Below are 288,358 nucleotides of genomic sequence, written 5' to 3' on the forward strand. Positions count from 1 at the left end.
TTGCATCAGCACTAAACTGCGGGCGCGCCATTAAGAAAAGACAGGAACTTCTTACTTTAAACATCGCCGATTCCAGTGCAAAGTGATGCACAAGTCCGTCGTCCTCGTCGCCAGTTTTGTTGTGTCTCAAGGGGTTTTATACCCTTACCTATATAACAATTAAGAAGGACTCCGGGGTGGAGAGTTTAGTTAACAGCCATTTTATTTACAATGTGCTTCTTCACTCAATGCACTACATTTCACATAGTGCATTGCAAATCACCACTACGGTATCCCATGTGGGACAATTCTAATACACATTCAAAATACACAACATGTTAGGATTGTGAATTTTGTAATATTATGGACAAAGGCTGCAGTTTTGCACCTGTATGCCAAGAATTAATTCAACGCACAGTCAAACACCTGAAGGTTTATTAAAGCTTAAATTATCCAACATACTCACGGGCAACATCAAGATTACATAAGATGCGGTTGTGGAAGATACACATGTTATAGTCAGTTGAGCTCAACCCTCCAGATGCCTCCCTTCTTCATCTCCCAACATATAGGGTTACCCCATTTCTACTGTCTCTAGCTGCACTACTGCATAGGCATCTGCATTCCGTATCCCTTTACCCACTTTCGGTATCAGTCCCTCTCAAGATGTCCCTTGGTCTGCTAAATATTATAGAATCATAGAAATTTACGGCACAGATGGAGGCCATTCGATCCATCATGTCTGTGCCGGCCGAAAAAGAGCCATCCAGCCTAATCCCACTTCCCAGCTCGTGGTCCGTAGCCTTGTAGGTTACAGCACTTCAAGTGTTTGGTGTATGTAACCTGTTCCACCTTAAGAGAACTACCTTAAGAGATGTACTACTTTCTCTTGGCTGCTGTATACTGTAATACCGGTGGTGACCACCCCGGTAGCAAAGTGTTGTGTAGGGATTTGCTGGGCAGTTCAGCCCTGACCTCCGAATAGTAAAGACCTGTTAAAAGTTATTCTTGTGGTCTGTGTCCAGTGATTTATAATAAGCATAACTGGGACACACAGACTTAACAGTGGCGACGAGTCCGATCTTACCCTGTGGCAGTTTTACATCCAAGGCAGCTTCATCCTCAGAACGGGCGTCGAGAAGAGGCATCCGCCCTCATCAACCTGCTGAGCACCATCACACGGGAGGCATCGAGAACCCGGGTTAAAAAGAAAAATTCTGACCACGAAGCCCTCCATCAGCGACAGGCAGTGATCATCCCTTCTACCACGGTGGTGGGTAAGCCGATCAGCGACACGAGCAGAAAGTCGGCCGCGTTGACTGTGGAGTGGGGGAGGGAAAACGGAGGAAAAAGGGCGGAGAACGCGACCACGGCCGATGAAAAGGGCCGGGCTGCAATCGAGGCTGAGAGGCGCAGCGACTGGGGCAGCTTAAGGCACGAGAGCCGCGGAGAACTCAAACGCAGCCAGTGTAAAGGACCGGGCTGCATGCGGGGCTGAGAGGCGCAACAGCAGGGGAAGCGTGAATGCCCACGGGAACCGCGGGGGAGTAAAAGCAGCGTCGGGGAATTGAGAACCGCTGGGGAGGCGAGAACGGCAGCAGCACGGCAATCGCCATTGCAGCCAGCGGGGGAAGAAGGCAAACGCGGGAATCCGCCATTGTAGTCGGTGGGGGAAGAAGACGAGCGCGGGAAAGACCGCCAAGCGCGGGAAGCCGCCATTTTAGTAGGCGGGGGAAGAAGACAAGCGCGGGAAGCCGCCATTTTGAGAAAAAGAACAATTTAAAAACTTGCAAGAATGCCTAAACATGGGAACATTAATACCTTTGATAGTGATTGATGTAAGAAAAAGGAGACTTACCATCAAGTAACTTTAAAGTAAGCTTTAAGTAACTTATAAACACACTATACACAAGAGAGGTCTTTACCATGCCTCTGGTAGAAGCCTCTTACAATACTGAACAGACCAGTATTTATACCAGTCCAACAGGAAGTGACATGACAGGAAGTGAGGTATGTACACAGTTCATAGTTCATAGGAAGTGATGACATAACTTCCCAGAAGTTATCATTTTTATCACATTCTTCCCTCCTGCAGGATTAGGAGGCTGTGGTCTACCTTTTGGTCCGCAGCCGCCGAACAAGGAAGAGTCGCACCCGTTTGGATTCCCGTCGTAGAGGGTCGCTGGTCCGCTTACATGCGGTTGGCCATTGGCCAGAGTCCGTGTGGCCTGGATTGCCCTGTGAAGGGTCGGGGAGATCATGGCTTCGAGTACGAGCCCCAATAGGTTCAAAGTCAGACTGCCTCTGTTCAGAGGGAGGTGCAGAGCTGGTCTGTGGCAGACCAGTACTTTCATGCGTGGTACTGGGAGGGTCGCCACCTTGAGCACGGGGTTCTACCGGCACCAAGCTAGTTGGTGTCCGATCAGGATCCTGGAGAGGGGTACCCGATAGGTCCCAAGAGTTTCCTGGTGAAATGCCATCACCCGATGTCCCACTAGGTCCTGGTGGGCAGGGAGCCAGATCCCGTAATGATACGGTAGATTCTCGGCCGTCGGAATATCGTATGTTTGCATAGGTGGGGTTGGCATCGGTTAGTTCGACCTCGTCTACAAGAGGGTCATTTTTAGACGTCCGAACGTATCTTCGGAGTAATACAGGTCCAGGAGTAGTTAGCCATGACGGGAGTGATGTCCCATGAGATGAGCGACGCTGGAATCCAAAGAACCGCTCATGAGGTGTAGTATTTGTGGCTGTAGAAAGCAGGGACCGTATAGAGTGCAATGCATCCGGAAGCACTGTTTCCCATTGCTGGTCTGGTAGGCCCCGAGATCTTAAAGCGAGACGTACGGAATTCCAGATGATACCGTTATACCTCTCTACCTGCCCATTTCCGATGGGATGGTATGGTGTTGTTTTGCTTGTAGCAATTCCCCGTTCTGAGAGGTAGTCCTTGAGTTCCCTCGACATAAAGGATGGACCCCGATCTGAGTGAATATAAGCCGGCATGCCACAGAGAGAAAATACCTGCTCAAGGCAGCAGATTACTGTGGACGCCAGCATATTGGAGCAGGGGAAGGCAAACGGAAAACGTGAATATTCGTCGATCATGGTGAGCAAATGTGTTCCGAGTTGAAGAGGGCACTGGGCCCTTAAAATCGATGCTAAGTCGTTGCATCGGTTGGGTTGCATGTATGAGTATACCATCTGAGGGGCGGAAGAACTGAGGTTTTAATTCCGCACAAAGCCGGCATTCTGAGCATATTTTCTTTACATCTCCAGTGGAAAAAGGGAGATTCCGTGATCGTACGAAATGTAGCATGCGCGTAACGCCAGGATGACACAAACCATTGTGGACATCCATGAGAGTGGAGGATGACATAGTGGAGCAGAATGCCCGTGTGAGGGTGTCCGGGGCCACATTCTCCTTGCCAGGCCGATAGAGAATGGTATAACCAAAAGAGGCCAGTTCCATCCTCCAAAGTTGTATTTTATTATTCTTAATTTTGGTTCGTTTTCGATTATCGAGCATGAAGGCGACTGATCGTTGGTCCGTGATCAATGTAAAGTGCTGGCGAGCTAGAAAATGGTTCCACTTCCGTACTGCCTCTATGATGGCTGTGGCTTCTTTCTCAACCGGAGGATAATGTAGCTCGGCACCTTGTAAGGTCCTGGACATAAATGCTACAGGACGACCTTCCTGATTCAGAGTAGCCGAGATCGCCACCTCCGAGGCATCACATTCAACCACGAAAGGGAGATTCTCATCAATGGAGTGAAGAGCCGCTTTCTCCAACTGTTTTTTGAGAAGGTTAAAGGCTGCAACAGCCGCTGTTCCCAGTGGAAATGATCTAGCATGCAGCAAGGGTTGGATTTTGTCCGAAAAATGAGGAATCCATTTAGCGTAGTATGCAAACAGACCGAGAGCCCGACGTAAAGAAGCCGGATTCTTAGGTGACGGGAGCTCTTGGAGCGGGCGAAGTCTTTCTGGGTCTGGCTTAATGATACCATTGCCTACGCAGTAGCCAAGGATGTTGATGGTCGGTTGCGACTCAACAGATTTGGATTAATTCAGGGTCAAATTACGGCGATGGAGGGCATCCCGAAATTTTTGGAGGTTGGAGTCGTGTTCCTGTTGATCGTGACCTGCAATGGTAATGTTATCAAGATAGGGAAAAGTGTCCCTTAGGTTTTCCTGCTTAACCAGGCCATCCATTGCCCGTTGAAAGACAGCCACTCCATTAGTAACCCCGAATGGGAGGCGACGAAATTGGTACAGCCGTCCATTAGCCTCAAAGGCTGTGTACTGCTTATCTGAGACCTTCAAGGGTAACTGATGATAGGCACTTTTTAAATCGTAAGTTGAGAACACTTTGTATTCGGCCAGTTTATTAACCATATCATCAATGCGTGGCAATGGGTAGGCGTCCAAGTCAGTATATTGATTGATGGTTTGCGAATAATCGATGCATAGTCGCTGTTTGTGAGGTTTTAGAGGGTTCTTGACAATGACGACTTGAGCCCGCCAGGGTGACGAACATGGTTCAATGATATCCTCTGCTAGAAGTCGAGAGATTTCAGCCGCAATAAAAGATTGGTCTTCCTGATTAAAGCGCCGCGATTTCGTTATTATCGGTTGGCATTGAGGCGGAATACTGGCAAATAATGAGGGTTCATCAAGTGAAGCTGCTGATAATGCACAAAATGGTAATTTAGATGGTATATTAGAAATAGTAAGTCCGGGTTTGGATCCACCAAACTCAATGGTGAGTTTCTTATGCTGTTTTTGGAAGTCCAGCCCTAAAAGGAGATCACTACATAAGTCTTTGAGCACCGAAAGTCGGGTGGAGGGATACATACGACCATGAAGTGTCATATCAACAACACAAAAGCCGGAGATTCTGGTATTAAGTGATGACTGGGCCATCGCAATTGCCTGGTCCGATGGGAAGACATGTAGTTTCAATTTCGCAACAATCTGTTCCTTAAATGAAACTATCAGTACTTCCTGAGTCAATTAAGGCATCTAAGGTATGCCCTTTAATTGAAATTTTTGTGGCTGCCTGAGACAGGTTCTGTGGGCAAGCAGCTGTAATTGGTGTCGTTGCACAGAGAGTGGCTAAAACTCTCGGTGTGCTTCTTCGGGAGAGAGCTCGAGAGGAAGCTTGATAGGTCCTAGCTGGAGCATCTTGATAGGCCCTAATTGGGGCAGTTCGGTAGGCCTTAGCTGGATTGGCCCTCGTAGAGGCCCTTGATAGGCAAACTTTAGCAAAGTGTCCTTTTTTCCCGCAATAACTGCAGATTGCATTGCGAGCAGGGCAGGTTTTCCTAGGGTGAAAAGCATCTCCACAAAAGAAGCATTCCTTCCTAGATTGCCAAGAGGCTGCTAAAGTGGGGTCGTCCTCCTCTTCTTCATCAGAATTATCAGAATTAGATTCCCCCATGATAGGGTTCACCTGAGACCGCTTGAATTGTCTGGCTGCAGCTACAGCAGCAGATCGAGATCTGGGCAGCTGATAGAGGTCTGCATTTCTCTTTGCCAAATCCAGTGAACAAGCTAGGTCAAAAGCTTTTTGTAGCTCAAGTGTTTTACTTTCTAGTAGACGCTGGCGTATAAATGGAGAGGCAATCCCGCAGATGAAAGCATCACGAATCATTTCTTGGCGGTACAGCTCAGCTGAGGCTGCCTGAAAGTTACAATCTACGCTGAGCCTGCGAAGTTCTTGCAGGAATTCGTCAATTGATTCCCCTGGCCCTTGTCGGGCTGTGGCCAGTAGATGTCTAGCATAGACCTCATTTGGGGTCTTCGCATACAGTTTCTTAAGTGCCCGAATCACCTCTTCGTAATTATCCCAGTCATCAACATATTCGAACACTTTTGGGGTCACATAATTGACAAGTATCTTCAATTTAGCAGGAGCATCCGCTTTACATTCATCCAGAAAATTCTCAAAAGTACGATACCAATGCTTCCATACCCTGCCAGCTGCTGGTGTACTCGGGTCCAAGTCCAGACGAATAGGTCTAAGGATTTTCTCCATGATGGGTGGTTCCCTGGATCCTTAACTTCCGAGTTTGTCTGAAGGTCTAGTATTTGTCAGTGTAAATACTAAGTTACTTAAATTGATGTAAGAAAAAGGAGACTTACCATCAAGTAACTTTAAAGTAAGCTTTAAGTAACTTATAAACACACTATACACAAGAGAGGTCTTTACCATGCCTCTGGTAGAAGCCTCTTACAATACTGAACAGACCAGTATTTATACCAGTCCAACAGGAAGTGACATGACAGGAAGTGAGGTATGTACACAGTTCATAGTTCATAGTTCATAGTTCACAGGAAGTGATGACATAACTTCCCAGAAGTTATCATTTTTATCACAGTGATATCGAAGATTGGACCACGTATGTAGAACGCATGGAAGTTTATTGTAAAGCAAATAAGGTACCAGATGATGAGAAAGCACTAACCTTATTAAGCTCAATGGGTGCAAAGACATACGGGCTATTGAAGCACCTTCTATCACCAGATAAACCGGCGGATCAGACTTTCGCGAATATTGTTACTGTCCTGAAAAATCATTGAAACCCCACGCCACTGATGATAGCGGAACGATTTAAATTTTACAGAAGAACGCAGCTGAAAGACAAAAGCAACGCTGAATTTTTAATTGAACTGCGTAAGCTATCAAAGTACTGTCAGTTTGGAACAGGACTAGCAGATGCGCTGAGAGATAAATTTGTGTGTGGATTGTTAAAAGAAGGAACACAAAAGCGACTGCTTAAGGAGAATGATCTTACGCTTGATAAAGCTGTCACTATTGCAGCATCACACGAAGCCACAGCGAGAGGCACTGCGGAAATGCCGCTACAGTCACCGGAACTCAGCACCAATCAAATGGTCTTGGGTACAGTAAAATGTTATCGTTGTGGAAAGACAACGCACGATCAGAACCAGTGCTGGTTCAAAAATCAGGAATGCAGAAAATGTGGCAGGCTGGGTCACATAGCTAAAGTATGCCGGTCAGGAAAGAAGACCAGCAACAAAACGTCATCGCAGGAAAAGTACAGAAAGGTACACAAGGTGACAGATAACAGTTCGAACGAACAGAAGTCAGATTCAGACTCCAGCAGTAATGAACTGGGTAGTCTAAGAGTACACAATGTTGGTAATGAAGCAGACCTCCAAACAATCTGGGTCACACTTCAGATAGCAGGAGTCCAAGTGAAGATGGAATTGGACACTGGATCGGCATTGACGGTCATGAATAAGCAAGATTACAAAAGGTTATTCCCACATATTCCCCTACGGGATACGGAGATTGTATTGAAAACATACACGGGGCAAAGAGTATACCCCATCGGGAAGATAGAGGTAAAGGTGGTCCACAAGGGCAAAGAAAGCCGAGGAATGGACTTATATGTGCTACCTGAGGGAGGTCCACCACTACTGGGACGGGAGTGGATTAGGAAAATAAATATGGACTGGCATTCCTTAAAAGCACTAACGGTAGATTCCGGTAAAAAAGATGTCAAACCTAAACGATTGTCCAGAATATTGGATGATGCTAAAGAGGTGTTCCAACAGGGACTGGGAACACTGAGAGGAATTACGGCAAACATCAAGGTTGAAGAACATGCAAACCCGAAATTTTTCAAAGCCAGACCGGTACCTTATGCGATACGACCTGCTGTGGAAGCTGAGCTGGAAGGGCTAGAACGTTCAGGAGTACTGTCTAAGGTAGACTGGAGTGAGTGGGCCACACCCATTGTTCCCGTCATGAAGCGTTCATCGAGCAACAAGCCGGGGGAACCGGGGAAGGTTCGCATCTGTGGAGATTTCAAGATCACTGTTAATCCGGTGCTTCACACGGTGCAGTATCCGCTTCCGCGGATTGAGGATATCTTCGCTTCGTTGTCTGGCGGGAAACACTTCACCAAGATAGACCTGGCGCAGGCGTACTTACAGATGGAAGTTGAGGAAGAGTCACGCCAGTATCTCATGATCAACACGCATAGAGGCTTGTACCGGTATAATAGACTGGTTTTTGGAGTGGCATCGGCTCCAGCAATTTGGCAGAGGGCCATGGAGCAGGTATTACAGGGAATTCCAGGCACACAATGTTACCTGGACGATATTCTGATTACAGGAGATGATGACGAGGAACACCTTGCAAATTTGGAACTGGTGCTCACCAGATTGAAAGAATATGGACTGAGAGCAAAGGGAAAGAGCGAATAGAATATGTGTTTGTAGTTTTCATCACCCGAGCACAGAGGAAACGGCACCCGCTGGCAGAGCTGGGGGAGGGGAGCTCACATGGGCCCTGCCCGTCACTTTTATCATTAATTAAATGGGCCACATTGAGAGGACGTTAATTATCATCCGAATTACTGATAAAACGAGTGTGTGACAGAGACACTGGAGTGGGAGTTCCTGAAGAGATTCACTCTTTCCGTCATTTCACCCAGAGGGTGGTGGGGGTCTGGAAATTGTTGCCTGAAAGGGCGGTAGAGGCAGAAACCCGAATTACAGTTAAAAAGTACTTGGATAAGCACTTGAAGAGCCGTAAATTGCAAGGCTATGGACCAAGAGCTGGAAAGTGGGATTTGGCTGGATAGATATTTTTTGGCAGACACGATGGGTCGAATGGCCTCCTTCTGTGCCATAAATTTCTATTTCTATTTCTAAAAAGCACAGACACAACAGGCCGAATGGCCTCCTTCTGTGCTGTAAATTTCTATGCTGCTCGGAATATGTCTAATATGTTATCGTGGGTCCCTTAAACTTTCACTTTTGCCTCATATCTTCTGTGAGGGACATTATCTAATGCTTTCTGGGAGTCAAGAGATACGGCCAGAATTTTCTGCTTCCAAACTCATCATCACCAGACCACAATTTTTCCTCGATTTACTATAATGAGTGGAAAATATTTTTTGCGGGAGTGCTGACGAGCACGTAAGTGGAAAGCTCCATCCATAATGCCCATTAGCTTATTCTCCAGAGCAGTCTTATTGCCCAATTTACCCAGGAAGTCTGTTGTATTGTAATGGTCGGCCCAATCAATTATGGCTGCATGCCACTTCTAAAGTTGTCTTTCTGAAGTTCTTTATTAAGACATTGACTTTTTGGTTCCATTTCTTCCTAGTCATTAATGTCACTGTGCAAAATTTTATCAATTGGTTGTGATCAGTTGGTTCTTCAGTCAATGAGTTTGGAGTCTATCTGTACTTCTGAGTTGTAGCTATCAACAAGCTATCTGAAAAAGCTAATAGTATAATTATTAATAAAAACAGAAAATACTGGGAATACTCAGCAGGTCAGGCAGCATCTGTGGAGAGAGAAACAGAATTAACGTTTCAGGTCAATGACCTTTTGTAATTATTCATACCTTTGAGGTACAACAAAAGGCCATCTTATTATGGCTTGCTTTCATTTGGGGAATGTTACTAGAAAGATAGGAAAGCCGAATGTGGTAGAAATAAAGACTGGCACACGGTAAACGAATAGTCGCTATGTACCTGTAAAGGGGTGCAACTCTTCATCATTACTGGAATAGAATTTGAGGAAATTCGAGGGCAGGATGAAGTGTGCTGTACATAAGATAGTAAATGGCATGAGAAATGGTTAATCTGGAATACTACTATAAATTAAACAGTGGTAGTAGACAATGGGACACAGATTCAAACTAGTAAAATGTAACTTTAAGACTGATGTTCTTCTTCCCGCAGAGTGATCAACATTTGGGATGGACTCCCAGGCAGAGTGGTGGAGACAAAATCTGGAATCATTTCTGAAACAACTAGTTGCAGCAAAGTGGGAAGTGGAGGGTTGTTCTGGATGGATGAATTAAGATGGCCAACTTCATCCATAAACATCTTGTGTTGGTCGTTTGCTTTCATGGAACCATTGAGGAAATTTGAGGGCAGTGTAAACTAATCAGTTAGTAAATGACATGGGAAAAGCTTAATCCGGAGCACTACTATAAGTGACACTGCGGGAGAAGGACATGGGGACACAGGGTCAAACTAGCAAAAGATAGTTCAGGAGGTTCGTCTTCACTACCACCTCGAAGTATGTTGTCAGCTGAAGTACCAGGCCCTTTGATGCAATATGCACACTGGATGGACTGGGGTTTGCTGAACAATGCCCTGGCCTTGCACTGCCATTCTCCAGCTTGAAGTTAGGGTTGCCAACTCTGCTTGGTCATATTCCAAAGGGTTTCATCACATGACCTCCAACCACCCCGCTCCCACGATCCCGCCATTGGCCATCCGACACTTCCGTCCTTTGCAACGCACCACCTTCCCACGCCAATTGGGAAAAGCATGGAGCCTTGGTTATACGATTAGATGAATCTTGACTGTTGATCAAACTGTAATATTATACTCTATACCCAATATTTTTATAACTAAGGAAATTGTTTAAAGTAAACGAAGAAACCCAACATATTTTTAACGCTATCACTTTTCTCCCGGGTTGCTCGCAGCAGTGTCCTGGAGATTAATCTTTAATTCTTGGAGACTCCAGGGCAATCCTGGAGAGTTAGCAACGAGAAGTTGGTTCATTTTAATTGGTTAATAGCTACCTTGGCCAGACACAGGTAGTGTGCGGTTGATGGGGGCCATTCGGTCCGGCCACCTGCCTCTCTTCCGCGACTACGTCCGCGCCCGGCTGTCTTTGGCTGGGGAGCACGCGGTGACTGCCGGTATGATGGAGGCTTTGCGCGACCGGTGGGCACGAGAGGGACTGGAGTGCATTGTGGGCACAGGGAATAAAATTTAGACAGAAGGAAAATACTGTGAATGCTGGAATTCTGAAATAAAAACAGAAAATGCTGGAAAGACTCATCAGGTCAGGTAGCATCTGTGGAGAAAGAGAAACAACTCTGTTTCTCCACAGATGCTGGCCTGCTGAGTATTTCCAGCAGTTTGTTTTTATTAAATAAAATGTAGAACTTGAAAGTTTTTTTTGTTAGTTTTGTCATCATTTGGAACTTATTGTTTGTGCGCCTTTAAAAAAGAGGGCACTTATGGTTTATGAGTTTCCGACTGACGGTTTGATCATCTTTTTATTGAGTAACCAAATGAGCAGAGCCCAGCCAAACTGCCGAAGGATTTAAACCGCATTCAAAATATAACGATAGCAAAATACTGCGGATGCTAGAAATCCAAAATAACAACAGAAAATGCTGGAAAAACTCAGCAGGCCAGGCAACATGCGTGGAGAGAGAAATAAAGTCAACGTTTCAGGTCGAAACCCTTCGTCAGGACTGAAAAAACACAGGAAATGAAACAGATTAAAAGGCCAGTTTGGGGGCTGGGAAATGGGGATGAAAGAACAAAAGAGAAGTGAAGAGACATTAAGAGGTATTCAAAACGAGACGAGATGGTGATAGGACTAGTAAAGAGACAAAAGACAGCTCTAGATTAGGTGTGAAATGCGCTGGCAGAGAGACAGCTGCCATGTGGGAAGAGAAAAAAAAGGGGGAAGGGCACAAACAAAGGCGTGGATAAAAAATATATATAAAAATGTAATAGGGGCCAAGGTTATGATCTGAAATTGTTGAACTCGATATTGAGTCTGGAAGGCTGTAAAATGCCTAATCGGAAGATGAGGTGCTGTTCCTTGAGCTTACGCTGGGTTTCCGTGGAACAATGCAAGAGCCCGAGTACAGTGAGGTCTGAGTGGGAATGGGGCGGTGAATTAAAATGACAGACGACCGGAAGCTCAGGGTCACCCTTACGGACTGAACGGAGGTGTTCCGCAAAGCGGTCACCCAATCTGCGTTTGGTCTCCCCAATGTAGAGGAGACCACATCGTGAGCAGCGAATACAGTATACTAGATTGCAAGAAGTATAAATAAATCGCTGTTTCACCTGGAAGGGGTGTTTGGGGCCCTGGACAGTGGGAAGGGGGAGGTATAAGGGCATGTGTTGCATCTCCTGCGCTTGCACGGGAAGGTGCTGGGGGAAGGAGTGCTGGGGGTGATAGAGGACTGGACTAGGGTGTCTCGGAGGGAGCGGTCCCTACGGAATGCTGAAAGAGGAAGGGAGGGGAAGATGCGTTTGGTGGTGGGATCACATTGGAGGTGGCGGAAATGGTGGAGGATGATCTGTTGAATGTGGAGGCTGGTGGGGTGAAAGGTGAGGACAAGGGGAACCCTATCATGGTTCTGGGAGGGAGGGGCAGGGGTGAGGGCAGAAGTGCGGTAGATAGAACGGACACGGTCGAGGGCCGTGTCAACCACGGTAGAGGGGAATCCTTGGTTGAGGAAAAAGGAAGACATGTCGGAAGCACTGGTGTGGAAGGTGGCATCGTCAGAGCAGATGCGGCGGAGACGGAGAAACTGGGAGAATGGAATAGAGTCCTTACAGGAGGCAGGGTGGGATGAAGTGTAGTCCAGGTAGCTGTGGGAGTCAGTGGGCTTGTCGTGAATGTTGGTCAATAACCTATCCCATGAGATGGAGACGGAGAAGTTGAGGAAGGGAAGAGTCGGAGATGGACCATGTGAAGGTGAGGGAAGGGTGGAAATTGGAGGCAATGTGAATTAAATTGTCTAGTTCAGGGTGAGAGCAGGAAACGGCACCGATACAGTCATCAATGTATCGGAAAAAGAGGTGAGGGAGGGGACCCAAGTAGGACTGGAACAAAGATTGTTCCACATAGCCCACGAAAAGGCAGCCATAGCTAGGACCCATGCGGGTACCCATGGCAACACCTTTAATTTGGAGGAAGTGAGTGGAGTCAAAGGAGAAGTTGTTCAATGTGAGAACAAGTTCAGCCAGGCGGAGGAGGGTGGTGGTGGATGGGGACTGGTCGGGCCTCTGTTCAAGGAAGAAGCGGAGCGCCCTTAGGCCATCCTGGTGGGGGATGGAGGTGTAGAGGGATTGTACGTCCATGGTGAAAAGGAGGCGGTTGGGGCCAGGAAACTGACAACTGTTAAAGTGGCGGAGGGCGTCAGAAGAGTCGCGGATGTAGGTGGGAAGAGACTGGACAAGGGGAGAAAAGAGTCGAGATAGGAAGAGATAAGTTCCGTGGGGCAAGAACAGGCTAAAACGATGGGTCTACCAGGGCAGTCCTGTTTGTGGATCTTGGGAAGGAGGTAGAAGTGGGCTGTGCGGGGTTGGGGAACTATGAGGTTGGTGGCCGCGGGGGGAAGATCTCCAGAGGAGATGAGGTCAGTGACAGTCTTGGAAACGGTGGTTTGATGTTCGGTAGTGGAGTCATGGTCCAGGTGGAGGTAGGAGGAGGTATCGGAGAGTTGGTGTCCAGCTTCCGCTAGGTAGAGGTCGGTTCGCCAAACAACAACAGCACCACCCTTGTCAGCAGGTTTAATGACAATGTCGGGGTTGGATCTGAGAGAATGGAGTGCTGCAAGTTCAGGGGGAGGTAGGTTGGAGTGAGTGAGGGGAGCAGAGAAATGGAGACGGCTGATGTCACGGTGGCAGTTTGCAATGAAAAGATCTAGAGAGGGTAAGAGGCCAGAGGGAGGGGTCCAGGTAGAACAAGAATTCTGAAAGCGGGAGAAAGGGTCAGCCGTGCTGGGGGAAGACTCCTGGCCAGAGAAGTGGGCACGGAGAAGAAGGCGGCGGAAAAAGAGCTCAGCATCGTGCCGAGCTCGAAATTCATTGAGGTGGGTGTAGTGTATGTAACTGTTCTACCTTTAAGAGAACTACTGTATGTAACCGTTCACCTTTAAGAGAACTATTTTAGGTGTGGCACTACTTTATCTTGGCTGCTGTATACTGTAATACTGACGGTGACCACACCGGTATATAAGTGCTGTGTCAGGATTTATTGGGCAGATTCGCCCTGACCATCGAATAGTAAAGTCCTGTTAAAGTTACTCTTGTAGTCTGTGTATTAATTCGCCATAATACCTACAGACTTTACAGTGGCGACGAGTTCGATCTTACCCTGCGGCAACAATACTTCCGAAGCAGTTAACGAGCGTCGAGAAGAGGCACCCGCCCTCGTCGTTCTGCTGAGAGAAAACTCGAGTCTGCAGAGCAAGGAAGAAGGAAGAATTCAGACACGAAGCCTTCCATCAGCAACAGGCACTGATTGTCCCTTCTGCCACGGTGGTGAGTGAGCCGATCAGCACGAGAAGCAAGTCGGCCACGGTGACTGTGAGTAAAGGGAAAATAAAAAAAATAAACGGAGGATAAGGGCGGTGAACTCGACCACGGTCGGGGGAAAGGAGCCGGACAGAAGTCGGGCCCAGAGGCGCTGAGACTGGGGCAGCGTGGAGCACAGAAGCCGCGGTACAAGCGGGCTGGGAGACGCAACGGCGTCGTGAGACAGCTAGACCGCGACCGGCGAAAAAGGCCGGGCAGCTACCGAGGCCACGAGGCACTGCGACCGGGATCGTAAGGCGCGGGAAGATATAAAAATAAATAAACCGCGGGGAACTCAGCTGCAGCCGGGGAGGAAAGCACCGGACTGCGAGAGGGCTGGGAGGCGCGATTGGAGTGAAAAAGGCCGGGCAGCGACCGAGGCCACGAAGCGCTGCGACCGGGATCGTAAGGCGCGGGAAGATATAAAAATAAATAAATCACGGAAAACTCAGCCGCAGCCGGGGAGGAAAGCACCGGACTGCGAGAGGGCTGGGAGGCGCGATTGGAAGCCGCTGAGGGAGAGACAGAGCCCAAGCGAGCGGGAGAGACAGAGCCCGAGCGAGGGAGACTGAGCGAGATCCAGCCAGTGGCTGAAACTGTTCGCTGTCAACGGGTTGTACCCAGCGCCGGTTGCCCTGCCGAGAAAAGGGAACAACAGAGCCCGAGCGAGGGAGACTGAGCGAGATCCAGCCCAGCGGCTGAAACTGTTCGCCGTCAACGGGTTGTACCCAGCGCCGGTTGCCCTGCCGAGAAAAGGGAACAAGGAACGCACTGAAGCTGACGCGCAGGCTGCGAACCCCGAAAGCCAGCGGTCGTCGCCCGAGGGAAAAGCTTACCCCTCCCGCCAGGGGAAGAAACGCGGGAAGCCGCCAGTAGGCGGGGAAGACGACAGAAGCGGGAAACCGCCATTTTGAAAGTGGGCGGGGGAAGAAGACAAGCGTGGGAAACCGCCATTTTGAAAAAAAAAGTTAAAGAAAAATTTCGTGTTTGTTCGCAGAAAGATAGTGAGAGATAGTGAAGATGCCTAAGCATGGTAACATCAACAACTTCGATGCCGAGGTGGAAGATTGGGCCACGTACGTAGAACGTATCGAGATATATTGTGAGGCCAATAAGATAGCAGATGATGACAAAGCTCTCACCTTATTAAACGCAATGGGGGCAAAGACATACGGGCTATTGAAGCATCTTCTATCACCAGCTAAACCGGCGGATCAGACTTTCGCTAATATTGTTGCTGTCCTGAAGGATCATTTGAACCCCACACCACTGATGTTGGCGGAACGATTCAAATTCTATGCGAGAACGCAACGGAAAGAGGAAAGCAACGCGGAATACTTGGTCGAACTGCGTAGACTAGCGAAATACTGCCAGTTTGGGGAAAATCTGACAGAGGCATTGAGAGACAAGTTCGTGTGCGGGTTGTCGAAGGAAGGAACACAAAAGCGTCTGCTAGAAGAGAACGATCTCACACTTGATAAGGCTGTCCTTATTGCAGCATCGCACGAAGCCGCAGCGAGAGGCACAGCGGAAATGCAGCTGAAGGCAGCGGTACTCAGTGTGGATCAAATTACTTCGGGTACATCGAAATGTTATCGTTGTGGGAAGACAACACACGACCAGAACCAATGCTGGTTTAAAAACCAGGAATGTAGAAAATGTGGCAAACTTGGTCACATAGCTAAGGTATGCCGGTCAGGAAAAAAGACCAACAACAACAAAAACAAGTCACCGCAGGAAAAGTACAATAAGGTACACAAGGTGGCTGAGAAGAGTTCAGATGAACAGAATTCGGATTCAGACCCAACCGTTCAGGAACTGGGTAGTCTGAGAATTCACAATGTGAGTAAGGAAGTTGACCTGCAAACTATCTGGGTCATGCTAAAAATAGCCAGAGTCCAAGTGAAAATGGAATTGGACACAGGATCAGCCCTATCAGTCATAAATCGAAGGGATTACAACCGGCTATTCTCACACATACCCTTGAGAGATACCAAGATCGTATTGCAGACATACACGGGGCAGAAAGTATACCCCATGGGAAAGATAAAAGTCAAGGTGAGAGACAGGGGAAAAGAACACCAAGGAATGTATTTATATGTACTACCTGAGGGAGGTCCACCACTTCTGGGACGGGAGTGGATCTGGGAAATAAACATGGAATGGCACTATTTAAAAGCAATAATGAGTGAGAACTCGGTGAAGACAATCAGCTCAGACTCTGAAACGGATGACGATAAGACCAGCCCAGGTGCGAAAGACAAGTTTAAAATGGACTTGCTGACTAAGGTTGGAAAAACGAAGGAGTGCATAAATGCTTATGCTTCAGAGGAGAACAAAGTTTCAGAACAGAATTCCACTGAACAACAACAACATAGTTTGACAGAGAATTCTGAGTCTGTCCAGTTTACAGATATGCACAATTCTGAGGAACACCGGGCTCGAACTCAACTCCATTTCAAATTACAACAGCAATTAGAACAATTGAGTTGCCGTCTCGAACAAGAGATGAAAGCAATGAAAAAGTTCTGTGACACAGAGTGGGAGAACCTGGAAAGACAACAGAAACAGCTGATGGAGAAAAAGGAGCAGGAGCACACAAACCGCCGGGGCAAGGAGGCCAAACGAATCAAAGCTGATTCGGTTTCAGAAGGTGCGTGCTTTAATCTGGTGGAGCAAGAGGTTCAGCAACTGAAAGCGCTTGTTAGCGGATTGCAGGCAGAAAAGACTGATTTGGTCGCCATGAACTCCGAGCTCCTACTGAAGTTGGGTGCAGCATCACCGGACGATTCAAGTGGGGAAATTCGAATGGTGGAGGCTGCGGATGATGGCAAAGTAGAAACAGCAAAGGAGCCCCAGGGCAAGGTTATAATCAGCCCTGCAGCTACTGGGAAACGTATGAGGTCAGAAGAGTTAACGGTCAGCCAACTCTTTCATATGCTGAAGGACAAGACTCTGAAATGGGAACAAATTGAACATGAGTTTAAATCTTCAAAGGAGAGGGGTTTGGAGTTAACGGTCAGCCAACTCCTTCATATGCTGAAGGACAAGACTCTGAAATGGGAACAAATTGAACAGGAGTTTAAATCTTCAAAGGAGAGGGGTTTGGAGCTCCCAAAAGTTATTGAAATAGCTGAGGTTGCAACACAGACTGAGAAGAGGGCAGCAGAGCAACCCTTGGATGCCAAAAGTACGCTGACTCACGTCAATGTTGAACAACAGAAGGTTGAAACAGCTGCTGCAGTAGAGGGATTGAATAGTCCGATCAACCAATCTCCGAATGAAGTTGAAGTATTGAAATCACAAATGACGTCATTAGTAAAAGACTTGCAGGAAGCCCAGAAAAAGCTGGATGAAGCTGAACGCCTGAAGAAGTCTCTTCAGGAAAGATGTCTGGATTTGGAACAAAAGCTGGCTAATGTCCAGCTGGGTATGGAGGAAATAGAAAACCCTCTCACTGGCCTAGCTCAAGATGACACCGAATATTACCATGACCTGTTGGACGACATCGAATATTACGATGACCTGTTCTGCCCAGCTTGTGATGAAAACTCCCAAAGTGCAGAAACCATGAAGAATCACAAAAAGTCTAAGGAACATCGGGAGATGGTGGCGCTACTACGGAAAAAGGAGGACGAGAAGGAGGAACTGTGCATGCAGCTGGCAGCTGACAGTGGAGCCCAGAGAGTCTCCAAGAAGCAGAAAAGGAAAAGACGAAGCAGAAGATGATGATCATCTGGACCATCATCATCACTACTAGATCACGCACGGGGTCCCTTCGAACGGAGCCAAATCAGTTTGGAAGTAGAAAAACTTCCCAAGGTACTCAAGTTTTTACAAGCCAACAATGCTGGTTCAGAAGGACGGAAGTTCAAGCTGTTAAGTCCAGTGAAGGACTATTGGATGAGTCACTCCAGCAACGGGAACCGACTACACCACAGGGAACTGCTACACCACTGAGGTGTTGTCAGGACTGAGTCAAGAAGCACGGAAGGCGCATCCACCGAGATTGAATCTGTGAACTGTTTTCCGCAGAGACTGAATCTATGAACTGTTTCCCGCAGACTGAATCTGTGAACTGTTTCCGCAGAGACTACATCTGTGAACTGTTTTAACATGAAGTTGGATATATGTTATGATGTTATGTTTAATGGGGAATGTGGTAAACCACTTTTATCGTTACACTATAGTTATCACTGTTGTATTGTTATCACCGTTATCACTGTTGTATCACGATACGAGGTCGCCTCTTGTCGCGCTGTTATACCTGGGCTGACCACCTCCGACTCCGCCCATGGCTCCACCTACCTGCCCAGGTATAAAGGTAGTCGACTGGCTGGTATTCCTCCTTGTTGGACCCGATCACCCACGAGGGTGGGCTCTGTTATTTAGTCAATAAAAACCTTTAGTTACGTTCCTAACTCGTCGCTTTTTATTGGACGAATTGATAGGTATATCAATTTTATTGACTAAATTTTAAAGATGTCTACTACTGGCCAGCCAGAAGCCCTCCCAGAAGCACAGCCACAGCAGCTTTCAGACACCGGGCTACACCAGCCACACCAGCCGGCTTGGCTGCAAGCCCTCAAACCACCGTACCTGGATCTAAACCCACAGGCAGCAAACTCAGCCCTCAACTTCAAACACTGGCTGGACTGCTTCGAATCCTACCTGGAAGAATCCGGCGCCCCGCAGAGATCCAAACTAAGACTTCTGAACGCCCAAGCAAGCCCGAGAGTATACGCACTCATCCAGGACACGACTACATACGAGGCCACTATCAACCTACTGAAACAGCAGTACCGCAGCCCGGTAAATTACATGTACACCAGGCACCTCCTAAGATCCCGCCCGCAACAGCCAGGAGAGTCTGTAGCTGAATTTTTACGGGCGCTAAGAGCACTCGGCAGGAACTGTGACTTTAAAGCGGTGACGGCTGTTGAAAATACGGAAGATAATATCCGCGATGCCTTTGTTAAAGGCCTACGGTCCGACTACTCACGGCAAAGACTGCTTGAAGCTAAAGACCTCGACCTGGACAAAGCTGAAGCCCTCGCTCTCTCCCTGGAGGTGGCCCATCAGGACCAGGAGGCGTTTTCCAGGTACTGCTCGCGACCCTGGGACTCGGGCCCGACCCCTACCGCAATACCCTTCGCAGCGCCGCCCCCGGGACCTACCTCAGCGTCGGCGTCCCGGACCCGACCGGGCCCGCCACCCCCGGTACCGGCTCCGACATCGGGCACCCGCGATCGGGCCGCCGGCTGCTTCTTTTGCGGCCAGGAGAAGCACCCGAGGTCGCGCTGCCCAGCCAGGAACTCTACCTGCGCAACCTGCAGGAAGAAAGGCCACTTCTCTAAGGCCTGCAGGAGCGGATCTTCAGAGGCCAGCAGTGCCTCATGCGAACTGTGGGGGCGGCCATCTTCTTTCACGGCAACTGAGGCCAGTATCCCCACACGTGAGTCATGGGGGCGGCCATCTTTGATCAAGGCAACCGACCCCAATAGTGCCTCATGTGAGTTATGGGGGCAGCCATCTTCTCCGCCATTTTGTCCTACCTCGTGGGAGACGCCATTTTACCCACCACGCCCGACTGCCACCGGGCCCCCGGACCCGACGACCGCCTCGCCCGCAGACGACAACGACTCGCTTACCTACACACTAGCCTCCGTCACTCTGGATCAAGCCCGCCCACACCACCTGTCCAAGTCGATGATGGACATCAAAGTAAACGGCCACGCCACGACCTGCCTGTTCGACAGCGGAAGCACGGAGAGCTTCATCCACCCAGACACGGTGAGCCACTACTCCCTCCCTGTCCTGCCAACGCGCAACCGAATCTCGATGGCATCGAGGTCCCACGCCACGGACATTAGCGGCTACTGTGCTGTGACCTTGTCGGTTAAGGGTACAGAGTATAAAAACTTTAAACTCCTCGTCCTCCCCCAGCTCTGCGCTGCCGTCCTACTAGGGCTGGACTTCCAATCCCACCTCCAAAGTGTAACCCTAGCATACGGTGGACCCCTCCCCCCACTCACAGTCGACAACCAGCGAAGGTTAAACCGCCTACCGCGTAACACCTGCAGCCTATCCACCCTCAAGGTGCCGCCACCTTCCCTGTTCGCTAACCTCACCCCCGACTGCAAACCCGTCGCTACCAAGAGCAGGCGGTACAGCGCTGGGGACAGAGCTTTCATTAGCTCTGAGGTGCAGCGTCTCCTGAAGGAGGGCATCATCGAGGGGAGCAACAGCCCCTGGCGTGCCCAGGTCGTGGTCGTTAAGACCGGCGATAAAAATCGCCTGGTCATCGACTACAGCCAGACCATAAACAGATACACCCAGCTGGACGCATACCCCCTTCCCCGCATATCTGACATGGTCAATCAGATTGCACAATACCGCATATTCTCGACCATCGACCTTAAGTCGGCCTACCACCAACTCCCTATCCACCCCGAGGACCGCCAGTACACCGCCTTCGAGGCGAATGGGCGCCTATACCACTTCCTTAGGGTCCCCTTCGGTGTCACCAACGGGGTCTCGGTCTTCCAAAGGGAGATGGACCGGATGGTTGACCAGAACGGACTGCAGGCCACATTCCCCTACCTAGATAACGTCACCATCTGCGGCCGCGACCGGCAGGACCACGACGTGAATCTGGAGAAATTCCTCCGTACAGCCCAACGGCTGAACCTCACCTACAATAAGGAGAAATGTGTGTTTTAACACCTCGCGCCTTGCCATCCTTGGCTGTGTAGTAGAGAACGGACTCATCGGCCCCGACCCCGAAAGAATGCGCCCCCTCATGGAGCTACCCCTCCCCCACTGCCCTAAGGCACTTAAGAGAACCCTGGGGCTCTTCGCCTACTATGCCCAATGGGTGCCCAATTATGCGGACAAAGCCAGACCCCTCATGAAGTCCACATCCTTCCCCCTTACGGAGGAAGCGTGCGCAGCCTTCTCCCTCATTAAGGGAGACATTGCCAAGGCCACTATGCACGCAGTGGATGAGTCCATCCCCTTCCAAGTCGAGAGCGATGCATCCGACTTCGCCCTAGCCGCCACCCTTAACCAGGAGGGGAGACCGGTGGCCTTCTTCTCAAGGATCCTACAGGGCCCTGAGATCCGACACTCGTCGGTCGAGAAGGAGGCCCAGGCGATTGTGGAGGCGGTACGACGCTGGAGGCACTACCTGGCAGGCAAACGATTTACCCTCCTTACCGACCAACGTTCGGTCGCTTTTATGTTTAATAACAAGCTGAGGGGCAAAATCAAGAATGACAAGATCTTGAGGTGGAGAATCGAGCTCTCCACCTACGATTATGATATCTTGTACCGGCCAGGTAAGCTGAACGAACCCCCCGATGCTCTGTCACGAATTACATGCGCCAGCGCGCAAAGTGATAGACTTCAGACCCTCCACAACGACCTCTGCCACCCCGGGGTCACCAGACTTTACCACTTCATTAAGGCCCGCAACCTGCCCTACTCCATCGAGGAGGTCAGGACCATAACCAGGAACTGCCAGACCTGTGCCGAGTGCAAACCGCACTTCTTTAGGCCGGACAGAGCAAGCCTGATCAAGGCCACCCGCCCCTTCGAGCGCCTGAGCATCGACTTTAAGGGGCCCCTCCCGTCCTCTGACCGTAATGTGTACTTCCTCAACATTGTTGATGAGTACTCCCGTTTCCCCTTTGCCTTCCCCTGCCCAGACATGACCAGTACCACGGTCATTAAATGCCTGAACGACCTCTTCGCCTTGTTCGGGTTCCCAAACTATATACATAGTGACCGGGGCTCCTCTTTCATGAGCGAGGAACTCCGTCAGTTCCTACTAGCGAGAGGTATTGCAGCAAGTAGGACCACCAGCTACAACCCCCGAGGGAACGGCCAGGTGGAGAGAACGCGACGGTATGGAAGGCCGTCCTCTTAGCCTTAAAGTCTAAGGGCCTCCCAACCTCCCGCTGGCAGGAAGTCCTCCCGACAGCGCTGCACTCCATCCGGTCACTACTTTGCACTGCCGTTAACGCCACCCCCCATGAACGAATGTTTGTTTTCCCCAGGAAGTCGACTACGGGAACCACTCTACCAACCTGGCTGACCTCTCTGGGGCCTGTCTTGCTGCGAAAGCACGTGAGGGCCCATAAAACAGACCCCCTGGTCGAGAGGGTGAACCTCCTGCACGCCAACCCCCAGTACGCCTACGTGGCTTACCCAGACGGGCGGGAGGACACTGTCTCCTTACGAGACCTCGCACCCTCGGGCACTCCGGAGACACCACCTTTACCCCCCCCCACCACCCCCCCAATTCCAGCCCAGGTAGACGGCATGCCGGAACCCCACGAGCCTTCGCCGACCACGCAGACACCAGCACTAACACCGGATAATGCAGCACCGCCGCTGCGACGATCGGAGAGGCTTACGAGGCCTCCGGACAGACTGACATACCAGAACTGGTAGTACACTTCACCCCGCCGGACTCAAATCTAAACAAGGGGTGAATGTGGTAAACCACTTTTATCGTTACACTATAGTTATCACTGTTGTATTGTTATCACCGTTATCACTGTTGTATCACGATACGAGGTCGCCTCTTGTCGCGCTGTTATACCTGGGCTGACCACCTCCGACTCCGCCCATGGCTCCACCTACCTGCCCAGGTATAAAGGTAGTCGACTGGCTGGTATTCCTCCTTGTTGGACCCGATCACCCACGAGGGTGGGCTCTGTTATTTAGTCAATAAAAACCTTTAGTTACGTTCCTAACTCGTCGCTTTTTATTGGACGAATTGATAGGTATATCAGGGAATAAGTATGTTGTAAGCTAAAAAGGGAGGATTGTAGTGTATGTAACTGTTCTACCTTTAAGAGAACTATTGTATGTAACCGTTCACCTTTAAGAGAACTATTTTCGGTGTGGCACTACTTTATCTTGGCTGCTGTATACTGTAATACCGACGGTGACCACACCGGTATATAAGTGCTGTGTCAGGATTTATTGGGCAGATTCGCCCTGACCTTCGAATAGTAAAGTCCTGTTAAAGTTACTCTTGTAGTCTGTGTATTAATTCGCCATAATACCTACAGACTTTACAGTGGGGGTGTAAGGGGATGAAGCTCAGGCCTTTGCCGAGGACTGATTGTTCGGGGTCAGAGAGGGGAAGGTCAGAGGGGATAGTGAAAACGAGGCAGGGGGTGAGATTGGGAGAAGGGGGGTCAGAGGAAAGGGAAGGGGAAGAAGGTTCCAGCACCTTCCCGTGCAAGCACAGGAGATGCAACACCTGCCCTTGTACCTACCCCCTTCCCACTGTCCAGGGCTCCAAACACCCCTTCCAGGTGAAACAGCGATTTACTTGTACTTCTTGCAATTTAGTATACTGTATTCACTGCTCACGATGTGGTCTCCTCTACATTGGGGAGACCAAACGCAGATTGGGTGACCGCTTTGCGGAACACCTCCGTTCAGTCCGTAAGGGGGACCCCGAGCTTCCGGTCGCCTGTCACTTTAATTCACCGTTCCATTCCCACTCAGACCTCACCGTCCTCGGGCTCTTAAACATAGAAACATAGAAGATAGGAGCAGGAGTAGGCCATTCAGCCCTTCGAGCCTGCTCCGCCATTCAATGAGATCATGGCTGATCATCCAAATTCAGTACCCGGTCCCTGCCTTCTCCCCATATCCCTTGATCCCTTTAGCCTTAAGAAATATATCCAACTCTTTCTTGAATACATTGTTCCACGGAAGCTCACCGTAAGCTCGAGGAACAGCACCTCATCTTCCGATTAAGCACTTTACAGCCTTCCGGACTCAATATTGAGTTCAACAATTTCAGATCATAACCTCGGCCCCTATTATATTTATATATATATTTTTTATTATCCACATCTTTGTTTTGTGCCCTTCCCCCCCCCCGCATGGCAGCTGTCTCTCATTCTGCCAGCGCATTTCACACCTAATCTAGAGCCGTCTTTTGTCTCTTTACTAGTCCTATCACCATCTCGCCACGTTTTGAGTACCTCTTAATGTCTCTTCACTTTTGTTCTTTCATCCCCATTTCCCAGCCCCCAAACTGGCCTTTTAATGTTTCATTTTCTGTGTTTTTTCAGTCCTGACGAAGGGTTTCGGCCCGAAACATTGACTTTATTTCTCTCTCCACGCATGTTGCCTGTCCTGCTGAGTTTTTCCAGCATTTTCAGTTGTTATTTCAAAATATAACGGCTGCCGCTGGCGCCGGGGAAGGTTGGTCGCGCTGTCGCGAGATTTGCAGCGGGACGAAGATGGCGGCCCGCCGACCCCCCTTGAGGAGGGAGGAACTCTGTGACGTCACAAGCCGGGGTTCGCTCCCTCTCCCTCCCCTCCCCCGGGCAAGGTGAGAGAGAGACGTAGCAGGGCTCCGATAGAGGAAGAAGAGGGAAAGCGTTGGGGGAGAGAACCGTCGCCCCGGTGGGCTGGAGACACGGCCTTGGGAAATGGAGGGGAGGAGCAGGAAGACCTTTAAAAAGAAAGCCGGCGCGCCTGGCGGGATGAAGTGCTCGGCGTTTGCCCGTTGCCCCCCAGTGCTCGAGCTCCCAGGGTCCGAGGCCTGGCCGGCTCCCAGCCCCAAGCCCAGCCCGGCCCCCCGGCCTGTGGCGACTCCAGGAGGGCCCCAAATGAGGTATCAGGAGTAACACATGGACAACAGTCAGACACAATGACATTTAAAGCCATGATACTGGGAAGACATCTCTTCCCCGCCGCCACCTCCCCCCCCCCCCCAAGAACTTGGTGTTGAAGGAATGACTAGGGCGCTTTTCCGGGAATGGGGAGGGGGCTATGCTTTAAATGCCTTCGGTCATTAGAATCTGTGATCGATCATAGACTTTTTTTGTAAAATCGCCATAAAAAGTCACTGCTTATTTACAAGCAAACAGTATATATGTAAGAAAGATGCCAACTTTTTGCAGTTGTTGACTTCAATGACTCGCCTCCACTTAATTGGGGGTGAAACGACTTTCCGTAGAATTGGTGGCTTAATTTTTATTTTATTTTACAGTGCCTTCGATTGGCTGATCAAGGTATTAGAAGCAGAAGTTCATTCCATTTTCGAGAGTCCAGTGTGTTTCTTGAGAGGCAGAAGGGTGTGTATTGAAGTACTGATCTTTTTCCTAGCTATCGTTGACATTCTTTGCAAATGATGCAGTACATTTAGTACTGACATCAATACCACAGCAATATTTTTTTTTAACATTTGGGTGACATATAAGAGGGTGGATGGCACTGGTCAGGAGAGTAAGAGGAAATTAATGATAAAACAAAACTTCACTCTGCACATTTAAAAAGCAAGTCTCTCCATCAAGTGCCATACTGGTGACTTTTAGATCTAGTTGCTGTGTTTCCTGCTTTAAAATTGTTGGTCATAGGCAACCTGGGAGTAGAAATTTTGTATGGAGTTCTTTAGTGCTGTTGTTAGAAGCATAGAATGGTTATAGCACAGAAGGCGGCCATTTGGCATCATGCCCGTGCCGACTCTCAGCTAGTCCCATTCCCATGCTCAGTCCCTGTAGCCCTGCAAGTTTTTTTCCTTCAGATACTTATCCAACTCCCTTTTGAAAGATAAGATTGAGTCTGCCTCCACCACCCTTTCAGGCAGTGCATTCCAGATCTTAACCACTTGCTGCGTAAAAAAGTTTTTTCTTGCGTCGCCTTTGGTTCTTTTGCCAATCACATTAAATCTGTGTCCTCTGGTTCTCGACCCTTCTGGCAACGGGAACAGTTTTTCTCTATCTACTCTGACCAGACCCCTCATGATTTTGAACACCTCTATCAAATCTCCCCTCAATCTTCTCTGCTCCAAAGAGAACAACCCCAGCTTCTCCAGTCTATCAACATAACTGAAGTCCCTCATTCCTGGAGTCATTCTCGTAAATCTTTTCTGCACCCTCTCTAAGGCTTTCACATCCTTCCTAAAGTGTATAGCCCAGAATTGGACACATACTCCAGTTTCATCATCATTTCCACACTTTTGTACTCTATACCTCTGTTTATGAAGCCCAGGATCCTGTAAGTCTTTTGAACTGCTTTCTCCACCTGCCCTGCCACCTTCAATGATTTGTGCACATGTACCCCCAGGTCTCTGTTCATGCACCCCCTTAGGATTGTACCATTTAGTTTATATGTCCTCTTATTCTTTCTACCAAAATGTATCACTTCACACTTTTCTGCGTTAAATTTCATCTGCCACGTGTCTGCCTATTTCACCAGTCTGTCTTCCTGAAGTCTATCACTCTCCTCCTCACTGTTCACTATACTTCCAAGTTTTGTGTCATCTGCAAATTTTGAAACTCCTGTACACCCACGTCCAAGTCATTAATATATATCAAGAAAAGCAGTGGTCCTAGAACCGACCCCTGGGGAACACCACTGTATACGTTCCTCCAGTCCGAAAAACAACCGTTCACCACTACTCTGTTTCCTGTCACTTAGCCAATTTTGTATTTATGTTGCCACTGTCCCTTTTATTCCATGGGCTTCAACTTTGCTGGCGAACCTATTATGTGGTAGTTTGTCGAACGCCTTTTGGAAATCCATGTACACTGTCAACTGCATTGCCCTCATCAACCCTCTCTGTTACCTCATCAAAAAACTCGGATCAAGTTGGTTAAACACAATTTGCCTTTAACAAATAAAAACAGAAAATGCTGGAAACACTCAGCAGGTCAGGCAGCATCGTGGAGAGAGAAACAGAGTTAACGTTTCAATTGATGACCCTTTGTCAGAACTGGAAAAAGTTGGAGAAGTAACAGATTTTTAAGCAAGTGTGGGGCAGGGAAAGAGAAGAGGGGAGGAAAGAACAAAGGGAAGGTCTGTGATAGGAAAGCCAGCATGGATTTACCTTTAACAAATCTGTGCTGGCTTTCCTTAATTAATCCACACCTATCCAAGTGACTTAATATTTTCCCTGATTACTGTTTCTAAAAGCATCCTCACTACCGAGGTTAAACTGACTGGCCTGTAGTTGCTGGGTTTATCTTTACACCCTTTTTTGAACAATGGTGTAACATTTGCAATTCTCCTGTCCTCTGGCACCACCCCCATATCAATGCAGGATTGGAATATTATGGCCTGTACCTCTGCGATTTCCGCTCTCCATTCCCTCCGCATCCTAGGATGCATCCCATCTGCTCCTGGTGATTTATCTATTTTTAAGTACAGCCAGCCTTTCTAATACCTCTTTATCAATTTTTGTACTAGCAAGTGTCTCCACTACCTCCTCCTTCACTATGTCTATGGCAGCATCCTCTTGGTGAAGACAGATGCAAAGTACTCATTTAGTACCTCAGCCATACTCTCTTGTTCAGTGTGACTTTGTAGCACTTCCCACAGTTCAATATTAGTGACTACAGAAGGGCAGGGAGTCTGTTTTGCAAAGATGGACAAGAGAAGGAGATGGGATGGGGGGGGGGGGGGCGGTCGCGGGGGTAGGTGTTAATGTTTGCTCTATTAGAGAAAGGATGGGGGGTGGGAGATGCACAAAAAGAACTATGACTGGTCTCTAAAGAGACTGTAAACACTGACCCTTGCTTTATGCTACTGTGTTTGGTATCCAGGGCTCTATGGAACTCTGTAAACAAGCTAAAAACAAACAAACACCATATCACGGAAGTACTTGCCCATAGTGTTACCTCGCCTTAAGTTCACTGCAGTATCTGTTGCTGCTTAAAATATATTGTAAAAAGGATTGTTTTTCTTCCCAATTTTCTTTATCCATTTTATTGCTATTGCTGTGGCTGTTTGATTTCATATGACATTCAGTACCTGAAGGAATATAGGATCAAAGGTAGTACAGCTTTATGTATTTTTACAGGGGACTACAGAAATATCTACCGTGCATTCATTATGTTGGCCTGTGTTTAATCTGCAGCCAAATAAAGCAGCGGACTGTCCTTCACACATATACTTATCATTTTCAGGATTGCTGTGCTCATATGAGTCACCAAATGTATCAGGAGCTTCCATGTCTTTTCTGGTAAGTCAACCCAAAGTTGTTACAAAAATGCCTTATTCTGAATACAACCACAGTCCTGTATTCCTGAACAGGTAGCAGTGGTTGCACATCATGTTATATGGGTGTAGAGTACAAAATTTCATCAACAGTGATGAAATGGATAATTCCCAAAAACTGAAATAATTGCATTTATGTAGCGCCTTTCATGACCTCGGGATGTCCCAAAGCGCTTTACAACCAATGAAGTACTTTTAAGTGTAGTCACTGTTGTAAGGTAGGAAACACGGCAGCCAATTTGTGCACATCATGCTCCCACAAACAGCAATGTGATAATGATCGAAAATATTTTTTTAGTGATGTTGATTGAGGGATAAATATTGGCCAGGACACCAGGGATAATCCCCAGCTCTTCGATATAGTGCCATGGGATCTTTTATGCACACCTGAGAGAGCAGACAGGGCCTTGGTAAGATGGCACCTCTGACCATGCAGCACTCCCTCAGTACTGCACTAGAATGTCAGCCTAGGTTTTTGTGCTCAAGTCTCTGGGACTTGAACCCACAACCTTCTGACTCAGAGGCAGGAGTGCTACCAACTGAAGAGTGAACACTACCTGTATTAGCATGAGAATAACTTAATTAGACCCCCATAGTCATTACCTCTGTGCTGCAGAGATGTAGAAGTTGTGGGAAAGAGACTGATGGCATCAGGGTGGCAACATCACCAAGGTTAGGTACTCAAAAGGGACCTGGGACAAAGGAGGAAAGAGGAAGAAGAAATGTACAATACAAAACTCTGGAGAGATATAAAAGAATTAAAACCAAAATGAAATATAATGCAAAAACATACAGTACAGGAGTTGGGAAATAAAAGTGAAGATCTAGGGAAAGGAATAAAGACAGCAAATAAATCAAATGTGAGAAAGTTGTGCAAATGGGAAAAATGGTCAAATGGAAACAAAAGATGTTGGCAAATTAATAAGAATATTCCAGGTAAAAAAAAAAAATACAAAGTGATGGGGAGGTCTGGGATATTCTGAGAAGATTGGTTTGATGGTCCTTTTTATTATATCCTCTCTGGAGCACAGTGGTAATGACTATGGGGGGGTCTAATTAAGGGCTGGGCTGGTATTGTAAAGATCTGGGTCAACAATTTGGGATATTTAATATATTAAATTAATATTACATATTACAAAAAGGATATAGAGACTCTGGAGAATGTGCAAAAAACATTTACAAGATTGATACCAGAACTGAGAGGTTATAAATATCCAAAAAACCTGAACAGGCTGGGCTATTTTCTCTAGAAAAGAGACGGCTGAGGGGTGACCTAATAGAGGTCTTTAAAATTATGCAGGTGTTTGATAGGGTAGACATAGAAAAGATGCTTCCACTTGTGGGGGAGTCCAAAACTAGGGGCCATAAATAGAAACATAGGAAAATAGGAGCAGGAGTAGGCCATTCGGCCCTTCGCGCCTGCTCCGTCATTCAATATGATCATGGCTGATCCTCTATCTCAATACCATATTTCTGGTTTCAAGAGAGCAAAAAATAAAAATGTCAGTGGAGAAGGCAATAGAGCAAGGTAGCAGTGGGGGAATTAAAAACCAGAGCATGTCAGGAAGGGACAGAATGTATATAAAGATAAAGGTAAAGTAGTAAAGGGGGTAAAAGCAGGAATAAATTGTCACAAAACATATTTAAAAGTTCTTTATCTGAATGCACGCAGCATTTGTAACAAAATAGACGAGTTGACGGTACAAATAACTACACATGGGTATGATCTGGTGGCCATTACAGAAACATGGCTGCAAGGTGACCATGACTGGGCACTAAACATCCAGGGGTATTTGACAATTAGGAAGGACAGACAGAAAGGAAAGGGAGGTGGGGTGGCTATGTTAATAAAGGATGGAATCACTGCAATAGTGAGAAGTGATATTGGGTCAAAGGATCAGGATAGTGAAACAGTTTGGGTGGAGATAAGGAATAATAAGGGGAAAAAGTCACGAGTGGGCGTAGTCTATAGGCCTCCTAACAGTTGCAACTCTGTTGGTCGGAGTATAAATCAGGAAATAGTTGGGGCTTGTAATAAGGGAACAGCTATAATCATGGGGGATTTTAACTTTCATATTGACTGGGCAAATCAAATTGGGCAGGGCAGCCTTGAGGAAGAGTTCATAGAGTGCATTAGGGACGGGTTCCTTGAGCAGTATGTTACTGAACCAACCAGGGGGCAGGCAATCTTGGATCTGGTCCTGTGTAATGAGAGAGGATTAATAAAAAATGTCCCAGTAAAGGATCCCCTTGGAATGAGTGACCATAACATGGTTGAATTCCAAATTCAGTTGGAGGGTGAGAGAGTTGGATCTCAAACCACGGTGGCATAGTGGTTAGCACTGTTGCCTCACAGCGCCAGGGACCCGGGTTCAAATCCGGCCTCGGGTGACTGTCTGTGTGGAGTTTGCACATTCTCCCCGTGTTTGCGTGGGTTTCCTCCGGGTGCTCCGGTTTCCTCCCACAGTCCAAAGATGTGCGGGTTAGGTTGATTGGCTATGATAAATTGACCCTTAGTGTTAGGGGGATTAAATACGTGGGGTTACGGGGATAGGGTGGGATATGTGTTGGTGTAGGGGTTACGGGGATCGGGTGGGATATGTGTCGGTGCAGGCTCGATGGGCCGAAATGGCCTCTATCTGCACTGTGGGGTTTCTGTGATTTGATTCTGTGAAACCAGTGTACTAAGCTTAAATAAAGGAGATTATGAAGGTATGAGAGCAGAGTTGACTAAAGTGGACTGGGAAAATAGATTAAAGTGTAAGACGATACATGAGCAGTGGTGTACATTCAAGGAGATATTTCACAACTTTCAAGAAAAATATATTCCACTGAGGAAAAAGGGGCGTAAAAGAAAAGACAGCCATCTGTGGCTAAGTAAAGTAATAAAGGATAGTATCCGACTGAAAACAAGGGCATATAAAGTAGCCAAATCTAGTGGGAGGATAGAAGATTGGGAAGCATTTAAAAGCCAGCAAAGAATAACTAAAAGATTAATTAAGAAAGGGAAGATAGATTATGAAAGTAAACTAGCAAAAAATATAAAAACAGATAGCAAGAGTTTCTACAGTTATATAAAAAGAAAAAGGGTGGCTAAAGTGAATGTTGGTCCCTTAGAGGATGAGACCGGGAAATTAGTAGCGGGGAACATGGAAATGGCAAAAACGCTGAACAAATATTTTGTATCAGTCTTTACAGTAGAGGACACTAAAAATATCCCAACACTGGACAAACAGGAGGCTATAGGGGGGGAGGAGTTAAACACGATTAAAATCACTAAGGAGGTGGTACTCGGTAAGATAATGGGACTAAAAGCGGATAAATCCCCTGGACCTGATGGCTTACATCCTAGGGTCTTGAGAGAAGTAGCGGTAGGGATTTCGGATGCATTGGTGGTAATTTTCCAAAACTCCCTGGATTCAGGAAAGGTCCCAGCAGATTGGAAAATCGCTAATGTAACGCCCTTATTTAAAAAGGGAAGTAGACAAAAGGCTGGAAACTATAGACCAGTTAGCCTAACATCTGTGGTTGGTAAAATGTTGGAGTCCATCATTAAGGAAGCAGTAACAGGGCATTTGGATAAGCATAATTTAATCGGACAGAGTCAACATGGATTTATGAAGGGGAAGTCATGTTTGACAAATTTGCTCGAATTCTTTGAGGACGTAACAAACAGGGTGGATAAAGGGGAACCAGTGGATGTGGTGTATTTGGACTTCCAAAAGGCATTTGACAAGGTGCCACACAAGATTACTGCACAAGATAAAAAATCACAGGATTGGGGGTAATATTCTGGCGTGGGTGGAAGATTGGCTATCTAACAGAAAACAGAGAGTTGGGATAAATGGTTCATTCTCGGGTTGGCAATCAGTGACTAGTGGTGTTCCGCAGGGGTCAGTGCTGGGACCCCAACTCTTTACAATCTATATTAACGATTTGGAGGAAGGGACCGAGTGCAAAGTATCCAAGTTTGCCGACGATACAAAGATGGGAGGGAAAGCAGTAAGTGAGGAGGACATAAAAAACCTGCAAAAGGACATAGGCTAAATGAGTGGGCAGAAATTTGGCAGATGGAATATAATGTTGGAAAGTGTGAGGTTATGCACTTTGGCAGAAAAAATCAAAGAGCAAATTATTATCTAAATGAAAAGAAACTGCAAAGTGCTACAGTACAAAGGGATCTGGGGGTCCTGGTGCATGAAACACAGAAGGTTAGTATGCAGGTACAGCAGGTGATCAGGAAGGCCAATGGAATCTTGGCTTTTATTGCAAGGGGGCTGGAGTATAAAAGCAGGGAAGTCTTGCTGCAGTTATACAGGGTACTGGTGAGGCCACACCTGGAATATTGCGTACAGTTTTGGTTTCCATATTTAAGAAAAGATATACTTGCTCTCGAGGCAGTTCAGAGAAGGTTCACTCGGTTGATTCCGGAGATGAGGGGGTTGACTTATGAGGAAAGGTTGAGTAGGTTGGGCCTCTACTCATTGGAATTCAGAAGAATGAGAGGCGATCTTATAGAAACATATAAGATTGTGAGGGGGCTTGATCGGGTGGATGCGGTGAGGATGTTTCCACTGATGGGTGAGACTAGAACTAGGGGGCATAATCTTAGAATAAGGGGCTGCCGTTTCAAAACTGAGATGAGGAGAAACTTCTTCACTCAGAGGGTAGTAAATCTATGGAATTTGCTACCTCAGAGCTGTGGAAGCTGCGACACTAAATAAATTTAAAACGGAGATAGACAGTTTCCTAGCTGATAAGGGAATAAGGGGTTACGGGGAGCGGGCAGGGAAGTGGACGTGAGTCTAGGTTTGGATCAGCGATGATCCTATTAAATGGCGGAGCAGGCCCGAGGGGCCGTATGGCCTACTCCTGCTCCTACTTCTTATGTTCTTATTATGTTCTTTCCCCCCCCCCCCCCCATACCCCTTGATGCCTTTTGTATCTAGAAATCTATCTATCTCCTTCTTAAATATATTCAGTGATTTCACCTCCACAGCCTTCTGTGGCAGAGAATTCCACAGGTTCATCACCCTCTGAGTGAAGAAATTTCTCCTCATCTCAGTCCTAAATGTCCTACCCTGTATCCTGAGACTGTGACCCCTTGTTCTAGACTCCCCAGCCAGGGGAAACATCCTCCCTGCATCCAGTCTGTCTAGCCCTGTCAGAATTTTATACCTTTCAATGACATCCCCTCTCATTCTTCTAAACTCTAGTGCATACAGGCCTAGTCGACCCAATCTCTCCTCATACGGCAATCCTGCCATCCCAGTAATCAGTATGGTGAACCTTCACTGCACTCCCTCTATGGCAAGTATATCTTTTCTTGGGTAAGGAGACCAAAACTGCACGCAGTACTCCAGGTGTGGTCTCACTAAGGCCCTGTATAACTGTAGTAAGACATCCTTGCTCCTGTACTCAAATCCTCTTGCAATGAAGGTCAACATACCATTTGCTTTCCTAACTGCTTGCTGCAACTGCATGTTTGCTTTCAGAGACTGGTGTACAAGGACACCCAGGTCCCTTTGTACATCAACATTTCCCAATCTATCACCATTTAAATAATACTCTGCCTTTGTTTTTTCTACCGAAGTGGATAACTTCACATTTATCCATGTTATACTGCATCTGCCATGTATTTGCCCACTCACTCAACTTGTCTAAATCGCCTTGAAGCCTCTTTGGATTTATTAGTGACTATCTTATATATGAAGCAATCAGGGATTCGGGGGAAACTTCTTTACTCAGTGAGTGGTTAGAATACAGAACTAGCTACCACATGGAGTAGTTGAGACGAATAGCATAGATGCATTTAAGCAGAAGCTGCATAAGTAGATGAGGGAGAAAGGAATAGAAGGATATGTTGATAGGATTAGATGAAGTAGGGTGGGTGGAGGCTCGTGTGGAGCATAAACACTGACATAGACCCGTTGGGCCAAATGGCCTGTTTCTGTGCTGTAAATTCTATGTAATTTGTCCTTGATGCTGGCTTGTATCCCATATTGGATGGGTGCTTACAACCTTCTGTTGGTTTGACTCACATCAGTGACCTTCTTGGACATCAGAAATCCACTTCCAGACTCCATTCACCTCCTGTCCCCTTCATCTAGGTTTTAATTGCTCTTTAACTTTGCATTTTAAGTTTCTTTTGTGCTTTTTTTTTTTCTCTTTTAAGGATTGTTCCTGCATTTCCCAGACAGAAATAGAATCAATTGATGTTGGAAGCCAGGTAGACGGGATAGACCGTCTGCATCTGGTAGGTTGTGGTTTTCACATGATGTTAGCGCTGTGGGAGAGGTAGGCATACATAAGCGGTAGTGGCGTCTTTTCATTTGGCGGAAGCGTTTTCTGGCCTGTTTTTGCAAAGTAATCTTGTAGTGGACCTTTTATTGAGTGCATATTGGACACATTCACATTATCCTGGAACTGAGCTGAATAGTGCCAGACTGAGAACATGAGTTTCAGTGCGTATGACTGTTTGTCTCCAACAGTCCAGTTAGGTTTGGAAGGGATCCCAACGTAAGCTGTCTATTCATATGTGCGTATGTATAACCTGTATTATGAGACAGAGACACACAAGCAGAAGCTTTCTCCGAGGGATGCTATGTATTGAGAAAAAAAAAACTCATTATTGGTAATGCAAAACATTATGGGGCAGATTATCTTCCTTTGAGCATAGGTGTAAATTATTGCTTGGACAGAGCAGAAATAGTTTGGGAGGACTGTCTATTCAAATTAATGGACAGAAAATTAGGCAGACTTCTTATGAATCTGCAGTCCTCCCTACCTGATTTTCCTCCATGCACTTGCGTGCAAGAGAGGAAATTCTACCCCATATATGAAACCTGCAGGATCAGGCTCACTGCATTATTTCAGCTGCTTCTGAATAATGTGCATCAAGTTACAATACAGAAGTATTGTGTATAATAATAGTATACTTATTTACTGTGTACAGTTGTAGAAGATGTGTATAGTAATTATTAGACTTCAGGCTATAGCTTTTCTCAGGAACTAGTGAATACATGTCTAAACTACAATGCAACTCAGATATTTGATTAATTTAATGATCCTTGTGCAAGTAAACTCTCAAGGTTGGGTACCAATCCCAATTTTTTTCTTGTTCCCTGCCAGCTGCCTGACATCAAAGCTTACCTGGGAGTGTTTAACACTGGATGCGATACATACAAGAATAGTATTTAATTGACTGCTGTTCTTCCTGTCCTGAGCACATACTCATCCAGTAATAATGTGCTTTCTTTTACTCCACACAGAGAGATGAACTTTCAGCACATTCACAGAGCCCTCTGCGAGATGCAACGATGATGTACACAACCAGTGCCAGTCACTATGAGCTTCTATCTGAACTAGGTAAAAATACTTTCTGAATTTTCTTCATTCGGTAATGCCATCACAGACAGTGCTTGAATGAAGAATCCTAGAATGTTACAGAATAGAAACAGGCCATTTGGCCCAGGTAGTCTGTGCTAATACAAAAGCAAAATACTCTATGCTGGAAATCTGAAATAGAAACAGGAAATGCTGGAAATACTCAGCAGGTCAGGCAGCATCTGTGGAGAGAGAAACCGAGTTAACATTTCAGGTTGATAACCCTTCATTAGAACTGGAAAAAGTTGGAGATATAACAGGTTTTTAAGCAAGTGTAGGGGCAGGGACAGTGGGTGAGGGGAGGAAAGAACAAAAAGGAAGGTCTGTGATAGATGGAAGGCAGGAGAGATTAAAAGACAAAAGGGATGATGGTGCAAGGCAAAAAGAGATGGTAATGGGGCAAGTTAAGAAACAAAAGATGACTCTAGATGAGATGCAAATGGCAATGGCAGAATGATCGACAGCTGCCATGTGAGAGAGAGAGGGGAAAAATGATTGGGGCTGAGGTTATGGTCTGAAATTGTTGAACTCAATGTTGAGTCCAGAAGGCTGTAAAGTGCCTAATCGAAAGATGAGGTGCTGTGCTAATGTTTTCTTCACAAGATACCTAGCCTAATCTCACTCTCCTGTTCGCTCCCCAAACCCTTTAACATTTCTCTTTTTTAAAAGCAGTTCCATTTTAAAATGTATTAACTCAACGCGATCTGCGGCAGAGAATTCCACATACCCACTCTGCGTCAAATAAATTGTGTCTAAACCTAGAGTAGCAGCTGCTGTAGATACTAGAAATGTTTTAATCCAATATCTTCCCCCCCCCCCCTTAAGGCACAGGAGTGCAGTTCTACTGGTGACCGTAGCCCTTTGTACCTTGTCCAGTAGGCATTTTTCAGGTGAGTCAAAATGGTATGTGTAGGCAGGCTATTTGACTCTGGATGGCATCACCACAAGCTAAACCTGTTATCAACAGATGCATACATGTGCACAGTTTGCAGAAGATTTCACTAGATATTGATTAGAAGTGGAAAATATGCCTGATTTTCTTCCTAGCTCAAGGATTCTGAAGCCAAAAGGAGCACCCAAACTGCCCTTCCATCTGAAATTATTTAACAAATAATTTGCATTTATATAGCACCTTTCATGTCCTCTGGACAAATAGCACCATGTGACCTTTTAGATCCACCTGATCAGGCAGATGGTGCCTCAGGGTAACTTCTCCTCCATAAGATGTCTTCCCTTCTTCCCTGACAATGCAGCTCTCCCTCCGTACAACACTGAAGCATCAGCTAGATGATATGCTCAAATCCTGGAGTGGAGTTTACTCACCATTGACCAGGGATAGATATAACAACTTTCTGATGGCACATTTACCCACTGTGCCATCAGGAATTCAGCCTTTTAGTAGTGTCAGGTGTGCTGGGGTAATTAAAAAAAACTAATGATCCAAATAAATTAAGTATAGGATACAGTTGCATCACAGATACAATGTGACAATTTGTCAATCTAGAAAGTTACACCATGCCTTGGACGATAAAAATGTCTGGGGCGTTGGGGGGAGGAGGGCACAAATAACATTTGATTTTCTAAAGAATGAATTTGCATTTACATAGCACATTTTCATGTCCTCAGGATGTTATAAAGTGCTTCACAACCAATGAATTACATTTGAAGTGTAGTCACTGTTCAAATGCGGCAGCCAATTTATGCCCCACAAGATCCCACAGATGACAATGAGATAAATGACCAATTAATCTGTTTGAACGGTGTTGGTTGAGGGATAAATGTTGCGCGTGACACTGGGAAAACTTGCTTTCCTTCAGATAGCGCCGTGGGACTTTTTTAATGTCCGCCCGACCTGGCAGACGATTTAAGATCTTGCTTCAAAGATTGTACGTGCCTAAAGACACAATCTGTAGAATAAAATGCGTAAGACTTGGCATTATATTATCACAAGCCTGGCTGGCAGCAGTAGGCTCTATTGGTGAGGATCAACAGGCAGGCCTGTTACTGTCTGTCAATAGAGAAGAAAGACTGCATTTATATAACTCCTTTCACAACCTAAATATTTGGTTATCGTTTCTTGATATTTTTATTTGTTTTTGTGTTAGGAAAGAGTTTTAGTAATCTAACCACGGTGAACCTGGCTAAACACATCCCATCTGGTAACATGGTAGTTGTAAAACGCACTAATATGGACACCTGTTCTGAAGAAAATCTGTCCTCCTTGCAGGTCAGTATAGTAGAAATGTAAAGAAGCAGAGTACATTTTAAATGTATAAAATATTGGTTAATTGAGCTCAGCGCTTCTAAAACTTATTAAATGGTTACATAGAGATATCTGAATAAGTATCCTGATATGCATCTCTGAAATGTTTCCCTGCCCCCTCTTCCCTGAAGCCTTACCGAATGTCCCTTTTTCACATGTGAATGTTGGTGATTTATTTGACCTTGGAGTGCATCATTTGATGTACAGACACAGACACTTTCCAGTAGGGGGTCGCTGGATAGAAATCGGGACATGAAAACTGGCTGACCTTCCCACCCCCCCCACCCCCCTTCCCTTATGCAGGAATGTTGAAGCCAATTGTAGCACGTCAATTGCTATCCAGACTAAGAACACCAGTCATCAAACTTACACCTCAATGAACCAATGAGTTACAGGCTCCGTGCAACGTGACATTACATAGCCATGATTTTTCCCAGAGATCTGTAAGTTTTAAAATAAAGAACAGCCAAAGAAAAAATATTGCTGGCATGGTAAAGGAACAATGCAGCCTTCTCTCCTCGTGCAGGAAACTGTGCATTATTTGTGTTTCCCTGAACGTGGCCACAACAGTGCCCTGAACATGATGTGCCTTACTTAGAGAATTTATGCTTTACTTTCAGAATGAACTTCTCGTCTGGCAATTGTTCAGGCACCCAAACATCCTGCCACACAGAGCCGTTTTTGCAGAGGGCAGCGAGCTATGGGTCATTGTGGCATTCACAGCTTACGGTAAGATAAAACCTGGAGAGGGAGCTTCCTCTGTTACAATCTGCTGTGTGTCCTACATTTTGTACTTAAAAGCCACATTTAACCAATAAACATGTCCTGAGTTTGCTTTTCTGACCTTGTGTAGGTTCTGCCAGCAGCCTCCTAAAGTTATATTTTACTGAAGGCATGAGTGAAAGTCTCATTGCGCATATTTTTTTTGAAGTCCTGAAGGCATTGGATTATATTCACCGAATGGGATGCATTCATAGGTAAATTTAGATTTTAAGCCAACCAGTCTTTTGTTTTTGTATGAACTTTCTCCCTCCATTCCCCCCCCCCCCCCCCCCCAAAAAGAAAAATCTTTCTCACTGCTGTCGTCACTGTCACATTTTTATAGCTTCCAAAAACAGGTTTCTGGAGAAGGTCCAACCTCATGATAACCTTTAACCTGTTGTGTTCATTTTTGAGCATACGCTTATGCATTAGTGTGGTTGAACTAGCTGCACCATGATACTGCTTTGATTCTTTAGAGACAGATATGTGATGTAAACAGCCCTGAGTGATAAATCCAGTGATCTCCTGGTTCTCCGTTTATACCTGTTATAAAAATGTGACTTAAAATTGCGAAGAGAAGCTCATGGAGAGTGACCAACATAGGCAATGGTTTATACTTCAAACAGTGTGTACTGTCTCCCAAAAGGCATAGTAAGGGACTTTTATATTGTTGCTCATTCAACAAGTGGCATTTTTATAGCGCTTTTATGTAGTAAAACGTCCCAAGGTGCTTCACAGGAGTGTTATCAGACACAATTTGACATCAAGGCACATAAAATGTTAGGGCAGATGACCAAAAGCTTGGTCAAAGAGAGAGGTTTTAAGGAGTGTCTTAAAGGAGGAAAGAGAGGTAGCGAAGCGGAGAGGTTTAGAGAGGAAATTCCAAAGTTTGGAGCCTAGGCAGCTGAAGGCATAGCTGCCAATGGTGGAGCGGTGAAAATCAGAAATGTGCAAGAGGCCAGAATTGGAGCGTCGTTAGACTGGAGGAGGTTACAGAGATGGGGAGGGGCGAGGTCATGGAGGGCATTCAGTATGGATTACGAGAAAATGGTATCTGCATTTATCCTATAAAAACCAACTCTCTTAACTCAGTTATAGAATAAGAGGCATTTTTTCTCCAGCAGTGTAAACATTGCTGCTCTCCCATGAGCCAAATGAAACAAGTGTACAGTGTTAGCATGCATTCATGTATTTCTTTGTAATGTTGAACCTTTTATTCATTCATAGGATGTGGGTGTCGCTGGCAAGGCCAGCATTTATTGCCCATCCCTAATTGCCCTTGAAAAGGTGGTGGTGAGCCACCGCCTTGAACCGCTGCCATCCGTAAACCTCGTTACCTGTAAACTATTGTCTTCCTGCTTTCGTACAATTGTCGGATGTAAGAGTATAAACTGTCTCTGCTCTATTCTGTCACAGTTGCTTTACGTTCGTTTCCTTTGCGGTATGTTAAGATAGATCTAACCTCACTGTCTCCAATGACTCTGTCAAATATTGGCATTGTTCTAACACTGCACTTGCACCCCAATCTTGAGAGAACTTCTTTTCACTTAGGATTTGATTACCCTGTTAGCGTACTGGTTAACATGTTCACACTGCATTCCTGTCTTGGTTTATTTTAAGGCAGTTGCTAGCCCATTTATTAAACATAAGATGCCAATGTTGTTTTAAATCTAGACACTAATGGAAAAACTCTGTACCTAAATGTGGAATGAAACGACATGAATTCGAGTTGAGTGAAAGCAGAGTTAAGGGAATGAGTATTTAAAAAAAACAAAACACTTTTTTCTGTAATGCCCATGGATTACCTCGACACTGACTACGTTAGTGTAACTTCCTTTGGCTTCTGTTAGTAAAATGACTGAATCTGTGCTGGTGTAGCCCTGGAGGGACAGTTTGGTGTCTACTCAAAACTGTATGAGACTGTCGAGACTGATTTCACCTTCAAATTTTGACAGGCCTTATTAGAGTGAGGAGTCATTCATCCCCATGCTGTAGGCTGGATTTGACTGTTGTTCCTTCAGAAAACTTTCCAAATGCAGTCAAGCTGAGCTCCAAATGTTTTTTCTCTTTCTTCAACAGGAGTGTTAGACCCAGCCATATTCTTATATCTGGGGAGGGACACATTTATCTCTCTGGTCTGCACCGTCTCTGCAGTATGGTCACAGATGGACAAAGGCTAAGAGTTGTGTATGATTTCCCAGAGTTCAGTGCTTCTATTTTGCCTTGGCTGAGCCCTGAAGTTCTCCAGCAGGTAAGCTTCAGCTGCACTATAACTTGCCTGCTTGGGTACTGACCTAAGTTAGTGTGAAGAATGCAGAATAACTGGTTTATCTACTTCAGCACTGTATTTCACAAGTAGTTTTAATGTACCAGTTCCAAAGTGTAAAGTCTGCAATTATTCATTTGTGTGATGTTTCAAATGGAACTAATAGTTTTGTGTAATAAAGGCAAATTTTTCCTCCCTTGAAACCAAGTATTTCACAAGTATAAGCCATTCAGCCCCTCGAGCCTGTTTCGCCATTCAGTTAGATCATGGCTGATCTGTATCTTAACTCAATTTTCCCGCCTTGGTTCCATATCCCTAATACCCTTGCCTAACAAAAATCTACCAATCTCAATTTTGAAGTTTTCAATTGACCCCCAGCCTCAACAGATTTTGGGGGAGAGTTCCAGATTTCCACTACTCCTTGAGTGAAGAAGTGCTTCCTGACATCACCCCTGAATGGCCTAGCTCTAATTTTAAGGTTATGCCCCTTGTTCTGTACTCCCCCACCAGAGGAAATAGTTTCTCTCTATCTACCCCATCTACCATAATGCAGTAGATGTAATTTATCTAGATTTTCAAAAGGCCTTCGATAAGGTGCCCATAATAGACTAATGAATAAGGTCAGAGAATGTGAAGTCAGGGGACAAGTAGCAGAATGAATTACTAGCTGGCTTCAAGACACAAAGCAGAGAGTGGGAGTGAAGGGTAGCTATTCACAGTGGTAGAAGGTGGGAAGTGGTGTTCCACGGGGATCGGTGCTGTTCACAATTTACATTAACGATTCAGGCTTTGGAATCAAAAACTCAATTTCTAAATTTGCGGATGATACCAAATTGGGGGGGAATAGTCAATTCTGAGGAGGACTGCAACAAATTACAGCAGGACATTAATAAACTTGCAGAATGGGCAAATAATTGGCAAATTAAGTTCAACACAGACAAATGTGAGGTATTACATTTTGGTAGGAAGAATAGGGAGGTCACATCACTTGGAGGGTGCGAGTCTAGGTGGGGTAGAGGAACAGAGGGACCTAGGAGTACAAATACACAAATCACTAAAAGTTGCGACACAGGTTAGCAAGGCCATAAAAAAATGCAAACCAAGCACTAGGGTTTATTTCTAGAGGGATAGAATTGAAAAGTAGGGAAGTTATGCTGAACCTGTATCGAACCTTGGTTAGATCACACAGAGTACTGTGTACAGTTCTGGTCGCCATATTATAAAAAGGATATAGAGGCATTGGAGAGGGTGCAGAGAAGATTTACAAGGATGATACCAGAAATGCGAGATTATACATATCGGGAAAGGATGAACAGGCTGGGTCTCTTTTCTCTTGAAAAAAGAAGGCTGAGGGGTGACCTAACAGAGGTCTTTAAAATTATGAAAGGTTTTGATAGAGTGGATACAGAGAGAATGTTTCCACTTGTGGGGAAAAGCATAACTAGAGGCCATCAATATAAGATAATCACCGAGAAATCCAATAGGGAATTCAGAAGAAACTTCTTTACCCAGGGAGTGGTTGAAGCGAATAGTATAGATGCATATAGGGGAGGCTGGACAAACGTATAAGAGAGAAGGGAATAGAGAGTTATGCTGATAGATTTAGATGAGGAAAGATGGGAGGATAAACGAGTGGAGCATAAACACCAGAATGGACTGGTTGGGCCGAATGGCCTGTTGCTGTGCCATATATCCTATGTAACTCCTTTAATCATCTTAAACACTCAGTTAGGTCACCCCTTAATGTTCTATGTGCAAGGGAATACAAACCTAGTCAATACAACCTGTCTTCACAAGTATACTCAGAACCAGAATGCTCTGCCTGCTGTTGTGAATCTTGTGAAGAAATCCAGTTTTGTACCATCGCAGTTTCTTTCTCCATGTTGAGAAGTGATATTTAGCTGACCTGCAGAATTTGGCATGGGCGTGTTGCTTTGTGTTTTTCTCTTGTAAATGAAGAGGGAGAGAGGGCTCAGAGTGTGTCACGTTACCCTACTTTGCAGGCAGGTGGTCTGGATATGGCAGCTGAAAGCCTTGCAGCTTCAGTCAAAACTGCCCAACGCATTACTGGCACCCGGCTACCGACCATAGAGCACATATACCAGAAATGCTGTTTATGGAGGTCACGGACCATAATTAAAGACCCTACCCACCCCAGCCACAGTCTGTTCGCCCTCCTGCCATCTGGGAGACGCTACAGATGCATTCGCACCCGAACGACCAGATTTAGGAACAGCTTCTTTCCCAGGGCTGTCATCCTACTGAACTCCACAAATAAACTCTAAAGCCTGCACATCTGCCAATGCACTTTACTATGTTTATGTTAATGTATTACAAGCCAAATGAATGTTGAATGTTTAAATGTCTTAATCTAAATGTACACTCTCGGGAGCCGCAAGCCTACATTTCGTTGTACTGCACTTGTGCACTAACAATGACAATAAAGTTGATTATTATTATTATTATTATTATTATTATAGTAACACACTGCAGAATACTCAGCCAAGGATTCTGTTTGAGGGCCAAGATGAGCAGTAGGGGGGTGGGGCAAGAGAATTTCATTTGCAGAGCTGCCTCTCCCTCCTAACTGGCCGGGCCAGTTTCTTGAGCGACTGCACTGAGCCATGCTTTAAATGTTGGAGTGGGAGGTGAGTACAGAAATCTGGCACGGATCTGCTCAAATTTCACCTCTTGCCTACTGATCTATAATAGGGCTAAAGGCTGTTGAGCAGAACGTGAATCAAACTATGTCCAACACACACAAAGGAGGCTGACTGCCACTGTGTCTTGAATGTGAGGAAGGAAGGAGCAGATCTTTTCAATGTATTTTGGAATGCAGTCAGCTGGATTTCAGTATCCACACTCTGAACGAGTTGGAGTATAGAAAGCTTGCCCCATTACCTCCCCTTTGAGTTTCAAACATTGTGTCTTCTCTTCCACATTAGGACTTGCACGGATATGATGCGAAGTCTGACATCTACAGCCTTGGGATCACAGCGTGTGAGTTAGCCAGAGGCCAGGTTCCCTTTCAGGATATGCGGCCTACGCAGGTGACCTTTTCTTAATCTTTTAACATGGAGCACTGTACCTTAAGAGTGTGTATGACGTGGGCTGACCTATGGATGAAGGGGAGAGAGAAGGATAGTTTAAAGTATTGTTTGCCTGATCCTTTAATATTTCCTCACAGATGCTGCTCCAGAAGCTGAGGGGCTCCTTGTGTCTGGTAGACCTCAGTTTCCCTCCAAAGGAACTAGTGATGAAGAATTCCCGCTCTGGGGTGGATTCTGGAATTGGGGAGAGTGTTGCTACCTGCAGCATGATGAGGACAAACACAAGTGAACGATCGCCGAGTTCAATAAATAAAACTTTCTCTGCAGCCTTTCACAGCTTTTTGGAGCTCTGTCTGCAGAGAGAGCCTGAAAATCGGTAGGTCTACTAAATCATTCTTTGGTTAGAATGAACATATATTTTTATCCCTTAATTTTTCTCAATCTGTCTGTGCTGCATATCCTCTGCCTGCCTTCCTTCCTTGCTATCCGTGGGGAAATTTCTAGCCTCTGTTCTCCATTGCACTGTGGTTGGGATTGGGGATTGTGAACACGTGTGTTGCACCACTGTGTAGATTTGAATGTATTGGGAACCCATGTGATTCAAAAGAAAGACTTGCATTTATATAGTGCATTTCATGTCCTCGGGACATCCCAAAGCACTTTACAGCCAATGAAGTATTTTTGAAGTGTAGTCACTGTTGTAATGTAGGAAATGCAGCAGCCAATCTGCGCACAGCAAACTCCCATAAACAGTAATGAAATAATGACCAGATAATTTTTTTTTTTTTTAAAGTGATGTTGGTTGAGGGATGCAATATTGCCCAGGACACCATGGAGAACACCCCTGCTCTTTATCGAAATAATGCCATGGGATCTTTTACGTCCATCTGAGAGGGCAGACGGGGGTCTCTGTTTAACATCTCGTCCCTCAGTTCTGCATTGGAGTGTCACCCAGGTTTTTGGGCTTAAGTCTCTGGAGTGGGATTACACTTGAACCCACAACCTTCTGACTCAGAGGCGAGAGTGCTACCCACTGATCCTTGGCTGACGCAGTTAACAAATCCAGTATTAACCTGTCTGATAACCTAGTGAGCAATGGCATTATTCTGTGTAGCACTAAACTGCACAGACTTAAAAGTGTCGTGTTTGAGCTCTCGTCTGTGCTGTATTAGCTGATTTCAGTCAGGCAGCGCTTGAGGCACAATTGGCCTCAGCGTGCACCTGAGCTAGAGGAGGGGAAAAATTACCCCAGGTTCTCCGCTCCTGGCCACGGTCCAGTGACCCCATCTGGAACGAGGATGTCTGGTAAGAACAGCATTTCGGAATAGCCTGCTGAGATTCAGTATCTCGGCTCACACATGAATTGCTACTGAGTCGGATTTCAGGGCTGCCTACCACCTGTGGAACTAGATCACAGCAAGAGGCAACAGTTCAGAATCTGGAGCGGGAAGTATAGAGGGATGGTGTCTAGCAGATGTCAGGAACCTTTTAAGCGATGTTTAATTTATGATCTTGGTGAAACTTCTCATCCAAACAATGACACCTCCAAAAATGTAGCACTCCCTCAGTACTGCATTAAGATATCTGCATTAGAGCCTCTGGGATACACAGTAGGTGTTTCACCAAAATACTGGACTGGGATTGTGAAGTTGGTTTTGTTCCTGCAGCCCTGGGCTCTAATTGGTTGTGCTTTTGAAGCTCCACATTCCAAATTACTGATCTCCACTATCCAGAAAAGGCCAGTGCAGGATATAATAACTAGCATTTATATAATTGCAAAAGTACTTCATAGGGAGGAATGCTGTAGATGGCTAAAGCCATGGCTACTAATGAAGGGATGAAGGGTGGTGGAGGTGGACATGTAGAGTTGGAGAAATGGAGAGTTCTATGGGGGCCTGGAGGAGGTTAGAGATGGTAGGTGCAAGGTTATGTAGGGATTTAAACATGAGTGTGCATTTTAAATGGGAAGCATTGGGGAACTGAGAGCCAATGTAGCTCAGCAAGGATAGGAGTGATGGGTGAGCGGGACTTGGTGCGGGTTAGGATACAGGCAAGCAGAGTTTTCAATGAACTGAAGTTTAGAGGGTGGAGGATGGTGGAGCATTGCAATAGTCTGGAGGTGACATTGGCATGAATGAGAGTTTCAGCAGCAGGTGGGTTGAGGCAGGGATGGAGGTGGGCGATGTTACTGAGATGGAAGTAGATGGTCTTTGTAATGGAGAGGATATGGGGTCGTAAGCTCAGCTCAATGTCAATTGGGATGCCGAGATTTCAAACAGTCTGGTTCAACCTGAGACCGTGGCCAGGGAGGGCATGGAATCGATAGGAAGGGTATGATGACTTGGGTCTTCCCAGTGTTTTAACTGGAGGAAAATGCAGCTTACCCAAGATTGGATGTCAGATATGCAGTCTGACAGCACAGAGTCAGTGGTGCAGTCGAACTAGGTGGTGGAGGGTGAGCTAGGTGCCGTCAGCATACATATGGAAACTGACCCCAAGTCTTTGGATGATGTCAGCAAGGGGCAACATGAAAAGGAGGGAGCCAAGGACAGATGCTTAGGGGATTCCAGAGGTAATGATGTAGAGATGGGAAGGGAAGCCATTGCTGGAGATGCTCTATCTACAATTGGGTATGTAGCAGTGGAACCAACTGGGGGCAATCTCACTGAGCTGGACAAACGGAAGAGAGGCATTGGAGGAAGATGGTAAAGGCTAAGGACAAGGAAGGCACTTCCGAACAATGGAGAGAATCTGAGCAAGACGCTTGCAGCGGCATGGCTATATTTGGCTTTAGGGCAGCATTGTTGAACAGGTTGCCTACTTGCCATCTTGGCTGGAGATGGTGTGTAGTACAGAGAAAATGCAGTCTACCCCTGGTAATTCAGAGTTTTATGTCCAAAGAGAATGAAATTATCCAATAATTTGAATTGTGCAATTGCATTAAAATGACAGTAGCCCTTTTAAACAAAATTATAATTCAAACTAACCAGTAATTTGATTTGTGAATTTGAATTAATATTATTAGACTGTCTTCAAAAAAAAATCTCTTTATATTGTGGTGAAAAGTGAAGAATATTTTTTTATAACTAACCTGGCAAACTTTTTATATTTATTTGAATTTAATAAATCATCTTCTCTTCTGTTCCAGACCATCAGCAAGCATGTTGTTAGCCCACCCCTTCTTCAAACAGGTGAGTATTTACTCTGGTTATTTTATGTACCTGTATATGGAAATGTTGGAAATCGACAGAGTAGGTGCCTTGGAACCCGAGAGAGAAAGGCGGATGAATAATATAGGGTGGAGTCCACTTTGTTAGATTTCTAGCATTTACAGTTTAAAAAAAAAAAAAAAAAAAAAAAAATCTATGCCAAAGTAAATGTCTGTCCAGACATTTGCAGTAATTTAATTCATTGCTAATGAGGAACATATGCAGTGAATAAAACCCAATTTATCGGGGGTGGGGGTTACGGTGGTGCAGCTTATATGAATATCAGTAAATTGTATTGGGCTTTGCCACTATGATAAACAGCTACAGGAGCAGGTGTAAGATTCAGTGTTCATTATTTTTGTTTAACATTTTAATAGTTAGCTCAGTGCTGAGGTTTGAATAGAGGGCTTTATCAGAAGTATGCTCTTGCACTGGAGATTGGCTTGAGTCATTTTGGAAGCCCTAGCCTTTGCAGACTACCTTGCTGAGACTGGTTTTCATTTTTTTTTCTTTTCTGCAGGTGAAAAAACAGACTAGGGAGACGCTGATAAATCTGCTTCGACCAGCGGTGCCACTCTCTGGTTCTCAGGCCACAGCAGGGACCTCGCAGTCGCATGGAGATGGCCCAATCAATCCTTTACAGGAGCTAGGTGGTGACTGGGAATTTTAACTATTCTTGCTTTACCCAGCTTTTCTTATTTTTAAAAAAAAACCCAAACAAAATGAGTTTGAATTGGAGACAACTTATATCAGTTGCCCATTAAGGTGACTGAAGGCAAGGAAAATGAACTGCTAAAATTGGGAATTCGTCACCATTACCTTTTGTGCTGAACATATTGTAGATGGGGTTGCAGGACTACTTCTCTGCTGTAAACCTAGATCAGACATTTACACAGCTTAATCCAAATTGATCCTGCAGCCAGATTGGAAATTTATTTACCATTATACGTGGTGCATTTTGTACTTCAGTATTACATTATTGCCTTGAAAGGTAATTTGGAACATTAGCATCTGCAGTTGCCCAAGGCACTCAAACTGGCTGCATGCACAAGCACATAAATATATTTTTGAACATATCTTTGTATTTTCTTTACATACAGGTGCAACATAGAAACATAGAAGATAGGAGCAGGAATAGGCCATTCGGCCCCTCGAGCCTGCTCCGCCATTTAATGAGATCATGGCTGATCTTTAACATTAAAGTTAAGGCTTGGTGTATCATAACACACCATTGCGGTGGTGTGTTGGGGCACTAGTGAGCTCTGTGTGTCCTAGAAGATTAAACAGATTTGAACCTGCAGTTTCCCCTGCGGTGTGTTCCTAATTTTGCCATGGCATGATATCGGGCTGGGGTGTGGGCAAAGCACTGAGCAGTGGTCTGCTGGTCCAAATAGAAATGGAGAGAGGAGAGGAATTGACAGGCAAGTTACCCTGAGACGTTCTCATCCAATTGCAGTGCTTGGGGAACAGTTAACCTGCCCACCCTCTAGGTCGGGAAGTACCAAGTGAAGGAATATCTGCCATTTTAATGAAAAACAAAACTCAAAGTTTAACTCTCTTCTGTTTGAAATGATGGGGCTGTTATATCCTCAAAACTCCCACAAGACCAGCAAGTACAAAGTTTTGGTGCCATCTGTTTCCATTGTTTAAAATGGGACCCAAACTCTAAATGTGTATGCACTGTGTTTACACTGTATTTTACCTTTATTTTGTTTCATCATTTACCAAAAGTGTACCACTGTGCCTTCAACGCTATTATGGGATGTATTGTGAAAGTATGAGAGTTTCAACTGGTCCCAGAACTTTACTTTGGCTGTTCAGTGTGGAACCTCCCTTTTAACACACAAACTGTAAATAAATGCAGTTTCTTCAGGTAATAACACTAACTGCTGTTTTCAGCAGATCACGTCTTTATGAATAGCGTATTTTGTTTGAATTTCTTACTGTGTAAGTACTTCAGCCTGCAGCTGATTATTAGTGGTAATAATTAGATTGTTTGGGTGGGGGTAAGAAGAGTTTGCTTGTAGGACCTGGAGAAAATACTGATGTGAAATCTGATAGGAGGCTTAATAACTTGTGTAGATGGAAACAGGAAATTACAAATAGCCATAACAGACTGGGCAAATCTGGCAGATTGAGTTCAATATGGAGAAGTGTGAGATCATCCACATTGGATCAGAGAAAGACAAGTCAGAATATTTTCTTAATGAGCGATTAGGAGATGTCGAAGAAGAAAGGGATTTAGGGGTCCATGTACACAAATCACTAAAAGCTAGTTCAAAGGTAGAAATAATAATTTAAAAAGCTAATAGCCTTTATCTCAAGGGGGCTGGAATTTAAAAGTGAGGCTTCAGTTGCACAGAGCCTTGAGACCTCATCTGGTGTACTGCTCAGTTTTTGGCACGTGGGCACCTCGGGAAGGATATATTGGCTTTGGAAAGGGTGCAGTGCAGATTCACCGGAATGATACCAGGGCTAATGAGGTTTAAATTATGAGGATAGGTTGCAAAAACTTGGTTTGTATTCCCTCGAGTTTGAACGGTTGAGGGCTGAAACTAATCGAGGTGTTTAAAATGATAGTGATTTGATAGGGTGGTTATTGCCTGAGCGCCTCTGTGTTGTAACTCCAGTAAGGTACCATCATTTTTTGTAGCTGTCAGGCGCAGGAACTACTGTTCATGGTTTTTATATTTTAGCAAAAGAACTTGCAGAACAAACACTATACACAGTTCCTGATCATTTGGATTTATATATAACTAAACCGTGCCACCTACAAACAGTCCGATAATTTCCTTTACAGTTATGCAGTTGGGTTCACCTATGGTATATTGCTTGTATATAACCCATCAAACAATTTTTTTCTCCCAGTGAAATTGGGGTCTGCTATGCAGCGAAATATCCCCTTTAAATTCTTAATGTTCTCTGGAGGGCTGTCAGAACGTATTTATACCTTTTTGTCTTATTTTGAGGTTAATATTGGAGCTTTTGAACAAAGGGATTGTTCCTAAACAAATTTTGTTGGTCTCAAATGTAGTCCTATTCTTTTTTGTCCGGTAAAGAGTGCTCAACATTGCAGGTAATTACTTCTCTCATACAAAGGTGTGAATAATACGTTTGGTCACATTGCTGTACAGTGGATATAATTGCATTATGTTCTTTATGCCTTGGTTCAACCTCACCATATTGGGGATACGAATCCACAATTGTAGTACAAAGCTGTTTCACAATGTTAATGTGTTGAGGACACTATGCAGGATGTGACTGAACATGATTTGGCCTGTAAGCCTAAGGTAATATAACAGCTGGACAAATAAATTATTCACTGAAGTATTTATGACAAACTGGAGAGGCTCTGTGTTTAAATTCTTTGATCGTAGAACCTTTTTTTGTACTAAAAATCTTTCTCTTTTGCCCCACTTCCCCAAACAGTTGCACTCCTCTGGTCATTCACTTTATGTTGCGAAAAGTTATTTTCAGCTGTTTTATTTACTACTTCTCTGCCACGCAACACCTGATGGAGCAACTGGCCAGCTCAACTTCACCCAGGCCTCTGCCATTGACTCTATAGCAGGCCTGCAGGAGAAGCAATGGAGAGTGAACCTCATCCTCTGGAGAAATCTTCCTTCCCACCCCCGCCCCCCATTATTTCTGATTCTTCCCCTCAATAGTTCTTCATTTCAGTTCTGTACAATACTGATCAATTTATTGAAAGGTGTGCCTTATGCATACTTGTCAGGATTTTGGAAGAAAGAGAAATCAGCCATTGCCTTGTAACAAAGTAGATTTTATTTTACGTCTTAAGGGCCCCAAAAAAATTATTTTTGGAGTTATTTGATGTGATAGGTATATTATGTGGTGTAAATTAAGGATCTGTCTTGCTGCAAGTGGGGATGTGATCAAAATCTGAACCTTTGGCTAGCATGTTCACTCCACATCTAGACACTTACCCTGACCATGAGGGATGTTTGGGGCCGGGGTTACAATTCTATGTATATATGGAGGAATAGTTGGCATTTGGTTTTTTAAATGTTATCTAGTTAATGGTCTTGCAACAAGTTTTGAGATTTCCTACAGAATCCCGATTGAGCCTTTGGATGGGCCAATACCAATTTTTATAGAGGAAAGCACTGGGTACCTGTTAGCTGCTCCCTTTGTTCCACAACCCAGGAAGACTGCATCCACAAGTAAGCCATGAACATTTTCCCTTGCATGCAATAAAATGGGTGCTCAAGTGTTTCCCCATTGTGCAATCTGTTTCATACCCCAACTAAAAATGTCAATCAACCAGTTAATTTATTTTCTTTAAAAAGATATATTCTGCTAAACTAGCCATAATTCCAAATGTTGGGAAAGAGCCTACCTGTATACATGCTTTTGTTTTGCCATTTCATGTGTCAGAATTATAGTTCGGGGCTGCCTGAGAGCGGATACTTTGTGTGGAACTTCCCCTTCATCAAAATCCACCCCAGCGAAGTTGTGAATAGGATCAATAGATTATGGGTAAATTTACAATTTGTGATGGAAAGTGGACAAGCCATGCTGTCACAGGAAGGGAGGTTCTACACAAAATGTCTGCTCTTGGGTTGCTTCTAACTAGTAGAAAATGAGACAACTAAAGGTGATCATGAGACACCGTCTCTCTTTATAATAATTAGGATTACGTAAGAAATCTTGAAATGAAAAAAAACTCTTCAGCCCATCAATCCTGCTCCTTCCACAGTCCAGGCAGGATCACCTCACTGATGGACACCTCCTAAGATATTTACATCCCTAGCTCCATGCAAATCAAACAGATCTATGACAAAAGAACTTGCATCCCTATATAGCATCTTTCACAACCTCCGGGCACCCTGAAGTACTCAACAGCCTTGCTTTTGAAGTGTAGTCAATGTGGTAATATATACTATAACCTTCAATCCCCTTGCCAGAACATAAGTAAACAACCTAATTGTTCGGTAGAATATACTTAAATATTTGTTATCAATGAAACACTAAAGGCATTGGAACTGCTTTAAGATACAACACTACTGTGATTACTAATCATTTGTGATGAGGTTGCAAAAACTTTCATAACAGGCTTCCAATAAATAAGAGTACTGGATGATAACTTGTGAAACATGGAACTTATGCACATGAGGGACTGAATAAATTGGGTGTCACAGATGTTTGTGTAGAAAAAATTCTACATTTTACCACTGAATATAATCTCTTATGTCACATACCTGGTGTTAAATGTGAATGAAGAAAAAAATGCGACTTTAAAAAAAATCTGAACTAGTCTAAGCACTCAGAACACTTAAATGTTTTATTACTTTGTGAGACAATTTTCATGTTAGCGCAATCTGACTGCCATCTTGAAAATCTTGCACATTAATATACTTAAATTTATTTGCACACCACAAAGGTGTAGATGAAGGGAAGAATCCTTCACTGGTGCCTGAAGGGATTTATATTTAATACTGATGCTCAATAATGAAGGCCTAATGACTGGAATGATTAGCATTTCACAAGGCCACATACTTCAAATTGTTAGCTTCATGCCCTATGGACCCCTGTTGGAGATACTTTAACAGAATCGTAGTTTTTTTTAAATATTTCAAAACTGCCAAGTTGAAAAAGAAAATCTCACTCTTCCTCATTTTAGTCTGCACAACAAAACAACCTAAAAATTTTCTGTGATATAGCGGGAATCCTTGTTGGAAGATGAGTTTAATAAGGAAACTTGTAGCATCAACACTTGCAAGATCGAGGTGTTGTACCTTGCTATAAACCACTCTTTTTTTTATACAAATGTATAACTATAAGCACAATGTATAACTTATTGTATAAAACTCAATAAAACAAATTGTGGCATGTGTTGCTAAACCCATGTGTAGCTGTGAATAATTGAGGCCTGTAAGCAGGCTGTGTTTGTTGCAAAGTGCTTAAGATCTAACGTTTAAAAAACATCCTCACTTCAATCACACTTTTTGTTTGTTTAGGGAGAGAGAAAGGAGCCACTTGTAATATTTTCCTTCTACCCCTTTTGTGCCATTCCCAAAAAAGATCGGTATAGATGGTTTGAAGAAAATGGTTGAAAATGAGTGTGTTTGTGGTGTCATGATAATTTTTTTTCCCCAGAAGTGATGAGGTAACATTGATATTTTTACTGTATTCTATAGATGTGATCTAATATGGTTTTGACTGCACAATCTTTGAAAGTTCTTTGTATGGCTTTTAAGCAGAGAATTATCTGGAATGAATGATCGGTCAATGTTACAATATTTTCAATAAGTAGATCCAGCTATTATTCCATGATGAAAGAAAGACTTGTATTTATATAGTGCCTTTCACTACCTCGGGCTGTCCCAAAGCACTTTACAATCAATGAAGTACTTTTGAAGTATTGAAATGTGGCAGCCAATTTGCACACAGCAAGCTCCCACAAACAGCAATGTGATAATGACCAAATCTGTGTTAGTGATAACAACAGAAAATGCTGGAAAAACTCAGCAAGTCAGGCAACATCCGTGGAGAGAAATTTGAGTTGACGTTTCGGGTTTGACCCTTCTTCAAAACTGGAGAGAAAAGGAACTAGATCGAAGGCAGGGCTGCGATCGGACAAAAGAATAAAAGAACCAAAAGAAGTAAAAGAGATTAGAAGCTAGACGAGATGGTAATAGGCTGTGATTAGGTGTAAAGTGTACTGGCAGGGCAAAAGATAGCTGCCAGGTGTGAGAGAGAAACAAAAGGAAAGGGGGGGGGGGGAAAGGAAAGGAGTGGAAAAATATAAGTGAAAATGAAATAGGGGCCGAGGTTATGATCTGAAATTGTTGAACTCGATATTGAGACCGGAAGGCTGCAGACTGCCTAATCGGAAGATGAGGTGCTGTTCCTCGAGTTTACGTTGAGCTTCCGTGGAACAGTACAAGAGGCCAAGGACGGTGAGGTCCGAGTGGGAATGGAGCGGTGAATTGAAATGACAGGCGACCGGAAGCTCGGGGTCACCCTTACGGACTGAACGGAGGCCTCATCTTCCGATTAGGCAGTCTGCAGCCTTCCGGTCTCAATATCGAGTTCAACAATTTCAGATCATAACCTCGGCCCCTATTTCATTTTCACTTATATTTTTCCACTCCTTTCCTTTCCCCCCCCCCCCCCCTTTCCTTTTGTTTCTCTCTCACACCTGGCAGCTATCTTTTGCCCTGCCAGTACACTTTACACCTAATCACAGCCTATTACCATCTCGTCTAGCTTCTAATCTCTTTTACTTCTTTTGGTTCTTTTATTCTTTTGTCCGATCGCAGCCCTGCCTTCGATCTAGTTCCTTTTCTCTCCAGTTTTGAAGAAGGGTCAAACCCGAAACGTCAACTCAAATTTCTCTCCACGGATGTTGCCTGACTTGCTGAGTTTTTCCAGCATTTTCTGTTGTTATTTCGGATTTCCAACATCTGCAGTATTTTGCTATCGTACTGTGTTAGTGATGTTGGTTGAGGCATAAGTATTGGCCGGGACCCTAGGAGAACTCTGAAATAAAAACAGAAAATGCTGGAAATACTCAGCAGGTCAGGCAGCATCTATAGAGAGAGAGAAACAGAGTTAATGTTTCAGGTTGATGACCCTTCGTCAGAACTGCCCTTGCTCTTCGATTAGTGCCACGTGATCTTTTACATCCATCTGAGAGAGCAGACGAGGCCTCCGTATAACGTTGCATCTGAAAGATGACACCTCGGACAGTGCATAGTTCTCTCAGTACTGCACTGGAGTGTCGACTGAGATTTTTGTGCTTAACTTAATTCTATGGACTGGCACTTGAACATATGACTTTCTGACTCAAAGCTGGGAGTTCTAACTGAGCCACAGTTGACACATTTTGGCATTTGCTAGTCTGAGAGTGGAGGCAGTAAGCTGCCCTCTTAATACTATAGTACTTTGGTTACTACTGATATAATGGTTATTTATCAGGCGCATTCCAATTCTACACACAGATGTACAGATGAGGGAAGCCATTCAGCCTATCCTTCCAGAGAAGCCTACAGTCTCAAATGATTCCAAGAGTTTTTGACTCCACTGGCCTAGCCAAACCATGCACTCTGATGGGAAGCTGGTTGCCAAGCAAAGCAATTGGTAACTGAAGTAGGTGGGTGTGTGGTTGAGTGAACATAATTTTACTGTCACTTAGGTATATACTAGACAATTAAAAGGTAGGTAAAGTATTCTGTCAGGTGCAGTGTAGAGCTCAGGAGAAATCTACAGCTAGCTAGCTGAAGTCTTGTGTTGCAAATCTATTTCACATTCAAGATTCAAGCTACAATTGTCCCTAACTTTGGTAGATTTATTAAGGACAAACAAAAAATACTTGAAACAAGGCACTACATTATCTTGGAACATGACAATGTAGAGAAATTAAGAAGTACTTCATCCCCACCCTTTCAGCAGAAATGGCACCCTTGCAGCAGTGTTGTATTGCGGTGACTATATTGAGCTATCTTGGGGTGTTAAATTTTTGGAGGGATCCATTGACAGCATGCTGTGTCCTGGGGTACCACTTCTTCGACGCACTCACTTTGCTGAATATCTTGCTCGTTGGGTGCTGCACTAGCCACTTGTGCTGGATCAACATTCTGTACACTGAATGCATTACCTGTACGGAGTGCATTTAGAATGCTCTTGGAATCCAGCCTCCCCACAGAAGGCTTTCGCATATATCTGCACGTAGTCCGTGCCTGGGACTCCTCCTTTGTGGATCCTGCCTTCGCTTTGGGCTGTTTTGTAACAACTGCTCTATCTTGTTCTAATACATAATTATGCATTTTGAAGCCAAGGATGCCTCGCTTTCGGTCTGTCACCACTACTTCTGGAAATAAAATAGCTTTTCTACATCTGTCAGTAGTTGTTGAACGACGTTTCTGTTTTTAAAAAAAAAAGGAATAACTCTTAATTTCCCTTTTTGATATTTTACCTCTAGAGTAAGCAATGCTAATACAGTATGTGACAAATGTATTTGTTGCCTGGATATTTCTGTAATTGTGCAATGTTTACAGGTTGTTGAAAATAGCTAAACTATCTGAACTAAGTTTATTGGAAGGGATCAGCAAAAAAAGAATCAAAATGTTACTGTTTTATTTCCTTCCTTTGTTTATTTTGGTCCTTGACCACTAGTGATTAGAATTTAAATTCAATGGTAGCATGTCTAAGTGCAAGAATTGACTGTTGAGAATGGCACTTAAAATAGGATGTGTCTGTCTGGCTAGTGTTCAACTAAAAATCTGTGGCCCATGAAGGAAGGAACAATTAATACTGGGAGGAAGGAAGAACGTTCAAAACTTTGGCTCATATCATAATAGGCTGCTCGGGATTACAATTTAGAATAGAGGTGTTCAACCTGCGCTACTGAGGGCTGGCAACCTGGCCCTTGAAGCCCAGCCAACTCGGTCCCATTTGCAGTTATTATTTGCTGGCTTGTCTTGTTGGAATTTTGTGGGCTTGGAGGTTTGGACAAAGCTGCTGCCTCATTGGTGGATGAATTCTAAATCACAACACTTGGATCTGTTGGTATCCTCAGCTTGAGATGGATTTAAACTTCACACATGGCCTTACCAGACTTTGATATGCACATATGTGGTCCACGAGGACAAAAAAGCCTGGACACCCCTGATTTACATGACACTGCACACAATCAAAGGAAGAATGGAAAAACCTTGAGTAAAAAGCAAGCCTCTGCTCACTGCTTCAGTATAGTACAATCAAGATCATCAACTCCCTGTGTATAAATCACACAAGTGTTTGAACCTGTGCCCTGTCAAGTCATGGTATCATGACAAAGGACACCTTTTTTAGAAGCCATAATGCACAGTGAGGATGAAAAATGTTTACGCCTGAACTATTTCACACTTGGTGCTGCTGAAGCTCTCTGCAAGCTCATCTTTTTCTCCTTGTCTCCTGTACCTGTATTGAAAAGGTTTCTTCCATTTCCAATTCTTTCATTGCCGAGGCAATCATAGTTGTAAAAACATCTTCCTGCTGGTGATCTTGATGAAGAACCTTGGTCACTACAGAGGTTGTTTGAGGGGTGAGCTCTGATGCTTTCCCGGACTCTTGAGCTTCTGATAGATGTGGATCTGTACCCGATTCGAGCAGTGTCTTCTCTCTAACCTGAAAATCAAACTAACCATTAGAAATTGAACACTACAGTTACGATGAAGTCGTCAACTGTCAGGCACTTAAACATTAGCAACAAAAGGGAAAGTCACATTCAAGCTTCAATAATTTAGAGGAATTCTGAAGTAAAGTTAGCAACTGTGACTTCAGCACAAACTTGCGGAATTTCTTTATTCATTCACGGGATGTGGGCATCACTGGCAAGGCCAACATTTATTGCCCATCCCTAATTGCCCTTGAGTGGCTTGCTAGGACAGTTAAGAGTCAACCACATTTCTGTGGGTCTGGAGTCACATAGGCCAGACCAGGAAAAGAGCAGATTTCCTTCCCTAAAGGACATTTGTGAACCAGATGGGTTTTTAATGATAATCTGGTAGTTACATAGTCACCATTACTGATCCTAGCTTATTCCAGATTTATTTAACTGAATTTAAATTCCCCAGCTGCCATGGTGGGATGTGAACTCTTGTCCTCAAGTTATTAGTCCAGTAACATTACCACTATGCTACCGTTCCCTCTAACCAAAGGAATGGTAATGACCTCTTAGCCCAGAGGTCAGTTGTAGCACTTCTAACTGCTGTTCTGAATGAGATCAGCTAACTGATCTAGGATGGGGAATCAAGCCTGGTACTTTCTACTTTGTGCGCCTTAGTGCTACAACAGGCAGCGCCTTCACCCACTAGATTTTGGGGGTGTCCAAAAGGTTGCATTCCAAACTGATAGTGCTTTGAAGCACTACACTCATTTTGTGCCTGTGAGGTCATCTATGTTTAAAGACCGGAAGGGCAGTCATTTAAATTTTCTCAGAATCCAGGCCTCTGAAAACTCAACTCTTCTCTGTACCAAGTGTGCCAATAAGTCTACTGACCTGGTCTCTGGTGTCGAGCTCTTAGCTTGCTCTTTAGCTTCCTTTTCTTCTATTTCACGCAAGGCTAAGGAAATCATAAGATCCTTACTGTCTTCACCAACAAAGTCTGCAGCTGGGATAATTACTTGAGAACTGATTTGATGGACTGCAGAACCAGACATCTTTCTGGCAGTTTTAGCTTTTGATCACTGTCCTGCTCCTGTTGGCTCTTTTTTTACCATGTTACCTTGGCATGAGTCAAGTTATGAATGTACAGTATAAGGTTTACTTTTTTTCCTAAAATGCTTTAGTTCTCAATACTCACTGAGCTAGCTTGCTTCCTTTCCTAAAGATTTCCTTCTTACTTTGTCCAATTTGGGCCTCGTTTACTAAAAAATGTAAGTCTGTTTCTTTTCGGAAACAATAAATGATTTTTAAAATTCCATTTACCCCCTCTCCTGAAGGAGCTGACTTGTTGCTGGGGTACAGATTTGTGGGCATTAGTTGCCCTTCAGTACTTTGACATGTTGCTATTCTTCACGTATGAGCCAAAAAGGGTGATGTAGCATAGGAGGGCATCACACTCAGCTGGATTCTGTTCACTTTCCAGTAGGGTTCACTGGGGTCAGAAACAAAATCCCTGTTTCATTCTTCTCCCAGCACCAAGCCAGGCTGCTGAGACAAATTGTAGCAACGGTTATCCTGGCTGATTTTCTTTTCTTGTCATATCCCTTTACCTAGCACAAATGATCTCCAATGTGCTACAAGAGAACAAACTCAGTGCCCAGTCCAGAACGGTAACAGCTACAGCACACGTGCAATGGAAGCAGGTATCAGAAGCAAGCAATAGAAATGCAAATGCAGAAATCAGTCACACAATAATGCAGATGCACTGTGGATTGACAAGAAATAGGGGTAGGAGTAGGGCGTAAGCCCCTTGAGCCTGCTCCATCATTCAATAAGATCGTGGCTGATCTTCTACATCAACTCCATTTTCCCACCCTATCCCTATATCCCTTGATTCCCTTAGTACCCAAAAATCTATCGATCTCGGTCTTGAATATACTCATCGACTGAGAATTCATAGGTTAGAGAATTTCAATGATTCACAACCCACCCTGTGAGTGAAGACATTTCTCCTCATCTCTGTTCTAAATGCAATCTGAACTAGACAGTATGACTGAAACTCTGAGGAGTTTAAGTAGACATGAAAGAGAGTTGAAACTGCCTGGAAAAAATTGTACACTGCACTGAAGATAGAAATAAAGGCAGAAGCTCAGTTTATTGCATGTAATCCTGAAATGCATCAAGATACTGTAGCTTGGGAATTCCTGTTGCCGATGTTTCCATACAGATGCTTAATGCACTTCTATCTCATTCCTTCCTCTATTATTTGAACTAAATTTAACTAATTTGCATTTTAGGGGAAAATATACCCATGATTGAGTCACAAAATATCTAATGGAGTTCTCTGCAAATTCACATCTTTCCCACACTACTTCAGAGTACTGTGACAATTATAAGATCACTTTTGTCTAGCTGCACGGGCTGCTTCAGCTCACAGGCCGATTTGGACTCTTTGGCCCAGAAATTGGGCCATTACAGCCATAAGTTTTTGCTGCGATCCTATTGAAAAATGGCAGCCCCTACTCTGGCGTGGGACTCCATGGCCCCCATTTTAGTGAGGGTTTTAGTGCTGCTGAGCAGCACTGGCCCTGGAAATGTAAATTAATGTCGACCTAACGTCACCTCAGCAAACTTTGACCGTAGCGCTGAGTTCAGCGTTGGGTCCTAAGCTTGCCATGAAAACCCAACGTTCAGCAGACTGACAGATGCTCTGTCAGCACCTCTTAAAGGGACCTTTCAGCTAAGTTTGCATTTAAACCTTTTAGACTGGATTTTTTTTATTTTATTGAAGTAGTGACTTGGTGTAATAGTTTTTTTTTAAAGTGTGCAGGGAGTGCTGCTGGATGCTTGCAAAGCCATGAATGGTAAAAGAAGGCCTCTGAAAAGACAGAAAATGCTAGAGTAGGTCAGGCAACATCCGTGGAGAGAGAAACAGTTCACGTCGAGATGCTGCCTGACCTGAGTATTTCCAGCATTTTATGCTTTTATTTCAGATTTCCAGCATCCGCTCGCAGAGGGAAGAGGAAGACGCAGAAGAGGAAGCAGACAGCCCCTTTCTGGCTGGGATATGCAGGATGGAATCATCCGCCTGCGGTACCAGTGACCACACCCCCAATTCCCTTTTCAACATTAGCCCCACACCCTACCTTCCCTCTGTTACTGACCATCACAGCATCCTCTTGGCCACAATGCTGAAATAAAAGCCACCACAAAGTAAACTTTCCAATCCAACTTTATACATCTATCCATCCAATATGACATCAAGAAATCAACTCATCACTCTTGTATTCCCTTAGTGACTGTCTTGTGTGTGTCTTTGTCTATCCTACTGATGTCAATCAGTGCTACCCCAGTGGCTGCAGCATAGCTGGTGAAGGGCTGCTGACTTTCAGTGGGGGACTCTGCAAATGGCCTTACTGGTCGACATTGAAGAGCTGGTGGCTGGGAGTGTGAAATCGAGTGATGGTGTTTCTTCTTCACTCAATTTCAATTCAATTCAAATCGCTTTATTGGCATGACAAGGTACATCTTATGTTGCCAAAGCATCGAAAAAACATTTATGGTTGAACACAAATGCAGATCTATCCATACAGTGTATAAACCGATATATCCTTGAGTGTATAAACATATATTCATATAATTTGTATATACTCTATTCTTCGATTTAATGGTTGTCCCTCTGTTTATGGCAAGCTGTAACATAGTGTGCCGCTAAGGTTACACAATTTCTCTCTTTCCCTAATAGGTATGGGAGTTTTTGGTCGTCGTTCAAATTTTTGAATTCGGGGCATATTTTTGTGAATTTTGGGTAAAAATTCCCCCTTATGCCCTGATATTTTCCACAAGCTGTGAGGAAGTGCATCTCTGTCTCCTCTCCCTCTTGGTCAACCACTGGCTGGGCAGGCTGCATTTCTTGGGTGTGAAATGTGGAAGGTACAAGGGTGGAGTTGTGGTGAGGGGAGGCGGGAAAGCAAGAGGTGCATGTGAGAAGGAGGATAATGTATGAGGATACCAGCATCTTGTATCCTTTCTCCACCGCCACTGGCCAAAGGCTCAGCCATGCCACTGCCAAGAATGGCCTGTACTGTCTCCTCCAAGGGGGTGAGGTGAAGCTAGGAATGGGAGGTGTGCCTTGTGATTGGTATGGATTCTTGGTAGAGTGTGGGGGGTGGAGTCATGTATTGAAGTGTGTGAGGCTAGTGATGCAGTTGGTAGGGGATGGCTTTTGAAGATGCATTCACCGAGCTTGACCACTGGTCAGGTCATGAAGCTTCTTTGGGCACTGGAGCCAGGCCATGCAGGCAACACTGCTGGCAGTGACGGTCTCGGTGATGTCCCACATCATTCTTTCTGGAGGGCCTCCTGAACCTTGTGGGTGGAGGATCTCTCTTGCAGTGTTGACCTTCTGCATAAAGCTGGAGTGCTGGGGTGCCCCTTCCCTTCCCTGACTTGATGAGCCATTTGTATTAGTGCTGAAGCACTTTTGCCACTTTATTTTTCAGTGCGGAAGGGAATTCAGCTTTAAGAGCTGAAGATTCCTATTTGGGAATTCTTTTTAATGTTAATTTTTTTCAGAAGGCATTTGAGCTGTAAGGACTAAAAACTGCATAGTTTTACATTTTTCTTTTCAGAAGGCATTTCCCTTTTAAGAAAACGACAATGCATTACCATTTTAAAGAATCCCAAAATGATTTCTGAAATCAATGCCTTGCTTTCAGAAGGCTGTTCGAGCAACAACGCTGCTTCAGCCACGCCACATTGGAGCCTCCTGCTAGGACCAGCACGAGGTGTTCCATGGTGAGTTAAGTGCTGGACTAATGATAATTGGTTCCCAGTGCCAATTTTTTGGTTCTGCCAGCACTGGCCGCGATGGCACTGGCAGCTTTTGTGGCGGCCACGAATTTCTAGGCCTTTATCATTAAATAGACTACTGTTTACGCAGGGTGTAACCGGAGTCTTAGGCTCTGTGTGATAGAAGTTGAGCTTGGTGTGGATTCTTACGCAGTTACTTCAAGTTGTAGGTAACTTTCTGCACTTCTAATTTGTTCCTGTAGAGGTTTGTCTCTTTCCAAGTCCAGTCTGCAATCGGTTCCTGACAGAGATTTCTGTATATATGAGCAGGATGATTTTAAGTAATGATAAAGCAGAAGCAGCTTTTGAGAGGACTTGGTACTAATTTTGGCAGTCCTAGTTGACTCGAGTGTTGGTCGTCGAGGGCAAGAGGTCACAGCACAGCTACATTTAACCATAAGCAGTGGACCAAAGTGGGGGGAGAGGAGAGAGAAGGGGTCATAAATAATGAGTTAAAGAAGCATTTGAAATAAAATGTCATGAAGCTGTGGAGACATTAGATACTATAGGCATTCATGGGTTAGATGCAAATGATGGGGCACAATTTCAGTCCAAGGGCCAAAAGGAATTCCGAAAGGACTGAATAGGACAAAAAGGAGGGATGTAACTTTTAACAAGGTCTCACGATAATGATCAGGCAGCACAAATATTACATGCTGCTTGAGTCAATTACAACAGGCGTGTGGAGTGCGCACCCCACCCCGTTAGCCCGTTTCCAGGCATGATCGGATGTCCTGGCCTTTCAATCTGCTGTCACTACTTATCGTTTTGATATCAAAATTGCTTGATGACCCAAGGCAGTTGGTTAGAGACATCCTGAATCAAACAAACTTTCACCAAAAGAGGAAAAACTGCGAAATCACATCCAGGGTACAAATAAACTCCATTGTGCTGTGTATGCACAAAATCACTACACACCTGTCCCGAGCCTTCAACTTTTAACACACATGGATCACTGACCCCTTCCTGCTGGTCGCTCTCTTCATGGTTGACTTCATCAGGTGTGGCCCCAGTTTTGGGCTGTTCTGTAAGTACTGGATCACCCACAAATGGTGTGGAGATTTCTGTAGTTACATCAAGTTGTGTGTCACTCTCTGATTTTGAAACTTGTTCTCCAAGAGGTTTGTCTCTTTCCAAGTCCAGTCTGGATTCAGTCCCGGCCAGAAATGTCTGTGTTTATAAGCAGAAGGGTTTCAGTAATGATCAGGCAGAAGCAGCTTTTGTGAGTTTATATTAATTGGGATCGGGGCTGTTCTAGTTTTACTTAGAATGCAAGTCAGTGAAACAGGCCATTCAGCCCAACTGATCCAAGCAGGTGTTTATGCTCCTGAAGTTTCTCCTGAATTCCCTACTAGACTTATTAATGACTATCTTATGTTTATGGCTCCTATTTTTGGTCTCCCCCACAAGTGGAAAAATCTCTTTGTCTAATCTTTCAAACCCTTTTATAATCTTAAAAACCTCTCTCAGGTCACCTCTCAGCCTTCTCTTTTCTCGGAAAGAAAAAGGAAACAGCCCCAGCCTGTTCAACCTTTCCTGATAAATACAACCTCTCAGTTATGGCATCATTCTTATAATTATATTTTTGCCACTTCTCCAGTGCCTCTTTTTATAATATGGAAACTAGAACTGTGTACAGTGTTCTAAGTGTAGTCTAACCAAGGTTCTATGAGTTTAACGTAACTTCTCTACTTTTCAGTTCGATCCCCCTAGATGAACCCCAGCGCTTTGTTTACTTTTCTAATGGCCTTATTAACTTGTGTTGTTACTTTTAGTCATTAGTGTATCTGTACTAGATCCCTTTCCTCCAATACCCTATTTACACTTATTTTCCAAGGAGTATGTGGTCTCCTTATTCTTCCTACCTTACTTCATTGTTAACTCTTGGGTGTAGGTCTCCCAGGGCAAAAAGCCAGAGTACAGCTAGATTTAACCATAAGCATTGGAACAAAGGGTGGGGGTGGGAAAGGAGTCATAAATAGTCATGCAGCTATGGTGAAATTGGATACTATAGGCATCCATGGGTTAGATGCAAATGATGGGGTTGAATTTCAGTTCAAGGACTAAAGCGAATTTCATAAGGACTGAATAGAACAAAAAGGAGGGCTTTACTGTTAACAAGGAGTCATGATAAGCAGGACAAATATTACGTCCTGCTGAGTCAATTGCACAACAGGCATGTGTAGTGCGCACCCCAACCCCTGAGTGCCCACATCTGGGCATGATTGGATGTCTAGGCCTTTCAATCTGCCGTCTCTAATTATCGTTGGCAATATCAATGCTGCATAATGACCCGAGGCAGTAGATTGAGGCATCTTGAATAAATCAACCTTCACCAAAAGAGAAAACCTCCGAAATCACATCCAGGGTACAAATAAATTCCATTGCGCTGTGTATGTATAAAATCATTGTGCACCTGGCCCGAGCCTTCGACTTTTAATACACATCACTGACCCCTTCCTGCCGATCGCTCTCTTCACGGTTGACTTCATCAGGTATGGTCCCAGTTATGGGCAGATCTGTAAGTACTGGATCACCCACGAATGGTGTGGAGATTTTTGCAGTTACATCAAGTTGTGTGTCATTCCCTGAACTTGAAAGTTGTTCCCCTAGAGGTTTGTCGCTTTCCAAGTCCAGTGTGGATCCAGTTCTTGCTGGAAATTTCTGTATTTATAAGCAGAAAGGTTTCAGCAATGATCAGGCAGAAGCAGCTTTTGGGAGCTCTCTTTACGAGTTGGGACCGGGGTTGTTCTAGTTTTACTTAGAATGCAAGGCAATGAAACAGGTCATTTGGTGCAACTGATGCATGCCGGTGTTGATGCTTGACATAAGCATCCTCCCACCACTTCATCTCACTCCTATCAGCATAACCTTCTATTCCGTTCTCCCTCATGTGTTTGTCTATCTTCCCTTTAAATGCATCAATGCTATTTGCCTCAGCTACATCTTGTGGTAGCAAGTTCCCCATTCTAATTACTCTGAGTAAACAAGTTTCTCCTGAATTCCCTATTAGATTTATTAATGAGTATCTTATATTTATGGCCCCTACTTTTGGTCTCCCCCACAAGTGGGAAAAACTCTACGCTTTCAAAACTTTTTATAATCTTAAAAACCTCCATCAGGTCACCCCTCGGCCTTCTCTTTTCTAGGAAAGAAAATGTAAACAGCCCCAGCCTGTTCAATCTTTTCTGACAGATACAAACTTTCAGTTCTGGTATAATTCTTGTAAATGTTTTTTTTGCACCTTTTCTGATGCCTCTATATCCTTTTTATAATAGAACTGTGTACAGTATTCTAAGTGTGGTCTAACTTAGGATCTATACAAGTTTAATATAACTTCACTACTTTTTAGTTCTTTTGTGATTAGTATATCTGTACCCCTAGATCCCTTTGTTTCAATACCCCATTTAGACTTACTTGTTAAGGAATACGTGGTCTCCTTATTCTTCTTACCGTACTTCATAGTTGACTCTTAAGTGTCAGCCTTCCAGGGCAAGAAGCCAAAGTACAGCTAGATTTAACCATAAGCATTGGACCAAAGTAAGGGGTTGGGGGTGGGGGTGAAATTAGATATTATAGGCAAATGATGGGGCACAATTTCAGTTCAAGGGCCGAAAGGAATTCCGAAAGGTCTAAATAGGACAAAAAGAAGGAATGTAACCTGTTAACAAGGATTCATGATAATGATCAGGCAGCATTAAACTTGCTGACAAGGGTGGTGCTGTTGTTGTTTGGCGAACTGACCTCTACCTAGCGGAAGCTGAACGCCAACTCTCCGACACCTCCTACCTCCACCTGGACCATGACCCCACTACCGAACATCAAACCACTGTTTCCAAGACTGCCTCTGGAGATCTTCCCCCCGCGGCCACCAACCTCATAGTTCCCCAACCCCACACAGCCCGCTTCTACCTCCTTCCCAAAATCCACAAACAGGACTGCCCTGGTAGACACATCGTTTCAGCCTGTTCTTGTCCCACGGAACTTATCTCTTCCTATCTCGACTCTATCTTTTCTCCCCTTGTCCAGTCTCTTCCCACCTACACCCGCGACTCTTCGGACGCCCTCTGCCACTTTAACAGTTTCCAGTTTCCTGGCCCCAACCGCTTCCTTTTCACCATGGACGTACAATCCCTCTACACCTCCATCCCCCACCAGGATGGCCTGAGGGTGCTCCGCTTCTTCCTTGAACAGAAGCCCGACCAGTCCCCATCCACCACTACCCTCCTCCGCCTGGCTGAACTTGCTCTCACGTTGAACAACTTCTCCTTTAACTCCACTCATTTCCTCCAAATCAAAGGTGTTGCTATGGGTATTCGCATGGGTCCTAGCTATGCTTGCCTTTTCGTGGGACATGTGGAACACTCTTTGTTCCAGTCCTACTCGGGTCCCCTCCCTCACCTCTTTTTCTGATACATTGATGACTGTATCAGTGCCATTTCCTGCTCTCGCCCTGAACTAGACAATTTCATTCACTTTGCCTCCAATTTCCACCCTTCCCTCACCTTCACATGGTCCATCTCTGACTCTTCTCTTCCCTTTCTCGACTTCTCCGTCTCCATCTCTGTGGATAGGTTATTGACCAATATTCACTACAAGCCCACTGACTCCCACAGCTACCTGGACTACACTTCCTCCCACCCCACCTCCTGTAAGGACTCTATTCCATTCTCCCAGTTTCTCCGTCTCCGCCGCATCTGCTCCGACGATGCCACCTTCCGCACTAGTGCTTCCGACATGTCTTCCTTTTTCCTCAACCGAGGATTCCCCTCTACCGTGGTTGACACGGCCCTCGACCGTGTCCGTTCTATCTCCCGCACTTCTGCCCTCACCCCTGCTCCTCCCTCCCGGAACCACGATAGGGTTCCCCTTGTCCTCACCTTTCACCCCACCAGCCTCCACATTCAACGGATCATCCTCCGTCATTCTGCCACCTCCAAAGTGATCCCACCACCAAACGCATCTTCCCCTCCCCTCCCCTTTCAGCATTCCGTAGGGACCGCTTCCTCCGAGACACCCCCAGCACCCCTTCCCCTTTGCCTGGCACCTTCCCGTGCAAGTGCAGGAGATGTAACACCTGCCCTTATACCTCCCCCCTTCCCACTGTCCAGGGCCCCAAACACCCCTTCCAGGTGAAACAGCGATTTACTTGTACTTCTTGCAATCTAGCATACTGTATTCGCTGCTCACGATGCAGTCTCCTCTACATTGGGGAGACCAAACGCAGATTGGGTGACCGCTTTGCGGAACACCTCCGTTCAGTCCGTAAGGGTGACCCCGAACTTCCGGTCGCCTGTCATTTTAATTCACCGCCCCATTCCCACTCGGACCTCACCATCCTTGGCCTCTTGCATTGTTCCACGGAAGCTCAATGTAAACTCGAGGAACAGCACCTCATCTTCCGATTAGGCACTTTACAACCTTCAGGACTCAATATCGTGTTCAACAATTTCAGATCATAACCTCGGCCCCATTACATTGTTACTTATATTTTTTATCCACACCTTTGTTTTGGTTTCCTCCCCCAACTTTCCCTTTATTTTCTGTCTCCCACATGGCAGCTGTCTCCCATTCTGCCAGTGCATTTCACACCTAATCTAGAGCTGTCTTTTGTCTCCACTGGTCCTATCACCATCTCGTCTTGTTTTGAATACCTCTTAATGTCTCTTCTCTTTTGTTCTCTCCCAGCCTGGCCTCTTAATCTATTTCATTCCCTGTGCCTCTTTAGTCTTGATAAAGGGTTTTGACCTGAAACGTTGACTCTAATTTCTCTCCACGGATGTTGCCTGGCCTGCTGAGTTTTTCCAGCATTTTCTGTTGTTATTATGAACATTGTGTTGCCTGAGTCAATTACAACAGGAGTGTGATATGCACGCCCCACCCCTTGCGTGTCTGTTTTCAGGCGTGATCGGATGTCCAGGCATTTCGATCTGCCGTCTCTAAGTATCGTTAGTGATACCAACGTTGCTTGATGACCTGAGGCAGTAGATCGAGACATCCTGAATAAATCAACCTTCACCAAAAGATGAAAAACTCCAAAATCACACCCAGGGTATAAATAAACTCAATTGCACTGTGTATGTATAAAATCATTGTGCATTTGGCCCGAGCCTTCGACTTTTAATACACATCACTGACCCCTTCCTGCCGGTCACTCTCTTCACGGTTGACTTCATCAGGTATGGTCCCAGTTATGGGCAGATCTGTAAGTACTGGATCACCCACGAATGGTGTGGAGATTTTTGCAGTTACATCAAGTTGTGTGTCATTCCCTGAACTTGAAAGTTGTTCCCCTAGAGGTTTGTCGCTTTCCAAGTCCAGTGTGGATCCAGTTCTTGCTGGAAATTTCTGTATTTATAAGCAAAAAGGTTTCAGCAATGATCAGGCAGAAGCAGCTTTTGGGAGCTCTCTTTACGAGTTGGGACCGGGGTTGTTCTAGTTTTACTTAGAATGCAAGACAGTGAAACAGGTCATTTGGTGCAACTGATGCATGCCGGTGTTGATGCTTGATATAAGCATCCTCCCACCACTTCATCTCACTCCTATCAGCATAACCTTCTATTCCGTTCTCCCTCATGTGTTTGTCTATCTTCCCTTTAAATGCATCAATGCTATTTGCCTCAGCTACATCTTGTGGTAGCAAGTTCCCCATTCTAACTACTCTGGATAAACAAGTTTCTCCTGAATTCCCTATTGGATTTATTAATGAGTATCTTATATTTATGGCCCCTACTTTTGGTCTCCCCCACAAGTGGGAAAAACTCTACGCTTTCAAACCTTTTTATAATCTTAAAAACCGCCATCAGGTCACCCCTCAGCCTTCTCTTTTCTAGGAAAGAAAATGTAAACAGCCCCAGCCTGTTCAATCTTTTCTGACATACAAACTTTCAGTTCTGATATAATTCTTGTAAATGTTCTTTTTGCACCTTTTCTGATGCCTCTACATCCTTTTTATAATAGAACTGTGTACAGTATTCTAAGTGTGGTCTAACTTAGGATCTATACAAGTTTAATATAACTTCACTACTTTTTAGTTCTTTTGTGATTAGTATATCTGTACCCCTAGATCCCTTTGTTTCAATACCCCATTTAGACTTACTTGCTAAGGAATACGTGGTCTCCTTATTCTTCTTACCGTACTTCATAGTTGACTCTTAAGTGTCAGCCTTCCAGGGCAAGAAGCCAAAGTGTAGCTAGATTTAACCATAAGCATTGGACCAAAGTAAGGGGGTGGGGGTGAAATTAGATATTATAGGCATCCATGGGTTAGATGCAAATGATGGGGCACAATTTCAGTTCAAGGGCCGAAAAGAATTCCGAAAGGTCTAAATAGGACAAAAAGGAGGAATGTAACTCTGTTAACAAGGACTCATGATAATGATCAGGCAGCATGAATATTATGTGTTGCCTGATTCAATTACAACAGGCGTGTGATATACATGCCCCACCCCCTGCGTGTCTTTTCAGGCATGATCAGATGTCCAGGCGTTTTGATCTGCCGTCTCCAATTATCGTTAGCGATACCAACGTTGCTTGATGACCTGAGGCAGTAGATCGAGACATCCTGAATAAATTAACCTTCACCAAAAGATGAAAAACTCCACAATCACACCCAGGGTATAAATAAAACTCCATTGCGCTGTGTATGTACAAAATCACTACACACCTGTCCCAACCCTCAACTTTACACATGGGTTACTTACCTCTTCCTCCCAGAGGGTCTCTTCATGGTTGACTTCAAGTATTGTCCCAATTTTCGACAGTTCTGCAACCTTATAAGCCAGGAATGGTCTGGAGATTTCATCATGTTCTGAGTCATTGTCTGAGCCTGCGATTGATGTTAATTCAAATCTCTCTGCAAATTTCGGACCAAAACGTCTTCCAACATGTTTCTGTATTGAAAAATAGAAAGATATGAGGTCAAAAACTGCGGTCGGCGGCATTATTTTTAGCAATGATGCATATATATTTCTATTACTCGGCAGTCATAGTCATAGAGTTATACAGCACAGAAAGATGTCCTTTGGCCCATCGTGTCCACACCGGCCATCAAGCTCTCTCTATTCTAATCCCATTTTCCAGCACTTGGCCCATAGCCTTGTATGCTATGGCGTTTCAAGTGCTCATCTAAATGCTTCTTGAATATTGTGACAGGTCCTGCCTCTACCACCCTTTCAGGCAGTGAGTTCCAGATTCCAACCACCCTCTGGGTGAAAATGTTTTTCCTCAAATCCCCTCTAAACCTCCTGCCTCTTACCTTGAAACTATGCCCCCTGGTTATTTACCTCTCTACCAAGGGGAAATGTTCCTTTCTATCTACCCTATCTATTCCCCTCATAATTTTGTACACCTCAATCAGGTCCCCCCTCAGCCTTCTCTGCTCTAAGGAAAACAACCCCAGCCTGCCCAGTCTCTCTTCATAGCTGAAGCGCTCCAGCCCAGGTAACATCCTGGTGAATCTCCTCTGCACTCTCTCCAATGCAATCACATCCTCCTATCATGTGGTGACCAAAACTGCACACAATATTCCAGCTGTGGCCTAACTCACGTTTTGTACAGCAGTGCCTCCATGTAGGGGTTCGCAAAATTCCCCTATTTTCCCTGAAGATCGGGAAATATTGGTCCACATCGTGGATGAAGAATTATGTGTTTTGAATTGCCTCTGGGTAGGACAGTGTTTTTAAAACATACCCAGAATCGTGAAAGGCTGTGTTGGGCAGAGCAGCACTTGGGCAACATCAGGATCTAAGACAGTACGTTTTATTAAAAATGGTACCTCTGAGTTTCGAACTGTGTGTTTTTCAAAGAGGTTTGAAAATGGCTGTCAGAAAGCATAGCCAAAATACAAAAGAAAGCAGCTTGCAGCTGGTGGAGTATGTCTGTGAAAAAGTGGGAGGATCAAATACAGTGGCAGTCAGACCTGCCAATCAAAGGGAGTTCCCTTCTCAGAAGCAATCGATGTTTGTTTATTGACTTAAGGGATTAACTCACTTGAACTAAACCGCAGAACAATCGGCTCTGTTTACACAGCAATCTAGCCCCATTTCAACACCACTTACACACAATGGATACATCTAAACCCCGGAATGAGGACTTTGATAGGGGACAGATCAGTATGGATGGGTTTGAATCACCCATCACTCAGAACAATAGGGCAGTTGGATTCCCTTTTGTTTTAGCCCAGGTGAACTCCGGATGTGGGCGGGTACACTTCGGCCCCAGAGTGCAGACACATTAAACCACTCAATCCCATTTGGGTCAGCCAATCACGGTCCTTCTCTTGCATATTGGAACTTTTGGGCGCGAATTTTGCACACAGACCCTTTTATTTTTTCAGCGCCAAACAACAGGAGTTGGCAGGATATAAAGATAGCTTCTGAAGAAGCTATCTCTCTTACTTCGCTGGACCACAGGTGAGCAGGTTTTCTGACTCCTCAGCAAGGCAACCTAGGAAGGAGTTAGGGGGTGGTAATTTAGGGGATATTGCTAAGATTGTTTCATCAACATTGTAGCCATTAATCCCTTGTTTTTGCCATCTGCCTTCCCCCATTTAAGCAATTTTACTGTAATTACTGTGTTTGTGTGGTATAGTTTAAAATTTGATTATAGTTTCTTTAGTTTAAATAAAGTTGACTTTCTCACATCAAAACCACTTGTCCGATTTTAATATATCATTAATTATAAGTTCCTCCAGTCAGAACTGGAAGGTGGGGTTAGCGATTCGAAACCGCTGTTTGGAAATTGGTTTAAGGGTAGCAGGCAAAGGCTGCTGACCAGGTAAATTACCGTAAACCAGGTAAAAGGTTGGAATTGGTCAGAGTGCAGGCAAAGCTGCCTCACCAGGCAAATTACCGTAAACCAGTTAAAAGATGCCCCCTACAAATTGGTGACCGCGGCAGGACTGGAGGCAGTTCTTGATATAAGTGGTCTGGATCTGGAGAAAGCATCAGCTCTTGTTTCTCTAATTTTCAATATGTGGGTAGCCCTGCAGATGTTAGCGGCAGCATGTAGGCTGACCTATCATGGTATAGATGGCTGGGTTAAGAAGGGTGAGATGAGGGTGCAGGAGGAGGTTAAAGAGGCCAAGAATCAGGAGTCCCAGCTTGAAAAATGCCAGGCGGAGGTAGAACGCCTCATAAGAGAGGTGAACGAGGCCAGAGATATTGGGATGAGGGTGCGGGAAGAGAATGCATGCCTCACACTAGAGGTCGTGAAATGCCAGGCATTTATAGAGCGCCTTGTGCAGGAAGTCACAGAGGCGAGGGACAGTGAGATGAGGTTACAGGAAGAAATCGCACACCTCACCCACGAAGCTAGTAAGGGCAAAAGCCATGCGAGGCACGAGATAGAGTTCCTAAAGTGCCAGTTTACTGAAGCAAAGGGTAACGAGATGAGACTGCGGGAAGAGAATGCCCGCCTCACCTCAGAAGTAACAGAGCAGGAGGAAATGGTTAGGGAGGTAAAGGCAGCTTATAAGCTGACCTGTGACCAAAGGTTTGAGGAAGCAGATCATGGCCCCTGTAGGCAGAGATAGAAAGCCTTAACATGGCTTTAAAAGCAGCAAAGGGGATGAGTTGTCTGATCAGCCCGAAGGCAGGCCAGCCGGAATTTACTGGCAACCTAAGCAAAACCACCCCACAGGCAACACCCAGGGAAAGGTTGGCCAGGGAATTAGAGATCCCAAGGCAGCAGCCCACACCTCCGAGTTTTGAGGAACTCTGGCAGCCAGAAGGGGTGGTAGGAGAACGCCAGCAGGTCCCACTAGGCAGGCGGGGACCAGGACCAGTGTACCCCCTCCGACAACGGAGGTACGGTCCGCCCGTGAATGATAAAGCCGGGACCCCCGCAGCCCCAACTCAAAGGGTAGAGACAGGAATTTCCCCTGCCTCAGTCGAGTCGCTACTGGAAGCAATGCGGTCTCTCCTGACCAACCAAGTAAAGGTAGCAGCCATCAGTGGTGCTGCAGCCCCCTCGCCCGCCTCTGCCTCCCCACTATGACTGGAACCCGCGCAGCCTGTCCATCTGTGTAATCTCCAGTACGATGAATGGAAGAGACCGCTCGTACAGATGGAGGTAGAGAAGGTTAAAGGGACTTATCTATTGGATACGGGGCATCATGCACTGTGATCCATATGTATAATCCCACCACCTCACCTCTGTCTAACGGGGTTCCCTACATACTATCGGGATTCACCGGTCAGGAGCAGGTGGGGGTATACTCCAGTCCGTCTGGGCATGCTCCAGACTGAGTGGACGTGCATCCTGGCAACGTGGTATCAGGAGAAAGGAAAGAGGATCCTAGGGGCCGACTTCATGGTGAGCCATGGGATCCTCATGGATCTTCACAACCATTGCCTCTGGGGGGCTAGCACAGACAGGGAAGAGGGTGTAGTGGTCATCCCAGGCAAGGAGGGAAAGGGGACCCTGTGCACTGTGAAGCCTAAAGAGGGTTACGACCTCGAGCTCATGGTCGAGGGTGTACCGGGGGATTTCCAGACAGTCGTGCAGGCTAATCTAGCTGCGTTTGCCACGCATAAACACGACTGCTGGAGGGTCACAGGGTTCGAGGATAGAGTGGATGGGGACCCCATGGCCTGGCCCCAAAAGCAGTATAATTTCCCCAAGGAGGCAGAACCTGACATGGAGGCAGCCATGTCCTCTTTGGTGCAGCAGGGAGTGTTGAGGCCCATAGCCACTCATGTTAACTCTCCGCTTTGGCCAGTCAGAAAACCAGACAAAACATGGAGAGCCACGGTTGACTATCGGGTGCTTAACAGCAATATCCCAGCCTGTGCACCCACGGTGGCAGCAGTTGCCGACCTGATAGGAAGTATTCCAGCATCTGCAACCTTTTTCACGGTGCTGGACATTTCTAACGGGTTTTGGTCCATCCCTTTAAGGAGAGAGGATCAGTATAAGCTTGCCTTCACCTTTAAGGGACAGCAGTATACCTGGACCTGTCTGCAACAGGGTTTCCACAACAGCCCCAGCATCTTCCACCAATGCATGAAGTATAGTTTAAAAGATTTCAGCCAGCCCACACAGTGGGTTCAATACGTGGATGACCTGCTCCTGTTCACCGATTCCGGAGAGGAGCATAGCACACTATTAGCCGAACTGCTGGAGCTGCTTAGGAAAGGGGGTTTCAAGGTAAACCCAAAGAAAGAGTTTTGCCAACAGGAGGAACGCACAGGCGCGGTTGCCTGTGCTAGTATAGCAGGTCCCCAGCCCTTTAAAGAAATTGTTCACGCAGGCGCAGTTGCCTGTGGGACCCCAGCGGCTCTTTCTAAGTTTTCCTGCGCAGGCGCAATCGCCTGTTTGAAGCCAGAGGCTTCATAGCCTCTGCCGCGGGACTCCGAGGAGGAAGTTCGCGCAGGCGCAGTTGCCGGCGGAACCACAGCGGCTCTTTTTCAGGAGGTTTGCGCAGGCGCAATCGCCTGTTTGAAGACAGAGGCTTCACAGCCTCTGCTGAGGGACTTGGGGGAGGAGATTCGCGCAGGCACAGTTGCCTGTTTAAAGGGACCAGCTTCCCAGCCTGCTTCTAGAGTGGTCCCCCCCATGATGTGGGACCCTGGGGAGGCAGGGATAGCAATTCCTCTTGCAGGGGAGCTGGTAACAGGTTTTGCACATGGGAAGATTTCCAGCCACCAGCAGCGGGTGGTGAGGGAATACCTGCCCCCAGCACAGGAGTGGGCAGGGAAAAGCAGACAAACCCGGAGTACCTGCCAGGTATCTTATACAGTCTGGGATGTTTGCATCAGGGGGAGAAGGTTCCCAGCCAGCTAGGACTGTGACCCAAGCTCAGGGTCCGCCAGCCAAAGTTTCCCCCACAGAGACGCCCCTCAGAAGGTCTCAGCGGGTCCGCAAGCCCGAGACAAGATGGTCACCCACTTTACAGTGGAGGAAGGCGGTCTCCCGAACCAGGGAGAAGCCAAAGAACAGAGGTCCCCAACCACCGGCCATAAGCTGCGAGGGACCAGAGGCAGGAGGCAGTCCAGCTTCGCTGCAGCCAGCAGTAATCTGCGACAGTGCCAGAGATTAGCCTGGCCGTCTGGAGACGGGCGGCATTTGTATTATGGCTATGTGTGTATATAGCTTGCTTTAAGGTGTAAATTGTAAGTTTAGAATTAACTGTTGTGGTTTAAGTTTAAGTTTATAAGTGTGCCAAATGTTTGTATTTTTGGTCTGAGGTCGAGGGACCCGACCATGTCTCCACCTAAGGCAGCAGGTCAGTCAGAGACCTGGCTGCATGTCCTTTTAAGTTCTTTTGCAGGAGAGTGGAAGAAGAAGCAGCCCTGTTCGCCCAGCCCGTGCTGGGCATCGAATGAAGATAAGGATACAGAATGTTGGAGATCACCTCGCCACTGGACAAATCCAGAGGGAAACCCCGCAGCGACCTTCGGGAGAAACCGGACAGGGTCCGGAGGAACTTGCCTACTCCTCCTACGTGGAAGAGGTGGCCCCAGCTGGGTGGGGCACAGCCCCCAACCCAGCACTATCCTGACCGAAGTTCACTTGCGGCAGACCTCGCTGTTGAGGAGTCATGGTGGGGAAGCGCGGGCGCCTTGTCAGATAGGGACGCGTTCCCCGGGAGTGGGTGGTGACGGCCCGGGAAAGATTGTAAAGGGGAGGGGGAGACCCAAGAGTCGCGTGGGTGCGTTTGGGGAAGGAAGGAACTCCCCCAGGGGCCCATGGGCAAAGTTAGAGTGTAAGTGTGGCTGGGGAGGATGAGTGGGTGGCCGGATCTGGGATCCACATTTGAGTGTGGGGCCAGGGAGAGCCGCCACACAGGCACCCATCATTTTCTGCAGCCAGTCGAGGGAAGACGGGAGGGGGAGGGACTGGGAGTCATGATCCCATACTCCCCGGTCTCGGTCTGTGCCAAGGTAAATTTAAAAATGAGGGGTACCCCGCCTCCACAAAGGGACAAGGTAACAGCTCGGGGCTGGCGGAGCAGGCTGGTCTGTAAATCCATTCTGCATGTTTTAAAAGTCCAAGACCATTCAAGGGGGGTGGAAGGAACATTTACTGCCTGAGTGGGAGGAGCAATACCCACTCGAATTTCGTGACCCATCATTGGCATGTGATGGTCGGGGTTTGTTTAAGCATGTTGTTCAAGTTTTTTTTGTATTTTGTGTTACAGCCCCAAGTTGAGCAGAGGCGTAGGATCCTCTCCATGCTTGGGATCATTTTGTGACAACTCCAAGTTGAGCAGAGGCGTAGGGCCCTCTCCGTGCTTGGGATCATTTTGATTACATTGTATGACTAAGATTGCAACATTTTGTAATAAGTTGTAATGTAACAAGTGATGCAGGGGTATGAGACCCTTGTTGTAAATTGATGTATCTGTAAGATGCCTACTGTACCGCGGTTTTTTTCTCGAATTTGAGGGGAATAGATGGGACGGGGGTCAGTTGTAGGTAACTATTAGGTAAATACAGGGGATGGTTGTTTGTCGGGGGATCAGAAATTTTGCTCACTCCTTTGAGTGGATACTACAATCAAGTTGGAAGTATCAAAAGGGGGGAATGTAGGGGTTCACAAAATTCCCCTATTTTCCCTGAAGGTCGGGAAATATTGGTCCACATCGTGGATGAAGAATTATGTTTTTTGAATTGCCTCTGGGTAGGACAGTGTTTTTAAAACATACCCAGAATCGTGAAAGGCTGTGTTGGGCAGAGCAGCACTTGGGCAACATCAGGATCTAAGACAGTACGTTTTATTAAAAATGGTACCTCTGAGTTTCGAACTGTGTATATTTCAAAGAGGTTTGAAAATGGCCGTCAGAAAGCATGGCCAAAAGACAAAAGAAAGCAGCTCGCAGCTGGTGGAGTATGTCTGTGAAAAAGTGGGAGGATCAAATACAGTGGCAGTCAGACCTGCCAATCAAAGGGAGTTCCCTTCTCAGAAGCAATCGATGTTTGTTTATTGACTTAAGGGATTAACCCACTTGAACTAAACCGCAGAACAATCGGCTCTGTTTACACAGCAATCTAGCTCCATTTCAACACCACTTACACACAATGGATACATCTAAACCCCAGAAAAAGGACTTTGATAGGGGACAGATCAGTATGGATGGGTTTGAATCACCCATCTCTCGGAACAATAGGGCAGTTGGATTCCCTTTTGTTTTAGCCCAGGTGAACTCCAGATGTGGGCGGGTACACTTCGGCCCCAGAGTGCAGACACATTAAACCACTCAAACTCATTTGGGTCAGCCAATCAATTCAATTCAATTCAATTCAATTTTATTTGTCATATATGCAGCAGACGTGTGTACTGCACAATGAAATGTTGATTTTTACGAGTCCTCCCAACATTGGAATAAATATAGCATAACAATGATAAAAATACTAATAGAAATACTAATAGAAAGACAGTAATAATAAATAAAACAACAGTAATAAATAATAATAAATTAATCGTTCATGAGTCTTATGGCCTGGGGGTAGAAGCTGTTTCAAAACCTGTTGGTACGAGACCGTATGCTTCGGTATCTCTTACCGGACGGGAGCAGGGCGAAGAGGTTGTGGCTGGGGTGCTGGGGTGACTCGCATCTATAATGATTCTCAGGGCCTTCCCCCGGCACCTCTCGGGGTAGATATCCTGCACAGCAGGTAGTTTAATTCCTATAGTGTGTTGTGCAGCTTTCACTACCATCTGTAGAGCCTTGCGGTCTGTGGCGGTGCAGTTGCCATACCAGGTAGTGATGCAGCCGGACAGGATACTCTCGATGGTGCACCGGTAGAAGTTGGTGAGAATCTGGGGGGCCATTCCAAATTTCTTCAGTCTCCTGAGGAAGAACAGGCATTGGCATGCCTTCTTTGTTACAACGTCGATGTGATGGGACCACGTTAAGTCCTCCATAATGAATACACCCAGGAATTTGAAGCTGCTGACCCTCTCCACCTCAGCCCCTTCGATGTAGATTGGGGTGTGTCCCTCCCCCTGCCGCTTCCTGTAGTCCACGATCATCTCCTTTGTTTTGCTGATGTTGAGGGAGAGGTTGTTGTACTTGCACCATTCTCCTAGGGCTCTTACCTCCTCCCTGTAGCCTGTCTTGTCACCATCTGTGATCAGGCCTACAACGGTAGTGTCATCAGCAAACTTGATGATGGAGTTGAAGTTGTGCGTGGCCACGCAATCGTGAGTAAACAGGGAGTACAGAAGGGGGCTGAGCACACAACCCTTGGGAGCTCCCGTGTTCAGGATCAGTGTGGAGGAGGTGTTTCTGCCTATTTTCACCACCTGGGGCCTTCCCGTCAGGAAGTCCAGGATCCAGTCGCATAGGGAGGTGTTAAGTCCTAGCTCACTGAGCTTGTTGACAAGCTTGGAGGGGATAATGGTATTGAATGCTGAACTATAATCAATGAACAACATTCTCACATAGGTGTTCCTCTTATCCAGGTGTGATAAGGCAGTGTGCAGTACAGTGGCGATGGCATCATCCCTAGATCTGTTTGGGCAGTAGGCAAATTGGAATGGGTCCAGTGTGTCAGGTAGTAACGAGTTGATGTGGGTTTTGACCAGCCTCTCAAAGCACTTCATGATGACAGAAGTGAGTGCTATGGGGCGGTAGTCGTTAAAACAGGTTACATTAGTTTTTTTGGGGACTGGAATAACCGATGTCATCTTGAAGTGGGTGGGGACTACAGACTCGTACAGTGAACGGTTGAATATATCCGTAAACATGCCTGCCAGCTGGTCAGCGTTTGCTCTAAGGACATGCCCAGGGATTCCATCTGGACCAGGTGCTTTGTGGGTGTTCACTCTCTTAAAGGTCTTGCTCACGTCAGCCATGGAGATTGAGAAGACCCGGTCGTCCTGAGCTGCGGGTGCCCTTGTAACAGGCCAGTTGTTGTTGGCCTCAAACCGGGCGTAAAAAGTGTTAAGCTCATCCGGGAGAGAGGCATTGCTGGGCATGACACAGTTGGGTTTCCCTTTGTAGTCTGTAATAGATTGTAGTCCACTCCACATCCTTCACGAATCTGAGCTATGATAGTGTGACTCCACTTTTTCCATGTATTTTCTTTTTGCAAAAGAAAATACAAAAATACAAAATCATGGTTCTTCTCTTGCATATTGGAACTTTTGGACCACAGGTGAGCAGGTTTTCTGACTCCTCAGCAAGGCAACCTAGGAAGGAGTTAGGGGGTGGTAATTTAGGGGATATTGCTAAGATTGTTTCATCAACATTGTAGCCATTAATCCCTCATTTTTGCCATCTGCCTTCCCCCATTTAAGCAATTTTACTGTAATTACTGTGTTCGTGTGGTATCGTTTAAAATTTGATTATAGTTTCTTTAGTTTAAATAAAGTTGACTTTCTCACATCAAAACCACTTGTCCGTTTTTAATATATCATTAATTATAAGTTCCTCCAGTCAGAACTGGAAGGTGGGGTTAGCGATTCGAAACCGCTGTTTGGAAATTGGTTTAAGGGTAGCAGGCAAAGGCTGCTGACCAGGTAAATTACTGTAAACCAGGTAAAAGGTTGGAATTGGTCAGAGTGCAGGCAAAGCTGCCTGACCAGGCAAATTACCGTAAACCGGTTAAAAGATGCCCCCCTACATCCGACAACAACAACATGCATTTATATACCACCTTTAATGTAGTAAAATGTCCCAAGTTGCTTCGCAAGTGCGTTATCAAACAAAGTTCGACACCGAGATAATAGGACGGGTGACAAGAGGTAGGTTTTAAGGAGCATCTTTAAGGAGGAGAGAGAGGTGGAGAGCTTCAGGGAGGAATTCAAGAGTTTAGGTCCTACACATCTGAAGGCTGGGCTGCCGATGGTGGAGCGATTAAAATTGGGGAGCATAAGAGGCCAGAATTGAAGGAGCGCAGCGAAACTCAGAAGGTTGTAGGGCTGGAGAAGGTTACAGAGATAAGGATGCGCGAGGCCATGCAGGGATTTGAAGACAACAATGAGAATTTTTAAATCGAGGTGTTGCCGGACCGGGAGTCAATGAGCACAGGGTGATGGATGGATGGGACTTGGTGCTAGTTTGGATACGCGCAGCAGTTTTGGTTGAGCTGAAGTTTATGGAGGGTGGAAAATGCGAGGCCGGCCAGGAAAGCATTGGAACAATCAAGTCTAGAGGTAACAAAGGCATGGATGAGGGTTTCAGCAGCAGATGAGCTGAGGGAGGGGCGGAGAGGGGCAATGTTCCAGAGGTGGAATAAGGCCGTCTTGGTGATGGAGTCGATATGTGGTCAGAAACTCATCTCGTCGTCAGACATGACATCAGGGTTGCGAACGAGTCTGGTTGAGCCTCAGACAATGACCAGGGAGAGGGGTGGAGTTGGTGGCTAGGGAATGGAGTTTGTCGTGGGAACCAAAAACAATGACTTTGGTCTTCCCAATATTTAGTTGGAGGCAGTTTCTGTTCATCCAGTACTGGATGTTGGACAAGTAGCGTGACAGATCAGAGACTGTGGAGGGGTCGTGGTGGTGGTGAGGTAGAGCAAGGTGTCATCAGCGTACGTGTAGAACTTGATGTTAAGTTTTCAGATGATGTTGGTGAGGGACAGCATATAGATGAGAAATAGGAGTGGACCAAGGATAGATTCTTCGGGGACTCCAGAGTTAATGGTGCGGGAGCAGGAAGAGAAGCCGTTGTACATGATTCTCTGGCTACAACTGGACAGGTGAGAATGGAACCAGGCGAGGGCAATCCCACCCAGCTGGTCGATAGAGGAGAGATGTTGAGGGGGATGGTGTGGTCAACCATGTCAAAGTCAGCAGACAGGGTTGAGAAGGATCAGGAGGGATAGTTTTCCATGGTCATAGTCAAATAGATGTAATTTGTGACTTTGATAAGAGCCATTTCAGTACTGTGGCGGGCAGAAACCCGATTGGAAGGTTTCAAACGTAGTTGCGGGAAAGGTGGGCATGGATTTGGGAGGTGACCACATGTTCAGGGACTTTGGAGAGGAAGGGGTGCTTGGAGATGTGGTGGTAGTTTGCTTTTTGAGGAGGCAGGGGATGACTGCATATTTGAAAGGGAGGGGGACGGTCCCTGAGGAGAGGGAACCGTTAACAACATCAGCTAACATGGGGGCCAGGAAGGAAAGTTGGTTGGTCAGCAGTTTAGAAAATAGGGTTGAGGGAGCAGAAGGTGGGTCTCATGGACAAGGTGAGTTCGGAGAGGGCATGAGGGGAGAGAGGAGAGATACTAGAGAAAGATGCAAGTTCAGGGCTAGGGCTTGGAATCTTAGGGGTAGGCTAGGGGAAGGGAGGGAAGCGGCAGAGGCAGCTGAACGGATTATCTCAATCTTAGTGACAAAGAAGTCCATGAGCTCTTGCCCTTGTTATTGGAGCTGAGGGTGGAGGAGGCAGGGGAGAGGGGTTTAAGAAGACGGTTTGTAGTGGAGAAGAAAAGCCGGGGATTATATTTGCATTCCAGGATGATCCTGGAATAGTAAGCAGTTTTGGCAGAAGAGAACAGAACCCTTCGGTGCTTTATGTGGTCCAGCCAGATCTGGTGATGAATGGCTAAACCAGTTGTCTGCCACAAGCATTTAAGTCTGCGTTCGTTGGACTTAAAGGAGCGGAGATGAGGGCCGTACCGGGGGAATGGCCAGGGTGGGAGAGAGTAATGGTTTTAATGGGGACAAGGATGAAGGTGAGGGTGCGATTGAGCAGGTAACCAGAACTATTGTGAATAGAGGGCCACAGGCAAGACAATTGGGAATTTTAAAGTGCTGTTGTAAGTGACTTGGGTGAGAGTTTTTTTATAGGGGTGGACACAGAAGGAAGTGGGGTTGGGAAGGGGAAGGGCGATGTGAGTGGAGAGGAATACAAGGAAGTGATCAGAGATGGCCTTATCCGTGATTGGCACAAAGTGAGAGAAAGGCCTTGTGAGAGGGTAAGGTTGAGGGGGTGGTCATGAATATGGGTAGGGGACTTTATATGGATGGAGAGATTAAGGGAGGATAGAAGGGCAATGAACTCAGGAGGGAGAGCATGATGAGCTGAGCGGGAGGTTGAAGTCACTTGATGCAGAGACTGAGGGAGGAACGCAGTGAGTTATCGCAGTGAAAAAGTTGGTGTGGTACTTGGGTGGACAGTAGAGAGCGAGGATTTTAAAGGAGAGATGAGGGGTAGAACAAGGTGCAATGCTTAAAAGGATGAGAAGATGCCAGAGGGGTAGGGGGACAGACAAGTGAGATGTAGTGCATAATTATGCACCATGAATTAGGAAGCCAGGGCTGAGCCATGTGATTTTCACGATTGTCAACGGGAATGATTCACCATTTACTGGGCAAGGAATGTTAACTGTGAACACATGGACCTTTTATAAATCCTTTCATTAGATTTCTTGAGAGTGGCGAGAGGAGGTTTGTCTAATGGATAGAATGTTGATGTTGGGCCCTTCATAGTTTCGGAGTTTTGTCTCTTGAGTGTTGAAGGTAGTTGATTGACTCGGGACATTTCTATCTACTCTCTCAGGTTATTACCAACTGTACCACGCAAGTAACTAAGATGCTATCTTTCATACAATGTACAGGGATCAAGTGACTATAAAAAGATCAGCTTTGAGATCACCTGGTTATTGAGCACAGGGGTGATAGGTCAATGGGACTTGGTGCAAGCGTGGTTTCTGGACTGCAACCCTGGGATCCACCTGCCTTTTTCTGCCACATTCCTGGGCTACAGCAACTCTCTCTGCTTTGAAGAATCACCTAACATCCAGTCTATTCCTACACTTACAGTTTAAATATCTCCTTTAAGAGCAGCTGGCTGCCTTTAAGCGGCGTCATAGATGCCCGAAATCCAGTCCACCCTACAGGCATGCAGCCAATAAGTAGTGCAGGTAGCGCTAGCTGTACGTCTCACTCAGGATAATGATCAGGCAGCACAAATATTATGTGCTAACTGAGTTAATTACAACAGGTGTGAGCAGTGGTATGGTGGAGTGCACAGGGTACGGTAGCATAGTGGTTATGTTACTGGACTAGTGATCCAGAGGCCTGGACTAAAGATCCGGAGACGTGAGTTCCCAGCATGGCAGCTGGGGAATTTAAATTCAGTTAATTAAATAATCTGGAATAAATTACTAGTATTAGTAATGGTGACCATGAAACTACCCGATTGTCGTAAAAACCCATCTGGTTCGCTAATGTCCTTTAGGGAAGGAAATCTGCCGTCCTTACCTGGACTCCAGACCACAGCATTGTGGTTGGCTCTTAAGTGCTGTCTGAAATGGCCTACCAAGCCACTCAGTTGTACCAAACAAAAAACAATAATAAGAATAAAACTGAACGGACCACCCGGAATTGTCCTAGGCATCGGCTTCGGACATGACAAAGGCACAAAATAGGGAGAGTTGTCCCACAGACTAGTCAAGCAGCAGCCTGACATAGTCATACTCACAGAATCATACCTTTCAACCAATGTCCTCCAATCCCTCCCCACCATCCCTGGGTACGTCCTGTTCCACTGGCAGGACAGACCCACCAGAGGTAGTGGCACAGTGGTATACAGTCGGGAGGGAGTGGCCCTGGGAGTTCTCAACATTGACTCCGGACTCCCCATGAAGTCTCATGGCTTCAGGTAAAGCATGGGCAAGGAAGCCTCCTGCTGATCACTACCTACTGCCTGCCCTCAGCTGATGAATCAGTACTCCTCCATGTTGAACACCACTTTGAATAATCACTGAGGGTAGCAAGGGCACTGAATGTATTCTGGGTGGTCAATGTCCATCACCAAGAATGGCTCGGTAGCACCACTACTGACGGAGCTGGTCGAGTCCTGAAGGACATAGCTGCCAGACTGAGACTGCGGCAGGTGCTGAGAAAAACCTACTTGACCTCATCCTCACCAATCTATCTGTCGCAGATGCATCTGTCTATGACAGTATTGGTAGAAATGACCAACGCACTGTCCTGTGGAGACAAAATCGCGTCTTCACACTGAGGACACACTCCATCGTGTTGTGTGGCACTACCACCGTGCTAAATGGGATAGGTTCAGTACAGATCTAGCAGCTCAAAACTGGGCATCCATGAGGTGCTGTGGGCCATCAGCAGCAGCAGAATTGTATTCCACCACAATCTGTAACCTCATGGCTGGCATATCCCTCACTCTACCATTACCATCAAGCCAGGGGACGAATCCTGGTGCAATAAGGAGTGTAGAAGAGCATGCCAGGAGCAGCACCAGGTGTACCTAAAAATGAGGTGCCAACCTGGTGAAGCTGCAACACAGGACTACATGCATGCTAAACAGCGGAAGCAGCACGCTGTAGACAGAGCTAAGCGATCCCACAACCAACAGATTAGATCAAAGTTTTGGACAATTAAACAACTAACAGGAGGAGGAGACTCCATAAACATCCCCATCCTCTATGATGGTGGAGTCCAGCACGCCACTGAAGAGTTGAAGAGTTTGCAGCCTTTTCAGCCAGAAGTGCCAAGTGGATGATCCATCTCGGCCTCCTCCTGAGGTCCCCACCATCACAGCAGCCAGTCTTCAGTCAATTAGATTCACCCCACGTGATATCAAGAAACGGCTGAGTGCACTGGATACAGCAAAGGCTGTGGGTCCCTACAACATCCCAGCTGTCATGGTGAAGGCCTGTGCTCCAGAACTAGCTGTGCCTCAAGCCAAGCGGTTGCAGTACAGCTACAACACTGGCATCTACCCAACAATGTGGCAAACTGCCCAGGTATGCCCTGTCCATAAAAAGCAGGACAAATCCAACCCGGCCAATTACCGCCCCATCACTACTCTCAATCATCAGCAAAATGATGGACGGAGTCATCAACAGTGCTAGCAAGCGACACTTACCAATAACCTGCTCACCGATGCTCAGTTTGGGTTCCGCCAGGACCACTCAGCTCCAGACTTCATTTCAACCTTGGTCCAAACATGGCCAAAAGAGCTGAATTTCGGAGGTGAGGTGAGAGTAACTGCCCTTGGCATCAAGGAGCCCTAGTAAAATTGAAATCAGTGGGAATTGGGAAAAACTCTCCACTGGCTGGAGTCATACTTAGCACAATTGAAGATGGTGATGGTTGTTGGAGGCCAACCATCTCGTCCCCAGGACATCGCTGCAGGAGTTCCTCAAGGCAGTGTTCTAGGCCCAACCATCTTCAGCTGCTTCATCAATGACCTTCCCTCCATCATAAGGTCAGAAGTGGGGATGTTCGCTGATGATTGCACAGTGTTCAGTTCCATTCACAACTCCTCAGATAATGAAGCAGTCCATGCCCGCATGCAGCAAGACCTGGATGACATTCAGGCTTGGGCTAATAAGTGGCAAGTAACATTCACGCCACACAAGTGCCAGGCAATGACTATCTCCAACAAGAGAGTCTAACCACCTCCCCATGACATTCAATGGCATTACCATCGCCAAATCCCCCAGCATCAACATCCTGGGGGTCGCTATTGACCAGAAACTTAACTGGACCAAGCACATAAATATAGTGGCTACAAGAGCAGGTCAGAAGATGGGTATGCTGCTACGAGTGACTCACCTCCTGACTCCCCAAAGCCTTTCCACCATCTACAAGGCACAAGGCAGGAGTGTGATGGAATACTCTCTACTTGCCTGGATGAGTGCAGCTCCAACTACACTCAAGTGCTTCAACACCATCCAAGACAAAGCAGCCCGCTTGATTGGCACCCCACCCATCACCTTAAAACATTGACTCCCTCCACCACTGGAGCACCGTGGCTGCAGTGTGTGCCATCTAGAAGATGCACTGTAGCAACTCGCCAAGGCTTCTTCGACAGCACCTCCCAAAGCCGCAATCTCTACCACCCAGAAGGACAAGGGCAGCAGGCCCATCGGAACACCATCACCTCCAAGTTCCCCTTCAAGTCACACACCATCTTGACTTGGAAATATATCACCGTTCCTTCATCATCACTGGGTCAAAATCCTGGAAATCCCTCCCTAACAGCACTGTGGGAGTACCTTCGCCAGATGGACTACAGTGGTTCAAGAAGGCAGCTCACCACCACCTTCTCAAGGGCAATTAAGAATTGCAATAAATGCTGGCCTTGCCAGCGGCGCCCACATCCCAAGAATTTTTTTTTAAGTGCGTGCACGTTTCCGGCCGTGATCGGATGTCCAGGCATTTCAATGTGCCGTCTCTAATTATCGTTGGTGATACCAATTTTGCTTGATGACCCGAGGCAGTAGATCGAGACACCCTGAATAAATCAACCTTCACCAAAGGAGAAAAAACACCAAAATCACACCCAGGGTACAAATAAACGCCATTGCGCTGTGTACAAAATCACTGCACACCTGTCCCGACCCTTCAACTTTTAAGACACATGGCTCACTGACCCCTTCCTGCTGGTTGCTCTCTTCACGGTTGACGTCATCAGGTGTAGCCCCAATTTTGGGCAGATCTGTAAGTACCTGACCAGTTGAGAACTTCATGGACATTTCTGTAATTTCATCTAGCTCTTTGTCATCCTCTACACTTTTAATTGATGCTAATGTAGGTTTATATTTTGATAAATCCAGACTGTGACGTCTTGTTGGTTGTTTCTGTATTTAAAAATAGAAAGACATGAATATTTTTAACAATACTGCATATATTTTTCTATTACTCTGCTCCACCACCTACACTGAACAAGGCAGACGGGTGAGATCCAGTGCATATTTATGCATTGTGAATTAGGAAGCCAAGATAACTACTGAGGTATGTGATTTTCAGGACTGCTAGTGCGAGTGATTCACCATTTACTGGGCAAGGAATATTAACTTAACTGTGAAATCACAGAAATCACAGAAACCCCACAGTGCAGAGAGAGGCCATTTCGGCCCATCGAGCCTGCACCGACACATATCCCACCCGATCCCCGTAACCCCTACATCAACACATATCCCACCCCTATCCCCGTAACCCCACTAACACTAAGGGTCAATTTATCATAGCCAATCAACCTAACCCGCACATCTTTGGACTGTGGGAGGAAACCGGAGCACCCGGAGGAAACCCACACAAACACGGGGAGAATGTGCAAACTCCACACAGACAGTCACCCGAGGCCGGATTCGAACCCGGGTCCCTGGCGCTGTGAGGCAACAGTGCTGACCACTATGCCACCGTGCTGCCATGTGAACCTTTTATAGGTCCTTTCATTAGATTTCTTGAGAACAGTGAGAGGAGGTTTGTCTAATGGATAGAATGACCTGCTTGGTGATGCTGGACCTTTCATAATTGTGGAATTTCGTCTCGAGTGTTGAAGGTGGTTGATTGACTCAGGACATTTCTATCTACTTCCCCCAGGTTATTACCAGCTGCGCCATGTAAGTAACTAGGATGCCATCTGTCATACAGAAGTACAGGGGTCAAATGACTATAAAACGATTAGCGTTGAAATCATCAAGCTATTGATGCCGGTGAGGACTAAGAGAGAAAAATATGTCATGGCCCAGAATTTGCGGTGGATAATAACAGCGAACTAACAGTGTTCGCTGTTATTACCCCTTTGGAGCTTCAGGAAGTTGCGCATGCACTTCTAAATGCAGAAATTCTGAAGATGCGGCCAGTCATTCACTGCTCCGACACTGGCTGCGCTGTGCACCCCCCCCCGCCCATATCCGGCAATCAGTGAAATCAGTGAAGTCAGTGGAACTGACGAAAACTTAGGCTTTTCTGTGGTAATATCGCTGTTAAGTACCCTATTAAAAGTTAGGCATTGTTGGTTTAGGTGTAACACAACATCATGGTCCTGAAAAAAGGAATTTAAATTTTGTTGAGTGTCAAATTTCTCCATAATGATGTAAATTACAATTTTTAAGAAACTTTAAAAAAAATTATGGGCTAGAATTTCAGTATAGACAGTTTTGGGGCGCTAACCTTAGCGCCCGCCCAAAGTTAGCGCCCGCCCCAAAGTAGCGCCCCGTTGCCGGAAATTCAGTGACTTCGCCCTAAGAGATTGGTGGAGCGCTAAAAGAGGCGTTCCACTCCTATCTTTAGGCGCTAAGCCGGCGGTCCAGAGGGATAGCGCCCAGGCGGGGCGCAGCGCGGGTGCGGTCATTTTTGGACTGACAGCAGACCCCGTGGCGCCGACCAGCTCTTAAAGGGGGAAGGGACGAATTGGTCTGCTGCCACGCCCTGCAGCCTTGCAAAGAGGCCTCAACACTGCTGCTCAGCCCCAGGGAGTCATGGCAACGCCAGAGAAGGCCCGTCAGCGTGCCCTGCGCTTCTCAGAGGGTGATCTGGACATAATGGTCACAGCTCTGGAGGTGAGGCGCAAGATCTTGTTCCCAGAGAGTGGGAGGAATCCAACCCACCACGACTACACCAAAGCCTGGAAGCAGATCGCCCAGAGGGTGACGTTCACCGGCGATGCCCCCAGGACCCACAAACAATGTCGTAAAAAATACAACGATCTGACCAGGATTGTGAAGGCAAGTAGCCTTTCCAGTCTCCTCCTCATTCTTGCATGTACACCTGACATGATGGGCAAAGGGAGCTGAAAGTCCTATTGGCCAGCCCTCAGCCAGCAGCATTGGGACAGTCATGAGCATCACATGGCCATTCGGCACTCTACACTTTGTCCAAGCTATTCCACCATGGGAGGCAGTGCACACTACATCAGGGCTTCACTCTGTCCACGCTATTCCACCATGGGAGGCAGTGCACACTACATCAGGGCTTCACTCTGTCCACGCTATTCCACCATGGGAGGCAGTGCACACTACATCAGGGCTTCACTCTGTCCACGCTATTCCACCATGGGAGGCAGTGCACACTACATCAGGGCTTCACTCTGTCCAAGCTATTCCACCATGGGAGGCAGTGCACACTACATCAGGGCTTCACTGCGCACTTACAGCCCGTCCTTTCTCTTGCAGGCTAAAGTAGCGTTTAATCGCCAGGCGCGTGCCAGGGGTGGCCGCGCCAAGCTGCAGAAGCTCACTCGGCTGGAGGAGTGCGTGTGTGTGCTCATGGGAGCCCGTGTGATTGTCCCCACAGTGTGCGGAGTATCCGACCCTCCACTGCCCGGCAATGGTAAGGACCTCGCCTTTTGGCCCTCTCGCGTCGCACTGGCCCATCCGAGCTACCTCCTTTGCCACTGTCCCACCAATGCGCTGAATGCCACCAGTCCTAACTCCCTCGCTGACGCCGTCTCCTCACTCTGAAGCTACTCTTGTGCATTCCTGCTTTCAGCTGGTGACGACCAGGACCCTGAAGCTGCCAGTGACAGCACCTCTGACCAGAAGGAGGAGGAGGAGCAAGCCGGACCTTCGGGGGAGGAGAGGAGGAAATGCTTGACACCCCCTCACTGGACGAGTGCCTGGAGGAACTGTCGCAGGGCAATGCAGCTTCTGGGACCAGTGGCGTCCAGCCACCCAGGAGCCGTGCGCGTGGCCCGCGGCCTTCCCCCCAAAGGGGGGAAGGATCAGAGGGGAGTGCTGCTGATCAGCACACTCGCCGCCACCAACGCGGCAAGGGTCCCCTAGTTCGGCCCCCTCCTCCCCAGCGGGAGAGTCGCGACTCCAGTCCGGACACCTTCACCTCGGAGGAGGTGCGGAAGCTGGATAAGATGGCCGAGGATTCGGACCGGCGCCACATGGAGCTCATGAGCGTGGTGGGGCGCATGCCTGAGGCCATCGAGTCGCTGGCGACCAGTGTGCGCGAGTTCGGGGCAGCAACTGCCGCGAGTGGCCGCATGCTGACTGATGCCGTCAAGACCCTGGCGACTGTGATGCGCGCGCACACCAGGACCACAGGGGCACTCACTGCTGCCACACGCGCTGTCTCAGGCAAGCATCGCCAGGGCAGCCGCCGCGCTGGACCATCCCAGCAAGCCGCCCCTCGGCTGATTGTTGCGGATCCTGCAGTGCGGGCCCGGCCGAGTGCCACCGCGCCACAGCACCAGCCAGCGCATCCCAGACGCCAGCTGGCCCACATTGCACCATCCGTCGCCGCCATTCCCCCACTGGGGCGTCAAGGGCAAGCGGCTGCAGCTGATGGTGGCCAGGCTCAGGTGCGCCACTCAGCAGACGGCCCCTCGAGGCCCAAACGCCGTGTAGGCCGCCCCCCAGCGGCATCTGGCGGAAGGGCATCTGAGCCTCAGGCGCCTTCCCCCAGCCTCGCAGCAGCCACTGGGCAGAGCTTGCGAAGGAGCAGCAGGCCGGGCAGGGGAGGCAAAAGGCTGGGCAAGGTCTCGCCCTCGCGGGCCACTCAGTAGAGGGTGTGGGCAGCTTTCCTTTTATATGGCGGTAGCCATCTTTATTTTGCCCATGGTTGTGTTGTTGGAGGGCTTATTTTTTGCGTTAGGCCGACGTTGAGGCCCGGTTTGAAGAAAGGTGGAGTGACTCCTCCCCAGTTTGTGGGAGTGAGTCGTTTGTTGGGCTTTTTGTGGGGCCCGTTTATTGTTTTTGGGGATTCATGTGGGAAGGGCTTTTCATTTTTGTGTAATAAAAAATTATCTTTATTCATGCAGTCTCCATGATTGTTCTTCTTAGTGTTTGTTGGCTTCGCTGGCTGAGGGGTTGCGGAGCGGCTGCATTCATCTTCCCTCATGGCCCCTGGCCATTCCCTGACAGGGGGCTTAGAAGTACCGTGTAATAAGGTGGCGTCGTGCGGCCCTTGGCCCTGGTCGCTCCCTCCTGGGAACGTACTCCTGCTCCTCCTCCTCCTCCTCCTCATGCTCCTCCTGCTCCTCCTCCTGAGGTGCTGGTCCAACGTCAGGTGGCAGTGCCTGAGTCCTGCGGATAGCCAGGTTGTGTAGCATGCAGCAAACCACCACAAATTGGGAGACCCGGTCCGGCGAATACTGGAGAGCTCCCCCGGAGCGATCAAGGCAGCGGAACCGCTGCTTGAGGACCCCAATAGTTAGCTCGATGATGTTGCGGGTGGTTTGATGGCTCTCGTTGTAGGCCTCTTCAGCAGCGGTCCTGGGCGCGCGGAGCGGGGTCATGAGCCAGGTGCACAAAGGATAGCCTTTGTCCCCGAGTAGCCATCCTCTTGGGGGAGGCTGTGCCTGGAACATGTCATGCACAGTACTCTGCCGCAGGATAAAGGCATCGTGGCTGCTGCCTGGGAAGCTGGCATTGACTGCCATGATGCGCTGCTTGTGGTCACAGACCAGCTGCACATTCAGAGAATGGTAGCCCTTCCTGTTGCGATACTGCTCGCCATGCTCCAGAGGGGCCCGCAAAGCCACATGCGTACAGTCAATGGCGCCCTGCACCAAGGGGAATTCCCCGAGTCTGGAAAATCCCAATGCGCGCTGATGCTGGCTCTCCAGGGCCATGGGGAAGGAGATGAATTGGCTTCTCCTTCTGAACGGTGCTTCGGTCACCTGGCGGATGCAGCGATGCGCGCCGTACTGGGAGATGTTTGCTATGTCCCCAGCAGCGTATTGGAAGGAGCCGGTGGCATAGAAGTTCAATGCCACCGTCACCTTCACTTCCACCGACAGAGACGTCCTGCACCTGAGCTTTGGCCGCAGATCTCGGCGAAGCAGGTGGCAGATCTCTGCAATCACCTCCTTTCGGAATCGGAGCCTTTTAACACATCGCGCGGCACTCATGTTTAGGTAGGAGCGCTGCTGGCGGTATAGCCTGACTGGGTAAGGCCTACGTGGCCGACGCCTGTAGCCCCCTCTGCCTCTAGCCAGGGCTGCCCCTCTCACAATGCGTCTGCGAGCCCTACGGACATGGAGCTGCAGCTCCGCGTTGGCACCCCATGCAACCCCCATCAAATCCTGGCAAACACTCTAATTTCCAAAAGGCCACTTGCAGCGCTCTGGCCTGAGTCCAAAAATACCTGGCTCTTGCTGCTTGAAACCAGTTAGCTATCCTCCTTGTTGTGTCTCCAGAAATGCGTTGCACAAGAGTGTTTTCTGAAAAAAGGCTGGCCTTTATACTGGAGAGTACGTCCCCTTTAATTTGCGCCCCCCGGGGCCCGCGCTGGTTGTGTTGCGTTCCTTTTTCCAAACGCTCCGGCCGCCAGCCGCACAATGGGGCGGTCCGACTGAAGTTTGGAATCGGGGCGCACAAAGGGCGTTGCACGAGGATGTGACGTCATTTTCTGCGCGCGCATCCGGGCGGGCGCTAAACTTTGCGCCGGCACTAACGGGCAACTTAATTTGGGGCGGGGCGCAAACTGCGCTGCGCCCGGGCGCTACACGCATAGCGCCCGAAAATCACTTCTCTTAAGGCGCTAACTGCTGGCGCAAGCGACTGAAAATCTAGCCCTATATTTTTTTAAAGTTTGTTCATATTTATTTCAGGTTTACCTTATCCCCATGTGAGAGCCGCAATCTTTGTTCTGCTCTGTAACATTTTTAAATAGCCTGAATAAAAGCAACTTCTTCACTTCCTGGTCCCCAGTCTGAGAATTCTGCATTGTGATTGGCTGCTTAGACAGCTTGTTGACTATATCACAGCAGCTCGCACTAGGGATTCCCCACTATTTTACATTGATCTGACTTACGCGTCGAGAAAGGCAAACTTCTTGCCACAGAAATTGCAAGATCTTGATGGGCAGCTTCCTTTGGGGCCAGCGGTGAACGTCTTTGCTTCACCGCTGACCGCAAATTCTGGGCATGATTTCAGGGGGATCAAACTAAAAGAAGTTAAATAGTCCATATTGCCAAGAGACAGCTGACACAAAAAAACACAGAAAAGCTGGAATTATTAAATATGCAGGACAAAGTATGTACTTAAGTTAGCTTAACTTAAGTTACAGGCAAGATGCTAAAGGAATTGTTAGAGATTATCTAAAAAGAACTAATGGAATCCCAGCATGGCTTCTGATCCATGACCCTGGGGTCTACCTGCCTTTCTTCTACCACATTCCCAGGCCACGGCAACTCTCACAGCTTTGCCAGATTTTCCCTGCTTCCCTCCCCCTCCGCTATTCTGCTGTAACCATTTACACCTCCTCTGGACCCATCTTTGTTCCTTTATTTGACCCATTCTCACTTCATTTTGCCTTGCGCCATCATCCATTTTGTCAATTAATCACTCCTGCCCTCCACCCTATCTCCCTTTATTCTTTTTGACAATAACAGCCACCTACATTTATATAGCTAGCGCCTTTAAGATAGCAAAATGTCCAAAGATGCTTCACAAGAGTACTATCAATCAAAATTTGACACCGAGCTACAGAAGGAGGTATCAGGACAGGTGACAAAAAGCTTGGTTAAAGAGGTAGGTTTTAAGGAGCATCTTAAAAGGAGAGAGAGGCGGAGAGGTTTAGGAAGGGAATTCCAGAGCTTAGTGCCAAAGCAGTTGAAAGCATGGCTGCCAATGGTTGAGCGATTAAAATTGGGGATGTGCAAGATGCCAGAACTGGAGGAGCGTAGAGATTTCGAAGGCTTGTAGGTCTGGAGGTGGTTACAGAGATCGGGAGGGGCGAGGCCATGGAGGGATTTGAAAATAAGGACGAGAATTTTAAAATCTTCCTGCTCCCCTTTTCTCTGGCCCTGTCTTTGTTGAAAAGCTGTTCATCTCTAACATTCTAGTTCTGATGAAAGGTCATCGACCTGAAATGTTACTGCTGTTTCTCTCTCCACAGATGCTGCCTGAGCCTTCCCACCATTATCTGTTTTTATGTATAATGAAGTATCACCCTTGTGCCAGCCCTTAGTGCCTGTCTTGCATGCTCCTTTCCTTATCTTAGAGCTGTTTTATCATACTCTGCAATCTTTTCCCACTGATGGCGGTGTTGATGCCTGTAGGGCTTCCAGCCCCCTGGGTGGGGAGAAGGTGAGCCCGGTATAAAAACCGGCGCAAGCAGCGAGGCCCGACCAGTTCGGAGCAGGGAGCAGCGAGGTGAGCCCGGTATAAAAACCGGCGCAAGCAGCGAGGCCCGACCAGTTCGGAGCTGGGAGCAGCGAGGTGAGCCCGGTATAAAAACCGGCGCAAGCAGCGAGGCCCGACCAGTTCGGAGCAGGGAGCAGCGAGGTGAGCCCGGTATAAAAACCGGCGCAAGCAGCGAGGCCCGACCAGTTCGGAGCAGGGAGCAGCGACGTGAGCCCGGTATAAAAACCGGCACAAGCAGCGAGGCCCGACCAGTTCGGAGCAGGGAGCAGCGAGGTGAGCCCGGTATAAAAACCGGCGCAAGCAGCGAGGCCCGACCAGTTCGGAGCAGGGAGCAGCGAGGTGAGCCCGGTATAAAAACCAGCGCAAGCAGCGAGGCCCGACCAGTTCGGAGCAGGGAGCAGCGAGGTGAGCCCGGTATAAAAACCGGCGCAAACAGCGAGGCTTACCAACTCAGCAGCGGGGAGAGAGCTGAAAAGTAATCAGAGTGTGACGTCACCAGGGAGCAGGTAAGTGATTGGTTGGTGAGTATTTCTCTTTTTTAAACTTTAACTCTGTAGTTTATAGTTACTAGGGTCTTTTCTGGTGTAGCAGGGACTGTTGGTAGACTATACAAGCACCTTAGAGATATCTTTAATTGGTGATAGTGAATTAATTTAAATTAATTAAAGGGTAAGTCATGCCAGGAGAGCCCAGCCCCGTGTTATGCTGCTCTTGCTCTATGTGGGAATTCAGGGACACTGCCGGTGCCCCTGATGACCACGTGTGCCGGAAATGCATCCAGCTGCGGCTACTAGCAGACCGCATTGAGGCGCTGGAGCTGCGGGTGGATGGGTTGTGGAGCATTCACGATGCTGAGAGGGTCGTGGATAACACGTTTAGTGAGTTGGTCACACCGCAGGTAAGGGCTGCACAGGAAGAAAGGAAATGGGTGACCACCAGGCGGAGCAATAGAAGCAGGCAGGTAGTGCAGGAGACCCCTGTGACCATTCCCCTCTCAAACAGGTATACTGATTTGGATACTGTTGAGGGGGATGACTCACCAGGGGAAGGCAGCAGCAGCCAACTTCCTGGCACTGGGGGTGCTCCTGCTGCCCAGGAAGGGAGGAAAAAGAGTGGGAGAGCAATAGTGGTACGGGATTCTATAGTAAGGGGAACAGATAGGCGTTTCTGTGGCCGTAGACGTGAATCCAGGATGGTTTGTTGCCTCCCTGGTGCCAGGGTCAAGGATGTCACTGAGCGGCTGCAGGGCATTCTGGAGGGGGAGGGTGAACAGCCAGAGGTCGTGGTCCACATTGGTACCAACGACATAGGTAAAAAGAGGGATGAGGTCCTGCAGCAAGAATTTAGGGAGCTAGGTGGAAGATTAAAGAGCAGGACCTCAAAGGTTGTAATCTCTGGATTACTCCCGGTGCCACGTGCTAGTGAATATAGGAATAGGAAGATAGAACAGATGAATGCGTGGCTAAAGGGATGGTGCAGGAGGGAGGGCTTTAGTTTCCTGGATCACTGGGTCTGCTTCTGGGAAAGGTGGGACTTGTACAAGTCGGACGGTTTACACCTGAACCAGAGGGGGACCAATATCCTTGCGGGGAGGTTTGCTAGCACTGCTGGGGGGGGTTTAAACTAACTTGGCAGGGGGATGGGATACAGAGTGGAACTATAGTAGGGGGTGATTTACAGCCAAATACGGAGGAAAAAACAAGTCAGCTGGGAAGGCAGAGCAAATATGTGAAGGCAAAAGGGAATATGGCAAGGCTGGAAGGCATTTATTTTAATGCAAGGAGTCTTGTAAATAAGGTGGATGAACTGAAGTTGTTGTTGAACACATGGGAGTACGATATTGTTGCTATCACGGAGACATGGTTGAGGGAGGGTCAGGACTGGCAGCTCAATATTCCGGGGTATAGAATCTTCAGGCGAGACAGAGGGGGGTGTAAAAGGGGAGGGGGTGTTGCAATATTAATTAAGGAATCAATTACTGCTGTAAGGAGGGATGATATATTAGCGGGTTCCTCTAATGAGGCCATATGGGTAGAACTTAAAAACAAAAAGGGGGCAAGCACTTTGCTGGGAGTGTACTATAGGCCCCCAAACAGTCAGGGGGAGATAGAGGAACAGATATGTAGGCAAATCTCAGAGAAGTGCGAAAATAATAGGGTAATAATAGTGGGGGATTTCAACTTCCCCAATATTAATTGGGATAGTCAGAGTGTGAAAGGCTTAGAGGGTGCAGAATTCTTAAAGTGCATCCAGGAGAGCTTTTTGAGCCAACATGTAGAAAGTCCTACAAGAGAGGGGGCGGTACTGGACCTAATTCTAGGGAATGTAGCCGGGCAAGTGGTGGAAGTGTCAGTAGGAGAGCATTTTGGCAACAGTGACCATAATTCGGTGAGATTTAAGGTGGTCATGGAAAAAGACAAAGACGGCCCGGAAATAAGGGTTCTAAATTGGGGGAAGGCCGATTTTAATATGATAAGGCAGGATCTGGCCAAAGTGGACTGGGAGCAGCTACTTATAGGAAAATCCACATCAAAGCAGTGGGAGACTTTCAGAAGGGAAATAGAGAGAGTACAATGCCAACATGTTCCTGTAAAGGTCAGGGGTGGGACCAACAAGCAAAGGGAACCTTGGATGACAAGGGATATACAAAAATGCATTAGGAAAAAAAGGGGGGCTTTTGGCAGTTACAAAAGACTAAAGACGGAGGAAGCCCTAGAGGAGTATAAAAAGTGCAGGGGCATACTTAAAAAAGAAATTAGGAGGGCGAGGAGGGGCCATGAAATAACACTGGCGAGCAAAATAAAGGAAAATCCTAAGATGTTTTATAAGTATATTAAGGGCAAGAGGATAACCAGGGAAAGGGTAGGGCCCATTAGGGACCAAAGTGGCAATCTGTGTGTAGAGCCAGATGATGTAGGCGGGGTTTTAAATGAATTTTTTGCATCTGTGTTCACTATGGAGAAAGACGATGTAGACATAGAAATCGGGCAAGGGGACTGTGACATACTTGAACATATTAGCATCGAGAGGGAGGAGGTACTAGCGGTTTTAGCAGGCCAAAAAGTGGATAAATCCCCAGGCCCGGACGAGATGTATCCCAGGCTGTTGTGTGAGGCAAAGGAGGAGATTGCAGGGGCTCTGACACAAATTTTCAGAACCTCTCTGGCCACAGGGGATGTACCAGAGGACTGGAGAACAGCTAACGTAGTACCATTATTCAAGAAGGATAGCAGGGATAAACCAGGGAATTACAGGCCAGTGAGCCTAACATCTGTGGTAGGGAAATAATTGGAAAAAATTCTGAGGGACAAAATTAGTCTCCACTTGGAGAGGCAAGGATTAATCGGGGATAGTCAGCATGGCTTTGTCAAGGGTAAATCATGTCTGACCAATCTGATTGAATTTTTCGAGGGGGTGACTAGGTGTGTGGATGAGGGAAATGCTGTGGATGTGGTTTACATGGATTTCAGTAAAGCTTTTGACAAAGTCCCGCATAGTAGACTGGTCAAGAAGGTAAGAGCCCATGGGATCCAGGGTGCCGGCGCGTTGGATCCTAAACTGGCTGAGTGGCAGGAGGCAGAGGGTGATGGTCGAAGGTTGCTTTTGTGACTGGAAGCCTGTGTCCAGTGGGGTACCTCAGGGATCGGTGCTGGGTCCCTTGCTGTTTGTGATCTACATAAATGATTTGGATGAGAATGTAAAAGGTATGATCAGTAAGTTCGCAGATGACACGAAAATTGGTGGGGTGGTAAGTGGACGGACAAATAAGGCAAGGGAATACACAATGAGTGGTAGGACCCTAGGAAGTACAGAGGGTCAGAGGGACCTTGGTGTACATGTACATAGATCCCTGAAGGCAGCGGAACAGGTAGATAAGGTGGTTAAAAAGGCATATGGGATACTTGCCTTCATTAGCCGAGGCATAGAATATAAGAGCAGGGAGGTTATGATGGAGCTGTACAAAACGCTGGTGAGGCCACAGCTGGAGTACTGTGTGCAGTTCTGGTCGCCTCACTATAGGAAGGATGTGATTGCTTTGGAGAGGGTGCAGAGAAGATTCACCAGGATGTTACCTGGGATGGAGCGCCTCAGCTATGAAGAAAGACTAAACAGGCTGGGGTTGTTTTCCTTGGAGCAAAGAAGGCTGAGGGGGGACCTGATTGAGGTGTACAAAATGATGAGGGGCATAGATAGGGTAGATAAAGAGGAACTTTTCCCCTTAGTAGGGGGGTCAATAACAAGGGGGCATAGATTCAAGGTAAGGGGCAGGAGGTTTAGAGGGGATTTGAGGAGGAACTTTTTCACCCAGAGGGTGGTTGGAATCTGGAACTCACTGCCTGAAAGGGTGGTAGAGGCAGGAACCCTCATAACATTCAAGAAGCATTTGGATGAGCACTTGAAATGCCATTGCATACAAGGCTATGGACCAAATGCTGGAAAATGGGATTAGACTGGACAGGGATTGATGGACGGCGCAGACACGATGGGCTGAAGGGCCTCTTTCTGTGCTGTAAAACTCTATGACTCTTCCTGCTGGTTACTCTCTTCACGGTTTTCTCCATCAGGTGTGGCCCCAGTTTTGCGCAGTTCTGTAGTGACTTGATAAGCTGAGAATTACCTTAAAACCCGAGACAGGTTTGGAGATTTTTGTAGTTTTATCTTGCTCTTCGTCAGGCTCTGGACTTTTAATTAATGCTTCTGAAATGCTACCGCTTGTCAAATCCAGACTGTGACGTCTTGCTGATTGTTTCTGTAGCTAAAAATAGAAAGCTATGATTATTTTTAGCAATGCTGCCTGTATGTTTCTAATACTCTGCACGGCCTCCTACACTGCACAAGGTAGACCAGTGAGAGCCAGGGTATTTTATGCATTGCGAAATAGGAAGCCAAGATAACTACTGAGCCATTTGAATTCCACGACTGCCAGCGTGAGTGATTCGCTATCTACTGAGCAAGGAATGTTAAATAAACATATGAACCTTTTATAAATCCTTTCATTAGATTTCTTGAGAATGGTGAGAGGAGGTTTGTCTAATGGATAGAATGACCTGCTTGTTGATGTTGGACCCTTCATAGTTTTGGAGTTTCGTCCCTTGAGTGTTGAAGGTGGTTGATTGACTCGGGACATTTCTATCTACTTCTCTCAGGTTATTACCAGCTGCGCCATGTAAGTAACTAGGATGCCATCTGTCATACAGAAGTACAGGGGTCAAATGACTATAATACGATCAGCTTTCAAATCATCAGGCTATTGGTGCCAGTGAGGACCAGGTCAGAAAAATATGATATCAGTTGTAGCAAAGTAAAAGAAGTTAATTGGTCCTTATTGCTGAGATAGCTGGGGCAAAAAAAAACATAGAAAAAATTGGTATTATTAAATATACAGGAAAATGCATATACTCAAGTTAGTTTAACTTAAGCTACAGGCAAGCTGCTAAAGGTTTTGTTAGAGAACATCTAAAAACAACACACTCTTTTCGTGCAGGAGAAGTTGGCGCACTGCTCGAGACAGCAGGTTGGCACTGGAGGAGGTAGAGCTCACCTGCACGCCCTCACCCCCTTGAAGAAGGTGTGCTGTCTATCATGGGCGGGTCAAAGTCGAGGCCATGGCGACTGGCAACGCATGAGGAGACGTTGTGCAAAGTTTCTTCACACCTAATCCTCTTTGTCCCTTCAAAGTTCTAGCCCACCCTAAACACTGCATGACCAGCTGCAAATGCATGGCTGTTATAGACCGCACCCCTGGGATCTACCTGCCTTTCTTCCAGCACATTCCTGGGCCATGGCAGCCCACTCTACTTTGCCATTTTTTCCATGCTGTGTTGTTAGTGGAGCTAATCACTTGGTGCATATTAGACAGAATGGTCTCCATGCTCCGTGTGATACCTTGGGACAAGTTGGAGCTGGACTCCTCCATGCTTGTGCACAAGCTCGCTGGCAGACTGCCCAGTGCACCTAGCATTTCCTGGTAGATCCCCATCAGCCTTCTTTGGTATCCTGGGCCCTCAAAGTCAGCATTCTAGAGTCCTCTGCAGCAGAAGTAGTATGTGACCTCGCCCTCCAAGGAGCTGGCACCTGCAGCGTCATATCCACTCCCGGGCACTTGTAGAAATCTTTTCTAACCCAACCTCTAAAATCCATGTGGTGTAAGTATCTGAACTGGTGCTTGCGAGGTTCAGATCGAGTGACAGTGCAACTTCCAGTGGGTTGGCCTCCTCTTTTGCACCAGCATATGGGCTTTAACATTCTCCGAACATGAAATGAAAGAGAGGGACAAGAGTTAGCTTGTGGTGTGAAGGGAGAGCAGAAAGAGAGAGAAGTGGGTGTTGAAAGCATCTGTTGCTGGTGAGGGTGAGCTAGACATCTGAAGGGACAAAAAGGATTAGGTGTGAAGAAACTCTGCGCAAAGTCTCCTCCAGCATTGCCAGTCGCCATGGCCTTGAGTCTGCCCCCGCCCATGATGGGCAGCACACCTTCTTCAAGGGGGTGAGGGCGTGCAGGTGAGCGCTACCTCCTCCAGTGCGAACCTGCTGTCTTGAGTGGTGCACCAACTTCTCCTGCACAAAAGGAGTGTGTTAGTGAGAGTCTTATGAGTTGTTTGGAAAATGTACCCAGCATGGTAGAAAGCTCACAGTCTGTGTGTAAGATGTAAGTAGGAAACTATAGACCAGTTAGCTTAATGTCGGTGATAGGAAAGTTAGTGGAATCTTTACTCAAAGATATAATAGAAAAATATCTAGAAACCGAAAATATAATAAACAATTGAATGGATTTCAAAAGGGAAGGTCATGCTTGACTAACTTTATTGAGTTATTTGAAGAAGCAACCGAAAGAATAGATAAGGGTAAAGCATTAGATGGACTTAGAGTTTCAAAATGCCTTCAATAAGATACTGCATAGTGGACTCATGACTGTGATCTGAATATGTGAGTCAGGGGACAAGTAGCAGAATGGATTGCAAATTGACTGCAAAATAGAAAACAGAGAGTAGCGGATAAAGGTATTTACTCAGACTGGCGGCAGGTGGGAAGTGGTCTTCCACAAGGATCGGTGCTGGGACCACTGTTGTTCAACATTTACATAAACGATTTGGACTTAGGAGTCGGAAGTACAATTTCAAAATTTGCGGGTGACAACAAATTGGGGGGTATAGTTAATACAGAAGACTGCAACAAAATACAAGCTGACATAATATGCAGAATGTGTGTAAATGGCAAATGAATTTCAAATAGATTATTATGAGGTGGTGCATTTTGGTAGGAAGAATAAGGAGGCTACAATTCCTTGGAATATAAGCGTCTAAATGGGGTAGAGGAGCAAAGGGATCTAGGAGTACAGATTCACAAATCATCAAAAGTAGCAATGCATTTGAACAAAGCCATAAAAAAGCAAACAAAGCACTGGGGCTCATTTCTAAAGATTCAATTTCTAAAGGGCATGATGTGGGCCCGCTTGATGTCATCTCAACTCCAGTATTTAAAGGGACACAGTTGGAGTTGGCAGGAAGAGCAGAGGAAGTCTCACAAAGTAGGCCAGACGCTCAAAGGCTGCGCTCTGTTTTACTGACGCCTCCCTGATGTGCTGCTGGGGGCTATGAGGAGTGGGAGAGAGATACTCTTCCCTAGCAATGGCAGGAAGAAACCTGCAGCTGAAACCAAGAGGGCGTGTTTTGAGGTGGCAAAGGAGGTCACCAGCAGGAGCATAGTGGCACGCTCCTGGATTCAGTGTAGGAAGCAGGTCAGGAAAGGTGAGTAGAGTGGCACATTCACCTGCATCCTGCTGTGCACATCATTCCACCAGCTCACTCTGCCTTCTCAAGCCTATTCCATCACAGCACTCTTCACACCCACTTACCTTGCAGGTGCACATATCTTCTTTCCACACACTTCCTCACATCCGCGCACCAGCTCAGATACTTGCACTTTGGTGGGATCAGTAAGGCAGATAGTTATGTTTTCACCTGGTGATTCACACTTAACAAGTGAGCAAAAGCAGATGGTGGTGACAGGGGCAGAAGTGGAGAGTCCACATCGGAGGGCGTAGCCCTCACCAAGCTCTGCTCAGCTGGACACAGATTCTGTAGACTGGGAGCCGTCGATGAAAAGGAGAATCATTGAGCAGTAGCAGATAATGTATGATGCAGTGACAGGCCTTCAAAGTAGACTCACCACGATTGCAGAGAGAATGGAGGAGTCCACCTCAAGCATGAGTGGGTTGATGTCACAGGCCAATGAGATGATGTGTTCTTCCATGATAGAGTGGCCGGCGCCGTGGAATATCAAATGTTCCAATCAAGAGTCCATGCACATGTTGACCAGTCTGTAGCCCACATGCTGTCTCGTCTCCCGATAGCCGAGTCTGCCCCTGCACAGGTGCAGGTGGAGCAGTCTTTGGCAGCACCATCACGGGCTCAAAATCCCAGAGGACATCGGCCAAGAGCATCTCAGCAGTCACAACAGAGATCTGAGCAGCCTGCTTCCACCTCTGCTGAAGCCACAGTGATTGCACCACATAGGAGTAGCAGGAAAAGGAAGGCTTTGTAGTTGCACAAGGGTATGCACATGGGTGTCTTTGAAAATGTTGTGTTGATAAGTTTCTGTTGTTTATTTAGCCCACATAAATGTCATTCTTTTTCACCACTTTCCCGTTTTGTCCATTCTTGGCTGGTAAGTAGCCTTTTAACTTGTTTGATGATGAATGGGAAGACATGAATTGATAGGGACCAGTGGGGGATGTTCAACGGGTGGTTGCTTAGTTGCAGGACTGCTTTGTGTTAGTGGCATTGGGGAGAGGGGGCAGGGCAGGAAGAGTGGCTGTTGCATTTCCTTGTGTCATGGGTCCACTGGTGCAACTTAAGTGAACCTTGCATTAATAAAGGCATCCAGGCGCATTGCCCTCAGCATCCTCTTTTACTCCTCCTCTTCTTCTTCCTCCTACCCCTCCAAATGGTCCAAGGAGGATCTGAGCTGTTCGCCTTGTTACTCCTGCAGGTCCAAGCCTCGCTGTTGCGCAATGCTGTGCAGACACAGCAAATCACGACCATTCTGAAGACTCTGGCTGATGCATACTGAACGGTGTAGTGTATGTACCCGTCTACCTTTAAGGGAACTATTGAATGTAACCGTTCACCTTTAAGAGAACTACTTTAGGTGTGGCACTATTTGTTTGGCTTCTGTATACTGTAATACCGACAGTGACCACACCAGTATATAAGTGTTGTGGCAGGATAACTGGGGCAGATTCGCCCTGACCTCTGAATAGTAAAGACCTGTTTGTTTGTTACTCCTGAAGTCTGTGTATTTATTAACTGCACAACCCACAGACTTTACAGTGGCGACGAGTCCGATCGTACCCTGCGGCAAGACTACCAAAGCAAGAAGAGCGTCGAAGAGAGGCAACCGCCCTCGTCGTTCTGCTGGGAGAAAACACGAGGCTGCAGCAAGAGAAAGGTGGAAGACTTTAGCAATAAAAGCTTCCGTCTGCAACAGGCACTGACTACCCTTCTACCACGGTACGGAGTGAGCCAATCAGCAGGGAACAAGGCGGCCGAAGAGACTGTGAGTAGGGGAAGGTGTAGAAGTATCCGGAGGATAAGGGCAGAGCACTCGACCTTGGTCGAGGGGGAGCTGAGCCGGTCAGAAGTCGGGTCCAACGGCGTCGGGTGACAGCCGGACCGCGATCGGCGGGAAAGATCCAGGCGGCGACGAAGCCGCGGATCGCTGAAACCGAGCGTGTGGGAGAGGCAGAGCCGAGCAAAGGAGGCTGCGCGAGAGCCAGCCCAGCGGCTGAACTGTTCTCCACCAATGGGGTACCCAGAGCCGGTAGAACCGAACGTGCGGGAGGGGGAGAGAGACACAGCCGAACAAGGGGAGAGAGACTGCGCGAGAGCCAGTCCAGCGGCTGAACTGTTCTCCACCAACGGGGTACCCAGAGCCGGTAGAACCGAACGTGCGGGGGAGAGAGCGACAGAGCCGGGTACGGAGAGAGAGACTGCGCGAGAGCCAGTCCAGCGGCTGAACTGTCCTCCGTTAACGGGGTGTACCCAGCGCCGGTAGAGCCGTGCGGGCGGGAGAGAGAGACAGAGCCGAGTAAGGGGAGCTGTGCGAGAGCCAGCCCAGCGGCTGAACCTGTCCGCTGTGGGGAAAGCGTACCCCTTCCACCAGGAAGAAACGCGGAAAGCCGCCATTAGGCGGAGAAGACGACAGAGGCGGGAAACCGCCATTGAAGTGGGCGGGGAGAGAAAGGAAGAGCGGGAAACCGCCATTTTTGCGGGAAAAACCGCCATCTTAACTGCCATTGAAGTGGGCAGAGAGAGAGAGAGAGAGAGAAGGGAAAAGCGGGAAACCGCCATTTTCGCGGGAAAACCGCCATTTTAGAAATAAACAGATAATAAATAATACTTAAAGAAATACTGTGCTGCTCCAAGGAAAGGAAGATGCCTAAGTGAGGGAATATTAACGATTTTAATTCTGAGATAGAAGACTGGGCCACGTACGTGGAACGCATCGAGATCTATTGTGAAGCCAACAAAATAGAGGAAGACGACAAGGCGATAACATTGTTAAACTCGATGGGCGCAAAGACATACGGGCTCTTGAAGGATTTACTAGCACCAGCTAAACCGGCGGATCAGTCTTTCGAAGAGATTGTGGCTGTTCTGAAGGACCACTTGAACCCCACACCATTGATGTTGGCTGAACGATTCAAATTCTATGCAAGAACGCAACGGAAAGACGAAAGCAACGCAGAATGCTTGGTCGAACTGCGTAGGCTAGCGAAATACTGCCAGTTCGGAGGGAATCTGACAGAGGCACTGCGAGACAAGTTCGTAGGCGGATTGTCCAAGGAAGGGACGCAAAAGCGCCTACTCGAAGAGAACGACCTTACACTTGACAGGGCTGTCCGTATAGCCGCATCACACGAAGCCGCAGCGAAAGGAACGGCGGAAATGCAACTCAAGGCGGCGGCACTCGGGGTGGACCAAATTACCTCGAGTACAACAAAATGCTATCGTGGGAAGACAACACACGACCAGAATCAATGCTGGTTTAAGAACCAAGAATGTAGGAAATGTGGCAAACTGGGTCACATCGCTAAGGTATGCCGGTCAGGGAAGAAGACCAACAACCAAAGGAAGCCATCACGAGAAAAGTACAACAAGGTATACAAGGGGGCTGAGAAGAGTTCAGACGAACAGAATCCAGACTCAGATCCAAACGGCCAGGAGCTGGGTAGTCTGAGTATCCACCATGTGAGTAAGGAAGCTGACCTACAAACTATCTGGGTCATGCTAAAAATAGCTGGAGTCCAAGTGAAAATGGAGTTGGACACTGGATCAGCTGTATCAGTCATAAATCGAAGGGATTACCACCGGCTATTCCCACACATACCCTTAAGAGATACCAAGTTCGTATTGCAGACATACACGGGGCATAAAGTATACCCCATGGGAAAAATAAGAGTCAAGGTGAGAGATAGGGGTAAAGTACACCCAAGAATGAACTTGTACGTACTACCTGAGGGAGGACCACCACTTCTAGGACGGGAGTGGATCAAGAAAATAGACATGGAATGGCACTACCTACAAGCAATGACGAGTGAGGACTCGGTGCAGACAAGCAGCTCAGACTCTGAGCCGGAAGACGATAAGTCCAGCCCACGTGTGAAAAACAAGGTTAACATGAACTCACTGACTAAGGTTGGAAAAACGATGGCGTGCATAAAGACAGAGAATTCTGAGTCTGTTCAAGTTACAGACATATGCATTACGGAGGAACACCGGGCTCGAACTCAACGTTATTTCAAAGTACGACAACAATTAGAACAATTAAGTTACCGTCTCGTACAAGAGATGAAAACAATGAAAAAATTCTATGACACCGAATGGGAGAGTCTGGAAAGACAACAGAACCTGCTGGCTCAAGCAGAGAGCGACCATAGAGCCATTGTGACCAATTACCGATCACATCTCCCTTATGATGTTCAGGAGTTAGAATATTTGCATGATCTAGAGATACAGCATAAAGGCAAACCACGCTACACTGAGGATTTTGTTCTGCAATTGGAGACGGAGCTAGTGCAGGCAAGGTTAAGAGAAGCTGAATCGCAGTGTGCACTTAAAGAGATGCAGAAAAAAATCTTGGACATGGAAAAGAGAAACGCTTCTTTACCTGATGTGAATAATGTGGCCATGTTGCAAGAGGAGCTTATAGGGGCGAAACTGAAAGAAGCTAAGCAAAGGATGTTGGAACTTGAAACACAGAACCAAATCAGCAGTAACCAGCTATGTCGAGCAGAGAAGGAGTGCTATGGTCTACATGAGAAGGTGCAATATCTCTCAGCCCAGAATAAGGGTCTACTCACTCAGTTAAATGAAAGTAAACGGAAAATGGCTGAGATAGACTGCAAGAATAAAGAAGATTTGATGGCAGTGAGACTTCAAGAGGCAGATAGCATAGCAGCCTTGGCTGAACTCCAACAGGAAATTGCGAAAGAAGCAAATGAAGAGGAATCTTCAGGAAGCCAGGATTTTATTCCAGTTCTTCTCTACGACTCCTTACAAGCAGAGTGTGAGAAGTTGAAAGAACAGTATGAACAGGCCCAGGCTACAATTCTGGAGGGGATTAACTCGGCAACCTCCGAAAAGCTAGTTTCAGTAGAAGCATATGAACAACTAAAGGTTGAACATGAGCAAGAAGTCCAAAGGCTGCAGGAAATTCTTGATGAGCTCAAGGCCAAGACAGACTCATCGGTAGAAGTTCCATCCATAGATGAGAATTTAGAGGTGAAAGACATGGCAGAACATGAAAGACAAGATGTCCAAGAACTCATAAAAATATTGAAGGAAACCCAAGTCAAATATGAGGCGGCAATGACCGAGGTTCAACGACTTGAAGAACAAATTCAACTGGGAATCCTTTCAGTGGAAGGAAAGGAAACTGTAAGAAACACAGAGACTGTAAGAATGGGCCCTGAACATGAGCTAGGGAGCATCAAGGCGCAACTTCTTTGAGCGCTTGAAAGCAAAGTACAAGAGGAAAGGAAGGTGAAAGCATTGGAGGGAAAGGTGGATGAAATGGAGAAGACTCTGATCCACAGAGTCCCCGTGGAAGAGTTAACGGTCAGCCAACTCCTTCACATGCTGAGAGACAAGACTCCACAATGGGAACACGAGCTTCAATCTTCAAAGGGAAGGAATTCGGAGCTCCCAAAAGTTACGGAAATAACTGAGGTGGCAACACAGATTTTGTATTACAGTTTACTCTATGAAGAGTTCGTTGAATCACGTCAATGTGAACAGAAGAATGTTGAAACAGCTGCTTCAGTAGAAGGATTAAATAGCCTGATAACGCAATCCCCGATGGAAGGGAAGGTATTGAACTCACAAATGAGGTCAGTAGTGAAGGAATGGCAGACAACCCAGGAAGAGCGGGATGAATATGAATGTTTGAAGAAGTCTTTTCAAGAAAGATGGTTAGGGAAGGAACCACCGTCGGCTAACGTCCAGATGGATAAGAAGGAAGTAGAAGGGCCTCTCACTGGCCTAACTCAGGACGACCCCGAAAATTACCATGACCTGTTGAGTGACACTGAATATTACGAGGATCTGGTCTGCTCAGTTTGTGATGAAAACTCCCAAAGTGCTGAAATCCGGATGAAGCACTTAAGGTTTAAGGAACATAGAGAGTTGATGGCGCTACAGCTGGCAGCCGAGAAAGGAGCTCCGAGAGTTTCAAAAAGGCAGAAAAGAAAAAGAAGAAGCAGAAGATAATAACCGTCTAAAATATTATCACTTCTACCATCTCAGGCGGGACACTACGAAAGGAGCTAAATTAGTTGAAAAACCGGAAATTATCAAGACAGCCAGTTGGTTGTAAAAGTCCGCACTGCTGGTTCAACAGGACGAAAGTTCAAGCTGTTACGTCAAGAAAAGGGCTATGGAGGAGTCACGCTAGCCATGTGAACCGGCTACACCAAAGAGATGCTGTTCGGAACGAGTCAAGATCAGAGACTGAATCTATGAACTGTTCCCACCGAGATTATATCTGTAAATTGTTTTATAGGAAGTTGAAGATATGTATGTTTAACGGGGACTCTGTAAGTAATAAGCTAAAAAGGGAGGACTGTAGTGTATGTACCCGTCTACCTTTAAGGGAACTATTGAATGTAACCGTTCACCTTTAAGAGATCTACTTTAGGTGTGGCACTATTTGTTTGGCTTCTGTGTACTGTAATACCGACAGTGACCACACCAGTATATAAGTGTTGTGGCAGGATAACTGGGGCAGATTCGCCCTGACCTCTGAATGGTAAAGACCTGTTTGTTTGTTACTCCTGAAGTCTGTGTATTTATTAACTGCACAACCCACAGACTTTACAAACGGTGCCTCCAGATCAGTCTAGGCACCTGAAGAACATCTTCAGCATGCCAATGGCCTGCTCAATCACACATCTGGTGGTGATATGGCATTTATTGTAGCACTGTTGGGCTTCAGTGGTCTGGTTTCTGACGGGTGTCATGAGCCAAGTTTGAAGTGGGTATCCCTTGTCACATAGAAGTCACCCCTTAAGTATGCTTGCAGGTCCGAAGACATCAGAGAGCTTGGACTGCCGCAGGATGAAAGCATCATGGCAGCTGCCTGGGTATCTTGCACACACCTGTTATGTTCATTAATAACTAGTCATTTTTATTAAGAACAGCTAGCTTTTGCTAGACACTTTATTGAGCACATGTGGAATAGGTACAGTATCTGTAGAGGCATCCATCTTGACTGCTGCCTTGTGGGTAGCCTAGTGCATCCTGGGTAGCCCACTCTTATATACATACAGCACCACCTAGTGTACCATTCCAGAATGACAGGTTACTGATCATTACATCCCCCTTTCTTTGAGGTTAAACAAAATCAGTATCAATCAATATCAATCAATAACAACATAAACATCTTCAACAGTCAATACATTTTCAATGTAGTTTTCTTTGTACTCAAAGGTTAAGTCTGTCAGGCTTTTTTACTTCACGTGTGGATCTTCTCAGCACAGGTAAGTCTGATGTGTTTTCATGAGAGCCTGTATGTGTATTTGTGTTAGATTGTTCTGGTGGTGAGTGCCAAGATTCAGTTGCGGCATTGTCATCGATTTGCTCTTCGATAGTCTCTTGTGTTTTCAGGAGGGAACGGCGGTTCCTCCTGAGAATCTGTCCTTCCTCAGTTCTAACAGTGTATGACCTTGGTCCTACTTCCTCAAGAACTGTAGCTTTCCTGTTCCATGCATCTGGATCCTCAATCCTGACAACATCATCCCTTGTCAATGGTTTCAGAGTTTTGGATGACTTGTCATAGTATGATTTCTGTTTCAGCTTTAACAGTTGAAGTCTCTGTCTGTTCCTTACCCTGCTTTTCTTTTGCACAGCAGGGTAGCATGGTACGCAACTTGCGACCCATTAGGAGTTCAGCAGGTGAAGAACCAGAGTCTAAAGATGAGGCTCGGTAGCTCAGCAGGGCGAGATAAGGATCAGACTTGCTTTCTGTCGCTTTCTTCAATAGCTGCTTGAGAACTTGAACACCTTTCTCTGCCTTACCATTTGACTGAGCATACAAAGGACTGGATGTGATGTGTTGAAAGTCATAATGTGCTGCAAACTGTTGCCACTCCTTACAGTTGAAACACGGACCATTGTCACTAATGGCAATCCTGGGAATTCCATGTCTGGCGAAGATGGATTTCACATGCATTATGACACTGCTTGCTGTGGTGCTTGAGAGCAGCGCCATCTCAGGATAGTTAGAATAGTAGTCAATCACTATTAGATAGTCTTTACCATTCAAATGAAAAAGGTCCATACCAACCTTTTGCCATGGTGCTGTTGGTATGTCAGCTACTATCATTGGTTCCTTTGCTTGTTTGTTTTGGTGTTTCTGACATGTCTCACATTTGCCTATCATGTTCTCAATGTCCTTATTTATGCCAGGCCAATAAACAGTGTCTCTTGCTCTCCTTTTGCATTTTTCAATTCCGAGGTGTCCCTCATGAATCCTTTTGAGCATGTCTTGACGTAGAGCCTGTGGAATGACTATTCTGTTCTGTTTTAGTAATAGTCCACTTGCGACACTCAATTCTGACCTTATGTGAAAATATTTTGGACAGGAACCTTTTGGCCAACCATGATGAATGTTCTCTATTACTGTTTGTAATACTGTGGGCTAGATTTTCAGTATAGACAGTTTTGGGGCGCTAACCTTAGCGCCCGCCCGAAGTTAGCGCCCGCCCCAAAGTAGCGCCCCGTTGCCGGAAATTCAGTGGCTTCGCCCTAAGAGGTTGGTGGAGCGCTAAAAGAGGCGTTCCACTACTATCTTTAGGCACTAAGCCGGCGGTGCAGAGCGCAGCGCCCGAGCTCGGGCGCAGCGCACGGCAGACACTCTGGTGCCAGTGAGCTCTTAAAGGGGAAGGGTGCATGTGTTTTTTGAGGATGAGGATGAGGAGGAGGAGGAGGAGGAGGAGGAGGAGGTGGAGGTGGAGGTGGTGGTGGAGGTGGTGGTGGTGGTGGTGGTGGTGGCCGGAAACATAAATACACCGTTCACAACAACACACTGGATCCTTCCACACAACACATGCAGACTGCCGTTTATAGTGCAGGAGGAGTGCCCTTTAATTTGCGCTCCCCAGGGTGTGTTGCGTTCCATTTAACAAACGCTCTGGACGCCAGCCGCAGAATGGGGCGGTCCGACTGAAGTTTGGATTCGGGGCGGCCAAAGGGCGTTGCACGAGGATGTGACGTCATTTTCTGCGCGCGCATCCGGGCGGCCGCTAAACTTTGCGCCGGCGCTAACGGGCAACTTAATTTGGGGCAGGGCGCAAACTGCGCTGCGCCCGGGCGCTACACGAAAAGCGCCCGAAAATCACTTCTCTTAAGGCGCTAACTGCTGGCGCAAGCAACTGAAAATCTAGCCCTGTATCTTTTACTGTTTCTTCTGCTATTTGCTTTGATTTTGTGTCTGACACGGGCAGCGCAGCAGTGACCATACTCACATGAACATCCACGTCTTCTTCAGTAGAGCTCACATGACTCATTGTGGGTGCTCGGGATAGTGCATCTGCTAACACTATGTATTTGCCTGGTGTGTAGATCAGTTCAAAGTCATATCTTTGCAGCTTCATCATGAGTCGTTGAATCCTTGGAGACATCTCATTCAGGTTTTTTTTAATGATGGCAACCAATGGGCTGTGGTCTGTCTCAACTGTGAAGGTGGGAAGTCCATATATGTAGCCATGAAACTTTTCTAGTCCAACTACCAAGCCTAGACATTCCTTTTCAATCTGGGCGTATCGACACTCAGAATCAGTCATAGACCTGGAGGCATAGGCAACAGGCTTCCAGTCTTCACCCTCTGCTTGTAGCAAGACCGCACCTAGGCCATCTTTTGATGCATCCGTTGACACTTTGATTCTTTTTGTTGGGTCAAAGAAGGTGAGTGCAGGTGTGGTTGTCAGCACTGTTTTGAGGTTTATCCACTCTTGTTCATGTCTTTCTGTCCATGCGAACTCATTTGTTTTACGTAGCAGGTCTCGCAGACAGGCTGTCTTGGCTGACAAGTTAGGAATGAACTTTCCAATGAAGTTTATCATCCCCATGATGCGTAGCACTCCTTTTTTGTCAGTGGGTCGGGGCATTTTGAGTATGGCGTTTACTTTTTCCATATCTGGCTCTATTCCTTTACCAGATAGATTATCTCCTAGGAAAGTAACTTCCTGGATGCCAAACTGACACTTGGCTTTGTTGAGCTTCAGTCCATTCCGGCGTATGCTCTGTAGCACTTTAGTCAGTCTCTCATTGTGTTCTTTCAGTGTGGAGCCCCAGATGATGATGTCATCAACATAGACCCGAACTCCTTCCAGACCTTCAATTATGTGTTCCATCACTCTATGAAAGATTTCAGGTGCAGATATTATCCTGAAAGGTATTCTGAGGAAACAATACCTGCCAAATGGTGTGTTGAAGCTACAGTATTTGATGCTCTCTTCATCCAGTTTTAGTTGCCAAAATCCTTGTGAGGCATCGAGCTTTGTAAAGTGTCTGGCACCTGACATTTCACTGGTGATTTCCTCTCGCTTGGGAATCTGGTAGTGTTCACGTTTTATGTTTGCATTTAAGTCCTTTGGATCCATGCATATTCTTAGATCATTGTTCTTTTTCTTTACACATACCATGGAGTTAACCCAGTCTGTTGGCTCTTCAACTTTCCTGATGACTCCTAGTGTGGTCATTCTGTCCAGTTCATTCTTGAGCCAGTCACGCAGGGGTGCTGGAACTCTTCGTGGAGCATGTACCACTGGCTGAGCATCCTCCTTTAGCTGGATCTTGTAAGTGAATGGTAGAACTCCAAATCCTTTGAACACACCCTGGAAATTATTCACTACAGAATCCACCGAGTCATCTGGTTTGCTTATGGCACAGTTTATACAGTAGACTCTCTTGACCAGTTCTAAGTCCTCACAAGCTTTGTCACCCAGTAGTGAATCAAGTCCTTCAGCCACAACAGAAAACATGAGATGATGCACTTTGTCTTTGACTGTCACTTTGAGTGTGCATACACCTAAGCTATCTATTTTCTGTCCATTATAGTCCTTCAGTAGTACTGACTTTTTCTGTATTTTGGGCTTTTCTTTCATATTTTTAATGTCACTCATACTGATTAAGTTTGCTTTTGCCCCAGTGTCTAGTTTCAATGTAACTAATGCTCCATTTCCCTGCAGTGGGATCATCCATTTGTCCTCTTTTATTGCATTAACTTTATGTTCAGCATTGTCCATATCTGAGGGCTGCACATTTTCTGTATCATTTTTGACATTGTCACATGACACCATTCCTACAAAAAATGTCTCACTTAAATCAGTGTCCTCAATCACATTAACTCGTTGCCCTTTCTTTGTTTTTACTTTTGAAAAGCATTGTTTGGCAAAGTGATTCTTTCCATTACACTTTGTGCACATTTTCCAAACGCTGGGCATTGTCTTAACTGGTGTTTGTAACCACAGCGTTTACAATTAAAAATTTCATCCTCCGATTGCTTTTCATTTCTGTTCTGCCCACGTTTCTTCCCCTTGTAGGACACAGCACCGACAGCAGCATTATCACTCATTACAATCGCATCATTATTGATTTCACTGAAAGTCTTTGCGTGCTTTCGAGCTAGCTCGCTGGCTTGGCATATTTTCACAGCAATTTCCAATGTTAGTTCGGTTTCTCTCAACAGACGTTCCCTGACTTTTTTTATCATGAATACCAAACACAATCTGGTCACGAATCATGGATGCTTTGAGCTCAGAGAAATTACATGCCTGTGCTTTCAGTTTCAGATCAGTTATAAAGCTATCAAAAGTCTCATTTTGCTGCTGTGTCCGAGAACAGAAGATGTACCTCTCATAGGTTTCATTCTTTTTGGGAGAACAATGTGTATCAAACTTCTTTAGCACATCGTCTAATTTTCCTCTGTTCTCCTCTGGATTAAATACAAATGTATTAAATACCTCTATCGCCTGTGGGCCTGCAACCGTGAGCAGCAACGCTATTTTCCTTGCATCTGGCTTCGTACCGTACCCGATGGCAGCAATGTTCAGTTCGAATTGTTGTTTAAAAGTCTGCCAATTGTAGTCGACATTTCCTGTGAGTTTCAAACGTTCTGGTGGCTTCAAATTCTCTATGTCATGTTGCACAATATTCAGCAGATCTTACCAATCCTGGTACCGTGTTATGTTCATTAATAACTAGTCATTTTTATTAAGAACAGTTAGCTTTTGCTAGACACTTTATTGAGCACATGTGGACTAGGTACAGTATCTGTAGAGGCATCCAGCTTGACTGCTGCCTTGTGGGTAGCGTAGTGCATCCTGGGTAGCCCACTCTTATATACATACAGCACCACCTAGTGTACCATTCCAGAAGGACAGGTTACTGATCATTACAACACCTGCATAAAGATCTTTTTGTGGTTGCATACCAGCTGCACATTGATGGAGTGGAAGCCTTTGCGGTTGATGAATACTCCTGGTTGTTCTGGGGGTGCCTAGATTGCCATGTGTGTGCAGTCGATGATGCTCTGCACCTGTGGGAAGCCAGCCAGAGCTGCAAACTCAAGTGCCTGCTCATTCTGACTGGCATCATCACAGGCAAAGGTCACATAATTGCAAACAAGGCATTTGTCTTATGCATTTGTGGGCTGCCGACTGGGAGATCCTGGATATGTCGGCGACAGAGCCCTGGAATTCAAAAAAGTAGAGGGCGGTGATGATTTTGACAGTCATTGGTAATGCGTGGCCACCAGGTCCAGCAGGGAGCAAGTTTTCTTCCACAAGGCTGCAGATGTCTGTACCACCTGATGTGACAATCTGAGCCTCCTGAGACACTGGTGTTCAGATATGTCAAAGAAACTCAACCTCTGCCTGTAGACCCTGTGTCACGGGTAGTTCCTCCTGCGAGCTGCACCTCTGCTGGTCCCCTCTCTGGTACTGCCCTCTGTGGTGTGCAGCTACAGATCTGGTGCTGGTGCTGTTGCTGGTCATGTTGCTCCTCATCTGAGGTCCAATCTAAAGCTGTATAAGTGGCACCTATCCTGATGTGATAGATTAAACCTCCAAAGTGTTGAAGAAACCTCCAAAGTGCAGAATGTCAACTACCAGCAAAAGTATTGTGAACAAACTCTTTCCCACAAGCAGGTAAGAAAGCAGCTGTGAGTACTGAGTATTTATTACCATCTTTCACTGAGATTGATTCAGCCCCCTCAATTGCCGCTGTGTATTCGCCTTGCTTTCACTGGCGAGTTTCAGGAAGCCATGGAAAACCTGTGGACCTGACGTTAATCTCAAAAATCTGTATAACTATCGCTCTGATTGAGCAATTAGTAACCCTCCTCTCCTGAGGGGGTTACTCGGATGCAGCCTATCGCGCTGGAGTGAAATCTGGAAGTCGGTGGGGTGGAGCTGGCTTCTCAACACGCTGTCAATTTCCCTAGTTTTGACCCCACATTGCACCCAAATCCATCCGCTCCACCACGTTAAAATTCACCCCAATGCTTCCGCAGATTAGTTATGAATTTAATTGCAAAATACTGCGGATGCTGGAAATCTGAAATAACAACAGAAAATGCTGGAAATACTCAGCAGGCCAGGCAGCATCCGTGGAGAGAGAAACAGAGTTAACGTTTCAGGTCTGGGACCCTTCATCAGAACTGGAAAAAGCTGGCGATGTAACAGATATTAAGCAAGTGCAGAGACCGATTGTGCACTTTGCAGCCTGCCGGACTCAACATTGAGTTCAACAATTTCAGATAATTATCCCTGCCCCCATTTTTCATGCAGTATGATTTTTGCCATTCCCATTTGCAACATTTTATCTTTCCTGCCTCTTACAAAAGTACAGGATGTTCATTCTACTCCTTCCTCCCCTCCTAACCACCCCCCCCCCCCCCGTCTCTGTGAAGCTGTCAAACACTGACATTCTCTGTAGTTTGATGAGTTCTTGAATTCAAGACTCATCAAGCCTCTTTATTTAGCAGAAATTAGATGGTTGCTGCATTGGAGAATGCAGCGGCCATCTGTCATCTCTGCGAGACTCTCCGCATACCCAACTCTTGAAGCCTGCAGGAAGAAACAAAGGTAAGTAAACTTTTACTAACACTTTCCACTTACCTCACATACTCACCTCTCCACACTTGTACCCATCACTTACCTTCACAGTGCACTTTTGCACCCCTCCGACCCCCGCAGACCCACTACTCTCTTCGGTGACCCTGGCGGGGTTTGGTGCCTTCGGGAAGCCAGCACTTGTGTGGGTAAAATGGGGATAATCCTCTTATCTGCCTATTAACTACCTGTTAACAGACAGATAAGTGGCACTAATCCCCTTCCCGCCTCCAAGGAGACGGGACCCGGCGCGGGTCAGCTACCCGCCTCCTGGCAAGATGGCACGGAGGTGGGTTGGGCACCCGCCCCCAGATTCTGCCATTTTCCTGGCAGTCCCGCCTCCATACCCTCCTCCCCAGGGCTGGCAAGATCATGCCCGTAGAGTACAGAATCAAGGAGATATTGTTAAACTTGTACAAGACATTGGTTAAGCCACAGTTAGATTATTGTCTTATCATTTTAGCCACCATATTATAGAAGGGCACCTCCCATTTAAGAGCTGCTGGCTGCCTTTAAGTGGCATTATAGATGTCCGAAATCAGGCCCCCAAACCCGCCTTACGGGCGTGCCGCCAATGAGCAGCACGGATAGCGCTGGCTGCACACCTCACTCATGAATATTACGTGTTGCCTGAGTCTATTACAACAGTTGTGTGCAATGTCCACCCCACCCCCTGCGTGTCTGTTTCCGGGCGTGATTGGATGTCCAGGCCTTTTAACCTGCCATCTCTAATTATCGTTGGTGATACCAACGTTACTTGATGACCTGAGTCAGTAGATTGAGACATCCTGAATAAATCAATCGCCACCAAAAGAGGAAAAACTCCAAAATCACACCCAGAGTACAAATAAAGTCCATTGCGCTGTGTATGCACAAAATCACTACACACCTGTCCCAACCCTTCAACTTTTAATACACATGGATCACTGATCCCTTCCTGTCGGTCACTCTCTTCACAGTTGACTTCCTCAGGTGTGGCCCCAGCTTTGGGCAGTTCTGTAATTACCTTAAAACCCGAGAAAGGTCCGGAGATTGTTGTAGTTTTATCTTGCTCTGCGTCAGTCTCTGGACTTCTAATTGATGCGAATAAAGCTTTACTGCTTGACAAATCCAGACTGTGACGTCTTCCTGCATATTTCTATATTGAAAGATATGATTATTTTTAGCAATGCTGTATATATTTTTCTAATACTCTGAACTGCCTCCTACACTGAACAAGGCAGATCAGTGAGATCCAGGGCATATTTATGCATTGCGAAATAGGAAGCCAAGATTGCCATTTGATTTTCATGACTGCCAGCGCAAGTGATTTGCCTTTTACTGGGCAAGGAATGTTAACTGAGAACATATGAACATTTTATAAATCCTTTCATTAAGTTTCTTGAGAACAGTGAGAGGAGGTTTGTCTAATGGATAGAATGACCTGCTTGTTAACGTTGGACCTTTCATAGTTTTGGAGTTTTGTCCCTTGAGTGTTGAAGGTGGTTGATTGACTCGGGACATTTCTATCTACTTCTCTCAGGTTATTATCAGCTGCGCCATGTAAGTAACTAGGATGCCATCTGTCATACAGCAGTACAGGGGTCAAACGACTATAAAATGATCAGCTTTTAAATCATCAGTCTATTGATGCCAGTGAGGACCAAGACAGAAAAATGATTTTAGTTGGATCAAATAAAAACATAGAAAAAGCTGGTATTATTAACTATGCAGGGAAAAGTATATACTCAAGTTAGTTTAACTTAATTACGTTATAGGCAAGATGCTAAAGGTATTGTTACAGAACATCTAAAAAGAACAGAGGGAATCCCAGCATGGCTTTTGGTCTGCACCCCTGGGGTCACACCTGCCTTTCTTCCGGCACATTCCTGAGCCACGGCAACCCTTCTTCAACTGCCAGATTTTACATGCTATGTTGGTAATGGAGCTAACCACTCAGTACATACTGGACAGAATGGTCTCTATGCTCTGTGCGATGCCTTGGGACAAGTTATAGCCAATGTTCCCTCTAATATTTTTTGGGCCTCATGGCCCCTTTAACAGGCTGCGCAGCCCATTCAAACATCTGCGCATGTGTGGTTTTTGCATTTAACAGCCAGTGAGCCGGCTACGTGGGAGCACCAGAGAGCAGTCGCACAGCTTAAAGGGAACACTGGTTGGAGCTGGACTCCTCCATGCTAAGCGAAATTGTGCACAAGCTTGCTGGCAGGCAGGATGCCCAGTGCACTTAGCATTTCCTGGTAGATGCCCATCAGCCTTCTTTGGTAGCCTGGGCCCTCAAAATCAACACCCGAGTCCTCTTCAGCAGAAGTAATATGCGACCAGGCCCTCTGTGGAGCTGGCACCTGTGGCATCGTCTCCACCTGCCTAGCTTTTGGGTACTTGTGCCTGGTGAGCCATCACGTGTAGGCATCTCCTCTAAACCAACCTCCAAAATCCGTATGGTGCATGTACCTGAGCTGTTGCTTGCAAGGTTCAGATTGAGTGACGGTGCATCTTCCTGTGGGCTGGCTGCCTTCTTTCACTGACATAGGTGCTTCCATATTCTCCGAAGATGAAATGACGAGAGGGACAAGGGTTAGCTTGTGGTGTGAAGGGAAAGCAGAGAGAGAGAAGTGGGTGGTGAAATCTTCTGCAGCTAGTCATGCAGATTGTGTAGGGTGAGCTGGAAATTTGAAGGGACAAAGAGGATTAGGTGTGAGGAAACCCTGCATGACATCTCCTCCAGCCATGGCTTCAACTCTGCACCTGCCAATGATAGGCAGCTCACCTTCTTCAAGGGGGAAGAGGGTGTGCTGGTGAGCTCTACCTCCTCCAGTGCCAATTTGCAGTCTCGAGCTGTGCACCACCTCTTACACGATAGGAGTGTGTTGGTGAGAGTCTTATGAGTTTTTTGGAAAATGTGCCCATCCTGGTAGAAGAGCTCACAGTCTGTGTGTAAGATATAAGTTTTGGGTAAGTAAGGAACTATAGAACAGTTAGCTTAGCGTCGGTGGTAGGAAAGTTAATAAAATCTTTACTCAAAGATATATAGAAACACGTCTAGAAACCAAAAATATAATAAAGAATAGGGAAGATCATGCTTGACCAACTTTATTGAATTTTTTGAAGAAGTAACTGAAAGAGTAGACAAGGGTAAGACAGTAGATGTAATATACTTGGATTTCAAAAGGCCTTCTATAGATATGTACCTCATATCTGTACCAATCATGAGGTACATATCCCATTCCTAGCCTCATGATTGGTACAGATTGTTGGTAGGTGAGTAATTGTGGGTGGAGGTTATGCATTGAGTAGTGTGTGAGGCTAGTGCAGGCCATTCTGGCAGAGGCATGGCTGAGCCCCTTGGCCAGCAGCGGGGCAGAAAGGATACAAGATACTGGTATCCTCATACGTTATCCTGCTGGCATGCCCTTCTTGCTTTCCCACCCTCCCCTCACCACAACTTCACCCTTGTGCCTTCCTCATTTCACACACCCAAGAAATGCAGCCTGTCCAGCCAGTGGTTGGCTAAGAAGAGGGAGATGAGAGTGAAGAAGAAGAAGATTGATTCGACACTCCCAGCCACCAGCACCTCAAGGTTGACCAGCAAGGCCAAGTATCCCCCACTGAAAGTCAGCAGCTTTCCGCCAGTCATGATGCAGCCACTGGGGTAGCACTGCGTGACATCAGTAGGTTAGGCAAAGGCACACACAAGACAGTCATTAAGGGAATGCATTAGGGTGATGAGTTAATTTCTTGATGTCACATTAGATGGATAGATGTATAAAGTTGAATTGGAAAGTTTGCTTTGTGGTGGCTTTTATTTCAGCATTGTGGCCATGAGGAGGCTGGGATGGTCAATAACAGAGGGAAGGTAAGGTGTGGGACTAATGTTGAAAGGGGAATTGGGGTTGTGGTTACTGGGACCGCAGGCGGATGATTCAAGGCCTGGATATCCCGGCCAGAAAGGGGCTGTCTGGGTTGCATCCTTCCTTCTGCTTCCTCCTCTTCTGCTTCATCCTCAGCTTCTTCCTCTTCTGTGCCTTTCCCTTCTGTGTCTTCCTCTTCCTTCTGTGAGCAGATGCTGTAAATCTGAAATGACAACATAAAATGCTGGAAATACACAGCTGGTCAGGCAGCATCGCGACCTGAGACCTGAAATCTGTTTCTCTCTCCACGGATGCTGCCTGATCTGCTGAGTATTTGCAGCACTTTCTGTCTTCTCAGAGGCTTTCCTTTACAATCTGATGCAAGCATCCAGAAGCACTCCCTAAACACTTAAAAAACGTTTTTAATATCTATTGCAGCAAGCCACTACTTCAATAAAATCAAAAAAAACTCAGTCCAAAGGTTTAAATGCAAACTTACCTGAACGATGTATGTGTCCCTTTAAGAGGTGCAAATAATGCCCGTCATTCTGCTTGCACGCTAGGTTTATATAGCGTGCTTAGGACCCAGCGCTGAACTCAACGCTAGGGTTGAAGTTCGCAGTGGTGACGTTAAGTCGGCGTTGAATGTTGACTGATGTTACCATGCCGCAATTTGTTTTGCAAAGCGCTACTTAAGAATGCAGCACTACCAGGACTTCCAAAATGGAAGATGCCGCAAGACCTGCCACCAGTTGGTGGAAGAGCGGCAGCTGCCGCTTTCTTGATTTAACGCCGTGCTAACGGGTGGAGTTAAGGTAGGGAATTTCGCCCCTGATATATCTAGAGGGTAGGCATAGAAGATAGTCGCTAATAAATTCAATAAGGAATTCAGAAGAAATTACTTTACCCAGAGAGTGGATAGATTGTGGAACGAGCTACCACGTGGAGTAGTTGAGGAGAATAGCATAGATCCATTTAAGGCGAAGCTAGATATGTACATGAGGGAGAAAGGAAGAGAAGGACATGCTGATAGGATCAAATGAAATTGAGTGGGAGGAGGCCTGTGTGGAGCATAAACCAGTTGGGCCGAATGTCCTGTGAGTCTTGTGATTAGTCAGGCTGTAACGAGCAGTTGTGAGCAGAGAGTAAGAAACCCACATTCTTACCATAACATCTCTAGTGAGATCATTGAACCTCTTCCTGCATTGCAGCCAAATCCTGGGTGCTCGGCTCCTGCCATGCACATGCCCTGCAATTACTTCCCACTGACTGCGGTGATGATGCCTGGAGGGCTTCCAGACCCCTGGGTGGGAGAAGGCGATCTCCCTCCTCCCGTCCATTCCCTGCAGCAGCGCCTCCAAAGCACCATCGGAACATATCTGTGCCCTCTCAGTAATTACTTCAGCCATATCGCTCCTCCCAGAAGTGTTTCCCGGGAGTGCGCAGCCAGAATGCACCTCCCCTTTAAGAGGTGCTGGCTGCCTTTAAGTAGCGTCATAGATGTCCAAAATCCAGGCATTTTCGGATGTCCGGGCCTTTCAATCTGCCGTCTCCAATTATCGTTGGCGTTGCTTGATGGCTCGAGGCAGTAGATCGAGACATCCTAAATAAATCAACCTTCACCAAAAGACGAAAAACTCTGAAATCACACCCAGGGTACAAGTAAACTCCACTGTGTTGTGTATGTACAAAATCACTACAGACCTGTCCGACCCTTCAACTTTTAATATACAGGAAACTTTGGTTTATCCGGAGGTTGTATGGCCGGAAACCTCGATCTAACGGCAGAAATCAGCAGCTGTTTTGTTAGGTTTTTTTTTTTTTTTTTCTTCTCCTAGCGTTTTTTTAAACAGTCAGTCTCTGGAAAGCCTCTCTGAAGCTGTTGCTAAGCTACAGAGACGCTTCCAAGGTACGGGCCGACTGTTTACAAGCTGTTGCTAAGCAACAGTGTTTGTTGTCAGATACGGAGATGAAAACCTCCATATCCTTCAACATTAGCGCTGGTCTGTCCGGAAGTTTTCATCGATCGGCATCACGCTGGTCCCGGATATTGCGAAGTTTCCTGTACATGGATCACTGACCCCTTCCTGTCAGTAACACGCTTCATGGTTGATTTCATCAGTTGTGGCCCTAATTGTGGGCAGTTCTGTAATTACCTGAGAAGCTGCTAATGACATGGACTTTGCTGTAGTTTCATGTTCCTGTGCCTCAGTCTCTGGATTTACATTTGATGCTAATAAAGGGCTAATGTTTGACAATTCCAGACTTGCAGAATATTCCTGTGCAGAATGTTCCTGTTTTGAAAAATAGAAAGATATGATTATTTTTTAGCAATGCAGTCTATATTTTTCTAATACTCTGCACGGCCTCCTACACTGAACAAGGTAGACCAGTGAGATCCAGGGTATTTTATGCATTGCGAAATAGGAAGCCAAGATAACTACTGAGCCATTTGAATTCCATGACTGCCAGCACGAGTGATTCACCATCTACTGAGCAAGGAATGTTAAATAAACATATGAACCTTTTATAAATCCTTTCATTAGACTTCTTGAGAATGGTGAGAGGAGGTTCGTCTAATGAATAGCATGACCTGCTTGTTGATGTTGGAACCTTCATAATTTTGGAGTTTTGGGGGATAAATTTGGGTGTTTAACGCCTCCTGTTAGCGCCTCCGGGGGCGATAACGGGGCGCTAACAACTTACCACCCGGGCATGGTGAAAGAAGCGACTCCCGCTAAATTCACCTGGAGGTGTGCGGCAGTGGTAACCCTTAGCGCTATCAACTCCTGTGTCCGGAGATCGTGACATCATCACCCTGCGCATTGCCCCAGTAGTGCCCCGGACCCAAAATTCGGTTCTGCCCCCTGCACCATTGCCGGGCGACAACACCGACAGCTGCAGCAGGCATTGTTTGGGAGGCTGGATGCTTCGGGAACGTTGTTTAAAGGGGATGATGGTTGCGGGGGGGGGGGGGAGGAAATTTTTTCTCGTGAAGCTTAACGTTAGATTTTCATTATTTTCTATGGCCGCGATCGATCAGCCCTGCGCTCTGCTAGAGTGTTTGGGGCTGATCGTGGCGGTTTGCGGGTGCCGTTGGCGATGAGCTACCTCTTTTCATTGCAGAGCCTGCAGCAATGGCCCTTCCCTTTAAGGGAGGGAAGGAGCCTCCATTCCCGGCAGCGCTGCCCTCGACATTGGGCAGTGCTGCACTGCTACCGCCCCCCCTCCTGCCGGCTTTAGTGTTTCAAGGTAAGTGGTAGCGCTTGATTTGTCCACTTCCTTCTTGGAACGCGAACAGCCAATTTCTTGGAAGCTGTGAATCATTAGCACCTGCCGCTAATTTTTCAGGATTTCAAAATTTACCGCCCCAGATGGGGCGATACCGAATTTCTCCCCCATAGTCTCTTAAGCATTGAAGGTAGTTGATTCAATCAGGACATTTCTATCTACTTCATTCAAATTATTACCAGCTGCGTCATATAAGTAACTTCATGTAAGCAGCTTCTTCAACAGCACAAACGCACAACCTCTACCGCCTAGGACAAGGGCAGCAGGTGCAACACCACCTTCTGAGGGGAAATTCGGGATGGGCAATAAAGGCTGGCCTCCCCAGTGACGACTACATCCCAGGAACAAGTAAAAGAAACTTCTTCCTGCGTTGTAACCAAATCCTGGGTGCTCAGCTCCTGTCATGCACATGCCCTGCAATTACATCCCACTGACTGCGGTGATGATACCTGGAGGGTTTCCAGACCCCTGGGCGGGAGAAGGGGATCTCCCTCCTTCCGTCCACTGCCTGCACCAGGGCCTCTATAGCACTATCGGAACAGATCAGTGCCCTCTCAGTAGTTACTTCAGCCATATCTCTCCTCCCAAAAGTGTTTCCTGGGTGTGTGCAGCCAGAATGCACCTCCCCTTTAAGAGGTGCTGGCTGCCTATAAGTGACGTCATAGATGCCCAAAATCTGTCCCACCTCTCTCCTACTGGCGTGCAGCCAATGAGCTGGCTGCACACCTCACTTATTATAATATGATGTGCTGACTCAGTCATTTACAACAGTTGCGTGCAGTGCGTGCCCCACCCCTTGCGTGCCCGTTTTCAGGCATCTCTAAGTATCGTTCGTGAAACCAGCGTTGCTTGATGACCCAAGGCAGTAGATCGAGAGATGTGGAATAGATCAACCTTCACCAAAATAGGAAAAACTCTGAAATTACACCCAGGGTACAAATAAACTCCACTGCGTTGTGTATGCACAAAATCACTACAGACCTGTCCGACCCATCAACTTTTAATATACATGGATCACTGAGCCCTTCCTGACAGTAACACGCTTCATGGTTGATTTCATCAGTTGTGGCCCTAATCGTGGGCAGTTCTGTAATTACCTGAGAAGCTGCTAATGACGTGGACTTTGCTGTAGTTTCATGTTCCTGTGCCTCAGTCTCTGGACTTACATTTGATGCTAATAAAGGGCTAATGTTTGACAATTCCAGACCCTGACGTCTTGTAGAATATTTCTGTTTTGAAAAATAGAAAGATATGATTATTTTTAGCAATGCGGCCTGTATGTTTCTAATACTCTGCACCGCCTGCTACACTGAACAAGGCAGAGCAGTGAGATCCAGGGTATTTTATGCATTGCGAAATAGGAAGACAAGATAACTACTGAGCCATTTGAATTCCACGACTGCCAGCATGAATGATTCGCCATCTACTGAGCAAGGAATGTTAAATAAACATATGAACCTTTTATAAATCCATTCATTAGACTTCTTGAGAATGGTGAGAGGAGGTTTGTCTAATAAATAGAATGACCTGCTTGTTGATGTTGGAACTTTCATAATTTTGGAGTTTTGTCTCTTCAGCATTGAAGGTAATTGATTGACTCGGGACATTTCTATCTACTTCCTTCAGGTTATTACCAGCTGCGTCATGTAAGTAACTAGGATTCCATCTGTCATACAGAAGTATAGGGTTCAAGTGACTATATAACGATCAGCTTTGAGATCAACTGGCTATTGGTGCCAGTGAGGACCAGGTCTGAAAAGTATGATTTCAGTGGGAAAAAACTAAAAGAAGTTAAATGGTCCGTATTGTCGAGAGATTGCTGGGAGAAAGAAAACAGATAAAATTTTGGTATTATTAAATATGCAGGACGAAGTATGTACTCAAGTTAGCTTACCTTAAGTTAAAGGCAAGATGCTAAAGGTATTCTTAGAAAACATCTAAAAAGAACAGATCGATTCCTAGGATGGCTTCTGGTCCGCACCCCTGGGGTCTACCTGCCTTTCTTCCACCACATTCCTGGGGAATGGCAACCCTCTCCACTTTGCCAGATATTCCATACTGTGTTGTTAAGGGATCTAACCGCTCCATGCATATTGTTGGAGTTGGATTCCTCTATGTTTGTGCACAAGCTCACTGGCAGGCTGCCCAGTGCACCTAACATCTCCTGGTAGATGCCCATCAGCCACCTTTGGTATCCTGAACCGTCAAAGTCAGCACTCTTGAGTCCTCTGCAGCACAATTAGTATGCAACCTTGCCCTCCATTGAGCTGGCACCTGTGGCATCATATCCCACCTGCTTAGCTCCTGGGCACTTGAAAGAGAGGATCAAGGGTTAGCTTGTGGTATGAATGGAGAGCAGAGAGAGAGGGAGAAGTGGGTGGTGAAAGCGTCTGCAGCTGGTCATGCACAGTGTGTAGGGCGAGTTAGAAATCTGACGGAACAAAGAGGATTAGGCGTGAAGAAACCCAGCATAATGCCTCTTTCAGCGTTGCCAGTCGCCATGGCCTCGACTCAAATATAATAAAGAATAGAACGGATTTCAAAAGGGCAGGTCATACCCCACCAACTTTATTGAATTTTTTGAAGAAGTATCCCAAAGTGTAGACAATGGTAAGATAGTAAATGTTATATATTTGGATTTTCAAAAGGCCTTCAGTAAGGGACTGCATAATCGAATCATGACTAAGGTTAGAACATGTGGAATCAGGGGACAAGTAGTAGAATGCATAGCAAGCTGGCTACTAAACAGAAAACAGAGAGTAGCGGTTAAAGGTATTTACTCAGACTGGCGGCAGGTGGGAAGTGGTGTTCCACAGGGATCAGTGCTGGGAGTCTCGTGAGACCCCTGTTGTTCATCATTTACATAAACAATTTGGACGCGGGAATCGGAAGTACAATTTCAAAATTTGCAGCTGACATCAAATTGGGGGTGTAGTTAATACGGAGGACTGCAACAAAATACACAAAGACATTAATAAACTTGCAGAATGGGTGTGTAAATGGCAAAGTAATTTCAATATAGATTATTCTGAGGTGGTGCATTTTTGTAGGAGGAATAAGGAGACTAGAATTCCTTGGAAAGTAAGAGGATAAATGGGGTAGAGGAGCAAAGGGATCTAGGGGTACAAATTCACAAATCATTAAAAGTAGCAACGCAATTGAGCAAGGCTATAAAAAAATGCAAACAAAACACGGGTTAATTTCTAAAGGAATAGAACTGAAAAGCAGAGGCCTAGAAATTCGTCTCAGGTGGTGGCGCAAAACAGGCGGTATCGGATCGGCCACATGTTATACACCACCTGATATTCAATTCCATTGCGGTCAATGAAACTGAGTATAAGGCACTGTGGCTAATGGGCGGCCGATCCAATACCACCCGTTTTGTGCCTCCGGCTGAGACGAATTTCTAGGCCACAGAACCTTGGTTAGACCACAGTTCTGATCTCCGTATTACAAAAAAAGATATACAGGCACCGGAGAAGGTACAGAAAAGGCTAAACAAGGATAACACCAGAACTGAGGTTATAACTATCAGGAATGACAGAACAGGGTGGGGCTCTTTTCTCTAGAAAAGAAAAGGCCAAGGGGTGACCTGATAGAGGTTTTTAAAATTATGAAGTCGGTTTATAGGTTTGATGTAGAGACGATATATCCACTTGTTGGGGAAACCAAAGCTAGGGGAAAGGAATATAAGATAGTCACTAATAAAACCAATAAGGAATTCAGGAGAATGGTTAGAATATCGAACCAGCTACCACATGTAGTAGTTGAGGCAAATCGCATAGATGTATTTAAGGGGAAGCTAGATATGTACATGAGGAAGAAAGGAAGAGAAGGATTTGCTGTTAGGTTTAAATGAGGATGAGTGGGAGGAGGCCCTTGTGGGGCATTTACACCGGCATGAACCAATTGGGCAGAAAGTACGGAGTCTTGTGATTAGTAAGGCTGCAACTGGTAGATGTGAGTACAGAGTAAGGAAACCGTATTCTACCATAACATCTCTAGTGAGATCATTGAACATTTCCTGCATTGCAGCCAAATCCTGGGTGCTAGGCTCCTGCCATTCCCATACCCCGCAATTTCTTCCCACTGACAGAGAGCTTTCAGCCCCCTGGGCAGGAGGAAGATCTCCCTGCTCCTGTCCACTGCCTACACCAGGGCCTCTATAGCACCATTGGAACATATCAGTGCCCTCTTAGTAGTTATTTCAGCCATATCTCTCCTCCCAAAAGTGCTTCCCGGGTGTGTGCAGCCAGAATTCACCTCCTGTTGAAGAGTTGCTGGCTGGTCCTTAAGTGGCATCCATAAATCAATTCCCCGCCTTTACAGGGGTGTAGCCAATGAGCAGTGCAGGAAGTGCTGGCTGCACACCTCATGCATTATAATATTACGTGCTGCCTGAGTCTATTACAACAGGCGTGTGCACACACCCTATGTGCCCGTTTCTGGGCGTGATTGGATGTCCAGGCCTTTCAATCTGCTGTCTCTAATTGTCGTTGGTGCTAACATCATTGCTTGATGACCCGAGGCAGTAAATCAGGGCGTACCGAATAAATCAACCTTCACCAAAAGATGAAAAACTCCGAAATCACACCCAGAGAACAAATAAACTGCATTCGTGGATGCACAAAATCACTTCACACCTGTCCCGACCCTTCAACTTTTAATACACATCACTGACCCCTTCCTGCCGGTTTACTCTCTTCACGGTTGACTTCACCAGATATGGCCCCAGTTTTGATCAGTTCTGTAATTACCTTAGAACCCGTGACTGGGGTGGAGATTTTTCTAAATTGATCTTCCTCTCTGTCAGTCTCTGGGTTTAGAAATGATGCGAGTGAAGGGCTAATTCTTGCCAAATCCACACTTCGATACTTTGCTGAATATCTCTGTATTGAAAAATAGAAAGATATGATTATTGTTAGCAATGCTGCAAAAACGTTTCTAATACGCTGCACCGCCTTCTACACCGAACAAGTAAACCAGTGAGAACTAGGGTATATTTATGCATTGCGAATTAGGAAGACAAGATAACGACTGAGCTATGTGATTTTCACAATTGCCAGCGCTAGTGATTTGCCATTTACTGGGGAAGCAATTTTAACTGTGAACTTGAGAACCTTTTATAAATCCTTTCATTAGGTTTCCTGAGAACAAGAGGAGGTTTGTGTAATGGATAGAATGACCTGCCTGTTGATGTTGGGACCTTCATAGTTTGGGAGTTTTATCTCGCGTGTTGAGGGTAGGTAATTGACTTGGGACATTTCTATCTACTTCTCTTAAGTTATTACTGTAAAGTATGTGTCTATGCTTAATCCAATAATGAAGAGACAGCTTGGAAGATTCAACGTAGGTCTTTACTTAATACCAACAGGCGGGAACTGAGGGGAGATCAGTACCCACAGTACTATTTATACCCCTATGGCCAGGAGTGGTACTATGGTATCACTACGCCCTACAAAGTAGTGCCGCCCTGGCCATAGGTTTAAAGTAACATACATATTACATACACAACAATTACCAGCTGCGCCATGTAAGTAATTAGGATGCCATCTGACATACAGATGTACAGGGGCCAAGTGACTATAAAACAATCATCTTTGAGATCAACTGGCTATTGGTGCCAAAGAGGACCGGGACAGAAAAATATGATTTCAGGAGGATCAAACTGAAAGAAATAAAATGGTCTGTATTGCCGAGAGATAGCTGGGACAAAAGAACACAGAAAACGCTGATATTATTTAATATGCAGGGCACAGTATGTACTCAAATTAGTTTAACTTAAGTTACAAGCAAGGTGCTAAGGGGGTGCTTTTTCCCGGATACTTTAGGCGCTAAAGAGCATCCGATGAGACCTTGGTGGGGTCTTGAGCTGCAACGCTGGTTTAGCCCACATTCAGTGCAAGACGCCATCTTAGTGAAGGAGTTGAAGTGTGCACTAGGAACAGACACCTGGAGAATCATTAAGGGGCTGATTGCCAATTAAATTGCCTACTAGCCGCATTAAAGAGGCGGCATGGTATTTAGGTGGCAAGTGCTTGATCTAGCACTCTCTCCTAACAGTGAATAGCTGAATAGGAGTAAATAAGTCATTGCTGAGGATTTTGATCGCTACTTAATGGCATACTTAGCTTTCACTGTTCACTTGCTGCTGGAGGTTTGAAGAGGACTTTTGAAACACAGCGGGAGACTTTCTGGGACAGTTTGTCAAGGCTCACCGACACTCTGTTAACATTTATTCTGGAAGATCTCTGAGGACGTCACTTAAAAAGAGTATGTGCTGTACTACTCTACCTTATTGGACACCTTATAGGAATCACCAGGAGAAAGGGAATGCCTGGTCATGGCCATTTTGCTAGGGGACTCCTTAGTCTGCAGGAGGAATGAGAAGAGGATATGAGGCTAGTCAGAGCAGCACCAGCTGCTGCAGAAGAGAGGGATAGGAGGGTCAGGTGGACTCCTTCCCCCATGTGGGTACAGGACATCCCTCCTTCTCTGGACGTCCAGTGCTGCGTCCAAGGACCTGTGTGCCCTCTGCCTCAGTCCCTCAGGCATCCTGAAATGTGCCGTTGTATGTCAGCCAGCGCAAGCCACACCTTCAGGAAGTGGGTACGAGGATCCCACATATACTTCTCTACGAAATTTGCTTATAATCAGCACTTGAGTGCTAAACCTGCAGGTGTCTGTTTTAGTGCTTCCAGGCAAGTTCAAATTATGGTAATCAGCAATTAAGCCCAAAAGTGCGTGCTAAAACCAGACTTTCAAACAGTTATGTCTTAATAGCACAGCACCCACTTAGCAACTGTTTTCACACTTCCACCAAAATAACCCCAGAAAGTATTGTCAGAGAACATCTAAAAAGAACAAAGGGAATCCCAGGATGACTTCTGGTCTGCACTCCTGGGGTCTACCTGCCTTTCTTCCACAATATTCCCAGGCCATGGCATCCCTTCTCCACTTTGCCAGATTTGCCATGTTGTGTTGTGTAGGGGGTGGCGTGTGGTGGTTGCTGGCACGTACGCCCAGTCAGTTATGCCGCTGACTGTTTATGAGCGGATCGAATCGCTCCCACGCCCCTGGGTTCTAGACACTGGACTTAGGTACAGGCGGTGATACAGAAAAGACTCGAGTAGACAGGTGGTTTGGATGTAAGCAAAACTCACGATTTATTAAACAGAAAAATAACACAGTCGTATGAGAAGTTACCAGTGTATAAAATTACAGGCAAATACAAATAACTATACTTATACAGGGAATGGGGAACACACAGCACACATCGAGGGAAAACAACTATCTTAACAATCCCCTTATCCTTATCCCACCCCCTATACCTAACTAGATTAAGCTATGAGGGGCCAGAATTTATGCTCACCAATCAAAAGGGTCTGCTGGACTCAAAACAGCGGTGGGGTTTGGGGTTCGCTCTTGGTGCTCTCTGGAGCCTGCCATCGTCACGTGGTCTCCGGGTGCTGCAAGAGCATTGTCTAGGTTTGAGTACCCCAAAGTTAAAGTCTCTGCTTGGGTACTTTATCTTGCAGGGATGATGGTTCCTCTTCCTCGGCCGACAGTTTGAGTATATATAAAGATAGTCGCAGGTTGGCTGAGACTGAAGGCCCGATCATTCGAAGCTTGTCTTCAGTCGTCTCCTCAGTTCGTCTTCCTCAATTCGTCTCCTCAGTTGTCTTCCTCAGTTCGTCTTGCCTCCTTGCCTCATCGCGTCCCGCCTCGCCTGGCCTGGATTGTCTGTGCCCGCCCGATGTAGTGCCTGGGCGATTCCAGATGGAGTGGGGAAAGGCACGGGCAGAGGCCAGGGGGTAAGCGCGGGACAGGGAAAGAGCAGCAGCCACGAGGGCGAGGAGCAAGGAGAGGCCAGAGAGAAGAGAGAGATTGCTACCCGGGGCCTTCAATTATACTCCTTTTGAAAACCCTTATCTGCGCGCCAAATTAGGTTAGTTTTTTGTCTTAATCTTGGCGGGCTATTTTAAATAATGGTAGCAATCTATACTAACTGTTTTTAGATGGCCGGTAATCACATCTACTGGCCCGATAATTGACTTGTTTTGTTATGAATGCACCTTGATGGGCCTGTCCAGCCTCGATGGCTTCCTTAATCTGTTCCCGATTATTTATGCAAACTGCTTGATGGCCTTAACTATGGGCCTAACTGGGTTTAGATTTCTCTCCAATTTGATCTAATACATAATTCAAAGTCCTGTCTGGTTTTCAAAATGCAAAGTCTCTCTTCACAGAAACTGCAGCTTTGGTTTCGATTTCTCCACAAGCTGCCTGCGTCGCAGAGTCCAAGTTTTAAAATCTCACAGGCTTTCTGCCACGAGGCGCGGACGCCATCTTGGGTACCCTTTTTTTTAAATGTCCACGCAGGGTCCCCTTTATTAATAATAACCTTTGGGGAAATGCAGAAATTTTGCAAATCTTACAGTTGTTAATGGAGCTAACCACTCAGTGCATATTTAACAGAAAGGTCTCCATGCTCTGTGCGAAGCCTTGTGACAAGTTGGAGCTGGACTCCTCCATGCTCTGCGACATTGTGCGCAAGCTCACTGGCAGTCTGCCCAGTACACCTAGCTTTTCCTGGTAGATGCCCATCAGCCTTCTTTGGTATCCTGAGCCCTCAAAGTCAGCACTTGAGTCCTCTGCAGTAGAAGTAGTATGCAGCCTTGCCCTCTGTGGAGCTGGCACCTGTGGTGCTCTATCAACCTGCCTGGCTCCTGGGCATTTGTTCCCAGTGAGTGATCACATGTAGAAATCTCCTCTAACCCGAACTCTAAAATCTGCGTGGTGCAAGTATCTGAGCTGGTGCTTGTGAGGTTCAGATCGAGTGATGGTGCATCTTCCAGTGAGCTGTCTCTTCTTTCATGGTATAGAGGCTTCCATATTCTACGAACATGAAATGAAAGAGAGGGTGTTCTGCCCTCGCAACGCGCTTCTATGCAGAGCTAGACAGATAGCGAACAACTCGATATCTTCCAATAAAATCACAAGGCTTGACTTTTCTTGTAACGCTTTACTGAACGATTCTAATTGTAAAACTGAAATACAACACAGAAATGGAAGGACACATTAGTATACAGACGCATAATTGATATGTATACACAAATTTAGGTACGCCTGGGCAACACAGTACATCTGGCAACGAATTACATTTAGCAAGCTGGAAGGCATTCTCTTTAAATTATCCCTGTACATAGTGTATCAAATACGGCTGCTAGTTAACCAGCTAGACAGAGAAAGTTACCACTAAACATTTTCCACAACATACAGTGTACGCTAATCGTCTATAGCATTCTAAGTACTCACAGACAAACAATTTCCAAGACTGAAGCATGGGGACAATACAACCGAGGAGCACCGTGGCGCAGGTCTTGTTCCGGCGGCAGCTCCACGAGGAATGAACTCGCAGTGCCGTGGGGAGCGTGGTGACCTCATCACGCTCGGGGTCGTGACGTCGTCGCGTTTGCCGGTAGTTGCGTCGCTGGCCGTTGGGGCCTAGGTCGGGAGCAGGAGCTGGAGGCCAGGCTGGGCCGGTGCTTGCCGCGGGAGCGGAGGATAGCGGCGCTCCCGGCGGCTGATCGAAGCGGCCGAAGACGCTGGGCCGGGCTGTGCCGGCAGCCTTTCTGGAGAGCCGAGTCGGGCCGGCAGCCGCCTCACGCACGTACGTCACGTCGTACGTGACGTGACGTCAGCACGCTAAGGCGCGTCTTAAAGGGGCAATGGCCCTAAACGGTGAGTTAAAGGGGCAACGGCCCTAACAGGTAAGTTATACATATTTAAGTAGGTTCTGTACATACAGTAAGGTTAAGTTAGAGGGAGAGACAGCACACTCCCCGCTTGGTACAATTCCATTTGTACCACTACAGATACAAAATAACCTGGAGAAAACGTCCTTTGGCTGCCACACGCTCAGAGTCCGTTCTCCAGATTTCTTCGGAAAGGAGGACTACGATCTCCGAGACTGGCCTCGGAAACACCTTGACAGTCTCTTCCTTGACGGTCTTCACCTCCACCTTGCGGACCCTCTTGTCCCTGCTCGGCAGAGTTTTGACGGCCAGTCCCACTGACCGTTCGTTTGTGTGCTTGGCTGTCTTTCAGCAAGACGACATCTCTCACTTTGACATTCGGCTTGTCTTCTGTCCATTTCCTACGGCTCTGTAGGGTGGGCAAATACTCTCCTCCCCATCTCTTCCAAGAAGTGTCTGCACGACACTGTACTTGCTTCCACTGCTTCCCGTGCAGCTCGGCCATGTCGAAGTTTCCAGAGGGAGCTGAAATAGCACTCATCTTTTGAGTCAGGAGCATCGCTGGGGTGGGGACTGCAGGCGTGTCTGGGTCGGTGGACCCCGGCACCAGGGTTCTCCTGAGCGAGCAGAGGCGCCCCGCAGCCTGCTCCCCGCTACTCGGAAGACGGCGTCCAGGAGGGCGAAACGGCAGGGGTGCCGCCCAGCTGTGTCTATCGTCCTTGGACCTTTCAAGCACTGAGCATCCTAGGCCATCTGTGCTCACAGTGGGGCCTGCCTCTTCCTCACAGGCAGAGGAGGTTGACCTATGATGCTGCGTCATGTCGTCGTAGTCCTCCTTTACCTGGATCCTGTTTGGGCACGGGCTGAGACGGGATGTGCGACCGTTGCACGACACGTTTGCTTTATAGACGCTGACATCCGCTGGTTTGTGGACTGTTCCCAGGCAAACTCCACCCACGAGGACCCATCCCAAGTCAAGCCGCTGCGCATAGGGAGCATCGTGGGGCCCGTTGATGTGCTCACGTACCTTGTGCACCCTTAAGATGTCTCTTCCCAAGAGTAGGAGGATTGGAGCGTCCGGGTCCACAGCTGGAATCTTATTGGCAATTGGCTGTAGGTGGGGCTGATGGCGTGCGACCTCTGGGGAGGGGATTTCCGTCCTGTCCTCTGGCATCATGTCGCACTCAATCAAGGTGGGGAGGGGAAGCTGTAGTTTCCCATCCATGGACTCGATCATGAAGTTCCCGACTCTCCTACCCGTAGTATCTGTTGTCCCTGCACAGGTTTTTAGCGTGTACGGAGCGGTGCTGGCCTTGACGTCGAAGAGATTGAAGAATTCCGTCTTCGCTAGGGACTTGTTGCTTTGCTCATCGAGCACTGCATACATTTTGATTGCCTTCTCCTTTCTCCCTGCAGGATATGCTTTAACCAAGCAGATTTTGGAGCATGAGCGTGGGCTGCTTGCATTTCCGCAAACCTCTGTACACTTGGAGGTGACTGAAGATGTGCTTTCGCTTTGCTCCCCGCTATCCTCTTTGTCAACCGCGGCGCTCTCAGTGGTTGACGGAGGAGGACCTGGATGCAGGGCTGCTATGTGTTTTTCGCTGTTGCACTCAAGGCACTTGATTGTCGCCTTGCAGTCTTTTGCCATGTGCGTAGTCGACCCACAACACCTGAAGCAGATGCGGTTCTCTTTCAGGTATGACGTGCGCTCATCAATGGGCTTGTCTCTAAAGCTTCGACACTTTTTGAGTGGGTGGGGCTTCTTGTGTATAGGACACTGACGATCTGGGTCATCCACTTCATTCCCAGCAGAACTGGATTGGTTGACTGAGGGTTCGGCTGGAACCTCTGTTTTGTGCACACTCACAGAGGCTTTGTTGCTGTCCTTTGTGGGTTTCTCTGTTCTCGAAGGAGCGTAACTGCTGGAGGTGGAGAAAGCGAAACTTGGATCATTCCTCACCCTTGCCTGTTGTTGGACAAACCTGGAGAAGAGAGAGAAGGGGGGAAATGCCACTCCATTTTCCTCCTTGTACTTGGATCCCTTAGCTATCCATTTCTCTTGAAGATTGTGGGGGAGCTTTTCCACTATTGGGTTTACCCCGCGAGCCGTATCCAAATACGAGAGGCCGGTCAGGTAACCTTCTCCCTTGGCACACTCCAGTTCGAGGAGAATGTCGCCCAATTCTCTGAGCTCGACATTATCCTTGTTGGTTAGCTTCGGGAAGTCCTCAAGCTTCTTGAGCAGTGCGTGTTCGATGACTTCTGGTGTCCCATAACAGTCGTCGAGACGTTGCCAAACCAGGTCGAGGCCTGCTGTGGAATTGAGGACGTGCGCTGAGCGAATTCTCTTCGCCTGCCTTGACGACTCGGCTCCGAGCCACTTGATCATCAAGTCTAGTTCTTCTCTGGCTGACAGATTCAAGTCCTTGGTGGTACTCAGGAAGGATGCTCTCCATGACCAATAATTTTCAGGACGGTCATCGAATTCTAGGAGGCCTGAACTTAACAATTCTCGGCGAGTAAGGTACCTGGCGAAGTCTTGTGCGCCTTGCGGCTCGGGCGAGGACTGCTTAGCTGGATTGGCCGAGTGTTGTGGAGGTCTCTGCAGGTGGGTCTTACTCGTTTCTTCTCTTTTGAGCTCGGTGTCTCTGAAAACGGGCCGTTTGTTGCTGGGGTGAGTAGCTAGTTCTACGTCGAGATACCTGGATGTTTCCTTTGGGAACACTTTGGAGTGTTGTTGGACATACTCATTTGTACGTTGCACTGGACTGAGGGGCTGTTCCAGGTCATATGTTTCCTGGCTGGGCTCCCCGCGTTCGCTCTCCTCATCTTCTTCATAAGCTGCGGCTTCGGCTTTAGCGGCAGCGGCAGCTCTCTGGCTTTGGAGAATGTGGAGAATGGCAGCGATATCGGCTTTCTGCTTCATCGCACTAGCGTCGAAGTCAGCTCTCTGCTTCATCGCACTAGCGTCGAGGTCGGCTCTCTGCTTCATGAGGTCAGCTTCTTTTTCAGCGAAGGCCAATTGCGCTTGGGTGGCCTTTGCCTTGGCACGTGCTTTGGCGGCTGTAGAAGCTGTCGATGACGACGGTCTGCTGGACCGCCGAGATGACCTAGAGGATACTTTAGAGAACTGTGACTTGGCGTCGTTTGCTGGGAGAGCTGTCGGTGGCGACGGTCTGCTGGACCGCCGAGATGTTCTAGAGGCTGCTTTGGAGGACTGTGACTTGGCCTCGTTTGCTGGGAGAGGCTCATTCTTCTCGATTGGCTGGTCGACTTCCTCTAGAGTATATTGTTTTCCTGAGCGTAGACTCATGGTAGCTGAGTGGTATCTTCCTGTGCTTGAGCCCGCTGTGCTGCTGTCTTTTTACTGTTCTGCCCTCGCAACGCGCTTCTATGCAGAGCTAGACAGATAGCGAACAACTCGATATCTTCCAATAAAATCACAAGGCTTGACTTTTCTTGTAACGCTTTACTGAACGATTCTAATTGTAAAACTGAAATACAACACAGAAATGGAAGGACACATTAGTATACAGACGCATAATTGATATGTATACACAAATTTAGGTACGCCTGGGCAACACAGTACATCTGGCAACGAATTACATTTAGCAAGCTGGAAGGCATTCTCTTTAAATTATCCCTGTACATAGTGTATCAAATACGGCTGCTAGTTAACCAGCTAGACAGAGAAAGTTACCACTAAACATTTTCCACAACATACAGTGTACGCTAATCGTCTATAGCATTCTAAGTACTCACAGACAAACAATTTCCAAGACTGAAGCATGGGGACAATACAACCGAGGAGCACCGTGGCGCAGGTCTTGTTCCGGCGGCAGCTCCACGAGGAATGAACTCGCAGTGCCGTGGGGAGCGTGGTGACCTCATCACGCTCGGGGTCGTGACGTCGTCGCGTTTGCCGGTAGTTGCGTCGCTGGCCGTTGGGGCCTAGGTCGGGAGCAGGAGCTGGAGGCCAGGCTGGGCCGGTGCTTGCCGCGGGAGCGGAGGATAGCGGCGCTCCCGGCGGCTGATCGAAGCGGCCGAAGACGCTGGGCCGGGCTGTGCCGGCAGCCTTTCTGGAGAGCCGAGTCGGGCCGGCAGCCGCCTCACGCACGTACGTCACGTCGTACGTGACGTGACGTCAGCACGCTAAGGCGCGTCTTAAAGGGGCAATGGCCCTAAACGGTGAGTTAAAGGGGCAACGGCCCTAACAGGTAAGTTATACATATTTAAGTAGGTTCTGTACATACAGTAAGGTTAAGTTAGAGGGAGAGACAGCACAGAGGGACTGGGTTACCTTGTGGTGTGAAAGGAGAGCAGAGGTAGAGAAGTGAGTGGTGAAAGCATCTGCAGCTTGTCATGAAGTGAGTGTAGGGTGAGATAAAACTCTGAAAGGATAAAGGTGTGAAGAAATTCTGCGCAACGTCTCCTCCAGCGTTGCCAGTCGCCATGGCCGCGACTCTGCCCCTGCCCACGATAGGCAGTACGCCCTCTTCACATTCCATATAGGAACAGCAGTAGGCCATTTAGCCCCTCGAGCCTGTTCTGCCATTCAATGAGATCATGGCTGATTTGTGACCTAATTCCATATACCTGCCTTTGCCCCATATCCCTTAATGCCTTTATTTAACAAAAATATAACAATCTTAAATTAAAAATTAACAATTGACCCAACATCAATTGCCATTTGCAGAAGAGAGTACAAACTTCTACCACCCTTTTCATGTAGATGTGTACCATCTACAAGATGCACTGCAGCAACTCGCTACGGCTTCTTCGACAGCACCTCCCAAATCTGCAATCTCTGCATAAGAACATATGCTTTAATTCAGGTCTGCTCTCGGGCCGCACTTTTATCCTCTCGCCACTGCCGCTGCTTTAATTCAGGTCCACTCTCAGGTCGCTCTTTATCCTCTCGCCGCCGCTTTAAATTCAGGTCCACTCTCGGGTCGCTCATTATCCTCTCGCCACCGCTTTAATTCAGGTCCACTCTCGGGCCGCTCTTTATCTTCTCACCGCTGCCACTGCTTTAATTCAGGTCTGCTCTCGGGCTGCTCTTTATCCTCTCGCTGCTGCCGCTGCTTTAATTCAGGTCCACTCTCGGGCCGCTCTTTATCCTCTCACCACTGCCGCTGCTTTAATTCAGGTCCACTCTCGGGCCGCTCTTTATCCTCTCGCCGCTGCCGCTGCTTTAATTCAGGTCCACTCTCGGGCTGCTCTTTATCCTCTCGCTGCTGCCGCTGCTTTAATTCAGGTCCACTCTCGGGCCGCTCTTTATCCTCTCGCCGCTGCTTTAATTCAGGTCCACTCTCAGGCCGCTCTTTATCCTCTCACCACTGCTGCTGTTTTAATTCAGGTCCACTCTCGGGCCGCTCTTTAGCCTCTCGCCACTACCGCTGCTTTAATTCAGGTCCACTCTCGGGCCGCTCTTTATCCTCTCGCTGCTGCCGCTGCTTTAATTCAGGTCCGCTCTCGGGCCGCTCTTTATCCTCTCGCCGCTACCGCTGCTTTAATTCAGGTCCACTCTCAGGCCGCTCTTTATCCTCTCACCACTGCTGCTGTTTTAATTCAGGTCCGCTCTCGGTCCGCTCTTTATCCTCTCGCCGCTGCCGCTGCTTTAATTCAGGTCCGCTCTTGGGCCGCTCTTTATCCTCTCGCCGCTGCCGCTGCTTTAATACAAGTCCACTCTCGGGCCGCTCTTTATCCTCTCGCCGCTGCTGCTGCTTTAATTCAGGTTCACTCTCGGGCCGCTCTTTATCCTCTCGCCGCTGCCGCTGCTTTAATTCAGGTCCACTCTCGGGCCGCTCTTTATCCTCTCACCGCTACCGCTGCTTTAATTCAGGTTTGCTCTCGGGCCGCTCTTTATCCTCTTGCCGCTACCGCTGCTTTAATTCAGGTCCGCTCTCGGGCCGCTCTTTATCCTCTCGCCGCTGCCGTTGCTTTAATTCAGGTCCACTCTCGGGCCGCTCTTTATCCTCTCGCTGCTGCCGTTGCTTTAATTCAGGTCCACTCTCGGGCCGCTCTTTATCCTCTCGCCGCTGCCGTTGCTTGAATTCAGGTCCACTCTCGGGCCGCTCTTTATCCTCTCACCACTGCCGCTGCTTTAATTCAGGTCCACTCTCGGGCCGCTCTTTATCCTCTCACCACTGCCGCTGCTTTAATTCAGGTCCGCTCTCGGACTGCTCTTTATCCTCTCGCCGCTGCTTTAATTCAGGTCCGCTCTCGGGCCGCTCTTTATCCTCTCGCCGCTACCGCTGCTTTAATTCAGGTCCACTCTTGGGCCGCTCTTTATCCTCTTGCCGTTGCTGCCGCTGATACCTGGGATGGCAGGAATGACGTATGAGGAGAGATTGGGTCGATTAGGCTTATATTTGCCAGAGTTTAGAAGAATGAGAGGGGATCTCATTGAAACTTATAAAATTCTAACAGGACTAGACAGACTAGATGCAGGAAGGATGTTCCCAATGGCGGGGCAGTCCAGAACCAGGGGTCACAGTCTAAGGATAAGGGGTAAGCCATTTAGGACTGAGATGAGGAGGAATTTCTTCACCCAGAGAGTGGTGAACCTGTGAAATTCTCTACCACACAAGGCAGTTGAGGCCAATTCATTAAATATATTCAAGAAGGAGTTAGATATATTTCTTAAGGCTAAAGGGATCAAGGGATATGGAGAGAAGGCAGGGACAGGGTACTGAATTTGGATGATCAGCCATAATCTCATTGAATGGCGGAACAGGCTCGAGGGACCGAATGGCCTACTCCTGCTCCTATCTTCTATGTTTCTATGTTTCTAATTCAGGTCCGCTCTCGGGCCGCTCTTTATCCTCTCGCCGATGCCGCTGCTTTAATTCAGGTCCGCTCTCGGGCCGCTCTTTATCCTCTTGCCGCTGCTTTAATTCAGGTCCGCTCTCGGGCCGCTCTTTATCCTCTTGCCGCTGCTTTAATTCAGGTCCGCTCTCGGGCCGCTCTTTATCCTCTTGCCGCTGCTTTAATTCAGGTCCGCTCTCGGGCCGCTCTTTATCCTCTCACCGCTGCTTTAATTCAGGTCCGCTCTCGGGCCGCTCTTTATCCTCTCGCCACTGCCGCTGCTTTAATTCAGGTCCACTCTCGGGCCGCTCTTTATCCTCTTGCCGCTGCTTTAATTCAGGTCCGCTCTCGGGTTGCTCTTTATCCTCTCACCGCTGCTTTAATTCAGGTCCGCTCTCGGGCCGCTCTTTATCCTCTCACTGCTGCTTTAATTCAGGTCCGCTCTCGGGCCGCTCTTTATCCTCTCGCCGATGCCGCTGCTTTAATTCAGGTCCGCTCTCGGGCCGCTCTTTATCCTCTTGCCGCTGCTTTAATTCAGGTCCGCTCTCGGGCCGCTCTTTATCCTCTTGCCGCTGCTTTAATTCAGGTCCGCTCTCGGGCCGCTCTTTATCCTCTTGCCGCTGCTTTAATTCAGGTCCGCTCTCGGGCCGCTCTTTATCCTCTTGCCGCTGCTTTAATTCAGGTCCGCTCTCGGGCCGCTCTTTATCCTCTCACCGCTGCTTTAATTCAGGTCCGCTCTCGGGCCGCTCTTTATCCTCTCGCCACTGCCGCTGCTTTAATTCAGGTCCACTCTCGGGCCGCTCTTTATCCTCTTGCCGCTGCTTTAATTCAGGTCCGCTCTCGGGTTGCTCTTTATCCTCTCACCGCTGCTTTAATTCAGGTCCGCTCTCGGGCCGCTCTTTATCCTCTCACTGCTGCTTTAATTCAGGTCCGCTCTCGGGCCGCTCTTTATCCTCTCGCCACTGCCGCTGCTTTAATTCAGGTCCACTCTCGGGCCGCTCTTTATCCTCTTGCCGCTGCTTTATTTCAGGTCCGCTCTCGGGCCGCTCTTTATCCTCTCACTGCTGCTTTAATTCAGGTCCACTCTTGGGCCGCTCTTTGTCCTCTCGCCGATGCCGCTGCTTTAATTCAGGTCCGCTCTCGGGCCGCTCTTTATCCTCTCGCCACTGCCGCTGCTTTAATTCAGGTCCGCTCTCGGGCCGCTCTTTATCCTCTCGCCGATGCCGCTGCTTTAATTCAGGTCCACTCTCGGGCCGCTCTTTATCCTCTCGCCACTGCCGCTGCTTTAATTCAGGTCCGCTCTCGGGCCGCTCTTTATCCTCTCGCCGATGCTGCTGCTTTAATTCAGGTCCACTCTCGGGTCGCTCTTTATCCTCTCGCCACTGCTTTAATTCAGGTCCGCTCTCGGGCCGCACTTTATCCTCTCGCCACTGCTTTAATTCAGGTCCGCTCTCGGGCCGCACTTTATCCTCTCGCCACTGCTTTAATTCAGGTCCACTCTCGAGCCGCTCTTTATCCTCTTGCCACTGCCACTGCTTTAATCTTTACCACCTAGAAGGACAACGCCAGCAGGTGCATGGGAATACCACCACTTCCAAGTTCCCCTCCAAGTCATACACCATCATGACTTGGAAATAAATTGCCATTCCTTCATAGTCATTGGGTCAAGATCCTGGAACTCGCTACCTAACAGCACTGTGTGAGTACCTTCACCACACAGACTGCAGTAGTTCAAGGCGGCCACCACATTTGCAAGGGAAGTTAGGGATGGGCAATAAATGCTGGCCTTGCAAGCGATGACCACATCTTGTGAATGAATAAAAATAAAAATAAAAGAATAATGTGCACAACTCTGGTCTCCATATTACAAAAAAAGATATAGAGGCACTGGAAAAGGTATAAAAAAGATTTACAAGGATGATACCAGGATAAGTTATAAGTATCAGGAAAGACTTAACAGGTCAGGGCTCTTTTCTCCAGAAAAGAGATGGCCGAGAGGTGACCTAATAGAGATCTTTAAAATTATGAAGGGGTTTGATAGTAGATGTAGAGACAATGGGGGTGAAATTGGATATCATCCCATTTGGGGCACTAAGTTTTGAAATTTTGAAAATTTAGCGCCAGGCGCTAAGGATTCCGAACTTCTAGTAAATTGGGTGTTAGCGCCCCAGGAAGGAAATGGGGTGCTAAATCAAGCGATAATGGCCTCAGTGGGGTGCTACAGGGGCACTACCAGCAGAGCGCTAATGAATTTCAGGTGCAATGCATTCAGCAATGATCCTTCACACTGGTTCCTTTCAGCTCTTAAAGGGGAGGTTGCAAAATTGTGCAGATGCTCATTTTCAGCATTGCTGGCTTTGAGGTGACCTGCAAGCAAGTGAATCCCCTGATGGCTATGGCTGTTCCCACTCCTAGGTAGAGCTTGTCGGTTCACAGATGTGGCATTGGAGGCTGGAGTGGAACGAAGGAGGGCAATGCTGTTCCTGGCCACTGGAAGGAGGCCATCACCTCAGGTGTTCAGGGCAATGTGGAGGGAAGTAGCCCAGGAGGTCTCAGCCAGTAGTGTGGTGGAACGCAGCCTGACACAGTGCCACAAGAAATTTGACGGCCTCAGTCGAGCCAAGGTGAGTACATGCTTCAACAGCTCCTACACACCAGCATCTGAACCTCAGTCTGTGCACACTGTGCAACCAACCACACCCCCACCACTCACCCACCAAACATCTTCACCTACTCAAACTCACATCCACATCTCACGTCTTGCCTACAATCACAGCTATTCAACGACGGCAGGCATATCTCCTAAACACATAGCTGGTCTCTGACTGAAACACATTTGTTTCTCCAGCAGGCCAAGATGGCTCACAATAGGAGGGAGCAGCAGAGAACAGGCAGGGGTGATGCACAGCTCCAGCAGCTGTCAGACCTTGAGGAGCGAGTGCTGCGTCTCATTGGGCAGCAGGTGGTGGGCACCATGGCCGTCAGCGACGTTGACCCCATTGGGGCAAAAACGGTACCTTCAGCCCCTCTCCTTCTCTCATCCCACTTCCCCCTCACACCACAAACCTTTTTCACTTTCCACCTCCTGAGAATGTCTGCATTCCTGCCCCCCTGCCCTCACCTTAACGCGAATGTTGTGCCTTTATGCTTTCAGATAATCAGCAACCAGATGACCAGCCTATCCCTGAGCCTCCCACTAAGAGTGAGGAAGGAGAAAAGGAGGAGGAGCAAAGCACCACGTCACTGTATCTCTCACCCACAGGCACCAGCTCAGATACTGGCACTACGCGATCTTTAGAGGCAAGTTTAGTAGAGGGATCTGCACTGGGTGATGCACCGGGGACGAGCTGGCTGCAGCAAGGCCAGGGGGAAAGGGTAGCTCGGGGAACCAACTCCCTGGAGGGCCAGTTCGCGCGTGTGTTCTGCTGCACAGGACTCAGATGAGGACCTCGATGGGGAGGCATTCACAAGAAGGGTGATGGCCATGCACACCGAGATGATAGGTGCAATGGCAAGGGTGCCCCTCGGCAATGGTAAGGAGCGTGGAGGAGTCCGCCTCCAACATTGCACAGAGCTCTACGCACCACGGAGTCCATCATTTCCACTGTGCAGAGGATAGTGGACTCCCGGAGAGACCGTGCGGATCCAGACCTCATGACGCTTGTAGTGGGCTGTGAAGGAATAAGCGATATAACCTATTCAGAAAAATATACTGTTTCATGAAAGAATTCTGTCCTTATTAAAACATGAGAAACTGGGTTTGGCAATTTAGAAACCTAACTATGAAATAGCTAAGAAAGCATTCTGGCTATTGAGATAAAATAACTGTTGACCCTGAATAAATAACCTTATTGAAACAGAAGGTTAAAGGCTCCCGACAGGCTGACCTTTGGGAACAAAACGATGGTTCTAATTTACACTTCGTAAAGAAGGACATAAAGCAAGGAACATCTGCCTTCGTAAAGATGACATAAAGTAAGAAACACCTGCTGTCACACTGTTTTTTATATGGTAAACTTAGAACACCTCGAGATGAGACATGAGTCTGGCACAGGTCAGCAGAAAAATGACTAGAGATAATTAGCTTGCATCAGCAGAAAACCTTAAAGGAAATACCACTGGAAAAGGGTATAAATATTGAACTCTCAAATGGGATAGTAGACTCGCTTTAATTGGGCAAAGCGATTCTCGGCTTCAGAGGCAGCTCTGTAAGTCTCCAACTCTGTACCTCGGGGATCATTGGTATTTGATTTTGGTGGATATCCTGTAGAACACTAAGAACTGTAAAACTGTAGCGAAGTTAAGATTTGAGTGTAAGGTTCTCTGATAATAAGATTGTAAGCTTTCTCTTTTTGGAATTGTTAATGTTGCGATTGACTCACCAACTGTAAATTCGATGTCGGTTCTTTAATAAATCTATATATTTTTAGAATTGTCTCACATAAGACTTTTGTATCAAAAACTCGTGAACTCAATTTCTGTACACTCCTTGGTGAGGAGTTGCAGAATTCTGGAGGGAGTTTTCCGGACCCTCATAATATCCGGAACGTTACAGTCTAGCTAAACTTTTTTAAAGTACTATCTGGAGGAAGGTTACGTTTTCAAGTTGTTCCTTTCCTTTAGGGAGAGATAGTCCGGACCTTTAGACCCAATTAAGCGTCTTTAGGATTTGGCTACCTCAAACTTTAGTTGAAAGTGAACGTCTGAGAAATATGCCTGATCCGGGGTAGCCCTAAAGGGGCTAGGACTAGTAATTATCCCTTCGGGGCAATGTGGCAGCTTCCATTGCTGCACAGGCGAAAGCGACGCAACGTCTTAGTGCTGTAATGCAGACAATGGTTGCTGCCATCAACTCTCAGACTGCTCTCATGCAGTCTCAGCTTGATGCCACACAAGCTCTGACTGCTGCCATCATCGCTGGGTCCACCACAGTCCATCGGGGATCTCACGGTGTTGCAGCAGGCCAGCAATCTGTGCTCCAGCAGATTGGTAGGGATGCTGAGTTGCTGCCCCAGGGGGAGTGGCAGTGGATCAGTGGAGCAGGAACCTGCTGTCCTCTCTCAGGATGACAGCATTCCTGATCCCACCATTGCACATGTCGCTGCCTGTCATCCAGCCAGCACAGACTGCCGTCGCCCAGCCTGAGGTGGTGCAGTCTACAGCCGGGCCTTCCAGGCCCAGAACTGGTCAAAGGCGTCCTGCAAGGCCATCTGTAGTCTCTGGCACCGACACTCAGCAGCCTTCCACCAGCCTTGCAGCAACCACTGGGGAGACACTACATAGGAGCACTAGATTAGGAAAGGGGACTGTAAAGCGAGGAGGCAAGGGTTTGCACAAGGGTGATTAGTCAATATTGTTGTTGTATATATGTGGTTAATGGTTTTTGATAAAGTTATTACTGGAATGTTGCAGATTTGGTGCTGTGTCTCATTTCAGTTTTGAGGTGTGGTATGGAATCACAAAGCGATGGAATGACAGCGACGTGCTCAGCAACCGGAAAGAGGACTCAAAGTCACTGGAAACGAAGTCTGTTGAGGCGGTCATGGACCGACCTTGCAGAACGCTGATTGAGTGGTTGCCTCCTCTGTTGCAGCTGTTCATCCTCCTGTTCCTCCTGCTCATCTTCTTCCTCCTCCTCCTAAGGTGGTGAGGCTATGCCTGGTGGCAATGGCTGCACCTTCATAATGGCCAAGTTGTGCAGCATGCAGCAGGCGATGATGAAAAGTGACACCCGCTCAGCCGAGTACTGGAGGGCTCCTCCCGAGTGGTCAAGGCAGCAGAACCGTTGCTTGAGCACTCTGATGGTCTGCTCAATGATGTTCCTTGTGGCAGCATGGCTCTCATTATATATGAGGGCTGGCCAGGAGTGTTGGGGTTGCGGAGGGGAGTCATGAACCAGATGGAGAGCGGATAGTCCTTGTCGCTCAGCAGCCAGCCGCAAGCTTGATGTGGTGGCTGGAATAGATCTGGCGCAGGATGAAGGCATCTTGGCTGCTGCCAGGATAGCGGTTATTGATGGTCAGGATTTGCCGTGTGTGGTCGCACACCAACTGCACATTAAGTGAATGGTAGCCTTTGCGGTTACGGAATACCTCAGGATTATTATGAGGTGCCTGCAAAGCGACGTGGGTGCAGTCAATGGCGCCCTGCACCATGGGGAAGCCCGCTATCCTGGCAAAGCCACATGCACGCTCGTGCTGCTTCTTTCTGGTCATGTGGAAGGAAATGCAGTCCCTTCTCCTTCTGTACAGAGCATCTGTGACCTGGCGGATGAAGCAATGGATGACAAACTTGGAGATGTTAGAGATGTTGCCTGTCGCACACTGGAATGATCAACTGGTGTAGAAATTGAGGGCGACGGTGGCCTTGACTGCACTGAGAGAGCCATGATGGTCCTGATCTGAGGCTCGAGGTCTGGCTGCAGGAGGTGGCAGAGCTCTGTGACCACATCCTTGCTAAAGCGGAGCCTTCTAACACATTAGTCCTCAGCAAAATTCATGTAGGAGAACTGCTGCCCGAATATCCTGGGTGGGTAAGGCCTCCTGTTGAGAGCCCTGTTGGCCCTTCTACCTCTGGCCACATTTTGCACTCTTTCTCTGTGCCTCAGTTGTCTCTGCCATTGACGCTGGAGGGTGAGGTCCAGTGCCAGTACAGCCCCCATGAAAGGATACAAATATTGCACTTTCAAATCTCCCCTCAATGAAACTGAAGAATCTTTATGTGCCAGAACACTTGTCAAAATGCAAAATGCTCAAATAAGTCAAAAGGCCTCTTTGCCTATGTGAAACTAACAACACAGCATTGTTGGCCGACGAAAACTAAACCGATGTGGACGTCTTTAAATAGCACTCCTCCAGGGGACATCTGACTGAAAGCCACTTCCTCTACCTGTCATTAATGGCAGGCCCACAAGCAGGGGCGAGAGGAAATTTTTCATCCGGGGCGTGACCGGGGCGCTACGCATGGCAATGATGTCACGCTCTCTGGGCACAGGAGAGCGGGGCACAACGTCTTATTGCCGCCGCAAAACTCCCAGTGAATTTAGCGGGAGGCGTTGATATCGCTGCGCCCGGTCACAAACCCATTTGCGCCCCATTAGCGTCCCGGGAGGCGCAAAGGAGCCCAATTTCTAGCCCAATGTTTCCATTTCTGAGGAGACCAAAGCTAGAAGGCGTGAATATAAGATAGTCACTAATAAATTGAGGATACTTTTTGATGCGCTATCAATTACTCATAAAAGACTGAGAGTTAAGAGAGTAACTAAAGGCTTTTATTAACAAAAGAATGAAGGTCTGCCTCGAGTGGTCGACCGGTCCAGAATACAAAGGGGCTGGGGAGCAGTCACCTTTATACTAGGACTTGTGGGAGGAGTCAGCCGAGGCATGTCCAGGCATGTACACAGTGGAATACAAACAGTGGTTTACCACATTCACCCCTTGTTTAAAATTGAGTCCGGCGGGGTGAAGTGTATTAAAAGTTAGTGTACTGGAGTCTCTCCGGAGGTCTTGTCTGCCACTGTGATCGGCATGGCGACGGCAGGGGTAGTGGAGCTTCCGGCGTCGAGTCCCACGTAGGCTGTGGCATAGGCGTGTCGTCCTCGTAGATGTCGAGCGGGTCGCTGGGCCCAGGCCTGCCGTCTGCCGGGGCTGGATATCGGATCGTGGGGGGGGGGTGGTAGTGAGTAGTGGGTTACTGCGGCCCCCGAGGGTGCAAGGTCTCTTATGGAAACTGTGTCCTCCCGCCCGTCCGGGTATGCAATGTAAGCATACTGGGGGTTGGCGTGGAGGAGGTCGACCCTCTCGACCAGGGGGTCCGTTTTATGGGTCCTCACGTGCCTTCTCAGTAGGACCGGCCCTGGGGACGTCAGCCATGGCGGTAGCGATGTCCCCGATGTGGACTTCCTTGGGAAGACAAACATTTTCTCATGAGGGGTGGCGTTAGTGGCAGTGCAGAGCAGTGACCGAATAGAGTGGAGCGCATCGGGGAGCACATCCTGCCAGCGGGAGGTTGGAAGGCCCCTAGACTTTAAGGCTAGCAGGGCGGCCTTCCAAACTGTCGCATTTTCTCTTTCCACCTGTCCGTTCCCCCGGGGGTTGTAACTGGTGGTCCTGCTTGTGGTAATACCCCTAGTTAGCAGGTACTGACAGAGTTCGTCACTCATAAACGATGAGCCCCGGTCGCTATGGATATAGCTGGGGAAACCGAACAGGGTGAAGAGGTCGTTCAGACATTTAATGACCGTGGCACTGGTCATGTCCGGGCAGGGGATGGCGAATGGGAAACGGGAGTACTCATCAATAATATTGAGGAAGTACACATTGCGGTCGGAGGAGGGGAGAGGCCCTTTAAAATCAACGCTCAGGCGCTCGAAGGGGCGAGTGGCTTTTACCAGGTGGGCCCTGTCTGGTCTATAAAAGTGCGGTTTGCACTCAGCGCAGACTTGGCAGTTCCTGGTCATGGTCCTGACCTCCTCAATAGAGTAAGGCAGGTTGCGGGCCTTGATGAAGTGGAAGAACCTGGTGACCCCCGGGTGGCAGAGGTCATTGTGGAGGGCTCGCAGTCTATCGATCTGCGCGCTGGCGCAGGTGCCACGCGATAGCGCATCCGGGGGTTCATTGAGCTTCCCGGGCCGGTACAAGATCTCGTAATTGTAGGTGGAAAGTTCGATTCTCCACCTCAAGATCTTGTCATTTTTGATTTTGCCCCTCTGCTTGTTGTTAAACATGAAAGCAACTGAACGTTGGTCAGTGAGCAGGGTAAATCGTTTTCCGGCCAGGTAGTGCCTCCAATGACGCACAGCCTCCACAATCGCCTGGGCCTCCTTCTCAACAGCGGAGTGTCTGGTCTCCGGGCCTTGGAGGGTTCGTGAAAAGAAGGCCACGGGTCTCCCCGCCTGATTGAGGGTAGCGGCCAGGGCAAAGTCGGACACGTCGCTTTCCACCTGGAAGGGGATGGATTCGTCCACTGCGTGCATGGTGGTTTTGGCAATGTCTTCCTTGATACGGTGGAAGGCTAAGCGGGTCTCTGCCGTCAAGGGAAAAGAGGTGGACTTGATCAGCGGATGGGCCTTGTCCGCATAGTAGGGGACCCACTGGGCATAATAGGAGAAAAACCCTAGGCACCTCTTCAGGGCCTTGAAGCAGTGGGGCAGTGGGAGTTCCATAAGGGGACGCATCCGGTCGGGGTCGGGGCCGATGACTCCGTGTTCCACAACACAGCCAAGGATGGCGAGGTGGTTTGTGCGGAATATGCACTTCTCCTTGTTATATGTCAGGTTCAGGAGTTGGGCGGTGCGGAGGAATTTTTCGAGGTTTGCGTCATGGTCCTGCAAGTCACGGCCGCAGATGGTCACATTGTCCAGATATGGGAAAGTGGCCTGCAACGCATTTTGATCGACCATCCGGTCCATCTCCCTTTGGAAGACGGAGACCCCGTTGGTGACGCCAAAGGGAACCCTAAGGAAGTGATAGAGGCGGTCGTTTGCCTCAAAGGCGGTATACTGGCGGTCCTCAGGGCGGATAGGGAGCTGGTGGTACGCTGATTTCAGGTCAATGGTCGAGAAGACGCGGTACTGCGCGATCTGGTTGACCATATCAGCTATGCGGGGGAGTGGGTAGGCGTCCAGCAGGGTGTAGCGATTTATTGTCTGGCTGTAGTCGATGACCAGGCGCTGCTTCTCGCCGGTCTTAACGACCACAACCTGGGCTCGCCAGGGGCTGGTGCTGCCCTCAATAATCCCTTCCTTCAGGAGCCGCTCCACTTCGGTTTTAATGAAAACCCTGTCCCCGGCACTGTATCGCCTGCTCTTTTTGGCGATGGGCTTACAGTCGGGGGTGAGGTTAGCAAACAGTGGGGGGGGGGGGTGACTCTGAGTGTGGAGAGGTTGCACCTGGTGCGCGGCGGGCAATTTGGGAGCTGCTGGCTGCGGACTGTGAGTGGGGGTAGGGGTCCACCGTACGCCATCGTAACACTTTTAAGGTGGCACTGAAAATCTAACCCCAGCAGGACGGCAGCGCAGAGGTCGGGCAGGACCAGAAGTTTAAAATGATCGTACACGGTCCCGTCTACTACGAGTGTCACTACGCAGTAGCCGCCGATGTCCGCCGACTGGGATTCGGAGGCCATAGAAATCCGCTGGTGCGCAGGCAGGACTGGGAGAGAGCAACGCCGCACCGTGTCAGGGTGGATGAAGCTCTCCGTGCTCCCAGAGTCAAAAAGGCAGATTGTATTGTGGCCATTTACCTTAATGTCCACTGTGGAACTGGCCAGCTGGTACGGTCTCGCTTGGTCCAGTGTAACGGATGCCAGCGTAGGGGTCGGTGTGTCACTGCGGGTATCAGATGAGGCGGTGTTGGGGGCCTGCTGCATTCCGGCTGTCGTCCAAGATGGCGGCGTCCATGATCCCCATGTGGCTGGAGGCGTCCAAAATGGCTGCTGTACCGGTGGTTCGCACATGGCCGGGGAGGCCCAAGATGGCGGCCCGCATGGCCCACACGCGGCGCTGCTGGGGTTCGGGTGGCTTTGGCCCTGCAGACGTTAGCGTAGTGTCCCTTCTTCCCGCAGCCCGAGCAGATCGCGTTTTTCGCCGGGCAGCGCGCTCTGGGGTGTTTTGCCTGGCCACAGAAGTAGCATTTCTGGCCTTGGGGCACTGCTGTCTGGCCTTGGGACACTGCTGCGGTAGTTGGGCCGTTGCTGGGGTGTGGCTGGGGTGGCACGGCGCTATGAAGCGGTCCTACCGTGTCCCAGGCTGTCATTCCCCGCGGCGTCCACGGTGCAGAGGAGTAGGCATCCATGCCCCGGTAGGCTGCATCCAATGATAGTGCGAGTTCAGAGGCCTTGTTGAGGTCGAGGTCACTCTGCTCCAACAGTCGCTGTCGGGTGTAATTGGATCTGTGGCCCGCTACAAAAGCGTCCCGGATAAGTTCCTCTGTGTACACGGCGGCCTTTACATCCTTACAACCACAGGCCCGGCCAAGCACAGACAGTGCCTGAAGGTATTCCACGGTCGATTCCCCAGGTTGTTGTTTACGACTCCCCAGAAGGTGCCTGGCGTACACTTCGTTCACTGGGCACGTGTACTGGTCCTTGAGGAGCTTGATAGCGTCCACGTACGAGGTCGCGTCTTGGATGACCGAGTACACTCGGTGGTTCACTTTGGAGGTCAGGACATCCAGTTTGTCCTCGTCCGATTTGCTTGCTGCGGAGGCGGTCAGGAATTTTTCGAAACACTTAAGCCAGTGAGTAAACTTGGTGGATGAGTCTGCCTCCCGATGATCTAAGTCCAGGCATGCTGGTGTGAGGATCTTCTCCATTATAAAAATTTTGTTAATAAAATTGATGCGCTATCAATTACTCATAAAAGACTGAGAGTTAAGAGAGTAACTAAAGGCTTTTATTAACAAAAGAATGAAGGTCTGCCTCGAGTGGTCGACCGGTCCAGAATACAAAGGGGCTGGGGAGCAGTCACCCTTATACTAGGACTTGTGGGAGGAGTCAGCCGAGGCATGTCCAGGCATGTACACAGTGGAATACAAACAGTGGTTTACCACACTTTTTTTTACCAGAGTGGTTAGAATGTGGTACTAGCTACCACATCAAAAAGTTGAGGTGAATAGCATAGATGAATTTTAGGGGATGCTAGATAAGAACTTCTTCCTGCTTTGCAGCCAAGTCCTGGGTGCTAGCCTCCTGCCATTCACATACCCTGCAATTTATTCCAACTTTTAAACATTTTCTGTCCCTGTTTCTCTGGCTCTGTATTTGTTGAAAAGCTGTTCAGCGCCAACATCTTCCCAGTTGTGATGGAAAGGTCATCGACTTGAAACGTTAACTCTCTTTCTCTCTCCACAGATGCTACCTGACCTGCTGACTGTTTCCAGCATTATCTGTTTTTATTTATAATTAAGAATCACCCTTGTGCCAGCCTTGGTGCCTGTCTTGCGCGGTCCTTCCTCCTTTATAGTGTTCCTATGAGGTGTTCCCCATACTCTGCAATTTCCTCCCACTGACGACAGTGTTGATGCCTGGAGGGCTTCCAGTCCCCTGTGTGGGGGTAAGGGGATCTCCCTCCACTCGTCCACTACCTGCACAGCGGCCTCTATAGCAGCATCGGAACATCCCGGTGTCCTTTCAGTACTTGTGTCAGCCATATCTCTCCTCCCAAAAAAGTTTCCTTGATATCTGCAGCCAGAATGCACCTACGAACATATGGAATTGATGGGCAGGAAAATACCAGCGCTCCTGTGCCACATTGTGATGGCTGGAGCATCACGACTAAACACTTCCTATGGCCACTGCCATCCACCCATCCCGCAGCCATGTAATCTCCTGGGAGAGGCAAAAAGATATGAAAAACCCAGGGCCAATAAGAGAGCAAATACACTGTAAAATTCCTGTTCGACCCTCTCAGACAATCAAACCCAGTCCAGGGGAACACGTGTTACCTATCAAGACACTTACCTTCTATATGATGCGACCTCTGTCCAAGTTAAGAACTGGTCCAGCAACCTCTTGCAAACACGCACCACACCAGCCGGCAATCTATTCATGAGGCTCGCTGTTCTGGGAAAAGAAGAACTGCCTAACGTCCAGTCTATTCATACTCTTACTTAGTTTAAACCTCCCCTTTAAGATATATTGGCTGCCTTTAAGTGGTGTCATAGATGCCCGAAAGCAGGTCCCCCCCATAGGTCTGCAGCCAATGAGCAGTTCGGATAGCGCTGGCTGCACGTCTCACTCATGAAACTCGTGCAGCCTGAGTAAATTAGAACAGGTGTGTGTGGTGCACGCATATCCCCTGTGTGCCCGTTTCCAGGCAAGATGAGATGTCCAGGCCTTCCAACCTGCTGTATCTAAATAACGTTGATGATACCAACGTTGCTTGATGACCTGAGGCAGTAGATCGATACATCCTGAATAAATCAGCCTTCACCAAAAGAGGGAAAATGCACAAAATCACACCCAGTGTACAAATAAACTGCATTGTGCTGTGTAGGTGCAACATCACAACACACCAGTCCCAACCTTCCAACTTTCAATACATATTACTGACTTCTTCCTGCCAGTTGCTCCCTTCATGGTCGACTTCTTCAGGTGTGGCCCCTGTTTTGGGCAGTTGAGTAATTACCTGAGAAGCTGACGATGGCGTGGACATTTTTTTAGTTGCATCTTCCTCTATGTCACCCTCTGAAACTGAAGTTGATGGTAGAGGAGATTCTATTCCTGTTAAATCCAGAGCGGAATGTGTTGCCAAATGTATCTAAATAGAAAGATATGATTATTTTTAGCAATGCCACCTATATTTTTCTATAACTCTGCACCGCCTCCTACACTGAACAAGGCAGACCAGTGAGATCTAGGGCATATTTATGCATTGCGAAATAGGAAGCCAAGACAACTACTGAGCCATTTTCCCAACTGCCAGTGGGAATGATTCACCATTTATTGAGCAAGGAATGTTAACTGAACATATGAACCATTTATAAATCCGTTCATTCGATTTCTTGAGAATGGTGAGAGGTGGTTTGTCTAATGGATAGAATGATCTGCTTGTTGATGTTCAGCTCTTTATAATTTTGGAGTTCTGTCTCTTGAGTGTTGAAGGTAGTTGATTGACTCGGGACATTTCTATCTACTTCCCCCAGGTTATTACCAGCTGCATCATGTAAGTAACTAGGATTCCATCTCTCCTATGGAAGTACAAGGATCAAGCGGCTATAGTACGATCAGTTTTGAGAACTTCTGGGTATTGGTGCCAGTGAGGACCAAGACAGAAATATATGTGCCCAGAATTTGCGGTCAGCGGCGAAGCAATGGTGATCGCTGCTGACCTCAAAGAAAGTTGTCCTCAAAGATCTCTCGATCTCTGTGGCGCAAACTTTAGCTTGCTCTATATTAAATTGAATGTAGCGCTGTCAAAAGGGGATCCCCAGCGTAGAGCAGCAGTGATGTCATCAAGCTGCCTAAACAGCCAATCACATTGAAGAATTCTCACAGACAACAAACCAGGAAGTAAAAAGCACTGATTATCAATTGGGTTTTTAAAATTTTTACAGACAGCGAAATAAAGATTGGAACATACACATGTGGTTAAGGTAGAAGCTGAAATATCATAAACTTCAAAAAAAGTTTTAAAATATTTTATCATTTTAAAAGTCCAGTAATTTTTTATCCTAATGGTGAAATTTAATATTCCAGAAATATAAATGTTGCTTTTCAGGGCTAGAATGGTTGTTCAGCAGTCCATATGCCGTTAAAATCCCAGCTACAGCTATTCCAACTGGGCTTAACTTTTTCTGGATGTTTAACAGCGATATTATTTGGAAAAGTTTAAGTTATCGTCAGTTCAATTGTTTTCACTGTTTGCCAGCTATAGGGAGTTTCATAGCGCAGCCTTAGGCGGAACAGGGAATGACTGACCGCAACTTCAGGATTTCTGCGTTTAGATGCACATGCGCTCACTTCTGAAGTTACGGTCAGTTTCAGAGGGGTAATGACAGCGAATGCTGACAGTTTCACCATCATCACCACACAAAAATCTGGGCCTAGATTTCAGGAAGACAAAATTAAAAGAAGTTAATCAGGCCATATCACCGAGAGATAGAGTGAAATCTGTAAATTACGGACACCATCAGCTGTCCATTTTTATGCAGGTGTCCTTTTTTTCAAAACGGTGATTGTATGTACTGTAAATATTTTCAGTGGAATGGTGAGGTCTATACTCAGCAACCATAGCAGCAGAGAAACTGTTCTATTCCTGGGATAGATACGTGGAAGCATGCAATCCTAGAGATAGAGAGGTTTCTCTGCAAAAGCACTTCAGCTAGTCCCACTCCCCCGCCCTTTCCCCATAACCCTGCAAATGTTTTTCCTTCAGGTATTTATCCAATTCCCTTTTGAAAGCCACAATTGAAACTGCCTCCACCACCCTTTCAGGCAGTGCACTGCAGATCCTAATCATTCGCTGCGTAAAAAAGCTTTTTCCTCATGTCGCCTTTGGTTCTTTTGCCAATCACCTTAAATCTGTGCCCTCTAGTTCTCGACCCTTCTGCCAATGGGAACAGTTTCTCTCTATCTACTCTGTCCAGACCCCACATGATTTTGAATACCTCTGTCAAATCTCCTCTTAATCTTCTCTGCTCTAAGGAGAACAACCCCAGCTTCTCCAGTCTATCCACGTAACTGAAGTCCCTCATCCCTGAAATCATTCTCGTAAATCTTTTCTGCACCCTCTGTAAGGCCTTCACATCCTTCCTAAAGTGTGGTGCCCAGAATTGGACACAATACCCCAGTTGAGGCTGAACCAGTGTTTTATAAAGGTTCATCATAACTTCCTTGCTTTTGTACTCTGTGCCTCTATTTATGAAGCCCAGGATCCCATATGCCTTTTTAACCGCTTTCTCAACCTGCCCTGCCACCTTCACCGATTTGTGCACATATACCCCTAGGTCTCTCTGTTCATGTACCCCCTTTAGGATCGTATCCTTTAGTTTATATTGCCTCTCCTCGTTCTTCCTACCAAAATGTATCACTTCGCAATTTTCTGTATTAAAGTTCATCTGCCACGTGTCTGTCCATTTTACCAGCCTGTCTATGTCTTCTTGAAGTCTATCACTGTCCTCCTCACTGTTCACTATACTTCCAAGTTTTGTGTCATCTGCTAATTTTGAAATTGTGCCCTGTACTCCCAAATCATTAATATATATCAAGAAATGCAGTGGTCCTACTACCGACCCCTGGGGAATATAAGAACATAAGAAATAGTAGCAGGAGTAGGCCATTTGGCCCCTCGAGCCTGCTCCTCCATTCAATAACCTCATGGCTGATCTTCTACCTCAACTCCACTTTCCTGCACTATCCCCATATCACTTGATTCCTTTAATATCCAAAAATCTATCACTCTCTGTCTTGAATATACTCAACGACTGAGCCTCCACAGCCCTCTGGGGTAGAGAATTCCAATGATTCACCACCCTCTGAGTGAAGAAATTTCTCCTCATCTCAGTCCTAAATGGCCAACCCCTTATTCTGAGACTGTGACCCCTCCCTCAAAATAGTGGTCAATAAAATATTTGTGCGTTATATAAAGTCTATTCTAAACTCCCCAGCCAGCGGAAACATCTCCCAACATCTACCCTGTCAAGCCCTGTAAGAATTGTGTATGTTTCAAGGAGATCACCTCTCATTCCTCTAAACTCCAGAGATATAGGCCTAGTCTACTCAATCTCTCCTCATAGGACAATCCTCCATCCCAGGAATCAGACTGGTGAACCTGCACTCCCTCTATGGCAAGTATATGCTTCCTTAGGTAAGGAGACCAAAACTGTGCACAATACTCCAGGTGTGGTCTCACCAGGGCCCTGTATAATTGCAGTAAGATGTCTTTACTCTTATACTCAAATCATCTTGTAATAAAGGCCAACATACTATTTGCTTTCCTAATTGCTTGCTGTACCTGCATGTTAACATTCAGTGATTCGTGTACAAGGACACCCAGGTCCCTCTGAACACCAACATTTCCCAATCTCTAACCATTTAAAAATACTCTGCTTTTCTATTTTTCCTACCAAATTGGATAACTTCACATTTCTTCACCTTATATTCCTTTTTCCATGTTCTTGCCCACTCACTTAGCTTGTCTGTATCCCCTTGAAGCCTCTTTGCATCCTCCTCACAACTTACATTCCCACCCAGCTTTCTATCAACAACAAACTTGGATATATTACATTTGGTCCCCTCACCCAAATCATTGATATACATTGTGAATAGCTGAGGCCCAAGCACCGATCCTTGCGGTACCCCCACCAGTTACAGCCTGCCAACCCGAAAATGATCCTACTCTCTGTTTTCTGTCCGTTAATCAATCCATGCTAATATATTACCCCAATCCCATGAGCCTTAACTTTGTTTAATAACCTCTTGTGTGGCACCTTATCGAATGCCTTCTGAAAATCCAAATACACCACATCCACTGGTTCCCCACTTATCTATTCTGCTAGTTACAACCTCAAAAAGCTCTAACAGATTCGTCAAACATGATTTCCCTATCATAAATCCGTGTTGACTGCCCAATCTTCTTATTATTTTCTGAGTGCCCTGTTACCATGTCCTTAGTAATAGATTCTAGCATTTTCCCTACTACTGATGTCAAGCTAACTGGTCTGTAGTTCCCCGTTTTCTTGCTCCCTCCTTTCTTAAATAGTGGGGTTACATTTGCTACCTTCCAATCCGTGGGAACCATTCTAGAATCTATGGAATTTTGAAAAATGGCAACGAATGCATCCACTATCTCTATAGCTACCTCTTTCAAAACCATAGGATGTAGGCCATCGGGTCCAGGGAATTTATCAGCTTTCAGTCCCATTAATTTCTCCAGTAGTATTTTTTTACTAATACTAATTTCTTTCAGTTCCTCATTCTTGCTAGACCCTTGGTTCTCCACTATTTCTGGGAAGTTTTTTGCGTGTTCTTCCGCGAAGACAGACACAACGTATTTGTTTAATTTCTCTGCCATTTCCTTATTGCCCATTATAATTTCTCCTGCTAATCTTTTCCTTTTTACATACCTATAGAAGCTTTTACAGTCTGTTTTTATGTCTCTTGCTAGTTTACACTCATTCTATTTTCCCCTTCTTTATCAATTTCTTGGTGCTCCTTTGCTGAACACCACTGTATACCTTCCTCCAGTCTGAAAAGCAACTGTTTACCACCACTCTCTGGGGGAAAAATTCAGTTGCTTGGCGCTAACGGGGCACAAAGCAACTAGCCCCCGGGCGCGACGCCACCCACGCCTCTTGCAAAATTCAGCGGGAAGTTAGCAGCGGCAGTAAGCAGTAGCACCCCGCGGCGCTGTGCCGCCGATGATGACATCATCGCCGTAAGCAGCGCCCTGCTCGCGCCCCGGCCGCGATCTTCGGGTGTGCCCCCTGACTTACCGACGGGGTCAGGGGGGCCTACCTACGGCCAGGGAGGCGCTATTTAAAGGTGATGTGTGGCGGCCATTTTTGTTGCTGGCCGCCTGCCAGCACCTGCCTGCGCTCCCGTCCCCGGCCTCCTGAACCTTCCCCCGCCCCCTGCGGAGTGCTAGCTGCACTCCAAGAGCCCGGCACTTTTCTTGAGTGCCGGGCTCTTTTGCCGGCGATCCCGATTCCCGGGGGCCCAGTTGGGCCCTGGGTCACGCTGCACACGGCCCCTCCCCTTTAAGAAGGGGAGGAAGGCCTGCGACGTGCTGCGATATTCCCTCGCAGCCCCCAAGAGGGATGCGGGGTGCATCTAGTAGCACCCCGCTTCCCTCTTGGGGTGCTACCACACAACCTCCGTCGCGGGGGTGCTAATTTTTAGCGCCCCGGCGAAGTTAGCGCCCCAAAGAGGGCACTACTCAATTTTTAGCCCTCTGTTTCCTATCACTTAGCCAATTTTGTATCCATGCTGCCACTGTCCCTTTTATTCCATGGACTTCAACTTTGTTGGTACATAAGAACATAAGAAATAGGAGCAGGAGTAGGCCAATCGGCCCCTCGAGCCTGCTCCGCCATTCAATAAGATCATGGCTGATCTGATCCTAACCGCCAATCCACTATCATAGAACCATCTCCTGAATCTAACAGAATTAGACACACGAAATAGGAGCAGGATCAGGCTACACGGCCCCTGGGCCCGCTCCGCTACCCACAGGGCCATGGCCGATCCGAACCTAGACTCATGTCCAAATTCCTGCCCGCGCCCCATAACCCTTAATTCCCTTTACTTCTAGGAAACTGTCTATTTCTGTTTTAAATTTATGTAATGATGTAGCTTCTACAGCTTTTTGGGGCAGCATATTCCATGGACCTACCACCCTCTGAGTGAAGTAGTTCCTCCTCATCTCAGTTTTGAAAGAGCAGCCCCTTATTCTAAGACTATGCCCCCTAGTTCTAGTTTCACCCATCATCGGGAACATCCTCCCCGCATCCACCCGATCCAACCCCTTCACAATCTTATATGTTTCAATAAGGTCGCCTCTCATTCTTCTGAACTCCAATGAGTAGAGTCCCAATCTACTCAACCTCTCCTCATATGTCCATCCCCTCATCCCCGGGATTAACCGAGTGAACCTTCTTTGTACTGACTCGAGAGCAAGTATGTCCTTTCTTAAGTATGGACACCAAAACTGTACGCAGTATTCCAGGTGCGGACTCACCAATACCTTGTACAACTGAAGCAATACCTCCCTATTTTTATATTCTATCCCCCTAGCAATGAAAGCCAACATTCCATTGGCCTTCTTAATCACTTGCTGCACCTGCATACTAACCTTTTGAGTTTCGTGCACCAGGACCCCCAGATCCCTTTGTACTTCAGTACTTTCCAGTTTCTTGCCATTAAGATAATAACTTGCTCTACGATTTTTCCTGCCAAAGTGCATAACCTCACACTTTCCAGTATTGTATTCCATCTGCCAAATCTCTGCCCACTTACTTAGCCTGTCTATGTCCCCTTGCAGGTTTTTTATGTCCTCCTCACTCACTACTTTCCCTCCCATCTTAGTATCATCTGCAAACTTTGATATGTTACACTTGGTCCCCTCCTCCAAATCATGCCTATTATGTGGCACTTTATCAGACGTCTTTTGGAAATCCATATACACCACGTCAACCGCATTGCCCTCATCAACCCTCTCTGTGACCTCATCAAAAAACTCAATCAAGTTAGTTAAACACGGTTTGCCTTTAACAAATCCATGCTGACTTTCCTTAATTAATCCACACTTGTCCAAGTGACTTTGTCCCTGATTATTGTAATTAAAGCGTCCCCACTACCGAGGTTAAACTGACTGGCTTGTAGTTGCTGGGTTTATCCTTACACCCTTTTTTGAACAAGGGTGTAATATTTGCAATTCTCCAGTCCTCTGACACCTCCCCTGTATCTAAGGTGGATTGGAAGATTATGGCCAGTACCTCCGCTATTTCCTCCCTAACCTCCCTCAGCATCCTAGGATGCATCCCATCCGGTCCTGGTGACTTATCAACTTTAAATACTACTCTCAATCATCAGCAAAGTGATGCAAGGTGTCATCGACAGTGCTATCAAGTGGCACTTACTCACCAATAACCTACTTACCGATGTTCAGTTTAGGTTCCGCCAGGACCACTCGGCTGCTGTCCTCATTACAGCCTTGGTCCAAACATGGACAAAAGAGCTGAATTCCAGAGGTGAGGTGAGAGTGACTGCCCTTGACACCAAGGCAGGATTTGTTCATGTGTGGCATCAAGGAGCCCTGGTAAAATTGAAGTCAATGGGAATCGGGCAAAAACTGGAGTCATACCTAGCACAAACGAAGATGGTTTGTGGTTGTTGGAGGCCAGTCATCTCAGTCCCAGACATCGCTGCAGGAATTCCTCAAGGCAGTGTCCTAGGCCTAACCATCTTCAGCTGCTTCATCATAAGGTCATAAGTGGGGATGTTCGCTGTGTTCAGTTCCATTGCACAGTGATTGCGCAATGTTCAGTTCCATTCACAACTCCTTCCACAGATAATGAAGCATTCTGTGTCCGCATGCAGCAAAACCTGGACAACATTCAGGCTTGGGCTGATAAGTGGCAAGTAACATTTGTGCCACACAAGTGCCAGGCAATGACTATCTCCAACAAGAGAGCATCGAACCACCGCCCCTTGACATTCAACGGCATTACCATCACCAAATCCCCCAACATCAACATCCAGTGGGTCACCATTTACCAGAAGTTTAACTGGACCAGCCACATAAATACTGTTGCTACAAGAGCAGGCAAGAGGTTGGGTATTCTGCGGTGAGTGTCTTACCTCCTGACTCCCCAAAGCCTTTCTACAAGGCACAGGTCAGGAGTGTGATGGAATATTTTTTACTTGTATGGATGAGTGCAGCTCCAACAACACTTGACACCATCCAGGACAAAGCAACCCACTTGATTTGCACCCTATCCACCACCTTAAACATTCACTCCCTCCAGCCCCAGCGCACTGTACCTGCAGTGCGTACAATCTACAAGATACACTGCATTAACTCGCCAAGGCTTCTTAGACAGCACCTTCCAAACCCATGAAATCTACCACCTAGGAGGACAAGGGCAGCAGGCATATTGGAACACCATCACCTGCAAGTTTCCCTCCAAGTCACACACCATTCTGACTTGGAAACATATTGCCATTTCCTTCATAGTCGCTGGGTCAAAATCCTGGAACTCCCTCCCTAACAACACTGTGGGAGTACCTTCACCACGCAGACTGCAGCGATTCAAGAAGGTGGCTCACCACCACCTTCTCAAGGGCAATTAGGGATGGGCAATAAATGCTGCCATTGCCAGCGACGCCCACATCCCAGGAACGAGTATAAAAAAACTTCTGGTGTGGCCCCAATTTTGGGCAGTTGAGTAATTATCTGATAAGCTGAGAATGATGTGGACCTTTTACTAGTTGCATCTTCCTCTATTTGACTCTCTGAACCTGAGGTTGATAATAGTGAAGTTTGTTTTTCTGCTAAATCTGTATCGGAACGTTTTTCTGAAAACATCTAAATAGAAAGATATGATTGTTTTTAGCAATGCTGCCTATCTGCTTCTAATACTCTGCACCACCTCCTACACTGAAGAAGGCAGACCAGTGAGATCCAGGGCATATTTATGCATTTTGAAATAGGAAGCCAAGAAAACTACTGAGCCATTTTCCCGACTGCCAGCATAAGTGATTCACCATTTACTGAGCAAGAAATGTTAACTGTGAACATATGAACCATTTATATATCCTTTCATTAGATTTCTTGAGAATGGTGAGGGGAGGTTTGTCTAATGTATAGAATGATCTGCTTGTTGATGTTCAGCTCTTTATAATTTTGGAATTTTGTCTCGAGTGTTGAAGGTAGTTGATTGACTCGGGACATTTCTATCTACTTCCCCCAGGTTATTACCAGTTGCATCATGTAAGTAACTAAGATTCCATCTCTCCTATGGAAGCACAAGGGTCAAGCAGCTATTGTACGATCAATTTTGAGATCATCTGGCTATTGGTGTCAGTGAGGACCAAGACAGAAATATATATGCCCGGAATTTGCAGTCAGCGGCGAAGCAATGGTGATGCCGCTGACCTCAAAGAAAGTTGCCCACAAAGATCTCTCGATCTCTGTGAGCAAACTTTAGCTTTCTCGATATTAAGTTGAAAGTAGCACTGTCCAAAGGGGATCCCCAGCATAGAACAGCAGTGATGTCATCAAGCTGTCCAAACAGTCAATCATATTGAAGAATTCTCACAGACAACAAACCAGGAAATAAAAAGCACTGATTATCAATTTGGCTTTTAAAAAATTTCCAGAGCACGAAATAAAGATTGGGACATACACCTGTGGTTAAGGTAGAAGCTGAAATATGATAAAGAAACTTCAAAAACAAATTTTATATTTTAAAAATTCAGTATTTTTTTAATCAAAATGGAAAAATTTGACATTACACAAATATAAATTTTCAGGGCCAGAACGGTTGTTCAGCAGTCCATATGCCATTAAAACCCCAGTTACACCTATTCCAATAAGACTTAACTTTTTATGGGGTGTTAAACAGTATATTAGATCGAAAAAGGTTAAGTTTTCGTCAGTTCAACCGATTTCATTGATTGCCGGCTATGGGGAGATCCACAGCACAGCCTGTGCTGGAGCAGAGAATGACTGACTGCAAATTCACAATTTCTGCGTTGTTGGACTTCTTATGCATTGGGTAAGAAAGGAGACCTGTACACACTGTAAAAACTCTATTCCCTTTTCCACTTTCCCTACTTCATCTTGCCAGTTTAACTGGGGGTAGTTCAAATATTTCATGATTATTATTCTATGACTTTTGCTCATTTCAAACAATTTGGTAACATTTCTTCCACCAATTCCTTTCCACAATACCCCTATTAGCATGATCCATCCCTTGGCCTAGAAATTCAGTCTGGCCACTTTTGGGGCGGTAAAGTCGGGTGGTCGCTAAAGTTAGCGCCCGCCGGAAAGTGTCGGCCACTTCGCCGAAATTCAGTAGATTTGGCCAAGAGTTTGGGCGAGCGCTGAAACTGGCGTTGCACTGCTATCTTCAGGCGCTAAGCCGGTGATGCGGACTGATAACGCCGAGGCCGGGCGCAGCGCAGGTGCGGTCATGTTTTGATTGACAGCAGACACCCTGACGCCGGCCAGCTCTTAAAGGGGGAAGGGTTGACTTTGACTGCTGCCACACCCTGCATAGTGGAGCCCTGCAGCTAGGCCTCAACACTGCTGGTGGACCCAAATAGCGCCTGAAGCCATGGAGAAGGCCCGTGAACGAGCGCAGCGCTTCTCAGAGCATGCTTTGAGGGTGCTGGTTAATGGTGTGGAAAAGAAAAGAGAGATCTTGTGCCTGGACAGTGGCAAGAAGGCTCCCAGGAGGCAGTACAGGAGAGCCTGGAAGAAAATCGCCCACAGGGTGTCATCCACCAGCAATGTCCCCAGGAGTGCGGACCAATGCCGCAAGAAGTACAACGACCTCACTCGGATGGTGAAGGTGAGTACCCTTTCCAGTGTCCTCCTCATCCTTGCATGTGCACCTCACATTATGGGCAAAGGGACCTCAAAGGCCTAATGGGCAGCCCTCCTTCCGCAGCTATGGCACTGGCATGATCATCAATAGCACTTTCTGCACTTAACACACTGGCCAAGCTATTCGACCATGGGAGGCAGTGCACACAGCAACAGGGCACCACACTGGCCAAGCTATTCGACCATGGGAGGCAGTGCACACAGCAACAGGGCACCACACTGGCCAAGCTATTCGACCATGGGAGGCAGTGCACACAGCAACAGGGCACCACACTGGCCAAGCTATTCGACCATGGGAGGCAGTGCACACAGCAACAGGGCACCACACTGTACTTAGAGGCCGTCCTTTCTCTTGCAGGCCAAGCTGGCGCGGAATTTGAGGAGCCAGTCAGCCACCGGGGGAGGCCGTCCCCAGTACCAGGTGCTCAGTGAGCTGGAGGAGAGCGTGGCTCGACTCATGCGTGGCCGGGTGACTGGCCCTGTTGCCATTGGAGATGCGGACCCTGTACTGGGACCCACTGGTAAGGACATGACCGGTTGGACCTCTCTCGTTGCCCTTGCGCTTCAGATCTACATCCTTTCCCACTGTCCGACCAATGCGCATAATGCCACCACTCATGCCTCCCTCGCTGACGCCCTGTCCTCACTCTAAAGCTACTCTTGTGCCTTCCTGCTTTCAGCTGGTGAGGAGGAGGTGGTCCCTGAAGCTCAGAGTGCCAGGCCCTTGGAGGAGGAGGACGACGAGGACCAGGAGGACGGCGGCACATTGGGGGAACCCTCATCCGCGCCAGGGGATGGCAATGGAGGGGAGACGTCTGGCCTGGAGGAGAGGCAGGGGGAAGTGTTGCAGGGGGGTGTAGCTCCTGGGCCCAGTGGGGTCGAGGCATGCGGGAAGGGTCGGGCAGCACGGCGGCCTTCTCCCCAGAGGGGGGAAGTGTTGCAGGGGAGGGCAGTTCCTGGGCCCAGTGGGGTCGAGGCACGCGGGAAGGGTCGGGCAGCTCGGCGGCCTTCTCCCCAGAGGGAGAGTCCGCCCTCCAGTCCGGAGACGGTCCTCGCCCAGGAGGTGCGCCTCCTTGATGAGATGTCCGCGGCGTCGGAGCGGCGCCACAAGGAGTTCATGGGGGTTGTGGGACAGTTGCCTCAGGCCATTGAGTCCCTGGCTCATAGTGTGGTCGCTTTCGGGGAATCACAGGCCAGGGGGGTCGAGCAACTCGCGGCAGCACACGACAGGGGTGTCCAGCAACTCACGGCAGCGCAGGACAGGGGTGTCCAGCAACTCGCGGCAGCGCAGGACAGGGGTGTCCAGCAACTCGCGGCAGCGCAGGACGCGAGTCGCGAGTCCATGAGTGGTGCCGTCCAGACACTGGCAGATCTGATGCGGGCACATACCAGGGCAGTTCGGGCACTCACTTCTGCCACACTCGCTGTGGCGCGGAAGCATCGCCAGGGCACCTGCCGCCCTGCTGCAGCACAGCGGTCTGGCCTCCACCAGATTGCTGCGCTTGCTGCACTGCCAGCCCGGCCGAGTGCCAGTGTCTCTGGCGAACAGCGCGCGCCTGGCATCAGCCAGCTTGCCCCCATTGGTGCAGCCGACACTGCCACTCCCCCAGCCAAGGTGCGATGAGCTGCTGCTGAGACTGATGCTGGCCAGCCACAGCTGCAGCAGTCAGCAGCCGGCCCCTCCCGGGCCGGGCCTCGTCTAGGCCGACCCCCAAGGGCATCTGCCGTCACGCATTGTGGCCCTCATGAGCCTTCCCCCCAGCCTTGCCACACCCACAGGGCCCAGGTTGAGGCGGAGCAGCAGGTCGGGCAGGGGCCGGAGAAGCCTGCATAAGGACTCGCCCTCTCGGCACACCCAGTAGAGTGTGGTGATAGCGGTTTTTTTTATATGGGGGTGTTTGTGTCCTGGGGGGGGCTTATTTTGGTAAGGCCGAAGATGAAGGCATTTTTTGTTTTTATGGGGGTGTTTGTGTTGTGGAGGGGGGGGCTTATTTTTGTAAGGCCGATGATGAAGGCCAATTGGATGGGCAAGTTTTGTTATTCCTCCCCAGGTTGTGGGAGTGACAGATGTTTTTGACTGTTTTTTGGGGGTCTCGTCTGTTTTTCTGTTTCATGTGGGAAGGGCCCTGAGTTTGTAAAATAAAGCTTTTTATTTATTCAGCATGTCCAGGTGTCATGTTTCAAGTGGTTGTTGCGTTAACCGGCTGAGGGCTTGCGGAGCGGCTGCATTCAGGTGCGTTCATTGCCACAGGCCATTCCCTGACAGGGGGCCTAGAAGTGTCGTTCAATAAGCCGCCGGCGGATGGCCCTTGGACCTTGTGGCTCCCTCCTGGGCTGGTACTCCTCCTCCTCCTCCTCCTCCTCCTCATGGTCCTCCTGGTCGTCCTCCTGAGGTGGTGGTGCAACGTCAGGTGGCAGTGCCTGAGTCCTGCGGATAGCCAGGTTGTGCAGCATGCAGCACACGACGACGAACTGGGAGACTCTATCCGGCGAATACTGTAGAGATCCGCCGGAACGATCCAGGCAGCGGAACCGTTGCTTGAGGACGCCAATCGTTTGCTCTATGATGTTCCTTGTGGCTTGATGGCTTTCGTTGTATGCCTCCTCCGCTGGGGTCCTGGGCGCGCGGAGCGGGGTCATGAGCCATGTACACAAAGGGTAGCCCTTGTCCCCAATAAGCCATCCCCTTGGTGGAGGCTGTGCCTCGAACATGTCAGCCACAGTAGTCTGGCGCAGGATAAATGCATCGTGGCTGCTTCCTGGAAAGCGGGCATTGACAGCTAGGATGCGCTGCCTGTGGTCACACACCAGCTGTACATTGAGGGAATGGTAGCCCTTCCGGTTGCAGTAATCCTCGGCATTGTCGATAGGTGCCCGCATAGCCACATGCGTGCAGTCAATGGCGCCCTGCACCATGGGGAAGTCCGCGATCCTGCCAAATCCGACTGCACGCTGCTCCTGCCTCTCTAGGGTCATGGGGAAGGAGATGAATTGGTGTCCCCTCGCGAAAAGTGCATCGGTGACCTGCCGGATGCAGCGATGCGTGGCGAACTGGGAGATGTTCGCTATGTCTCCAGCAGCGGCTTGGAAGGAGCTGCTTGCATAAAAGTTCAGAGCCACCGTGACCTTCACTTCCACCGAGAGAGACGTCCTGCACATCAGCTGTGGACACAGATCTCTGTGAAGCAGCTGGCAGATCTCTGCAACCACCTCCCTTCTGAAGCGCAGCCTCTTAACACAATGCGCCGCAGTCATGGTGAGATAGGACACCTGCTGCCGGTATTGCCTGAGTGGGTAAGGCCTACATTGCTGATGCCTGATGGCCCCTCTGCGTCTAGGCATGGCTGGCCCTCTCACACAGCGTCTGCGAGCCCTTCGCACATAATGCTGCAACTGAGGGTTGGAACCCCATACAGCCCCCATAATAAACTTGCAAACAGTGAAATCACAATGATTCAAATGTCAAAGCTCTGGCCAGAAGCCAAAAATACCTCTCCTATGTTGTCCCAAATCAGTAAGCTCTGTTCCTTGGTCTCTGTCCAGAAATCCAAAGCAGTAAAGTCATTGCAGCAAAATGGCTGGGCTTTATAGGTCAGTGTAAGTGCCCTTTAATTAGCGCTCCCCGAGGCCCACAGGGCCTCTGTTGCGTTCCACTTCACAGTTCTTAACAGCGCCACGCCCATATTGGGCGGGTGCCACTGAATTTCCGGTTTGGGGCGCACAAACAGCGTTGCACGACGAAATGACGTCATAAGCTGCGCGCGCAGCTGAGCGGGCACAAACACTTTGCGCCGGCGCTAAATGTCTACTGAATTTGGGCGTAGGCGCAGATCGGCCTGCGCCCGGGCGCTAAGTGCCTAGCGCTGGAAATATACCCCTCTTATGGCGTTAACGGCTGGCGAACGCAACTGAATTTCTAGGCCCTTATCTTTTATCTCAATCCCTGTGGATTCTGTTTCTATCTTAATGTTAGTTACATCACTTTTTTCTACTGCTATTATTTTATCACTAGTTAATACAGCTACCCACCCCTCCTTCTTCCTTCCCTATCCTTTCTAAATATGTTATACCCTGCAATATTTAACTGCCAGTCCTGTTCTTTATGTAGCCAAGTTTTAGTTGTGCTGATGCTTGGAGGGCTTCCAGCCCCAGGGGGTGGGGGCAGGTGTGGGAGGGTGGGGAGGCAGTTGGGTGGAGGTGGGAAGAGGATCTTCCTCCTCCTGTCCACTGCCTGCCCTAGGGCCTCTACAGCAGCAGCACAAAATCATGGTGCCCTCTCAGTACTTGCGCCAGCCATAGCTCTCCTCCCAGAATTGATTCCCTGGTGACGGCAGCCAGAATGCACTTCACTTTTAAGAGGTGCTGGCTGCCTTTAAGTTTATTTTTTATTCCTTAAAACTTGGTAGTCTAGTGAACAGTGAGGAGAAGAGTGATAGGCTTCAGGAAGACATAGACAGGCTGTTGAAATGGGCGGACACGTGGCAGATGAAATTTAACGCAGAAAAGTGTGAAGTGATACATTTTGGTAGAAAGAATGAGGAGAGGAAATATAAACTAAAGGGTACAATCCTAAAGGGAGTGCATGAACAGAAAGACCTGGGGGTATATGTGCACCAATCATTGAAGGTGGCAAGGCAGGTTGAGAAAGTAGTTAAAAAGGCTTACAGGATCCTGGGCTTCAGAAATAGAGGTATAGAGTACAAAAGTGTGGAAATTATAATGAACCTGTATAAAACACTCCAACTGGAGTATTGTGTCCAATTCTGGGCACCACACTTTAGGAAGCATGTGAAGGTCTTAAAGAGGGTGCAGAAAAGATTGACGAGAATAATTCCAGAAATTAGGGACTTCAGTTATGTTGATAGACTGGAGAAGCTGGGGTTGTTCTCCTTGGAGCAGAGAAGATTGAGTGGAGATTTGATAGAGGTTCCGTAGCCCTGCAGGTTAGAGCATCCCAAGTGCACATCCAAGTGCTTTTTAAATGTGGTTAGGGTTCCTGCCTCTACCACCCTTTCAAGCAGTGAGTTCCGGACCCCCACAACCCTCTGGGTGAAGGAATTTCCCCTCAAATCCCCTCTAAACCTTCCCCCATTACTTTAAATCTGTGCCCCTGGTTTTTGACCCCTCTGCTAAGGGAAATAGGTCCTTTCTATCCACTTTATCTATGCCCCTTATAATTTTATACACCTTAATAAGGTCTCCCCTCAGCCTCCTCTGTTCCAAGGAAAACAGACCCAGCCTATCCAGTCTTTCCTCATAGCTAAGATTCTCTACTCCCAGCAACATCCTTGTAAATCTCCTCTGTACCCTCTCTAGTGCAATCACATCTTTCCTATAATGTGGTGACCAGAACTGCACACAATACTCTAGCTGAGGCCTAACTAGTGTTTTATACAGTTGAAGCATAACCCCCCTGCTCTTGTATTCTATGCCAAGGCTAATAAAGGCAAGCATTCCGTATGCCTTCTTAACCACCTTATCTACTTGGCCTGCTACCTTCTGGGATCTGTGGACATGCACTCCAAGGTCCCTTTGTTCCTCTACACTACTCAGTGTCCTACCATTTAATGTGTATTCCCTTTCCTTGTTAGCCCTCCCAAAATGCATTACCTCACACTTCTCCGGATTGAATTCCATTTGCCACTGTTCTGCCCACCTGACCAATTTATTGATATCTTCCTGCAGTCTACAGCTTTCTTCTTCAGTATCAACCAGACAGCCGATTTTAGTATCATCTGCAAACTTCTTAATCATACCCCCTATATTCAAGTCAAGATCATTGATATATACCACAAAAAGCAAGGGACCTAGTACTGAGCCCTGCGGAACCCCACTGGAAACAGCCTTCCAGTCACAAAAACACCCATCAACCATTACCCTCTGCTTCCTGTCTCCGAGCCAGTTTTGAATCCAATTTGGCTATAATGGCCTTGGAAGGAGTACAGCGCAGATTCACCAGAATGTTATCAGGGCTCCAAGGATTAAATTATGAGGAGAGATTACATAAACTAGGCTCCAATTCCCTTGAATATAGAAGGTTAAGGGACGATTTGATTGAGGTTTTTAGGATTTTTGAAAGGAATTGATAGGGTAGATGGAGAGAAACTTTTTCTGCTGGTGGGGGAGCCCGCGACAAGTTGACATAACCTTAAAATCAGAGTCAAGCCATTCAGGAGAGAAGTTCGGAAATACTTATTCACACAAAGGGTGGTAGAAGTGTGGAATTCTCCCACAAAAAGAAGTAGTTGCTAGCTTAATTAATAATTTTAAATCTGAGATCAATAGATTGTTGTTAACCAAGGGTATATTAAGGGTTATGGAGCCAAGGGTGGATGGAGTTAAGATATAGATCAGCCACGATCTTATTGAATGGTGGAACAGGTTTGAGGGGCTGAATGGCCTACTCCTGCTCGTATGTTCCTATTCCTTTCTCCCTTGTGTTTATCTAGTTTCCCCTTAAATGCATCTATGCTATTCGCTTCAATTACTCCATGTGGTAACGAGTTCCACATTCTAACAAATGGGTGACGGGTCAGCTGTTAAATTTAAAATGATTGACAGTGGGTCGGGAACCCGCTGTCAAAACACGCACACTGGACTTTCCCAATGTTGGGTCTGCCAGCGCTGAGCAGACCCAACAAGCTGCAGCGGGGGACCCAATTGTTACAGCCACTGAACAATACTTTTTTCCCCCAGCTTTTTGAATTTGACAGGTCACCCACCGGTTTCCCACTGTGCCTAGACCTCGTCTGTGAAGCCGAGGCACGAGGTCACTCGCCATTGTTTCAGCTGATGAGTTGACAGCTTCAAATGTCAAGTGAAAGCTCCCAGCTAATTGAGAAATGTTCCTTTAGCCACTAGCTTTTCTAAACTGCATTTCCACTACAGATTCAGAATGCTGCAAGTCTTTACACAAGTCTCCATCTAGCCTGACCTCATTACCTCTCCCACCATTCACAGATCACTTCTGTCAACCTTACTTCACCTGCTGTTATAAATCTCATCATCATAAAGAAAGTCCTCATGAAATAACACTGGACGGCCAGCTGGTGGCGCCGTCCACGGAGTATAAATACTTGGGCGTGGTCCCAGCTTGCCCAGGGACATTTTGTAAGACAGGAACTAGTGAAGTACAACTAGACCTACATGTTCTGAAACAAGTTGATTAAAGCCTTGCTTTATACTCAAACCAAGTGCATAGTGAGTTTTATTACGTCAATTTAATCAACTTGATATCGACTCCACGCTCTGAGTGATTTTGGGAACAGCTAGCTACAACTTCAACTGCAGAAGGGAACTCCGGCATAGTAATCAATCCATCATGGACAAACTACGCAGTCCCGCCCGTCTTGACCTGGACCCGAATTCACCTACAACTGCTAAGGTATGGAAACACTGGTATTGTACTTTCAGCAACTTCCTCAGGGTGTGTGGTGAGAATGTTTCTGATAAATTAGAGATACTTGTCAATTATGTATCTCCTCATGTGTTTGACTATATCGAAGACTGTGTAGACTATGACTCTGCTATCCTAATATTACAGCGATTATATGTTAAGGCCCCAAACGAAATTTTTGCTCGGCATCTACTGGCCACAACTCGACAACAACCCAAGGAATCACTTGACGAATTCCTTCAGAAACTTTGTAGGCTCAGCAAGGATTGTAATCTTAAAGCTGTCACAGCTGAGCAGTACCAGGAGGAGTTAATTTGTGATTCCTTTATTAATGGGATCGCGTCTCCCTTCATACGCCAGCGTCTGTTGGAGAATAAGACCCTCGAGTTACAGGCTGCCTATGACCAGGCATGTTCCCTGGACTTAGCAAAGAGGAATGCAGATACCTATCTTTTACCTCATGCATGGGCTGCTGCTATCACTTTTAATGACTCCTTCGATAGGTCTCGGGCGGAAGCCCTCACTGATGATGACTCTAACCTAGTGGATGATAACCCTACCCTAGAAGCCTTCACTGATGATGACCCTGCCCTAGCGGCATCTTGGCAATCTGGAAGGAAGTGTTTCTTCTGTGGAGGTGTGTTCCATTATAGGAAATTTTGTCCTGCTCATAACGCAACCTGCAATCATTGCAGCAAGAAAGGTCACTTTTCTAAGGTATGCCAGTCAAGAGCCTCTGTTAGTAAGAAAGGCCACTTTTCTAAGGTATACCGGTCGAGAGCTCCTGTTAGTTTTGCAGCTACTATCTATGAAACTGCTCCTCCCCCAAGAACCACTACCAAGGTTACAGCTGTCAAGGGTAAAACTGCCCCTCCTCTCATCACAGCTGTTTTTCCCCAAAGTCTGTCCCATGCAGCCACGAAGGTTTCGGTAAATGGACACATTTTTAACGCACTAATCGACTCATGCAGCTCTGACAGCTTCATTAGTGAGCGGTCTCTCAGTAAGTTAAAACTGCGTATTTACCCCTCAGGCAGGGAAATTGCAATGGCTCTGACGACACTGACTACCAATTCTTCCGGCTTTTGTCTTGTCGACCTTATTCTCAATGGCCGCACTTATTTCTCCACCCGGCTCAGGGTGCTCAAAAACCTATGCAGTGATGTGCTCCTGGGACAGGATTTCCAGAAACAACACAAAAGACTCACTTTCGAGTTTGGAGGGTCAAAGCCGGAGCTTACTATTTCCAAAGTACTGTTTTGTGCGCTTTCAGCGGCTTCACTTGATGAGCCCTCCTTGTTTGCCAATCTTTCCCCCCGATGTAAGCCCATAGTCACTAAATCACAACGTTTCAGCCAAGATGATCGATCCTTTATCGAGGCAGAAGTCTCTCGCCTTCTAGCTGACGGTATTATCGAGCCATGTTCATCTTCCTGGCGGGCTCAAGTCGTCGTCATTAAAAATCCTCTGAAGCAACACAAGAAATGTCTTTGCATCGATTACTTGCAAACTATTAACCAGTATACCAACCTGGATGCCTACCCACTACCACGCATCGATGACATGGTCAATAACCTTGCCAACTACAAGGTATTTTCAACTTTTGATTTAAAGAGCGCATACCATCAAGTACTGTTAAAGGACTCTGACAAAAAGTATACGGCCTTTGAGGCCAATGGTCGGCTTTACCAGTTTTGTCGCCTTTCATTTGGGGTTACCAATGGGGTGGCCGTCTTTCAACGGGCAATGGATAGCCTAGTCAAACAGGAGAACTTAACGGACACTTTTCTATATCTGGATAATATCACCATTGCTGGTCATGACCAGAAGGAGCATGATGCCAATCTCCAGAAAATTTTTGACGTTCTCCGTTGTCGCAACTTAACCTTAAATGAGTCCAAATCTGTGAAATCAGTACCATCAGTCAACATCCTTGGCTACTGGATGGGCAATGGTGTCATCAAACCGGACCCGGAGCGACTTCATCTGCTTCAGGAGCTCCCTCCCCCTACGAATCTCGGCTCTCTTCGTCGGGCACTCGGCATGTTCGCCTATTATGCGAAATGGATACCCCACTTCTCCGACAAGATCCAGCCCCTGCTTCATGCAAAGTCATTTCCATTGGAGGCAATGGCTATTTCAGCTTTCAAGCTCCTCAAGCGACAACTGGAAAAAGCCTCGCTTTGTTCCATTGATGAAAATCTTCCTTTCGTGCTCGGGTGCGATGCATTGGATGTGGCGATCTCTGCTACCTTGAATCAAGGTGGTTGACCCGTTGCATTTCTGTCCAGAACTTTGCAAGCTTTGTTATCCTCCTGTCGAGAAGGAGGCTACAGCCATCATCGAAGCTGTACATAAATGGAGTCATTTTCTCGCTCGTCGCCATTTCACACTTATAACCGATCAGCGCTCCGTGGCCTTTATGCTGGATAACCGGAAACATACTAAGATCAAGAATAACAAAAGACAACTCTGGAGGATGGAATTGGCCGCCTTGGGATACACCATACATTATCGACCCGGCAAAGAGAATGTGGCCTCAGATACCCTCACGCGGGCATTCTGCTCTTCTATGTCAACTTCGACTCTTGCGGATCTTCATACTGACTTATGCCATCCTGGCGTTACCCATATGTTGCACTTTGTGCGATCTAAAAATCTCCGATTTTCTACGGAAGATGTGAAAAGAACATGCTCCTCCTGTAGAATTTGTGCGGAATTAAAACCGCAATTCTTCCGTCCATCGGATGGCTCGCTCATACACGCTATGCAGCCTATGCAGCGACTCAGCATTGATTTAAAGGGCCATTGCCTTCCTCAACGCGAAACACCTACTTATTTACTATGGTGGATGAATATTCACGCTTTCCCTTTGCTTTCCCCTGTCCCAATATGCTTACTTCCACAGTGATCAAATGCCTTGATCAAGTCTTTTCCCTTTGCGGTACGGCCAATTTCATCCACTCTGATCGGGGTCCCTCCTTCATGTCAAGCGAACTCAAAAGTTATCTTTCCCAACGGGGAATCACCACAAGTAAAACGACACCGTACCATCCCATCGGTAACAGACAGGTTGAGAGATACAACGCTATCATTTGGAACGCTGTTCATCTTGCACTGAGGTCACGCAACCTACCAGACCAGCAGTGGGAAACTGTGCTCCCTGATGTGTTGCATTCCATCAGGTCTCTTCTTTCTACATCCACCAATGTCACACCCTACGAGCGATTCTTCAGCTTCCAGCGTTGCTCCACTCATGGGACGTCCCTACCATCATGGTTGGCAGCTCCCGGCCCCGTGCTGCTCCAAAGATTCGTCCGATCTTCTAAAAACGATCCCCTCGTTGACGAGGTAGAACTCACGGACGTCAATCCCACGTACACGCGCGTGCGGTACCCTGATGGCCGGGAGTCCACTGTTTCACTCCGGGACCTGGCTCCCTGTCCAGCCGGTTCCATGGGCCCAACTGATAGAGGGACCCACAGTGATGATGCCGACACTCCGCGCTCCCTCGAAGATGACGCCCTACCTAGGACATCGAGAGATCTGCCTGCTGCCTCACCGGATCCACTCGGGGAGCCGAGCACTCCCCGTGGGATGGCCACCCGAGGCCAGGATGCCGGCCAATCCCCGGCTATCAAACAGGATGAAGCCAGCTCTGCACCTGTGGGGACCTGCACCCGGAGTCACGATCTCCCTAGCCTCCCTCGGGTTGATCAGGGCAACACGGGCCCTGTCGATCCACCGGTACGGATCAAACGGCCCAGGGACCAAGACACGGACCAGGGAGACGTGCCTTCTAGCCATAAATAAAGATCTAAAAGACTGCGGCTATTCGTGGTCCGCCTAATCCGTTAAGAGGAAGCCATCGGACTTCCAAATCTTTTAGGCAGGAAAAATGTTCTAAATCTCATCATCATAAAGAAACTACTCATGAAATAATGCTGGACAGCCAGCTGGTGGCGCCATCCAAGGAGTATAAATACTCGGGCGTGGGCCCAGCTTGCCCAGGGACATTTTGTAAGACAGGAAATAGTGAAGTACAACTAGACCTCCATGTTTTGAAACAAGTTGATTAAAGCCTTGCTTTATACTCAAACCAAGTGCGTAGTGAGTTTTATTACATCACCTGCCATCTATTCCATCAGCATTGGTGCACTTTATACTCTCTCACCTTGGTCCTCAGAATCCCACCATGATCAGCCCCAATACCAGCAGCACCAGGCACACCAGCAACACCAACAACAACACCAACTTTCTCCGCAATCAACTGATGCTGCACAGGACAGAGGGTATCAACACCCGAGCACATTGCTGTGCGGGATGCCAGGGATGGCCTAACCATAGCTAGATTTACTTCACTTGACGCTGTACACCCTGGCTGCCACATGATGCGCCAGGTTGGCACTACCCCACGCCAACATCATAAAGCATCCCTACAATGCCCAAGCCATTCCTTTCACACTCATCAACTTTGCAGGGGGTACCATTATGTTTCACCATTCACTGCAACTCACGAAGCTACTTCCAAAGGTGCAAAGGAATCTGTCCAAGAACGCAAAGTGTCGAAAATAAAGATTTCAATGTTTGACAGCACATTAACAGAAACTCCACATGAACATTGGCTAAAACACACAAGTGCCTACAAGTTGGTATGATTGGACAAGGATGAGGGTGAGTGTAAGGGGTGGCTAGTGAGATGGGGAAGTGATAATGTAGATAAAGAGGGATGGGTGGAGGTGCAAGGTAAGTTGGTGTGAGTAAGGATGTGCAAGAGTAGGGTAGGGAAGGCAGAGTGATGGGGATGTGACGAGTGGCACACCAGGATGAGGTTGAGTGTGGCTTTGCAGTAACACTTCATGATCTACTGAGATCATTGAAAAGTTTGCGCCACTGCAGCCTGGTCCTCCTGATGACATCCCTGCTTGTGCCTGTAGTGTATGTAGCCTGTACCACCTTAAGAGGATACCTTAAGGTGATGGACTACTTTTTGATGACTCCTGTACATTGTAGTACCGGTGGTGACCACACCGGTATATAAACCCTGCGGAGCAAAGTGTATCTCAGTTCAGCCCTGACCCTCAATCACTAAAGACCTGTTTACTTACTTCTGTAGTCTGTGTCCTGTTATTCAGTATAACTGCAATTGAAAACACAGACTCAACAGTGGCGACGAGTCTGATCTTACCTAGCGGCAGTTTTGCATCAAAGGAAGCTTCGTCCTCAGAAACGGGCGTCGAACAAGGGCATCCGCCCTCAACATCCTGCTGAGCACTGCATCGCACGGGAGGCCATCGGGGACCCGGGTTGGTTTCTGGCCACGAAGTCAAACATCAGTGATCATCCCTTCAACGACAGCGGCGGGTAAGCCCGATCGAGCGGCACGGGGGGGAAGTCGGCCGAGTTGTCAGTGGGAGAAGGGGAGGGAAAACGACAAAAAGGGCGGAGAACACGACCGCAGCCGGTGTCAGGGGCCGGGCTGCAATCGGGACAGAGACGCGCAGCAGCCAGAAAGCGCTTATGACCACAAGGACCACGGGAGCGGCGGGGAACAAGAGCAGCAACGCAGGGAAAAATAAAGGACCGCTGGGAGGCATGAACGGCAACAGCGCGGGAATCGCCATTTTGAGTCGGCGGGGGAAGAAGACAAGCGCGGGAAAAGCCGCCAAGCGCGGGAAAAGCCGCCAAGCGCGGGAAAAGCCGCCATCTTAAATAGAAAAAAAAAGAATAAATAATATCCGAAGGGAAAGGTGAAACTCAGCAAGGATGCCAAAAACGGGAAACATCACCACTTTTGATAACGATGTGGAAGATTGGGCCACTTATGTGGAACGCATCGAAGTTTACTGTACAACGAATGAGATACCGGACGATAAGAAAGCACTAACCCTATTAAACTCAATGGGTGCGAAGACGTACGGGTTATTAAGGAACCTTGTAACACCAAACAAACCGGTAGGGAAGAGTTTCGCGGATATTGTTACTATCCTGCAGGAGCATTTAAACCCCACGCCGCTGCTGATAGTGGAACGATTTAAGTTCTACAAAAGAATTCAACTTAAAGAAGAAAGCAACGCTGAATTCCTAACAGAACTGCGCAAGTTATCAAAGTACTGCCAGTTCGGAACAGGACTAGCAGACGCACTGAGATATAAGTTTGTGTGTGGGCTCCTAAGGGAAGGAACCCAGAAGCGACTGCTAGAGGAAAAGGACCTTACGCTGGACAAAGCTTTCAGCATTGCAGCATCCCACGAGGCAGCAGCACGGGGCGCTGCAGAGATACAGCAAAGGCCATTGGAATTCAGCACCAATGAAATGGCATTGGGCACAGTAAAGTGCTATCGTTGTGGAAGGACAACGCATGACCAGAACCAGTGCTGGTTCAAAGATAAAGAATGCAGGCAATGTGGCAAACTTGGTCACATAGTGAGAGTATGCCGGTCAGGAAAGAAGACCAACAGCAAAAAGTCACCGCAGGAGAAGTACAAAAAAGTACACAAGGTGACAGAGAACAGTTCAGATGAACAGAAGACGGATTCAGACTCCAGCAGTAAGCAACTGGGTTGTCTGAAAATACATAATGTGGGTAACACAGCAGACCACCAAACTATCTGGGTCATGCTTCGGATAGCAGGAGTCCAAGTGAAGATGGAATTGGACACTGGGTCGGCTTTAACGGTCATGAATAAGCAAGATTACAAAAGGTTATTCTCGCACATTCCCCTGAGGGATACGGAGATTGTATTGAAAACATACACGGGGCAAATAGTATACCCCAAAGTAAAGATAAAAGTAAACGTGGTCTACAATGGTAAAGAAAGTCAGAAAATGGACTTGTATGTGTTACCTGATGGAGGTCCGCCACTATTGGGACGGGAATGGATCCGGAGAATAAATGTGGACTGGCACTCCATACAAGCACTGACTGTAGATGCCTGTAAGGAGGACAACGTCAAACCTAAACGACTGTCCAAAATCTTAGACGATGCTAAGGAGGTGTTCCAACAGGGACTTGGAACACTGAAAGGAATTACGGCAACCATCAAGGTTGAAGAATATGCAAACCCAAAATTTTTCAAAGCCAGACCGGTGCCTTATGCGATACGACCTGCTGTGGAAGCAGAGCTGGAAGGGCTAGAACATTCAGGGGTACTGTCCAAAGTGGACTGGAGCGAATGGGCTACACCCATTGTTCCTGTCATGAAGCGTTCATTGAGCAACAAGCCGGGGGAACCTGGGAAGGTTCGCATCTGTGGTGATTTCAAGATCACTGTTAATCCGGTTCTTCACACGGTGCAATATCCGCTTCCGCAGATTGAAGATATCTTCGCTTCGCTGTCTGGCGGGAAACACTTCACTAAGATAGACCTGGCGCAGGCGTACCTACTGATGGAAGTTGATGAAGCATCACGTCAGTATCTCACGATCAACACGCATAAGGGCTTATATCGGTATAATAGACTGGTTTTTGGAGTGGCATCGGCTCCAGCGATTTGGCAAAGGGCCATGGAGCAGTTATTGCAGGGAATTCCAGGCACACAATGCTACCTGGATGACATCCTGATTACAGGAGATAACGATAAGGATCACCTCGCGAATTTGGAGCAGGTGCTCATCAGATTGAAAGAATATGGGCTCAGAGTTAATCACCAGAAATGCGAGTTCTTTCAAAAGCGAATCTCGTACTGCGGCCACGTCATTGACCGGGAGGGGCTCCATAAGTCACCTGACAAGATCGAAGCTGTTGTAAAAGCTCCTGCACCGGAAAATGTATCCCAGTTGCGGTCGTTCCTCGGGTTGGTTAACTATTACCACAAGTTTCTTCCAAATTTATCCACGGTGTTACACCCGCTAAACACTCTTTTGCAAATGGGAATACCATGGAAGTGGAGCGATGATTGTAAGCGGGCTTTTCAAAAGAGCAAGGCACTGATCACCTCTAAGGAAGTGTTGGCTCACTTTAACCCAACGCTGCCTATTCGCTTAGCTTGTGATGCTTCTCCATATGGTATCGGGGCAGTGCTCTCACATAAGTTTCCAGATGGCTCGGAAAGGCCAGTCGCTTTCGCATCCAGATCATTGACTTCCGCTGAGCGCAACTATGCTCAGGTAGATAGGGAGGCTCTCAGCCTCATGTGGGGAGTTAAGAAATTTAACCATTACCTGCAAGGCCAAAAGTTTACGCTGCTGACAGATCACCAGCCGTTGGTTTCCATTTTCAACCCTAAGAAGGGTGTTCCGGTAATGACGGCGCAGAGGCTTCAGAGATGGTCCCTTTTCCTAGGGGCACATCAATATGATATTGAATTCAAAGGTACAAAGCAACATGGTAATGCTGATGAGCTGTCGCGCCTGCCACTACCTACAGCGGAAGAGGCACCGGCAGTTGACCCTGTCGAGATATTTCACTCGACCATCATCGAATGCTTACCAGTCACCAATGCAGGTATTGAGAGAGAGACCCAAAATGACCCGACACTGTCTCGGGTCTACGACTTGACAGTGAAGGGATGGCCAGCACATGGCGAACCACTGTTACCAGCATTCTCAGCCAGACGAGAACAGCTGTCCGTATGTCAAGGAACATTGATGTATGGAACAAGGGTGATTATTCCTCCTAAATTAAGAGAGAGAGTTCTGAAAGAATTGCACGAAGGTCATCTGGGGGGAGTCAAGATGAAAAGCCTTGCTAGGGCTTATGTGTGGTGGCCAGGTATCGACAAACAAATAGAGGATCTGACTAAAAGCTGCTCAGGGTGCCAAAAAGTTCAAAATGCACCTCCAATTGCACCGCTGCATCCGTGGGAATGGCCTTCAGTCCCATGGCAACGTGTGCATATCGACTTTGCAGGTCCATTCATGGATTCCATGTTTTTGATAGCAGTAGACGCACATTCTAAATGGCCAGAAGTGATTAAGATGTCGACCACTACCTCTGAGAAGACGATTGCAGTTCTAAGAACCATATTTGCAAGTAATGGGTTGCCGGAGCAAATATGTTCAGACAACGGACCACAGTTCGTGTCAGAAGAATTCCAGAAATTCATGAAAAAGAATGGGGTGAAACACTATACATCTGCCCCATATCATCCGGCTACAAATGGGTTGGCCGAGAGATTTGTACAAACGTTCAAAAAGGCGATAAAGGCCATGAGTGAAGACCATATTCCACTACAACACAAGGTGGACAATTTTCTGATGGCGTATCGAAACGCCACGCATGCAATGACAAATCAAAGCCCTGCCATAATGTTCTATAACAGAAGGTTGCGGTCCTGGTTGGATTTGTTAAAACCCAATGTGCGACGGGAAGTCGAAAACAAGCAATTCCAGCATGTAAGTAACAAGGCCACTTGTAGTTTTGCAGTAGGACAACCAGTGTTGGCCAGGGACTATAGGGATGATAAATGGCAACCTGGAACAATTCGTGCACGACAAGGACCCTTGATGTACACGGTAGACATTGGAGAGAACGTAATACGATGTCATTCTGACCAACTTGTGGAATCGAGAACAAGGGTCGACCCCATGTCTACGGCAGAGACACCAGTTGAAGAACTTATTGAGCCTGTAGCATCTACCTCAGACTCGAACGTATATGATGATGTTCAATCCATAGGAGATCAAGTGGATGAGTCACCCCAGCAACGAGAACCAGAGACCCCTGAAAGGCGTTATCCGGACCGGATCAGGAGGCCTCCTCAGAGACTGAACCTTTGAACAGTTTTGTGTGTAAATTGTATATATGTTATCCATGTAATGTTTAATTTGGGGTGTACACTGTTAAGCTAAAAGGGGAGGAATTGTAGTGTATGTAACCTGTACCACCTTAAGAGGATACCTTAAGGTGATGGACTACTTTTTGATGGCTCCTGTACATTGTAGTACCGGTGGTGACCACACCAGTATATAAACCCTGCGGAGCAAAGTGTATCTCAGTTCAGCCCTGACCCTCAATCACTAAAGACCTGTTTACTTACTTCTGTAGTCTGTGTCCTGTTATTCAGTATAACTGCAATTGAAAACACAGACTCAACAGTGCCCTCCTGTGCAATGTGCAACCAGGCTATGTTCATCTTCTGGGGAGGTCTCTTCTGCCCATTGGAAGGGAAGAGAACCTCCCTGCATGCTGTGACTCCCTCCATAAGTATATTAAAATCTACTTTTTCTGTTACTTCTTCAAAGAATGAATCAAGCATGACCTTCCCTTTTGAAATTTGTGCAGACTATTATATTTTTGGTTCCTAGATGTTTTCTTATTACATCTTTGAGTAAAGATGTAATTGGGCTGAATTTTACCAGCCCTGAGGAGGCAGGTTTGGAGGCGTGCGAGTTGTTAAAATCGCTAAAAATGGCGGGCGGGCCCGATCCCGCCTCCATGCAATTTTCCCAAATGCATGTTTTCTGACCCCCTTTCCATTCCGACTCCAAGAGACGGGATAGGCCCTTAAGGCCTTTAACAACCACTTAATTGCCTCTATAATCCCATTTTGAGAGGCCTTTCCAATTTTTAGACATTCCCCCCATCCTATACGCCTCCTCTGGAACATACCAGGTAATGCTGGTAGCCTCAGAAGTGGATTGTTTACAAACAGCTGCAGCTCCACCATTACAAAGGAGTTTTCACCAATGATCATTTGCGGGTGGCAGAACTTTGTTGTTTCAGGTCTGGGGGATCTTTTAGCGGGCATACTCAGTGTTGTGGAAGTTTGGAGCCTGACACCCATCTCCAGTGTGCCCTCCTGGGAAACCCCTCTCCCCACCTTGACTAATGCTTCCTCAACTGAGGCATATACCAGGAGCATGGCGACTATTTAATTCCTTTCCTCTTGGACATCAGATTCGGATGAAGTCAAACCGCAGCAACAGCAGAATCATGAGCAACAGCAGCACCAACAGCAGCAGCATCAACAGGAGCGTCAAGCTGCTAGTCACCCACCTGAAGATGCACAGGCCAGAAGGCACCAGCGCGCGACAACATTGCTGCCCGGGATGCAAGGGACGCACTCATCCTGGCCAGATTTGCTTAGCATGCACAATCAAACACTTTAGTCTCGCTCCTTCTTACCAGAGCATCGACAATGGACAAGAACCTGTGGAATCCTATCACTCTGACCACCATTCTGACAATCGCAAGGCGTCCTAAATCCTCAATGTGAAAGTCCCATTTGCGAAATGACACTGACCACAACTTCAACAGTTTGCCATCAAAACACTTTATAATACAATCACAATGATGGCTGGTCCAAAAACAAAACAACACAGCACCCAAGTGACTACTTGTGCATGCATTATCTTCCTCTTATACGTGCTCCTACGTGGTGCTTCCCCTGTGGCTTCAGCAGATGTGGAGGCCCCTTGCTCACTCTCTTGTTGCTCCTGTCTCGACGCCTTTGGCGTCCTCTTGGTTGCGAACCTGTGCGGGCTCGCCAACAGTCTGCTGCTCCTGTGGCTGTGCAGGGGCTGAGACATCCATCTCAGTTGGGTGAGGACTCTGGTGGGGCTCTGACCGAGGGCTTTGCTGTGGCATGGTCGTGTGAGCGCTTGGAGAGGAGCCCCCACTTCCTTATTGTTTGCCACCAACATCCCATTCATGGGTCAGACCCACTTCAGAGCTAGCAAGTGGCTTGACAGCACCTTGCTGCACTGCAGGGGGGCCATGAGGACCCGTTTCTGCACTGGAAGTCCTAATCCAGAGGACTTGCATGAAGGTCTGGTTTGTATGCTCAATAGCTGACCATCGCTTCTCAAGAGATTTCATTCTATTCTGTACAATGACCTGTTTTCAATACCCTGGTGACTAAGCTCCTCCATGGACGTATCCATCCTCTCCTCTACCGTAGCCACACTCTCCTCTACAGTAGCCAGCCTTACCATGGAGGTAGCCATCCTTTCTACCGAGGTTGCCATCCTTTCCACGGTGATAGGGTGATGGGGTTACGGGGATAGGGTGGGATATGTGTTGGTGTAGGGGTTACGGGGATCGGGTGGGATATGTGTCGGTGCAGGCTCGATGGGCCGAAATGGCCTCTATCTGCACTGTGGGGTTTCTGTGACTCTGATTCTGTGATGCGTTCATGCGCCAATGCCTCCACAAAGGCTCTGCTCATGTTCGCGATGGACTCCTCCATTCACTCCACACTCGCAGCGACCCTGGAGACAAAACCTGCCAGGGACTCCTGCACCTGTTTCTGGAGTTCCAGTACTGCTCTCCTTCTGGGTGGACTCGGAGGCACAGGGTTGACATGCAGCAGAGCCGAGCTGGCAGAGTCCTGTGCGCTCCGACGAGGACGCTCCACTGCTCTATCTCGCGAAGGTCCCACCGAGGTGTGAGTGTCTGCGCTGGTGCTGGGTGCGCTGAATTCTGCTGATGCTGCACCCTCAGAGGTTGCAACTTCCTCTGAGGAGTCTGGAGGCTCAGGCTGTTCCTCCTGGATAGTGGGGACGGGGGCTTTCGATGGTCCTCTGGGGGAGTAAAGGAAAGAATTAGAGATGTGAGGCTAAGGTTACATGCACATTGAATAGTGCAGATGATCAAAAGTCAATCTGTTAGAGCATCAGAATCATTATCAGTGGCTCATGCAATGTCAATGAGAGAGATTCCAAACTATTCTGTCACCAGCTTGCTGTGATGTGCCCGTCTGTCCGTCACCCACTTGGGAATCATCCTCTTCCTGGCAATTTCCAGGGCTGCCTCCTCCCAGGGGGTGAGCTGGGCTACTGAGGGTGGCCCTCCTCCTGACATGGCCCTTTCCCTCTTATTGTGGGCTCTCTTTTCCTGCAATGAAGGACACAGTGGAGTTTGAGTGAGAATGAAGGAGTGAGTGTAGTGAATCCATAGCATAGATGCTTGGAAGAATACAAGGGACCCTCCCTTTGTGTTGTAAGTTGTTGTTGTCATGGCATCACAGTGATAGAGAGTGTGAGGGCTGCATGGTCAAATAGTTATGTGAATGTGACCATAGAGAGAGAGGGAATGAATAAGGGTGCAGGGATATAAGTGTCAAGTGGCATGTGGAGGAAGAGGTTGGCAACGTAGAGTGCTGGTGAGGCGAGGCGATGGGGATGAGATTGAGGGTGATGGGAAAGTCATACTCACTTTTCCTGTGCGGAGAAGATCATGAAACCTCTTCCTGCATTGCACCCAGGTTCTGCGGCTCATCGAAATGGAGTTGACCTCCTGGGCCACTTGTAGCCACACATCTTTTGTCTGCTGGGGTGGCTTTTTTCTCCCTAAGGAAGGGAACAGCACCTCCTTATTACAGCTGGCTCCGTATACCAGAGCTTGGAGGGAGGGCTCATCAAACTGAGGAGCACGCTTTTGCTTGATCGTTGACATTTTCCACAGTTCAACTCCTTCATATAAATTGTAGAACCTTTGCAGTCTCCAGAAGAATCAAGGCTGCTTGCAGGCCTTAAATCCAACAGCATTGATGACGTTACCGGAGGCGACTTTCTGTATGAAAAGACTCATTGGGCCAGTGGTTCCCACACGCAGGAAATCAATTGCCCAATTAGGGGAAAATCCCACTTTTTCAACACATCACTTAGGAGTCGGGGTCCTGACACGCCCCAGCCCGCCCACACTGACAAAATCCAGCCCATTATCTTTCCCACCACTGACATTAAGCTAACTGGTCTATAGTTCCCTGGATTTGTTCTGTCACCCTTTTTAAAAAATAGAAATAACATTAACTGTCCATCAGTCCTCTGGCACTATACCATTTTGTAATAATTTTTTATAAATGTCCCTGTACTATCTCTGCCATAGCTTCTTTTAGAATGTGTGGATGCAATCCATCAGGGGTTTTATCCTCTCTAAGTTTAACTGGATTATCAATTATTTCCCCCCTTTCTATCGTAAATATCTTGATTTTTACATTTCTTCATCTAATGTCATGTCCACCCCATTAGCCTCCCTGGTAAATACAGAGGCAAAGTAACTATTCAATAGTTCCGCCATTTCACTTTTATTACCTGTGATTCCATTTATGAATCCCTCAGTATCCCTTTCCTGATTTTCCTTTTGTTCTTCATGAGTCTGTAGAATACTTTTCCATTTCTTTTTAAATTCCTTAGTTTTGTAGTTCCTCCTTGCTTTCCTAATTTTATTTTACTTCTTTCCGAACTTCTTCGTATTCCCTTTTGTCAGCCTCTCATTTATCGTCTATGTACTTAGTGTATGCCTTTTTCTTTCGTTTCAATTTTGCCCTTATCCATGGTGTTTCATTAATAGCTAGTTTGTTTCTGGAATATATTTCTCCTGAACTCTATTGATCACCCTTTTAATTTATTCCCACTGCTGTTCTTTCTCGTTGATTGTCAATTTTTTTTCCAATTTATCTTCGCTAGTTCCATTCTCATTCCCTTGAAATTAGCTTTCTTCCAATCTATTACTTTGGAATTTGTTTTACAAGTCTTGCTGAATCATTAATTTATTATGTTGTGATCACTATAGCCTAGATGTTCCCCTATGTTTACTCTGCTTATCTGCTTTGGTTCATTTCCCATTACTAGATCCAGCAGTGATTCCCATCTTGTTGGGCTTCTTATGCACTGGGTAAGAAAGGAGACCTGCACATACTGTAAAAACTCCATTCCCTTTTCCACTTTCCTTACTTCTTCTTGGCAGTTTAACTGGGAGTAGTTCAAATATTTCATGATTATTATTCTATGACTTTTACTCATTTCAAAAAATTTGTTAACATGTTTCTTCCACCAATTCCCTTCCACAATACCCCTATTAGCATGATTGATCCCTTCTTATCTTTTATCTCAATCCCTGTGGATTCTGTTTCTATCTCAGTGTTAGTTACGTCCCTTTTTCTACTGCTATTATTTTATCACTAATTAATACAGCTACCCACCCCTCCTTCTTCCTTCCCTACCCTTTCTAAATATGTTATACCCTACAATATTTAACTGCCAGTCCTGTTCTTTATGTAACCAAGTTTCAGTTATGCTGATGCCTGAAGAACTTCCAGCCTCTGGGGGTAGGATTTGGGTGGAGGTGGGAAGAGGATCTCCCTCCTCCTGTCCACTTGCCTGCCCTAGGGCCTCTATAGCAGCAGCACACAATCTTGGTGCCTTCTCAATACTTGCGCCAGCCAAAGCTCTCCTCCCAGAATTGATTCCCTGGTGTCAGCAGCCAGAATGCACTTCACTTTTAAAAGGTGCTGGCTGCCTTTAAGTTTTTTTATTCCTTCATGGGATGTGGGCATTGTTGCTTTGTGGTGACATAGTTGCCCGAAATCTGCCCACCCACCCACCCACCCCCCCCACCCTTACAGGCGTCCAGCTAATGAGCAGCGCGGGAAGTGCTGGCTGCATGTCTTGCTCGTGATAATGAATATTGCACGTTGCCTGAGTCAGTTACACAACAAGTGTATGCAGTGTACGCACAAACCCCGGGGTGCCCATTTGTGGGCGTGATTGGATGTCCAGGCCTATCAATCTGTCATCTCTAATTATCGTTGACGTTACCAATGTTGCTTAATGACCCAAGGCAGTAGATCGAGACATCCTGAATAAATCTATTTTCACTAAAAGAGGAAAAACTCTGAAATCACACCCAGGTTACAAATAAGCTGCATAATGCTGTGTATGTACAAAATCACTACACACCTGTCCTGACCCTTCAACTTTTAATACACATAGATCACTGACCCCTTCCTTTATCTCATGCAGTATCTCCCCTACCTCTCTTTACGGTTCACTCCATCAGGTGTGGCCCCAGTTTTGGGCAATTCTGTAAGTACCAGATCAGCTACAAATGGGGTGGAGATTTCTGTAGTTACATCAAGCTATACATCACTCTCAAAATTTGTAATTTCTTCCCCTAGAGGTTTATCAAAGTCCAAGTTTCTTGATCAGTATGTTTCTGGCCCAACGAGGAAGGAGGCATTGCTAGATCTGGTTCTGGGGAATGAGGTGGGTCAAGTGGAGCAAGTGTCAGTAGGGGAACATTTCGGGAACAGCGATCACAGTATCGTAAGGTTCAGATTAGCTATGGAAAAGGACAGGGAGCAATCTGGAGTAAAAATACTGAATTGCAGGAAGGCAAATTTCAGTGGATTGAAAATGGATCTGGCCTGGGTAAATTGGAATCAAAGATTGGCAGGCAAAGCTGTAATCGAACAATGGGCTGCCTTTAAAGTGGAGATGGTTCGAGTACAGACGAGGTACATTCCTACGAGGGGGAAAGGTAAGGCAACCAAAGTCAGAGCTCCCTAGATGACGAAAGAGATAGAGAGTAAGATGAAGCGGAAAAAGAGCGCGTATGACAGATGTCAGGCTGAGAATACAAGTGAGAATCAGGCTGAATATGGAAAGTTCAGAGGGGAAGTGAAAAAGAAAATAAGAGGGGCAAAGAGAGAGTATGAGAATAGATTGGCAGCTAACATAAAAGGGAATCCAAAAGTCTTCTATAGGCATAGAAATAGTAAACAGGTAGTAAGAGAAGGGGTGGGGCCAATTAGGGACCAAAAAGGAGATCTACACATGGAGGCAGAGGACATGGCTGAAGTACTAAATGAGTACTTTGCATCTGTCTTCAGCAAGGAAGAAGATGCTGCCAAAGTCATAGTGAAACAAAAGGTAGGGGAGATACTGGATGAGATAAAAATTGAAAAAGAGGAGGCACTAGAAAGGCTGTCTGTACTTAAAGTTGATAAGTCACCAGGACCAGATGGGATGTATCCTAGGATGTTGCGGGAAGTTAAGGAGGAAATCGCGGAGGTACTGGCCATAATTTTACAATCCTCCTTAGATACGGGGGTGGTGCCAGAGGACTGAGGAATTGCAAATGTTACACCCTTGTTCAAAAAAGAGTGTAAGGATAAACCCAGCAACTGCAGGCCAGTCAGTTTAACCTTGGTAGTGGGAAAGCTTTTGGAAACGATAATCAGGGACAAAGTTAACAGTCACTTGGACAAGTGAGGATTAATTAAGGAAAGCCAGCACAGATTTGTTAAAGGCATATCGTGTTTAACTAACTTCATCGAGTTTTTTTATGAGGTAACAGAGAGGGTTGATGAGGGCAATGCCGTTGTCATGGTGTACCAGGACTTCCAAAAGGCATTTGATAAATTGCCACATAATAGGCTTGCCAGCAAAGTTGAAGCCCATGGAATAAAAGGGACAGTGGCAGCATGGATATGAAATTGGCTAAGTGACAAGAAACAGAGAGTAGTGGTGAATGGTTGTTTTTCGGACTGGAGGAAGGTATACAGTGGTGTTCCCCAGGGGCTGGTACTAGGTGTAGTGTCCGAGTATAAATAATACACGGACTGCAGGAGAATAATAATAACAGGTATTTACTGAACAGAGGGTACTCTTTTATTTGGACACAAAAAAAAACCCAATTGGACTGTAAATAAACAAAAGTTCAACTAAAACTTAACAAATCAAATTAAAATTTGGTTTTCCGGGTTGATAATGCACTCCAGTCCCCGCGGCGCCCACCGGTCACGGAAATACTCAAGCGCGCCGGCGGACACCGCGTGCTCCATCTCCAGGGCCACCCGGGCGCGAACATGGCCGCGGAAGAGAGGCAGGCAATCCGGCTGGACGACCCCCTCGACCGCCCGCTGCCTGGGCCAATTGATGGCTCTTTTAGCCACGCCCAGGAGCAGGCCCACAAGGAGGTCCTCCAACCTGTCCGCTCCGCTCCGCACCGGGTGACCGTAGATCAAGAGCGTGGGACTGAAGTGCAACCAAAAATCGAGGAGCAGCCCCTTCAAGTAGTGAAAAATAGGCTGCAACCTCTCACACTCCATATAAATGTGGAACACGGACTCCTCCAGGCCGCAAAAAATGCAGGCGGCCTGGGAGTCCGTGAACCTACTTAAAACCTTATTGCACGGGACCGCTCCGTGCAACACTCTCCAGGCCAAGTCCCCGATGGAACAAGGGAGGACTCCCGCGTAGAGAGCCCTCCATTGGGGACCTCCGCCACCGCCAGTCGGCAAGACGCCACGCCAAGGCGTGTCCGGATGGTAGACGAAGATGGCAAAGTGGAGAGTGTGCAGGAGCAGCCCGTACAGGAAACCCCTCCGCGCGGAATGAAAAGGCACGGAGGGTATTTCCTCGAGACGGCTCAAGTTGTGAGGCGCCGGTTCCCGAGGGGAGTTTCGGGGCCGGGCACCGATGAGGAATTCCGTCCGAACGGGGGTAGGCTCGGACGGGATCGCCCCACTTGCTTGAGCCGCCTCGATACACCTAGTGGAGTCGGGGCCCAGTGCCACTTTCACCGATTCGATGGCTTCGACCGCGAGCCGGACATTGGCCCAGGACAGGCGCCGCGCCAGCTCCTCCGGTGCCATCCAGCCCGCTCCTCCACCATCGAGCAGGTCCCCGACTCTGGTCACCTTGCCAGGCACAGCCCTGCCCTCCGCCAGCCGCCCGAACCCGTGTTCATGGAGGTGCGGATTCCTGAGCAGCGGCTCCCGAAGGAGAGCCGCCGCTCCTGACGGGGGAGAGCTCCGCCTGGAAGCGACGTAGTTCCAAACCCATAGCAGTTCCTGGTAGAAGACAGGCAGCTCCCGCAGGCCGGCACACCTGCCGCCCACTTTCGCGAACAGGAGCTGCGTGTCGTAATTGAGGTCGTGCAGCTGGCGGAAGAAAAATGTCACCAGCGCACACCATCTCGGAGGATTCTCGACGTACAGGTATCTCTGCAGCGTCTGAAGACGGAAAGTCGCAGCCTGGGTGTGAAGGCACACCAGCGCCTGACCGCCCTCCCTAAGCGGGAGACACAGAACCGCGGCAGAGACCCAGTGCTTCCTTTTGTCCCAGAAGAAGTCGATGAGCTTCTTCTGCATCTTGGCGACAAACGCAGGGGGAGGGATCAAAGTGACCAACCGGTACCACAACATGGCGGCCACCAGCTGGTTTATGACCAGCGCTCGACCCCTGTAGGACAACACTCGGAGCAGTCCTGTCCAGCGTCCTAGGCGAGCGGTGATTTTGGCCTCCAGCTCTTGCCAGTTCGCCGGCCAGGCGTCCTCGGCAGGGCTAAGGTAGACTCCCAAATAGAGGAGGTGCGTGGTGCTCCAGGCGAAAGGCCTGAACTCCTCTGGCAGGGAGTCCACCCGCCACTGACCCACCAGGAGTCCGGAACATTTCTCCCAGTTGATCTTGGCAGAGGATGCGTCCGAGTAAATCTGTTGGCATTCCCGCATCCTCCGCAAGTCAGCGGGATCCGTGACCGTGAGGAGCACGTCATCGGCGTAAGCCGAGAGGACCACCTCCACGCCCGGCCCTTGCAGAGCCAGTCCCGTCAACCTCTTCCGCAAGAGGCGCAGGAAAGGCTGCACGCAAATGGCGTATAACTGACCGGACATGGGGCATCCCTGATGCACCCCCCTCCCGAAGCGAAGGGGCGCCGTCAAGGACCTGTTAACTTTAATCAGGCACTCCGCGGTGGCGTACAGAAGTCGGATCCGGGCGATGAAATGCGTCCCGAACCCGAATGCGCGCAGAGTCCCGAAGAGATACTCGTGATCCACCCTGTCGAACGCCTTCTCCTGATCCAGGGAAAGGAAGGCGACCGACAGACCAGCCCTCTGGGAGTGGTGGACCAGGTCCCGGACCAGATGGATGTTATCGTGGATGGTCCAGCCCGGGACCGTGTAGGACTGGTCGGGGTGGATCATGTGGGCCAGCACGGTGCCAAGGCGAGCAGACATGGCCCTGGCAAAGATTTTATAGTCCGTGCTGAGGAGGGAGACCGGGCGCCAGTTCTTAAGGAGGCGGAGATCGCCCTTCTTAGGCAGCAGGACAATGACCGCCCTGCGCCAAGAGAGGGGCATCTCCCCGGTCGCCAAACTTTCCCCCAGGACCCGCGCGTAGTCGCCCCCCAAGACGTCCCAGAACGCCCTGTGGAACTCCACGGTCAGCCCGTCCAGCCCCGGGGACGTTCCACGAGAGAGCTGGCGGAGGGCGCCGGTCAGCTCCGCCAGGCTTAGCGGAGCGTCCAATTTTTCAGCGCCCTCCAGGCTGACCTTCGGCAGGTCCTCCCACAAAACTCTGCGCGCATCCTCACTGGACAGATCCGGAGAGAACAGAGCCCCGTAATAGGCGCGGGTCTCCGCGCTGATTCCCTCCGGATCCGAAACCAGTGCTCCGTCGTCGGCCAGCAGCCCCAAGAGCTGCTTACGGACCCCCCGTCTTTTATCCAGTGAGTAGAAGAAGGGGGAGCCGCGGTCCAGGTCCCGCAGGAGCTGGATCCGCGACCTCACGTACGCGCCTCGGGACCCGACAAGCTGCAGGTCCTTCAGCGCGCCCTTCTTCTCTTCGTACACCTTCCGCAGGGCCGGGTCCTCGACGACCTGACCGAGACGGGACTCCAGGTCGAGCACCTCCTTCTCCAACCACCCGACCCGGGCCTCCCGCCTCTTGGTCGACCCCTTCGCGTACTCCTGACAGAAGAGACAGATGTGAGCCTTGCCCACGTCCCACCATAGCCTCAAGGAGGGGAAGCCCCCCCGCTTCCTTCTCCAGTCGGCCCAGAACCGACGAAATGAATCCCGGAACCGCGCGCCCTCCAGCAGCAGGTTGTTAAAATGCCAGTACGCGGACCCCCCCCGCGCGCGCAGCGGAGTGAGCTCCGCCCACACCAGGTGGTGGTCCGTGCACGGCACCGGCCGCATGGAAGCCGCCGGAACGTAGGAGACGTACGCCCGGGAAATGTAGAGGCGGTCGATTCTGGACCTTCCTCCCCCAGACCTCACGCTAGTGAAGGCGCTGGAGTCGGGGTGGAGATTTCGCCAGACGTCCACCAAGTCGAAGGACCCGACCAGGTCCCTCAACTTCTCCATCGCCGCCGGGCTTCGCGGGGGACCCGAACGGTCCCTCGCCTCGAGGGTGCAGTTAACATCCCCCCCGAGGATGACGCACTCGCCCGTGTCAACGGAGCCCAAAAGAGTGGACACTTCTTCGAAGAAGCGCACTTGCTGCGCACCGGTCTGAGGGGCGTACACGTTCACTAGATGGAGCGGCACGCCCACCAGGCGAACAGTGACCTGGAGCAAGCAGCCCGGCACGTGACCCCCAAGATCTCCGGCTGAAAATGCGGGGCCAGCAAGATAGCCACCCCGCTAGAATTGTTGGAGCGGTGACTCATGCTGACCCCTCCTTGCCACTCCAGGAGCCACGTGGCTTTGTCTCCCGGAACGGTGTGGGTTTCTTGCAGGAAACACACCGCATACTTCCCGTCCCGAAGGACCGAGAAGTTGTTGAATCTGCGGCGCGCCTCCTTGCTGCCGTTGATGTTGAGGCTGGCTATGGTTATCTTCATGTCAGAAGCATAGTGCAACCTCTACCTACACCTAACAGGGGGAGGGAGCGCAGCCGCTGGTCAGCTGCCACTTCCTCAGCAGCCCAGTGAGAAACGTTCTGAGCCGACACAGTTTGAGCGGGTCCACGCCCTCGTCCGCGCCCATGATTTTAACGGCGGCGCGAATGGAAACGATGAGCAGCGCCAGCTCCGACCACCTGTCGAGGGCCAGCCGGATCTTATTTTGCCGACCCTGGCACGTGGCCATAAAGTCCCGGAGTTCCCTTACGGGAATGAGGAGAGACTCGGCGAGGGGCACGAGGTCATCCAGCGCCTCGTTGACGGTGGAGTCCAAATCCATGCCCATCACCGAGTCCCCATCCTCCTCCATGGGGTCGTCACCAGCGGCCGACCCGTCCGTCGCGCAGTGCACAGCAAACGGCTCGGCCGCACCAGCTGGCCCCGCCTCCGCCCGGATCCCACCCTCAGGATCGGCGGCAGAGGATTCCTCCCTGGGCTCCTCTAGGGGCGCCGGGCCAGAAGACGGCGGCGGTTTGGAGTCCCCCCCCGCCTCAGACGCCAGAACGACCGGAGATACCGGGGAGAGAACAATTCCCAGCTCCTCCAGTACGTCCGGCACCAGAGACGCAGCCAGGGGGACATCCTCCTCCCCGCCACCAGTCTCCAACCCAGCGGATGGGGTGTTTTCAATTAAAACCTCCACTGGGACGAGCAGCCCCTGGGAGATGTCCGGGTCGCATTGGGCGAGCTCATTTTCCTCGAGCTCGCCCGACCCAGACCCCAGGCTGCCCGACCCGGTGAGGGGTAACGGCACCGATAAAATGTCAATAGCCGCGGGTTGTTCCGCGACCCCCCCCACGGGCAGGGTCTCGTCCCCATCCCCGGGAGTGACGTGCCGGACAGACACATCTGCCTCAGCCTCCCGAGGGACAGGCGACCCCTGCTGATCGCTGGTGATGATGACAGCGGGGGGGGGGGCGCAGTACCCGCGGCGGGCGACGACTCCCCCTGCTCGGAGGGACCTTCCTCCTCCCAGTCCTCCTCCTCTTCCAGGGGGTCGCGCCTTCTTTTTAGCACGGAGGGAGCGAGGGAGACCTCCATGTCTGCAGAGGCCTCCTCCTCTGCTCCCTCCGGCGGAGCAGGTTTGTCGGGTTCCTCGGGCCCGAGCCCGGCCGCAGGTATTGGCGTTACCGCTGCGGCGGTTGCGGCCACAGGCTCGGGCACGAGGCCCCTCCCACTCACGTCTGCCCCGATTAACTCCGCGAGGAGCGCGGGTGTGAGGGGCGCGGGTGTGAGGGGCGCAAGGGGCAAGGGCTGGCCATCCACGGGGGGACCCGCCCTAAGGTGTTTATTTTTCCGCCGCGCCTTCTTTCCGGCCGGACGCGCTCCCTCCCCCCTGCCGGAGGCCTAGGTGGCATCGGCCCCCAACGTTGACCGCGCATCAGACGTTCCTGACGCGCGGCAGATCCAGGGGGAGGAGCGGCGGTGGCGCCAGCCTCGGCCGCACGAGATGATCCGGTGGCCTTGGAGGCGGGGCAGTTTTTCCGGATGTGCCCCACCTCCTTGCAGGCGTGGCACCGCACACCGTCCGACGTCCAGAAGACGCGATAGGCGGTCCCCTAGTGGTGGACAACGAACGCCCCGTCGGTGTCCTCCTCCCGCGCCAGCTGGATAAACAGCTGGCGCCGGAAGGAGAAGACGTGGCGAAGGCTGGCTTCCCGGAAGCCGAGCAGGATAGGCGTAATCCCCGACCTCACCTCCCCAAGTTGGCATAAATGGGGGAGGAGGAGCTCACCAGGAACATAGGGCGGGACGTTCGAGATGACGATCCTCTGCGCGGTGGCCTCGAGAGGATCCACCGGCAGGAAGGTCCCGCCCACGGTGAGCCCCTTGGCGACGGCCAGGGACACCGCCCACTCCGACCCCAGGAAGAACACAGCCTTCCCGTACATTTTTGAGGCCGCGACGATGGCTGAGGGGCCGACAACCCCAGCCATGGCTTTATCACAGGTCTCAATGGTCATAGTGGGGTGAGTGTAGCTCTTCACCCCAAGCATTTTTGTCATAAGTTTAAAAGGTGACGGGGCAGCAGAAGCAGCGGGAGCAGCTGTGGCTGTGGCTGCCACTCCCGCATAAGTCCTGGCTGGCCCCGCCACCAGCGAAGATGCAGTCGCCATTATGGGGTGTTTTTATAAGGGCTACACTCACCCCAAGTCACAGGCCTGAAGATGTTAATGGCCTCAGGTATTTTTTGGTCCTCTATTGAGCAGAGGGAGCTTTTTAAAATGAAGACACACCTCTCCCCTTATTGATTGAAATTGGGAGAGGGGCCTTCTCCCCTCTGCTCAATAGGCAATTAATAAAAAGAGATGAAATTGAGGTGCCTCAGAGAAATAGGCAGAGAGAGACAAAGAGAGAGAGAGAGGGGGGTGGGAAGGAGGGAGGCCGCAAAGGCAGGGTTGCCACTCAGGATGGTGGGTGGGTGGGTGTTGGCGGGGTGCACTCTCCAATGGGAATTTAAAGCCTTTGAAGGTGGTCTTCTGGCAGGGGGAGAAGATGTCTTCACCTGGGAAAGCTGGAGATGCCCCAGGCTCAGTCCCACACCAGGTCTTAACGATGTAATTGGACTTCACCTAGGCAGCTCCAGCTGTCCCAGGTCAGGCAATTGAAGAGGTGCTTATTAGTGGTGTGTGTGGACTTATGCGGGAGTGGCAGCCACAGCCACAGCTGCTCCTGCTGCTTCTGCTGCCCCGTCACCTTTTAAACTTATGACAAAAAAGCTTGGGGTGAAGAGCTACACTCACCCCACTATGACCATTGAGGCCTGCGTTAAAGCCATGGCTGGGGTTGTCGGCCCCTCAGCCATTGTCGCAGCCTCAAAAATGTACGGGAAGGCTGTGTTCTTCCTGGGGTCGGAGCGGGCGGTGTCCCTGGTTCTTCTTTTCTCCCCCCACCTAAAATACAAAGTCTTTGGGAGAGTGCATCAAATAACACCCACCTGAAAGATGATGTTGTTCTTCCCTCCTTCCAAACAGTTGGTGGGTGTTGGTTGTTTCTCTCCCCTCTCTCCCGCTCCTGAAGTGGAGGCCAATTTGGGGAGGCAGTAATGGAAAGGCCTCTCCCCTGGTTGGTGTTGTTGCTGGCCTCCCTTCTCCTTCTCCTCCTCTGTCCTCTCTCTCCAGGCACCTCAGTTGCTGTGATGATGGTGGAGGTGGAGGTGGTGGTGGTCTATCGATATCCTCCTCTTCCTGGTCAGGAGACCACCACTTTCCACTCTCCTGGTTTGGCTGCTCCTTCTCCTCCTGCTGACTGAGGCAGCTGCACAGCCAGAAATGCTTAAGACTGACGTACAGAAGCCTGCTATGGCTTTATATACAGGGGTGGTCACTGCCGGTACTGCAGTATAGAATCAGTTCTTCTCTTAAAGGTACATACACAACAATTCCTCCCCTTTTAGATAAACAGTACATAACATTCATTGAACAACTAAATAATAACTAATTACAATTACAATTTTCTCTGTACTATATACATCAACTGAAATAATCATTTATAAGTTCAGTCTTTGAGGAGGCTTCCTGATCCTGACTGGATAGCGCCTTTCTCGAGTATCCTGTTCTTGCGGTGGAGTTGATTCTGGTTCATTGTCATTGGTTGGTTTGTCAGCTTCCAATACCACTGCTTCTGAGGTAGACGCAATCTGTACTTCGGGTTGATTACCAGGTGCACCTGCTCGTGGTATGGGTTTGGCTTGTTCCTGTGACTCTAGAATCTGGTCAGCATGGCGTCTCACGATGCTCTCTCCAACATCCACTGTGTACATTAGTGGTCCCTGCTGTGTGCATATCGTTCCTGGCTGCCATTTTTCTGTTCGGTAGTTGCGGGCCAAGACTGGTTGCCCTATCTTGAAGCTCCTGGTTGGCTTCTCATTTATGTGCTGGAATTGCTTATCCTCAACATCTCGTCTTATGTTTGGTTTGAGCAAACCCAGGCGACATCTTAGCCTTCGCTTGAAGAACATTATGGCTGGAGCTTGGTTGGTGGCTGCATGTGTCGCATTCCGGTAAGCAAACAAGAAATTATCCACCTTGTGTTGTAGTGGTATGTCGTCATTATGCATTGCCTTTATTGCCTTTTTAAAGGTCTGAACAAACCTCTCAGCCAATCCATTTGTGGCTGGATGATATGGGGCAGATATGTAATGCTTCACCCCATTATTCCTCAGAAACCTCCGGAAATCCTCTGACACAAACTGTGGCCCATTGTCGGAGCAAATCTGTTCTGGCAAGCCATTCCTGGCGAAGATGGTCCGTAGGACTGCAATAGTTTTCTCCGTGGTGGTGGAGGACATTTTGATGACCTCTGGCCATTTCGAATGGGCGTCCACAGCGATTAGGAACATTGAGTCCATAAATGGACCAGCAAAATCAATGTGTATCTGTTGCCATGGAGACGAGGGCCACTCCCATGGATGTAGCGGGGCCTGTGGTGGAGCGTTTTGGACCTTCTGGCATCCTGTGCATCTCTTGGTCATATCCTCGATTTCTTTATCGATTCCCGGCCACCACACAAACGCCCTGGCTAGGCTCTTCATTTTTACCCCTCCCAGATGACCCTCATGAAGCTCATTGAGCACTCTATCTCTCAACTTGGGTGGAATTACCACTCGGGATCCACACATCAAGGTTCCCCGGCACACTGACAGCTGTTCTCTCCTTGGCGAGAATGCTGGCAACAGTGAGTCGCCATGTGCTGGCCATCCCTTCACCGTCAAATCATCGACCCGAGAAAGTGTCGGGTCATTTCGGGTTTCCTTCTCTATACTTGAGTTTGTAACAGGTATTTACTGAACAGAGGGTAACTTAAGACTGACGTACAGAAGCCTGCTATGGCTTTATATACAGGGGTGGTCACTGCCGGTACTGCAGTATAGAATCAGTTCTTCTCTTAAAGGTACATACACAACACTAGGACCACTGCTTTTCTTGATATATATTAACGACTTGGACTTGGGTGTACAGGGCACAATTTCAAAATTTGCAGATGACACAAACTTGGAAGTATTGTGAACAGTGAGGAAGATAGTGATAGACTTCAAGAAGACATAGATAGGCTGGTAAAATGGGTGGACATGTGGCAGATGAAATTTAACGCAGAAAAGTGCGAAGTGATACATTTTGGTAGGAAGAATGAGGAGAGGCAATATAAACTAAAGGGTACAATCCTGAAGGGGGTGCATGAACAGAGACCTGGGGGTACATGTGCACAAATCATTGAAGGTGGCAGGGCAGGTTGAGAAAGCAGTTATAAAAGCATGCGGGATCCTGAGCTTCATAAATAGAGGCATAGGGCAGGATTTTCATTGAGCCGTGGAGGCGGGATTGGAGGTGTGTGGGGGGTTAAAATCCCGAAATCGGGGGGGGGGGGGCACGAACCCATCCCGCCCCCAACTCGCCAGTTTCAAAGGAAGCAGATACCTGACCCATGCTGGGACCCGCCCCCCCCCCCCGAGGCAGGAAGGGGATTAGTGCCAATTAACTGCCTGTTAACAGGTAGTTAACAGGCAGTTTTTAGCCTAACCCCTATTTTCATAGCTGAAGTGTGGGATTCCCAATGGCTCCAAACCACGCCAAGTTAGCGAGGTGGGCCGTCGGGCTGATGGGCTTGGAGGGGTCGAGATGTCCGGTGTTCAGGTGAGTGATGGGTGCATGAGTACAGAGGTAAGTGTGTTTGGTGTGTTTAAAGTGTTTAAAGAAGTTTTACTTACCTTTACAGCCTTCCTTCCTTCAGGTCTCGGGAGTCCCTCATCTCACTGGCACATAAAGCAGAATGGCCGCGATCTGTCAAAAATTGCAACATTCAGCTTTCTGTTCCGGGGAGATCTCTAAATCATCCTGAGAGGAGTAATTACCTTAGAGTACAGATTGTCGGTGTTTAACAGCTTCAAACAGCTGCGAAACGCTGATATTTCATCTGTCAAAGGGTCTTGACAGATGAAATGTCAATCTGTGACGTCACCTGTTGCTGGGTGGCCTTTAATTGGCCTGCTGAGCCCGCTGGGCGGGCTCAACAAGGTCAATCAAGTCAAAATCGCGTGGGTTGGCTAGAACTCGATGGAGGTGGGACTACAACCCCGAAAGTTGTAGTCCCGCCTCCTACCCGCCTCCTCAATGAAAATCCAGCCCATAGAGTACAAAAGCAAGGAAGTTATGATGAACTTTTATAAAACACTGGTTCAGCCTCAACTGGAGTATTGTGTCCAATTCTGGGCACCGCACTTTAGGAAGGATGTGAAGGCCTTAGAGAGGGCACAGAAAAGATGTACGAGAATGATTCCAGGGATGAGGGACTTCAGTTACGTGGATAGACTTGAGAAGCTGGTGTTGTTCTCCTTAGAGCAGAGAAGGTTGAGAGGAGATTTGATAGAGGTGTTCAAAATCATGAGGGGGTCTAGACAGAGTAGATAGCAAGAAACTGTTCCCAGTGGTGGAAGGGTCGAGAACCAGAGGGCACAGATTTAAGGTGATTGGCAAAAGAACCAAAGGCGACATGAGGAAAAACTTTTTTACGCAGCGAGTGGTTAGGACCTGGAGTGCACTGCCTGAAAGGGTGGTGGAGGCAGATTCAATCATGGCTTTCAAAAGGGAATTGGATAAGTACCTGAAGGAAAAAAATTTGCAGGGCTACGGGGAAAGGGCGGGGGAGTGGGACTAGCTGAGATGCTCTTGCAGAGAGCCGGCATGGGCTTGGCCCGCCGAATGGCCTCCTTCTGTGCTGTAACCATTCTATGATTCTATGATTCCAGTCTGGAATAGATTACTGCTGGAAATTTCTGTATTCATAAGCAGAAAGTTTTCAGTAATGATAAAGCAGAAGCAGCTTTTGGGAGATCTTGATACTAATTGGAACTGTGACACTTCTAGTTGACTCTTGAGTGTCGGTTTTCGAGGGCAGGAGGTCAAAGCACAGCTAGATTTAACCATAAGCATTAGCCATTTCCAGGCACGAACGGATGTCCAGGCATTTCAATCTGCCATCTCTGATTATCGTTGGCGATACCAACGTTGCTTGATGACCTGAGGCAGTAGATCGAGACACCCTGAGTAAATCAATCTTCACCAAAAGAGGAAAAACTCCAAAATCACACCCAGTGTACAAATAAACTCCATTGCACTGTGTATGCACAAAATCACTACACACCTGTCCTGACCCTTCAACTTTTGATACACATGGATCACTAACCTCTTCTTGCCGGTTGCTCTCTTCACGGTTGACTTCATCAGTTTTGGGCAGTGCTGAGAATGGCGAGGACATTTCTTTAGTTGCATTTTGCTCTGCGTCACTTGGTACACTTTGGGATGATTGTAGTGAAGCTGTATTAATTGCGAAATTCAGAGAGTGACGTCTTCCTGAATATTTCTGTATTGAAAAATAGAAAGACGTGGTTTTCTTTTTAGCAATGCAGTCTATAATTTCCTATTGCCTCCTACAGTGAACAAGACAGACCAGTGAAATCCAGGGCAAAAGCAAAATACTGTGGATGCTGGAAATCTGAAATAAAAACAGGAAATACTCAGCAGGTCAGGCAGCATCTGTGGAGAGAGAAACAGAGTTAATGGGCAGGATTTTCATTGGGCCGTGGAGGTGGGATTGGAGGCGTGTGGGGGGTTAAAATTGCAAAAACTGGTGTGCGAGCCCAACTCCGCCTCCATCCTGCCTCCAAGCAATTTTCATTAATTTGTGTCTGATGGTCCCGTCTCCGTCCCGCCTCCAAGAAGCGGGATAGGCCGTTAAGGCCCTTAACAAGCATTAAATTGCCTCTTTAATGCCATTTTGAAAGGCCTTAGCGATTTTAACCCTTTCCCGCGTGAAACACGCCTGTTCTGAAACACGACAGTGAAACCTGGCGGGAGCACAATTGGATTGCTGACTATCAGCTGCAGCTCAACCATTAAATAGGAGATTTGATCAGCCATCATTTGCAGGTGGCAGGACTTTGTAGTCTCAGGTGTGGGGGAACTTTTAGAAGGCATAACCACAGCTGTGGCAATTTGGAGCCTGACACCTATCTCCAGTGTGACCTCCTGGGAAACCCCTCTCGCCACCTTCACTGAGCACTTCCTCAACTGAGGCATATACCAGAAGTATGGGAGCCATTTATTTCCTTCCCTTCTGGACATTAGATGAGGACGAACACCAGCCGCAGCACCAGCAGAACCAGGAACAGCAGCAGCACCAACAGCAGCAGCACCAACAGCAGCAGCAGCAACAGGAGTGCCAAGCTGCTGCTCACCCACCTGAGGCTGCACAGACCAGAAAGGGCCAGTGCATGGAAGCCCGTCGGCGCAGGAGATACCCCCCAAACAGGGTCTACAGACACAGGGTCAGCTACCTCAACATGTCTGAGCAGCAGTGCCAAAGGCAGCTCCGACTTTCGCGAGAGTGGGTGACATCTGTGCAATGCTGCAACAACACCTGCAGGCCAGAGGACCAGGTGGACAACCCTTACCAGTGGCCGTCAAAGTCACCACCGCACTCAACTTTTTTGCCTCAGGCTCATTCCAGGGTTCAGCAGCAGACATCAGCGGCATCTCCCAGGCGGCCGCACACACTTGCATCACGCAGGTAACCGATGCCCTCTTTGCCATCGCGCACAATCACATCCATTTCACCAAGGATCAAGCAAGTGTCACGGCGCGTGCGGTTGGATTAGCTAATCTGGCAGGCTTTCCAAGGGTGCAGGGCGTCGTTGACTGCACACATGTGGCCTTTAAGGCCCCCCTTTCGCAATCCAGGTATTTTTGTCAATCGCAAGGGCTTCCACTCCCTTAACGTTCAGCTGGTGTGTGACCACAAAAAGGAAATTTTGCATGTTTGTGCCAAGTACCCTGGTAGTTGCCATGACTCCTTCATACTGCGCCAGTCTAGTGTACCTCCGCTATTCAGTCCGCCAGACCAACTTAACGGATGGTTACTTGGAGACAAGGGCTATCCCCTGAAGACGTGGCTAATGACGCCGTTGAGGAGACCATCCAACAAAGCTGAGGAGAGCTACAACTCCAGCCACATGTCCACCAGAGCCATAATAGAGCAAACCATCGGTTTGCTGAAGATGCGCTTCAGATGCCTGGATAGATCAGGTGGAGCCCTGCAGTACTCAGCAGCCAGGGTCTCCAGAATCGTTGTGGTTTGCTGTGCACTTCACAACATGGCACAGCGTCGTGGCTTGCAGATTCCTGAGGACCAAGTGGCTCATCACATATCCTCCTCAGATGAGGAGGGGGAGGAGGAGGAGAGCGAAAATGAACATCTTGCAGAGGCCCATCAACCAGTGGCAGCAGTACGCGAAAACATTGCTGCCCGGGATGCAAGGAACGCACTCATCTTGGCCAGATTTGCTTAGCCTAGCCAATCAAGCACTTTTGCCTCGCAGCTTCTTACCTGAGCATCGACAATGGCCAAGAACCAGCAGATTCCTAGCAATTTGACCACCATACTGACAATTGCAAGTAATCCTAAGCCCTCAATGTGAAAGTCCCATTCGTAAAATGATACACGCCACAACTACAGCAGTAGCCATCAGATTTTTTTTTACATTATTCATCTGATGGCTTTATCACAGAAAATATCAAATTTCACCCAAGTGACTACCCTTGTGACTATTTGTGCAGTATCTTTCTCTTACGCGTGCTCCTACATGGTGCTTCTCCTGTGGCTTCAGCAGATGTGGAGGCCCCTTGCTCACTTTCTCGACACCTTTGGCGGGCGTCCTCTGGGGTTGCGAACCTGTGAGGGCTCGTCAACAGTCTGCTGCTCCTGCGGCTGTGCAGGGGTTGAGACGCTGATCTCAATTGGGTGTGGACTCTGGTGGGGCTCTGACCGAGGGCTCTGCAGTGGCATGGAAGTGTGAGCGCTTGGAGAGGAGCCCCCACTTCCTTGATGTCTGCCACCAATTTCCCTCTCATGGGTCAGGTCCCCCTCAGCGCTTGCAAGTGGCTTGAGAGCACCTTGCTGCACATCAGTGGGGCCATGGCGACCCGTATCTACACTGGCAGACCTACTCAGAAGGACTTCCATGAAGGTCTGGTTTCTCTGTTCAATAGATGACCATCGCTCCTCCAGAGATGTCATTCTATTCTGAACACTCACCATGTTTTCTGCACTCTGGCGACTTATCACCAACATGGAGGTTGTCATCCTTTCCATGGTGATGCGTTCATGCGCCAATGACTCCACAAAGGCTCTGCTCATGTTCGCTATGGACTCCTCCATTCGCTCCACACTCGCAGTGACCCTGGAGACAAAACCTGCCAGAGACTCCTGCATCTGTTCCTGGAGTTCCAGCACCGATGATCTTATGGATGGACCCAGAGGCAAAGGGTTGACATGCAGCTGAGCCGAGCTGGCAGAGTCCTGCGCCCTCCGACTAGGACTCTCCACTGCTGACCCTGTCTCCACAATCTGCTGATGCTCACTTGTGAGCTGTGATACACCAGGTGACAACACTACTCTATGTCCCGAAGGCCCCACCGAGGTGTGAATGTCTGCGTTGGTGCTGGGTGCGCTGAATTCTGCTGACGCTGCGCCCTCAGCGGTTGCAGCTTCCTCTGAGGAGGCTTGAGGCTCATGCTGTTCCTCCTGGCTAGTGGGGACGGGTGCTTGCGATGGTCCTGTGGGGGAGTAAAGGAAAGAGTCAGAGATGTGATGCCAAGGTTACATGCACATTGCATATTGCAGATGATCATTAATCCATCTGCTAGAGCTTGAGAATCATTATCAGTGACTCATGCAATGTCAATGAGAGAGATGGAAAATTCTGTCACCAGCTTGCTGTGATGCACCCCTCTGTCCATCCCCCACTTGCGCATCTTCCTCCACTCCTACGATCTCCAGGACCACCTCCTCCCAGGGGGTGAGGTGGGCTACTGAGAGTGGCCCTCCTCCTGTCCTCGCTCTTTCTCGCTTATTGTGAGCTCTCTTTTCCTGCAATGAGGGAGACAAGTGGAGGTTGAGTGAGAATGAATGAGTGAGTGTAGAGATTCCATAGCATAGATACTTAGAAGGAGACAAAGATGGAGTGAGGTGGCAAGACCAAGGGCCCTCCCTGTGTGTTGTCAGTTGTTTTCATAGCATCACAGTGATAGGGAATGTGAGGGCTGCATAGTCAAATAGTTAGGTGAATGTGACCATAGAGAGAGAGGGAATGGGTAAGGGTGCATGGATGTCAGTGTCAAGTGGGATGTGGAGGAAGAGATTGCTGAAGCTGAGTGCTGGTGAGGAAAGGCAATGGGGATCATATTGAGGGTGATGGGAAATTCATACTCACTTTTCCAGTGCGCAGAAGGTCCTGAAATCTCTTCCTGTATTGAATCCAGGTTCTGCGGGTTACTGATAATGAGTTGACCTCCTCTGCCACCTGGATCCACACAGCCTTGGTCTGCTGGGGAGGCTTCTTCCTCCCTCAAGAAGGGAAGAACACCTCTTTAGGAGCTCTTGCTCCCTCAACTAAAGCCTGCAAGACAACGTCATCAAACCTCGAGCAGCCCTAGCTCTCTGGCTGGCCATTCTTCCTCCAGGTCCCTGTAGCATGAAAGGCCAAAAGGTTGGCAGTCTGCAGAAGAAGCAAGGCTTGTTGCAGACCTTAAATGCAGCAGCAATGATGACGTCATCGGAGGCGACTTTCAGACTGGAAGAACTCATTTGCCGTGGGTTCCCACACGTTGGAACTCAATTGGCCAACTAAGTTAAAATCGCATCAATCTCCCACATCGATTTAGATTCGGGTGGATAACACAAAATGCGGATTACACGACCCCAGCCCACCCCTGAATTAAAATCCAGCCCAATGTTTCAGATCGATAATTTTTTGTCAGAACTGGAAAAAGTTAGAGATATAACAGGTTGTAAGCAAGTGCAGAGGCAGGGAACAGGGGGAGGGAGGAAACAACAAAAGGGAAGGTCTGTGATTGTGTGTGGAAGGCAGGAGAGATTCAATGACAAAAGGTATGATTGTACGAGGCAAAAGGAGATGGCAATGAGACAAGTAACAAAACAAAAGATGGGTCTAGATCTGGGACATATTTATGCATTGCAAAATAGGAAGCCAAGATAATTATTGAAGGATTTGATTTTCATGATTGCCAATGCGAGTGATTCACCATTTACTGAGCAAGGAATGTTAACTGTGAACATATGAACCTTTTATAGATCCTTTCATTAGATTTCATAAGAACAGTGAGAGGAGGTTTGTCTAATGGATAGAATGATTTGCTTGTTGATGTTGGACCTTTCATAAATTTGGAGTTTTGTCTCGAGTGTTGAAGCTGGTTGATTGACTCGGGACATTTCTATCTACTTCTCTCAGGTTATTACCAGCTGCGCCATGTAAGTAACCAGAATGCTATCTGTCATACAGAAGTGCAGGGGTCAAACGACTATAATACAATCAGCTTTGAGATCATCTGGCTCTTGGTTCCAGTGAGGACCAGGTCAGAAATATATGATTTCAGGAGAATCAAACTTAGCTATTGCCAATAGATAGCTGGGAGAAAGCAATATAGAAAATGCTGATACTATTAAGTATACCTGGATTTTCAAAAGGCCTTTGATAAGGTAGACTCCTAAGGTCAGAGCACATGGAGTTAAGGGGCAAGTAGCCGAATGGATAGACAATTGGCTACAAAACAGAGTGTAGGGGTTAAAGATCATTTACTCAGACTGGTAGAAGGTGGGAAGTGGTGTTCCATAGGGATTGGTGCTGGAACCACAGTTCATCAATTACATAAACAATTTGGAGTCAGGAATCGGAAGTACAATTTCAAAATTGGCGGCTGACAACAAATTGAGGCATAGTTAATACGGAGGAAGACTGACAAAATACAAGAATATATTAATAAACTTGTAGAATGGGTGTGTAAATGGCAAATGAACATAATTAATAAATAATCAGAGTAATTAATTACTAATTAATTTGTAATCAAAATAATCGCTCAACTAATTAATATTATACCTCAAGTGATTGTTAGCTCTAGAAATAAATTACTGCTTACAATAAATAAATAAAAATTAGGAATTGCAGTGTGTTGGGAGTTTCTGGACAGCGAAACTGTCCTAGATTGCCACATCTGCAGGACATGTTGCTGACATGGAGAATTCTTTAGTTGCAGTTTGCTCTGTGTCACTCCAGCTCAGAGTCATTGATCTGAATAGCGAACTAGAGACACTCTGACATGGGAGAGGGAGGAATATCTGGAAAGTTTTCTCCAGATTACAGTCACACCTCAGAGGAAAGCACAGGTGCAGGAAGCAGAGTGTATGACTGTCAATCAGCAAGGTTGGGGAAATTAGAACAAGTAGAGAAGGAGGTCCCACCGACTCTGGTCCTGTCCAACAGGTACAATGTACATGCTACCTGTGAGGATAAGGATGAAGACTGTAGGGAGGATTGTTAGAATGCTAACCATGGCACCGTGGAGCAGGAGGCAGTCCAAGGGGCGGGGAACAAAATAGAAATGGGTTGTTGTTATTGGGGATTTGATAATTAGGGGAATAGATAGCATCCTCTGCAGTCACAACCAAGAGTCCAGGGCTGGAATCATTACCTTGGAGTCGGGGTATGTGCGTGCAGGCCGTGTAGCGGGTCGCCATCCCGAAGATTTGAATAGCGTGTTCTGCACTACGCGTTTAACTCAATGGCACCAATTGAAACAGTCATGCGAGTTTCCCAGCCAATTAAATGGAGTGGGTCTGATGACGTCAGCGATGACTCGTTTTCAGCTCAGGTATTTAAAGGAGCCTTGCATACATCACAGTTGAAGGTTGTTGGAGGAGGCATAAATGTGGTTGGGAGAGGTGGTTATTGGTCTATATCGCAGAGATTTGTGTGGGTGGAAGCAAACTTGGAGTCACAGCGACAGAAGGCTACGCCCAGGTTCTCAGGTGCCTCCCTGGAAGTCCTGGTTCAGGGAGTCAGAGCACGCAGGGAGGTATTATTCCCTGGCGGCCACAGGAAAAGAGCAGCCTGAGAAACTAAGAGGGCAGGCTGGAGATTGCCCAAGAAGTGAGCAGTAGGGGTGTTGTCAGCCGCTCCTGGATGAGATTTAATGATCTCATGAGGTCAGGAAAGGTGAGTGCATTGCTACATTCAACTACATCCTGATGTGTGTCACCCCTACCCCATCACTATGCCTTCCCAAGCCTACTCCTGCATGTCAATCTCACACCAACCTACCTTGCAGGTGCACCCATCCCTCACTGTCTATGCACCTACTCACATCCCCACCTAACTAACCACCCCTGTAAGAATTGCAAAGTTCAACAGATTCCCCAAAACCAAGAAGATTACCCTAAGGAAGGGATTTTTGGACTTAATAAACCATGTCAGAGTGGTATAAGAATATTGGGCCTAAAAAGGGGCTTAAAGTCAAAACCGCAGGATTTTGGTTATTTTAAAAGGGCATGTCCAGGCCTGTGAAAGGCTGCGACAAAGGGATTGGGATGGGCCTCTGTAAAACGAGCAGTTTGGATATTGGCATAAGCCAGACTGTCTGGGAACGTTCTGGACTGTCTCAGTCGTTTTACATAATGATAAAAGACCAGCGGAAGAGCCATTCCCGCCAAAAACTACAGAGCCATCCAAAGTATGCATAATGCAGAACATGCCACTGACCAACAAAAGGGACCCTGACCCCAGCAGGAAAAGACAAATCTTACTAATCAAACCAGAGATTAAATGGTCATTTAAAGCCAATTTAGGTTTTGATGGACCATCCCGAAACTAATTCACACCAACTTAAACCAATTAAGATAGATGGGACCAGCTCGAAACCCGTTAAAGAATTCAAAAACTATTAATGTTAACGAGCCCGCCAAAAATGACAATGGGCCAGAGAAGATTTGGCAGGCAGATAAGCAAGGCCTCAAACGGTATAATTGGGGCCTGCTTTTTCAGTTGGTTAGTGAGTCGATTCGTTCGGTCAAGGAGTTCGGTTCAGTACAGTCCGGAAGAAGAGAGCAGTTCGGTTTCGGTCCATTCGATACAGCACAGCTCGTGTAGAAGAGAAGAAGATGACGACTTCAAAACCCACGTCAAGTCACAAAACTATCAGGAGTCCGAGCCAGGAGAAGACATCATCGAACGCCTCACGGCAACCAAAGGCCCCAAGAAACAAACAACCGAAAATATTACCAGCAACTAGGTAATATTGGGCCACCGCGACCGGCAAGAAACCAACCTGGAAGAAACCGAAGATTTGCAAGTTTGTTTCCACTCTACAAACTATTCTGACTTACCCTGGGTAAGATTTGATGGAAAGACTCTAAACCCTATTTCTGACCAAAAGAAATTGGGTACTTACCTGATAGATCCAATACGCACCCGACTGCATGAGCAGACACGCGGAGACTGAAACAGCAATGCAGGTGAAGTCTTCTACCATGTCCGGGGTACGGCAGGCCCCAACCACCACATCCAGAGAATCCCGAAATCGCGAACCTCTACAACTGTCAAAAGAAGTCATTTGGTGAGCATCATCTCTGGTCCTCTGGAGTCCAACTTAGTTAGTGTAGTGGGATTGGGAGGGGTGAAGTATTCTGTCTATTGTTATTCTCCCTCGTATATTCCGAAGTGTTCCCCCTTTTAGAGTGATAAGAATGTTGTGTTGTGTACATTTTCTTGTCTCAAAATAAAATCCAAGTTCTTTCACCAACTCAGTTGTCTGCTGCAATTTCATTATAGCCCCCAAATAAGTCCACGGTCTAGAACCAAGTGAGTGTGAGCGATTCGAACCACTCACGAGTCAGAGGTGAAGCTGACCACACACACCACCCCCTTTCATAATGGCGACCACAGCAGGACCTTGGCAAAAGGGACGTAATGCAGTAGACCCTGTGTTTGACGAAACAACGAAGATGGAAGAGAGGATTTCCTCTTATGTGTTTGAGAAGGTGAATATCACCAAGAAATGGGTGACCAATCTGTTGCGCTGAGCATCCCATGGACGTCCCAGCCAAATGGACTGAATGCAAGGATCATAAAAAGTCAGTGGAAAAGGCTATCTGGTTGGTCTGCACCCTGCGACGGATCCAGCTTTTAGATCAGCACATTAAGATGTTAACAGAAGAGCTGCGGGAGGCAGCCAAACTGTCTCAAGCAAGAGCTATAGCAGGGGAGGAATTACTGCAGGAATTACAGGCCCAAAGTCAGGAGAAGTTACAGATAGCGGAGAAGCACAGGAACAGACATGAGTATTTTCGGTGTCAAGTCACCGAGGCTAAAAGCAATGAGTTAGTGTTAAGAGAAGAGAACGCTCGCCTAACCAGACAGTTAAAAGACCAGGAAGAGAGGTTAAGAGACGTGCAGGCAGCTTATAAGGTAGCAAGCACTAGGAGTTTTGAAGCGGGAGATCACAGCCCCTGCCAAAAGCAGATTGACAGTTTAAAACTTGCTCTGTCCAGGGCAAAAGGCATGGTAGTGAGCCCGGGTGCAGCCCGGGTGGACCTGGAAGTAGAAGGAGAAACTATTCAGACATCACCTGTGGCACCGGGGAACAACCTGGTTGGGAAGCAGGAGGGACAAGCAATCTGTAGGGAGGGCAGGGAGGAGTGCACACCACCACCACCTGTGGCGCCGGGTTTTGACTTGGTTTGGCAGCAGGCAGTATGGGACAAGCCAATGCAGGAAAGGTCGGAGCCGGGGCCGATGTGCCCGGCTCGGCAGCAAAAGTTTGGCAGTGGTGGGGGCCAGGGGCCCCTTGAAAGCCAATTTGTGATTCCCCATGGTACCCAACAGCTTAGGGCTATGGTAAACCACCTGAACAAACTCACCCAAAAGGGAGACCCCTCAGTCCACTTCATGGAAGTGGAACAAGCAGCAGGCATCAATGAGTGTGACGACTCTGAGGTGGCCAAAATGCTCCTGTTCTCCCTGGATGGCAAGTTGTACCAGTCCCTCTCTGCAGAGAGCAAGAAAGGGCAAGGGGGGTACGCTGCCATCCGGGAGGAAGTTCTGGAGACCATGGGTATGAACGATGGTAGTCCTTTCTCCCGGGTGGAGAAGACTACACAATTAGCAGGGGAGACCCCACAGGCTTTCACAGACAGGCTGTGGCCTGTGTATAAGAGTGCCTGTAATGGGGATCTCGACCGAACTAACTTGAACCAGGACAAGCTGGTCCACTGGCTCCGGAATCTGGTGGCAAACAGCTTGCCGCGAATCAGGGCCAAGGCCGAGCTGTGGTTTGACCCAAAGGGCCCCCAAGTCACCGAGGAGACAGTGGTCAGACAACTGACCCTGGCTTACCGCAATGGTAGAGGGGCAGATGAACCACAAACGAAAGGAAAGGTTCACGAATTAAAACCAAGCCAAAGTAAGAAAGAATGGCACCAGAAAGGGGGTAACCCTTCCGATGCGAGGCGTAACTGCTTCGGGTGCGGGAAAAATGGGCATTGGAGAAGGGACTGCAGAAATCCCTGGAAGCAGAGTGTGGGGAAAAACTCCCCAGCTCCTGCCCCAAAACCTGAAGCACCGACCCCTTCCCCCCTGCTTGATTCATTAGTAGCTGCACTTCGAGTTTTGTTGGCTGGCCCAGGGAAGGTAGCCGCAGCCACGGGTGCTTTAACTCCATCTGCCTCATCTAACACAGACTTATGACTAGAGCCAGCGCAGCCTGTCTACCTGTTTCCCCTTGAGTACGATGTATGGAAGAGACCGCTTGTTAAGATGGAGGTGGAAAAGGTGAAAGGGACCACCGTACAGCTTAATGGGGTTTGCAGGTAACGAGCAGGCTGGCTCGTTCTCCATCCCGCTGTCCATTCATTTAGGAGCACTCCACACCAAATGGACCTGTGTTTTAATGAAATGGGAGCAGGAAGGAAGAGGGATCCTGGGGGCTGATTTTATTATAGGCCACAGGATTCTAGTGGATCTTAGGAACCACTGTCTGTGGGGAGCATGCACCGTCAAAGAAAATGAAGTAGCAGTTATCCCAGAGAAACAGGGCAAGGGGACCTTGTGTACCCTAAAACCAAAGGAGGGTTACGACCTCGAACAAATGGTCAGTAACACTCCAGTGGAGTACCAGGCATTTGTGCGAGCACACCTCAGCGCATTTGCCACTCATAAGCACGATTGTGGGAGGGTGAACGGGGTCGAGGTTAGTGTAGACGGGGACCCCATGACCTGACCACAAAAGCAGTATAATTTCCCCAAAGAGGCGGAGGCCGTCATGGAAACAGCCATGACCTCTCTGGTCAAACAGGGGATATCGAGACCGATAGCCATCCACGTAAACACTCCACTGTGGCCAGTTAGAAAACCGGACAACTCCTGGAGGGCCACAGTGGACTATCGGGTACTCAATCGAAACATCCCCGCCTGTGCACCCACGGTCGCAGCTGTTGCCGACCTCATTGGAAGTATTCCAGCCTCCGCAACCACCTTCACGGTGCTGGATATTTCCAATGGGTTTTGGTCCATCCCTCTATGGAGAGAGGACCAGTACAAGTTCGCCTTTACGTTTAAAGGCCAACAATACACCTGGAACTCTCTACCTCAGGGTTTCCACAATAGCCCCAGCATTTTCCACCAGTGTATGGCAAATTGTTTAAAGAGCTTCAGCCGGCCTCGGCAGTTAGTTCAGTATGTGGATGACCTGCTCCTATTCACCGAGAGGAACATGGTCCACTACTGGCTGAACTGCTGGAGTTGCTCAGGCAGGAAGGCTTTAAAGTAAACCCTAAGAAGGTACAGATCGGCCGACAGGAAGTAAAATTCCTAGGGCTGGCTGTGCGAGCAGGGGAAAGGGCCATCGACAAAGCTAGAAGGGAAGCAGTGCAGGAGTTACCAGCCCCCAATACAGTGACAGGAGTAAGATCTTTTCTAGGGCTAACCAGGTACTGCAGAGATTTTATTGAGGATTGCGTGGCCACAGCAGCCCCTCTGCTCCAACTCCTACACAAGGGAGTGGAGTGGGTTTGGGATGAGGGTTGCGAGGCAGCATTTATAAAACTCAAACAAGATCTGCAGACCGCGCCGGCTCTAGGGGCTATTGATGGGGGAAAAGAGTTTTTCCTGGAGGTAGCAGCCAGCGGGGACAGTCTGAGTGCAGTGCTGCTTCAGGAGCAACACAGTCAGCTGAGACCGGTGGTTTACTCCTCCAAGATACTCACAAATGTGAAGAAGGGCTACTCCAACTGTGAGAGGCACTTCCTCGCCACTCACTGGGCTGTGAAAAGATCATTGATCTTCACAGGCACCTCGCCCATCACCCTCCTCACCCATCACACGCCCACCCAAATGCTCCTAGATGGGAGAATTAAAGATGGGACAGTGAGCAGTGCCCGCATTGCTCGCTGGACCCTGCTTCTCTCCCAGATGGACCTAAGGGTGAAAAGTCTCTGCGAGCCGAAGCTCGCAGCCAACAGGATTTATCCAGGGACAGCCCACCGGTGTTCCATTGAAGGAGTATGGGAAGTCAACATAGGTTTTCGGGCCGGGATACACCCCACAGGCCTCGAAATCTATGTAGACGGTTCAAGCACAGTATCTGCTGGGGAACGACTTACAGGGTGTAGAGTTTATGACCCAGGGGCAGACATTGCCCTGGCAATTAAACTCCCCAGCACCATGAGTGCTCAGCAGGCTGAACTCTCCATGGTAGTGTACGTGGTTACACACCCCGAGAAATTCCCTACCCTGTACATGATTTGCTCGGACAGCATGTTCACATGCAATTCATGTACGGAATACCTGGCCATTTGGTCCTGTCGTGGATACACCTCCGCTGATGGGAGACCCCTGGCAATCAAGTCTCTGCTGGGGAAAATCATGACAGCCGTAGGGGAGGAAGGGAAGGTCTATATCCATAAGGTTAAAGCCCATTCAAAGACAGAACACATGCGGGAGGGCAACCAAAAGGCTGATGAATTGGCCAAGCAGGGAGCCAGGGAAGGAGAGTTTTAGGACCCCTACCAGACAGGTTCGGTAGCCGCAATCCGGGACAAGGGAGGTACACAAGGGGTAGCTTTGGTCCCAGACCTAAAGCAGGCCCAGGGATGAGACCCCATCCTCAGGACCATCCAGGATGCGCTCACGAAAGGGGAGAAGGTAGAGGGCCCATATGGTACAGCAGCCATCACCGTCAAGGAAGACATGCTGTTCAGGGGGGAGCAATGGGTAGTGCCACAACAGCACCAGAGGGAATTCCTCCAACTGGCCCATGAGGGTCCAGGAGCGGGGCATCCCGGGCCTGAGACCACCTGGCAACGGGTGGAACAGGCAGGATGGTGGCCAGGACTGAGGGAACATGTCCGCGAGTTCTGTGCCAGCTATCTGGTGTGTGCAGCCAATAACCCTGACCCCCAGAAAAGGAAGATCTCTTTGGGACACATCAGGAGGGTAGAGGGACCATGGCAGTCGATCCAGATCGATTACATCGGGCCCCTACCCACCGCCCAGGGAGGCTACAAGTACTGCTTAGCCCTGGTGGATGTGTTTTCAAAGTGGGTGGAAGCTTTTCCCTGCCGAACAGCTACCGCATTGGGTACAGCTAAGATCCTGGTCAGGGAAGTGTTCTCACGATGGGGACTACTGCAGTATGTGGAGTCCGACCAAGGGAGTCACTTTACCGGACAGGTCATGCAAGAGACCCTCATGGTACTCGGCATCCAGGGGAAATGGCACGTCGCCTACAACCCACAGTCATTGGGTCCTGTAGAGCGTTTAAACCGCACTATAAAAGAAAGGCTGCGCAAGGAGACGGGAGACTCACCCAAGGAGTGGGTAGAAGTCCTACCCTTGGTCCTAATGGGGATCTGAGCCAGCCAGTCAAAAAGCATGGGGTATTCCCCACACGAGCTCATGACTGGTAGGGTTATGCGGACCCCCACCCATGTGCTAGCCCCAGTGCTCACGGAAGGTCAGCTCAGGGAGGTGAACCAGGACAGCTTCATCAGGAATCTGTTTGAACACCTTAAACAGATTCACTGGCAGGCTGCTAGCAACATGGGAAAACAGCACCGGAGCAACCGATTGCTGCTAGAACCCAACAGGCACCACGAGTGGGAGATAGGGGATTAGGTCATGGTGAGGAACTTTGCCCAGTTGGGAAGTTTCGAACCATTGTATATGGGGCCGTACAGCATTGTGGATAAGGCAAGCCCCATGGTCTATGCCATAAAGATGCCCCGCCGCACAAAGTGGTTCCACATTAACCAGTGCAAGCTGTTCAAAACTGAGAGTGGGGAACGGTCAGCAAGGGTTAACCGCACTAAAGCTAGAGATCATCAGCCTGCAGCTGTGGCAGACTCACAGACCGCAAAGGTGGGGGCAGTGACTTGTGTGACTAGAGAGGCCCTCCCACCGATTATGTGGGACTCAGGTACACCCCCAGTAGCCGGAGCCTTAAGAAGGTCTCCTTGCATACCACAGCCTAAACTACCGTGGACACCTGAGTATCAGTTTAAACGGTTCAGCCCCAAGAGAGCCCTTAACAGAAAGGGAAAAACAAAGGTCAGGGACCAGTCTAAGGACACAGATCCCCAGCCTGCTTCCTCCAAAGGTGAGGGACTCACAGGAGAGGTAGTGTTGGGCAGAGAGAGAGACAAGGGTCCCCAGCCTGCGGCATCAGGCTGCGCGGAACCCACAGGACAGGATAGGGACTCGGCAGCCACACAGAAGGGGGTAGTGTGCTGCAGCACATGAGGTCACACTCCCCCGGTCAGTTGGGAAACGGAAAACCCCCCAGTTCTTTTAAGGAGGACTCTCCGAGTCCAGTGGCACAGGTCACCTTACGCCCAGGCGTACAAGCTGCCCAGATTCCACAAAAGGCAGATTAGCCTGGCCATCCGGAGACGGGCGGCAGATGTATATAGCTTTTAGTTTAAGAGTGTTTAACAGTTTCTTAGGTTTTGGAATTTTAATAGTCTAATTTTAGTTTATGATAAGTTTAACTTTTTGAAAATTTCGGTAACTGTGTTTGTAATGATATCAACAAATAGTGATGGTATTTGCCTGTTTGATTATGATGCCTTACCAGCATGTTTGCCTGATTGATTACTTATGCCTGACCAGCAGAGGGCATGTGACAGAGACAAGCAGTTTAGTTTTAGTTTCGTTTTAGATGGATTTCTAGCATGGTGTCTCCTGTAATGCTGTATAAAGAGTTGAACAGACTTTAGATTAAAAGACATTCTCTTTCATAAATGTCTCATCATTGAACCCACAAAGAAATCAATACATGGTGTCGGAAGTGATTGAAAGAGATGAAGAGGAAAAATCTGAAGTTAAATCAGCTCTCCACATATTAGCAAGCCAAAAGAGAACATTGTTACTTACCGTTGGCGAACAGCTAACAAAGTGAAAAATGGAAGGTTTACACCCATCGGCGAAGCTTCAGTTGACAGGTAATGTGGCTGAAAATTGGAGGAGATTCAAACAACGTTTAGAGTTGTATTTAGCGGCAATCGGAGCTGACGAGAAAAGTGATAAAATGAAAGCGTCAGTGTTCTTACATGTCGTGGGTGATGAAGCGCTGGAGGTGTATAATAACTTCACATTCACTGCTGATGGAGACAATATGAAGCTAGATAAAATAATGGAACAGTTTGAGGCCTGCTGCATACCTAAATGTAACGTGACGTTTGAGAGGCACAGATTTTTCACATGTGTACAGAAAACGGGAGAGACTATTGATCAGTATGTGACTGAACTGAGAAACAGAAGCAAATCGTGTGAATTTGGGGGACTGACAGACTCGCTGATAAAAGACAGACTGGTGTGTGGTATTCCAGATAATGGTCTAAGGGAAAGACTGCTAAGAGAGCAAGATCTAGACCTGGGAAAAGCCATAGCACTGTGTAGGGCTACAGAGACTGTGAAGTTGCAGGCAAAGGAGCTGTTCAGTGACAATAGCTGCAACGTGGATGCAGTGAGAAAGAACGGATACAAACCGTTTAACAAAAAGAGCGCCAATGTGAAAAAAGAGGCGTGGCCAGTGAACGAAAATGAAAGGGACAATCGAAAGTCATGTAGTCGATGCGGTACACAGCATCCACCAAGACAGTGTCCAGCATATGGTAAAAATGCAATAGTTGCAACAAAAACAACCATTATGCCCGTTGCTGCAAGAACCAAGTGCAACAAAGCAAGGTCCATGCAGTAGATGAAAGCGAGATAGAGGAGTTCTATGTAGATGTTGTGTCTGAAAACGAAGAAGAAAAAAGAGACTGGATGTTGACACTAAAAGTGAATGACATACACATTCCATTTAAATTGGATACTGGAGCACAAGTTAATGTGATATCAGAGACTGATTTTAAGAAAATTAGACCCAGACCAAAGATACATGGAATAAAAGTGAAAGTGACAGGATACTCAGGTACTGATATACCAGTGAAAGGAAGATGCATTGTCAAAGTAACACACAAGGACAGAGAGCACACGCTAGCATTAATCGTGGTGCCAAAGGATGTGCAAGCCATACTAGGTTTAAAAGCCTGTGAGAGACTGAACCTGGTAAAGAGAGTCCTCGTTGTGGAAAGCGAAGGAGAGACAGTCTCTGATGAACTGAATGTTGCGTACACACCGGGTAAGCTGATGTATACAGCAGACACGTTGTCCAGAGCTGTTGACCCAGGAGAGCCCGCAAACACAGTGAAAAGACTGATGTACAAGGCAAAAGACAGTGGAACTGACTTCTACCAAAGCATGCTTGTATACCGCACAATGCCGCTCGAGTGTGGTAAGTCACCAGCCCAACTCCTTATGGGACGTCTGCTAAGGTCAAACCTACCCATCCCGGAGAACCTCCTGAAAACAAAAGAGGGGGAGAAAGTGAGGAAGTTCAAAGAACAACAGAAAGAAAAGCAAAAGTACTACTATGACAGAGGAACACAAAACCTACCTGAACTCCACACTGGTGACCAAGTAAGGTTCAAAGACAAAACAAACATATGGACTCAGAAGGGAACTGTCCTGAGTGAAGTTCAACCAAGATCATACACCATTCAGACAGATGAGGGTGCTGTTCGGAGAAGAAATCGTCGGGATCTTCTCATGGGACCAGCCACAGCAAGTCAAAAGACTGATACTGTTGAACAACCTGATCACACAGCAGGTCAAAAGACTGATACTGTTGAACAACCTGATCACACAGCTGAGAAATCATCATCTGAGGCAACAACTCAGATTCAAGGACAATCAATAAGAAAATCCTCAAGACACGTGAAGCCTCCTGAGAGACTCATTGAGCAAATTTAAGGACTATTGTTATAGAAGGAAGTAATGTTATCTTATTCTTTCTTCAAGTTCTAGTGTATTTACATATTTCATGTGAACACACAAAGCAAGGTTAAAAAACCTTGATAATGATAATGTTAATGTAAGTTCATTAAGTGTTACAGTTAAAATGCAGATTAATACAAAGAAAACATGTTGTTAGTTAAAAGTAAAATACTTTTGTTTTAAGAAAGGGAGATGTAATGATATCAGCAAATAGTGATGGTATTTGCCTGTTTGATTATGATGCCTTACCAGCATGTTTGCCTGATTGATTACTTATGCCTGACCAGCAGAGGGCATGTGACAGAGACAAGCAGTTTAGTTTTAGTTTCGTTTTAGATGGATTTCTAGCATGGTGTCTCCTGTAATGCTGTATAAAGAGTTGAACAGACTTTAGATTAAAAGACATTCTCTTTCATAAATGTCTCATCATTGAACCCACAAAGAAATCAATACAGTGTCAGGCCAGAGAACCTTTTGGGACATGTCTATCTGTTTTGTGTGTCCCTACAGAGAGGAAATCAGCATGGGAAGTGTTCTGCTCCTCCTCGCCCTTGTAGGGGTGAGCATCGGTGACCGAGGAGACGTGGAGGACTCCCACATTTATGGGAGAGAGAGCACCGATCGTTATTGCTGGGGGAGGCGAACGGGGTGTAGAGGAGCTCGCCATCTACTTCCATGAGGGAAGGTGGCCAGGGTGGCTGGGGTCTAACTCCACACAATACTCCAGCCAGACCGGGTTCACGTACGGGGAGGCCTCCATCCCATGCCCCAGGGTACAGATCGTTGCTACAAGGGTCAGCGTCACCGAGGGGAAACGTGTGTGTTTGACATGTAAGGGACAGATTCCTTTGGATAGGTGGTGGTGGCTCAGAAAGCTGAGCAGGGATATAGGGGACCGGACAGTTGACTGGGAACGATTGGGGAACGACACCCACCGTACGATCATGGAGACCCGAGGGGGAGTGAGTGTGTGTTGGGATAAGTGGTGGAAGTCGGAACAGGGAGTTTACATTTGTATGTGGGGGTCAGAGAAAGTCTGCCCCACAGGTATATCCATCATCTTTCACAGACAATGGCAAGATGCCAGGGAGGGGATGGAGTGGGTTTCTGGCCTGCATGCGTGCGCGGTCCCACACTCCCTGATCCCAGTCAATGCCTCCGAACTCGTAGCACGCCCCCGAAAGCCCCTGCCCACGACCACGACATCACTGACCATAGTACAGAGGTGTCCTACCACCACCAAGGGACCAGGGAATGGGTTAGTCCTAGTGCCAACTGACAAGTTGCTGTACCAGGGGGTACACTATGCGGTGGCCTCAGTGATCCTGAACCTGACCGAGGTACACTTACCTGAATGGTGCCCTAAGGAGACAGCACAGCTATACCAGGCCCTGCTGAAAGAAATGTTTAGGAAGTTTTATGAATTCGACTTTGCCAACGTAGACAAAGCAAAACTGTATACACTACACCCTGAGCATACTATGGGCACGGGGAGACAAAGAAAGGGAGCCTGGAACGATATTTCCACTGCTTATAATACAGGATCCTCAGTAGTAAATAGCCTAGATGATATAGAGTTACAAACACAGATAAATGGTTTAAAAACCCAATTAAGAAAGATCCTAATGGAGGAGAACACAGTGGTAGGCTCAGAGCTACACGAGGACCAGGCTATGACGTCGATTTAAAAGAGATAATTGCTGAGCTAGAGAGACACGCTAAAACAGTAAATGCACTCATACGGGAAGACAGGAATGCTTCAGATCAGGCTGCACAGAAAGAGGTGTGCGTGCTATACGGGGCATGGTTGCTGGGCGAGGGCCACAGCAAACTGGAGGATTTAAAACAGGGTTTAGTCCTGTTAGATCTGTGGTTCAGTGGATATGCTATTATTAAATAATCACACGGATGCTGTACATTAACAAATAACAGGTCTTTACTGGAGGAGGGTAGTCTCTAGACTGGGGGTACAGAGGCATGCGCAAAGCTTATATACCGGTGTGGTCACTGCCGGTACTACAGTATACAGGAGCTGTAAAAGTAGTTCTGACTTAAAGGCACATACACTACAATTCCTCCCCTTTTAGATTAGTAATACCCCTAATATTCAAATAACAATTAACATTTCAACATGTACATTAAACAACAAAAGTCCATTTATAGATTCAGCCTTTGGGGCGGCTTCCTGACCCTTTCGGGATAGCGCCTTTCCGGAGGTTCTTGTTCTTGGTGCAGAGGCGATTCTGACCCCTTTTCATCGGGTAGTTCATCGGGTTCCACTGCTACTGGGTCTGAAGTAGATGCTACCGGTATGTTGGGTTCATCCCCAGGTACTCGAGACATGGGGTTGACACGTTCCTGTGATGCTAAGATCTGACCGACGTGGCGTCTCACAATGTTCTCCCCGACATCCACTGTGTACATTAATGGCCCCTGCCTTGTACATATCGTTCCGGGTTGCCATTTCTCTGTTCGATAGTCACAGGCCAAGACTGGTTGCCCTACATTGAAGCTCCTTGTCGGCTTCTCATTGATGTGCTGTAATTGTTTGTCCTCAACATTTCTTCGCACATTTGGTCTGAGCAAGTCCAGACGAGATCTCAACCTTCGGTTAAAGAACATCATGGCCGGGGTCTGGTTGGTAACTGCATGTGTCGCGTTTCGGTAGGCTAATAAGAAATTGTCCATCTTATGCTGTAGTGGAATTTCATCGTCGCACATGGCCTTTATCGCCTTCTTAAAGGTTTGTACGAACCTCTCAGCCAATCCATTTGTGGCTGGATGATACGGGGCGGATGTGTAATGCCTTACCCCATTCCTTTTCATAAATTTTTGGAACTCGTCGGACACAAACTGTGGTCCATTATCAGAGCAAATCTGCTCTGGCAAACCGTTTCTGGCAAATATGGTCCGTAGGACTGCAATCGTTTTCTCTGTAGTGGTTGAAGACATTTTTATCACCTCAGGCCACTTTGAATGAGCATCCACTGCTATTAAGAACATTGAGTCCATGAATGGACCAGCGAAATCAATATGCACCCGTTGCCATGGAGAGGAGGGCCACTCCCATGGGTGTAGAGGGGCATGTGGTGGTGCATTTTGGACCTTCTGGCATCCTAAGCAGCTCTTAGTTAGGTCTTTGATTTGTTGATCGATTCCCGGCCACCACACATAAGCCCTAGCAAGGCTTTTCATTTTCACTCCCCCCAGATGACCTTCATGTAGCTCATTTAGCACTCTCTCCCTTAACTTGGGTGGAATCACCACTCTGGATCCACACATCACTGTCCCCTGGCATACTGACAGCTGTTCTCTACTGGATGAGAATGCTGGCAACAGTGAGTCGCCATGTGTTGGCCATCCCCTCACCGTCAATTCATATACCCGTGACAGCGACGGATCATTGCGGGCCTCCTTCTCTATATCCGCGTTTGTTGCTGGCAATCATTCAATTATTGATGAATAAAATATCTCGATAGGGTCCACTGCTGGTGCTTCCTCCACAGTAGGCAGTGGCAGGCGTGATAGCCCATCAGCGTTTCCATGCTGTTTCGTGCCTTTATATTCTATTTCATATTGATTCGCCCCTAGAAACAGGGACCATCTTTGTAACCGCTGTGCAGTCATCACTGGAATGCCCTTCTTAGGATTAAAGATGGAGACAAGTGGTTGGTGGTCAGTCAGCAAGGTGAACTTCTGCCCATGCAGATAGTGGTTGAATTTTTTTACTCCCCATACTATGCTGAGGGCCTCCCTGTCAATCTGGGCGTAGTTGCGCTCGGCTGAGGTTAGTGACCGAGACGCAAAGGCTACTGGCCTCTCCAACCCGTCTGGGAATTTGTGCGACAGCACCGCTCCAATACCGTAGGGTGATGCATCACATGCCAAACGAATTGGTAGTGCTGGGTTGAAATGGGCCAACACCTCTTTTGATGTGATCAATTCTTTACACTTCTGGAAAGCTCATCTACGTTCGTCATCCCACTTCCATGGTACCCCTGTTTGCAGTAGGGTGTTCAGCGGGTGTAATACCGTAGACAAATTTGGTAAGAACTTGTGGTAGTAGTTTACCAGCCCGAGGAACGACCTCAGTTGTGACACATTTTCCGGTGCTGGAGCCTTGACTACTGCCTCAATCTTTTCAGGGGACTTATGTAACCCCTCTTCATTGATGACGTGGCCACAATACGAGATCTGTTTCTGGAAAAACTCGCACTTGTGGCGATTAGCTCGTAGCCCATACTCCTTTAATCTGGTGAGCACCTTCTCCAAGTTGGCGAGGTGATCACCGTCATTTTCGCCCGTGACCAAGATGTCATCCAAATAACACTGGGTCCCTGGAATCCCTTGCAGGACCTGATCCATCGCCCGTTGCCAGATAGCCGGAGCCGAGGCTACTCCAAACACCAGCCGGTTGTATTGATTGAGACCTTTATGAGTGTTGATCATAAGGTAATGTTTCGAAGCTTCTTCTACCTCCATTTGCAAGTACGCCTGGGCTAGATCAATTTTGGTGAAGCGTTTACCTCCAGATAGCGAGGCAAAAATATCCTCAATTCGTGGAAGCGGATATTGCACCGTGTGAAGGACTGGGTTCACTGTCACCTTAAAACCCCCACAGATGCGGACCTTCTTTGGTTCCCCAGGCGTATTACTCAACGACCTCTTCATTACAGGAACGATGGGTGTAGCCCACTCGCTCCAGTCCACTTTGGACAGTAATCCTGAATGTTCCAACCCTTCCAGCTCTGCTTCAACAGCTGGTCTGATCGCATAAGGCACTGGACTGGCCTTCAGAAACTTTGGGCTTGCATTTTCCTCTATTTTAATCGTTGCTGTTATTCCTTTTAGTGTTCCTAGTCCCTCCTGGAACACTTCTTTTGCATCAGTTAGCATTTTTGACAGTCGTCCAGGTGTGACATCGTCATCCTTTTTGGCCTCAACCTTCAGTGCCTGTATGGAATGCCAATCTAATTGTATCTTCCGGATCCATTCATGTCCTAGCAGTGGTGGTCCTCCATTTGGCAATACATATATATCCATTTTAGGTATTTCCTGGCCTTTATATGTCACTTTCACCCTTATTTTTCCTTTGGGGTAGACCTTTTGCCCCATATACGTCTTCAAGACAATCTCTGTAGCTTTCAAGGGTATGTGTGAAAATAGCCGCTTGTAGTCTCTTTGATTTATGACTGTTAGAGCTGACCCTGTGTCCAATTCCATTTCCACTTGGACTCCGTCTATCTTGAGTGTAACCCAGATAGTCTGGTGATCCTCCATTTCTGTTACCTTATGTAGTTTCAGACAACCCAGCTCCTTGCTTCCGGAGTCTGTGTCACTTTTCTGTTCGTTTGAACCACTGTCCATCACCTGGTGTACCTTTTTGTACTTCTCCTGTGGAGATTTCTTACTGTTGGTTTTCTTCCCAGACCTGCAGACTCTTGCTATGTGTCTTGCTTCCCCACACTGTCTGCACACTTGGTCCTTGAACCAACAATCTTCCTGGTCATGTGTTGTTCTGCCGCAGCGATAGCACTTCCCTGTTCCATAGGACATTTCATTGGTGCCATATTCTTGCGGTCTCCGTTGTATCTCTGCAGCGCCCCTTGCGGCTGCTTCGTGTGATACTGCCATACTGACAGCTTTGTCCAGCTTAAGGTCCTTTTCTGATAGAAGCCGTTTCTGGGTTCCTTCACTTTGTAGCCCACACACAAACTTGTCCCTTAACGTATCTGCTAGTCCCACTCCAAACTGGCAGTGTTTCGATAGCTTGCGCAGTTCCGTTAGGTACTCAGCATTGCTTTCGTCTTTGTGTTGGTTCCTTTTATGGAACTTAAATTGTTCTGCTATCAGCAGCGGTGTGGGGTTTAAGTGGTCCTGTAGGATTTCGACTATGCTTTCAAAATTCTTGTTTACCGGCTTCTCTGGGGTTATTAGATTTTGCAGTAACCCATAAGTTTTTGCACCCATGGAATTTAACAGAACCAGTGCTTTATTAGCATCTGGCACTTCATTCGCCCTGCAGTACACCTCAATACGTTCCACATATGTCGCCCAATCTTCGACTTCATTGTCGAACGTAGAGATACTGCCACTCTTCGGCATCCTTGGGTGTGAGTTAACTGTCACAAATGGCGCCTCCCGCGCTTCCCCTTCTTCTCCGCTGGCACAAAATGGTGTCTCCCGCGCTTTCCTTCCTTCCCGCGCTCGCCCTTCTTCTCCGCTGCGGCTTCTAAAAATGGCACCTTCCGCGCTCTTCCTTCTTCTCCGCGGCTCAATGGCGTCTCCCCTTTCTTCGCCCCGCGGACCCTGTTCAGCCCGTGAGCCCTGGCTGTGCTCTGCGCATTCTTCTTTTTATATTTTTCGACGCCGCTCAGTCTAGAACCTGGCTGTTTCTTTACCCTCTCTCTCTCCGGTTTGTTTTCTTTTTCTCGACGCCGCTCGGTGTTCAACCCCCGGCTGCGCCCTGCACTCTTCACCCTCTGTCTTACCCCATCGACACTGCTCGGCTTTCTCTCCGCCGTCGGTCGGCTCCAGCCGCCGCTGCTCGGGAAGGGTCTGCGCTGGACCTGTCGTCGGTCTCTTGCTGCTCGTTGTGGCTGGGGAACCAAGCCCGGCTCTCCACAGCCTCCCCTGCGAAGTTGGATCTCTGCCTGACTGCTGGGTGGTTGCTCGTGGTCGATGCCCGTGTTCCTGGCCTCAACTATTTTTTTTTTATGTTGCAGGTAGATTTGAATCGACACTCGTCGCCACTGTTAGATCCGTGGTTCAGTGGATATGCTATTATTAAATAATCACACGGATGCTGTACATTAACAAATAACAGGTCTTTACTGGAGGAGGGTAGTCTCTAGACTGGGGGTACAGAGGCATGCGTAAAGCTTATATACCGGTGTGGTCACTGCCGGCACTGCAGTATACAGGAGCTGTAAAAGTAGTTCTGACTTAAAGGCACATACACTACAAGTCCCCTCCTGGATTAGCAACAAGCACCTCGCAGCCCTCCACCCGTTTAGTAATTCGCTGAGCCCGTGTCAGCTCCGTCTAGCCTATGAAGCCTACCCTGTCCCAGTAGATTGTGGACATTCCAACCATACTATCATGGGGATAGTAGTGAGGATGCCGGTCATGGGTGTGACAGCCCGACCTGCACCGGTATACAGAGTGGAGAACATTGGAGTCATTCAAGGGGGTGCACACATCCGTTTCACAGAGGCCCCACCTTATGTCATAAAGTGGGAGCACGCTATGACAGGTACAGACCTCTCCGGGTGCCGGAGCCGGGGTACACACATAATACTGTGTCCTCAGCACTTGAACGCCTATTCGAGATCACAGTGCGGGTTTAAAACTGCTGGTGCACAACCTGTGAACTGTACCATGGAGGTAATGGCACAAGGCCATGTTCCCCCACAGGTAGCACTCATAGGAGGCGAGACATATTGTGTCACCACAAGTGCGCCCCACTACCAGCATGGACAGCACATCTGGTGTCTGGTGAGTGACAGCAGTTTCTGCTTTAAACCCGAGGCAGAAGTTCAAGTGTCCCAGGAATGGATTGTACCCATCCCTGAACCCTCCACTGTTCATCTCACTGTCAGGGAAAATATTACCAACCTGCAAACTTACGTAACACATTTGGCAATACCATGCCACTCCCTCAGTCACCCTCTACAGATGTAGCCTATATATCCCTTAGACTCTTACATCCAGTAGTAACCTGGTGTCATACACATCACAAGTGAGCAAAAGCAGATGGTGGAGACAGGGACAGTAGTGGAGAGTCCTCACCGGAGGACGCAGGACTCTCCGAGGTCTGCTCAGCTGGATGCAGATGCTGAAGCTCGGGGGCCGTTGACAAAGAGGAGCAGCAACAAACCTGCAAAGGTCTGGCAGATTTTCCAGCCACGATGTGCATGATTGCACAAAGAATGGAGGAGTCCATCTCCAACATGAGCAGCACTATATCGCAGGCGATGGCAACAATCTGCTGTTCCATGGAAAGGATGGCCACCTGCTTGGAGCAGCTAATGCGCCAGTCCAACGAGAACATGCTTGCTGACTCTCATTGACCTCATCTCTAGGAAAGATACCAACACAGACTTGGGCGTTCATCACCCCAATGATGTGCAGCAAGGTGCTGTCCAGCTCCTTGCTAGCAGGGAATTGCAGGTGGCCCATGAGAGGGATGATGGTGAGAGGGGACATGGAAGTGGGGGGCTCTGCTCAAAGTTCTCCCACTTGAGGAAATCTACATGATATAAGGGGTTAATTTCAAGTGCTTGCTGGGTAAAAGTTTTCAGACTTGACACAGGTAAAGAGTCGATGTGTAACTAGAGCTATTGCACGTACCTGGATTACAGCCAAGAACAGATGTCTGCCCACCTAATGAGAATGTAGAAGTGAAACAATGGGTTTCGTTTCTGAAATACCCAGTGACCTAATAATTTGTTAGATCTAGTCTCCAGATACATGATTAAGATTAAGGAGGACCTCCGGTTACACGATTCATATCCTGTTATATCTTAACCGTTGACTTATGTGTCCAGGATCCTTCTGTCAATATGTCATAAGACCTAATGATTAATCTAAAATGTATCCTGATTGAGGAACAAAGGAATGTCAATTAAACTTGTTTGTTACACTGTATAAATATGGAACGCTTACGCTGTATCATTGGAATAGTAGCCTCACCCCTTGAGTAGAGGTGCTGATTCCCCTTGCAAGAGAAAATAAAAGGCCTGTCCGTCTGACGAATCCAAGTGTGTATTGAGTCATTACCCAGAGCTAAGAAGTAAGGCACTTCTACAATTTGGAGGTTCCACCGAGATGGCTTACTGTACCAATTGGTGAGTTAACAGACGCCGAGTACGTTGCTCGGTTAGGAAAATCCCATCGGCCGAAGGTGGTGTTTTGCCACATTTTTGGGACTTTCCCTGCCAGAAGCATAGCTGCGCATAGTCTGTTTATTCCATTGGACAGTACTGCCATTGGGTAATTGACTCACAAGGTTCGGAGGTTAAACTGCCGTTGTGACTGCTTCCCTTTCAGAAACAGAACAGAGGATCAGCCATGAGGCGCTGACGCCCCGCGAACAGGATTGTGCAGAAAAGGACTGTATAAAGGTACCAGAGAGAGAAGGTTAAGTCAGGAATTTGATTAACTAAGGAGCTAGCGATTTACTGGAAATTGAACTAGCAAGGTTCCATAAAGGGAGTAGGGTAGAAGGAGAGAGAGTGGGTGAAGTTAGTTGGGACAAATTGAAGGCCCTTTTTGCTAAAAAATTTGGCTAAAGGGAGTAAGGTAGAGGGAAGAAGAGTGGGCGATTGTCTGAAACACAGTGTCAATGTTTAATGTTTATGAGAGTGAGTATTTAACTACTTGTTATTATCAATCAACTTTGTCCAGTAAGGCTGCATAGGTTGGGGATTTAGTAACACTTTGGTTGTTGTTTAACAAGTGTATTGTTTATTGTTTATTGTCATATGTATTAATGTTTAGTCATGTCTGATCTGTAGAGGCGTCCCACGCAGATCATAGAGTGTTACGGAATTGTTGTATGTTTTAACTAAAATATTTAAGCTGAAAAAAAAACTGCAGAAAGGGTTGGAAAAGACCCAAGCCGGGGAAGTGAGTCCCGCGGCGGAATGTATGGTTGAGAAAATAGTGATGTCTTTTACATGATCCACTAAGCTATTGTGGATTCAGTATTTTCCCCAGTTAGAAATACCTTCCACGAGGGTTGAGAACCCTCGAGTTTTAAAGCATTAGGATATGTCTTAATGTGTTGTAAATTTTTAAAAAAAACCTTGTTGCAGTCAGTTGACTAAATTCAGTCGGGAAGTGCTGAGTTTCAGTCGCCTAGCCTCAGGCCGGTTATTAAGAGGGCAAATGCCCCACGTGAAGGCCGGGACCATAAAGTAGGCGCCGAAACTCTAAAGGCACTCGGAGTGACAAATGGTCAAGGACTTTGTGACACTGATTTGAAGTAAAGACCAAGAAGATTGGATGTGACTGTAATTTTGATACGTATGTATAGTTTATTAATCTGATCTGTAGGGGCGTACAACGCAGATCACGGATTGTCACAGGAGTTTAGATTGTTTTAAGTGAACCATTTAAGCTGCTAAAATGGGTGCTAGCACCAGTAAGCCACCCGAGAAAGGCACGCCAGCAGCCTTTATGTTAAAGAACTGTGGTCAATCATCCATTGATCACCTACCAAATTGGTCCAAATGGACTGTAAATAAGACTAGACCCTTTCCCTCAGGTGGTTCATTTAACATAGAAAGAATTACTTGTCTCGAGGAATGCCTGCTAGAAAGAGACCCCGGAAGAAAAAGGAATAAGTGTGTGGATTGGTCTGCATTTTGTGATTGGAAAAGAGAAGCCGAAAAAAGAAGGGAGATGAGTGTTATTGCCAGCAAAAGGGGCAGAGGAAGCGGTGGATACCGGGCAGGAAGGGGAGGAAATTATAGAGGCAGAGGATCAGGTCAGTGGGGATGTTTTGATTGTGGACAAATGGGCCATTGGAAAGCCCAATGCCCAAATAAGGGAATGGGAGGTGGAATACAGAATCCCGACTTTACCACTTCCAATCCTTTCGCTACAAGAGGTACTCAAGGACAGAGCCAGTGACAGTTAGAACCAGGTGCACCAGAAACCCAAATGCCCGTAGTTTCCAAAGATGCCCGAAGTGAACCAGAAATAGAGATTGAAGTGGCAAGGTCAGCCAACCACTTTTTTGGTAGATACAGGAGCTACCTTTTCCATGATAGGAAGAGACTTGGCCAAGAAAATCCCAGCAAGTGGAACAAAGGTTTCCATAATAGGAGTGACTGGGATTCCCCAAAGTTTAAAAAGATCAGCGCCAATAACAGTACAATTCGATCAATATGAACAAGGACATACGTTCTTACTATCTGAAGATTCCGGTATGAATTTATGTGGGAGAGATTTGCTGTGCAAAATGAATGCTACAATCATTTGCTCCCCATCAGGAGTAACGGTAGAAATCCAAGTAGATAAGGCATATGCGTACCCGGTAACAGAAATAAAACACCCTGGCCTAGAAATTGAGTTTGTGCTGCGCCAGGGCTTTAGCGCCGGAAGTTAGCGCCGGCGCTAAGTCCCTTTGCGCGCGCCAAAAATTCAGTAGCGCTGCGCCCAAACGGCTGCCGGCGCTACTGAAGGGTTTTAGCGCCTGAAAACTGGCGCAACGCGCCGCATTGCGGCGCTATTCCGGCGCTGCGGCGCCCGCTGCGGTGCGGCAGGCTCGGGAAGTGCAGGCCTCCTCCTTCCGTTAAGGAGGAGCTGCCTGCACCCAGCCGCGGCCCGCGCAAATCTCTTCAAAAATGAGCCCGGCGCCTTGGACAAGTGCCGGGCTTGCATCTGTTCCGGGGGGGGGGTGGGGGGGAGAAGTCCGGGGAGGGAGCTGCGGGCAGGCAGCCGGCGGGAAAGCGGCCGGCCGCCGCGCCTCCTTAAAGCGCCGGCGCAGACTCCGGCAACACTCGTTTGCCGGAGTCTTAGTTGCGGCTGCCACTGGCGAGGCGGCCGCAACTGAATTTCGGCTTGGGGCCGGGTTACCACGGCAACCGGGACGCTGCGCACACCGATGACGTCATCGGTGCCGGCGCAGCGCTACCGGTCTACCGCCGCGGAAGGGCCCCAGGCAATTTAGGAACCGGCGCCAATTGCAGCGCTAGGCCCTCTAGCGCCGCAAAATCGGTGCTAAGGGCACTGAATTTCTAGGCCCCTGTTCTTTACGCATGGGAAATTGCCGACCCAAGTTTGAGTCCCAAACATGTCAGTCTGTTAGGAGCTTGGGGATTCGTTACAAGCTCCATAAAACAATACCAGGAATCCCTGAAACTAGGGAAATGGCATTCAAAATTGCACTGCACGGCCTGCTATGACAAAACAGGACAAGATTATCAGCCGTTTTTAAATTTAAAATACCTCCTAACTATTAGACTGCACAGCCCTATAAAGTTACAATTAATCCAGCTGCACCATTACCCAGAAGGTCACAATATCCATTGTCAGAGAAAGCAGAAAAAGGAATTGAGCCAGTGATGGAATCATTGTTAAAACAGGGAGTTAACGCCGGATAGAATAAAGGTCGTTTGCAACACATCGTTGCCAAAAACTAAAAGAGAAATGAAGCATTTTCTAGGAATGACTGGCTATTGTAGACAATGGATATTGAACTATTTAGAAATAACCAGACCACTACTGGGCATGAGCATGACAAATTTGGAAAATTCGCGGTTACCTGACTTCCTCGGGAACCCAGATTAAAAATGCACAAGAAGTGCAAAATCTTTTACTAGCTGTTCAGAGACGTAAACAGATTGCAATTATTAAGTGCCAAGCGCACACGGGGCATTTGGACAAGGTTGCGCTTGGAAACGCTGCTGCAGATAGCGCTGCTAAGTCAGTAGCTATATCAAGTACTGAACGACAAGTTTCAGCCTTCCCTGTTAGGGAAAAGCCAGAGATACCGCAGCCCCCGTCCTTAGATGATGTGCTGACCCATCAAGATAGGGCCAGTTCTGATGAAGTAAAGGAATGGGTTGTTAATCATTGTTTTAAAAACACTGACGGCTTATGGGTTCATCATGACGGCCGCGTGGTGGCACCCAAATCATTACTATCACCAATTGCCCGATGTGTTCATAAATTCACCCATGCGGGCAAAGGGGGGATGGCGGACTATATCCTCAAGACCTGGTGTGCACCAGGAATCTCAAAGTTGGCAAAACAAATATGTGAAAATTGTACTATCTGCCAGACCATGAATGCAGGGAAAATAAAGGTACAGCCCACATCCCACCCAAACCCCATGGGCCCTTTTGTACACTTGCAAATGGATTTTATTGAACTACCTGTGTGTATGAGCTTTAAATATGTATTAGTTATTGTTGATATGTTTTCAAGATGGATTGAAGCGTTTCCTTGTAGAAAGAGTGACGCCACTACTGTTGCTAAATGTTTATTGAAGGACATTGTGCCTCGCTTTGGGATACCAGCAAAACTGTCAAGTGACAATGGGTCCCATTTTACGGGAACAGTGATTAAGGAACTATGCAAAGCCTTACAGATTAACCAGCACCTCCATTGCAGTTATCATCCAGTCGGCTGGACTAGTGGAAAGATATAACGGGATGCTGAAAAACAAGCTTGCAAAACTGTGTAAAGAAACTGGACTTAAATGGGTTGATCTGTTACCCATAGCTTTAATGACAATGCGGTCTGCTACCAACAGAACTACAGGATTGTCGCCTCACGAGGTCGTCATGGGAAGACCACAAAGATTGCCCTTTTCGGCACCTTTAACAGCTAAACAAATGGACATCCATAAAATGGAGGAAGATATGTTGAGTTATTGCATTGCACTAACCAAATGCATTTCTAGTTTCCATCAACAGGTGAAGGAAGCCCAGGTCGATCCCGCTGAAGGAAAGTGCCATACTTTCGAGCCAGGAGATAACGTCTACATAAAAATCTTCAAGCGAAAGAATGGCCTTCAACCCAGATTTGAGGGACCCTTCCAAGTACTCCTGACCACAAACACTGCTGTAAAAGTAAAGGAGCGACCAACATGGATACATGCGTCCCATTGTAAGAAGGCATCAGTTGAAGACGATACACTGCCAAGATGAACTGGATTTGGACTTTAACAAGACTGTTCTTTTTGTCAACAATAATTGAAACTGCCATATGGATTTACCCAGATCCTCTGCAAGGCAAACCATGCATAAAAGAATGTGTACTTTTAACCAAAAATCTCTTTTATATTATATGTTATAATGAGACCATGAAAGTCCAGCTCCAGGACCATACTATGCAGGTACCCCCGTATCAACCCCTAAATCTTAGGGTAAGACAGGGTAAGATAGTAGAAGAAGATAGTGGACAAAGGCTTGATAAGCTATGGGTCACATGCCCTGATACTGTATTACCAAGTGACAGAACTGCGAATGGAGGGGTTATCTGTAATGGTAATTCGAGAGGAGGACTGGCCCTGACAGCTAAGTCAATGTTTTGTGATAATCCTTTTACACAACCCTTCGTTTCAACATCAATTACTCAGAAAAGAAAAATTAATAGGACCGCTAAGAAACAAGGAGGGAGAGGTGGAAGACTGTTAAATAAGCATAACTATCATCATGTTAATACCTTTGTATACATGAGTTATTTGCACCAGATATGGAACAAATTTGAAGCCTATAATAACACCTATTTCATCTGTGGGCATAGAGCATACCCTTGGTTACCACAAAATTGGACTGGGTCATGTTATTTGGGATATGTAGTGCCCTATATACATCATATTTCATCTTTGGATAGCCACCCTGGGACACGAGCAAAACGAGCCATTACAGAAACTGAAAGGTTCTTTGCTATAGCATTTCCCTGGTATGGAACAGGGAAGTTAGCAAGAGAATCTATAAACATGGCAGCAGTGTTGGAACAAATAGCCAATGACACTGCTGATGCTCTTAGTGATGTAAACGCAGAAATGGTGGCTTTGCGCACTGTTGCCTTACAAAACCGCATGGCTCTGGACTATTTGTTGGCAAAAGAAGGGGGCACATGTGCAATCATAAAAACCGAATGTTGCACCTATATTCCAGATAGCTCAGAAAATATCACCAACCTGGTAAACCACATAAGGGAGGCCGTAGAGAAACTATGTCAACCTGAACAGTGGTCCATGTGGGATTGGATTTCAGGGTGGGGAGGAGCACTAGGAAAGCAAATTTTGGAAAATTATTGTGTACAAAAGTCCTTTCCTCATTAACATCAACTCCTCCAGTACCAATGATGTCTGAATATGAGGATATTAAGGGTGAGACCTTTGATGTAGAATTTCTTAAACTTAGCGAAAGATTGTCCTTAGTAAGGACAAAAGGGGGGAATGAGGAAATCTACATGATATAAGGGGTTAATTTCAAGTGCTTGCTGGGTAAAAGTTTTCAGACTTGACACAGGTAAAGAGTCGATGTGTAACTAGAGCTATTGCACGTACCTGGATTACAGCCAAGAACAGATGTCTGCCCACCTAATGAGAATGTAGAAGTGAAACAATGGGTTACGTTTCTGAAATACCCAGTGACCTAATAATTTGTTAGATCTAGTCTCCAGATACATGATTAAGATTAAGGAGGACCTCCGGTTACACGATTCATATCCTGTTATATCTTAACCGTTGACTTATGTGTCCAGGATCCTTCTGTCAATATGTCATAAGACCTAATGATTAATCTAAAATGTATCCTGATTGAGGAACAAAGGAATGTCAATTAAACTTGTTTGTTACACTGTATAAATATGGAACGCTTACGCTGTATCATTGGAATAGTAGCCTCACCCCTTGAGTAGAGGTGCTGATTCCCCTTGCAAGAGAAAATAAAAGGCCTGTCCGTCTGACGAATCCAAGTGTGTATTGAGTCATTACCCAGAGCTAAGAAGTAAGGCACTTCTACACACTTCTCCCCAATGCCTTCCCCTCAGTCAGAGCCCCATATGCTACCTCGGATCCCGATGGCCGAGTCTGCCCCTGCACAGTTGCAGGGGGAGCAGTCTTTAGTGGGGCCCTCACAAGTCCTAAAAACCAGAGGACGTTCACCAAAAGTGTCGAAGCAGTCACAGCATGGAAGTGAGCATCCTGCCTCTACCTCTGCTGAATCCACAGGGGCTGCACCTTGTAGAAGCACTCGGAAAAGAAAAAAGACACAATCGTAGATGCACAAGGGTACGCACATGGTTGTTTGCCAAAATATTAGTGTTAAGTTTCAGTTCTATTTATGACGCACATAAATTTATTTCTTGGCACTACTTTCCCATCGTGTCCATTTTTGCTTGCTACCTGGGAAGTGGATTTGTCACTTGGAGTGAATGGTGACCTCGAGCAATGGGTGTTTGGTTGACAGGTCATTTTAGGACGGCTTTGTGGTGTTTGTGGTCGGGAGGGCGGGGGGGGGGAGGCGGGGGGGGGAATTGGTACAGCATCTGGGAGCCAGAGGGGTGCACTGGTGCAATTAAGTAAACCAGGCCATTATGAGACCATCCCTGGCCTCCCGGGCAGCAATGTGCACCACTGCTGGTGCCAGCTCCTCTCAGGTTCCTCCTCCTCATGTTCCACTTGTTCCTTCTAATCCAAAGAGGCTGTGCGGTCTGCGCCTTGCTCATCCTGCAGTTCTAATCCTTGCTGCTGCTCTATATTGTGCAGCACGCAGCATAAAATGATGATTCTGGAGACCGTGGCTGGTGCATACTGAAGGGCTCCTCCAGATCTACCAAGGCATCTGAAGCGCTATGTTGTGCAGCATGCAGCATAAAATGATGATTCTGGAGGCCCTGGCTGGTGCATACTGAAGGGCTCCTCCAGATCTGTCAAGGCATCTGAAGCTCATCTTCAGCATGCCGATTGCTTGCTCTATGACACATCTGGTGGACATGTGGCTTTCATAATAGCGCTCCTCGGCATAATTGCTTGGCGTCATCAGCCACATCTTCAGTGGATAGCCCTTGTCTCCAAGCAGCCAGCCGGTATGTCTGTTTGGAGGTGCGTAGAACTGAGGGAGCGTGGACTGGCGCAGGACAAAAGAGTCACGACAGCTCCTAGAGAATCTGGCACACACATGCATGATGATCTTTTTATGGTTGCAGATGAGCTGCATATTGAGGGAGTTGAAGCCCTTCCGGTTCACAAACACTCCTGGGTAATCTGGGGGTGTCTTGATGGCCACATGTGTGCAGTCGATGGCACCCTGCACCTGTGGGAAGCCAGCCAGAGCTGCAAAGCCGATCATCCGCTCAGTAACACTGGCTTCATCAGTGGCAAAGTTTACATAAGTGGCTGACTTATGAAACATGGCATTGGTGACCTGGGTGATGCATTTGTGGGCGGCCGACTGCGAGATCCTGCAAATGTCTGCTGATCTGACAGATGCCAGGTAAAGTAAAGTGGAGATCAGAAGCACAATCCTCCAATGTAGTGAGAGTGACTTGCAATGTGGTGAGAGTGGCTTCCAAGGTTGCAGAAATCACTTGCAAACTCCGGAAAGAAAAATCATTGTACAAAATGGTGTCAGCTAGAGCCTTTCCCTTAGGCAAGGAAGGAGGGGTAAGGTGTGTGTATGTTGGAAAGGGAGGGGGAAGATCCAGTTGTCATGGTCCATGTTGGGATCAATGACATAGGGAAGAAAAGGGAGGAAGTCCTGCTAAGGGAATAGGAACTAAATTAAAAACAGGACCTCACGGGTGGTAATCTCGTGATTACTACCCGAGCCATGTGTTAATTGGCATAGGCTTAGGCAGATCAGGCATGTGACTGTGTGGCTGAAAGACTGGTGTGGGATGGAGGGGTTCCATTTCAGGGGACACTGGCACCAGTGCTGGGGTAGGAAGGAGCTGCACCGCTGGGAGGGGCTACACCTGAACCAGAATGGTATCAGAGTCTTAGCAGAAAGGATAAATAGGGTTGTGCATAAGACTTTAAATTAGTAAGATGGGGAGAGGGATCTGGTGAAAATAACATAAGCCTGAAGTGAAAAGAAATAGGAGATGGAAATGTAGGTCAGACCAAGGTAAAGAATTAGGGTAACATAAATGGGCAGGGAACAGATACAGTTATAGAACACAAGTATAAAATGACTGTTAAAAATAATATGTGTGGAATGATAAATAAAAACAAATTAAACTGCCTGCACATAGCATCCAAAACAATACTGGAGAGCTGGAGGCAATTATTCATTGCGAGGAGCCAGATGCAGTAGGGATAACTGAAATATGGCTATATAAAGAACAAGACTGGCAGTTTAATATTGCAGGATATAACTGGGTAGAGTTTTCGCTTTGGCTGCAATCAGCAATTCCAGCGCTGATTGCACCAAGATTGCGGCCATTTTGAAAAGTGTTTGTCCCCTCGCCCCGTGTTTCCTCTCAAACTCATTTGCATATCGGCAAAAGCCACGAGTGAGTGCAATGAGCGGTGTTTTAAAACATAGGCCTAGAAATTCCCTACCTTGCCGCCACAAGTTATCGCTGGTTTCCTGAAAAAAAATGGCAGCAGCCACTCTAACGCCCTTCTCTGGTGCAGGATTCGATGGCTGCCATTTTGGTGAGGGCATCAAAGCGACGGCTGCCAATAGCAACGCTGGCCTTGGAGGTGCAACTATGGAGAGTGTGACGTCAGTCTCGTGCAACGCTGACTTAACGTCATGCTCTGCAAACTTTCACCTTTGCTTCATGTTCAGCGCTGGGTCTTAAGCTCGCTCTGAAACACGAGCGTGCAGCAGATTGACAAAGACGTTCTCAGCACTAATTAAAGGGACACACACATCTGTCAGGTAAGTTTGCATTTAAGCTTTTGGACTGGATTTAAAAAATATTTTATTGAAGTAGTGGCTTGGTGCAATACATGTTAAAAGTTTTTTTTAAGTGTGCAGGGAGTGCAGCTGGATGCTTGCAAGGCCTCGGATGGTAAAGGAAGGCCTCTGAGAAGACAGAAAATGCTGGAAATACTCAGCAGGTCAGGTAGCATCTGTGGAGAGAGAAACAGAGTTCGCATCTCAGGTCAAATTGCTGCCTGACCTGTTGAGTATTTCCAGCATTTTCTGCTTTTATTCCAGATTTCCAGCATCCGCTCGCAGACGGAAGAGGAGGAAGCAGAAGAGGAGGAAGCAGAAGGAAGGATGCAACCCAGACAGCCCCTTTCTGGCTGGGATATCCGGGATGGAATCATCCACTTGCGGTACTAGTGACCACAAACCCAATTCCCCTTTCAACATTTGTCTCACACCTTACCTTCCCTCTGTTACTGACCATCACCGCGTCCTCTTGGCCACAATGCTGAAATAAAAGCCACCACTATAGTAATCTGGGATGTTATGATTAAGGTTATCCACCAGGTGCTGCTGTAGCCAATGCTGCTGCTAAGGTCAGAGGTTTGCTTCCTGTTAAGGTCAGAGGTTTGCTTTCTGTCAAGGTCAGCAAAGGTAAAATGCCAGGATGCAGGCATGATGTTTGTTACTCTGCTTGTTAGTAAAGTACTCGTGCTAATTCTACGATATCGCCTCTTCGAGTCCTTGTCTCACTACATGGATTTATCACATTTGGCGACGAGGTAACTAAAGGACCCTGAATAAAGAAGAAAAGTCTGCCAGGACATTTAAACAACAAAATTACGAGCTACGGTTAGCTACCAGCTGGAAGAGAGCATGGCTGCCACGGTAGGAACGGTTTCCACTTTTGATAGTCAAGCACAAACCTGGGAGGAATACTGTGAAGTGTTGGGTTATTTTTTCGAAGCAAGTGAAATAAATGATGCCGGAAAGAGGAAAGCAATTCTGCCTAGTTCAGTGGGAAGCCAAACCTACAGTTTGATGAAGAATCTGCTCAGTCCTGAAAAGCCTGGAGACAAATCATTTGTTGAATTAGTGGCTTTGCTAAAAGAACATTTCAACCCTAAGCCTAGTGAGATTGTACAGCGGTTCAAGTTTAATTCAAGGAACAGGAAAGAGGAAAAGAGCGTAATGGACTATGTAGTGGTGTTGTGTAAATTAGCACAAGATTGCAATTATGGGAACAACCTGAAGGAAATGCTGCGAGATAGGCTAGGTTGCAGAATTATGGACGACTGAATACAGCATAGATTATTATCCGAGACTGGGCTTACTTATGAAAAAGCATTGGAACTTGCTCAAGCCATAGAGACAGCGAACCGAGATGTAAAAGTAATACAGGGTTGATATACCTATCAATTCATTCCATGAAAAGCAACGAGTTAAGATAGTAACTATAGGTTTTTATTGGCTAAATAACAGAGCCCACCCTCGTGGGTGATCGGTTCCAGCAAGGAAGAATACTAGCCAAGCAATCACCTTTATACCTAGGCAAGCAGGCGGAGCCATGGGCGGAGTCAGCTGAGGTATGCCTAGGTATAACAGCGTGCGAGGCAAGAGGTAACCTTGTGTAGTGATAACAACAGTGTAAACAATAACAGTGGTTTACCACATTCACCCCTTGTTTAAAATTGAGTCCGGCGGGGTGAAGTGTACTACTAGTTCGTGTATGTCAGTCTATCAGGAGGCCTCGTAAGCCTTTCTGACCAGTGCAGCAGCGGCGGCGGTGGTGCAGTATCCGATGTTAATGCTGGTGTCTGCGTGGTCGACGAAGGCCCCTGGGGTTCCGGCATGCCGCCTACAGGAGCTGGATTTGGGGGAGTGGTGGGGGATAACGGTGGTGTCTCAGGGGTGCCCGAGGGTGCGAGGTCTCGCAAGGAGACTGTGTCCTCCCACCCGTCTGGGTATTCCACATAGGCATACTGGGGGTTGGCGTGCAGGAGGTTCACCCTTTCAACCAGGGGGTCCATTTTATGGGTCCTCATGTGCTTCCGCAGCAGGACGGGCCCCGGAGAAGTCAGCCATGTTGGTAGCGAGGTTCCCATAGTCGACTTCCTGGGGAAAATGAACATTTGCTCATGGGGGGTGGCGTTAATGGCAGTACAAAGCAGTGACCGGATGGAATGGAGCGCTGCCGGGAGGACTTCCTGCCAGCGAGAGGTTCGGAGGCCCTTAGACTTTAGGGCTAAGAGGACGGCCTTCCAAACTGTTGCGTTCTCTCTTTCCACCTGGCCGTTCCCCCGGGGGTTGTAGCTGGTGGTCCTGCTCGCAGCAATACCTCTCGCGAGCAGGAACTGGCGAAGTTCCTCGCTCATGAAGGATGACCCCCGGTCGCTATGTATATAGCTCGGGAACCCGAACAAGGCGAAGAGGTCGTTCAGGCATTTGATGACCGTGGTACTGGTCATGTCTGGGCAGGGGATGGCGAAGGGGAAACGGGAGTACTCGTCAATAATGTTGAGGAAGTACACATTACGGTCAGAGGACGGGAGGGGCCCCTTAAAATCGATGCTCAAGCGCTCGAAGGGGCGGGTGGCCTTGATCAGGCTTGCTCTGTCCGGCCTATAGAATGCGGTTTGCATTCGGCACAGACTTGGCAGTTCCTGGTCATGGTCCTGACCTCCTCGATGGAGTAGGGCAGGTTGCGGGCCTTAATGAAGTGGTAAAGTCTAGTGACCCCGGGGTGGCAGAGGTCATTGTGGAGGGTCCGCAGTCTATCACCTTGCGCGTTGGCGCATGTACCTCGTGATAGAGCATCTGGGGGTTCATTGAGTTTACCAGGCCGGTACAAGATATCGTACTCGTAGGTGGAGAGCTCAATTCTCCACCTCAAGATCTTGTCGTTCTTGATTTTGCCCCTCAGCTTGTTATTAAACATAAAAGCAACCGAACGCTGGTCGGTGAGGAGGGTAAATCGTTTGCCTGCCAGGTAATGCCTCCAGCGTCATACCGCTTCCACAATCGCCTGGGCCTCCTTCTCGACAGAAGAGTGTCGGATCTCAGGGCCCTGGAGGGTCCTTGAGAAGAAGGCCACAGGTCTCCCCGCCTGGTTAAGGGTTGCAGCTAGGGCGAAGTTGGATGCATCGCTCTCCACCTGGAAAGGGATGGACTCATCCACTGCGTGCATTGTGGCCTTCGCAATGTCTCCTTTTATGAGGGAGAAGGCTGCGCATGCTTCTGCTGTCAGGGGGAAGGAGGTGGACTTCATGAGGGGTCTGGCTTTGTCTGCATAATTGGGCACCCATTGGGCATAGTAAGCGAAGAGCCCCAGGGTTCTCTTCAGTGCCTTTTGACAGTGGGGAAGGGGAAGCTCCATGAGGGGGCGCATTCTTTCGGGGTCGGGGCCGATGACTCTGTTCTCTGCTACGCAGCCGAGGATGGCAAGGCGCGAGGTGTTAAACACACATTTCTCCTTATTGTAAGTGAGATTCAGCCGTTGGGCCGTACGGAGGAATTTCTCCAGATTAACATCGTGGTCCTGCTGGTCGTGGCCGCAGATGGTGACGTTATCTAGATAAGGAAACATGGCCTGCAGCGCGTTCTGGTCAACCATCCGGTCCATCTCCCTTTGGAAGACCGAAACCCCGTTGGTGACGCCGAAGGGAACCCTAAGGAAGTGGTAGAGGCGGCCATTCGCCTCGAAGGCGGTATACTGGTGGTCCTCAGGGCGGATAGGGAGTTGGTGATAGGCCGACTTAAGGTCGATGGTGGAGAACACCCGGTACTGGGCAATCTGGTTGACCATGTCAGATATGCGGGGGAGGGGGTATGCGTCCAGCTGGGTGTACCGGTTTATGGTTTGGCTGTAGTCGATGACCAGGCAGTTTTTATTGCCGGTCTTAACGACTACGACCTGGGCACGCCAGGGGCTGGTGCTCACCTCGATGATGCCCTCCTTCAGGAGACGCTGCACCTCAGAACTAATAAAAGCTCTGTCCCCGGCGCTGTACCGCCTGCTCTTGGTAGCGACGGGTTTACAGTCGCGGGTGAGGTTAGCGAACAAGGAGGGGGGCGGGACTTTGAGAGTGGAGAGGCCGCAGGTGGTATGCGGCGGGCGTTTAAAAACTGCTGGTTGTAGACTGTGAGTGGGGGGAGGGGTCCACCGTATGCCAAAGTGACACTTTGGAGGTGGCATTGGAAATCCAGCCCTAGTAGGACGGCAGCGCAGAGCTGGGGCAGGATGAGAAGTTTAAAGTTTTTATATTCCGTGCCCCTAACCGACAGGGTCACCACACAGTATCCGCTGACGTCTGTTGAATGGGGCTTCGACGCCATCGAGATCCGATGGCGCGTTGGCCGGACAGTGAGGGAGTAGTGGCGCACTGTGTCTGGGTGAATAAAACTCTCCGTGCTCCCGCTGTCGAACAGGCAGGTCGTGGCGTGGCCGTTTACCTCGATGTCCATCATGGACCTGGACAGATGATGCGGGAGAGCTTGGTCAAGCGTGACGTATGCCAGTGTATGGCTGAGTGAGCTGCTGTCGTCGGCAGGTGAGGCGGTGGTCGGGTCTGGAGACAACATGGCGGCCGAGTGCGGCGAACAAAATGGCGGAGAAGATGGCCGCCCCCACGACTCACATGAGGTACTGCTGGCGTCTGTGGCCTTGATCAAAGATGGCCACCCCCACGATTCACATGAGGCACTGCTGGCGTCTGTGGCCTTGATCAAAGATGGCCGCCCCCACAACTCACATGAGGCACTGCTGGCGTCTGTGGCCTTGATCAAAGATGGCTGCCCCCACAACTCACATGAGGCACTGCTGGCATCTGTGGCTTTCCTTCTGCAGGCGTTCGCGAAGTGGCCTTTTTTTCTGCAACCGGAGCAGGTCGCGTTCCTTGCAGGGCAGTGCGCCCTTTGATGTCTCGCCTGGCCACAGAAATAGCAGCTGGCGGCCCGATCGCGGGGCTCCGCTGCCGCAGCAGGTCCCGGGGGTGGCGGTCCCGATCGATTCCGGGACACCGACGCCGTAGTAGGTCCCAGGGGCGGTGGTGCGAGGGGTATTGCGGCCGGAGTCGGGCCCGAGTCCCACGGTCGCGCAGCACTGTACCCGGAGTACGCCTCGAGGTCCCGATAGGCCACTTCCAGGGAGCGAGCGAGGGCTGTAGCTGCTTTCAAGTCGAGGTCCTTTGATTCAAGCAGTTTTTGCCGTGAGTAGTCGGACCGAAGGCCTTTCACGAAGGCATCGCGGATATTTCCTTCAGCATGTTGTGCAGCCGATACAGCTTTAAAGTCACAGTCCCTGCCGAGTGTTTGTAGCGCCCGTAAAAATTCATCTACAGACTCTCCTGGCTGTTGCGAGCGGGATCTTAGGAGATGTCTGGCATACATTGAATTTACTGGGATCCGGTACTGCTCTTTTAGCAGGTCGAGGGCCTCCTCGTATGTAGTAAGGTCCTGGATGAGTGCAAATACTTTAGGGCTCACCTGGGCGGTCAGAACTCTTAGTTTGTCGGCTTCCGATGGCACGCCGGAGACGACCAGGTAGGATTCAAAGCAGCTCAGCCAGTGATCGAAGTCGAGGGCTGAATTCGCTGCCTGTGGATTTAGATCCAGGTACGGCGGTCGGAGGGCTTGCAGCTAAGTCGGCTGCTGCGGCTGGTCAGTCATTTCAAAATTTAGCCAATAAAATTGATATACCTATCAATTCATTCCATGAAAAGCGACGAGTTAAGATAGTAACTATAGGTTTTTATTGGCTAAATAACAGAGCCCACCCTCGTGGGTGATCGGTTCCAGCAAGGAAGAATACTAGCCAAGCAATCACCTTTATACCTGGGCAAGCAGGCAGAGCCATGGGCGGAGTCAGCTGAGGTATGCCTAGGTATAACAGCGTGCGAGGCAAGAGGTAACCTTGTGTAGTGATAACAACAGTGTAAACAATAACAGTGGTTTACCACAAGGGTTCAGACAGAGCTAATGCTACGCAAGTTGCAGGTCAGGTTGTTGTGCACAAGTTGAACATGCGTCAGAAACCACAACGTGAGCATGTGAAGGCATGTTATAGATGCAAGGGCGATCACCTGGTGAGTGAATGCCGGTTTCTGGAGGAAAAGTGCTGCAAGTGTGGGAAACAAGGACACATAAAATGAGCTTGCAGGGCGAAATCACCTGTGGAGGAATCCAAACCAAAAGGGGTTGGACAGCAAAACCAAGGGAGAGAAGTGAAAAAACATGGAGCACACCACATCAGCGGGGAAGCTGAGGAAGAAGAGGACATGTTCATAATGTATAGCATGTTAGAGAACATTCCAAAAGTGGCTCCTATCACATTGCAACTGACAGTAAATGACTCTAAGGTGAACTTTGAAGTGGATATAGGGTGTGGCGTGACCATAATGAACAAGGCAGAGTACTCAAAATTGTGGAACCGTGCAAAAGTTCCAGAGTTAAAGCCTTGCTCCCTGCATCTTAAAACATATACAGGTGAACGAGTAGCGACATTAGGTACAGCTAATGTAACTGTGCAACACAGGGACACAGTGGAACAGCTACCTGTAGTTATAGTATCGGGTACCGGACCAAACCTGTTAGGTCGGGGCTGGATAAAAGAACTTAAATTAGACTGGGGAGCAGTACATCAAATAGATGCGGGCAAACAGTTGACTTTGCAAGAAGTGTTGAGTGAACATGAGAATGTGTTCAAGGAGGAGCTTGGCACATTTAATGGCCCCCCAGCTAAGATTTATGTAGATAAGGAGGCACCGCCAAGGTTTTTAAACAACGACCTGTGCCTTATGCCATGAAGCCAAAGGTAGAGGCTGAGCTTGACCATCTATTGAGAGAGAACATACTGGAGCCAGTGAAATGTTCGGAATGGGCAGCTCCCATAGTACCTGTTTTAAAACCGGACAATTCGGTAAGACTCTGTGGAGACTATAAATTGACAGTTAATCGGGTGTCCAAACTAGAGCAGTATCCGATTCCCAAAACAGAGGATCTCTTTGCAAACCTGGCTGGAGGAAAGAAAGTCACAAAGTTGGATATTAGTCATGCCTACTTGCAGATTACACTGGATGACGAATCAAAGAAGTATTTCACCATAAATACACACAAGGGCTTGTTTACATATAACCGCTTACCGGTTGGTGTCTCATCTAGTCCAGCTATCTTCCAGAGGACAATTGAAGGTGTACTGCAAGGGATTCCACATTTTTCCATCTATCTGGATGACATTCTGGTGACGGGAAGAACCGACCAGGAGCATCTGAGCACTCGTGAGAGAGGTACTACAGAGATTGGAGAGGGCAGGGTTCCGGCTCAAGAGGAGTAAGTGCACTTTCCTGGGGAATGAGGCAGTGTTCCTGGGACACAGAGCGGATGCCACTGGGCTCCATCCACTCAAGGAGAAGGTACAAGCACTGCAGGACGCCCCTGCTCCTACAAATGTGGCTGAGCTAAAAGCTTACCTGGGACTGCTGAACTATTATAACAGGTTTTTACCAAACTTGTCAACAGTGTTAGCACCTCTTCACAAACTACTGCGCAAGGAGACACAGTGGCAGTGGGGAGAGGAGCAGGGGGTTTCATTTGAACAGTCCAAGAAACTGATGCTGTCGCCGGATGTGCTGGTTCACTACAATGCAGAGAAAGACATAATTCTCTCTTGTGACGCTTCACCTTACGGGGTGGGGGCAGTTTTTTCACACTACATGGAAGATGGAACTGAAAGACCAATAGGGTTTATGTCCCGAACTCTAACACCAGCGGAAAAAACAATTCCCAGTTAGACAAAGAGGGGTTAGCAGTAATGTTTGGGTTCCAGAGGTTCCACAAGTACATATATGGCAGGAAGTTCACCATATGCACTGATCGTAAACCTCTTCTCTCTCTTTTCAATGAAATGAAAGCAGTTCCACAGATGGTGTCACCCCGGATCCAGAGGTGGGCAGTGACGTTGAGGGCATATGAGTATGTCATCGTCTACAAGGCGGGCAAGTACCATGGGAACGCAGATGCCTTGAGCCGTCTTCCACTGCCAGGCACACCTATCCGTGCAGCTCCAGAGGACAGAGTTTTGATGTTGGAGGACACTGACACGGCACTTGTGACTGCAGAGCAAGTAAGAACATGGACAGGTAAAGATCCAGTACTGTCTAGAGTTCGAGAATATGTGGTGAGGGGATGGCCACAGCATCCAGAAGGGGCTGACTTCACACCCTACAGTGTCAGGAAAACAGAGCTGAGTGTGCAGGATGGTTGCATGTTGTGGGGAGCGCGAGTGATTATTCCACAGCCAGCATGACAGTCTATCCTAGAGCAACTACATCAGTGTCATCCTGGGGTCTCGCGTATGAAAGCCTTGGCTAGGAGTTACTTGTGGTGGCCAAAGCTAGATGAGGAGATAGAAAATCTAGTCAAGACATGCAGCACTTGTCAGGAACACCAGAAGACACCAGCAGCAGCTCCTCTCCACCCCTGGGAGTGGCCGGATTAACCATGGAGAAGATTGCACTTAGATTATGCGGGTCCATTCATGGGGAAGATGTTCCTCATAATCATTGATGCACATTCCAAATGGATGGATGTTTATCCTGTAAACTCTGCTTCCGCCACTACTACTATAGACTGCCTGTGTCAGAGCTTCAGTAATCAAGGAGATCGTGGTGAGTGACAATGCCACTTGTTTTGTGAGTACCGAGACAAAAGCGTTCTTGAGAAAAAATGGCATAGTGCAGGTGACCTTGGCTCCATATCATCCATCCTCAAATGGACTTGCGGAGAGAACCGTACAAACATTTAAGGAGATGATGAAAAAAAGTGCAGAAGGGAGTTTAGCAGCCAAAGTGTCACAGGTTCTGTTCAGCTACAGAATAACACCTCAATCCACCACAGGACTCTCTCCTGCTGAAATGTTATTAGGTCGTAGACTACGCTCCACTCTTGACCTTGTCCACCCAGACCTAAAAAGGAAAATGGAAAACAGACAAAACAAACAAAAAGAGAACCATGACAAAAGAACAAAGAGCCGAAGTTTTGGAGAAGGAGATGCGGTCCTTACCAGGAATTTCAGTTATGGACCAAAGTGGATTCCTAGCTTCATAGACTCAATGACAGGTCCAGTATCATACACGGTCATGTTGGGAGATGGTAGGGTAGTATGCAGACATGTAGATTAGATACTTCCCAGACAAAGGGAAATTGAAATGAAGGTTCCAGATGCAATGGCTGAGGACAGGGTTGCCCCCAGTTATCCAAGTGCATCTGTGGCGCCACCACCAGGGACAGAGCCAATTCCACAGGAACCTATTCGTCAAGAGGAAACCATCGTTGCAGAGTCAGATACACTGAGCACTGCTCAGGAGCAGCTGGTGGCTTCACCATAAACAAGCAGGGACTTTACTGTTAGACGTTCACAAAGGACTCGCAAGCCACCAGAGAGATTGAAACTGAACTGTTAGATTCGTCAAGTATGGAACATGATGAATGGAGACTCCTTATGTGACCCTCAGGAATGGTTGTTTGTTAAGAAATTCATACTGAAATCTTAAGGGGGGAGGGATATAGTAATCTGGGATGTTATGATTAAGGTTATCCACCAGGTGGTGCTGTAGCCAATGCTGCTGCTAAGGTCAGAGGTTTGCTTCCTGTTAAGGTCAGAGGTTTGTTTCCTGTCAAGGTCAGCAAAGGTGAAATGCCAGGATGCAGGCATGATGTTTGTTACTCTGTTTGTTAATAAAGTACTCGTGCTAATTCTACGATATCGCCTCTTCGAGTCCTTGTCTCACTACATGGATTTATCACAACCACAAAGCAAACTTTTCAATCCAACTTTATACATCTATCCATCCAATATGACATCAAGAAACCAACTCATCACCGTTGTGCATTCCCTTAATGACTGTCTTGTGTGTGCCTTTGCCTATCCTACTGATGTCACGCAGTGCTACCCCAGTGGCTGCAGCATGACTGGTGGAAGGCTGCTGACTTTCAGTGGGGGGCGCTGCAAATGGCCTTGCTGGTCGACCTTGAGGAGCTGGTGGCTGGGAGTGTGAAATCGGGTGATTTGGTTTTTCTTCTTCTTCACTATCCTTTCCCTCTTTTTGGCCAATCACTGGCTGGACAGGCTGCATTTCTTGGGTGTATGAAATGAGGAAGGCACGAGGATGGAGTTGTGGTGAGGAGAGGGCGGGAAAGCAAGATGTACATGCGAGAAGGAGGATTACGTATGAGGATATCAGCATCTTGCATCCTATCAGCCCCGCCACTAGCCAAGGGCTCAACCATGCCAGTACAGCTACAACACTGGCATCTATCCGACAATGTGGAAAACTGCCCAGGTATGTCCAGTACACAAAAAGCAGGACAAATCCAATCCGGCCAATTTCCGCCCCATCAGTCTACTGTCAATCATCAGCAAAGTGATGGAAGGTGTCATCGACAGTGCTATCAAGCGGCACTTACTCACCAATAACCTGTTCACCGATGCTCAATTTGGGTTCCACCAGGACCATTCGGCTTCAGACCTCATTACAGCCTTGGTCCAAACATGGACAAAAGAGCTGAATTCCAGAGGTGAGGTGAGAGTGACTGCCCTTGACATCAAGGTAGCATTTGACTGAGTGTGGCATCAAGGAGCCCTAGTAAAATTGAAGTCAATGGGAATCAGGGGGAAAACTCTCCACTGGCTGGAGTCATACCTAGCATAAAGGAAGATGGTTGTGGTTGTTGGAGGTCAATCAGCTCAGGCCCAGGACATCGCTGCAGGAGTTCCTCAGGGCAGTGCCTTAGGCCCAACCATCTTCAGCTACTTCATCAATGACCTTCCCTCCATCATAAGGTCAGAAGTGGGGATGGTCGCTGATGATTGCACAGTGTACAGTTCCATTCGCAACTCCTCAGAAAATGAAGCAGCCCATGCCTGCATGCAGCAAGACATGGACGAAATTCAGGCTTGGGCTGATAAGTGGCAAATAACATTCGCGCCACACAAGTGCCAGGCAATGGCCATCTCCCACAAGCAAGAGTCTAACCGCCTCCCCTTAACATTCAACAGCATTACCATCACCGAATCCCCCACCATCAACATTCTGGGGGGTCACCATTGACCAGAAACTTACCTGGACCAGCCACATAAATAATGTGGCAACAAGAGCAGGTCAGAGGCTAGGTATTCTGCGGTGAGTGTCTCACCTCCTGACTCTCCAAAGCCTTTTCACCCTCTTCAAGGCACAAGTCAGGAGTGTGATGGAATACTTTCCATTTGTCTGGATGAGTGCAGCTCCAACAATTTTCAAGAAGCTCGACACCATCCAGGACAAAGCAGCCCGCTTGATTGGCACCCCATCCACCACCTTAAACATTCACTCCCTCCACCATTGGCGCACCGTGTCTGCAGTGTGTACCATCTACAAGATGTACAGCAGCAACTCACCAAGGCTTCTTCGACAGCACCTCCCAAACCTGCGACCTTTACCACCTAGAAGAACAAGGGCAGCAGGCGCATGGGGACACCATCACCTGCAAGTTCCCCTCCAAGTTACACACTATCCTGACTTGGAAATATATCGCCGTTCCTTCATCGTCACACATTCAAAATCCTGAAATCCCTCCCTAACAGCACTGTGAGAGTACCTTCACCACAAGGACTGCAGTGGTTCAAGAAGGCAGCTCACCACCACCTTCTCAAGGGCAATTAGGGATGAGCAATACATGCTGGCTTTGCCAGCGACGCGTGAGCACTAGCAGGTTTATAGCGAACTCCAATTTCTAGGCCATAATTCTTTGAAAAAATTTGCTTTAAGAAATATTCCTAGATATATTTAAAAGGGTTAACTTGGTAAAGTTTGATTAATACAGCTGAAAATGGATTTATCACAAAAAATAAACATTTAAAATCACAGTATCAATGCACTACCTGTGACTAACCCAATTTTAAATTACTGAAAATTACTTTTAGAAAATATACAAAACTATTTTCTAGTTATATTGGGGTACAGTAGTCAGTTCCTTAGTAACTTATATAACAAAAATCATTCAAAACTTTTCAAAATGTACCTGTTCGTGTCCTTGCATCCAAAAGATCCAGATTTATTTTGGGAGACTTCATCGAAGGCCTGGAAACGAGCGCAATTAGCGGAAACTCCTAATGGTGATTAATTCACCCTGGGGGAGCGGCCAGTTTTGTGGACGGGGTCTGATTCTAGCATGATGTTTTTAAAACTAGCATAAAAGATCACGGAAACTCAATTTGCACTTAAAATTCTGCGATCTTTTGCGCCGGTTACTGAGATATCGAGCTAATTGCGTCGAAAGAACCAGCGCAATTGAGCGGAAATGTCAGGCCAACATATTTAGAAAGGATAGGGAAGGAAGACAGGGGCCAGGGTTAGCTGTACTGATTTGAGATAACAATGGGCCTGAATTTGTGGTCAGAGGCTGCCCGCGGGCGATTGCCTCCGAACCGCTAGAAAAGTACGAACCTACCTGATGGTCCCAGAGGTTCGTAGACTCGCGCTCCTGGGCCTCTACGCGTACGCATGCGTAAAGGTCCACGTATTCCAGGGGCGCATGCGGTTCACAAGCACCCCGTGATCACGTGGGCCAGGCCAACCAATGAAAAAGGGGGTTCCCCATTATGCTCATGGGGATACCATTTACATATGGAATCCCCATAAGCATGAATAAGAATCCCCTAAAAAAACACAATTACACATCAGTTAAATAAAAATAAATCATTACATTTTCAAAATACAATTAATTTACACATTTAAAACAAAAATTTAATTTTTTTGAATATTAAATTTATACGTTATAAAGGGGCTAAAATGAACCTATAACTAATTTTAAAGTTTTTATATGTTTAACTAACGAAAATTTTTTTAAAAATTATTTATTTAAACACGCCGGTAAAAGAATGTCCTACACCTGCTTTTACCAGGCATAAGGGTTTCGCGGGCATTCGCTGGGCAGTAGTTGGTCAAATGGCCCAACTCTCCGCCAGCGAATGCCCATTTCCCAGGAAAGCGGTGGATCGGTCAAGCTGATACTCGACAGATTGCAAATTCCGGGCTTTCGCACATCCAGTCATAGGCCCCGGAAAATTCAGACAAATGTTTTTCTACATTAGAAAAAAGGGACATTAAGACAGAAGTAGATTGCACATGGATTGAGATAAAGGATACGAGGAGATCAATCACTCTAATAGGGGTATTCTACAGACCATCTAATGGTGGAAGGGAAGACTTCAACTTCAACCCTCAAATTAACTGGCAAGAAGAGGTAAGGACAAGTGAAAAAGGGAAAGGTGTTTTTACAACGTGTACAGGACTTCTTTCTTCTCCAGTACATAAGAAATTCAACAAGAGTGGAATCACTACTGGATCTAGCAATGAAAAATGAACCAAAGCAGATAAGAGAAGCAAGTGTGTGGGAACATTTAGACAATAGCAATCACAACAGAATAGGTTTAAGATAAAGACTGAGCAAGACATAAGTAAGAAGAAGGGCGAAATTTCAAAAATGCGTGGGTTTGAACCGGGTGAGATGTTAAAATTTTAAAATCTCAAACCCGATCTCAACCTGCCCTCAAACTGGCCACTTCCGGTTTTAACGGAGGCGGTCAACCAACCCACTCCCAGCAGGAGGGTGGCTCCTTTAACTATTTTAATGTGGCTTCGGATTTTATGGGGGTGATTTTCACTCAGAAGTCGAGAAGGAGGCGGGACTACAGCTTTCGGGGTTGTAGTCCTGCCTCCATCGAGATGCGGCCAATCCACGCGATTTTAACTTGATTGACCTTGTTGAGCCCGCCCAGCGGGCTCAGCAGGCCAATTAAGAGCCATCCGGCAACAGGTGATGTCACAGACTGAAATTTCATCTGTCAAGACGTTTTGACAGATGAAATATCAGTGTTTCACAGCTGTTTGAAGCTGTCAAACACTGACAGTCTTACTTCTAACCTGAGTCCTTCTACACAGACTCAGTTAGAAATCTCTCCGGCAGAGAAAGCTGCAGGCTGTCACTTTTGACAGCTCGCAGCCGTTCTGCTTTCTGTGCCGGTTAGATGATGGACTCCCGAAACCTAGAGGAAGGAAGGCTAAAAAGGTAAGTACAGGTAATTTAAACTTCTTTACACACTTTAGGCACACTAAACACATTTACCTTTGCACTCATGCACCCATAACTCGCCTGAACACTGACATCTCGACCCCTCCAAGTCCTTCAACCCGACGGCCCGATTCCTCTAACTTGACGTGGCTTGGAGCCGTCGGGAATCCTACACTTCAAGGTTTAAAATAGGGATTAGGCTAAAAACTGCCTGTTAACTACCTGTTAACAGGCAGTTAATTGTCACTAATCCCTTCCCGCCTCGGGTAGGCGGGTCCCAGTGCGGGGCGGGTACCCGCCTCCTTTAAAACTTACATGGAGGCGGGTTGGGGGCGGGATGGTGTCGGGACCCCTGAATTCGGGACTTTAACCCCCCGCACGCCTCCAATCCCGACTCCACGGGTCAGTTAAAATCAAGGCCTATCTCTCTGCCAGCTTCAACGCTGGCCGGCTGGCTTTCCCGGGCCTCGGGAAACCCAGCAACTAAAGGGAGATGAGGACTGCTGCATGGTAAGTGGTATACAGTCGGGAGGGAGTGGTCCTGGGAGTCCTCAACATTGACTCCGGACCCCATGAAGTCTCATGGCATCAGGTCAAGCATGGGCAAGGAAACCTTCTGCTGATACCACTTACCGTCCTCCCTCAGCTAATGAATCAGCACTCCTCCATATTGAAGACCACTTGGAAGAAGCACTGAGGGTAGCAAGGGCACAAAACGCACTCTGTGTGGGGGACTTCAATGTCCATCACCAAGATTGGCTCAGTAGCACCACTACTGACCGAGCTGGCCGAGTCCTGAATGACATAGCTGCCAGTCTGGGCCTGCAGCAGGTGGTGAGAGAACCAACACGAGGGAAAAACCTACTTGACATCGTTCTCACCAATCTACTTGTCGGAGATGCATCTGTCCATGGCAGTATTGGTAGCAGTGACCACCGCACAGTCTCTGTGGAGACGAAGTCCCATCTTCACACTGAGGACACTCTCCAGAGGGTGGTGAATCTTTGGAATTCTCTACCCCAGAGGACTGTGGAGGCTCAATCATTGGGTATATTCAAAACAGAATTCGATAGATTTCCGACTAGTAAGGGCATCAAGGGATATGGTGATAGGGCTGGTGAATGGAGTTGAGGTAGAAGATCAGCCATGATCTCATTGAATGGCGGAGCAAGCTCGAAGGGCCGAATGGCCTACTCCTGCTCCTATTTCTTATGTTCTTATGTTCTCACCAATCTACCTGTCGCAGATGCATCTGTCCATGACAGTATTGGTAGCAGTGACCACCGCAGTCATTGTAGAGACGAAGTCCCGTCTTCACACTGAGGACACCCTCCATCGTGTTGTGTGGCACTACCACCGTGCTAAATGGTATAAATTCAGAACAGATCTAGCAGCTCAAAACTGGGCATCCATGAGCTGCTGTGGGCCATTAGCAGCAGTAAAATTGTATATCACTACAATATGCAACCTCATGGCTCGGCATATCCCTCACTCTACCATTACCATCAAGCCAGGAGGACCAACCCTGGTTCAATGAGGAGTGCAGAAAAGCATGCCAGGGGTAGCACCGATGTACCTAAAAATGAAGTGCCAACCTGGTGAAGCTACAACACAGGATTCCATAAATGCTAAACAGTGGAAACAGCATGCTATATAGACAGAGCTAAGCCGATCCGACAACCAACAGATCAGATCAAAGCTCTGCAGTCCTGCCACATCCAGTTGCGAATAGCGGTGGACAATTTTTAAAAATCTATTTGTTCTGGGATGTGGGCGTCGCTGGCAAGGCCAGCATTTATTGCCCATCCCTAATTGCCCTTGAGAATGTGGTGGTGAGCCACCTTCTTGAAGCACTGCAATCCTTGTGGTGAAGGTACTCCCGCAGTGCTGTTAGGGAGGGATTTCAGGATTTTGACCCACCGACGATGAAGGAATGGCGATTATGGGAATTAATATGGGAAAATGCGAAGTTATCCACTTTGGTTGGAAAAATAAAAAGGCAAATTATTATTTAAATGGGGAGAGATTATAAGATGCTGAGATACAGAGGGATCTGGGGGGCCTTGTACATGAATCACAACAAGTTAGCATGCAGGTACAGCAAGTAATTAGGAAGGCAAATGGAATGTTGGCCTTTATTGCAAAGGGAATGGAGTATAAAAGTAGGGAAGTCCTGTTACAACTGTACAGGGCGTTGGTGAGACCACACCTGGAGTACTGCGTACAGTTTTGGTCTCCTTATTTAAAGAAGGATATACTTGCATTGGAGGCAGTTCAGAGAAGGTTCACGAGGTTGATTCCGGAGATGAAGGGGTTGTCTTATGAAAAAAGGTTGAGCAGGTTGGGCCTATACTCATTGGAGTTTAGAAGAATGAGAGGGGATCTTATTGAAACATATAAGATTTTGAAAGGGCTTGACAGTAGGTGCAGAGAGGATGTTTCCCCTCGTGGGGGAATCTAGAACTAGGGGGCATAATTTCAGAATAAGGGGGCACCCATTTAAATCGGAAATGAGGAGGAAATTCTTCTCTCAGAGGGTCGTGAATCTTTGGAATTCTCTTCCCCAGAGGGCTGTGGAGGCTGGATCATTGAATATATTTAAGGTGGAGATAGACAGATTTTTGAATGATAAGGGAGTCAAGGGTTATGGGGAGTGGGCAGGGAAGTGGAGTTGAGGCCCAGATCAGATCAACCATGATCTTATTGAATGGCGGAGCAGGCTCGAGGGGCCAAATGACCTACTCCTGCTCCTACAACTTATTTATATATATAAAGCGGTACTTCTGTCTGTCTGTCTGTCTGTCTGTCTGTCTGTCCGGCTATACACTCTCAAGTTATAGAGTGTACCTACACGTGCGTTACATCAAAAGAAAGCTTACGATTCAGGAACGGTCATAAGCGTATTTACTTTTCGGTCGGACAAAAATTGTGCCCACGGTATCCAAAAAACGTTCGAAATTCTGCTGATTATCCGCTCATTATTCAAAATTCCGCTCATTATCCGCTCATTAGCATTGAGTGACGTGAAGGTCGACCAATCGTACAGTCGAGCGACCCGATGGTTGACCAATTGCTGCATCGCGGGGGCGGGTTCCTAGCGCGTGCGGGCGGGCCGTCCTAGAGTCGAGCGACAGGACCATTGACCAATCCTACACTTCAGTGACCTGACGGTTGACCAATCGGTGCATGTGTGGGCGGGCCTTATCATTCTGAAATGAGGTGAGTGGCCACCATCTTGATTCCAAACTCTTCATTTCTTTTCAAATCTACATCCCGCCCCGCGATCGCCGCCATCTTTGTAAAGGCTGGCGGCGCGGGACTGGGCTGAGCTGGGCGGGAGGGAGCCTAGCGGGGGGTCAGTTGCGGCCACCGCGGAGCTCGGGCTCAGCTGATCGAGCGCTCATCAGGGGTCGGCCCGCAACACATCGACCGGAGGAGCGGCGGCTCTGTCTCTCCTTCCCCCCCGCGGCTCGGGCAGGGGGCCGGGGCTTGAGAGGGCGGGGCTCGGGAGGCCGGTGCGCGGGAGAGCGGGAAGGGGGGAAGGGTTACCCCGGCAACTGCGCCCGGCCCTCTCTCACAGCCTCAAGCCGGCTCACGCCCATTCCCGCGGCTTCGCTCCAGCGCAGGCCCAGCCGCAATCGGCGGTCTTGAAGCTGGGGCTCGGGAGGGCATGGGGCGGGGCTCAGGCTGACCGGGGCACTGCGCTCGGCTGGGCCATGTCAGTGCGTGGGGTGGCACGGAGCTCCGCGGAGCCATTGCCGGCAGAGGGGAGAGGGTCTGCTGGCTTCCCCCCTCCCTTTCACCCCCCCTCCCTTTCTCCCTTCCCCCTCCCCCCTCCTTCCCCCACCCTTCCCTCCACACCCTTCCCACCCCCCCTTCCCCCCCACACACCACCTCCCCCTCCCCACACACTCCCTCCCCCCACCCCCCTCCACCTCCTCCACCCCCCTTCCCCCCTCCCCCTCCCTTCCCCCCTCCCCCCTTCCCCCCTCCACCCCCCTCCCCCTCCCCTACCCCCAGTCGCTCTCTCTCTTACCCCCAGTCGCTCTCTCTCTTACCCCACTCGCTCTCTCTCTTACCCCCACTCGCTCTCTCTCTTACCCCCACTCGCTCTCTCTCTTACCCCCACTCGCTCTCTCTCTTACCCCCACTCGCTCTCTCTCTTACCCCCACTCGCTCTCTCTCTTACCCCCACTCGCTCTCTCTCTTACCCCCACTCGCTCTCTCTCTTACCCCCACTCGCTCTCTCTCTTACCCCCACTCGCTCTCTCTCTTCCTCCCACTCGCTCTCTCTCTTCCCCCCAGTCGCTCTCTCTCTTCCCCCCAGTCGCTTTCACTCTTCCCCCCAGTCGCTCTCTCTCTTCCCCCCAGTCGCTCTCTCGCTTCCCCCCAGTCGCTCTCTCTCTTCCCCCCAGTCGCTCTCTCTCTTCCCCCCAGTCACTCTCTCTCTTCCCCCCAGTCACTCTCTCTCTTCCCCCCAGTCGCTCTCTCTCTTCCCCACAGTCGCTCTCTCTCTTCCCCCCAGTCGCTCTCTCTCTCTCTTCCAACAACAACATGCCCTCAAAAAAGCCTCGGCACCGCCGGGCACTCCAGCTGGTGTTCTTATGTAAGAAGCTCGACACATAGAAACATAGAAAAATAGGAGCAGGAGTAGGCCATTCGGCCCTTCGAGCCTGCTCCGCCATTCAATATGATCATGGCTGATCCTCTATCTCAATACCATATTTCCGCTCTCTCCCCATACCCCTTGACACCTTTTGCGTCTCGAAATTTATCTATCTCCTTCTTAAATATATTCAGTGACTTGGCCTGCACAGCCTTCTGTGGTAGAGAATTCCACAGGTTCACCACCCTCTGAGTGAAGTTATTTCTCCTCATCTCAGTCCTAAACGTCCTACCCCGTATCCTGAGAATGTGACCCCTCGTTCTAGACCCCCCAGCCAGGGGACACCTCCTCCATGCATCCACTCTGTCTCACCCTGTCAGAATTTTATACGTTTCAATGAGATCCCCTTTCATTCTTCTAAACGTTAGTGAATACAGGCCTAGTCGACCCAATCTCTCCTCATACGGCAGTCCTGCCATCCCAGGAATCAGTGTGGTGAACCTTCGCTGCACTCCCTCTATGGCAAGTATATCCTTTCTTAGGTAAGGAGACCAAAACTGCACACATTACTCCAGGTGTGGTCTCACCAAGGCCCTGTATAACTGTAGTAAGATATCTTTGCTCCTGTACTCAAATCCTCTTGCAATAAAGGCCAGCATACCATTTGCCTTCCTAATTGCTTGCTGCACCTGCATGTTTGCTTTCAGTGACTGGTATACAAGGACACCATCCAGGAAAAAGCAGCCTGCTTGATTGGCACCCCATCAACCACTCCCTCCACCACCGGTGCACCGTGGCTGCAGTGGGTACCTTCTACAAGGTTTCTTCGGCAGCACCTCCCAAACCCACGGCCATTACCAACTAGAAGGACAAGGGCAGCAGGCGCATGGGAACATCATTGTAGTGTATGTAACCGTTCCACCTTTAAGAGAACCGTTCCACCTTTAAGAGAACTATTTTAAGAGTTGCACTACTTTATCTTGGCTGCTGTATACTGTAATACCGGTGGTGACCACACCGGTATATAAGTGCTGTGTAATGATTTATTGGGCAGTTCCGCCCTGACCTTCAACCAGTAAAGACCTGTTAAAGTTTACTCTTGTGGTCTGTGTAGTAATTCTCAATATAACACACAGACTTAACAGTGGCGACGAGTACGATCTTACCCTGCGGCAGAGATACATCCAAGGCAGTTTAACGGGCGTCGAGAAGAGGCATCCGCCCTCATCATCCTGCTGAGAAAAGACTCGGGTCTGCAGAGCACAGGAAGGATTCTAACACGAAGCCTTCCATCAGCAACAGGCAGTCATCATTCCTTCTATCACGGTGGTGGGTAAGCCGATCAGCGACGAGCAGCAAGTCGGCCACGTTGACTGTGAGTAGGGGAGAAAATTACAAAAAAAAAACGGAGGATATAAGGGCGGAGAACGCGACCACGGCCGGGGAAAAGAGCCGGACAGAAGTCGGGGCCAGAGGCGCTCAGACTGGGGCAGCGTAAGGCACGGAAGCCGCGGTGACTGCAACGCAGCCGGTGTGAGAGACCGGGCTACAAGCGGGCTGGGAGACGCAACAGCGCTGAGAGAGAGCTCGACCGCGACCGGTGAAAAAGGCCGGGCAGCTACCGAGGCCGCGAGGCGCAGCGACCGGGACAGCGTAAGGCATGGGAGAAAATAGCGGGCTGGGAGACGCAACAGCGTCGAGAGAGAGCTCGACCGCGACCGGTGAAAAAGGCCGGGCAGCTACCGAAGCCGCGAGGCGCAGCGACCGGGACAGCGTAGGCGTGGGAGAAAATTTTTTAAAAAACGCGGAGAACTCAGCCGCAGCCGGGAGGGAAAGGACCGGACTGCAAGAGGGGCTGGGAGGCACGATTTGAAAACCGCTGGGGAGGGCGAACGCAGCAATACGGCAATCGCCATTACAGCCAGCAGGGGAGAAAGGCAAATGCGGGAAGCCGCCATTTTCGTAGGCGGGGGAAGAAGACGAGCGCGGGAAGCCGCCATTTTCATGGGCGGGGGAAGAAGACGAGCGCGGAAAACCGCCATTTTGGAAAAAAAAGAAAAAAGAAAAGAAAAATTTCTTCTTGTCTCTCAACAAGATTGCGAGGATGCCTAAGCGTGGTAACATCAACGATTTCGATCCCGATGTTGAAGATTGGGCCACGTATGTAGAACGCATAGAGATATATGGTAAGGCAAATAAAATATCAAATGAAGATAAAGCATTAACCTTACTAAACTCAATGGGTGCGAAGACATACGGGCTATTGAAGCATCTTCTATCACCAGCTAAACCGGCGGATCAGACTTTCGCTAATATTGTTGCTGTCCTGAAGGATCATTTGAACCCCACACCGCTGATGTTAGCGGAACGATTTAAGTTTTATGCGAGAACGCAACTGAAGGAGGAAAGCAACGCGGAGTATTTAATTGAACTGCGTAAGCTAGCGAAATACTGTCAGTTTGGGGAAGGACTGACAGAGGCACTGAGAGACAAATTCGTGTGCGGATTGTCGAAAGAAGGAACACAAAAGCGGCTACTTGAAGAGAATGATCTTACACTTGATAAGGCTGTCTCTATTGCAGCATCGCACGAAGCCGCAGCGAGAGGCACTGCGGAAATGCAGCTGAAGGCAGCGGTACTCAGCGTAGATCAAATGGCTTTGGGTACAACGAAATGTTATCGTTGTGGGAAGACAACACACGATCAGAACCAATGCTGGTTTAAAAACCAGGAATGTAGAAAATGTGGCAAGCTTGGTCACATAGCTAAAGTATGCCGGTCAGGAAAGAAGACCAGCAACAAAAGGTCACCGCAGGAAAAGTGCAGCAAGGTACACAAGGTGGCTGAGAAGAGTTCGGATGAACAGAATTCAGACTCAGACTCCAACAGCAAGGAACTGGGTAGTCTGAGAATTCACAATGTGAGTAAGGAAGCTGACCGACAAACTATCTGGGCCACACTGCAGATAGCAGGAGTTCACGTGAAGATGGAATTGGACACCGGATCGGCGTTGACGGTCATGAATAAGCGAGATTACAAAAGGTTATTCAAACATATTCCCCTACGGGATACGAAGATAGTATTGCAGACATACACGGGGCAAAGAGTATACCCCATCGGAAAGGTAAAAGTCAAGGTGAGACACAAGGGCAAAGAGCACCAAGGAATGGACTTATATGTACCACCTGAGGGAGGTCCACCATTTCTGGGACGGGAGTGGATCAGGAAAATAAATATGGACTGGCACCCCCTAAAAGCAATGACGGAAAGTCCAGAAAATGAGCAGGAAGTTCTGAGGTGTCCAACGTGCAACAAAGTCTACAAACAAAGGGTGAAAAACCTGTTTCAGAAGCATGTGCTGCAGTGCGGAAACCAGACTTCACAGGAGGATGGTGACGGGTACAAAGCCCAGGATAATGATTCATACAAAAGGAGGTGCCCCCGACGCAGTGCCCGGGCCCGCTCAACTACATTTTTCGGGTTGACTCCCTTTTATGGTGGCAAGTCATATGGTGAAGAGGATTTTCCATTCTACCGAGATCCTTCGGGGAAGAAAAGAGGAGAGCAGTCAACTCAAGGGCAGGTAGACGGAGCCGATGATCCAAGCACGTCTTCTGACGAGGATATGGAATACTACTACGATTTCACCAGAACTGTCATCACGTCCGATCGCGAGGGAAGACTCGAGCCGTGCAGTTTCTTTGACGGCGAGGAAGATTGCCGCCTACCCAGGATCAGCTCAGACTCTGGAACTGAGGATGGTAAGATCAGCCCATGTGCAAAAGACAAGTCTAAAATGGACTTGCAGACTAATGACGGGAAAACGAAGGAGTGCATAAATGCTTCAGAAGAGAACAAAGTATCAGAACAGAATTCCACTGAACAACAACAACATAGTTTGACAGAGAATTCTGAGTCTGTCCAGTCTACAGACATGCACATTTCTGAGGAACACCGGGCTCGAACTCAATTCAATCTCAAACTACAACAGCAATTAGAACAAATGATTCGCCGTTTTGAGCAAGAGATGAATGCAAAGAAAAAGTTCTTTGACACAGAATGGGAGAATCTGGAAAGACAGCAGAAGCAGCTGATTGAGAAAATGGAACAGGAACACACAAACCGTCTGTGCGATGAGGCCAAACGAATCAAAGCTGAGCAAGAAAGGGAATATGTCAAATTCATCGATCAGTTGAAAGCTAAGAAGAAAGAGCACCCTTTTGTGAGCAGTGTCAGCAGTAATAAGCCACTCAGGGAATTGGTGGAAGAGGCAAAAACTGAAGATGCTGCAGAGATCAAGTTTGTTGCTGAAAGCGCTACTTCCAGAGCTTTGCTTCGAATTAAAGAATTGCCAGTTAAAATTGTGAAACCCTTAAGAGAGAAGATTGGCATGGAGAAACATCGTGTCATTTTCGAATGCAAGGTTTCCAGGCCAAATGCTGCTGTCAAGTGGTATTACAAAGACAAAGAGATTCATCCCAGTAATAAATATGAGATTGTGAGTGAAGATGTGTACAGGAAGCTCGTTATTAATAATGTCGCTTTTGAAGATGAAGGCAACTACATGTGCAATGCCATAGATGACCAAAGCACAGCAAAGTTATATGTAGAAGAGCAATCAATTGCCATCATTAAACCCATAGGTGATGTGGAAGTGACAGAGCCAAGTGACGCCATTCTTGAGTGTGAGCTTTCAGTTGCTGACGTGAAGCCTCCAAAATGGATACTAAATGGTGAAATTCTTCATGCTTCTGAAGATGTGGACATTGAGCATCGTGGCACTATTCATCGTCTCACTCTGAAACAAACAACTGGTAAGATGACCGGCTTGCTGCAGTTTATCGCAGGGAAATCAAAATCTGAGGCGAGCCTCCATCAAAGGTAGTCAAAGAACTACAGAACATTACAGTGGAAGAGAAGCATTCTGCTACTTTGAGCTGTCACGCACGTGGTCCCTCCGAACTGAGCCAAATCAGACTGGAAGGAGAAAAACTTCCCAAGGTACTCAAACCTTTAGAAGTCAGCAATGCTGGTTCTGCAGTTACGAAAGTTCAAGCTGTTAAGTCCAGTGAAGGACTATTAGATGAGTCACCCCAGCAACAAGAACCTACTACACCACCGAGGCGTTGTCCGGACCGAGTCAGGAGGCGCAGGAGGCGCCGCCTCAGAGACTGAATCTGTGAACTGTTTTTACATGAAGTTGTGTATATATGTTATGATGTTATGTTTAATGGGGAATATATACAGTTAAGCTAAAAAGGGAGGATTGTAGTGTATGTAACCGTTCCACCTTTAAGAGAACCGTTCCACCTTTAAGAGAACTATTTTAAGAGTTGCACTACTTTATCTTGGCTGCTGTATACTGTAATACCGGTGGTGACCACACCGGTATATAAGTGCTGTGTAATGATTTATTGGGCAGTTCCGCCCTGACCTTCAACCAGTAAAGACCTGTTAAAGTTTACTCTTGTGGTCTGTGTCGTAATTCTCAATATAACACACAGACTTAACAATCATCAACTCCAAGTTCCCCTCCAATTTACACATTATCCTGACTTGAAAATATATCACCATTCCTTCATCGTCACTGGATCAAAATGCTGGAATTCCCTCCTTAACAGCACTGTGTGAGTACCTTCACCACACGGACTACAGCGGTTCATGTTGGCGGCTCACCACCACCTTTTCAAGGGCAATTAGGGATGGGCAATAAATGCTGGCCTTGCCAGTGACTCCCACATTCCATGAACGAATAAAAAAGAAACATCCAGGACAAAGCAGCCTGCTTGATTGGCACCCCATCCAACATCTTAAACATTCACTCCCTCCACCACCATCACATCATGGCTGCAGTGTGTACCATCTACAAGATGCATGGCAGCAACTAGCCAAGGCTTCTTCAACAGCACCTCCCAAACCTGCGATCCCTACCACCTAGAAGGACAAGGGTAGCAGGTGCATGGGAACACCATCACCTCCAATTTCCCCTCCGAGTCACACACCATCCTAACTTGGAAATATATCGCCGTTCCTTCATAGTCATTGGGTCAAAATCCTGGAACTCCCTCCCTACCAGGACTGTGGGAGTACCTTCACCACACCGACTGCAGCGGTTCAAGAAGGCAGCTCACCACCACCTTCTCAAGGGCAATTTTGGGAATTCCTACATGCTTCTTGTAGTCAGGATGACCACACGTGCAGTAAGTGCCAACGGTTTGGCCAACTTGAGATCCGGTTTTTGGAGCAAGAGCAGCAGCTGGAGGCACTGCGGTATATCCGCGAGGCTGAGGGTTATGTGGATAGCACGTTTTTAGACGTGGTCACCCCGCAGCTTAAGAAAGTGCAGTCAGAGAGGGAATGGGTGACCACCAGTCAGAGGAAGGGGGGCAGGCAGGTAGTCAGGAAAGCCCCAGAGTGCATCTCACTCAACAACCGTTTTTCTGTGTTGGAAAACGGTGAAAGTGACGGTTCCTCTGGGGACTGCAGCCAGAGCCAAGTTCACGGCACTGTGGGTGGCTCAGCTGCACAAGGGGGGAGCAGTAAGAGTGGAAGGGCAATAGTGGTAGGAGACTCAATAGTGAGGGGTGCAGACAGGCGTTTCTGCGGCCGCAGACGTGACTCCAGGATGGTATGTTGCCTCCCTGATGCCAGGGTCAAGGATGTCACTGAACGGCTGCAGGGCATTCTGAAGGGGGAGGTCGAACAGTCAGAGGTCGTGGTTCACATTGGTACCAACGACATAGGTAGAAAGAGGGATGCGGTCCTGCAACAAGAATTTAGGGAGCTAGGTAGCAGATTAAAAAGCAGGACTTCAAAGGTTGTAATCTCTGGATTACTCCTGGTGCCACGTGCTAGTGAGTATAGGAGTAGGAGGATAGAGCAGATAAATGCGTGGCTAAAGAGTTGGTGCAGGAGGGAGGGCTTTAGTTTCCTGGGTCACTGGGTCTGTTTCTGGGGAAGGTGGGACCTGTACAAGTCGGACGGGTTGCACCTGAACCAAAACAGGACCAACAACCTTGCGGGGAGGTTTGCTAGTACTGTTGGTGGGGGGGGGGGGGGGGGTGTTTAAACTAACTTGGCAGGGGGATGGGATACAGAATGGAGCTAAAGTAGGGGGTGATGCACAGCCAAATATAGAGGAAAAAACAAGTCAGTCTGGAAGGCAGTGTAAATATGTAACGGCACAAGGGAGTATGGCAAGGCTGGATGGTATTTATTTTAATGCAAGGAGTTTCACGAGCAAGGCAGATGAATTAAAGGTGTTGATGAACACATGGGAGTATGATATTGCTGCTATCACAGAGACATGGTTGAGGGAGGGGCAGGACTGGCAGCTCAATATTCTGGGGTATAGATTCTTCAGGCGAGACAGAGCGGGATGTAAAAGAGCAATATTAATCAAGGAGTCAATTACTGCAGTAAGGAGGGATGATATCTTAGCAGGTTCCTCTAATGAGGCCATATGGGTAGAACTTAAAAACAAAAAGGGGGCAAGCACTTTGCTGGGAGTGTACTATAGGCCCCCAAACAGTCAGGGGGAGAAGAGGAACAGATATGTAGGCAAATCTCAGAGAAGTGTAGAAGTAATAGGGTAATAATAATAGGGGATTTCAACTTCCCCAATATTAACTGGGATAGTCAGATTGTGAAAGGCTTAGAGGGTGTGGAATTCTTAAAGTGCATCCAGGAGAGTATTTGTAGGGAAATGGTGTTCGAGAAATTGATGGGATTGAAGGCCGATAAATCCTCAGCGCCTGATAATCTACATCCTAGGGTACTTAAGGAAGTGGCCCTAGAAATAGTAGATGCATTGCTGATCATCTTCCAACATTCGATAGAATCTGGAACAGTACCCATGGATTGGAGGGTAGCTAATGTTACCCCACTATTCAAAAAAGGCGGTAGAGAGAAAACGGGGAATTACAGATCGGTAAGCCTGACATCGGTAGTGGGAAAAATGCTAGAGTCCATTATAAAAGATGTAATAGCAGAGCACTTGGAAAACAGTGACAGGATTGGACAAAGTCAACATGGATTTACAAAAGGTAAATCGTGCTTGACTAATCTACTGGAATTTTTTGAGGATGTAACTAGTAAAATAGATAAGGGAGAACCAGTGGATGTGGTGTATTTGGACTTTCAGAAGGCTTTCGATAAAGTCCCACATAAGAGATTAGCGTGTAAAGTTAAGGCACATGGGATTGGGGGCAAGGTATTGACTTGGATAGAGAACTGGCTGGCAGATAGAAAGCAAAGAGTTGGAATAAACGGGTCTTTTTCAGAGTGGCAGGCAGTGACTAGTGGGGTACCGCAGGGATCGGTCCTTGGACCACAGCTTTTGACAATATATATTAATGATCTAGACAAGGGAACTAGATGTAATATCTCTAAATTTGCAGACGACACAAAGCTGGGTGGGCGTGTGTGCTGTGAGGAGGATGCTGAGAAACTACAGGATGATTTGGACAGGTTGGGTGATTGGGCAGAAGCATGGCAGATGCAATATAACTTGGATAAATGCGAGGTTATCCACTTTGGTGTCAAAAACAGGAAGGCAGATTATTATCTGAATGGCAATAAACTGGGAGAAGGGGAAGCGCAACGAGACCTGGGTGTCCTTGTGCACCAGTCGCTGAAGGTAAGCATGCAGGTGCAGCAGGCGGTTAAGAAGGCAAATGGTATGTTGGCCTTCATAGCAAGAGGGTTTGAGTACAGGAACATGGATGTCTTGCTGCAGTTGTACAGGGCCTTGGTGAGACCACATCTTGAGTATTGTGTGCAGTTTTGGTCGCCTTATCTGAGGAAGGATATTCTTGCCATGGAAGGAGTTCAGAGAAGATTCACCAGGCTGATACCTGGGATGGCAGGAATGACGTATGAGGAGAGATTGGGTCGATTGGGCTTGTACTCACTGGAGTTTAGAAGAATGAGAGGGGATCTCATTGAAACTTATAAAATTCTGGCAGGACTGGACAGACTAGATGCAGGGAGGATGTTCCTGATGGTCGGGGAATCCAGAACCAGGGGTCACGGTCTAAGGATAAGCGGTAGGCCTTTTAGGACAGAAATGAGGAGGAATTTCTTCACCCAGAGAGTGGTGAACCTGTGGAATTATCTACCACAGAAGGCAGTAGAGGCCAATTCATTAAATATATTCAAGAAAGAGTTGGATATATTTCTTAAGGCTAAAGGGATTAAGGGGTATGGGGAGAAAGCAGGGACCGGGTACTGAACTTGGATGATCAGCCATGATCACATTGAATGGTGGAGTAGGCTCAAGGGGCCGAATGGCCTACTCCTGCTCCTATCTTCTATGTTTCTATGTTTTGAGCCAGCATGTAGAAAGTACTACAAGAGAGGGGCCGGTACTGGAACTAATTCTAGGGAATGTAGCCAGGCAAGTTCTAGAAGTGTCAGCAGGAGAGCATTTTGGTGACAGTGACCATAATTCGGTGAGATTTAAGGTAGTCATGGAAAAGGACAAAGATGGACTGGAAATAAAGGCTCTAAATTGGGGGAAGGCCGATTTTAATATGATAAGGCAAGATCTGGCCAAAGTGAACTGGGATCAGCTACTTGTAGGAAAATCCACATCAGAGCAGTGGGAGTCATTCAGAAAGGAAATAGAGAGAGTACAGCGCCAACATGTTCCTGTAAAGGTCAAGGGTGGGGCCAATAAGCCCAGGGAACCCTGGATGTCAAGGGATATACAAGAATGGATTAGGAAAAAAAGGGAGGCTTTTGGCAGATACAAAGGACTAAAAACAGTTAAAGCCCTAGAGGAGTATAGAAAGTGCAGGGGGGTACTTAAAAAGGAAATTAGGAGAACAAAGAGGGGGCATGAAAAAATACTGGCGGGCAAAATAAAGGAAAATCCCAAGGTGTTTTATAAGTATATTAAGGGCAAGAGGATAACCAGGGAAAGAGTAGGGCCTTTAGGGACCAAAGTGGCAATCTGTGTGTAGAGCGGGAAGATGTAGGTGAGGTTTTAAATGAATATTTTGCATCTGTGTTCACTATGGAGAAGGACGATGTAGGCATAGAAATCAGGCAGGGGGATTGTGATATACTTGAACAAATTAGCATTGAGAGGGAGGAGGTACTAGCGGTTTTAGTGGGCTTAAAAGTGGATAAATCCCCAGGCCAGACGAGATGTATCCCAGGCTGCTGTGAGGGGCAAGGGAGGAGATTGCAGGGGCTCTGACACAAATTTTCAGAACCTCTCTGGCCACAGGGGAGGTGCCAGAGGACTGGAGGACAGCTAATGTAGTATCATTATTCAAGAAGGGTAGTAGGGATAAACCAGGGAATTACAGGCCAGTGAGCCTAACATCAGTGGTAGGGAAATTATTGGAAAAAATTCTGAGGAACAGAATTAGTATCCACTTGAAGAGGCAAAGATTAATCAAGGATAGTCAGCATGGCTTTGTCAGGGGGGAGATCATGTCTAACCAATTTGATTGAATTTTTCGAGGGGGTGACTAGGTGTGTGGCTGAGGGTAGTGCAGTTGATGTAGTCTACATGGACTTCAGTAAGGCTTTTGACAAAGTCGCACATGGGAGACTGATCAAGAAGGTAAGAGCCCATGGGCTCCAGGGCAATTTCGCACATTGGATCCAAAATTGGCTTAGTGGCAGGAGGCAGAGGGTGATGGTCGAAGGTTGTTTTTGTGACTGGAAGCCTGTGTCCAGTCGTGTACCGCAGGGATCGGTGCTGGGTCCCTTGCTGTTTGTAGTGTACATTAATGATTTAGATATGAATGTAGGAGGTATGATCAGTAAGTTCGCAGATGACACGAAAATTGGTGGAGTGGTAAATAGCGAGAAGGAAGCCTCAGGCTACAGGACGACATAGATGGGTTGGTCAGATGGGCAGAACAGTGGCAAATGGAATTTAACCCTGAAAAGTGTGAGGTGATGCATTTTTGGAGGACTAACAAGGCAAGGGAATACACAATGAATGGTAGGACCCTAGGAAGGACAGAGGATCAGAGGGACCTTGGTGTGCATGGACATAGATCCCTGAAGGCAGCAGGACAGGTTGATAAGGTGGTTAAGAAGGCATATTGGATACTTGCCTTCATTAGCCAAGGCATAGAATATAAGAGCAGGGAGGTTATGATGGAGCGGTACAAAACGCTAATTAGGCCACAGCTGGAATAGTGTGTGCAGTTCTGGTTGCCACACTATAGGAAGGATGTGATTGCATTAGAGAGGGTGCAAAGGAGATTCACCAGGATGTTACTTGGGCGGGAGCGTTTCAGCTATGAAGAGGGACTGGACAGGCTGGGTTTGTTTTCCTTAGCGCAGAGAAGGCTGAGGGGGGACCTGATTGAGGTGTACAAAATTATGAGGGGCATAGATAGGGTAGATAGAAAGGAACGTTTCCCCTTAGTAGAAGGGTCAATAACCAGGAGGCATAGTTTCAAGGTAAGGGGCAGGAGGTTTAGAAGGGATTTGAGGAAAAACTTTTTCACCCAGAGGGTGGTTGGAATCTGGAACTCACTGTCTGAAAGGTTGGTAGAGGCAGGAACCCTCACAACATTCAAGAAGCATTCAGATGAGCACTTGAAACGCCATAGCATACAAGGCTACGGACCAAGTGCTGGAAAATGGGATTAGGATAGATAGTGCTTGATGGCCGGCGCAGACACGATGGGCCTCTTTCTGTGCTGTATAACTCTATGGCCTAGAAATTCAGTTTGGGGCGGCCAGCTCGCTCGCGCCCAGAAAGTACCGCTGCGCGCGGAGCCACTTGCGCCCGCTGGAAATTCAGTTTCAGCGCCCCAACTCGAAGGCGGCCGCTATTCAAGTGTTTCGGCGCCCCCGCTTGGGGCGCTGAAACTGAATATCGGCGCGCTAGGTGCCGCAGCGCCACCCGCTGCGGAGCGGCAGGCTGCGGTACTGCAGGCCTTCCTCCCTCTCTTAAGGGGGAGGTGCCTGCAACAGCGAGATCGCCGCTCGCTAGTGCCGGCAAATGAGCCCGGCACCACGGAGAAGTGCCGGGCTCCCGGAAAACAGCCGGCAATGCCGCGGGGGGGGGGGGCGGGTGGAGGAGGCCGGGGAAGGAGGTGCGGGCAGGCGGCCGCCGAAAAAAGCGGCCGACCGCACCTCCGCCTTAACTCGCCCCACTAACGCTACAGGACGGCCCCGTTTTCTGATCGCTGCTTGCGGCTGCTGCGGAAGAGGCGGCCGCAACTAAATATGGCCGTCGGGCCGGTAGCGGGGCGGTAGCGGGGCACTGCGCACACCGATGACGTCATCGGTGGCGGCGCAGCGCTACTGGCTAACGCCGCCATTACCGCAGCGCTGAATATCGGCGAAAGCTCAGCAAGTGGTGCAAAAGCCCTCTTTGGGCGAAAACTGGGCGCAAAGCCTACTGAATTTCTAGCCCTATGACTCTATTACTCTATAATTGGTGATGGGTAATAAATGCTGATCTTGTCAGTGTGCCCACATCCCATAAAAGAAAAAGAAAGCGCTGCTTGTGAGTTAGGAGGAGCAGGAGTGCTGCCCCAGACCTCCTAAGCTAACTTGCTTCCCTCCCCAAAGTCAGAATCCCTCCCAGGATTGGACTGTGCCACCCATGATCACCGACATCAGCGACTTGGCCCCCGTGAGAACTGACCCCCCCCCATGCGATTACCAGCCCTACCAACGATCACCGAACCCCTCAATCAGTGCAACCGCCCCCTCGTGATTACTGCCCCACCCCCGCAATCAGCGACACATCCCCAACGATCACCGAACCCCCCCCCGCACGATCAGCAACCCCCCACCGCGCGATTACGGACCCCCCTCCCCCACCCCGCGCGATCACCAGCACACCCCCGACCCCCACGCAAACCTCCAAGCCAAGCTATACCCACCACCACCCCCCCCCCACCCCCCCACAACTCGTAATCTCTACCCCAGCAGCAGGACAGACTTCTGCTTCTGGCTGTGACCTCTTCTGCAGCGTTCCATGGGGTGCAGGGGATTGGGGGTGAAAGAGGATCGCCCTCCTCCTGTCCACAAAAATCTCCAAAATCACACCCAGGGTAGAAATAAACTCCATTGCGCTGTATATGGACAAAATCACTGCACAACTGACAAGTGACTACACATCACTGACCCCTTCCTGCCAGTCACTCTCTTCACGGTTTTCTCCATCAGGTGTAGCCCCAGTTTTGGGCAGTTCTGTAATTACCTGATCAGCTGTGAATTCTTTAGTTGCAGTTTCCTCTGTTGCAGTATTACTCTCTAGCATTGATGACTTTGAAGATTTACTGCCTGACAAATCCGGGCTGCCACTTATTCCTGAATATTTCTGTATTCAAAAAAAGAAAGATAGGATTATTTTTAGCAATACAATAGCAAAATATTGCAGATGCTGGAAATCTGAAATAGCAATAGAAAATGTTGGAAACACTCAGCAGGTCAGGCAGCATCGTGGAGAAACAATTAACGTTTCAGGTTGATGACCCTTCATCAGAACTGGAAAATGTTAGAGAAGTAACAGATTTTTAAGCAACTGTGGGGCAGGGAAAGGGAGGAGGGGAGGAAAGAACAAAGTGAAGGTCTGTGATAGGCTGGAAGGCAGGAGAGATTAAAAGACAAAAGGGATGATGGCGCAAGGCAAAAGGAGATGGTAATGGGACGTTAAGAAATAAAAGATGTCTCCAAATGAGGTGTAAATGGCAATGGCAGAATCATCAACAGCTGCCATGGGAGGGAACAAAAAGGGAAAGAAGATTAAAAAAAATATAGGGGCTGAGGTTATAGTCTGAAATTGTTGAACTCGATGTTGAGCCCACAAGGCTGTAAAGTGCCTAATCGAAAGATGAGGTGCTGTTCCTCAAGCTTACGTTGAGCTTCATTGGAACAGTGCAGGAGGCCGAGGACGGCAGAGTGGGAGTGGAGCGGAGAATTAAAGTGACAGGCGACCGGAAGCTCGGGGTCACGCTTACAGACTGAACGAAGGTGTTCCGCAAAGCGGTCACCCAATCTGCTTTTGGTCTCCCCAATGTAGAGGAGACCGCATCTTGAGCAGCGAATACAGTATACCAAATTGCAACAACTACAAGTAAATCACTATTTCACCTGGAACTGTACCCATGGATTGGAGGGTAGCTAATGTTACCCCACTATTCAAAAAAGGTGGTAGAGAGAAAACGGGGAATTATAGACCGGTAAGCCTGACATCGGTAGTGATGAAAATGCTAGAGTCCATTATAAAAGATGTAGAGCACTTAGAAAACAGTGACAGGATCGGACAAAGTCAACATGGATTTACAAAAGGTAAATCGTGCTTGACTAATCTACTGGAATTTTTTGAGGATGTAACTGGTAAAATTGATAAGGGAGTGTAGTGTATGTAACCTGTTCCACCTTAAGAGAACTACCTTAAGAGATGTACTACTTTCTCTTGGCTGCTGTATACTGTAATACCGGTGGTGACCACACCGGTATATAAGTGTTGTGTAGGGATTTGCTGGGCAGTTCAGCCCTGACCTCCGAATAGTAAAGACCTGTTAAAGTTATTCTTGTGGTCTGTGTCCAGTTATTTATAATAAGCATTACTGGGACACACAGACTTAACAGTGGCGACGAGTCCGATCTTACCCTGCGGCAGTTTTACATCCAAGGCAGTTTCGTCCTCAGAACGGGCGTCGAGAAGAGGCATCCGCCCTCATCATCCTGCTGAGCACCATCGCACGGGAGGCATCGAGAACCCGGGTTAAAAAGAAAAATTCTGACCACGAAGCCCTCCATCAGCGACAGGCAGTGATCATCCCTTCTACCACGGTGGTGGGTAAGCTGATCAGTGACACGAGCAGAATGTCGGCCGCGTTTACTGTGGAGTGGGGGAGGGAAAACGGAGGAAAAAGGGCGGAGAACTCGACCACGGCCGGTGAAAAGGGCTGGGCTGCAATCGAGGCCGAGAGGCGCAGCGACTGGGGCAGCTTAAGGCATGAGAGCCGCGGAGAACTCAAACGCAGCCGGTGCAAAGGACCGGGCTGCATGCGGGGCTGAGAGGCGCAACAGCAGGGGAAGCGTGAATGCCCACGGGAACCGCGGGGGAGTAAAAGCAGCATCGGGGAATTGAGAACCACTGGGGAGGCGAGAACGGCAGCAGCACGCCAATCGCCATTGCAGCCAGCGGGGGAAGAAGGCAAACGCGGGAATCCGCCATTGTAGTTGGCGGGGGAAGAAGACGAGCGCGGGAAAGACCGCCAAGCGCGGGAAGCCGCCATTTTAGTAGGCGGGGGAAGAAGGCAAGCGCGGGAAGCCGCCATTTTGAGAAAAAGAAAAATTAAAAAACTTGCAAGGATGCCTAAACATGGGAACATTAATACCTTTGATAGCGATATCGAAGATTGGACCACGTATGTAGAATGCATGGAAGTTTATTGTAAAGCAAATAAGGTACCAGATGATGAGAAAGCACTAACCTTATTAAGCTCAATGGGTGCGAAGACATACGGGCTATTGAAGCACCTCCTGTCACCAGATAAACCGGCGGATCAGACTTTCGCGAATATTGTTACTGTCCTGAAAAATCATTTAAACCCCACGCCGCTGATGATAGCGGAACGATTTAAATTTTACAGAAGAACGCAACTGAAAGACGAAAGCAACGCTGAATTTTTAATTGCACTGCGTAAGCTATCAAAGTACTGTCAGTTTGGAACAGGACTAGCAGATGCGTTGAGAGATAAATTTGTGTGTGGATTGTTAAAAGAAGGAACACAAAAGCGACTGCTTGAGGAGAATGATCTTACGCTTGATAAAGCTGTCACTATTGCAGCATCGCACGAAGCCGCAGCGAGAGGCACTGCGGAAATGCAGCTACGGTCACCGGAACTCAGCGCCAATCAAATGGTCTTGGGTACAGTAAAATGTTATCGTTGTGGAAAGACAACGCATGATCAGAACCAGTGCTGGTTCAAAAATCAGGAATGCAGAAAATGTGGCAGACTTGGTCACATAGCTAAAGTATGCCGGTCAGGAAAGAAGACCAGCAACAAAAAGTCACCGCAGGAAAAGTACAGAAAGGTACACAAGGTGACAGAGAACAGTTCGAACGAACAGAAGTCAAATTCAGACTCCAGCAGTAATGAACTGGGTAGTCTAAGAGTACACAATGTTGGTAATGAAGCAGACCTCCAAACAATCTGGGTCACACTTCAGATAGCAGGAGTCCAAGTGAAGATGGAATTGGACACTGGATCGGCATTGACGGTCATGAATAAGCAAGATTACAAAAGGTTATTCCCACATATTCCCCTACGGGATACGGAGATTGTATTGAAAACATACACGGGGCAAAGAGTATACCCCATCGGGAAGATAGAGGTAAAGGTGGTCCACAAGGGCAAAGAAAGCCGAGGAATGGACTTATATGTGCTACCTGAGGGAGGTCCACCACTACTGGGACGGGAGTGGATTAGGAAAATAAATATGGACTGGCATTCCTTAAAAGCACTAACGGTAGATTCTGGTAAAAAAGATGTCAAACCTAAACGATTGTCCAGAATATTGGACGATGCTAAAGAGGTGTTCCAACAGGGACTGGGAACACTGAGAGGAATTACGGCAAACATCAAGGTTGAAGAACATGCAAACCCGAAATTTTTCAAAGCCAGACCGGTACCTTATGTGATGCGACCTGCTGTGGAAGCTGAGCTGGGAGGGCTAGAACGTTCAGGAGTACTGTCTAAGGTAGACTGGAGTGAGTAGGCCATGCCCATTGTCCCCATCATGAAGCGTTCATCGAGCAACAAGCCGGGGGAACCGGGGAAGGTTCGCATCTGTGGAGATTTCAAGATCACTGTTAATCTGGTGCTTCACACGGTGCAGTATCCGCTTCCGTGGATTGAGGATATCTTCGCTTCGTTGTCTGGCGGGAAACACTTCACCAAGATAGACCTGGCGCAGGCGTACTTACAGATGGAAGTTGAGGAAGAGTCACGCCAGTATCTCATGATCAACACGCATAGAGGCTTGTACCGGTATAATAGACTGTTTTTTGGAGTGGCATCGGCTCCAGCAATTTGGCAGAGGGCCATGGAGCAGGTATTACAGGGAATTCCAGGCACACAATGTTACCTGGACGATATTCTGATTACAGGGGATGATGACGAGGAACACCTTGCAAATTTGGAACTGGTGCTCACCAGATTGAAAGAATATGGACTTCGAGTTAATCGCCAGAAATGTGAGTTCTTTCAGAAGCGGATCTCGTACTGTGGTCATGTCATTGACCAGGAGGGGCTTCATAAGTCTCCTGACAAGATCGAAGCTGTTGTGAAGGCTCCCGCTCCGGATAATGTATCCCAGTTGAGGTCGTTCCTAGGGTTGATTAACTATTACCATAAGTTTCTGCCAAATTTATCCACGGTCCTGCACCCGCTGAACGCTCTTTTGCAGAAGGGAGTACCATGGAAGTGGAGCGAGGACTGTAAGAGGGCCTTTCACAAAAGCAAGGCATTGATCACCTTAGAGGAAGTGTTGGCTCACTTCAACCCAACACTGCCTATTCGTTTGGCTTGTGATGCTTCTCCATATGGTGTTGGGGCAGTACTCTCACACAAGTTGCCAAATGGCCTGGAGAGGCCAGTTGCGTTCGCATCCAGATCATTGACCTCCGCTGAGCGCAACTATGCTCAGATAGATAGGGAGGCTCTCAGCCTTGTGTGGGGAGTAAAGAAGTTTAATCATTACCTGCAGGGCCAAAAGTTTACGCTTCTGACAGACCACCAGCCGTTGGTATCCATTTTTAACCCTAAGAAGGGTGTTTCGGTGATGACAGCAGAGACTCCAGAGATGGTCCCTTTTCCTAGGGGCACATCAATATCAGATCGAATTCAAAGGTACAAAGCAGCATGGTAATGCTGATGGGCTGTCACGCCTGCCACTACCTGCAGAGGAGGAGGCACCGACGGTTGACCCTGTTGAGTTATTTCACTCGACCATCATCGAATGTTTACCAGTCACCAATGCAAGTATTGAAAGAGAAACCAGGAACGACCCGACACTGTCCCGGGTCTACGAAGTGACAGTGAAGGGATGGCCAGCACATGGTGATCCACTGTTACCGGCATTCTCAGCAAGACGAGAACAGCTGTCCGTCTGTCAAGGAACATTGATGTATGGAACAAGGGTGATTATTCCTCCTAAGTTAAGAGAGAGAGTTCTAAAGGAACTGCATGAAGGTCATCTGGGGGGAGTCAAGATGAAAAGCCTTGCTAGGGCTTATGTGTGGTGGCCGGGTATCGACCAACAGATAGAGGATCTGACGAAAAGCTGCTCAGGGTGCCAAAAAGTGCAAAACGCACCTCCGATTGCACCGCTGCATCCATGGGAATGGCCTTCAACCCCATGGCAACGTGTACATATTGACTTTGCTGGTCCATTCATGGACTCCATGTTTTTAATTGCGGTGGACGCACATTCTAAATGGCCAGAAGTGATTAAGATGACTACCACTACCTCGGAAAAGACGATCGCGGTGCTAAGAACGATATTTGCAAGAAATGGATTGCCAGAACAAATATGTTCAGACAACGGACCACAGTTCGTGTCAGAAGAATTCCAGAAATTCATGAAGAAGAATGGGGTGAAACATTATACCTCTGCCCCATATCATCCGGCTACAAACGGGTTGGCCGAGAGATTTGTACAAACGTTCAAAAAAGCAATAAAGGCCATGAGCGAAGATCAGATTCCACTACAACACAAGGTGGACAAATTCCTACTGGCATATCGAAACGCCACTCATGCAGTGACAAACCAAAGTCCTGCCATGATGTTCTATAACAGGAGGTTGCGGTCCAGGTTGGACTTGTTAAAACCAAATGTGCGGAGGGAAGTTGAAAACAAACAGTTCCAGCATATAAATAACAAGACCACTCGGAGTTTCGAAATAGGACAACCAGTGTTAGCCCGGGACTATAAAAACGAGAAATGGCAATCTGGAACAATTCGGGCCAGACAAGGACCCCTGATGTACACGGTAGATATTGGTGAAAATGTAATACGGCGTCATGCTGACCAACTGGTAGAATCGAGATCAAGGGTCGAACCCATGGTTACGGCAGAGACAACCGTGGAAGAAGTTAGTGAACCTGAAGCATCTACCTCAGAAGTGAATGTACCTGATGATGTCCAATCCATAAGAGACCAACTAGATGAGTCACCCCAGCAACGAGAATCAGAGACCCCTGAAAGGCGTTATCCAACTCGAATCAGGAGGCCTCCTCAGAGACTGAATCTTTGAACTGTTTTGCATGAAGTTGTATATATATATGTTATTATGTTATGTTAAATGGGGATATAACTGTTAAGCTAAAAAGGGAGGATTGTGGTGTATGTAACCTGTTCCACCTTAAGAGAACTACCTTAAGAGATGTACTACTTTCTCTTGGCTGCTGTATACTGTAATACCGGTGGTGACCACACCGGTATATAAGTGTTGTGTAGGGAATTGCTGGGCAGTTCAGCCCTGACCTCCGAATAGTAAAGACCTGTTAAAGTTATTCTTGTGGTCTGTGTCCAGTGATTTATAATAAGCATAACTGGGACACACAGACTTAACAGGGAGAACCAGTGGATGTGGTGTATTTGGAATTTCAGAAGGCTTTCGATAAGGTCCCGCATAAGAGATTAGCGTGTAAAGTTAAGGCACATGGGATTGGGGGCAAGGTATTGACTTGGATAGAGAACTGGTTGGCAGACAGAAAGCAAAGAGTTGGAATAAACGGGTCTTTTTCCGAGTGGCGGGCAGTGACTAGTGGGGTACCGCAGGGATCGGTTCTGGGACCCCAGCTATTCACAATATATATTAATGAACTAGACGAGGGAATTGGATGTAATATCTCCAAGTTTGCAGACGACACAAAGCTGGTTGGGAGTGTGTGCTGTAAGAAGGATGCCGAGAAACTCCAGTATGATTTGGAAAGGTTGGGTGATTGGGCAGAAGCATGGCAGATGCAATATAATGTGGATAAATGTGAGGTTATCCACTTTGGTGACAAAAACAGGAAGGCAGATTATTATCTGAATGGCAATAGATTGGGAAAAGGGGAAGTGCAACGAGACCTGGGTGTCCTTGTGCACCAGTCGCTGGAGGTAAGCATGCAGGTGCAGCAGGCAGTTAAGAAGGCAAATGGTATGTTGGCCTTCATAGCGAGAGGGTTCGAGTACAGGAACAAGGATGTCTTGATGCAGTTGTACAGGGCCTTGGTGCGACCACACCTGGAATATTGTGTGCAGTTTTGGTCGCCTTATCTGAGGAAGGATATTCTTGCCATGGAAGGAGTTCAGAGAAGATTCACCAGGCTGATACCTGGGATGGCAGGAATGACGTATGAGGAGAGATTGGGTTGATTGGGCTTATACTCGCTGGAGTTTAGAAGAATGAGAGGGGATCTCATTGAAACTTATAAAATACTAACAGGACTAGATACACTGGATGCAGGAAGGATGTTTCCGATGGCCGGGGAGTCCAGAACCAGGGGTCACAGTCTAAGGGTAAGGGGTAAGCCATTTAGGACTGAGATGAGGAGGAATTTCTTCACCCAGAGAGTGGTGAACCTGTGGAATTCTCTACCACACAAGGCAGTTGAGGCCAATTCATTAAATATATTCAAGAAGGAGTTAGATATATTTCTCAAGGCTAAAGGGATCAAGGGATATGGAGAGAAGGCAGGGACAGGGTACTGAATTTGAATGATCAGCCATGATCGCATTGAATGGCGGAGCAGGCTCGAGGGGCCGAATGGCCTACTCCTGCTCCTATCTTCTATGTTTCTATGTTTCTATTGCATCTGGACCAGGTGACTTATTTACTTTGTGTGATGCCAACCTACTTAGCACCTCCTTTTTTTTTAATTCACAGGATGTGGGCGTCGCTGGGAAGGCCAGCATTTATCTCTGGTTGCCCTTGAGAAGGTGGTGGTGAGGAATGTTCCCTCTAATTTTTTTGGGCTGCGTGGCCCCTTTAATTCATAAATCCGCACATGCGCAGTTTTTGCATTTATTTCGGCTCATCGAGTCTGTACCGGCTCTCTGCAGAGCAATCCAGTCAGTCCCATTCCCCCACTCTATGCCTGTAGCCTTGCAGGTTTATTTTGTCGAAGTGCCTATCCAGTCTCCCCTTGAAAACATTGAGTGTCTCCGCTTCCACCACATCCGTCGGCAGCGTGTTCCAGGTCCTCACCACTCGTAGAAAAGTGTTTCCTCACATCCCCCTGTATTTCTTGCCCAAAACCATAAATCTGTGTCCCCTGGTCCTTGTACCATCAACTAGTGGGAACAGCCTTTCCCCATCTAGCCTATCTGGTTGGTTGGGATTACGGAAACGTGGCTCAAGGATGGCCAAGACTGGGAACTCAACATCCAGGGGTATTCGATATTCAGGAAAGATAGGCAAAAAGGAAAGGGAGGTGGGGTAGCATTACTGGTTAAAGAAGGGATTAACACAATTGTAATGAAGGATATTAGCTCTGATGATGTGGAATCTGTATGGGTAGAATTGAGAAACACTAAGGGGAAAAAAACGTTAGTGGGAGTGGTATATAGACCTCCAAACAGTAAGGCGGAGGTTGGGGATGGCATTAAAAGGGAAATTAAAGAAGCGTGCAATAAGGGCACAGCAGTCATCATGGGTGACTTTAATCTACATATAGATTGGGCCAACCAAATTAGTAACAATACTGTGGAGGAGGAATTCCTGGAGTGTTTACGGGATGGTTTCCTGGACCAATATGTCAAGGAACCAACCAGAGATCAGGCCATCTTAGACTGGGTATTATGTAACGAGAAAGGATTAATTAGCAATCTTGTTGTTTGAGGCCCCTTGGGTCGGAGCGATCATAATATGAACGAATTCTTCATTAAGATGGAGAATGAAGTAGTTGACTCAGAGACTAGGGTCCTAAATTTAAATAAAGGAAACTACGATGGTCTGAGGAGCGAGTTGGGTAGGATTGATTGGGGAATGGCACTCAAAGGGTTGACGGTGGATAGGCAATGGCAAACATTCAAAGATAACGAATGGATGAGCTACAGAATTTGTTTGTCCCAGTTTGGCATAAAAATAAAACAAAAAAGGTAACTCAACCGTGGCTAACAAGGGAAATTAGGGATAGCATAAGATCCAAGGAGAGGTCATATGAATTGGCCAGAAAAAGCAATAATCCTGAGGATTGGGAGCAGTTTAGGATTCAACAAAGGAGGACAAAGGGATTAATTAAGAAAGGGAAAATAGAATATGAGAGTAAGCTTGCAGGGAACATAAAAAAACTGACTGTAAAAGCTTTTATAGATATGTGAAGAGAAAAAGATTGGTGAAGTCAAGCGTTGGTCCCTTGCAGTCAGAATCAGGGGAATTTATAATGGGGAACAAAGAAATGGCAGACCAACTAAATACATATTTTGGTTCTGTCTTCACAAAGGAGGACACAAATAACCTCCCAGAGATGCCGGGGAACATAGGGTCGGATGAAAGGGTGGAACTGAAAGAAATCAGTATTTGTAGGGAAATGGTGTTAGGAAAATTGATAGGACTGAAGGCCGATAAATCCCCAGGGCCTGATAATCTACATCCCAGGGTACTTAAGGAAGTGGCCCTAGAAATAGTAGATGCATTGCTGGTCATCTTCCAGAACTCGATAGACTCTGGAACAGTACCCATGGATTGGAGGGTAGCTAATGTTACCCCACTATTCAAAAAAGGTGGTAGAGCAAAAGTGGGGAATTATAGACCGGTAAGTCTGACATCAGTAGTGGTGAAAATGCTAGAGTCCATTATAAAAGATGTAATAGCAGAGCACTTGGAAAGCAGTGACAGGATTGGACAAAGTCAACATGGATTTACAAAAGGTAAATCATGCTTGACTAATCTACTGGAATTTTTTGAGGATGTAACTGATAAAATAGATAAGGGAGAACCAGTGGATGTGGTGTATTTGGACTTTCAGAAGGCTTTCGATAAAGTCCCACATAAGAGATTAGCGTGTAAAGTTAAGACACATGGGATTGGGGCAAGGTATTGATTTGGATAGAGAACTGGTTGGCGGACAGAAAGCAAAGAGTTGGAATAAACGGGTCGTTTTCCGAGTGGCAGGCAGTGACTAGTGGGGTACCGCAAGGATCAGTCCTAGGACCCCAGCTGTTCACAATATATATTAATGATCTGGACGAGGGAATTGGATGTAATATCTCAAAATTTGCAGGCGACAAAAGCTGGGTGGGAGGTTATGCTGTGAGGAGGATGTCGTGAAACTCCAGTACGATTTAGACAGGTTGGGTGATTGGGCAGAAACATGGCAAATGCACTATAATGTGGATAAATGTGAGGTTATCCACTTTGGTGGCAAAAACAGGAAGGCAGATTATTATTTGAATGGCAATAGATTGGGAGAAGGGGAAGTGCAAAGAGACCTGGGTGTTCTTGTGCACCAGTCGCTGAAGGTAAGCACGCAGATGCAGCAGGCGGTTAAGAAGACAAATGGTATGTTGGCCTTCGTAGCAAGAGGGTTCGAGTACAGGAACAAGGATGTCTTGCTACAGTTGTACAGGGCCTTGGTGAGACTGCACCTTGAGTATTGTGTGCAGTTTTGGTCGCCTTACCTGAGGAAGGACGTTCTTGCCATGGAAGGAGTGCAGCGAAGATTCACCAGGCTGATACCTGGGATGGCAGGAATGACATATGAGGAGAGATTGGGTCGATTGGGCTTATACTCACTGGAGTTTAGAAGATTGAGAGGGGATCTCATCGAAACCTACAAAATTCTGTGACTAGATGCAGGAAGGATGTTTCTGATGGCCGGGGAGTCCAGAACCAGGGGTCATAGTCTAAGGATAAGGGGTAAGCCATTTAGGACTAAAATGAGGAGGAATTTCTTCACCCAGAGAGTAGTGAACCTGTGGAATTCTCTGCCACAGAGGGCGGTGGAGGCCAGTTCATTAAATATATTCAAGAAAGAGTTGGATATATTTCTTAAGGCTAAAGGGATCAAGGGATATGGGGAGAAGGCAGAGACAGGGTACTGAATTTGCATGATCAGCCATGATCTCATTGAATGGCGGAGCAGGCTCGAAGGGCCAAATGGCCTACTCCTGCTCCTATCTTCTATGTTTCTATGTTTCTATCTAATCCTGTCATCATCTTGTACACCACTATCAAATCACCCCTCAACCTCCTTTGCTCCAAAGAAAACAAATCCAGTTTCTCCAACCTATCCTTGTAGCTAAGATCCCCCATCCCCGGAACCATTCTGGTAAATCTCCTCTGCACCCTCTCAAGGGCCTTCACATCCTTCCTAAAGTGCGGTGACCAGAACTGGATGCAATACTCCAGTTGTGGCCTAACCAGCGCTTTATAAAGGTTCAGCATAACTTCTCTACTTTTGTACTCAATATTTATGAAGCCCAAGATCCCATATGCTTTGCTAACCACTCTCTCAATATGTCCCACCACCTTCAGGGACCTATGCACATTAACTCCCAGGTCCCTCTGTCCCAGCACACTCTTTAAAACTGTGCCATTAAGTGTATATTGCCTCTCCCTGTTCCTTCTGCCAAAATGCATCACCTCACACTTCTCTGTTTTAAATTCCATCTGCCACTTGTCTAACCATTCTGCTAGCCTTTCTATGTCCTGTTGCAGTCAATTGGTATCATCATCACTGTTTGCCACACCCCCAAGTTTGGTGTCATCGGCAAATTTAGAAATTCTACTCTGTATTTCAATATCCAGATCATTTATATATCAAAAAAAGCAGTGGCCCCAGCACTGACCCTTGGGGAACACCACTGTCTACCATCCTCCAGTCTGAAAAACAGCCATTTACCACAACTCGCTGTTTTCTGTCCTTAAGCCAATTCCTTATCCAAGCTGCCGCTGACCCACCTATTTCATGAGCCTTAACTTTGTTAACCAGCCTTCTATGTGGTACTTTGTCAAACGCCTTCTGAAAATCCATGTAGACAACATCCATTGCATTCCCTTCATCAATCCTCTGTTACTTCATCAAAAAATTCAATTAGATTAGTCAAACACGATCTGCCTTTTACAAATCCGTGTTGGCTCTCCTTCATTAACCTAAACCTCTCCAAGTGCTCGTTAATTTTTTCCTTGATTATTGTTTCTAAAACTTTACCCACCACTGATGTTAAACTGACCAGCCTGCAGTTACTAGGATTGTTCTTACACCCTTTCTTGAACAATGGTGTCACATTTGCCATTTTCCAATCCTTAGGCACTTCCCCCACATCGAGGGAAGATTGGAAAATTATGGCAAGCCCTTCCGCTATCTCCTCCCCCAATTCCCTTAGCAACCTGGGATGCAAGCCATCTGGACCAGGCAACTTATCCACTCTAAGCATACCCAGCCTTTCTAGTACATCCTGTCTATCAATTTTCACCCCTTCCATTGCTTCTACCTTTTCCACTTCTACCAATATTTTGTCAGCATCCACCTCCTTAGTAAACACTGATACAAAGTACTCATTCAGTTTTCTAGCCTTGCCCTGAGCCTCTAAGTATATATCACCTTCTTTGTCTCTAATAGGCCCCACCCTGACTCTTACTACCCACTTACTGTTTACATGCCGGTAGAAGATTTTTGGGTTCCCTTTTATGTTAACTGCCATTTTACTCTCATATTCTCTCTTTGCCAATCTTATTTTCATCTTCACTTCCCCTCAACTTATTGTATTTGGTCTGATTCTCCCTTGAAGAATTCACCTGACATGCATCATACACCCTCTTTTTTATGTTTCATCAGCTTCTCTATCTCCCTCGTCATCCAAGGAGCCCTTCCTTTGGTTCCCTTACCCTTCCCTCTTGTCGGGCTGTAACTAGCCTGTACTTGGAACATCTCCTCCTTAAAGATCACCCATTGTTCCATTACAGCTTTTCCTGTCAGTCTTTGGTTCCATTTTATCCTGGCTAGATCCTTTCGCATCCCATTGAAGTTAGCCCTATTCCAGTTTAGAAGTTCCACTCTAGATTGTTCCTTGCTCCTCTCCATTGCTAATCTAAATCTTATGATACGATGATCACTCGTACCCAAGTGTTCTCCCACAGACACTTGATCGACCTGGCCCACCTCATTCCCCAGCACCAGATCTAGCAATGCCTCCTTCCTAGTTGGGCCAAGAACATACTTGTCAAGGAAGTTCTCCTGAACATATTTCAGAAATTCCTCCCCATCCTTTCCCTTTATCCTAGCATTATCCCATTTGGGTAATTAAAGTCCCCAATATCACTACTCTATAGCTCTTGCATAGCTTTGCAATTTCCCTGCAGATTTGCTCCTCTACGTCCCTCTCATTATTTGGAGGCCTATAGAATACCCCCAATAGCATGATCATACCCTTTTTGTTCCTCAACACTAACCAAATGGATTCTGTCCTTGTCCCCTCAAGAACATCCTCCCTTTCCAACACTACAATGTCTTCCTTAATCAGCACTGCCACCCCACCTCCCTTTTTTCCTTCCCTATCTTTTCTGAACACCTTGTACCCTTGAATATTAAGTGCCCAGTCCTCACCGTTTTTAAGCCACGTTTCTGTTATTGCCACAACATCATATTTGTTGTGTATGTAACCGTTTACCTTTAAGGGAACTATAGAATGTGACCGTTCGCCTTTAAGAGCACTACTTCAGGGTGGCACTATTTATTGGCTCATGTATACTGTAATACCGATAGTGACCACACCAGTATATAAGGGTTGTGATACGTTAACTAGGGCAGAAATCGCCCAGACCTCTGAATAGTAAAGACCTGTTTTGTTTGTACTCCTAAAGTCTCTGAAGTTATTTACTGCACAACTTACAGACTTTACAATGGCGACGAGGCCGATCGTACCCTGCGGCAACAGTAGTTCCTAAGCAACTAAGGAGCGTCGAAGTGAGGCACCCGCCCTCGTCGTTCTGCTGGGTGAAAACTCGAGGCTGCAGCGATAGCAAAGAGGAAGATTTTGGCATTGAAAACTTCCATCTGCAACAGGCACTGATGGTCCCTTCTGCCACAGTGAGGAGCGAGCCGATCGACAAGAGAGGCAAGGCTGCCACGGACTGTGAGTAAGGGAACAGTAAAAGAAAATAAGGAAGGAGTAAAACCAGAGGATAAGGGCGGTACACTCGACCACGGTCGAGGGGGAAAGGAGCCAGACAAAGTCGGGTCCAGAGGCGCTGAGACCGGGAGCAGGCCGGGTGAGACAGCCGAGAAATCGGGAATTGGCCGAGAGCCAGTTTAGAGGCTGTAACTGTCCGCCGTCATCGGGGGTACCCGGAGCCGGTTGCCTGCCGCGGGAAGGAGAGCGCTGAAGCCGACGCGCGGGCTGGGGATCTGAAAGCCAGCGGAGAGCGCTGAAGCCGACGCGCGGGCTGGGGATCTGAAAACCAGCGGAGAGCGCTGAAGCCGACGCGCGGGCTGGGGGTCTGAAAGCCAGCGGAGAGCGCTGAAGCCGACGCACAGGCTGGGGACCGGTAGCCAGCGGCCGTCGCCCGCGGGGGAAAGTGTACCCCTCCCGCCAGGGGAAGAAGCGGGAAACCGCCATTGCCGTGGGCGGGGAGAACAGAAAAGCGCGGGGAAAACCGCCATTAAAGTGGGGGGGGAGAGCCGAGAAGCGCGGGAAAGCCGCCATTTTTCACGGGAAAACCGCCGAAGAAGAAGGAAGAAGCGGGAAACCGCCAGCTTGGAAATTATTAAGAATTTCAGAAAAGTAATAAGATTTTTCAGAAAGGCTGGTGTGTTCTCAAGAAGAGAGAAGAAAATTAATAATAAGTAAAGTAATACTTGTACTGTTCTCAAAAAGAGAAGAAGATGCCTAAGCGAGGAAATATTAATGACTTTAATGCAGAAATAGAAGACTGGGCCACGTATGTGGAACGCATAGAAATATATTGCATAGCCAACGAAATTGAGGATGACAACAAGGCAATAACTTTGTTAAATTCGATGGGAGCAAAAACATACGGGCTTTTGAAACATCTAATAGCACCAGTTAAACCAGTGGACCAGACCTTCGAAGAGATCGTAACAGTGTTGAAGGATCACTTGAACCCCACACCGTTGATGCTGGCTGAACGATTTAAATTTTACGCCAGAACCCAGAGGCAAGATGAAAGCAATGCGGAATACTTAGTCGAACTGCGTAAGCTAGCGAAATACTGCCAGTTTGGAGGGAATTTGACAGAGGCGCTGCGGGACAAGTTCGTATGCGGCTTGGCCAAAGAAGGAACGCAGAAGCGACTTCTGGAAGAAAACGACCTCACACTGGACAGGGCTGTCCTCATAGCTTCATCGCACGAAGCCGCAGCGAAAGGGACGGCGGAAATGCAGCTAAAGGCGGCGGCACTCGGGGTGGACCAAATTACAACAAGCACTCCCAAATGCTACCGTTGTGGAAAGACAACGCACGACCAGAATCAGTGCTGGTTTAAGAACCAAGAGTGCAGGAAATGTGGCAAACTGGGTCACATCGCGAAGGTATGCAGGTCCGGAAAGAAGACCAACAAGCAAAGGAAGCCACCACCACAAGGAAAGTACAACAAGGTGCATCAGGTGGCTGAAAAGAGTTCAGACGAACAAAATTCAGACTCAGACCCAAACAGCCAGGAGCTGGATAGTCTGAGAATCCACCATGTGGGTAAAGTAACTGATCTACAGTTGATCTGGGTCACACTAAAAATAGCAGGAGTCCAAGTACGAATGGAGCTGGACACGGGATCAGCTGTATCCGTCATCAACCAAAAGGACTATCACCGGCTATTCTCTCACATACCCTTAAGAAATACAAAATTCGTATTACAGACATACACGGGGCATCATGTATACCCCCTGGGAAAAATACGAGTCAAGGTGAGAGATAGGGGTAAAGAACACCCACGAATGTATCTGTACGTACTACCTGAGGGAGGACCACCACTTCTGGGACGGGAGTGGATCAAGAAAATAGACATGGAATGGCACTACCGACAAGCAATGACGAGTGAGGACTCGGTGCAGACAAGCAGCTCAGACTCCGAGCCGGAAGACGATAAGTCCAGCTTATGTATGAAAAACAAGATTAACATGAACTCACGGACTAAGGTTGGGAAATCGATGGCGTGCATAAAGACAGAGAATTCTGAGTCTGTTCAAGCTACAGACAGATGCATTACGGAGGAACACCGGGCTAGAACTCAACGTTATGTCAAAGTACAACGACAATTAGAACAGTTGAGTGCCCGTCTCCTACAAGAGATGGAAAAGGTGAAAAAGTTCTGGGACACCGAATGGGAGTCCCTGGAAAGACAACAGAGACAGCCCGCTCAAGCAGAGAGCGACCATAGAGCCATCGTGGTCAAGTACCAATCACATCTCCCTGAGGCTGTTCAGGAACTAGAATATACACAGAACGATCCAAAGGAAGAGGAATCTTCAGGAAGTCAGGATGGTATTCCAGTTCACCTCTACGACTTGTTGCAAGCAGAGTGTAACGAGTTGAAAGAACAGTATGAACAGGCTCGGACTACAATCCTGGAAGGGGTTAACTTGGCAACTTCCGAAAAGCTCGTGTTAGTGAAAGAACATGAACGACTAAAGGTTGACCATAAGCAAGAATTACAAAGTCTGCAGGAAATGTTTGATGAGCTTCAGGCCAAGGCTGACTCATCGTTAGGGATTCAATCCATAGGAAAAAAATTAGTGGTGGAAGACATACCAGAACAGGAAATACAGGATGTCCAAGAACTCGTTAAATTATTAAAGGAAACACAAAATAAATATGAAGCGGCAATGGCCGAGGTCCAACGACTTGAAGAACAGATGCAACTGGAAATCTTTTCAGTGGAAGAAAAGGGAACTGTAAGAAACACAGAGACCGTAAGAATGGGCCATGAACATGAGCTTAAATCGTCAGAGGAGAAGGGTTTGGAGCTCTCAAAAGTTATTGAAATAGCCGAGGTTGCAACACAGACTGAGAAGATGGCAGCAGAGCAACCCTTAGATACCAAAAGTACGCTGACTCATGTCAAGGTTGAACAACAGAACGCTGAAACAACTGCTCCGGTAGAGGGATTGAATAGTCCGATCAATCAATCTCCAAAGGAAGTTGAAGTATTAAAATCACAAATGAGGTCATTAGTAAACAACTTGCTGAAAGCCCAGAAAAAGTTAGAGGAAGCGGAACACGTGAAGAAGTCTCTTCAGGAAAGATGTCTGGATTTGGAACAAAAGCTGGCTGACGTCCAGCTGGGTAGGGAGGACATAGAAGACCCTCTCGCTGGCCTAGCTCAGGACGACTCCGAATATTACTATGTCCTGTCCTGCCCAACTTGTAACTTCGACTCCCACCATACAGAAATCATGGAGGAGCACCGAAAGTCTACGGAACATCGGGAGAAGGTGGCTCTACTACGGAAAAAGGAGGAAGAGAAGGAGGAACTGCGCATGCAGCTGGCAGCTGACAGTGGAGCCCAGAGAGTCTCCAAGAAGCAGAAAAGGAAAAGTCGAAACAGAAGATGACCCATCTGAACCATGATTACCTCTACCAGATCACACACGTGGTCCCTCCGAACGGAGCCAATTCAGTTCGGAAGTTCAAACTGTTAAACCCATGGAAGGACTATTGAATGAGTCACTCCAGCAATGTGAACCGACTACACCACAGAGACTGAATCTATGAACTGTTTTCCACAGAGACTGAATCTGTGATCTGTTTTGACATGAAGATATATATGTTATTATGTTATGTTAAACATGAAGTTATATGACGTTGACTCCATCGAGAGTATATCTGTAAATTGTTATATGACGTTGACTCCATCGAGAGTATATCTGCAACCTGTTTATATAAAATTGAAGATTGTATGTTTAACGGGATTCTGTAAGTAATAAGCTAGGAAGGGAGGAGTGTTGTGTATGTAACCGTTTACCTTTAAGGGAACTATAGAATGTGACCGTTCGCCTTTAAGAGCACTACTTCAGGGTGGCACTATTTATTGGCTCATGTATACTGTAATACCGATAGTGACCACACCAGTATATAAGGGTTGTGATACGTTAACTAGGGCAGAAATCGCCCAGACCTCTGAATAGTAAAGACCTGTTTTGTTTGTACTCCTAAAGTCTCTGAAGTTATTTACTGCACAACTTACAGACTTTACAATATTGCCACATGACTAATTGTGCTTGGAGCTCACCAACCTTATTCACCACACTTTGTGTGTTTACATACATGCATTCTGAACCCATTTTTGAATTTTTCATAGTCTTTGTTAGTCTGCTCCTATCTAATATGGTACTACTTCCACCTCTAGTACTACTTTCTTCTCTAGCACTATCCAACACACTCAGGCCTAGAAATTCATTGTAGCCACTTTTGGGGCGTTAAAGTCGGGCGGCCGCTAAAGTTTGCGCCCGCCGCCAAATCGAGGCCACTTCTGCGATATTCATTAGCTTCGCCCTAAGAGTTTGCTCGAGCGCTAAAACTGGCGCTGGACGCCTCTCTTTAGGCGCTAAGCCGGAGGTGCGGAGCGAGAGCGCCCAGGCCGGGCGCAGCGCTGGTGCGGCCATCTCGTGATTGACAGCAGACACCCTGGCGCCGGCCAGCTCTTAAGGGGGAAGGGTCGACTTTGTCTGCTGCCACGCCCTGGATAGTGGAGCCCTCCAGCTAGGCCTGAACACTGCTGCTGGACCCAAATAGCGCCTGAAGCCATGCAAAGGGCCCGTGAACGAGCGCAGTGCTCCTCAGAGCGTGATCTGAGTGTGCTGGTTGGTGGTGTGGAGAAGAGGCACCATATTTTGTACCCGGACAATGGCAGGAAGGCGCCGGTCCGCGCCTACCGGAGAGCCTGGAGGCATGTCGCCAGCAAGGTGTCAGCCAACAGCGAGGTCCCCAGGACCGGTGTCCAATGCCGCAAAAAGTTTAATGACCTCACGCGGATTGTCAGGGTGAGTACCCTTTCCAGTGACCTCCTCATCCTTGCATGTGCACCTCACATTATGGGCAAAGGGACCTGAAAGCCCTAATGGCCAGCCCTCATCCAGCAGCTATGGAACAGGCATGAACATCAATTGCACATTCTGCACTTAACACACTGGCCAAGCTATTCCACCATGGGAGGCAGTGCACACAAGATCAGGGTGACACACTGGCCAGGCTATTCCACCATGGGAGGCAGTGCACACAAGATCAGGGCGACACACTGGCCAGGCTATTCCACCATGGGAGGCAGTGCACACAAGATCAGGGCGACACACTGGCCAGGCTATTCCACCATGGGAGGCAGTGCACACAAGATCAGGGCAACACACTGGCCAGGCTATTCCACCATGGGAGGCAGTGCACACAAGATCAGGGCGACACACTGGCCAGGCTATTCCACCATGGGAGGCAATGCACACAAGATCAGGGCGACACACTGTACTTAGAGGCCGTCCTTTCTCTTGCAGGCCAAGCTGGCCAATAACAAGAAGAGCCGCACTGCGACCGGGGGAGGCCGACCCCAGATCCAGCCGCTCACCGAGCTGCAACATCGTGTGGAGCGCATCATGGGTGGCCGGGTGATTGGCCCCATTGCATGTGGAGATGCCGACCCTGTTCTGGGCACCAATGGTAAGGACATCAACGTTTGGACCTCTCTCGTCCCAATTGCGCATCAGATCTACCTCCTTTGCCACTGTCCGACCAATGCGCTGAATGCCACCACTCATGCATCCCTCGCTGACGCCCTCTCCTCACTCTAAAGCTACTCTTGTGCCTTCCTGCTTTCAGATGGTGAGGAGGAGGTCCCTGAACTTGCCAGTGACAGCCCCTCAGAGGAGGAGGAGGAGGAGGAGCAAGAGGAAGGCGGCCCATCAGGGGAACCCTCAGCCGTGGCAACCCATGCCAATGTAGGGGACACGTCTTCCCTGGAGGGGAGCGTCGCGGAAGTGTCGGAGGGGAGGGGAGCTCATGGGACCTGCGGCCTGCAGAAACGCAGGAGGGGGGTGCCAGCTCGGCGGCCTTCTCCCCAGAGGGGGGAAGGGTCAGAGGGGAGTCCAATTGCTGGGCCCAGCGGCCTCCAGCAATGCAGGAAGGGTTGGCCAGCTCGGCGGCCTTCTCCCCAGAGGGAGAGTCCGGCCTCCAGCCCGGAGATGGTCTTCGCCGAGGAGATGGAACGCCTCGAGGACTTGTCCGCGGACTCGGAGCGCCGGCACACGGAGCTCATGGGGGTAGTGGCACGGTTGCCTGAGGCCATCGAGTCCCTCTCTCGGAGTGTCACCGACGTCGGGGCCTCACAGGCCATCAGTTTGGCAGAATTCGGGGCAGAGCAGGCAGCGAGTTGGGCGGCATTCGGGGCAGATCAGGCAGCGAGTCGGGCGGCATTCGGGGCAGCTCAGGCAGCGAGTGGGCAGCTGATCAGTGGTGCCGTGCAGTCACTGGGTGCTCTGATGAGGTCACTGAACAGGTCAACACGGGCACTCACTGCTGCCACACTCGCTGTGTCAGCCAGGCATCGCCAGGGCACCCGGCGCGCTGCAGCAGCACAGCGGTCTGTCCCTCGGCAGATTGGTGCGCATGCTGCAGTGCTGGCCCGGGCGAGTGCCAGTGTCTCAGGCGACCAGCGAGCGCCTGCCATCCGCCAGCTTGCTCCCATTCCTCCAGCCGCCACTGCCACTCCCCCAGTGGAGCTGCCAGGAGCTGCTGCAGCGACTGATGCTGGCCAGCCACAGCTGCAGCATTCAACAGCCGCCCGCTCGACGGCCAGACCTCGACTAGGCCGACCCCCAAGGGCATCTGCCGTCGCGACATGTGCCCCTCTGGAGCCTGCCCCCAGCCTTGCAGCAGCCAATGGCCTTACTTTGAGGAGGAGCAGCAGGGCGGGCAGGGGCCACACAAAGATGGCCAAGGCATCGCCCTAGCGGGCCAAAAAGTCGAATGTGTGGCCAGTTGTGTTTGTTTTTTGAGGCCGAGAATTGGATGTTTGTTTTTTGAAGGCCGAGGATGTGGCCATTTTAGTTGCACTGTTTTGTTAATCCTCTCCAGGTTGTGGGAGCGAGTAATGTGTTTGAGTGTTTTTTGGGGGTTTCGTCTGTTTTTGGTTTTCATGTGGGAAGGGCCCTGAGTTTGTACAATAAAGCATTTTATTTACTAACATTGTCCATGTTTGATCTTTGAAGTGTTTGTTGCCTTAACCGGCTGAGGGCTTGCGGAGCGGCTGCAATCATGTTCTTTCATTGGCACAAGCCATTCCCTGACAGGGGGCCTAGAAGTGACGTTCAATAAGCCGCCGACGGGCGGCCCTTGGACCTTGTGCCTCCCTCCTGGGCTGGTACTCCTCGTCCTCCTCCTCCTCATGCTCCTCCTCCTGAGGTGGGGGTCCAACGTGAGGTGGCAGTGCCTGAGTCCTGCGGATAGCCAGGTTGTGCAGCATGCAGCAAACGACGACGAATTGGGAGACTCGGTCCTGCGAGTACTGGAGGGCTCCCCCGGAGCGATCGAGACAACGGAACCGTTGCTTGAGGACGCCGATTGTTTGTTCTATGATGTTCCTAGTCGCTTGATGGCTCTCGTTGTATGCCTCTTCAGCAGGGGTCGTGGGCGCGCGGAGCGGGGTCATGAGCCAGGTACACAAAGGATAGCCTTTGTCCCCGATAAGCCATCCTCTTGGGGGAGGCTGTGCCTGGAACATGTCAGCCACAATTGTCTGTCGCAGGATAAAGGCATCGTGGCTGCTGCCTGGAAAGCGGGCATTGACAGCTAGGATGCGCTGCCTGTGGTCACACACCAGCTGTACGTTGAGGGAATGGTAGCCCTTCCGGTTGCGGTAATCCTCGGCATGCTCCAGAGGTGCCCGCAAAGCCACATGCGTGCAGTCAATGGCGCCCTGCACCATGGGGAAGCCCGCTATTCTTGCAAATCCCACTGCACGCTGCTGCTGCTTGTCCAGGGTCATGGGGAAGGAGATGAATTGATGTCTCCTTCTGAAAAGGGCTTCGGTCACCTGGCGGATGCAGCAATGCATGGCGAACTGGGAGATGTTAGCGATGTCCCCAGCAGCGGATTGGAAGGAGCCGGTGGCATAGAAGTTGAGAGCCACCGTCACCTTCACTGCCACCGACAGAGACGTCCTGCGCATCAGCTGTGGCTGCAGATCTCTCTGAAGCAGCTGGCAGATGTCTGCAACCACCTCCCTTCTGAATCGCAGCCTCCTTACACACATCGCGGCAGACATGGTCAGATAGGAGGACTGCTGGCGGTATACCCTGGGTGGGTAAGGCCTCAGTTGGCGATGCCTGTTGCCCCCTCTGCGTCTAGCCAGGGCTGCCACTCTCTCACGGCGTCTGTAAGCCCTTCTGGCATAAGGCTGAAAGTCAGCGTTGGCACCCAATGCAGCCCCCATTATATGCTGGCAAACAATGAGCTCTCAATGAAGGCAAAGATAATTGCTAAGCTCTGGCCTGAGCCAAAAATACCTGTCCTAGTGTTGGTCCAAACCAGTAAGCTCTCCTCCTTGGTCTCTCTCCAAAAAACCGTTGCACAAGAGTGAATGCTGCAAAATGGCTGGCCTTTATAGTGCAGGGTAAGTGCCCTTTAATTAGCGCTCCCCGCGGCCCG

General features: G+C 48.0%; 3 protein-coding genes across 7 annotated transcripts; 1 reads left to right on the top strand and 2 right to left on the bottom strand.

Moving 5' to 3' along the window:
* Positions 1–24,444: 24,444 nt before the first annotated feature.
* On the top strand, positions 24,445–52,935 carry LOC147120007 (STE20-related kinase adapter protein beta-like). Of its 3 annotated transcripts, none has more exons than XM_085985502.1 (13): positions 24,445–24,463; positions 25,127–25,211; positions 28,044–28,099; positions 34,310–34,390; positions 35,406–35,502; positions 37,626–37,747; positions 38,404–38,512; positions 38,637–38,760; positions 40,625–40,796; positions 43,757–43,861; positions 43,999–44,237; positions 47,010–47,052; positions 47,591–52,935. In XM_085985502.1, exons 3-13 carry the CDS (start codon positions 28,088–28,090, stop codon positions 47,738–47,740), a joined length of 1,254 nt encoding a protein of 417 aa, XP_085841628.1. In that variant the 5' UTR covers positions 24,445–24,463; positions 25,127–25,211; positions 28,044–28,087; the 3' UTR covers positions 47,741–52,935. The 3 variants fall into 3 exon arrangements, with proteins under 3 accessions (XP_085841628.1, XP_085841626.1, XP_085841625.1); XM_085985500.1 differs by lacking the exon at positions 24,445–24,463 and adding an exon at positions 24,593–24,748; XM_085985499.1 differs by lacking the exons at positions 24,445–24,463; positions 34,310–34,390 and having other exon boundaries at positions 25,133–25,211.
* A 2,423-nt stretch (positions 52,936–55,358) lies between these two features.
* On the bottom strand, positions 55,359–198,846 carry LOC147120008 (uncharacterized). 3 transcript variants are annotated; one of them, XM_085985498.1, is made up of 14 exons: positions 198,673–198,846; positions 152,312–152,443; positions 127,372–127,503; positions 123,712–123,843; positions 121,480–121,617; positions 116,479–116,610; positions 98,416–98,553; positions 86,421–86,552; positions 69,739–69,927; positions 68,174–68,383; positions 64,490–64,699; positions 62,954–63,205; positions 56,998–57,204; positions 55,359–55,958 (listed from the first exon to the last, which is right to left on the bottom strand). In XM_085985498.1, the coding sequence occupies exons 1-14, from the start codon at positions 198,742–198,744 to the stop codon at positions 55,548–55,550; spliced, it is 2,487 nt and encodes an 828-aa protein (XP_085841624.1). In that variant the 5' UTR covers positions 198,745–198,846; the 3' UTR covers positions 55,359–55,547. The 3 variants fall into 3 exon arrangements, with proteins under 3 accessions (XP_085841624.1, XP_085841623.1, XP_085841622.1); XM_085985497.1 differs by having other exon boundaries at positions 62,996–63,205; positions 86,346–86,552; XM_085985496.1 differs by having other exon boundaries at positions 86,346–86,552.
* LOC147120009 (uncharacterized) lies at positions 131,557–136,653 on the bottom strand. Its single transcript, XM_085985495.1, has 2 exons — positions 136,138–136,653; positions 131,557–135,869 (listed from the first exon to the last, which is right to left on the bottom strand). Exon 2 carries the CDS (start codon positions 135,686–135,688, stop codon positions 132,536–132,538), a length of 3,153 nt encoding a protein of 1,050 aa, XP_085841621.1. The 5' UTR covers positions 135,689–135,869; positions 136,138–136,653; the 3' UTR covers positions 131,557–132,535.
* Positions 198,847–288,358: the final 89,512 nt, after the last annotated feature.

The sequence above is a fragment of the Somniosus microcephalus genome, chromosome 4 (assembly GCF_052327205.1).
Source record: "Somniosus microcephalus isolate GS21.2 chromosome 4, FLI_Smic_1.0, whole genome shotgun sequence".
NCBI classification, from domain to species: Eukaryota; Metazoa; Chordata; class Chondrichthyes; order Squaliformes; family Somniosidae; genus Somniosus; species Somniosus microcephalus.

Excerpts from the sequence above, each read along its gene's own strand:
- LOC147120008 (XM_085985496.1), bottom strand. The coding sequence starts at position 198,744 with ATGTCCTCGCCATTCTCAGCACTGCCCAAAACTGATGAAGTCAACCGT. Across the intron at positions 127,504-152,311 it reads CGCCATCGTCAGCTTCTCAG|AGATATTCAGCAAAGTATCG; the intron begins GTAATTACTCAA and ends TTTTCAATACAG. Across the intron at positions 55,959-56,997 it reads AAGAAACCTTTTCAATACAG|AAACGTCGTTCAACAACTAC; the intron begins GTACAGGAGACA and ends TTTTAAAAACAG.
- LOC147120009 (XM_085985495.1), bottom strand. The coding sequence starts at position 135,688 with ATGAGTCTACGCTCAGGAAAACAATATACTCTAGAGGAAGTCGACCAG.
- LOC147120007 (XM_085985502.1), top strand. Across the intron at positions 44,238-47,009 it reads CAGAGAGAGCCTGAAAATCG|ACCATCAGCAAGCATGTTGT; the intron begins GTAGGTCTACTA and ends CTTCTGTTCCAG. Across the intron at positions 47,053-47,590 it reads CCCACCCCTTCTTCAAACAG|GTGAAAAAACAGACTAGGGA; the intron begins GTGAGTATTTAC and ends TCTTTTCTGCAG.